Source organism: Acomys russatus, chromosome 6 (assembly GCF_903995435.1).
Source record: "Acomys russatus chromosome 6, mAcoRus1.1, whole genome shotgun sequence".
Lineage (NCBI taxonomy): Eukaryota > Metazoa > Chordata > Mammalia > Rodentia > Muridae > Acomys > Acomys russatus.
Window position 1 is genome coordinate 85,916,532 of NC_067142.1, and position 288,358 is coordinate 86,204,889.

General features: G+C 48.6%; 4 protein-coding genes across 6 annotated transcripts in view; 2 read left to right on the forward strand and 2 right to left on the reverse strand.

Moving 5' to 3' along the window:
* Traf5 (TNF receptor associated factor 5) overlaps nucleotides 1–6,648 on the reverse strand; it is a 52,590-nt gene extending 45,942 nt beyond the window's left edge. Inside the window, 1 exon segment of the mRNA XM_051148153.1 lies at nucleotides 6,597–6,648. The gene's annotated coding sequence lies outside the window, so the exon portion shown is untranslated.
* Nucleotides 6,649–15,844: 9,196 nt separating this feature from the next.
* Nucleotides 15,845–59,444, reverse strand: Rcor3 (REST corepressor 3). Of its 3 annotated transcripts, XM_051148154.1 has the most exons (12): nucleotides 59,127–59,444; nucleotides 58,828–58,884; nucleotides 52,142–52,219; nucleotides 49,850–49,902; nucleotides 43,634–43,795; nucleotides 39,616–39,740; nucleotides 38,922–39,000; nucleotides 35,521–35,739; nucleotides 31,143–31,220; nucleotides 23,623–23,680; nucleotides 16,827–17,068; nucleotides 15,845–16,370 (listed from the first exon to the last, which is right to left on the reverse strand). In XM_051148154.1, exons 1-12 carry the CDS (start codon nucleotides 59,290–59,292, stop codon nucleotides 16,026–16,028), a joined length of 1,662 nt encoding a protein of 553 aa, XP_051004111.1. In that variant the 5' UTR covers nucleotides 59,293–59,444; the 3' UTR covers nucleotides 15,845–16,025. The 3 variants fall into 3 exon arrangements, with proteins under 3 accessions (XP_051004111.1, XP_051004113.1, XP_051004112.1); XM_051148156.1 differs by lacking the exon at nucleotides 16,827–17,068 and having other exon boundaries at nucleotides 59,127–59,441; XM_051148155.1 differs by lacking the exons at nucleotides 16,827–17,068; nucleotides 23,623–23,680 and having other exon boundaries at nucleotides 59,127–59,441.
* A 43,021-nt stretch (nucleotides 59,445–102,465) lies between these two features.
* On the forward strand, nucleotides 102,466–232,170 carry LOC127191175 (potassium voltage-gated channel subfamily H member 1). The gene is made up of 7 exons (XM_051148380.1): nucleotides 102,466–102,631; nucleotides 125,669–125,792; nucleotides 129,230–129,336; nucleotides 139,689–139,817; nucleotides 144,717–144,835; nucleotides 179,341–179,733; nucleotides 231,718–232,170. Exons 1-7 carry the CDS (start codon nucleotides 102,553–102,555, stop codon nucleotides 232,153–232,155), a joined length of 1,389 nt encoding a protein of 462 aa, XP_051004337.1. The 5' UTR covers nucleotides 102,466–102,552; the 3' UTR covers nucleotides 232,156–232,170.
* Nucleotides 232,171–270,640: 38,470 nt separating this feature from the next.
* The window catches only part of LOC127191176 (potassium voltage-gated channel subfamily H member 1-like), a 116,830-nt gene continuing 99,112 nt past the window's right edge, over nucleotides 270,641–288,358 (forward strand). Inside the window, exons 1-2 of the mRNA XM_051148382.1 lie at nucleotides 270,641–270,842; nucleotides 271,280–271,377. Coding sequence (XP_051004339.1) covers nucleotides 270,641–270,842; nucleotides 271,280–271,377 — 300 coding nt within the window. The remainder of the gene's footprint in view (nucleotides 270,843–271,279; nucleotides 271,378–288,358) is intronic.

The window sequence follows — 288,358 nt, forward strand, 5'->3', positions numbered from 1 at the left end:
ACAGACGGGCAACAGTCCAGTCAACCAAAGTCCAGGGGGGCTCTCATCTAGGATCCCACAACCCGAGGTGTTCACTATATGAAGCGCTGGGTCTCAAATCCCATTTGCCAGGCAAGCTCACTGTGGCGACAGTATGAGGCCAACCTTTTGCTTTCACCCCTCCGTGTTTTCAATATCTATTTCAAACTTTTCTCTTATCTACAAGCCTTGACCACTCCCTCCAGCCTCTCCGGGGAAACTTCACTTCCTACAGCACAGAAAAGCACAGAAGTCAACAGAGCAGAACAGCCTCGGCTTCCTGCCACCACACCTGTGTGTCTCCGTGCATCCCCCCCCCCTCCCCCCATCTGCCCCAGCCCTCTCACCCGGGCTGCAGAGGTAACCTCGAATTTCAGCTGGGTACTCCTGGGCACTGCCTGTGGTGGCTTCCCACCCAAGCTCACTTGCCGTCAACCTCTCCACACCAGCCAGCTCCATCCTTCAGCATTCAGTCCCAAGTCTCTCTCACAGGACTGAGGAAAGCCAATGCCTCTGTACTCTCAGCTGTCCCCAGGGTCCATGGGTGGGCTATCCTGCCACTCTCAGCTGTCCCCAGGGTCCATGGGTGGGCTATCCTGCCACTCTCAGCTGTCCCCAGGGTCCATGGGTGGGCTATCCTGCCACTCTCAGCTGTCCCCAGGGTCCATGGGTGGGCTATCCCGCCACTCTCAGCTGTCCCCAGGATCCCTGGGTGGGCTATCCCGCCACTCTCAGCTGTCCCCAGGGTCCACGGGTGGGCTATCCTGCCACTCTCAGCTGTCCCCAGGATCCATGGGTGGGCTATCCTGCCACTCTCAGCTGTCCCCAGGGTCCATGGGTGGGCTATCCCGCCACTCTCAGCTGTCCCCAGGGTCCACGGGTGGGCTATCCCGCCACTCTCAGCTGTCCCCAGGATCCATGGGTGGGCTATCCCGCCACTCTCAGCTGTCCCCAGGGTCCCTGGGTGGGCTATCCCGCCACTCTCAGCTGTCCCCAGGATTCCTGGGTGGGCTATCCCACCACTCTCAGCTGTCCCCAGGGTCCATGGGTGGGCTATCCCGCCACTCTCAGCTGTCCCCAGGATCCATGGGTGGGCTATCCCGCCACTCTCAGCTGTCCCCAGGGTCCATGGGTGGGCTATCCCGCCACTCTCAGCTGTCCCCAGGGTCCATGGGTGGGCTATCCCGCCACTCTCAGCTGTCCCCAGGGTCCATGGGTGGGCTATCCCGCCACTCTCAGCTGTCCCCAGGATTCCTGGGTGGGCTATCCCACCACTCTCAGCTGTCCCCAGGATTCCTGGGTGGGCTATCCCACCACTCTCAGCTGTCCCCAGGATTCCTGGGTGGGCTATCCCACCACTCTCAGCTGTCCCCAGGGTCCATGGGTGGGCTATCCTGCCACTCTCAGCTGTCCCCAGGGTCCCTGCCCACTCCACATCTCCATGTCTCTCCTTTACACACAGCCTCGGCATCCCTAGAAGAAGTTGCGCTCCTGCCACCCCCGGACTTCTCTCCTGAGTGCCACTCGTGACTTCACCAGTACCACTCACTGGTCATTCTGGTCTTCCAGGCAGCATGGGACACAGTGAACCCCTGGACTGGGCAGATTTAACAGCAGCTACGTAAGAACGTTGTATAGCTTCCTTGAAGCCACGCTGAGCGGCGCAGAGGACGGTGCACACTGCTGTGATGAGGCCCACCCTTCCCTTTGAACCCGGACACCCTCCCTAGAGACTGACCTGCACCACTGCAGACCTCAAACAGTCCGAAGTCAGTCACCACGTCCAAAATGGAGCGGAGCGCTCTGCCCTGACGGCTTTCTGCAGAATTACCTGTAGGTGAACGTCCATTCTCTTCCCTAGCTACAAAGTCAGCTGGACACCCGTGTCTGCCCACGTCCCTCAAACCACACCTGATTTCCTAGTCTTGTCATTTTGCTCAGTTTCTTTAAAAAAAAAAAAAACCAACATTTATTTTTATGTGTGTGAGTGTTTTGCCAGCATCGAATTGCGGAGCCCAGAAGAGGACATCGGATCTTTTGAAACATGAGTCCCAGACCATCAAGAGCAGCCTTCCACGTAGGTGCTGGGAACTGAACTCTGATCCTCTACAAGAGTGGCCAGTGCTCTCAACTGCAGAGCCATCTCCCTAGCCCTGCTGGGTTTTTTTGTTTTTTGTTTTTGTCTTTTGTTGTAGCTGATTTGGGAGCTACAACAAGGTTCCCTAGGCCATCCGTCCGTACCGAGGTGTGCTCCCAGCTTTTTTCTCAGAAGGCTCTCTGCCATACCTGTTTAGCTCAATCCCATGCTCCCCTCCCCCTCAGCCCCATGCTCCCCTCCCCCTCCAGCCCCATGCTCCCCTCCCCCTCCTGCCCCATGTTCCCCTCCCCCTCAGCCCCATGCTCTTCTCCTCAGCCCCATGCTCCCCTCCCCCTCAGCCCCATGCTCCCCTCCCCCTCAGCCCCATGCTCCCCTCCCCCTCAGCCCCATGCTCCCCTCCCCCTCCAGCCACACATCTGAACAAGGAAGAATGGAGACACGTCGGCCTGGTCCTGCTGCTGCTGCTGCTGGTGACCTGGAGCCTCTGGTTTGCTTCTCTAATCTACTTTATTTCCCTCTCCTACCAAATGCTATTTGTCCTCGAAGTTGCAGCCTGGTTTGAGTCTAGAATCCCAGGTCCAGGACCTAGAATCCTGGCCCCAGACCCTGAGCCTCGGCCTCTGAACCTGACCTGGACTCAGTCTAGCTAATCCCCGTTGTGCCCCCACCCCGACCCCCCCGAACCCACCTACCCTTGCTCCTGAGGCCTCTGGCCTAGACTGAGAAGTGACCTGGCTACCCTGGCACATGACACACCTGCTAGTCTGTGTTTGCTTTTTATTTAACCCTGAATGACTTTAGGCCAGGCGTCCATTCCCCAACTCTCCAGAGATCTTACAGCTCCGGTGCCATCACACAGTCTCTGAGCTCTGAGGCACTGGGCTGGGTGTGCAGACTGGCTCATCTCACCCGTCCGGCAGCCACAGCTGGGAGATATCACCACCTCTTCGAAGCAGGAACTACAGATGCTCAGGAGCGTTGGGCAACTTGCCTTGGTCACATAGACACACCCAGAAAGTCAAAACTACTTCTGTACTTCTTGACTACTTGCTGGGCCACCAAATACCCACAATTTCAGCGTTTGGGAGGCCGAGGCCAGGAGGAAGGTTGTTGCCAAGTATGGGCCAGGCTGGCCTACATACTGAGTTCAAGGGCAGCCTGAACTATGTAGTGAGATTTTTGTTTCAAAAATAAAAGAAAGCAATCCAGATTTGAACCCACAGCTCCACTCTGATGTAGCAAAGGCCATGTGTGTTAGCCAGGCTGAGTCTTAAGGAGACCCCCTAACCAGGCTGAGTCTTAAGGACATGCCCCTGGAGCAGTGTGGAAAGGAAAAGAGAACAGAGGCACACCTGGAGCCTGAAGGCAATAAATGGGTATTTCAGGCCGTCTAGGAAAGAGGCTCTGAGCCTGGTCAGTGACACTGCAGCAGGCTCTACGACAGTTGGGAGAACTGGAAGGAAGAAGTGGCTGACGTGAGCGTCTAGAGAGCCTCTGAGACACCACGTCAACCAAGGTGGCCGGAACTACAGAAGCCAAGTGTAAGAGTAGGTTTCAAGCCTTAGAGTGGCAAAGAACTCCAGGACAGAAAAATCAGCTTCCTGACACAACCACATTTGGGAATGCCAGCGGGGACAGGGCGGGCTCCAAGGAGACTGGCTGATGGGCAGACTGGAGGACAGCTGCGAGGCGCCTGCTGGCGACAGAGGATTATCAGACCTCAGGAATCCTCCTAAGGCCTCTGAGCAGCGCAGCAGGCGCAGGGAACCCAGTGAGGCAGAAGAGCAGACAGCTCTTTCCAGAGGCTTCTAGTGAACACGGGAGATGAGGAACTTTGGGAAACACAGGGCCTTCCAGGTCAACAGCAGCATACAGAAGGCTGAGGAGCAGGGAGCAGCAGAGGGGAGAAGTCAGACAGGACATTCTTCATGAAGGTGGAGGTTTCTGACTGGGTTGGCCTTGAGGGAAGAAGTTAGGGAAAGTGACTCAACACAAGCTGCTGAAAGGAGAGCTGTCCTCTGGGCTGTCTGATGAGGAAGACCCACCTGTACATCTGAGTGCACCGCCCAGGGCACAGCAGAATGGGGTGCACAGTGCTCTTGCTAGAAATCACAGCCTGCTGCCTACAGATACTAATGTGCAAACTGTGCTGGGGACTAGTTTCTGTCAGAGCCAAGTGACTGTTTTCACTTTTATTTCCAGGTCTGCCATTCTACTTCCTCATTAGACAAGGCTTGCCGGAGGCCGTACAGACGTAGGAATTCCTCAAGTACTTTTCTCTCAGCAAAGCGACACACTAATGCTGGCCCGATCCCTGCAGTGGTGGCGGCGGTGGCAGGCACCCCCGCCCTTGGGGTTTCTTTTTTTGTCCACTAGGATAGATCACCTTTCCGTGTCTCTAAGATGCTGCCAGATATCCCACCTGCCACCCCTCCCCCCTTGACCACAACCCTGTAGAAGAAGCACCAGCTCTCGCTGAGAAGAACCCTGGGAAATCTAGGACCCAGGCAGAGGAAGTGCTTAGAGGCTGTCCCTGTGCCCCCTTCCTCTGTTTTGTTAAGTCTTTAGGGTTGTAGTTCTGGGCCAAGAGCTCACTGGTTCTGCTATCGCTGGCCAAAGAATCTTGGCCTCTAGTCAACATTTACTGGAAAGAACATAGGAGTTGAGTCAGAAGGCTCAGGCTTGGGTCCTGCCCATTCCTCGCTGTGAGACTTTTCCCATCACTTCTGAGTTCTAGCTTGCAGTCAGGTGGAATCTCTCCCCTCTCCCTGGGAGGGAGAAGCTGGTCTGATGTGATTGGCTATTTGTAGCATCTTTACTCTGATTCCTAGGATCGACCCTCACTAACACCCGCCCTCCGTAGCTGGGAGACACACCCCAAATAAGATGAGGGCAGTTCAGCTAGCATCTTTTTAGGCTAACCAATGCCAGATTCCAGGCTACAAACAAAATCGGACTGAGGCCTTGTCCCCAGTCACTTGGCTGGCTGAACGGACAGAGCAGCATTTGTTCCCATAATGGCAGGGGCCATCTCCAGCAGAGCTTCACCCATGTTGCTGGGAATGGATGCTCTGGGCACTTATGGGACACTGGGTCCTTTTGCTGACCCCTCAGACTAGAGGGGAGGTAGGCAGTTGTGGCGCTGAGAAACCAAGATGACAGACCTGAAGCAGAACAACGCTGCCCAGCAGCAGAGCTGGGGGGAGGGTATTGACACTCGGTGCTTCCCCTCAGAGCCTGGGGGATGTGGAAGGTCACCCTGACCCACAGGGATGTCGTGGGGGGACAAAATGAGAACACAGTGACATGAGCGGTGGGCACACTGGTTGAAAGGGACCAGCTTTACACCCAGCAGCTCTTTTCTTCTTCAAGGTCCTCCTCAGTAAAGGGGAGGTTGTGACTAAGTAAGGCTGGCTCCTCCTGCTGGTCTGATAGCACTGGCTGGCTCGGAGGCTTTGCCGCCCCACTTTGTAAGTCACCCCGAGACACCCAGAAACGAAAGCTCCCACTCCCAGTGTCTGGGCTCCTGCGTCATCCACCCACATCCAGCGGGTTCTCCACTGACGTTGCCACTCTTCTCCCAATACCACAGGCCTCGGCCGGGGACCCCGAGAGAGCCACCCTTCTTTGTCACAGCCCATTCTCACAGCTGGCCCAACAAAGAGACCCAGGGAAACTACAGTCCTGAACTCACCACATGAAGAAACCTTTATCTCCCAGACACTGTTGCCCCTTCTGTAATTTCTGGCTTTTTGGGTTTTTTGTTTGTTTGTTTGTTTTGTTTTGTTGCTGTTGTTCAAATCAGTTGTCCAAGGTGGCAGGTTTTTTATCCAAACCCTCAGCTGTGTTAACATATCTGGCTTTGGGCTGTATGAGGCAGATCAGACAGTGGCAACTGGATTGGAAAAGTCCTGTTAATCCAGGCTTTTGCTATCTAAAATTATCTCTCACACACCCAACAAGTTCTACTCTCAGAAATGCTTTAGCCAATTTCTTTCCATTTTAACTCTTCCTGAACACTTTAAAAACGCATATGTTCCTGGAAAAAGGAACTGTCCTCTTTGGCTGTAATCCAGTTTTCACCTATGCTCAAAATCCAGTGCAATAAGCTGGTGGCTGGATGTCTCCTCACAGGCGCAGAGGGTCGGGGAGAAGGGAGCCTCTCCTCATTTCCTGGACCTCAGCCCACAACCAAACTCCGACCAGCCCTGCGCCTGCCACGGGGAGATAACTGAGTTCTCACGAAAGTAAATCTGAAATAACCAAATATGGAAAGTCAGCAGGGCAGAATGTAGAGGCTGAGGAAGAAAGAAGCCAACCAAAGCGGCCCCAGAGGGACCTGCAACAAGAGTCCTCAGAACTGTCAGACCCTGCAGTTGGGTAGCAAGGGCGTCTAGCAGTGGTGTGAGAACTGCCTCCGCCCATCCTGCTCTGGGTGCTCACCTCTAGGCGCCTGGGTCTACTGAAATCTGGAACTCACCTTCTGGAAAATCGGGTGCTGTCTCCAAACGAGTACACGCTATAGCACCGGTGTAGGTTTGAGTCCCTGGCATTAAGCTCAGGTTAAACTGCTCTGCTTGCAAGCGTTGCAAAAGTGCCCCGGGGCCGGGTGCGGGTTTCCCAGGTAGTCTCGGTCGGCCCGCTACGGTAACTCACGCCTCCTGCCGGCCTGAGCCACTTTCGGTTTCAGAGTAGCTGGGACGGTCCGCTCAACCTGCCCTTGTTACCTGCGGGGCTCGTAGGGCTCCACGGGCACCGTAGGGCGGCTGCGGGGACTTAGCTGTTTCCCCTTAGGGGCAGGCGCCGCCAGCCTCAGCGGCGGGCTCTGGGAGGGGCGTGGCCAAGAACGGGGCGCGGCCAGGGCGCCTGAGAGGCGTGGCCGAGAACGGGGCGTGGTCGGGGCGCCCAAGAAGCGGGGCGTGAGGATCCTGAGAGTGGTGGCCCTGAACTTGGCCAAGTATCCCCCTGGAGGCTAGGAGTCATCCGGACCCTAGAAACCTAGCCTTCTCTTTCTAGAGCAATTAGTAGTACCTCATGTGCCTTTGAACTGTATGTATTTCGTTCTTCAATTCCTGCGCCCCCAAACCTTGAGTTTGCCCAAAATCAGGGGTCTGGCTCAAATCACTTCTTTCCGGAGCTTCCCGCAGAGCAGCACAAATCCGCCAGCCCTTGTTCTGCCGTTAGCATTACATTTGCAGTCTTTCAAGACTCAGTTCTTCTGTCGAAAGCTTCGCAGACAGCTCTCCTGGTCTTCAGAGCCACCTGGTGGAGCGTGCCCGAACTACGAGACCTCTCTGAGCTCTAGAGGTGAACTGTGCGGGTCTACCCAAAGCTAGAACTTGAATCGTGGCCTCCCAACTCCTAAACACAGGCTGTTACGCTCCTGAGAACGCTCCATGCGTTCTCAATAATTGCAGCCTGTATGAACGAAGCGGGCTAGCATCCCAGTTCTAGCCTCTTTCAAGTCAGACCACCATGGGAAGTACTTAGCGGTCCAGAGCATCACTAAGAGAAGTTACCACAGTATATTGGAGTGGACACAGGCGTGCATTGGATCTGGGCAGCAGCTGTAGGGAGCAGTTGTGAGGTCTGGTGGATCAGCCAACAGGAGCCCCCAAATCCATACACAAACCTTTGGTTAGTGGGATTAAACATTCCATGGAGAGTGTGGTCCTGTGGGCATGCTTTGGCACTCTGGACCAGCTTACTCTTGTGAGAGCTGAGAGAGGCTGGGCCCAAGTCCTCCCCACTAGCCCTCCACACGGGACATCTATTTGCCCTACTCTCCACTTTCCCCTTACATTACAGCAAGGCGATACAGCCTATGTGTCGTCCAACACCATAGGATAGACAACACAAGCTGGAAAGAGCCATGTCTGGGATGCTCAGTGCTTCTGCATCTCGACACTCAGCTATGACTCTCCCGTCTCTCTTGATCAGCTGAATGAAGCAACCTCCTCCAAAACTGAGACCCAAGGTCTTGATATGATGAAAACCAAGATGGGATAGGATAAATCCTTATCAGGTCCCAAGCGGTGGCCACCAGACTCCACAGACAGAAGCCTAAGTGAGGGCAAATGGGCCTTGTTGTTCAGGAGGTGTGGTGGCACACACTGAAAAAATGTTTTGCCTGTATGTACGTCTGTGCACCAAGTGTGTTCCTGGTGCCTGAGGAGATCAGAAGAGGGAACCGGAGTCACAGACAGTTGTGGACCACCATGTGAATGCTGGGAATTGAACCCGGGTCCTCTGGAAGAACAGCCCTGCTCAGTGCTGACGTGGTAGTGGCCCGAAATAAAGGACATGTTCCCAGCACCTGCTGTTGATCGCAGAATCAGTCTCTTGTAGCCCAGGCTGCTTCACGCTCGCTGTGCAGCTGCCGCTGACTGGAACTCCTGATCTTCTTTCCCTCTGCCTCCTGAGCACTCTGACCACAAGCGGATACCATCACACCCAGCTTTATTTCTTTTTTTATACTATTTGTTTATTTATTTTTTAAAAGATTTATTATTTATTATGTATATAATATTCTGCCCACATGTGTGCCTGCACACCAGAAGAGGGCACCAGCTCTCGTTGTAGATGGCTGTGAGCCACCCTGTGGTTGCTGGGAATTGAACTCAGGACCTTTGGAAGGACAGACAGTGCTCTTAACTTCCGAGCCACCTCTCCAGCCCCGGGTTTGTTTATTTGTAATTTATTCACTTTATATCCCGATTGTAGTCCCCTTCTTCTCCTCTCCCTAGTCCTCAGAAAGGGGGAGCCCTCCTCCCCTACCATCTAACCCCAGCCTCTCAAGTCTCAGCACTGCCTGCATCCTCTTCCTCTGTGGCCTGGCATGGCTGCCCCGCGCGGGGGAAGCGATCAATGAGTGGGTAACAGGGTCCGTGTCAGAGGCAGCCCCTGCTCCCCATATTATGGGGCCCACAAGGAGACTGAGCTGCCTATCGACTCCACCTGGGCAGAGGGTCTAGGTCTTCGCCACGCGTGGTCCTTGGTTGGTGCATCAGTCTCTGCAGCCCCCCCGCCCCCCGGGCCCAGGTTTGTTGTTGCTCTCCTGTGGAGCTCCTGTCCCCTCAGGTCCTTCTATTCCTCAGCTCTCCCCAAGTCACCCTGCGCTCTGTCCTAGAAGTCTAATGCGCTATCCATTGCACCACACAGCTACTTCCAGCTTTATTTATCTGTGTACATTATTTTTTATCCTTCCCATATACCTTTTTTTTTTTTTTTTTTTTTTTGGTTTTGTTTTGTTGTTTTTAATGTTTTGTTTTGCTTTGTTTTGAGACAAGTGAGGATGTCTTTGCAGGTGTCAAGACAGGCAGTGAATGGATCAGCCTTAAGACAGGGCCAAATTTAGTACCTTGAAAATATTCAGTATTAGTTTCCATATAATATTTAACAATAAACTGATTTAGCAGTCGCTAAACTAGATTCATCTACAAAGAGAAGGACTGAACTATGCACAAACCCTGATTCGTCTGGACGCCATGGTCGCCTGCCACCACCAGTGGTTTAATTTACTGAAGTGACTACAGCCTGGGCTGCCAACTTGGGGTCAGTTTGACAAAGAGGGGAGGGTGCACCTGCTGGAGGAATACGCTATTTTCCTCAGTCTACACAGCCAGACTGGTGAGATGTGTTAGTTGAGAACTAAAAGCATACGCTCAGCACAGACGAAGGCTGTCCCCGGCCTGCAGGGGCCACTGCACAGAACGAGTGTGATCTGGGGACGAGGAGAGCAATGTGTGTGCTGTGACTCGGCACTGGAGTCCTGGTGGCAGTGACGATGTGAGAACACACACACACACACACACACACACACACACACACACACACACACACACACTGCCCAGCCACTGGATTGCCCTGGCTCTCTGGGCAATGGCTGAGCCCCCGAGATGGGGAGCCGTTCACTTTCTGGATTGGACCTCCTTGAGGAAACACCATGGTCCATGATGCCGCTGAGGGCCACATCAGGGCCTGTGCTCCTATGCAGCCAGGGTCTGTGTTGATGTCCATGGCCCATGTTAACCACAGAAGGCCATGTGGGTGTCTGTGTTCCATGCAGCAGTCTTGAAGCCATGTTGATGTCTGCGGGCCCTGCTGCCTCCAGGGACCACATTGATGTGAGGGGCCTGCGCTGCCCAGTGAGGCCATAGTGATGTCTGGACCCATGGTCCTGCTGCAGCAGGAAGCCATGTTCATAGTCTGTGCTGTTGCCGGAAACCCTGAGGAAGTCCATGGTCCCAGCTTCAGTTGACTGTACAGAACAGGGAAGCTACTTTGGCAGCGATGCCATTGTCTGCAGATGCACAGATGAAAAGGAGGGACATACAAGGCTTCTGTGACAGTCCCTCCCCTCAGTCCCTCCCTGCAAAAGTAACAGCCAAAACAGGAAGCCATCAAAGAGAACTTTTTTTTTTAAAGAGAACTCTTATAAAGTGTGATAAGGGTGCTAAAGAGTAGCTCCCTACGAGTGATGGCTTCTGGCAGGGGGTGCAGCTGGAGGAGGACTTGTCTTTCTTTGGGGGGCTGGCCACTGGGCGTTTGACCATGCTCCCGTAAGTATATATGGACAACACAAGCTGGACCTTTTCTGCTTGTTTGTTTGTGAGGAGGTCACAAGGGAAGGGGAGGGGGACAGGGGCGGGACTAGGAGAGGGGAGCAGGGGTTGGGGGGGACACAGACATGAGATATGGAAGAATTGGGAAGTGTGACCTGACTGTATGATGTGAAAATCCCAAAGAACCAATAAAATAGTACTTCCTGGGGGGTGGGGGAGGAATACTTTCTATTACCTGGTGATAGATGTGACTAGGCAAGGAAGAAACATCTTTTCCTCTGGCCTGCAGTTGCACATCTAACCTCTGCCATTATGGCCTACAGTGGGAAGTCTGCTCATCACGTGTGCGCACATAGAATACTTGAGTATTACCAAGTGCGTTACACCAACACCTGTGGGGTTCTTTCTGACCAGCAACAGATGAGCCTTTCCATTCCATCAAACACGCCTGCCCTCAGCTTTGCCTGTCCATGGGCTGACTACCACAAAAAGACGGGCAGAGGGAGGGGCAGAGGCCAGATCTCTCCAAACTGATAGAATTTGTTTTTCAGGGTACTCTCCCCGGAGCTGGAGCTGGGACCCAGGGCCACTCCCCCGAGCCCCTGTGGCGGCTTGCAGGGCCCCTGTGGCGGCCTGCAGCGCAGGGGATGCTGAACCTCACACTGTATTCAGTAACACAGACACACACAGGCGCCATGACCACATGCCCCATGCCAATGCACACAGCAGCCGCAGTTCTTATAATCCCGCGGTGGCCAGGTCTCCTCTGTCCTCCGCCTTGCTGCTAGCACTGCGTGGCCGGCACCAAGCGTTAGATAGAAGGCAGGCTGCCTTGTTGTTGCCTGCGCTTGCTCAAGGGTGTCCACACTGAACCTGTTCACACCTCTTGTGTCTGGTGTCTGAATGAGTCAGCACTTTAGTTAGGGGTCTTATTGTTAGTTTAGGCCTGCTGTCATTATATACCTAGTGAAATGTGTATACCCCTGAAGACCTCAGATTGTGGGAAATATAAGCAAATGAACTGTGTTTTCCATCAAAGGGTTAAATAAGACAAAATTCCACTTAAAAGTTGTAAAGAAGCCTCCTGGCAGAAACTCACGTCCCTTCAGGGCCAGCACTCATGGGATCAAGCTGTTCCCTTCTCTTCAACGCTGTCTGTTCTGAGTCAGCCATGTGCTTAAGAGCGCACGGCCAAACTGACAATAGTGTTATATAAATAAAGATGCCACCACGCAACATACATGGTATAAGGGAAGGAAGTTTATTTTGGGGAGAAGGGAAGGTTGGAGGAAGCTGGAGAAGAGGTAGGAGATGATTGGACATGTGGAGAGGCAGACAGGCTGGGACAGAGCCGTGTGTGTGTGTGTGTGTGTGTGTGTGTGTGTGTGTGTGTGTGTGTGAGAGAGAGAGAGAGGGGGGGGGAGGGAGGGAGGGAGACAGGTAAGAGGTGGGAGAGCATAGGAGAAGTAGGAGTAAGAGTGAGGAAAAGGCTGGCAGGTCATTTTTATCAGGCACACACCTGGCACGCCTCTGGCATTGGCAGGTGATGACATCAGCAGTTGCTTGGCAACCTAGAAGCAGGCTTGTGGGACTGCCTAACACATGGAATTAAAGCTTAAGACCCCTGCATGTTGAGCTGGTAATAAGAACCCAACAGGACCCCTACTGGTTGTGCTTACCTGCCCGATTTGACAGAAGTAAATTTTTTTTTTTTTTTACCTTGCTGACTTACTTTGGGTTGTGTGGTTTTTTTCCTGAGATCTCAGACTCATTTCTAACAGCACACCATCGTTGTCCCTAAAACCTTGCTTACCATCAGAGTCCTGCCAGAGTCCTAAGAAGTCACATCAGGAAAACCCACCCCTTGTCAGCAGTCTCTGTTAAAGACAGCTTACAAGTGCCTCAGTAAACACCATCTCCCTTCATTGCTTCCTATTAGGTGTTCAGGGACAAAAAAAGATGCTGAGGAAAGGATGGGGGGAGTGAGACATGTGACATGAGAACAGAAAAGGGGGTGCATCGATCCAAGGAAGGCACTGATGGGGTGACAAAGTTTGCTTGAAAATGCCATGACACTTAAAACACAAACAGAAGACCTCCAGGTGCTATAATGTTCCTTCCTTATGACTAATAAAGGTGAGTTAGGGCGAACCCGTATGTGTGATAGCTCATCTTGGCTGTCAACTTGACCACATCTGGGCACGCTGCCTGTGAGAAATGTTCTTGGCTGGGGAGAGTCACCTCAACCTGGGCCACCCCTTCTGATGGCACCCCACATCAAACAACATGGGAGAAGGTAGCTTTTCTTTCGCTCTTCCCTGCTTGACCTCACTCTCGCTGGCAAATTCAGCCATTCTGTTGCTGCGGCGTCCTGTCAATGGTACTAGAACCTACTTCTTTGGGATTGCAACAGACTGAAGACAGCAGCTCTCTGGACTCCAAGATCAGCACTGTTGAGACATCCAGTCTTGTGCCTGAACAACTACTGGATTCTTGACCTTTCTGTCAGGAGACAGCCATTGTGGGGACTCCTCAGAACACTGCCTGTAATCCACTGTAACAACTCCCCACATAAATGGACAAATGTTATGCGGCCCCATGCTAGTAGCCCTGAAACAGCTGAGGGCTCCCGAGCTTGACTGGAGTTCTCTCTGCATTCAGCTACTACGACCTTACAAATAAGGTGACCTGTAAGTGTTTAACTTAAAAAAAAAAAATCAACACATCTTAGTTTCTTGTTGGCATATTTCCTGCAATGAGAACACGGCTGTGTTATTTTGGAGAACTGCACAGAGAATGGCAGAGCTTGAGCCACCTTCTTCCTTAGGGCCCTGGTGTCACCATTTCAGCCAGGGCTCAGCATTCTTAAGGGACAGGAGAGAACATCACTACAACCTACCCAACTAAAAGCTGAACTTTGTGCTTTTAACCAAATTCTTCCCTCCCTCCCTCCATCTATGACTGACGACACGGAGGTCCACATTAGACAGAACTCTTCGTTATGAAATTGTGAGGTTGCTCTTGATCGTAACTTACCTTTGTTTCCATCCACACCACACTGGAACTGAATTCTTCTTTGTTTACTTTAGCAGGTGTAGCAACAGTGTGATTTACTTTCAGTTATAAGAACAATCTGGTGTAGACCTCTTAAAAAAAGATAACCTTAGAATTAATGAAAACGGTCATTAAGAGATTTCTAGGCTTTGCTTTTTATATATGTATATATAAACCAGTATTTTAATTTCACAGTGAAGAGGTCCTAAATTCTTACACAACATGAGGTTATATAAAGATAGAAGACATGGACACCTTTAAATCTTTAATCCTTTAAGCAGCAAGCATATTACTCTTCCAGGCCAAACACTGCTCAAACAAAAAAAGGAAAATAATGACGTGCAAAATATTTACAAAATACGCAAAGCACACAATAAAGACATCTCACTATATACATGTGCCGTATCACTAATGAAACTACGGTCTCCTACCGTGTGCTCTAGTGTTTGTAAATAAAACCGCAACACGTCCCTCGGCTACAGCACGCCCAGGCCCATGTCTGGGACAGAACAGACTTTAAATGAACCACAAGACACTGAACATCTGGACAGATGCTGGTGCTGCTGACCAACTTGACTGAATCCTCCCACAGACTGTACCAAAGGCCTACTGACAAGACACAAGACAATGAGAGCTGTCAAGGTATAATATGCACGCACACAAGACAAGTGCTTTTAAAAAATGCTCTGGACAGCTTGCGATACATAACCGTCTTCCATGGCTTTTAAAGTAAAAATAAGAATAAATACTTTAATATTATTTTAAATCAGTTACATTTTATGTGGGGCATAAACTATTAAGATGACCCATGAGAAAAAAAGGGCCTCTCCTGCAAGCCACCTTCAGTTAGGAAAGAATGAGGGGTCCCTATGAAGGGAAACCTGACAACTAAAACTGACCAGTGAATTTAAACCTAGGGCTCTTTAAGGCCAGAGAACCCGTAGGGACTGTTTCCCAATACTTAGGAAAGAGATGGCCCTTTGACGTGGGCAGTCCGAGGCCCTGCCATCTGTCCCTCACAACAACGAGCCAGGCTTCCAGTATGAAGTCAGTCTATCAAAACTGTCAGCAACGCTGTTGAAATGCGACCACAGTGAACTATTCTTTGTGGGTGCTAATGATTTGTGTTGGAATAAAAAGGCTTTAAGTCTCTGTTTCTTCATAAAAATGGGTCTCAGTACTTTAGTTAATGGCACAATTATTGCAATAATACAACAGATTCTCAAGTTCATCTAGTCAAGTGACGCCGATGACAGCCCTAATCGAACCACAGGCATGGGCTGGCTGCATGGACCACACAGACTTATCCAGATGTACAACAGAGATTTATCAGGAAAAACCCCCTTCGTGTTAAATGCGGGCCCTGTTAGTGAGTATGAGGGCAGCGCTGAGTTCAGAAGGCAGGCTGAGTAAACGTTTCCACAGCCACCATCTCTACGAAACTGACAAAAGGATGTTCTAAATTCCCAACACAGGCAGAGGCAAGGTAAAAGCAAATAGCATTTACAAACATTTGTTTTCAAAATTAACATTTTTAAAGAACTTAAAAACATTATATCTCGCCAAATGTTCAGTCCTCTTTGTGCATGTTACTGATAGATACAGGGTCAATGACCTTTAAACAAGGACTTTGCACTAGGGCCCCAAACCATGTTAAAGGATTAGAAGGCTCAATACATTCTTTGTGGTTTCATATAATTGCTTTGCAATTGATTTAATTGCTTTCTTTTAAAGGAATATATTAGCGTTCCTTTAGAAAAAAAGCAACGTATTTTGAAAAAAGGGATATGAAGCTATAATTTCTTAAATATGAATATGAACATATCAAAATCTGAAATGCAGGTTATTTATTCTTGCACTCCTAACATAGGAAAGTGTGTGTTTTTTAAAAAATTTAAATTAAAGGGAAAAAAAAAAAAAAAAAAAAAAGAAAAGAAAGAAAGAGCTAAACACCCTTAAGGAACTTAAGGGGTTTTTACAATTCCTAGGTCAGTATTTTTGTACTAATAGGTTTTAGTATGAAGAGGCAGGAAAATAAGAAACCTCAACGAAATAAATACAGTAAAAATAAATGAAACCCCTTGGTATATAGGCTACTTTCCCTCCCGTGAGATCACGCTGGTGAGCCCTGGGAAGGAAGGTTGTGTGACTCCCACTTATGCTAGTCCACTGCCACAGAACTGCTTTGCAGCCTCGGTATCTAGGAAGGACTAGTTTTCCTCTTTTGGATCGGTCAGACGAGCACTGGCATAATGCCGGGTGAGAGATTACTGCCACTTTGTCCGATTTAACTAGTGCAGTGAGGGCTGCGACTCTGTCTGAATCCCAATGAGGGAAGGCGGCTGCTGGCCACCAACCGCGGTCAGCACTGGTCTTGGGTTCAGGCGGGGCGGCATAGAGTTAGCAGGGCGAATGAGAGGTGGTGGAGGCTGATTGGGAGTTGGCCGGGGCTGGATGAACCGAGCCTGCTGCTGGAGTGGAGGAGGCTGTCGGTGAAGAGCGGGGGCGGCAGGCAGTGTTGGACGAAGAAGTGGTGGAGGCTGGTTCAGAGTGGCGATGGGGGCTGGTGGTGTTGGAGTGGATGACGGGGCAGGAGGTGATGGACCCAGAGTCCGAGGAGCCTGTGGGGTCTGTGCCTAGAGGTGAGGAGACAAAAACACGTGTATGAGATTTAAGTCCGAGCAAACCTGCTGTAATACAGTTTGGGCTGTCACAGGAAAAAAACAAAATAAAGAAAAACAAAACAAAACATAACGCCAGTGTTTATTGGAAGCACAAGCTTCTTTTATTTTTAACAAAACAAAAAATAAACAACCCCTCCTCCCACCCAAAAACAAAACCCAACAAGGCTACCAAACAGACATCCTTATTAGTAAACAGCGTAACAGCAGGAATAATACACCTTCCGCCCAGCTAGGACCAGAAGTCAGCGTGTCGTTACGACTTAGCAGCCGCGAGAGAGGTGTCACTGGGGAAGTGTACTGTCAGCCTCATGCTCATTTAGCTAGCCCTCACACATGACCCTTACAGAACGCCACACGGAAGGGTGACTCCTCAGCTCAGATTAGCTCAGATGCCAGACACAAACACACCTCCTCTTCTTCGTCAGTGCTCTTCCCTGACGGCACATTAGAAGCACTGTTTGTCTCCTCCCCTAAAGCGGAAGCATCAGCGTTAGAAGCCTGGGTTCCTTGCTCTGCTTCCCACTCCTGCAACACCTCCTCTAAGTTAAACCGACGCCTGTAGTTTACAAAGAAGTTCTTCACTTGGCCAACAGTCTTGTTGCCAATTACATCTGCAATAGCTTGAAAATCTTTACCATATTTGCGGACACCTGGAAGGCAAAGTAAATAATACACCTGTGAAGGATCAGCAAGGAGAGCTGTGTGCACTTACATCATGCTCACACAAATACCAGCAATGAACAACCTTTCTGATAAACTCTGCTTGTTGCTCAGTTCTGAGACACAGGCTAAGCTACAATCAAGGTCACAGATGAAAACCGTCAATTATGTCATGTCGTCGAGCCAGCCACTTGCCTTCAACTGAACAATCAGAAACTTACCATGGTTTACATACTCAGCCATTTTCTCCAATCCTCTCTTGAACTCTCAAATACAGTCCAGTTATTGTAAAGCATTGAATTCTTTGTTCCATCCTCAATTCCACTTTCATTTATTTCCCTAGAAGCCAGTCACCTAAATTTGAGCAACACCGTTTGTAAACAAGGCTGGTCGGGAAGGGGTCATCCCTTCACCCCGCAATGGGCTCGGTGGGCCGCACGGTTCCCCCACGATGCAAAGCTTAGTAGTAACTTCGCCGTGATTGCTTGCCTACCCCACCAGGGTACCAGCAAATGGAAATCATTAAATTGTGAACTCAGAATTACCACAGTCTGATGGGTTGTGGGAAGGGGAGATGCATCTGGCCCACCTGATGCTCTAAGAGCCTGTCTGAGAACTCCTAACTACACTTTTCTGGGAGAATCAGCTCTGTGCACACACCATGACTAGAACATGTGTCCAGTAAGGAAAGGCAGTAGCTGATTTATGATGCTGAGACCAACAGTTGTGCTTCAGAACTTAAGATGGGTGACAACCTGCTGAGCTGAATTCCAAAAGAAATATAAGGATTCATATTTAGAAACAGGTGTACCTTGTTCAAAATACCCTTAAGAAGCTTTACATTTACACTTTGATAACTGTAATTGTATCAGAAAATAACCATTCATGAAAGAGATGAGAAGGGGCAGGGGGAGAAGGCTTTAAATCAGCACCACTTAATGTAATCAGAGATGCGAGCAGGAGAGGAAAGCTTGCTCAGACTGCAGCCGCTGCTGGGAAGAAACATCTAACACACCACCACATGGGGAAATGACTTGGCTTTTAAGTTCTACTCTTATCATTTTGAGTTGAGAATTTGGGAACAAATATCTCCAAATAAACCTGCCTCGCTGGGCTTGACTGATGGGGAGCTCCCCTGCTTCCTGCCTCGCTGAGCTGATGGGGAGCTCCCTTGCTTTAGAGCTTTTGGGATGAGAAATCTGACACTAACATTTAGCTAGATCTCACTTTAAACAGAAGCTTGGATTTACAAGCTATGTTCACATGTGCTCTGTTCTAAAGGAAAGGCATGCGTGACAACACAGACATCAGTCATAAAGCTTAAATCCAAACTGAATTTCATGGTTCAAGATGAATTCTAATAGTGATCTAGTTACACTGGGGGTTTATATGGCAGCAGAAATCCCAGGATACCCATAATAGTTACGGTCAATACTCAAGTAGTTTCCACGAAGTGTTCTTTAGTTCTTTAGGAAGTAACCCTTTTTAAACGGGTTCTGTGCCAATTCTAAATACAAACAAGAGATAGCTGCATGGAAGAGAAACCGATTAGAAGACAGACAGGGGCTTTCTCGGTGCTAATTCTCACAAGGGCCCCTCAGTTCACATTCTCCCTCGCCCTCTCCTAGAATTTGATTGCTTTGGACTCTGCCTGGCTCTAATCTTCGCTTGTTTAACAAGCCTTATTTTGGCATCAGCACTGTCACACTTGCAGGATTACCGACCCTAAGCTGACTGCTTCCCACGAGAGGACAGTGTTTCTCAACTGTCCGGTGCCAGAGACGTCCCTTATTCACCGGGCGTGTTTCTGATGACCTCAAGAGAGGCTCTCAGCACCATGCAGACCCCTCTGGTTTGGTGGATGATCTCAACTGGCGTCCTGAGAACAAATGTATCTGGAACAGTCTCCTCAGCCTGCAGGCCAGCTGGGCTCTGTGCTAGCTGCAGGTCCTTAGGCCTCTTAGCCTGGGGCAGTCCCACCTGCCTGCTCCCTCGTTCTGACAACTCCAGACCTTCTCTCCACGATGTGGAAAAATCTGGAGAAATGCTAAGCCAGGAAATGGGATTTTTCTGTTTACTTCTCTTGTTCTTCCTCAAACTATGGGGGCCATACAGGGTGTCTTGAAGTGTGTGTGTGTGTGTGTGTGTGTGTGTGTGTGTGTGTGTGTGCGCGCGCGTGCACGTGCATGTATGCACAAGGAAGCCAGAGAACAAGCTTAGATCTTGTTCCTCAAGTACCATGCATCCTGGTTTTTGTTTTGTTTTTTTTGTTAAGGCAGGATCTCTCTGTGTCCTGGAACTCACCAGGCAGGCAAGGCTGGCAGGCCAAAGAGTCCCTGGGATCTGCCAGCCACCATGTCCATGCAAGTGCACACTACGATACCTTAAAACAAAACAAAACCAAAAAACCCTTGGCTCTAGGGATTGAACAAAGGTCCTTGTGTCTTGTACTTTACTGACTGATCCATTGCCCTGGCCAATGGTGCAGTGACTTGTAATCTTTGTGCTTGTAGAAATGCTCTCTTGGCTGGAAGATAGACTCCTTTAAAGATCTTCACAAAGCTGGCTTCAACATACGGCCTGGGAGACGAAACTCTTGAGGTCTCTGCGATGGAGAGCAGCCAGCTGGTGTGCTGGGACCACATCTCCAGAAGAGTCTCATCTGAGGATCCAGAGGACAACCAGTGCAGTGCAGAGATGAGGAACAGTGACATGACGGAATAGCCACCGAGTTCCACTCTGTACTCTGGGGTGACGGTGGGGTGGCCCATGCTCTTTATATGGTCTGTAGCAAACCAGGCAATCTATTGCTTTCTCCACAAGGGAGTCGACCATGGTGGTTAAACCCATCAAACGGCTGATGGCACATCTGAATGGACAGCTGACCTCTAAGGTCAGTGGAATGACCATTGGAGGCCCCTCCAGAACCAAAACTGTGACTCTCTAGAGAGGAAAACATTGCTTTTAGTCAAGTTTCTAAACTCCCCATTTTTTCAAGGAATTACTTTAAATACTTGATAGAATTTTTCAATTTTGTCTGGGAATTAAGAAAAACGGAAGCAGGTGATTGTTACCGTCACATTTTGCGGTGGCTCACATTTTCCTCTCACTGTTCCACATCACCCAACATGTATATACCACTGCACACACAGTTTTAGTCATTCCCTATTTTTGTTAAAGACCAACGTAGGCACTCCTTGAAGAACCCCCAACTCTGAGCTGGAGGACATGTCTACCTAGGAGCACACGGAGAGTGCTGCCCAATTATGGTCACGGTTCAGAAAGCCAGAAAGTTAGCATGAACACTGCTCTCGGTACCTAGACACTCTGAGGATGTGGCCTCTTCTATAGCCAAGACACATTTAAACTCACATCTCTAGGGATGTGCGTTGTCATCGCCTGGCAACTTCCTTATTAGCTCAGCAGCCAGACGGCGAGGACTATGCAGACAGTCACGTCCAAATCATGGTTCCCTTTCCCTGTCTGCCACTTCTTTCTGCGCCCTGCACTCACATCTCCATGTTGTAAGTTCAGTTCCACTCCAAAACCAATGGGGGGTTTGAATGATTAATCACTGAAGTGGTGTACCAGAGGCTGACAGACTCCACGATGTCCACTCTCACAGCCTTTGACAACAGAAAAAACACTTCAAACAAAAAGGGGTGCCTGTAAGACGCAAAGGCGCTGGTTTCCCATTCCCGCTTCCTTTTGGTTACTCCTGCTCTGTATTTACCACCTTTTACACTTCATGCAATGGTCAAGCCAAGTCCTTCTACTTTATGAACCACTCTAGTTTTGGGGCTTTAGCTATGAGATAAATCTTAAAAGGCAATTTCCATATTTGCTACTTTGTTTCCCTTTACAGGATGGGCAGTATGAGGTGCTGAGGAGACAGCATCTGTCAGGGCACAGAGCACCTGCTCCCTGTTCCAGATGCCATGGAGGGAAATGAAAACTGAAATGTAAAGCTGACATCTTGCTAAAATTTTGTTTTTCCTGAAATAGCATAAAGAGTAGAGAGCTGAATCTTTTAAGCACTAGGAAATGCATATTCTTCTGAGGGGGACTAAAATAACATCAGCAAACACTGCACGTCACGTTCCTCCTGCACTCCCAGGTCAACGTAGGGTTTTCTGACAACAGTCAATAATTGTTGCATCCCATGTAAAAGACCATATACATGGACATACAGCAGAAGGGCCATTCTTACTGGCACTAATGACATCCCACTTGGACTCCTAGAGAACACCACTGAGACCACAGCAGAACTAGAATGGACACGGGGCAGCTATGGAAGCATAGACAGATTCCTGCACACCTGACTGACCCTTTCCCTACTTTCCACCAGGGGAGAAAGGAAGGGAAACTCCTAACCTGCCAGCAGCCAGCTGGCAACCACTGGGACGGTGCAAGACACGGTTTAGAATGAGACCGTTCTTGGTATGCTTGTCGGCTTTAAAAGAGTTGCAGAGTGTGTTCAGACAGACTCACTGATCTCAGCAACGCAGCACTCTGTTCTCCAGGTCACTGCGACAGTTGTTAGGAGCAAAGCAAAGCATTTTTCAAAGGGTATCACAGCAGTAGACACGTGTGTGTCATACAAACTGAAACACGTTAATATCAAAACAAAATTGATGACTGCTTTGCAACACAGAGGCAGCTGTTACAGGATTTACCATGTAAGGGTCTCTCAAAAACATGAAGGAAAAGCAGCGCTTGACAAGTAGCGTCTTACGAGGAAACTCCACAGGCTAAGCAGGCTCTACAGCTACGCACGCACCTTGGGCACTGGGCCACTCCAGTACACTGTTTCTAAGACTTCCAGATAATCATGTAAATGTCTGAGCAGACAGGACAAAATGGCGCCTTTTAGTCCTTTCTGAAACAACTACTTTAGACACAAATCGCTACATATTGTTTTACTTTATGTACTAACAATGGAAACCAAAAGGCCTAAGCAGGGCGAGGTAGTGCATGCCTTTAATCCCAGCACTCGGGAGGCAGAGGCAGGCGGGTCTCTGCGAGTTCAAAGCCAGCCTGGTCTACAAAGCGAGTCCAGGATAGCCAAGGCTACACAGAGAGACCCTGTCTCAAAAAACAAACAAACAAACCCCAACTAAACAAGCAAACAAACAAACAAAAAACCAAACCAAAAAAAGAAAAAAGAAAAAAAGAGAAACCAAATGGCCAAATAAAAATTCCAAATACTTTCTAGTCTATAGAACTAAAAGTGAGGTATTAATGTATTATTTTAGAAGGACCTTCAAAACCCCAAGAACAAGCATACTTTCCCTCAAACTGTCGTTAGAGTAATTTATTTAGAGGTGACTTTCTAGATGTGCACAGAGAGCACTGCCCATGCCTCAGCAGGAAGGAAATGTCTGATTTGAAGCATCAGCGCTCTCTTCTATTGCTTCCATATATTTAAGCTGGCTGCACACACACAGCTCAGGCTGTACACAGGGACCTCACTGCCACCCTTTCCTTGAACACAGCTTTGCATGGTCCAAACAAACTGTTCAGTTTGGTGGACTCTGCCCCCAACAGCACAACACTGTCAAACTTCAAGTGCTGTGTGAAGAAAGGTCACATCAAGGTTCCCTTGGAGTCTCATGAGAAAACCCTTCTCTGGGATAATTTATACCATGGGACAGAATTAGCATATTAACAAATCCTGGGAACCCAGGGTCAGCTCTTATCACGCAACGCTGCAGTGGAGAAAACCAGGCTGTGCACGGACAAAAGAAAGGCCCGCTCAAACTCCTGTCAGAGTTCTAAGCCACAGGTCTAATGCACACGATGCAACTTCTAAGCAAAGAGAAGGATGCGTGTTTGGAAATGTTAGGAACTCTGTGCCCATGCCTCACAGCAGTTAACCTTGATAAGAAAGCTCTTCTGCTCAAGACAGTGAGCACTCACCAAACAGTAAGCAGACTACACTCATTTACACAACAAAGTCTGCAGATGGTTCATCTTAAAGAGAAACAAAATCTATCCTAAATAAAAATATACAATTTGCCCTTAAGCAGATCAAACAGAAGAAGACCCAAGTCTACCATGTTCCCCATTTGCCCATGGGTGCATGCCAGTGAGCGCTCACGAGCTGCACCGGCCATGGCCACACACTCTCACGGTGTCTGCGGTCTCTTGAAGGCACTCAGTGATCTATCTCTTTGTAAGGAACGACACACCTAAGGTACATCATTAATATTTGCATGACCTCATGCTTATCAAGGAGAGAAACAAAGAGCAATTGGACAAATAAGAAACTTATGGTTTATGTTCATAACGACTCATTGATGTGACAGGGACACACCGTGAAGCCAAGCCACGGAGCACTGGGTGACCTGCCATGATCCGGATGTGCCTAAGTGTACAGCTTTGGTACGCCACACCCATAGACACAGCACACAGTCCCTAGTCTCCGGGAGGGTGTGGGGAATGCAGCCCTGTCTCGACCCACTTCCACAGGAGGGAGAACTGTGCAGCCACCCTCATGACAGTCACAACGATTAACGACAATAACTGCTTATCTTTAGTATACCTTGCACTGCTAGAAGCTGCTCCTCTGTGGTCCAACGGGCATTAATTTTCTGATTTGACTACAAAATTAAAAAGAAGTTTCCTAATGAGGATATGAAGACAGACATTTTTCCAACTTGCTTTTTAAAAACTTTTCACCAAATCACAGATATGAGACTAATATGCCGACTCATGGAGTTTCATTTCAGAAGGATTAAATACATCTTGAGTTACCTTTTATCCACACAGAAAGATAATGAAAGAAAAATGAACCCATTTGGGAGACTGAACAACATGGATATTTCACTCACTTTTCAATTACAATGTTCCTATTACAAACCACAGAGGCTGGTGTTAGCCCAGTTTTTAACATTTAAGAGATTATGTTCCTTAGAGAGAGTCTCTGACTCTAATATTTTTTCACTTCACACTGAATAATGCTTTCTCCTACAATAGTTGTACAAGTTAGACTAAAATGGAGGATAAGCCTAAGTCCTAAGGCATTTCTTTGCATCTCTGAAGCAGAAAAATGACCCATTGACAGGACTTTGTTTTTTAACCCCACAATTTCCTAATGATTCTTCCCACAGTGACCAACACGAGCCAGACTTCAGTAGTTCAAGCCACTGAATACAGCAGGGGAGAGAGAGAGACTGGTGCCCCAGTTCACAGATGGCCCCAGGGACATCAGCTCTCACTTTTGGGGAACACCAAGGAAAAGAGGTTTATACCTCCTTATAAACAGGTATTCAGAAAGAAGAAGCAACTTCAAAGTCAGAAACGAAACTTTGAAAGGACAAAAGGAAAAAACTTTAAAAGATCTAGAGCAAGGAAGGAAAAACAAAAATCAGAAACAGACATGACTAAATCCCAGGAGATGAGAGGGGACCACGGGCAGCCTGGACAGCGTGCTAGAAGGACACCAAGGGAGGGGGGCAGCGGAGCACAGGCTCTGAGACTCACGGAGGCAGCAGTAAGAGGTCATCAGCGGGGCCTCGGATGGAGGGGTGTAGTTCCAGCTACTTGGGAGGCTGAGGCAGGAGGATGTCAAGTTCCACACTGATGGTCAAGAAGAGCCTCAACAACGTAGCCTATCTCAAAACAAAGTACACAAAGAGGGCATGGGACGGAGAGTGTTTCAGCCCCCGGAACGCTCCCCTCAGTGGAAAAGAAATCAATACAACAAGCCCCGAACTCAGGCAGGGGCACAGAAGAGAGCACATGAAGAAAGGGCAGACACTGGACAGGTGACCAGCGGCACCCCTGCCGGCTCCTGGAGGTCAGCACTGGAACCATTTTAAATGGACCCAAATGCTTCAGAGCAAATGGTGAATAGGTAAAAGCCTATTCTAACTTAATATGACCTGGAATACACAAGGGTTATAAACTGGCCCATTCTTTGTATGAAACAAAGCTTTTGGTTTTTGATCATATGTATGATGCGTGTCTGTGCCATGTACACATGTGGATAAGTGGAGGTCGGAGAACGACTTTGTGGAGTTGACTCTCTCCTTCTAACTTTAGGTGGGGTCCAGGTACCAAACTCAGGTTGCCAGGCCTGTGTAGCAAGCTCCTCCACCAGATGAGGCCTCCTGAGGGCATGGCTCACCCTCTGAGGCTGTTAGTGATTTGGTCACCAGGCTTCCACTGCATCTGGCATTGCTCTTCTGACTAAAGAGTGAAACAGTATCCTTTGGTTTTGAAAACTGTGTGATCATAACATGGGGCTTTGCTCTTTGAAGGCTTCAGTACTTCCCTCAAGCCCTTTAGCTCTTTTTGAAGTACTTGGCTGTCTTTGTTTCCCCAACTTTGCTTCAGCTGTCAACAATGTGTCGATGACAGGAGCTGTTCTCTTGCACAGACATCATCCAGGGTCTCACCTGGGCATCTAGGGTTGCACTTGGTTTGTGCTGTGTTTGCATGTTATTAACTGCAGTGATGGCGCAGTGCTAGCTGGGGCTGCGCAGGCAGCGTCTGAAGCTATGGGGGAGATAGAGCACGCGCTCGCTGGCTCGCTTCTCCTGCAGAGTTTTGATTCTGGGGCTCTCCCAGGCAAACAGCAACACTTACTTCACAAGCTGCTCTGAGGATGAACTAAACCTGGAGATGGTGCCTGAGACAGTGAGAGCTGATGGACTCAGGGAAAAATACCATGAAAAGGCAACAAAGATGACACAAACTGTGTATGCTATAAGCATGCATTTTCATCTAACCCTTACAAGTGTCTGAAAGGCACAGTCCATGTGCAAAGTCCCGAGGTCTGTGTGGGGGGAAGGGCCACGTGCTCCAGCCACTCTGCACGATTCGAATTAAAGCAGAAAAAAGGAAACCAGAGCAAGGCTGGCAAGCCTGCACTAAGCTAACAAGCAATAGCCTCGTCAAGGGGTGAGGAGTCAGCGCATGTGCAGTGCAGCATGACTGTAACCAGAACAAGCCGCTAGCGCCTGCAGAGGCGGCAGAAGATGGGAAGGTAAAGCCAGGATGGGTTACAGTAGAAACCAGGCGCTGGGACATTCAGGCAGAGCTCAGGTCCGTGCGGACAAAAATATAATATTCAAGTACCCACACCATCACTGAAGGGTTGAGAAGCTTTTATGACAATGGAGCCATTCGTACATTACTTAAATGTGAAGTGCTTTTTAAAACTGCTGTGTCCTCACAGAGGTAGCTGTGGACAGACACTTCTCACACCCAGCACCAGCACTGCACTAGGGTGTAGCCGAACCCAAACAGGGCCGTTGAACAGATTTGGACCATGTTGCATGAAAACGTGCTAAACACTAACAATGGCTCCCAAGGGATACGTGGGCAAGCTGTGTGAGAGCCAAAAAGTGGATGAACGAACGGGACTTAGTTTCCAGGCCACGGTGTTCACCCTGGGTGTAGATCCCGGGATGTCCTCAGGAGGAAATGGCAGCACTGCTGTGGGTGCTGCTACCAACCAGGCCTGCTGTCTTTAAAGTATCTGTGATGGAACTTCAACACTGTGGAGGGATGAGATGATGGACATCCAGGAGGAGAAGGGAGCAGGAATTCTGAGTGTAGAACTTAGATCACACCTGGGTGGAAACTGCCACTGCGGGAATGAAGCAGTGACAAGAGAAGGAAGTATCTCAGCAGCTGAGAAGAAGGAAAAGTAGGGCAACCATCTAAAACGGAGCTTAGTGAAAGGGCCGGGACCCCGGAGTTCCCAGCTGTGGGCCCAGCCTTCAGCGCCAAGTTAATAGCCTTTGAACCGTAGCTCTGGTGGGAAATTGCAGGAAGGAGATATGGAAACTGTTTGACAAAATGGAGACAGAAAAGGAGGAAGAGACTGAAGAGAAATAGAACAAGAAATTTTAGATACACAGCAGTCTTTTAAGTTACTGGTTTTAAGTTCTCACAAACACCAGAAAGCTTAATTTAATGAAAGGACAACTAGAATATGACTTGTGACCAAAAACTAAACTCTGCAGTTGCCCCAGCAAACCCTAGTCTGAACACTCCCGTTTTGAAAGTAACTATTCAAACTAAGACAAGAAAAGTAACAGTAGAGGTCTCCGCAGACAGTTTAAATACGGGACACTTGCCCTGCGCCCTCCCTGCTAAATCAGTCTGTCTTCATCTGTTCTCCATTTTGTCAGTGGTAAGTTCATACTATTTCACAAGAGCTGGAAAGGTTACAAAGTTAAGCTTTCTGCTCTGCAGGCCCTGGGAACCCGAGGTCTGCCTTCTCAGCCACTGCAGGGCCTGGGAACCCGAGGTCTGCCTTCTCAGCCTCTGCAGGGCCTGGGAACCCGAGGTCTGCCTTCTCAGCCTCTGCAGGGCCTGGGAACCCGAGGTCTGCCTTCTCAGCCACTGCAGGGCCTGGGAACCCGAGGTCTGCCTTCTCAGCCTCTGCTCTCCTCTCCTCCCGGACCATGGAGCTCACTGCCTCCGCCTATCTGCCACAGCTAACACCAAACGCCTCCTCCACGCACACACACTCTCCATCCTGGATGGACACATGCATTTTAACTCTGCAATGGATTTGCCTCTTGTTCTCAGCCCTGTGGCTAGCCTACCCCACTCATCCCTCACTGTACAACCTACACACGCCCTGCATATTAGCGCAAGGACGTTTGCCTATTCTGATACCGCCAAAGCCATTTTCCTGTGACACCATTCCATCGCCTACTCTCTGTGGTAAAGAGGCTGCTGCAGGGCTTTCCTCCTTGTACCTAATTTAAAGCTTAGTTCTACCTTTCACAAAAACCGTTTACATCCTGGCTCCTGCCTAACGATCCCTATTAACACCCTTGGTTATCTCTCTCACACTGTGTTCACTGCTAGGCGGACAAGACTCTTGAGAAAAGGTGTGTTTCATGTTTCCCCTGAGTCTCAGTGTCAGCTCAGCTCTGGCTGGCTTTACTGCTCTGCACTGGTTTGATCTGAATGTTTGTTTGCTCTTCGTGGTGGTCGCCCTCTTCTCACTGGAACTTAGAATCTGTGCACCACCCCCATTACCGTCCTCATAGAAAAACCCTCTCCTGACCACTCAGCCAGGGCGAGTAACGCCCAGCTGCCTTCTGAGAGCATTTGTTTCTAAGTCTATATTCCATCAGTTTATCATATAACAGACTACAAGTATTTTTTAAGCAGGTGGGGGAAAAAAACCTCACCTTATTGCTCTGTGTTCTCGCTCCCCTAACACTTCCCACAATGCCTGCGTGCTGATTACATGAAACAGTAAGTAGTTGTGGAGATGAATGTGCTTTCTTCTTCAAATGTTACTCTAGATAAAATAAAAACTTAAAACCAAATGAGTGAGCAAAGCCCTTAGCAACGGTGAGCACTGAATTTAGTGACCTGACCCCTTCAAAGGCTACAACATTCTGTATTAGGTGAGGTCTAGCCCACGGGTGAAGGGCCACCCTTCAGTGTCTTTCCCGTGACACGATCAGTGTTCCAGAATAGATCCATTCGAGTTGCCCTGTTCTGACAGCAACAAAAACATGACAACACAAACACACTGTGGAGACCTTCTGGTGCTTGATGTACTTCGAGTCACGTGAGATCATTAAGTCACCCAGTGACACCCAGACCTCAGTGAGCTCATTTTCAAGGCTCAGATTTTGGTGGTTTTATTTTGCTCATTCTTATATCAAAAGATATAATAAATGCTTGACCACTTCTAATCCAGTAGCTGGCCTAAAACGTGAACCTACCAAACAATTTTGCTATTCTGTGACACTTTGAGTGTTTACAGTAGTCTAACGCACACTGACCAATAGCGTCTAAAACCCTGAGCTGCAGGAGATGCTGCTGGTTATTATCTGGTCACCTTGGCAACCTCCCTGAGCCCTGGCCTCCTCCTACAGCAGCTGCCTCAGTTACCTGTCTATAACGATCAGAAGGTGCACAGGGGTCACTGCTCACAGTGCTGTCACATCTATGCCACGGTAGTGAGTGAAACTATCCTGTGGTACTATTAAATGTTTAAGGTTAGAATTAACTCTTTCTTGAAGATTTGGTACTTTTACTGTAAAAGAATTTGGGCTTTTTTTCTTGTGAAAGAAAAATGTTGACTGTAAGTTATTCGGCCTTTCCCCAGTCCTATGGAAATTTCAGCAGGGGAGCTCCTAGAAATTCTTTACTTCATTTAAATTTTCAACCCTTTTTTGTTGTTGTTGTTGTTTTAAAATTTTCTGTGTGTGTGCGTTTTGCCTGCATGTGTGTCTGTGTACTAAGTGCATGCCTGCTGCCTGAGGAGGCCAGAAGGCAGCATCCAGTCCTCCGGAACTGGAGTTACAGATGGGTGGTTAGCACTAGGTGGGTGCTGGGAACTGAATGTAGGTCCTCTGGAAGAGCAGTCAGTGCTCTTAACTGCCAAGCCATTTCTCTAGCCTCTAAAATTTCAAACTTTCAGCATAAAAATTCTTCCTAGTAGTTCCATGGTTTGTTTTTAATAATATTTGTTTATTGCATATGAGTGCTTTATCTGCAGAAGAGGGCATCAGATGACATTATAGATGGCTGTGAGTTACTATGTGGTTGCTGGGAATTGAACTCAGGACCTCAGGAAGAGCAGGTGGTACTCTTAACCACTGAGCCATCTCTCCAGCCCCAATAATATTTATTTATTTAGTGAGGGCATGTGCATGCCATGGTGCATGGATAGAGGTCAAACGACAACTTTAAGGACTCAGTTCTCTCTTTCAACACGTGGATTCTGGGCATCATACTATGGTTTTCAGTGTTGGCAGCACTGCCCTTACTTGCTGACCATCCCATTACAGCACCCCACAACCACACCTTGCCAAGTTCTTTTTGAGACAGGATCTCTCTGTGTAGCCCAGGCTGTCCCTCTGTCCTCTGTACCCCAAGTACTGATATTAAAGGCGTGTGCACCCCCATGCTTTTGTTTGTTTGTTGGTTGGTTGGTTTTTTGAGACAGGGTTTCTCTGTGTAGCCTTGGCTGTCCTGGACTTGCTTTATAGACCAGGCTGACTTTGAACTCACAGTTACCCACCTGCCTCTGCCTCCTGAGTCCTGGGATTAAAGGCATGCACTACCACATCCAGCCCTGCCATGCTTTTAATACCTGCTATACTTGTGTAATTTTTAAATTAGTATTTGAAACTTTTGCTTTATATATATTTAATATATGATTAAATACAAATTAAAATAATCAATTCAAAATTTAAAGTTTCCTTTTGTAATAATATAGGACAATAACATGTTTCATGCTACAGCTCCCTTAATTCAATGTCACAACAGTATATCCGTTTACCTATGGGGCTTGGAATGAGATTTATACCTGATCTACGGATTTCTCATTGCTCCTCACAACCTAAAGCTGATGTGGGGAGCAATGTTCTTGTACCCCTGCTCTACGGCTTCCTCCCTAGCCCCACCTCCTTTTCATCTGTAGCTATGTAGTCAAATGCAGGAGGCACAGATAGGCCCCACAGGAACACACGTAACTATGTGATCACTATATACCCAGAAAGGCCAAACTTTTGTAAGAAGACTTGATTGGATTTTAGGGGCATTTAAGTTCTCCTATGATTACCAGGAACAAAGAAACAAAACACAAATAAGGCTGAAAAATGGGTAATATATATCTTTATATATGAGATTTTGTATTTTCAGGCAGAGTGTAAAATACACACAGGAAAAAAAAATCCCCATTGAAATTTGAGCCAAAACAAGTATCTTAAAATATGATTTTGTGTAAGAAAAACCCTTGTGATTTATCCTTCCAGTGTTGCCAGTTCACACAGGCAGAAAGGGCTCTGAGCAAACCCTGCTTATGCCTCGGTGCACAGCAGCCTTCCCGCGGCCTATACACTAGGCTTGCTCTTAGTGCAGCTTTCCTAAGGACTTGCTGAGGGCGCGGGAAATGAGTTAATTTAAATACAAAAAAGCCGGTCAAGACTCAAAAGACCAACTATGTAAATGAAAAGTTAGGCATGATAAACTGTCCGTTACTGTGAAACCTTCAAAAGGGACCTGAATAAAACCTGAGCACTGGGCAACTCAGAAGAACAGGTGCTTAGTCACAAGTGTTCAGCATCATACCTCAGGAGGTTTGAACTCTTCAATTCCACCTTCCATTTTCTGCTTAAGTGCACTGTTTACTTGCTTAGCATTCTGAACCTTCACAAAAAAACAGAACATGAGTCAGGTCAGGCACTTAGGAAATCCTCATGAGTACTACACACACACAGCACAACCGCCTTACACAGGCGATCAGCACACACAGCACAACCGCCTTACACAGGCGATCAGCACACACACACAGCACAACCGCCTTACACAGGCGATCAGCACAACCGCCTTACACAGGCGATCAGCACAACCGCCTTACACAGGCGATCAGCACACACAGCACAACCGCCTTACACAGGCGATCAGCACACACAGCACAACCGCCTTACACAGGCGATCAGCACACACACACAGCACAACCGCCTTACACAGGCGATCAGCACACACAGCACAACTGCCTTACACAGGCGATCAGCACACACAGCACAACCGCCTTAAACAGGCGATCAGCACACATAGCACAACCGCCTTACACAGGCGATCAGCACAACCGCCTTACACAGGCGATCAGCACACACAGCACAACCGCCTTACACAGGCGATCAGCACACACAGCACAACCGCCTTAAACAGGCGATCAGCACACATAGCACAACCGCCTTACACAGGCGATCAGCACAACCGCCTTACACAGGCGATCAGCACACACAGCACAACTGCCTTACACAGGCGATCAGCACACACAGCACAACCGCCTTAAACAGGCGATCAGCACAACCGCCTTACACAGGCGATCAGCACAACCGCCTTACACAGGCGATCAGCACACACAGCACAACCGCCTTAAACAGGCGATCAGCACACATAGCACAACCGCCTTGGGTGTGAGTTCAGGAGGACAGACCTAAGTGTCACACACAGGCTCTGTAGATGGATCAACCCTAATACCATCATGTTCCGACCAAATGGCAAGTGTTTCTGTAATGATGATGATGATGACAGTCACTAGTATTTGCCAGCTATAAAACATCCTTCTTGATACATCAAAACCACTCAATTCTCACAACCATTCTGTGTGGCAAATACAACTAGCTCTGCATAATACAACATACATATTCTTAGAAGTTACCATATTATATAAAATCCGCAGTTAATGAAAACCTGCACCTTATGGGAAAGGATGCCTATTGGGCAGAATATTCAAAACCTTTTTCAAAAGTGAAAAGACAGGTATCTAATAAAAACGGGAACACAATTTTATATACTCTAAATGGCTAAGAAATGGATAAATGCTACAATAAAGATGGCACCTGACCTTATAATGATAATTCAGGTTTGTGTGAAGACAGATGTCAAACAGGCTGCAGCCTCACAGCCACTGTGCATGGCACAAAGAGGGCTACTTGTAATTCTGCCCAAGTTTTACGTCAGATGTGCGTCATTCCCAACACACAGTGTACTGACACAGCTGCCACACAATGGAGGTGTGTAGATGTGTTCAGTCAAGTAGGTATAGTTTTTCGCTGACAGAAAAATTATATATTGGCCAATACAAAATTCACACTCTGCTCAAAGTGTTTGCCAGCCTATCAGATGCCCCTGGACAAACATGCTTTCAAACAGGAGCTGAGCAGACCTGACTCTGCCTCTGCTGGAAGCATACATAGAAAATAAAATATAAGGTGCCCAGAAGTTAGAAAATCTTTCAAGGTCATACATGTAAGAGGCGCGATCTAGATGTAATCCAAGCCTCAAACCATCACTCTATGAGCAGCGTCACTGTCCATGTAGACTGCCGCTTGCTAGCCCCTCCCTTTTGGCTGTACGCCCCCAGTTTGGACAGACAAATACTTTTAGGCCACTCATCACTTTTTCAGCCAGCTCATCTGGAATAAAGCAAGGATGGCTTCTAGTGAGTTAGCTGGCCCTGTCGGGAAGACCCAGAGAGGAGGAGGAGAGAAGAGCGTCTAAGATTTGATTCCCGGAACCCACACAGCAGCTCCTAACTGTCTGCAGTTCCAGGGAACTGGACAGCATCTTATGATCTCTTTGGGCACCAGCTAAACACGTGATAAATATATACAGACACAGGCAAAGCACTCCTACACAGAAAATAAAATAAAACATTCATTAGTTAAGAGAGACAGAGAGAGAGAGAGAAAAAGCTGGGCAGTGGCAGCACATGCCTTTAATCCCAGCACTGAGGAGGCAGGCTAAGTGGATCCCTGAGTTCAAGGCCAGCCTGGGCTACAGCAAGTTCCAGGACAGCCAGCAAAGAGAAACATTGTCTTCAAAAGAAAACAACAACAACAAAACCACCACGAACACCACCACCACCAACACTACCACCACCAACAAAAAACCCCAAACTAACAAAAAGCAGATGCTGGGGAAGTGTGATCAGCAGCCATTTGCTCAGTGTAAGCTGAGTTACTACTGGTACAAACCTTAACTATGTCATGCATCAAGTGCATAAGCAAGGAAGGAAACCTAAAATGGCCTACAGGGGCTGGCAAAATGGCTCAGCAGCTAAGTGCTTGCCACCAAGGCTGATGACCTTGGTTCGGTGAAGATGTAAGGAGAAAGCTGAGTCCTACAGATTCCCCCCGACCTCCCCAAGGGTGCTGTGGGCATGCAAAAACACAAATAAATAAATGCTAAAATAAATTGTGAGGAAAGAAGAGAAGCAGAGTGGCAGATGCAGATAATGGGCTTCCCCTCCCTCCTACGAGTTCTGAGAAGATCATAGGCAAAGTACTGAACAGCGGTTCTCAGCTGTGGGCACAACCCTTTGCAGGTCAAATGACCTTTCATGGGAACTGCCTAAGACCATTAGAAAACACAGACATTTACAATTTGATTCGTAACAGTAGCAAAAACACAGTTATGAAGTAGCAATGAAAATAACTTTATGGTTGGGGGCCAGCACAACACAGGGGACTGTATTAAAGGGGCACAGCCTTAGGAGGGTTGAGGACTGTTGCTCTAGAAGATTCCCATGGAGAAGTGCTGCAGATTGGAAGATGGAGTCTTTGATAGAAAAAACTAACGAAAAATAGGAAGAGGACTAAGAAAGGTCAGATGCTCAAAAGCCACGTGGACAAGTCACTGTGTGTGGCCACGTGGCCAAGTCACTATGTCAGACACAGCTCTACATTCTCACCATGTGTGGCTGTGTGGCCATGAGGCCAAGTCACTACTTCAGACAAAGCTTTACATTCTCACCATATGTGGCCACGTGACCAAGTCACCATGTGAGACACAGCTCTACGTTCTCACCATGTGTGATCTTGTTTCCAACCCTGAACACTAACTCACTTCTGGATGACACAGAAGCTGAGAGAAGGTAGAAAGTCCCTAAGGGAAGACAAGTCGAAGGCAAAGCCAGAGTGACTAACTGTAACTCGGTGGTTCCTAATTGTAACCACGTCATTGTAACAGCAGCAGGAGAGATCACCAGTATATTTTCACAGGGCATTATGGCATATCATCCAAGTCTCCATACTAGGGTCTTAGCATCAAAAAGCCACGAGGACATTTTAAAATGTCACTACAATGACACACTAAGGGCTCACAAGGTGCCAAACATCCTACGCACATCACTGCACACAGCTTTCAACACCTTGCAGAAAAGGGTGGCTACTGTGCCTTATTTCCCAGGATATCTGAAGCCCAGTGAGCTACAGGATATGCTCAGAGTCAGTGGGAAGGGCACAGCGCTGGATGTGTATCTACAGGCAGTGAGCTACAGGATGAGCTCAGGGTCAGTGGGAAGGGTACAGCGCTGGATGTGCATCTACAGGCAGTGAGCTACAGGATGAGCTCAGGGTCAGTGCGAAGGGCACAGCGCTGGATGTGCATCTACAGGCAGTGAGCTACAGGATGAGCTCAGGGTCAGTGGGAAGGGCACAGCGCTGAATGTATATCTACAGGCAGTGAGCTACAGGATGAGCTCAGGGTCAGTGGGAAGGGTACAGCGCTGGATGTGTATCTACAGGCAGTGAGCTACAGGATGAGCTCAGGGTCAGTGGGAAGGGCACAGCGCTGGATGTGCATCTACAGGCAGTGAGCTACAGGATGAGCTCAGGGTCAGTGGGAAGGGCACAGCGCTGGATGTGTATCTACAGGCAGTGAGCTACAGGATGAGCTCAGGGTCAGTGGGAAGGGCACAGCGCTGGATGTGCATCTACAGGCAGAGGGAATTCCATAAGCTGTGAGAAACTGTAAGGAGTAACACTGGCTAGAGACTTTGCTTAGGAGCAGCGGACCACAGCTGAAGCACCCCAAAACAAACACCACCCCCTGAAGCCCTACAGGTCGCAACTTCTAGAAAAGACCATCTGCGTACTACAGAGCTCAATCTAAACAACAGCAGATGAACAAATGCATCATGGAATTTACGGGATACCTGGCGCTTTAGAGAGATCAGCTCCATGTCCAGTTGCCTCAGGATGGTGTTGGCTGCGTTGGGGCTACAGGAAACAGCCAGCACATCCTCCTGGGTTAAGTACATGCCCTTAGGGGGGCGGCACTTGGAGCGCTGAGAGTGGTGACGGTGCTGCAGGCTCTGGTGCTCTCTCCTCCCCAGGCCGACCCTGCTGGTGGGGACAGCCTGTTCAGCATTTCCCTACAAGAACAGAAGAACACAGCCTTTGTTTTTCACAAATGAACACAGAATGGACAATCTACCACCAACAGAAAAATCTTCTGCACTGAAAAATACTCCCAACCAGTTTTATTACGTACAAGTCTAAGGGAGACATACAAGTTGGGGTGTGACACCACGACAAATTATATTTATGAATAATTCAATAAAATGTTTGTTTTCTAGATCCTGAGGACTATAATACAGAAAAAAAAAAAAATAAGTTTCACTGTAGATTCTTCCCCTTTGCTTATGCCATGAAGTGCAAAGAAACAGCGTGTCCCAAACTACAAACTATCACACAAAGGCCTGCATAAAGAGCAACAAGAAAACCACAACTTAGAAATTACATGTAGCACATTCAGCAGCATGTAAAAAGAGAATTTTTAAAATTTTTTTATTTTGTTTTCAGGGTTTCTCTGTGTAACAGCTCTGGCTGTCCTGGAACTCCCTCTGTAGACCAGGCTGGTTTCAGACTCATAGAGACCCACCTGCCTCTGCCTCTCAAGAGCTGGGATCAAAGGTGTGCACTGCCACCATGCAGAAAGAGCAAGGTTTTATTTCACTTGGAGTTCAGAACACTGTCTGCCTCTAGAGGTTAGACTGGACACCAGGTGACCTTGCCTTCCACGGCATAAATAGTGTCAAATGTGTGTGTGGCTTGTATATGACACAACTCCACATCCAAGTATTGGGTATCAGTTTAGGCCACACAAGAATTTTTAAAAAGTTGTTCTAAAAATGATGGCAATGAACCCAGCGGAAGCTGTTGGGAGGAACACACTCCAATCTCTGAGGTCTCACAGATACACGTGAACTTCTAAAGGACAGTCCTCAGGGAAAAGGGAAGTCTGCACAAAGGAAGGACCCTGTCAAGAAAGACCCAGATAATCAATACATTTACACATAAATTGAAAAAAGAGAACACTGGATTTAAGTTTGAATAAGTTAAAAACAAACAAACAAACAAACAAAAAACAGGATGTGATGAAAACTATGAGTAAAATCACAAGCCTGCAGGGTTTGGAGTCAAAGCAAGTAAAGGTAAAGCCACTAAAGAGTCCAGCACTAGAGTGTGGCCCCAATACAGCAGACAGCCCCTCCTGAGTACACAAGAGCAAAACACAGAAAGGAAAGAATGGAATATTTACTTTCACACTTCAAAAGCCAGGATAGTAGGCAAGGCAAACGGACAGCAAAAGGCAAGTGCGGGGCTGGGGGATGGGCTCAGGCAGGGAAGCGCTCGCTGTGCAGTGTGAGGACCCGGGTGGTGAACCCCTGGTACAGCAAGAAGCACTGTCTATAACTCCAGAGAGACAGGGGTCCTGGCAGCTCATTGGCTGGCCAGACTAGTCAGAGCAGCAAGCTCAGTGAGAGACCCTGCCTCAAAAAATGAAAGAGAGAAAGATGGACACAAACGGAGGAAGATGCCTGACACTGACCTCTGGCCTCTACACTAGAGACATGTATGAGTGCATGAGACAGACAGACAGACAGACATGACTAAGCAATCCGGTTCTAAGAGGGCTATAGTAAGAACAGCAGAAGAGGGAAAAGGGGAATTTAAAGAAGCAGGAAGAAAACAATTCCACCAAACATGAGCCACGGGCAGGAAGAGATTGCTCAGAGCTAACTGCAAGTCCTGCTCTGGCAGAGGCCCTGAGTCCTGTCACCAGCACCGACACTGAGTGGCTCACGGCTGCCTGCAGCTCCAGCTTCAGGAGACCCCGTGCCCTTTCTTGGCCTCTACAGGTCTGCACATATTCACATATACATGTATGTGATTAAATTTTTTTAATAAAAAAAAAAAAATAAGTTGAACCACAATGCTTATGGCTTAAGTGGAAGCAAAAGCAAAGCAGATGAAGAAATTAGGAATCTCAAAGTAGCTGGTACTTGAAAATTATTAAAATCTGAAAATTAGGAAAGTTAGAAAACATCAAGTTGATGTAAGATTTTAAAATGTCATTAGTGGAGAAAGTTCACAGGATGGTAAGGTCTAGAAGGGGCAGAGCTTTCTACTCAGTGGCAGTTGCTGGGGAAAACATGTCACCCACTTGGAAAAACAGTGGTTCAGCAGCCTCTAGTCCAGTGCTATTCCTACTGCAGCCAGCTGCCTCAGCTCACGCCCTCACCTGGCAGGACCCTAACATTTTACAAATACGTAGTTCCTTACCTTATTAGACAGCACGTGTACCAGGTTAGGCTTTTCTTACTGACTGTTGTCCTTCTGGCCAGCGCACTGGGGCAGCTGAGCACTCTGGGGTCTCCCACCTCCCCCTGGGCCACTCAGTGTGCACTGCTCTCCATACACCTGCCACTATCGAATTTGCTATAACATGGGAAAAACAGCTCTGAGGAAAACTGGGTAACAAAAGCAGAAACCCTAAAATTTTACCTAACAGCCGTTAGCATGTGAAGACAAGTTTATTTTAATGTTTTAGGATTAATGTCGTGGCAGAGCTGCCTTACCTGTGACTAGAGGTGACCCCATACCACTATCTGAGGGCTGTAGAGGTTCCGGGCACTACAGTAGTTTCCAACTTCAAGCCCCCATTGAAGTCTACTTCCTAAACCACCATTATACAAAAACTCTTTCTTCTTTTCCCCAAAGATGTATTTTTAAGTGTGTGTGTATGTGTGTGTGTGTACATAGGTTTATTTTTAATTACTTGTGTATGTATGTGCATGCAGGCTTATTTTTAATTGTGTGTGTATGTATGTGTGTACATGTGGGTATGTTTATTTTTAATTACATGTGTGTGTGTGTGTGTGTGTAGACATGTGAGTACAGGTGCCCACTGAGGCCAGACATTTGGACCTCCTAGAGCTGGAGTTACAGGCACTTAGAGACCAGACCTCAGTGTTGGGAACCAAACCCCAGTCCTCTGAAAAAGCAGTGAGTGCTCCTAGCCCCTGAGCCATCACTCCAACCTACTCTGGGACAGGGTCTCTTCGTGTAGTCCTGACTGGCCTGGAACTCTCTAAGTAGACAAGGCTGGCCCCAAACTCACAGCCCTACCTGCCTCTGCAGCTCAAGCACTGGGATTAGGGATGTGCACCGCCACACCTGCCTCTAGGCCTCTTTACCCCCTTAACGTGAAGTGTCAAGTCAGGCATTCAGAGCAGGCTAGCATAACGAGAACGACGGCTTAGATCATCACCTCTTTTTTGGCTTCTTTTTTTGGGTCATAGTCACTGTCATTCCCGTCCATGGCGTGTGTTTCTTCCACGTCATCATCACTGAAAGACATAAGATTAGTGGGCCTTCTAGCAACTACTGCGTATGCCTGGGAGTTCTCACTAGGAAGAGCACTTATAGTCTGGATCCCTACAGTTCTGGGAAACATTCATCCTTTGGGCCTTACAGAATCATTCAGGCAACATTTGCAGCTGAATAAGAGATTCACGGGGGGGAAATTTTGAAGCTCCCTTTGGGGAGAACACACGCACAGTTTGGGGTGAAGCTGGTAACCTCACTTCTGTGCTTGTGTGAAGAGTGACAACACAATTATAGCGATGGGGACTTCCGCTGCCCGGGAACTATACTTCAGCAAATGTCAAGGCCATCTTACACAGAATATGCTCTTTACTATATCTGTGTGTGGAGGGCTGGGATGGAGTGCAGGCCTCACAGGTTCCAGTGCTCTACCACTGAGTTACACGCCTGGATGTCCTTAACCACACCGGACAAGCAACACTGAGGGAAGCCTCGGAGCAGGAAGTTCCCAGGGAAGGCTCTGAGCACTCGGCTCCTCATAGTACACGGCGCGGTAGCAGCTTTTGGTCTTATGAAAAGTACACAATCCAGTGCAAGGTCCCCAACAATGCATCAGAGGGAAGGCACACATTACCCACCTGTCACCCTGACTGTGTCTATTGGCTAGTTTACGAGCCTGGCGATCCATCAAACTTGTTCTTGAGCGAGTTTTTTTCCAAGAATAGTAATACTTTACGAGACTTGCAATTGTCTTATCTGGAAGCTTAAAAAAAAATATCTGTTACTATTGGAAACTTTAATTCATAAACTCTGATTACAAATGGATAACGTTATCCTATTCTTTGATAATCAAGGTGTAAGTGAGAACGAGGTACTGGGTGCCACCGTGAAGGAGGAGAGCTAGAGGCACGATGCTCCAGTGTCACTGACACTGCTGAATCATGTTCCTGCTGGTTCTCGGGAGAGGAAAATGTTACAAACTAACTTAGTGAGACTGCCCCCCAAGGTCACCAGCAAGGCCAAGCTAGCACTCAGCATTTGTGTCCTTAGAATAACGCAATTGTCTTCCTCTAGTTTAGAGCTTTTGGTACATAAAGGAAATCAGCATAAGCTCCATGGACCGTAGAGTGAGGTCTTCTGATCTGTCCTCTCTCAAGTAGCAACTACTCAGGACTTTTGAACGATGAGCTTTTAAAATCACTTTAGTTTTATATTTACATCTTAGTAAATAACACAACAGATCTTAACCACTGAACAGCCTCTGCATATTACAGCGGCTGACCATCACATGTATTGTGTGTCTCACTGCCAACTAAGGATGTGAACTACCTACCAAAATGTCCCTTCAATTAGAGAAGTCACGTGGGTACAGAAACATTGCTTAAAATACACAAAGGTGTGAACTGTACATTGTTTTGGTGCAACACTAGAAATTTAACAACAAGCAATCTAGACAATATGGCAATACAGACAGCGATATAGTGAAACAGACATTTTTCCTTGAAAAAACAAAAGCCAAAAGGCTCCAACAACCCCAGCAGAACCCAGACAACACTGTCTCAACATACAGGACAGGACAACACTGTCACAACACACAGAACAGGACAACACTGTCATGGCACACAGGACACAAACAAAACTGGCACTACACACAGGATAGGACAACACTGTCACGACACACGGGACAGGACAACACTGGCACTAAACACAGGACACTGACAACACTGGCACTACACATAGGACAGGACAATACTGGCACGACACACAGGACACAGACAACACTGGCACTACACACAGGACAGGACAACACTGGCACGACACACAGGACACACACAACACTGGCACGACACACAGGACACACACAACACTGGCACGACACACAGGACAAGACAACACTGGCACGACACACAGGACACAGACAACACTGGCACTACACACAGGACAGGACAACACTGGCACTACACACAGGACAGGAAACACTGGCATGACACACAGGACAGGACAACATTGGCACTACACACAGGACACACACAACACTGGCACTACACACAGGACAGGACAACACTGGCACTACACACAGGACAGGACAACACTGGCACGACACACACAACACTGGCACTACACACAGGACAGGACAACACTGGTACTACACACAGGACACACACAACACTGGCACTACACACAGGACACACACAACACTGGCACGGCACACAGGACAAGACAACACTGGCACTACACACAGGACAAGACAACACTGGCACGACACACAGGACACACACAACACTGGCACTACACACAGGACAGGACAACACTGGCACTACACACAGGACACAGACAACACTGGCACGACACACAGGACACACACAACACTGACACTACACACAGAACAGGACAACACTGGCACGACACACAGGAAAGGACAACACTGGCACTACACACAGGACAGGACAACACTGGCACTACACACAGGACACAGACAACACTGGCACGACACACAGGACACACACAACACTGGCACTACACACAGGACAGGACAACACTGGCACTACACACAGGACACACACAACACTGACACTACACACAGAACAGGACAACACTGGCACTACACACAGGACAGGACAACACTGGCACTACACACAGGACAAAGACAACACTGGCACTACACACAGGACACACACAACACTGGCACTACACACAGAACAGGACAACACTGGCACTACACACAGGACAGGACAACACTGGCACGACACACAGGACACAGACAACACTGGCACTACACACAGGACAAGACAACACTGGCACGACACACAGGACACACACAACACTGGCACTACACACAGGACAGGACAACACTGGCACGGCACACAGGACACATACAACACTGGCACTACACACAGGACAGGACAACACTGGCACTACACACAGGACACAGACAACACTGGCACGACACACAGGACACACACAACACTGGCACTACACACAGGACAGGACAACACTGGCACTACACACAGGACACACACAACACTGACACTACACACAGAACAGGACAACACTGGCACTACACACAGGACAGGACAACACTGGCACTACACACAGGACACAGACAACACTGGCACTACACACAGGACACACACAACACTGGCACTACACACAGAACAGGACAACACTGGCACTACACACAGGACAGGACAACACTGGCACGACACACAGGACACAGACAACACTGGCACTACACACAGGACAAGACAACACTGGCACGACACACAGGACACACACAACACTGGCACTACACACAGGACAGGACAACACTGGCACGGCACACAGGACACATACAACACTGGCACTACACACAGGACAGGACAACACTGGCACTACACACAGGACACAGACAACACTGGCACGACACACAGGACACACACAACACTGGCACTACACACAGGACAGGACAACACTGGCACTACACACAGGACACACACAACACTGACACTACACACAGAACAGGACAACACTGGCACTACACACAGGACAGGACAACACTGGCACTACACACAGGACACAGACAACACTGGCACTACACACAGGACACACACAACACTGGCACTACACACAGAACAGGACAACACTGGCACTACACACAGGACAGGACAACACTGGCACGACACACAGGACACAGACAACACTGGCACTACACACAGGACAAGACAACACTGGCACGACACACAGGACACACACAACACTGGCACTACACACAGGACAGGACAACACTGGCACTACACACAGGACAGGACAACACTGGCACGGCACACAGGACAGGACAACACTGGCACTACACACAGAACAGGACAACACTGACACTACACAAACAACATAGGCACTACACACAGGATATAGACAACACTGGCACGTGACACAGGACACACAACACTGGTATGATACACAGGACACACACAACATTGGCATAATGGAAGTTTAGGACAGACTTTCATGTTGGAATTATGGCAGTCTTTATACCAAAGCCCACCTCTCCCTCTCCGTGTTACTTTAGTATTGTCCAGACTCTGCTTTTTAATTAGTCTGTCCTATTTCATGGGGTCAGCTCAGGACACATGTAGATATGAGCAATACTAAGGGGCCTCAGTAAGTTGTATGTACATGTGTGTGCGTGTATACATACATAAATGTAACAATAATAGTTAAAGTGTTTGTGAATTTGAAAGGGAGGTGAGAAACATGGAAGGAGTTGTGAGGGCTGGCGGGGGGAAGCAGCATCGTGGGTGCGGTGCTCATGTACTCTCTCAAAACTTAAACAAAGAAGGACTTTCATATGCAAGATGAAAGAGAATCCTGAAGTTAAAAATCAAAACATTAAAAATACATTTAAAAAGAAAGTTAAATTATTCCCCCACAAAACCCATCAAATTAATTTAATAACTATTACTCACACGTTTGAGACCAGATAAAAATGATTCATTAATGAAATAGCAGACACCTGTGATGCACGGACACTGCAGAAAACACAGCTGCAAATACACTCATCTCAGAAACTTTTAATGTTAAACCTAAGTGAAAACATTTTATGTGTAGTAAGTAGGTAGTAGTCAGTATCATAAAGCAGTTATTACAATGATAGTTCAGGTAATATCAAAACCATCATACCATTTGCTGAATCCTGTGGAAGCTCTTCCCGTGAAAGCTGAAGGCTTGTTCAAACAGGACTTTGTCCTCCACCGTCCACTCATCTGGGAAGGGCGTGAAGTTCGGGAGGTCCGCGAGGGACTTCTCAATGTTGTGTTTATGCCAAAACAACATGCCCAGCGCCTTTGGAGAGAGACCATTCCCCTGTGAGCGCCTTGGAGAGAGACCACTTCCTTGTGGCTTTAACGGGCTTATTTCCACCACATTTCAGAGTCAAACACAAATCCGATTAAAAAATTTTAGACTATGTCTTCAACTTACCACAAACTCAGTCTGGGGCCTTTAGAAGGGTAACAGGCTACTTATGTATTTTAAATCTGGGTCTCAGAACAAGTACTTGTATATAGCATTTGCTATGGAAGAAGAGGTGAGTTGGAGTGACCGACTCTAAGCAGGGCTGCAGGCTGAGTGACTGACTCTAAGCAGGGCTGCAGGCTGAGTGACTGACTGTAAGCAGGGCTGCAGGCTGAGTGACTGACTGTAAGCAGGGCTGCAGGCTGAGTGACTGACTCTAAGCAGGGCTGCAGGCTGAGTGACTGACTGTAAGCAGGGCTGCAGGCTGAGTGACTGACTGTAAGCAGGGCTGCAGGCTGAGTGACTGACTCTAAGCAGGGCTGCAGGCTGAGTGACTGACTGTAAGCAGGGCTGCAGGCTGAGTGACTGACTGTAAGCAGGGCTGCAGGCTGAGTGACTGACTCTAAGCAGGGCTGCAGGCTGAGTGACTGACTGTAAGCAGGGCTGCAGGCTGAGTGACTGACTGTAAGCAGGGTTGCAGGCTGAGTGACTGACTGTAAGCAGGGCTGCAGGCTGAGTGACTGACTGTAAGCAGGGCTGCAGGCTGAGTGACTGACTCTAAGCAGGGCTGCAGGCTGAGTGACTGACTGTAAGCAGGGCTGCAGGCTGAGTGACTGACTGTAAGCAGGGCTGCAGGCTGAGTGACTGACTCTAAGCAGGGCTGCAGGCTGAGTGACCGACTCTAAGCAGGGCTGCAGGCTGAGTGACCGACTCTAAGCAGGGCTGCAGGCTGAGTGACCGACTCTAAGCAGGGCTGCAGGCTGAGTGACTGACTGTAAGCAGGGCTGCAGGCTGAGTGACTGACTGTAAGCAGGGCTGCAGGCTGAGTGACTGACTGTAAGCAGGGCTGCAGGCTGAGTGACTGACTGTAAGCAGGGCTGCAGGCTGAGTGACTGACTGTAAGCAGGGCTGCAGGCTGAGTGACTGACTGTAAGCAGGGTTGCAGGCTGAGTGACTGACTGTAAGCAGGGCTGCAGGCTGAGTGACTGACTGTAAGCAGGGCTGCAGGCTGAGTGACTGACTGTAAGCAGGGCTGCAGGCTGAGTGACCGACTCTAAGCAGGGCTGCAGGCTGAGTGACCGACTCTAAGCAGGGCTGCAGGCTGAGTGACCGACTCTAAGCAGGGCTGCAGGCTGAGTGACCGACTGTAAGCAGGGCTGCAGGCTGAGTGACTGACTGTAAGCAGGGCTGCAGGCTGAGTGACTGACTCTAAGCAGGGCTGCAGGCTGAGTGACTGACTCTAAGCAGGGCTGCAGGCTGAGTGACTGACTGTAAGCAGGGCTGCAGGCTGAGTGACTGACTGTAAGCAGGGCTGCAGGCTGAGTGACTGACTGTAAGCAGGGCTGCAGGCTGAGTGACCGACTCTAAGCAGGGCTGCAGGCTGAGTGACTGACTGTAAGCAGGGCTGCAGGCTGAGTGACTGACTCTAAGCAGGGCTGCAGGCTGAGTGACTGACTCTAAGCAGGGCTGCAGGCTGAGTGACTGACTCTAAGCAGGGCTGCAGGCTGAGTGACTGACTCTAAGCAGGGCTGCAGGCTGAGTGACTGACTGTAAGCAGGGCTGCAGGCTGAGTGACTGACTGTAAGCAGGGCTGCAGGCTGAGTGACTGACTGTAAGCAGGGCTGCAGGCTGAGTGACCGACTCTAAGCAGGGCTGCAGGCTGAGTGACTGACTGTAAGCAGGGCTGCAGGCTGAGTGACTGACTGTAAGCAGGGCTGCAGGCTGAGTGACTGACTGTAAGCAGGGCTGCAGGCTGAGTGACTGACTGTAAGCAGGGCTGCAGGCTGAGTGACTGACTGTAAGCAGGGCTGCAGGCTGAGTGACTGACTGTAAGCAGGGTTGCAGGCTGAGTGACTGACTGTAAGCAGGGCTGCAGGCTGAGTGACTGACTGTAAGCAGGGCTGCAGGCTGAGTGACTGACTGTAAGCAGGGCTGCAGGCTGAGTGACTGACTGTAAGCAGGGCTGCAGGCTGAGTGACTGACTGTAAGCAGGGCTGCAGGCTGAGTGACCGACTCTAAGCAGGGCTGCAGGCTGAGTGACCGACTCTAAGCAGGGCTGCAGGCTGAGTGACTGACTCTAAGCAGGGCTGCAGGCTGAGTGACTGACTGTAAGCAGGGCTGCAGGCTGAGTGACTGACTCTAAGCAGGGTTGCAGGCTGAGTGACTGACTGTAAGCAGGGCTGCAGGCTGAGTGACTGACTCTAAGCAGGGCTGCAGGCTGAGTGACTGACTCTAAGCAGGGCTGCAGGCTGAGTGACTGACTGTAAGCAGGGCTGCAGGCTGAGTGACTGACTGTAAGCAGGGCTGCAGGCTGAGTGACCGACTGTAAGCAGGGCTGCAGGCTGAGTGACCGACTCTAAGCAGGGCTGCAGGCTGAGTGACCGACTCTAAGCAGGGCTGCAGGCTGAGTGACTGACTCTAAGCAGGGCTGCAGGCTGAGTGACTGACTCTAAGCAGGGTTGCAGGCTGAGTGACTGACTGTAAGCAGGGCTGCAGGCTGAGTGACTGACTGTAAGCAGGGCTGCAGGCTGAGTGACCGACTGTAAGCAGGGCTGCAGGCTGAGTGACCGACTCTAAGCAGGGCTGCAGGCTGAGTGACCGACTCTAAGCAGGGCTGCAGGCTGAGTGACCGACTCTAAGCAGGGTTGCAGGCTGAGTGACTGACTCTAAGCAGGGCTGCAGGCTGAGTGACTGACTGTAAGCAGGGCTGCAGGCTGAGTGACTGACTGTAAGCAGGGCTGCAGGCTGAGTGACTGACTCTAAGCAGGGCTGCAGGCTGAGTGACTGACTGTAAGCAGGGCTGCAGGCTGAGTGACTGACTGTAAGCAGGGCTGCAGGCTGAGTGACTGACTGTAAGCAGGGCTGCAGGCTGAGTGACTGACTCTAAGCAGGGCTGCAGGCTGAGTGACTGACTGTAAGCAGGGCTGCAGGCTGAGTGACTGACTGTAAGCAGGGCTGCAGGCTGAGTGACTGACTCTAAGCAGGGCTGCAGGCTGAGTGACCGACTGTAAGCAGGGCTGCAGGCTGAGTGACTGACTGTAAGCAGGGCTGCAGGCTGAGTGAATGACTGTAAGCAGGGCTGCAGGCTGAGTGACTGACTCTAAGCAGGGCTGCAGGCTGAGTGACTGACTCTAAGCAGGGCTGCAGGCTGAGTGACTGACTGTAAGCAGGGCTGCAGGCTGAGTGACTGACTGTAAGCAGGGCTGCAGGCTGAGTGACTGACTGTAAGCAGGGCTGCAGGCTGAGTGACCGACTCTAAGCAGGGCTGCAGGCTGAGTGACTGACTGTAAGCAGGGCTGCAGGCTGAGTGACCGACTCTAAGCAGGGCTGCAGGCTGAGTGACTGACTGTAAGCAGGGCTGCAGGCTGAGTGACTGACTCTAAGCAGGGCTGCAGGCTGAATGACTGACTGTAAGCAGGGCTGCAGGCTGAGTGACTGACTCTAAGCAGGGCTGCAGGCTGAGTGACTGACTGTAAGCAGGGCTGCAGGCTGAGTGACTGACTGTAAGCAGGGCTGCAGGCTGAGTGACTGACTGTAAGCAGGGCTGCAGGCTGAGTGACTGACTCTAAGCAGGGCTGCAGGCTGAGTGACTGACTCTAAGCAGGGCTGCAGGCTGAGTGACTGACTGTAAGCAGGGCTGCAGGCTGAGTGACTGACTGTAAGCAGGGCTGCAGGCTGAGTGACTGACTGTAAGCAGGGCTGCAGGCTGAGTGACCGACTCTAAGCAGGGCTGCAGGCTGAGTGACTGACTGTAAGCAGGGCTGCAGGCTGAGTGACTGACTCTAAGCAGGGCTGCAGGCTGAGTGACTGACTCTAAGCAGGGCTGCAGGCTGAGTGACTGACTCTAAGCAGGGCTGCAGGCTGAGTGACTGACTCTCAGCAGGGCTGCAGGCTGAGTGACTGACTGTAAGCAGGGCTGCAGGCTGAGTGACTGACTGTAAGCAGGGCTGCAGGCTGAGTGACTGACTGTAAGCAGGGCTGCAGGCTGAGTGACCGACTCTAAGCAGGGCTGCAGGCTGAGTGACTGACTGTAAGCAGGGCTGCAGGCTGAGTGACTGACTCTAAGCAGGGCTGCAGGCTGAGTGACTGACTGTAAGCAGGGCTGCAGGCTGAGTGACTGACTCTAAGCAGGGCTGCAGGCTGAGTGACTGACTGTAAGCAGGGCTGCAGGCTGAGTGACTGACTGTAAGCAGGGCTGCAGGCTGAGTGACTGACTCTAAGCAGGGCTGCAGGCTGAGTGACTGACTGTAAGCAGGGCTGCAGGCTGAGTGACTGACTGTAAGCAGGGCTGCAGCTGAGTGACTGACTCTAAGCAGGGCTGCAGGCTGAGTGACTGACTGTAAGCAGGGCTGCAGGCTGAGTGACTGACTCTAAGCAGGGCTGCAGGCTGAGTGACTGACTGTAAGCAGGGCTGCAGGCTGAGTGACTGACTCTAAGCAGGGCTGCAGGCTCATGGCACGATTCTACTCATCCTACGTCAAGTTGTCATTATGTCAGGGAAATAGTCTAAAAGCAAGCTGCTGAGTGAGTGACTGCGATCCAACCGAGCAGGGAAACATCAAGCGTTAACCTGTTAGGATTATGCTATAGGCTGAGTAATTCTAAGATTTAAGGGTACTTCCATTGCAACTATTCAATTTAATTATGATATCGCATATTTAATAAAGTATTTGCATATTTACTCTGCTGTTACCATAATGCATGCATGCATGTAATTATTGGAAGTCATCTAGGTAACTTCAAGGGCTTGATTGGCAAGTCACTTCTAAAAACTTCATTATCCACCCCCATCTATTGTGAGTAGCAAGGTTTTCTCTTTACTATCAGGCATTAAGCATTACTTAACGAGCAAATGTTTACTCTGGAAACAAAAGGACACAAAATTTTTAGTGGTGAGCCAAAAAATAAATTTCAACCTAAACAAAAAAGTAAGCCAATATATAGCCATATTTTGAAAGATTAACTTTCTCACAGATTAATAAGGAAGGCATGCCAGGTGTTAAGCCAATATATAGTCATATTTTGAAAGATTAACTTTCTCACAGATTAATACGGAAGGCATGCCAGGTGTTAAGCCAATATATAGTCATATTTTGAAAGATTAACTTTCTCAAAGATTAATAAGGAAGGCATGCCAGGTGTGGTGGCGCACGCCTTTAATCACAGCACTGGGGAGACAGAGGCAGGAGGATCTCTCTGAGTTTGAGGCCAGCCTGATCTACAGAGTGAGTCCAGGACAGCCAGAGTTACACAGAGAGACCCTGTCTCAGACAGACAACAAAGAAGGAATACAAACAAAATGAACACGGGCAGGGAGCTAATCCCACCACTGGGGAGACAGAGGCAGGAGGATCACCCCAAATTCCAAGCCAGCAAGACACTGTCTCAAAATCAAATAAGAACTGCTCCCCAAACAACCAAACAAAAACTAAGACCATAAAACAGGTCACCAAAAGCTTAAAAAAAAAAAAACGCCCCAAGTGGTTAATTTATGTTTGGCTCTATAGATAAGCAAATCATTTTCAAAAAGATGACTTCCAGGTTCACACTGTGGGGTGGGTCCCGTGATCCGCGTACACAGACTTGCTCTCTGCTCTCTCCACACCAGCCCACCTGTTCTGCTCATAACTCTGACTCAGGGTGACGTACTCAGCTTTAAAAATCTCTGCTTCACAGCAGGAAGTAGTGCCGCTCGGCTACAGCCCCAGCTACCGGGGCAGCTGAGGCAGGGGGCTGCTGGCTTGGGCAACAGCATGAGATCTGTCTCTTTGTGGGGAAAAAAGGTAGGAGCAATCGAAGGTGCCAGCCTGGCCCCACATGGGTACATGCCCACCACACACATGTAAGCACACACACAGACACGGATGCTCATTTCTCTACTACCTGCTCAACGTTGTAGCCGTGTTTCTCTTTTGCGATGGCGATGTATTCATCCACTGCAAGGAAACAATGGATGGTAATTCATAAACTTCGATTTCTCAGAGATAGTTTTTTTTTTTTTAACATGGTAAAATAATTTACTGCTCTGAGGAAAAAAAAATAGCCAAAGCTGCTATGCATGAAATGCTACCGAAAGAGACGTATAGACAGTGTCAGCGGCTCCCTGCCTGGTTAAAATTTCATTTAACCAGATAGCCCTGTGATCATCTGTGACATAGTTATTACTAAATTAAGGGACATTGCTATAATTATTTTTGCATGCTGAACCTAATTATACTATAAAATATTGAGATAATCCTTGATTTTCAATTATAGCCTTTACCTGAAATGCTTGGCTGTGTAAGACCCTCTCTCAAATTTATAAGCAAGGATGGGGCCTACAATTCTGCAGCTGTACAGAGGAGCGGCCCCCTGCTCAACGCCCTAACACTCTCTTCAGCTCTTCTGCTTGCTTTGTGGTGCTTAGCTTTCTATTTTCACTAATCTTCCACATGCAACTATATGAGCAGAATAATCCAAACGCGCAGCTTTAATGATGATGTGCTGGCTATCCCACGGCCTCGTTACCCCGCACTCCCAACATTCGGGATTCACTCTTATGTAGTGTCGTCCACAGTCACTCCTTTGTCCTTTTAAATTTATTTATTACAACATGTATATGTAATTAGTTCTTTAAACATATTTCCGGGAAGCAGTAATCGTAAGAACTCCACCTGACCCTGGGATGGCTACTGTCTACCTGAACCTGCCTTTCCGGACACGCTCTGCTGCAGCGGTTTCAACTTTTGCACCTTAGGTTCCCGCTCTAAATTTGTGATTAAGACCATACAGCCTCTCAGATTATTATATTTTGTTTAGAATGCAATTAAGTACACTACAGACCTAGAAAGATGCTGACTAAATGTAACAAAAATATAATGCAGTCATATAGATAGCAAATTAAGAAACTCTAGTTAAGCAGAAGCGGCCTCAGTGCTGCCTGGGCGTTAGAGCGTGGCAGGCAGGAGCCGTAAGATGATGCACAGGCGCTGCCTCTAAGATGTGGGCCACATCAGACACCGGTAACTTGGAGACAAAGCTCCCTGAAGGATCTAACACAATGTCGCCTGAGTTGGTCACGGCCTCAGACCTGCTCTGGACAGCCCCACGGACCATCACCACCCCCGACTCAGGCATGCTCTGGACAGCCCCCACGGACCCCTCCATCCCCCGATGTTACCTCTCTGTATTTTGTTTTCGCTTTGATAAAGATGCACTATTGTACAAAACAGCGAGACTCTACGACACTCTGACGCTTGTTTCATGAGTGAAACCTCTGTATGTAACCATAAGCAAACTGGAAGAGGCAAATCTCTCTGAGGCTCTTGTTACATGTTCCTTATGGATGGCCTCCAGCGCGCAGGACCCCAGCTTAGCCGCGGGTGGAGCCTCACCTACCGCGTTACAGCTTTTACGCTATGCAGACTCATGCCCCTTTGCAATTTTTAGCTCCCAATTGCATCGATTAGCATGATTAGATTCTACGCACAGGACAGATAGGACATGGCTATTTTTCTCAAGATTAACTAATCATAACAAGACATAAGTTCGTAAGATGCTAGGAAGAGCTTATTTTATGTCTGCTAGAATGGCTGGCCAGTGTAGCTGCTGTTGTTATTTAATAAACTTGATAGCTGAATGGAGGGATCTTAGTGTTGTTACCTGTGTGTTTCCTATATCTGATGTGCCGCAAAGGATTCGGGTCCGCTACATCACACTGAAGTCTAAAGCCACACCATGATTCAAGAAGTGCATGGTCAGGGATCCAGAAGGTCTCCGTCCAGAGATGGAGAGCACAAGGTGACCTGGTGGCTGCTGAAGAGTCACTCCTCTCACCTTCCCTCTTTAAAATGGGAACGAGAGTGGGTTCCCTGAGGTCTGGAGGCCGAGGAAAAGCCTGTGCAGATGTCTAAATAGTAACTCCCTCGCCTGCTTGAGGATTTAAGCAGCAAAGCCATCAGATCCTAGGTTTTTGCATTCTTCACGGGCCTGACACAAGCTGAAATGATCACATTCACTGTCTTTCAAAAGGAGAAACATTCTAATACAGTGGAGGTTTCCATTAAAAAAGAAAACAAAGGTAACACAGTTTTTAAGAGACTAAAATTCTAAAAGACTAAAAGGCAAATATAAATCACACTTTGAACAGGCTGGTTCCCTGCTAATCTTAACATTCAATCTCAGAAAAAAACTTACATTTGGCATCTGGGATACTGTGATACGGGGACCACACAAGCATCCCTCCATTGTCTTTATCTGTGTACTTGGTAGCACCTGAGGAAAAATTAATTATTTTGAATAGGATAGCTTTTCATTTATATTCCAGGTAAACACAAGCAAATTTTTATTTGTTTTAGTACAATACCTGCAAAGAAGACACAGGAAAACAGAAAGGAAAGATTTACATGAAAGACACTAAATTGCCTACTTAGGGAGACGAAGGACTAAGGGCCGTTGTAAAGCTCCCCGCTACCACTTTAAAGACTTCCTGAAGGGAGCACTCCTGTCACCTGGCAGAGGTGACAGTCTCATCTGACCTCCTGTGACCTCCTGTGTGCTGAAATTATTTTAAACCTAAGTGTTATGATCTAAAAAATTAAAGATGGTGAGCAGGTTATCTAAGTACCAAGAAAATCACAAGCATAAAAATAAAAGCAAAACATTTAGATTGTGTTGCATCTTTTTAAGAAAAAGGTGACAAAAAGAGGAACTTAAAATCTTTACAAAATACCAGAGCCAGAAGTTTTATTAAAATGTACAGTCAACAAACACAAACTTTGAGACAATCTTGTAAAATTGGTGTATAACTGTCACCTCTTTGTTTGGGATTGTTTGGGAGGCAGAGCAGGAGGACTGGAGTGCAAGGTCAGCCTGGGTTACAAAGGAACGCTGTCCTCAAACAGTTTCACTGGAGTGTCAGCAGGGCGTGTGTCCGCGCAGGAGCAGAGGGGGAGGCAGAAAGACGCAGACTTTGAAGCAGGCTTGTGCAGTGAGTGTTTAGTGAAAATCTTTCAACCAAACGAGGAAGCAGACAAAATGCCAAACGGCAAGGTTAAAACAAACAAACCAAAAAACAAAACAGTTTCAATATTAAGACATTTAATTTTTAGTCATGGGCCTGGCAGGTAAAAGAGAACTTACAAATGCCAAAGTCAAGTCATTTAATGGGAATGAAACAAACCTCGCCTTAGCAGGCCATAAGCCTTTACTTAGAAAATCAAATGTTTCTAGTGAGTATCATAACTTCAATTATTTTTACACAATGAATTATCACAATAAGAGCATTAAAATCTTTCTTAATACAACATGACACAGCAGATAAGTGCTTCCACTAAGTCTCCTGGCTTGATTGTATTCCAGGACAAATAAACGCAGTTTTGCACTCTGCTCTTTAAGAACACTACTCCACCGTAGTAGACGTGTGTTGCTGAGTACAGGCCACCGACGATGTGTGCAATCAGAGGACAGCGTTGGTGTGAGGCCCTGGGATAGAACCCACATTTGGTAGGAAGCCCCTCTCTCCACTGAGCCATCCCTCCAGCCCATGAACCTCATTCTTGGGGTAGGGAAAGTCGGTTGTGTCTTATTTAACATCTCCTCTTAAACAGGTATTGTTTTTTTCTTCACTTAAAATACCAGTTATGATTCTCCTCAAGGTTTTCAATATTGTACCTAAGGGTCCAATATGATGGAAACCAGTGTCAAAGTTGAGGCTACTCACTGCTTTTCTACTGTGGTAAAGGTATTTATTTAAGTGGCCTAACAACAGAGCATGCTCAATGGGGCATTTCACAATGTTCTTTCCCTAACAATGGACCCCAACCTTTTCAATCACACATCACCTGTCAACTAGACCCAAGAAATGACAGTGCTCACAGGAGTTATTTTAGTGTACTGGTTACGGGTAGATATTAAAGAGTTCAAACTCCCAGTCACAGCAGCGTGCCACCTTGAAGAAACCTTCTTGTGCCTCAGTTTCCCTCATCTATAACAACTGAGATGATATGAGTTATCTACTTCAGAGCTTTTCAAAAATGAAATTGATGAGTTGATAATGTACAGAGGACAATCAACTGCTAAGACCCAGAGTGTAAGGAGTAAGGTAGGGTTCTACATCAATAGCCAAGTTCAAAGCGCAAAACCAGCCATCGTAACCTTTAAAGACTCCCTCTGAGGCACTAAAAACAGGGGCTTTGGTGAACAAATACACTAAACTGAAAGAATTTAGATCCTGAGACTAACATGCTCTAAACACTTAAAAACTATTTATAAGCTGGGTTCCAGATTGTATTATTGGTATAGCGTCTTCAAAGAGGGGGTAAAGACTTGCATGAGTAAACTGTGTGTGGTATATGCATGTGTGTGTAAATGTGTATGTCTATGTGTGTGTGCTTGGATCATGTGGCGGGCAGAGGTCAACAGAGGGTGTCCTCTTCTACCATGCTCCTGTGTTTTATTTTTTTAAATCAGGGTCTCTCCATGTAGCCGTAGGTGCTCTGGAACTCACTATCACCGTGCAGACCTGGTTGGCCTCAAACTCACAAGAGATTTGCTTGCTTCTGCTGGTATCAAAAGCATACACCACCACACTGACTATTTTTTTTTTTTCTTTTTTCTTTTTTTAAAGACAAGATCTCTCGTTGAACCCAGAATTCACTGTGTCAGGCAGGCTGGCTGGCCAACGGGCCCAGGAACTGTTCTCCCTTCCCACGGTGGTCTACAGCACTGGCTTCTCTATGGGTGCCAAGAATCTGAACTGAGGTGCTCATGCTTTTAAAGCCAGTGAGCACGCTGTCTACTAAGCTACCTTCCCAGCCTCATAAGAGTCAAGGGATTCGATTTTCAGATGTAAGTTTCCTGCTTTCTTTCTCAGTATAATCTGCCTGAAAACTCACCTGAGGCCTAAGATACACTGTGGTCTTTCCTGTATCTGAGGTTTCACCGCCTCTGATCAACTGCAATTAGAAAATACTAAAAGGTCAAAGCCAGAAATGAAGGCTGTGTGGATTTAAGCTGCACACCGGTCTGAACAGCACCATGAACTTTGACACAGCTCCACTCGGTCCTGCCTAGGGAACCCGTGTCCTGCGGAGGGCCCAGCATGGACATTCTAGTTATCACTCCAACAGCAACTGTCTTCTCAGGCTAAACACGCATGCTTAAAACTTCCAGGGTTCAAGCTTCTCACTAAAGCTCTCCTTTACTGAGGGGAGCCACAGCTACTACAGTTTTAATCAGTTATGCACTAACTTAAACCAGGGATTTAACATTCAGAACTTTATTTTCACTATGTGTTAGGAAAAGTCGGACAGGCAGTCAATAACACACTTTATGTGTCTGTGTCAGGGAGCATGCGCCCCTGTGAAGGCCAGAGGAAGACATCAAGGACCTCTGAGTCTCCCTGCCTCATTGCCTTGAGACCATTTCTCACTGAACTGGAAGCTCGCCATTATGGCTAGACTGCCTGGCCAGGGGGCTTCTGGGAACTGCTTGTCTCCGCCTCCCAAGGCTGGGGTTGCAGGCATGTGCAGCAAGGTCTGGCTTTTATGTAGATGCTGGTGACTCAGACCCAAGTCTTCTCGCCAGCAGACCAAGTGTTATTATACACTGAGCTATCTCCCTGGCCCACAACAGAGCACTTTTAAGATATGGGAGATTCTGTGGGGAATATGCACAAAAATGACTTCAACAACAACAAAAATAATATCCATATATTTTATAAAATGGATATTACTACATTAATGTTTATATATAAATGATAAATTTGAAATAAAGAATATAATTTTATTTCAAAGTATTAATATTTAAACAACCAAAGATTACATTATTTATCAATTATTGAACTCAACAACAAATGAGAGATGTCAACTTTAAAATATGTAAGCCTTTGTCTCTTTGAGGTTTTTTTATGGGTCTGTGAATCACTGAGTCGTATATATTCTCACCTAATCTTGGAATGTACTCAACAGTATCTCTTTTCTATGAACAAGAAACAGGGCTGGAGAAATTAGAGTTCATCTCAGGTACTAACTGTGCCAGAGCTGCCTAAGGGCATGAGGTCACAGGCAAAGATGCTCTTCAGGGGCCAGCACAGTCAGGCAGCGACCACAAGGGCTAGGGAGCACAGAAAACCTTCAGAACTAGGGAAAAACTGATTTATAAGTGAAAGGTAACAATCAAATCCAGTTAGTAAGCCATAAAGATGTGAGCATCGCCACTTAAGGTAAACCTCCCTTCCCGAATGGCCAAACTTCAGGAGCTCCACAACACACACCTCCACTCTGTCGGCTCCAGGATAATAGTCATCTGTCCCGTGTTTCTGAACCCTAAGAGTGATTCATTCACTCGTTCATGTGTGTAATTTCTACCATGACCATTATTATCTCTTCTGAAAACTCTCACTCTATGTTCTCATAAGTCTCAGCACCTAAGGATTTTTTCTTCCAAGTGACTTACATCTAAGGCTACAGTGAATAATTTCCCAGCACTCAGGAGGCAGAGGCAGGTGGATCTCTGAGTGAGAGGCCAGCCTGGTCTAGAGAGTGAGTTCTAGGACAGCTACGGTTATGTAGAGACTTTGTCTTGAAAAAACAAAACCAAACAAAAGGTGGAGGGGGGAATTATGAAGGAAAAAAAGGAGTGCTTACAATTTCTCACTTTCTATCCTTAGCTAGAAAATTTCCCTTTTCTTCTATTAACTTTTCAAAGCAATGCTTGAAAGTTCATCTAATTATACTGTTACCATGAAATACAACCTTCGAAAAATAGTACAATACGTAGAACAAAACAGCAAGAGGCACAAGAAGCACAGTGTTTCTTTGAGAAACACCTTAGTGACACACACACACAAATGGGAAGTGCTTCTAACTGTATCCTCGGTTTACACTGTTAAACAAAGTCAATACATTTAAGTAACGTGAGGTTTATCCTTAGCGCGCTAATTTAAAAACAGTAACACTTCAGTGAAGTCTGTCATTTTTCACAAATGTTATATGTACGTGGAACAAGCAAAGCAAAATCCTTTAGGTCAGTTAGTCTGAACAGTGGCAGGCGAGACCACCTAAACAGACCAACTGTCCTTCCTAGTTAGAAATTCGATGCACAAATTCTATCTAAAAACGACAAACGCTTCGGCACTGAAGCATATGAAGCTTACCGACTGCACTTAGCTTGGAGACGACACTGGCTAAGCTGGACCCAGGGGGCAGAAAAAGAGGCACCTTTTTGACATAACTCAGGTGCTGAGTTCCATCTGAAAATGACTTCACCAATATTTTTTAAAGACTGAGTACCAATGAAAGCTCCAAATCGTTCTCCATAATTATGAAATCTAATCTTTACTGAGTAACTGCCATATGCCTAGTCATTTAATCCTGGCAAGAATTCCATGCAATGGCTTTTTACAGCTAGGAAAACTGAAGCCCAGGCAAGGCCAGTGACCTGCTCAGAGCACAAAACAACAGTTGAGAATTAAATCCAGCCTATCCTTAAAGTGAAGATGACTTCTATCCAATGTCAAACTAAGCCCTGCAGCCTAACTGTCGTAATGTGGAAGAACCCACCGACTAGCTAGCTACGCCAACAAGAAAAGTAATTTCCACAAACGTTTAATACTATTGAGGGCCCACCGCGGAGCACACCATAGTCTTCCAACAGGATGGCCAAACAGCTGCGTCACTTGGAAGGGGACCCCAATCAGGTGAGCACGCTGTCCTGATCATGCTTTTAACTGTTATCCTTCTCCCTCTAAAAGGGGGGGGGGGGCGCGACTATCTAGTTGGTAAAGATCCATATATTGTATTATTTTAACAGGGAGAAGGACGGAAGGCCTCTAGAATACCCTAACAACTAAACAGACACTCTGTTTTCCTTGTGAAATTACAAGTAAGCTCTGTGCATAGCTAACTACAACTCAAGCGTCTGACTCCGGCAATGTTGTTAAGAACCCGCTCTGTATAAAAACTGACTGCAGGAAAAGTGGGAGGGTGGTTCAGGCAGGGCAGAGCCCACCCAGTGGCGAGTCTGGCTGGGTGGAAGCAGCCAAGCACTCAAGGCCCAGAGGCTCCAGCAAGGGCGCCTCCATATGCGGAACTCTCGCCCAATCCCCGAGCAGCCTCACATCCCGTGACAGCCGGGGAGCCTGTTTGGAGAAAAGTAGAGAGGGAGCCCGCAAGCTGCGCTGGCGGAGGGCGCTGGAACCTGGCTGTTCCGGAGAAAATGTCTCCTTGGCAGCCACGGCCGCTGTCCTGTGGTCTGGCTCCCCTGGGCCGGGTCGGCGAGTGGGGGGCAGGGGGTTCGGTGTCGAGCACGGGCGTTTCCCCGCCCAGGTCCACACCGCCACGGCGGAATGAAAAACCAGGATCCCGCGTGTGTGCACCGGGGTCGCAGGGCTCGCCCTTTGCCGGGGCGGATGACAGCAACCCGCTGCCGAGCATGGCCCCGCGGAGCGCGGCGGAGCTCCGGGTTCCAAGGGCGGGTCCGTACGGCATCTGACCTGGGGTAGGTTAATGCACACACAGACCATACGCCCTCTCCTGCAGCCCTCGGCTCTGCAGCCCCCGCGCCCCCGGCCTCGGACCCACGACCTCGGTGCGATGCCAGCAGCGTGCAAGTGCCGCGGGAGGAAACCATGTTCACCTTGCCATGCACGCATCTACCCCCACGCCCTGTGTCACTGCCCAGCCGAGCCAGCCAGCCTCCCCACCGCGATGCCCTGCCCTGCCCGGCCCTCTCCTGGTGCTCCCCACACTCGCACCCGTAACTCTTCACACCCGGACGCCGGCCACCCCAGAGGAAGCCCCGGGGAAAAAAAGAGAGAGAGAGAGAGAGAGAGAGAGAGAGAGAGAGAGAGACGGGGTTTTCCTGTGAGCAAATATATCTACCTGGATCGAATTCAGGGATCCGAGCTTGGTATTCAGCTCCGACTCTCATCCCAACATCTGCAAAGCAATGCCAAGAAATATGGTAAAATGATAATAAGTAAGGAGAGGAGCGGGGAAAGGCAAGGCAGAGGCTCTCCAGCCGCGGGAGCGCGGGCGAGGCCGCGGCCGGGTGGGGGCGGGGAGGCGCGGGTCGCGGGCTGCGGCGGCACCGGGAGTTCCGGCGGCCACGGCTCGGCTCCGAGGGGAGGAGGGCGCGGGGAGGGGGCCGGGCGGGCGGGGCGGGGAGCGCGGCGAGGTACCCCCGTGCTCGTCGTCGCTGCTGCAGCCGCTCTCGGGCTCCGAGAAGTGCAGCCCGCCGTTGGCCGAGGAGCCGCCGCCGCCGCCGCCCGCAGGGCTCTTGGCGCCGCCGTTGGCCGATCGGTTCTTCCCCAGTAACTCGGGCCCTTTCTCCATCATGCCGGGCATGGTAGAGGAGGGGGAGAGGTGGCGTCAGGGAAGGGGGAGACGGCTGACGGGCGCGGGCGGGAGCGCGGAGGAGGAGGAGGGGGGGGGGAAGGAGGTGTTAATATGGAGCCGCCATCACCGCCCCGGTCGGCCCGTAGCGCAGTCGCCCCACAACAACCCGCCCCGGCCCCGCCTCTCTCCCCTCCCCCGCCGCCGCCGCCGCCGCCGCCGCCCCGCGCCACCCGGCCGAGCGCCCCTCGCGGCCGCGCTCTCCTCTCTGGGCGGCCGGGATCACCCCGCCCTTCGGGAGGTTCCAGCCGCGGGGCGGAGAGAGGAGGGCCGGGAACCCAGTGCGTCCCGGGCCTACCGACCCGGCGTTCCCGAGCGCGCGGTAGCTCGCGGCCCAGGCGAGGCCGGGGCTCCGGCCTGGCTGCCCGGCGTGCGGCACGGAGGGCAGGGAGCCGGACTCCCTCGGTCCGGTGCGAGCCGAAGGAGCGTGGTGGACAGGAGCCGCTCGTCACCGGATGGCGGCCCCAGACCGGAGCTGCCCCCGTGGCGAGCGGCCGGGTATGGCAGCGCCGGACAGGCGGAGGGCCGGGGGATGGTGGCCTTAGACAGGTGAGGCAGGACGGAGGATGGCGGCCTCAGACCGCCGGGTGCTCCGGTGAACTGGGGTCCGGTGGCGTGGGGTGGGGTCAGGTAGGGTAGAGTAAGGTGGAGGGTGGGGATGGCGGCCCCAGACAGCAGCTTCTCCGGTGAGGTACGTTCTGGGGTGGCCACATCAGGTTGGGTGTGGGACCTGTTCACTCCCTCCCGCCTCGTAGTCGCCTTGCACGGGGTTCCTGGGATCCGAGCCCCACAGTGGTGGAAGGAGACCCAGCCCTAAGGACCTGGCAAGGCGGCTCACCTCTGCACTGGCATCCGAGAGGGACTGATGGTGCAGTCTTTCCACCTGGCCCTTTCTCTTTTGCTGTCTAAGGAGTGAATGCCATAAGTGGGGGAATAAAAGGACAGAACCCTGCCCTCCCCAGCGAGCGCCTTCTGGGTCGTATGTGGCGGAGGTGGTGGCTTGGAGTCCTGCGGAGAGGTGAGGCTGCTGCCTTCCGTTGGGTTCCATCCGTTGGCTGCGTAGTAGTACTCCGCCGAACTCATACCCTCACCAGATTTAAGGATATCTGCTTTATGACATGCTGTGTGGCCTAGCAGTGCTATTTTTTGTTAGCCTTTCTGTCTCAGGAGGAAGAGGGAGGACTTTACATGCAGGTGTGTGTCCTGCAGAATTTGGTACCAACAGTTTAAAAAAGATCTTGACGGTTGAAACGATTGTTGAATTGTGTTACTGAGTTGCAGAGCCGCACCCAGGGAGGTGAGGGTCCTTCTCCACGTGTAACTTAGACCCTGTTGCGGCCCCTCATTCCACTCTTTTCTTTAGGATCCAACCGCTTGACCCAGGGATGGTGGCTTAGGCACCCGTCAGTCCCAGCATTTGGGAGGCCGAGGCAGGCGGACCTCAGAGCTCAAGTCCAACCTGGTCTACAGAGTGAGGGCAAGGACAGCCAAAGCTACACAGAGAAAGCCTGTCTCAAAAAACAAAAACAACCCCCCCCCCAAAAAAAAGGGGGTGGGGAGGGGGAGGGGGAAACGACCGAAAGGGTTGAGTTGTGATTCAAATAATTAAATGGACATGTAAGGCTTTGATGGAGAAAATCAACCGTTCCCGTTACCAGAACCAGAATCTACACCTGGGCAAAATACTTCCGCTTTTAGACAGGAGACCTGCCTAGTGTTTGTTTGTTTTTTTTTGTTTTTTTTTTTTTTTTTTTAAAGATAGGGTTTCTCTGTAGCCCTGGCTATCCTGGGCTCTCTTTGTAGACCAGGCTGGCCTCGAGCTCACAGCGGTCCACCTGCCTCTGCCTCCCATGGGCCAACATGCCCGGCCAATTAGAGACAATGTTTTAATTCTATGATTTCTATTTTCTGCAAGGGGAAGTGTTATGGACAAACGAAGCGAACAGCAATAGCCTTGGGCTGTTACCTTTCCATTGTGAATTGCACATTGATATTTTGTTTTTTTATATTCCAGCTTCTAATGAAGGTGACTCATCTCAGTCCGGTAACTTCAGCTCCTTTGATATGGGAACACAAAAGCTAGACCCTATGTAGAGGAAATCCAAGAAAAAAACAGAAAACCAAAAAGACCCACTGAGGCCTCTTAACAGGCTGGCTTCCCAGCGCCCTAACCCTAAACACTGCCATGTACTTTTCTGTAGACAGGAATCGGAATATAGATTAAAGATCAAAATACTGTGAAGATTCAAGGATCTTCATGACAGTTTCGGTTAGTAAAGCCTTGGGAGTAAAACGGTTCTGCTGGAATGTAGAAAGGGACAGAGCGGAGACAGCCACAGTTGCCCTTGGGCAAGGAACCAGGGGTGAAAGTGTGTAAGTATGTAAGGAACCAGGAGTGAAAGTGTGTAAGTATTTAAGGAATGGGGGTGGGGGGGTGTGAAAGTGTGTAAGTATTTAAGGAACCTGGGGTGATAGTGTGTAAGTATTTAAGAAACCAAGGGTAAAAGTGTGTAAGTATTTAAGGGACCTGGGGTGAAAGTGTGTAAGTATTTAAGAAACCAAGGGTAAAAGTGTGTAAGTATTTAAGGGACCTGGGGTGAAAGTGTGTAAGTATTTAAGGGACCTGGGGTGAAAGTGTGTAAGTATGTAAGGGACCTGGGGTGAAAGTGTGTAAGTATGTAAGGAACCTGGGGTGAAAGTGTGTAAGTATTTAAGGGACCTGGGGTGAAAGTGTGTAAGTATTTAAGGGACCTGGGGTGAAAGTGTGTAAGTATGTAAGGGACCTGGGGTGAAAGTGTGTAAGTATGTAAGGAACCTGGGGTTAAAGTGTGTAAGTATTTAAGGGACCTGGGGTGAAAGTGTGTAAGTATTTAAGGGACCTGGGGTGAAAGTGTGTAAGTATTTAAGGGACCTGGGGTGAAAGTGTGTAAGTATTTAAGGGACCTGGGGTGAAAGTGTATAAGTATTTAAGGGACCTGGGGTGAAAGTGTGTAAGTATTTAAGGAACCTGGGGTGAAAGTGTGTAAGTATGTAAGGAACCTGGAGTGAAAGTGTGTAAGTATTTAAGAAACCTGGGGTGAAAGTGTGTAAGTATGTAAGGGACCTGGGGTGAAAGTGTGTAAGTATGTAAGGAGCCTGGGGTGAAAGTGTGTAAGTATTTAAGGAACCTGGGGTGAAAGTGTGTAAGTATTTAAGGAACCTGGGGTGAAAGTGTGTAAGTATGTAAGGAACCGGGGGTGAAAGTGTGTAAGTATTTAAGGAACCGGGGGTGAAAGTGTGTAAGTATTTAAGGGACCTGGGGTGAAAGTGTGTAAGTATTTAAGGGACCTGGGGTGAAAGTGTGTAAGTATTTAAGGAAAGCAAATTCCTGTTTTGCTTCTCAAGGAAAAGAAAACTTCTTAAGCTGAAAGATGAAAATAATGGACCTTAAAATGGTTTCTTGACAGGTAGTGAGGACGTTAGAGAAGAGAAGCCCTAGGGAGGAAGTCTGGAGAATGCCGGCTTCTCAGTGGTTAGGAGGCGGAACCCTGGGCAGAGAGAGAGAGTTTTAAGGGTTAATAGCCCCCACACCTCCACACCCCCACACCACCTACTCCACACACACACCATGGTCTGATGGCTGTTTTAACATTTTCTCAGAGTTACCAAGACTAGAGATCAGGTAAAGGCTGGGGACTAGCTGAGCTGCAGGAGCTTACCCATGAGTGCCCGCGCTTGTCTTGCTGTGTCAGATCCAGAAACAAGGATTAGGGAGGCCTTTGCTTCAAATAAGACAACATTGAGAAGGCCAAGGGATTAAGAGCCACTATCTTTTGGGATGGCTTGTCATGTAATATCTAGAAACAAGTCTTAACGACAGACAGCCAAGAACCCCGTACTGAAAGTAATGCCGTTGAGAAAGGGGAGACCAACCAAGTTCATATGCAGTGATCAGATTTCCCTCCTGATTGGGATCTGTAGATTTAGTCTAATCTTAGGTTGTGTGTATAAAGTGACAAGCTGATTCTAGGGAAAAATGTAAAGGTTAAGGATGGCCAAGAAAACGTACAGGCTCAGGTACGGTTCTCAGGCTGTGGGTTGTGACCCCTTTGGGTGCTGAACAGCTCTTTCACGGGCATCTCCTAAGACCACCACAAAACACAGATACTTACCTTACAACTCATAACAGCAGCAAAATTTTATGGCTGGGATCACCACAACATAAGGAGCTGTAGTAGATGGTCATAGCCTTTGGAAGGCTGAGGACCACTGAGCTTCCTGAGTCTTAATGAGCATCCTGTAGAACGGACCGTTTCAATTCAGGACATTGAGCCCGCTCTTCAGAAGGAACTGAGAAGATGGCACTCTAAATCTGTACAGTGTTCTGCTCTCCAATAGAAGTATCTTGTGTGATAATACCAAGAAAGACTTTCCCTGGATATCTCATTGGTATGTATTAAGGTTTTGTTTTTAATGAGCTGCTTCCAGCTGTGACATTGGAGCCCATGCAGACACACCACCACCCATGTCCCAACATACAGGACTCTTCAGCTGTGTCTTGACTTTATTCCATTAATTTTGATTATCAGAAAAATGTTATTTTGTTTCAACCCAGGCCAAATTTGTGGCTCTCAGAACTTGGAATGGATGCCCCAGCCTTCTTTCCCCTTCTCTCAGCAGTTCTTTAAAAAAAAAAAAAAAAATGATTATTTGCCTTAAGGGAGTCAAACCCTGGTCTCAGGCCCTTAAAGCTTTGATATTGTCGTCAGAAACTGCTCATAGCAAGGCTGCTCAGCTCTTGCTGGGTGTAGCAGGCCCAAAGACACGGACTGTTCAATGCCTGTTCAGGAACTCTGACTCAGCCTTTACCCCTCCCACTGTCACTTAGCTGTAGGTCACTCAGCCACTGTGACTACCCAGAGGACAGTTCTCCAGAACGAGGTGTTAAAAAGCAAACAAACAAAAATAGCATAGTAGGTATAAGGAGGGTAATATGTGGCATTATTGATACAGTTATTAGAAATGATGGCATCTGAGCCATGAGTTGCATTTTGAAAGTTTATTTATTTATTTATTTATTTACTTACTTACTTATTATGTACAGTGTTCTGCCTGCATGACAGAAGAGGGCATCAGTGAGCCACCATGTGGTTCTGGGAATTGAACTCAGGACCTCTGGCTCTTAACCTCTGAGCCACCTCTCCAGCCCCCAAAATTCAGTTTTTAATTGTAAGATACTGAAAGCCTCTTTGGAGCAACCCACGTTTTATATATCAACAGATACAAATGTATTAGGTTGTGGAATGGAGAGACAGCTCAGCGGTTAAGAGCACTGGACACTCTGCCAGAGGATCCAGGTTCAATTCTGAGCACCTACATGGCAGCTCACAGCCACCTGTAACTCCAGGGCCAGAGGATCTAATGCCCTCTTCTGGCCTCTGAAGGCACTACATGCAGGTGATGCACAGACATACATGCAGGCAAAACACCCCATACACATACTTAAAAAAAAAAAAAAATTAAGGTAAACTAAGTTATAGAGGAGAATTGCTACTTTTGCCCCCAATATTAAATGTTACATACTCTTTGGAATTCCTAAGAGAGATGGAGTATGAATGTCGTTACCAGTGAGGAAAACAGGCCTGAATACTGTTTATAAAGAACTTGACACAAAGTTTCAAGTAAGACATCTTCCTGAAATGGCCTGAAGCGTTCTAAAGCCAGAGTGCATTGCCATCCTCCCTCTCGCCTCCTTTCAGTGTTTTGTGTGGCCGCAGCTACTGGCTGGTTGTGTGTCACCCTGACACAGGCTAGAGTCATCGGAGAGGAGGAGCCTTAGTTGAGGAAATGCCTCCATGTGAGATCCAGCTGTAAGGCATCTTCTCAATTAGTTATTGGTGCGGACGGCCCAGCCTGTTGTGGGTGGTGCCATCCCTGGGCTGCTGGTCCTGGGTTCTCATGGCCGAGCAAGCCATGAGAAGCAAGCAAGTAGGCAGCTATCCTCCATGGCCTCTGCCTCAGCTCCTGCCTCCAGGTCCCTGCTCTTCTTGAGTTCCCGCCCTGACTTCCTTCAGAAATGCTCAGCGATACGGAAGTGTGGGCTGAATTAAACCCTTTCCTCCCAAACTTGCTTTTGGCCGTGGTGTTTTGTTGCTGCATAAACACCCTAGGATCCTGCATTGTCCACCACTGTGAGCAGCCTTCTCGGTAGCTTCATCTTCACAGAACAGGAAGAAATGAGGGAGAACCACAGAGCTTTAACCAACAGCTTTCAAATCGTTTGTAACTCATCACAGTACATGTTGCCAACCCAGGACAAGCATCACCAATGAAGATTCAGAACAGCTCAGGAGAATTGCACAACATGCATTTATTTCCACCAAATTGTTGTGGGTTGGTTGGGGCCAAGTTGACCTGTAGTGGACTCAGTATGTTGGCCTCACAGGGCTGGCTCGTGGCCCTGAGGCCCGGCTGGGTGGTCTAGCATGCGTGCTTGTCCTCATACGTCACTCATGGCACTGATGCCTCTAGGCCAGCCTGCATCTACTTTTTATATTGCCACAGCAGTCTTCTGATCTCCCGCTATAATGGCCCATTAAGCTCTGCTAGAGCTTCTGTGGCCTATAGCTCCAGGATCTTTCATGTTCCTCCCAAAGACACATTCCAAAGGGTCGTGAAGCTCACTGGGTTTCTCATGGGAGTGCAGCCCCATGTCTCAGTGCCATTCTCTGGGTTAGTTACTTTCCCCACTGCTGTGGGAAGAGTGTGTTCCAACTCAGAGCTAGAGGGTACAGCCATGATGGCAGTGTGTTATGTTTCTCTTGCTTTGATAAAACACTGTTGCCAAAGGCAAGTTGAGGAGAGTCTGTGTCGGCTTACAGTTCCACTGGGAATAGAGTCATTCTAGGGCTAGAGGCAGCAAGTGGCAAGCGTGGAGGAAGCTGAGAGGTCACATCATTAACTATGTACAAAGCAGGAAGTGAACTGAAAGTGGGGCAAGGCTTAATGCTCAGAGCCTGCCTCCAGTGACACACTTCCTCATGAAGGCGCCACCTCCCATAACTGCAGCAAGTGGTGCCACCACCACCAACCAGGGACCAAGTGTTCAAATACCAGGAGCCTATGGGACACATTTCTCATCCAAACTGCCATAGTCCGCTCTCAGGCCCCCATAGGCTCATGGCCACATCATAATATGCCTTTCATCCCACTTTAAAAGCTCCCCTAACGGGCAATGAGTGGTGGTGACAGGAGAGTGAGGCAGCTGGTCACGTGAATGACTTTCATTCTGGGATCTCAGCCCACAGGATGACACTACTCCCCACCAACCACTGCAGCAAGAGTCTCTCGTATATGTGGGACAAAAGGGTAGTTCAAAAATGATTATCAGTTCATAAACTTCAGGAGGAAGAAAAGTGTGACAGAGTGAGCAAGATTGAAAAATGAAGGGCGCCAGGTCATGGCCACTGAATTGATGTTGAAAAAACAGGCTATCGGATTCATCCCTAAGACCAGGCAAAGCTGGAGAAATGTCTCCAAGTAAGTTTACAGTCAGGGTCCTCCTGATGACACCCCCCTTGTCAGTGATGAACAACAGAAGGCCATTAACTGAGAGAAGAGGGTGGATCAGGATTAGAGCAGAATTTTGAGAGGAGCATATAGTTACAGGAAGTGCCATGCCTTATGGCGGTGGTTTGAATAAAAATGGCCCCCATAGGCCCATAGGGAGTGACACTATTAGGAGGTGTGTCCTTGTTGGAGGAGGCATGTCACTAGGGGTCGGGCTTTGAAGTCTCAGGTGCTCCAGCTGCCCAGTGTGGCATTCTCTGCCTGCTGATCCAGATGCAGAGCTCAGCTCCTCCTCCCGCACCATGTCTGCCTGCATGCTGCCGTGATAATAGTGGACTAAACCTCTGAACTGTAAGCCAGCCCCAGTTAATGTTTTTCTTTATAATAGTTTCTGTGGTCATACAGTTTCTTCACAGTAATAAAACCCTGACCAAGCAAGACACTCCTTTGTTCCTTAGGAACATCTGAAATAAACTAACCTTATTTTAAAAATTTTAAACTATTTTACTCACCTTTATGTGTATGGGTACACTCGTGTGTGTGTGTGTGTGTGTGTGTGTGTGTGTGTGTGTGTGTGCGTGTGTGCGTGCGCGCGCATGTATGTGTGTGTGTGTGTGTGCCAGTGTCCAAGGAAGCCAGAAGAAGGTGTCAGATTCCTTGGAACTGGAGTTATAGAACATTGTAATTCACCATGTGGGTGCTGGGAATCAAACCTGGGTCCTCTGGAAAAGCAGCCAGTATTCTTAACTGCTGAGCTGTCTCTCCAGCCTTTACCTAAAATTCTCATGTGTTAGGTTTTATTGCTATGACAAAATGTCTGAGCAGATTAAGCTTTAAGGAAGAACGCTTTGTTTTTGTTTATAGTTTCTGAGGTCCCATTTCCTGGGTAGTTGATTTGCTACTTTTGGACCTGTGGCAGGGCAGAACACTACGGTGGGAGTGTGTGACAGAGGAACCTGCTCCCTTTATCATGGTTGTGAGGAAAAGAGAGCAGGAAAGAGCCGGGGATACCAGTATGTCCTTCAGTGTGTGCCTGCTCTGGGGACCCCCCTTCTCCTTTCTAGGCCCCACCTCCTACAGGTTCTATGTCCTCCCCGTCCTGCCACAGTTTGGCAAGCCTTTACACATGGGCCTTTGAGGGACACTCAGATCCAAGCTGTCACATCCAATAAGGTTGTAATACTTTATTCTATTTACTTTAAAATATCTTTCTTAGTGTAAAATTTTTCCTTTATACCCAATGCACTTAAAAATAATTTATTTTTCCAAATATTGGGTCATAAAAATTACCAAACAGAAAAGTGGTGGAAATTACACAGTGAGGATTTATCCATCCATCACTTGGATTCTACAATTTATTTTAAATTTAGGTCAATTTCAATTTGGAGTTCAGTTAGGGAACAGAGTGATTATAATTTTGTTTTCTAAAATCAGCAAATACTTATGAGAACCCTGAGGAAAGGGTTATTTCTAATTGTTTTCATCAAACCGTACTTCCCAAAGCAACATACCAACAATGTGTGTATATGTTAGGAACTGCCTTGAGAGGCTGGAAACTGCCTCTGTCTTCAAGCTTGCTTCTCAGGTAACCTGATGATGTCACGTCCATGGGCTGGGAAGGCCTGAGGACCACCAGAGCTAAATGGTGGTGTTACTCTCTGGCAAACCTGAGGCAGGAAGAGCAGTATCGGGGCTTGAGTGGAGACTCTCACACACGAAACACCCTCTCTTACTGGGTGGAAGGTTGGCTGTTTTGTTCTGTTGAGGCCTTCAAGTCCTGGATGAGCCTGTCTTCTTAACGAAAGCTAATCAGTTCTACTCAGCTTGCTGCCCCAAATGCTAATGTCATTCAGAGCATACACACACTCAGTATGACACATGATCCAGTGTACAGTGAAGGAGACACATAAATTGTACCACAAGCTGGGCAGCGGTGGCACAGGCCTTTAGTCCCAGCAGTTGGGAGGCAGAGTCAGGCAGAGCTCTGAGTTTGAGGCCAGCCTGGTCTACACAGTGAGTTCCAGGACAGCTAAGGCTACACAGAAAAACCCTGTCTCAAAAAAAAAAAAAAAAAAAAAAAAAAAAAAAAAAAAAAAAAAGTATATCTATAGTCTCACAGCCTCTTTTGCGCCATGCCGCAAACATTGCAAATGGCCCTCTCTACTTCTCCTGCCCTTGCTCCAGGAACAGGAAATTGCCTTTACATTTTTAGCTCTATGAACTCCTGGCTCACTACTGAGCACCCTCAGTGGATGGTATTAGATCTAAGTCCATGGGAAGGAGAGCTAGTAGCCTCAAGGGGGAAGTGAGGAGGTGGACAGCCCTTTGGGGGAGCATGTCATTAATGCCACACATGACGCAGGGGGTTCTTATATCTCTATGTCCCTCCCAACCCTTATTCTACCCCAATCCTTTCCATCCCCCCAACACTAGGAGGAAAGAAAGAAGTGTAGAGGGGGAGGGGGCGTAGACCTCCATAGACTACTCCTGATGATGAGGGTTGTCAGGTTCCTAGGGGAAAGTCCAATCTTCTCTGTCAGAATATCCAGCAATCCAGCAATAGCAGACACAGCAGCAGGAGCTGAGAAGGGCAGGGACCAGCTGCAGAGGGGGCAGCAGCAGCCACCACAGACCCTTTGGGCTGCTCCCATTTATACCCTCTCAGGAGTCCCCAGAGTTAAACCATCTGCAGCTGACACAAATCCCACCCCAGCCACACCACGAGGTGTGTTATAGTCAGCTGCTGTGGACAATCTGAAGCAGCCCCATATCCCATACTTTGGATTAAAACAAAAACATATTCACATACCATAACTGGGTTTTAAAAGAAACCAAAACTCTCACTTCATCCGGTGCCAGTGCTCACCTGTCCTTAATCTTTATAGATGACATTCTTACCTCAATCCACCCTTCTCGGCTTCCCTCCCACCAAAAAGGCCACATGCCCAAACCCTCTGCCAGCAGAACTGCTTCTCTTCCCATGCAGACATCATCTGTGAGATGATGTGCAAGGTCTGGTCTTCAGCCTCCACTAGCATGTCTAGTATGGAAACTACATCCACTCTTCCCACCAGGACATACTTTCCCATAGTTCATTTCTGTGACCCTGGCCTCTGTACACTGCTGTGTTGTAGAACACTAAGTAATGAAGCAACTGTTTTCTTTAACCCCACTTGCTTCCAAAACAATAGACACACTGAGACTAGGATTTATTTTCTTTTTAAAGATTTATTTATTTTATGTATGAGTGTTCTATCTGCATGTACACCTGCACACCAGAAGAGGTCATCAGATCCCAGTATAGATGGGAGCCACCATGTGGTTGTCAGGAATTCAACTCAGGACCTTTTGAAGAGCAGACAGTGCTCTTAACCGCTGAGCCATCTTTCCAGTCCCAGGACTAGGATTTATTATTAAGCAATAGGTACTATGCTGGGCAGGTCCTAAACTACTCTACTCTTACAATCCTTAAAACCCCACATAAAAGCCAAATCACTTGCCAATCTGATGACTCTATTAGTCTGTCCTCATCGCATGTGCCCATGGTAACTCCTTTCTCTCTGGGTTCCTCTCCTCCTGCTACCTCTTCTGCTTCTTCTCCCTTGTCCTCAAGCTCTCTTGACCCCCAACCACAGGAACCTAAAAGCCCGCCTACCCCTCTTTTGCCCAGTCATAGGCTTCGGCATCTTCATTAGTCAGTCAGGGATAATTAGGGGAACATTCCTTATGTTGTTGTAACCTGCTTAAACTCTATAGCCCCTCCACTGAGACCTACTTTAGTTCCTAGAATAACTGTGGCTCCTCTGTTAGCACCGGCTCTTAGCATATCAGAAACCATTGTGACTCCAAGTCTCCATTTTGATTATAAGGTAAAATTAAGTTCAAGTTCTCAGGCTCTACATGCCTGAAGCCAGGACGGTTCAATGCTTGCTGCTTAGAATAAAATAGTAGGTGACAAATGCATGTTCTGCTTGAGTTAAAGATAAATGGTGTTCTATTAGAGTTAAGGCCACAACGTCCTGCTGTGTTCCTTTCTCCTAGAGAGCTGGAAAGCCCCCAAGAGCTCTCCTACCCTAAATCCTAGCCAATCAGCTTAAAATACTTTGTCTAGCCACCTGGTCACATTGTGCTCAGAACATCATTGCTTCTTGTGTTTAACTAGTCAAAGTGATGCAATTCCGCCCTCCCCTTTGCTTCTACCTGGTTAGCTGGTTGTACCTGGTTACAAGTTTTTATCTTAAAAGCCTTCCTTGAAAGCAGACTGATGTCACAGTTAGGCTCCCAAGTTCTTTCTGTGTCCCTGACCATGACCAGTGTTGGGGTGTGGCATTCTAATAAGCTATCAGTATCTCACTGAGATTGGTACTCGAGTGGTTTGTGTGGCAACTCTTGTATTATAATAACAACATGTGGGTAGAGGAGGCGGTCATAACAATGCCCATGGCAGGACAGTAACCAGATCTCAGGATGCTGAAATCAACATCTGAAAACACAGTGCACAACACCCTCCTCCAACACTGCTAGTTAATGGGGTACGATGTCCCCCAGGAAGACATGGGGCTGGCTCTCTCCTCAGGACTTATTGTTAGTTTGGAGATGAGTCTCTTCCAACAGGCTGCCCAAGTTTTAAAACTAGAACTGCTATGTGGAATATAAAAGGCTAAAACTCTGCACTGGATGGGCTTTGAGCGCGGTAGCCTTCTTTGCCAGGTCAGCATGGAACCAAAGTGAGTGTGAGCACCCCCTTGAGGACATGGAGGGAGAGAGAGGGAGGGAGGGGGAGGGGAAGAGGGGGCAGAGGGAAGGGGAGAGAGGAGGGAGAGGGAGGGGGAAAGAGGGGGGAGAGGGAGGGGGAGATGGAGGGGGAGAGAGAGAGGGGAGAGGGAGGGGGAGAGAGAGAGGGGAGAGAGAGAGGGAGAGAAGAAGGGGGAGAGAGAGAGAGAGGGAGAGAGAGAGAGAGGGAGGGGGAGAGAGAGGGAGGGAGAGAGAGAGAGAGAAAAGGAGAGAGGGAGAGAGGGAGAGGGAATCAAACTGTTCATTCTCAAAGGTGCCTCGAGCCAGCTTAGGTCCAGCCAGAAAACAAAACAAAACAAACGAACAAAAAGAAACAGCAAAGCCTCACCAATACCTTCTCCTCTAGTTACTTCCCTCACCCAAACTAGAAGTCCAGAGCAGAAACTTACAGCCAAGCTTTCCTGCATCTGCAATGATGTAAAAAACGTAAAGATGAAAACACGCTGGTTTGTTGGGGAGAAAGACAAACATAGGGGATAGAGGGAAAGATAGGACTTGTAAGTAAGATCATCTGCCCTGATTATTAGAAAAGGAGCTGGGTGTGGTGGCACACACCTTTAATCCCAGCACTTGGGATGTAGAGGCAGGTCGATCGTTGTGAGTTCAAGGCCAGCCTGGTCTACAAAGCGAGTCCAGGACAGCCAGGGCTACACAGAGAAACCCTGTCTTGAAAAACCCAAAAACAAAAACAAAAACAAAATAGAAAAGGGAGGAAGGGCCCACATTAGAGTCGTAAACCTCTCTGCAGACAGCATTTCTGCCATCCTAGGCTCTCGGCCAACTTTGCCAAGGCATAAACTGCTCTGGGTCCTCACGGTTTTTATCATGAAGTGAGGGAGGTAGGAGTGGACTTAGTCCCAGCTGTGTTCTGCTTGGGTTCCAAGCACCCCCATTCAGCAGCAATGGCTTCATCACCAAAAGAGGCAGCTCAGCAGGTGGATGCTTGGCTGGGGATGCAGCTCAGCAGGTGGATTGCTTGGCTGGGGATGCAGCTCAGCAGGTGGATGCTTGGCTGGGGATGCAGCTCAGCAGGTGGATTGCTTGGCTGGGGATGCAGCTCAGCAGGTGGATGCTTGGCTGGGGATGCAGCTCAGCAGGTGGATTGCTTGGCTGGGGATGCAGCTCAGCAGGTGGATGCTTGGCTGGGGATGCAGCTCAGCAGGTGGATTGCTTGGCTGGGGATGCAGCTCAGCAGGTGGATGCTTGGCTGGGGATGCAGCTCAGCAGGTGGATGCTTGGCTGGGGATGCAGCTCAGCAGGTGGATGCTTGACTGGGGATGCAGCTCAGCAGGTGGATGCTTGGCTGGGGATGCAGCTCAGCAGGTGGATGCTTGGCTGGGGATGCAGCTCAGCAGGTGGATGCTTGGCTGGGGATGCAGCTCAGCAGGTGGATTGCTTGGCTGGGGATGCAGCTCAGCAGGTGGATGCTTGGCTGGGGATGCAGCTCAGCAGGTGGATGCTTGGCTGGGGATGCAGCTCAGCAGGTGGATTGCTTGGCTGGGGATGCAGCTCAGCAGGTGGATTGCTTGGCTGGGGATGCAGCTCAGCAGGTGGATGCTTGCCTAGAATGATGAAGCCCTGCACATGCTAGCACCACAGAAGCAGGCATGGACGTGTGTGCCTGTAGCTCCAACACTCGGTGACAGAGGCAGGCACAGTTTAAGGTTATCCTCAACTACATAGTGAAGTTGAGGCCAGCCTGATCTAAAAAGACAGAGATCACAATCTGTTTCACAGCTTTGGGCTCCATCTTTCATTCTGTTGACTGCCTTAGTCAGAAGTTCTCTGTGAGTCAGTTCAGTTTCTTCCAGGTGCAACCAATCATTTCTAATTTGGTCCTATGTAGAGGAATGTCTTCAGTGGATGTAACAACTGTCAATAAAGCTCTGTTTAGCCAATCAGCTGGGCAGAAGGACAGGAAGTGGAAGGCAGGACTTCCTGGAGACGGGGCAGAGCCAAGATTGACAGTCGAAGGAGAGAAGGAAGATGGTTGACAGTTGACGAGGAAGGCGGAGAGAAGCTGCCCGAGAATCTGATTGGCAAGTCCTTGGAATATATGTATGTTAGGAGGTTTAGAGTAGTTTGTGTTAGTTTATGAGTAGATTAGAATCAGTTTAGATTCTGCCCGGTGTAGTGCTGGCAGCCTTGAAGTATGTGTCAGACCCTGTGTCAGGTACTGGCCTCCTAGGCCAAACTGATTCAATTTAATGTAACAAATTGGTGCCCAATATATTTAGTGTATCCACACCCTTGAAAAAGGATACTTTGTTATAGTTTGGTGGGAGGGATTGACCACTATCGTTCCCGTCCAACTCACTATGGCAGAATGCTCCTGGATCCTCTTTGGCCTTTTCTTGGCTTTTGTTGTTCAGGGAGAAAGGCAGAAACCTGAGAGATGCCAGGCTAAGTTACCAACAATGAGAAGGGAAGAAGGAACCAAACTCTTTTTCATAGAGTTGATAATGGCTGAAACTCAGAACTTATTAGCTGCAAGGTGTTTGTCAGCTCTCTCTGGAAATGGTTCACCTATGCAAATTAGCAATAACTAAATTCAAAAGGATGGTGGACAGGGCTTCCCTTACTGAAGCCTAAATTGGTGCAACTGACCCAAGACTTAGAATTTTTTTGTTAACTCTTTGAATATTACTTGAGATTTTTGTAGATTTTGGCTGGAATTGACATGAAATATTTGTGCAGGGTGGTGGTGGTGTACACCCTTAATCTTAACAGAATGGAGAAAAAGACAAGTGGATCTCTGCGAGTTCTAGACCAACCTGGTCTCCATAGGGTGTGACCTCCTGCTGTAAGTTACTTGCAAAAACAGCCTAGGATTTAAACTGACATTTTTTTTTTTCCTTAACAGACATGCAAACTGCATGCCTCCCAGGTTGAAAAGCCTTTGTATGCTGAGTTGAAGTGTCACTGCTCTGGCAGCCAGCTTATCCCTCTAAACATGAGCTATTTTCATGGGGGGACAGGTGACAGTCACATCAGATGAAAAAAGACACCAAGACTTACAGGTGACAAAGTACACATCAGCCTAGTTATGTTCCCAAAACTCAAAGGCTAAAATTCATATACTTAAAAGGGCAACCTTAATGCCTTTTCATTTGCTCAGGGCAACCGGCTTGGCTCCAAAATGGGATACATTTCCTCAGGAGACAGGTAGCGGCCTAGCCTATCCATCAGGTGCCATAGAGCCTAGAGAAGGACATTTAGTTTAAAAGGTAGAAGTGTCCACCCCCTATGGAGAGAAGGGGTGAGAGAGAAACACGTGCAACAAATGTAAAAACCCAGGTACAAGATGCCTAGGGTATGCATAAACTCTAAAATGGGAGTTTATATAAGTGTGAAAACCTTGGTATAGACATTGGTTTAGAATGTTATATATTGGTGTAAAATAAGTTTATTTTTAATTCATTGTACTATTCAATTTTATCACAAGAATATACATCCTAGGTTCAATAGATAGATAAGGTAAAAATCTTTAGATAAGGTCTTCAAAAACCTCACAGACCTACAGAATATGGCATTTAAAGAAAATTTTATTGTTTTGAGGATTCTTTGAAAATGAGACAGGTTGACTCCTGGCAACACCCAGCCTGCCTGAAGAAGGCCATGAGCATCGAGGAACCTCCTTATGGAGATGGCTTCAGATGTGGCAAGCCAGCCAATGGGAAAAAAAAAATGTCCTTGTTTTGTGCCACAGACAGAATTCTGCCTGAAATGGGCAAGCGTGGGTGCAGGTGGACTTGACAGCCAAACTCTGCCCAGACAGGGTAGGCAAGTCCCCAATAGTCCCTGCTTCACAAATATGCCTGTCAGATATACTGGACCACAAGGCTGAAGATGATGCTTCAATGTGTTAGAAAGTTTTGGGTGACTGTTCAGGCAGCGGGGTATCTCTGTCTTTTTTTTTTTTTTTTCATTTTGGAAGCTGCTAACCTGCACTTCCTGTTTGCTCAGCTAATTAATTTTATTCCTTCTCAAGTCTCTGATGAGGTTGAAGACAGCAAAACATTATGAGTGTAACATGAACATAACGGTTGTTCTGTGGTTCTTGTCTGTGTATTGTATACTGGTGTAATGATATAAATGTATAGGTAAAAGGTTTTTTATTATTAGATTAAAAAGGAGAATTGTAGAGGAATGTCTTGAGTGGATGTAACAACTGTCAATAAAGCACTATTTAGCCAATCAGCTGTGCAGAAGGACAGGGAGTGGGAGGCGGGACTTCCTGGAGATGGGGCAGAGCCAAGATCGACAGTTGAGAGGGAGAAGGAAGATGGTTGACAGTTGACGAGGAAGGCGGAGAGAAGCTGCCCGAGGATCTGATTGGCAAGTGCTTGGAATATATGCATGTTATGAGGTTTAGAGTAGTTTGTGTTAGTTTACGAGTAGATTAGAATCAGTTTAGATTCTGTCCAGTGTAGTGCTGGCAGCCTTAAAGTATGTGTCAGACTCTGTGTCAGGTACTGGCTTCCTAGGCCGAATTGACACAATTTAACATAACAGTTCTACCTGATTTACTAGTCACCTTCCGCCTCAGCTTGGCCCACTGTGCCTCTCCCACGAGACAGCTGGAAAGACCCTTTTTTGCATCTGGGGAATTGGTAAAAAACACAAAACAAAACAAAAAACCCCTCCGTAATAATAATAATAATAATAATAATAATAATAATGTTGTTGTTGTTGTTGTTGTTGTTGTTGTTGTTGTTGTTATTAGTCGTCGTCATCATCATTGTCATCATTGTCGTCATCACAAGAATGTCCAACTATGCTTTCAAATGCCAATTTCAGAGCCCTGAGACCTGGCTTCTGTGCTGCCATGGGCATTGTTATGAATGTTGAACTATCTCCTGTAACCAGGTGATGATAAGGAACGTTCCCCAATTATCTCTAATTGGCTAAATAAAGATACTGAAGGCTTTGACTGGGTAGAGTTTTAGGTGGCCAGGCTTGAATTTGAGGGAGGAAGAAGCAGAAGAGGAAGAGGAGGAGAGGAGGAAAGAGAGAGGAGTCACCATAAGGCAAGATGGTGCTGAGCCCATGGCTATAGGAACAGACGGATGGAACAGAAGCTGCCCTGAGAGGCATCAGATTGGCAAGTGATTGGTTTTTATGTGGGTTTTTAAAAGATTTATTTATATTATGTATATGAGTGCTCTGTCTTCATATACACCTGCGGCCAGAAGAGGGCATCAGATTCCAGACGGTTGTGAGTCACCATGTGGGTGCTGGGAATTGAAGTCAGGACCTCTGGAAGCGCAGACAGTGCTCTTAACTGCTGAGCCATCTCTCCAGCCCTTTATATGGGTTTAAAGGTACTGGGATTACAGTAGCCCAGCATAGTGCTTACAGCTTAAAAATAAATCATGGTCTCTCTGTGTGTCAGTCATTGGGGAACTAGCTGGTTAAAGAAAACTACTGTCTTAATAATTTGCTATATTGATTAATACAGAAAGAAGAATTCATCTTTCTATAACACATAGTAGCAGTAACAATAGTGGTTTCACTAATGTATAATTGACACAGTTCTAAGAAGATTATGCATTAAATCTCTGATTTTTCATGATTTTCATTTTTAACGTTTTTGCATTTATATATGGTGTGTGTGTGTGTGTGTGTGTGTGTGTGTGTGTGTACAACTGTGGAGGTCAGAGGACAACTTGTAAGAGTCAGTTCTCTCCTTCTACCAGATTGTCAGTCTTCCTGGCAGGCACCTACAGCTGCTGAGCCATCTTGCCTGCCTTACATTGATTTTTTTCTTTTTAAAGATTCTTTTGTTGGTCACTCTTTTGTCTCAGGGACAAACTGCCCAAGGAAGTCATCTTATGCAGACTTTACTAAACCAGTGGGGAGGAAAGGGTTTGTTTCACCTTACATCTACAGTTCCATCACTGAAGGAAGCTAGGGCAGGAGCTCAAAGAGGGAACCTGGAGCCAGGAAACGATGTGCTACCATGGAGGAGCTCTGATTACACGCATGCTCAGTTCACTTTTTTTAAGAAAATATACAAGCAGGACCGCCTGTCCAGCAGTGGCACTGCCCAGCAGGCAGGACTCTGTTACTCCGCAGACTTTCCTATAGGCAATATGATGATGGTGTCAGCTGAGGTCCCTCTTCCCAGATGGCTCCAGTCAAAGGGTGTCGAGTTGACAGAAAACTGAACACACTTCTGCTCATGGTTTTCATTGCTCTGGGCTCTTGCCAATCATGGTGTACATCATGTGACAGCATGTGGCTGAGTGAGCTGTTTAAGTTACGGTGTCACAAAACAGAGAAGGGACAGAGAGAGAGCGAGAGCAAGAGAGAGAGAGAGAGAGAGAGAGAGAGAGAGAGAGAGAGAGAGAGAGAGAGAGAGAGAGAGAGAGAGAAAGAAAAGAAGAAGAAGAAGAAGAAGAAGAGGAGGAGGAGAGGGAAAGAGGGAGGAGACACAGAGATGGAGACTGACAGACACGCACACACACACACACACACACACACGTACACACACACCTTACTGAGTCCATTTGGTTTTGCTCCTCTGTACATGCTTAGGGCTGGACACTTGGGTCTGGACACCCTACCAGGGGACATGTCCCTTAAAGAAACCTCTTCTCCCTCAGCAGCACTAATTGCCTAAAGCTCTTTTCCTAGGCGTGTGCCTTGTGAAATGTCTCCATCGGTCTAGCAGCAGGCATCTTGGTCCTCTGGCTCCTTCAGCTGCTCTGACTGTTCTTCTGCCGTGTTCCCTGGGGCCTTCAGTGCAGGGCTGCAGATGTATCAGTTGGGGCTGGGCACCGAGGAGGGGCAGTTGCTGACACTTGAAGAGGCTGTGCTTTAATTATTGCAGGACTCCCAGATTTGCCTTTTCAGTGTAGGCTGCTATTAAGCTGGTGTTCTTACTGCCTGTAGTCTTTAGGGGCCCCACTCGGTAGGCCTGTGTTGGATCTACCTATTCTCACTGCACTGACAGAAAGGCCACGCATTGGAATAACGACCACTTAAGAGTCACATTTTATAAACCTCAGCAATTGAGCCACGACTCTTGGGCTTATTTATTTATTTCTGTGGTGAGAGGATCAAACCCAGGGCTTGAGAACGCTAGGCAGGGCACTAACACTAAGCTATACCCAGGCCCAAGTAAAGAACATTAAAGGAAAATGCTTATCTTTGCTTTTGCATTAGACTAAATTTTGGAGGTGACTAAGTCCTGCGTTTGCATTTCTCCCACATAAATGAGGATTGAACTAGGCATGGCTCGTCTAATAAGCAATATGCATTGCTTGCTTGCCGTGCACCAGTTACCACAGTTTGTGTCTTAGGAGGAGACAGTAAACCTCATAGCTCTCATCTCTTCAGTGATGTAGGTGAACTTGAGAGTAAAACAAGCCAGACACAGAAAGACAGATGCCATCAACTCTTCAATAACAACAACAACAACAAACAATGAACTTGTGGAAGCGAAGCCTAGGATTGTCGTCTACACATTCTGGTAGTGGTCCAGGTGAGAGGTCGCGGAAGAAACACACTTGCTCTTTGGCTTGCTTGGCCTTCACTCTTGCGGTGTCCAGACTGTTCTCTCCGTCTGGCGAGGGGCCCTAGATGAGTAGGTTACAGAGGGGAGAGTGTGCGCTGATGGGGACAGGATACAGGCACAGATACATTTCTACCCAGGAAGGAGAACGAGGGTGGGGGCGCAGGCCGGCAGCTTTTATAACAGCATGTCCTCAGGCCTTAGGAGTCACACAGGAGCGACCAAGGGTTGCGTGTCAATGCTTCACACCTCTACTGACCCAAAGACCACCCAGGTGCCTCATCCTTTAAAGGTTCCGCTATTCCCTGGTGCCACCACCTGGGAGCCAAGCCTTTGATAGCAACCACACAGCCCTTCCTCCCTCTCTCTCATTCTCTTCCTTTTTTTCCTTCTTCTTTCTTTTATTGTGACTTCCTGGGTTTAACTAGGTTTGCTTCCAAGATCACAAATGGAGAGACATAGTTTACAGAAGCATGGGCACCTTACCTGGGGTTAAACCACAGAAGAAAAGCTCTCTCCCTCTCCTGGCAATCATTAATTGCATTTACGTCCTCAGAGAGGGTGGGGCCTCATCCTCCCCTTGGTCCCTCCATTGTAACAGAGTTAATGGGCCCAACCAAATCATTTGCAGGTCGTGTGCCCATAATCAGAGCTGCTGAGAAGTCAGGAGTATAATGACCCAGCCATGCCTGCAAGACGGCATCCACAGTACTCTACCCAAGATGGCATCCACAGTACTCTACCCAAGATGGCATCCACAGTACTCTACCCAAGACGGCATCCACAGTACTCTATCTCCCCTTTACACTCTTTCTGCCCCTCTTCTGTGATGTACCCTGAGCAGTCTGTGGGAGGAAATAGAGATGTCTCACTAAAGTTTCTGGTTTTCACAGTCACTTATTCTCAGACTCAGTTACCCCTACCCACTGCAAACATAAGCATCCCTGAACAAAGATGACAGTGGTTCTGACCTGTGGCCATAAACATAAATGTTTAGAAGGCAATCTGATAGCTACATCATGTCCAGTTAGTTTAAAAACAAAAAGAAAAAAAAAAAAAAACCACCAATAGCTGGGTGTTGTGGCCCATGCCTTTAATCTTAGGACTTGGGAGGCAAAGTCAAGCAGATCATTGTGAGTTTGAGGCCAGTCTGGTCTACATAATGAGTACTAGGGCAGCCTAAGTTACATAGTAAGACCTTATCTCTAAAGAAAACAAAAAACAAATGAACAACAACAGGCATTTCAGACTTAGCTTTACTATGACATCCCTAGCCATGGGTTTTTGACCAGGTTTACCTCCTCAGATATGAATTGCCTTCTATGGAGCACGGCCTCAGATTTAATAAGAAAGCAATTGGTTACTGTTGTACCAGAGAGCATGTCAGAGTAAATTTTATTCTATCTGGTCCTAGGTTCCACAGCACAGGCCCAAGACAGGGCTCATTGTAACAGTTACTTTTCAAATTGCCATTGACACAGCTCTATACACCCTACTAATATTTATTGTTCATAATTTCAGATCATGATCTGGCATCAACATTCAGATGAGTGATAATGATTAGACGTCTGTTTTATTCTGGGCACTGAGCCTGTGGCGCCAGACACAGATGGATGATGGTTTTAGTCTATGATAGAGATGACTTGCCCTACAGAGAGGAGGTGGGTAGAAAGGAACCCCTGTCTTTCCTGAACACCACCAGGCTGCTGTGGTGCCTCTGAAACCATGGGCCTGCTGGCTGTATGCCTCCCTGTGGCCTGCTGCTACTTGAGTGATGGCATTTCCTCTTTTAGTGGCACAGCCCCTTTTCTTTTTATGATAACATTTTGATACTGCCAGAACGATGAAACTTTTTCTTTCTCTTGCTGTCTGCTCAGCACCTTCTGTCTAGTTGCCAAGGGACACCGGATAAGCCCTAAGTGAAATATTAATGTAATACCCAGGGGCTGATAAAGCACATGATGTTCATGGTATCTCTTTGGCACTAGTGTCAGTTTTGTTCTGCCTTTGGAGCAGGCTTTTTATCAAGCCTATAGATGCTCCAAGGTTGAGGTTCCTGGGCTCTGAGCTTCAGCGCTGAAGGTTTAGTCAAGGTTTCCCAAAAACGGACACAGCAGGGAGGCATATTTAAGATGGTCCCAATTTTGAAAAAGACTTCAACGTGAATACAGCTGAAGCTATTTGCCATCCATCTGGACAACTTCTGGTGTCCATTTCTGGCACTTAAAAAAACCTGGTGAAGTACAGACCGAATGCCAGCCTGCAATTGCATCCTGTCCAGACTTCCTTCCTCTCCAGCGCCTCTTGCTCCTGGGGTTTCGATTTGCCTTTTTACTTTGTGACTGTGATGGGTCAGCCTGACTCCATCTTAAGAATGGAAGCCATTTTGTTATAAGGTCAGGACAAATTCATTTCTGTTTGCTGCAATATTCAAGTTGACCAAATTTTAACTTGTTTCTGGAATTTGACATGCTCCCCACCCTATGGACTTTGATCACATTTTGAATGTACCCGATAGATAAGATGTTCTGCCAAAAAATTTAAAAAATATTTGACTAAGTTCTTTCATAACCAAAATTCCTCTGGAAGTTCCCCAATCCTTGAGAACCCCTTAGTCTTGCACTATTTGTTTGTTTGTTTTTGACTCTATAAATTCTACCCTTTCCTGTGTTCAGTGCTATATTTTTTAAACCCTACTTTAGGGAGATAGCCCATGTCTGACAGAAAGTAAAGCTTGCTTAATTTGACCAGAGAATTTGGATAATGGTCTTTACTCTCCTGGTGGCATTGACAACAGTTACTAACTCCTGTTCCAATCCCATTACTCTGTCCTGTGCTCTGTGTTGCTGGACTCTGAAAACTACCAAGTTATGACAATATGGATGCTAGAGGAGAAACACAGGCTGGAGGAAGCCTTAGCTCTATCTCTTCACTGTGGCATCCCCCACAGTGTCTTCTCCATAGTGATGGTTGGCTACTGTATCACCATTTGATCTGTCTCCATAGTGATGGTTGGCTACTGTAGCACCACTTGATCTGTCTCCATAGTGATGGTTGGCTACTGTAGCACCACTTGATCTGTCTCCATAGTGATGGTTGGCTACTGTAGCACCACTTGATCTGTCTCCATAGTGATGGTTGGCTACTGTAGCACCACTTGATCTGTCTCCATAGTGATGGTTGGCTACTGTAGCACCACTTGATCTGTCTCCATAGTGATGGTTGGCTACTGTAGCACCACTTGATCTGTCTCCATAGTGATGGTTGGCTACTGTAGCACCACTTGATCTGTCTCCATAGTGATGGTTGGCTACTGTAGCACCACTTGATCTGTCTCCATAGTGATGGTTGGCTACTGTAGCACCATTTGATCTGTCTCCATAGTGATGGTTGGCTGCTGTAGCACCATTTGATCTGTTTGTGGGTTTCCCACATTACCTTTCTGTCACTAGCTGACCCCACTTGTATCCCTCCTGGAGACCTGGTACCAACTAGTGCATTTTGTAAACCCAGTATCTCCCTTTTGTTCCTACACCAATAGTAAATTCGCTTCCTGGAGTGAGCGTCTCATGATGCGCCAGCTTCTGTGGTTTTCCATTTTCAGTTCTCAGTCCTTTGTGTTAAACTCTCTCTTTGAAGTAATGACATTTGTAGTTTCTCTTTGGAGCTAGACCCTGGCTGATGCACATGTGCCACTCTGTACAGGAGAGACTATTTATGGTATACTACTGCTACACAGAATGGCCAGCATTTCTATCACTAAACCCCGAGTGCTGTGTTCTGGGGAGGAGAATCTTTGTTGTGTAAGACTCTCCCATTCCAGCAGAGCAGTTAGTGATTAATAACACACATATCCTCCCAGTAAAAAAAGAGTGGTGATAGAATGGCCCAGTCCATAAGCCCCTTACAACCTTTCAGCTTGTTTCATGAAGCCAAGCAAGTGAGCAAAAAAGGTAGGACATATAGTTAACAAGCAAACAGATGGAAGGATAGAGGAAGGGATGGAGGAGAGCGAGAGGGAGCAAACTACCAAAGAGGTCAGAGCCTTGTCCCCGGGTCATGGAAGCAATTCTGTTCACTGGAAACAAGTAATCGGGTGTTCTGGTTTCCATAGAAATGTTCCCCCAGGTTCACACTGAGTGCTTGTTCCTCAACTGGTGGTTCTGCTCTGGGAGACTGCACAAGCTTAAGGAGGGCTGCATCTGGTCAGTAGACCTGTGCCCCACCCCCTCGCTTGCTATCTGTCATGAGTGAAACATCCTTTAACAGATGCTTCTACTTCCACAGTCCTGCCCTCTGAAGCTATGGGACAAAGCCAACCCTTCCCTTACGCTGTTTATGGCAGGCCTTTGCCACAGCGACACAGAGACTAATACAGTAGGTTCAGCCTGAGATCTGGGCGGGGGGGGGGGGGTGGGGTGGGTTGCACAAGGGTGTGGCAGAGCAGGGACCAATAGGAGCCAGGTCCCAGCGTTCACCTATGATGGTCTGGATGTGGCTTTCCTTGTATTTACCCTGATTGGTGTCTGTTGAGTCTGCAATTTGTTTTTCATAAAACTTGGAAAAATTTGTTGCCATCAATTTCTCATGTATTTTTGTACCCCATTTCTCCTCTTGCCTTTGGGGCCTCCAGCTGCCTGTAGGCATGTCCTTCTCATATTATCCCTTAGCGTCTAGGTCATTATTAACTATTAAAACATATTTTTATTTATCATTTGAGCAGTTCATACAGGCATAAAACATATTTTATCATATTTACCCCTTTCCCGAATTCCACTTCCTGGATCTACCTCCCGGATGTCTCTCCCAACTTGACTCCTCATTTTTGTTTTTTTGATTTTGATTTTTTATTTTTGATAACCCACTGAGTCCAATTAGTGCCGTACATATATGCATGAGTGTGGGGCTACCTACTGAAGCAAGGGCAATACACCAGGACCACACCCATAAAGAAAATGAACTCCAGAAGTTATCAACTGTTGTTAGCTCCTCAGCTAGAGGTGGTGGCTCCCATGTCCCTCCTCATCAACGCTGCTGTGGTTACTGGCTTGATCGTGTGCAGGGCCTGTACAGGCAACCACAGCCGCCATGAGTTCATGAGTGCAATGGCCACATCACCTCCCGAAGACACTGTTTTATCCCATTCCTCGCTGCCTTCTGGATTTTAGATTCTTGTAACATTTTTTTCAAACTTAGTCTTAATTTTGTTTTGTTTTATTTTTCAAGACATGGTTTCTCTGTATAGTCTGAGCTGTCCTGGATTCACATTGTAGACCAGGCTGGCCTCAAGCTCACAGAGATCCTGCCTCTGCCTTCCAAGTGCTGGGATTACAGTATGCGCCATTGTGCCTGGCTAACTTAGCCTTAATTTTTAAAGATTTGTTTATATTTTAATTACATGCATGTTTGTGGGTCTGTGCACATGAGTTGCATGTGCCTGAGAAGGGGAAGAAGGTATTGAGTCTGTGGGAGGTGGCGTTAGAGATGAGCTGCTAAGTTGCGTGTTAGGAGCCAAGTTCAGGTCCTGTGCAAGAGCTGACTGAACATGTTCCGAACTGCTGAGCTGCATCTCCAGCTCCCTTTTTACATAGATTGATATACAGATTATTCTAACTTGAAGTCCATTGACTTTTTAAATCTTTGGTCTGCTATAAAATATATCTAGTGAATTGTAAATTTTTAGATATAGTTTTTACAGTAATAACATTTTCATTTAGGATTTTCCTGCATGAAGTTATAACTGATTTCTTCATAGTCTTAGGCGCAGCACCTCAAAGATGGAGGTGGGGCTGGGGAGATGGCTGAGCACCACAGGATGCTGGCGTATTTGTCTATCATCTATTTGGGCTCTTACATCTACCACCCTTCCTCGCCTTTATTCCACACTAACTCCTTCCAACCCCCCAGCACCAGGTAGGAGAGACAGAGGCTCAACCTTCACACCCCTTTGTGTCCATTACAGGTCTCTGCAGCTTGTTTCACTCTGAATCAACAGAGCTTTGTCAGAGCATTCGAAACAAATACTTTTGCATCATTACTCTGGATTTTGCGTTTTCAAATAACTATTTGCAGCCCCCATCTACAGTTGTAGGTCACATTGCACACTGGCCCCAAAGGGCTTATGAGATTTTCTTCTGATCATCTGCAAGATTCTGACTCTTCCTTCTTGCTATCAACCAGGACTTAGACTTTAGCTCTTGATTGTTTGCATCTGTTTTTAAGACTCATTTTGGAAACTCTTCTATGGCCCGAGAGTTATTTATGCATTTTATTGATGTGTCACCGTGAAGAGCAGATGGCAGTAGATTTGACTTGATTTAGGAGCTCAGAATTCTGTTGTTTTTCTAGATTGGCATTTTCAATGCTGCCATGCCTCTTAATGTTGTTTGTGAACCTTTGAAAATATATGATTCAAGTCCGTTTCCTATATCTATCTAATCTAGCACTTATATGCAAATGTAGATGCTAGCAGATAGAGCGCAGGTTCCAAGTTAGTTACATCTGGCTCTTCATGAAGTAGCTAGCTGAAGTTGTTTGGGTACATTTAAAAAAAAGTCTGTGAAATACTGACTGTCCTCACCACAGACCACCAGAAAGCAAAACAGTGTGTGTGTGTGTGTGTGTGTGTGTGTGTGTGAGAGAGAGAGAGAGAGAGAGAGAGAGAGAGAGAGAGACAGAGAGAGAGAGATGTCTCAGTAGGGTGCCATAGGAGGAGGAGGATCACAAGGTGTGGGCAGGGCCTGTGTGATGCTTGGTTTTAACGATCAGCTTGACACGATCTAGAATCACCTGAAAAGAGAGTCTCAGTGAGGAATTGTCTTGACCAGGATGGCCTATGGGAATGTCAGCGGGGGCCTGTCCAGTCCACTGTGGGCAGCACCATCCCCTATGCTGGGCCCTCAACTGTACAAGAGTATAAAAACCTGGCCAAATATGAAGCAAGCAGTTAGCATGGGTGTATTCATTTTTACCTGCTCTTGACTGTGAATATGGTGTGACTAGATGTCTCGAGGGTTTTAAACTTTTTTTTTTTTTTTTAAAGTATTTGATGTGTTGGGTGTTTGCTGGCATGTATGTCCTTGTATCACGTGCATGCAGTGCCCCAGGAGGCCAGAAGAGGGTGTAGGATATGCTGGGACTGGAGTTACAGATGGTTGAAGTAGTTCACAGTTGCTGGGAAGCAAACTCTGGCCCTCGAAGAGCATCCAGTGCCCTCGACTGCTGAGTCTTCTCTCCAACCCACTGTCGCAAACTTTAGCTGCTGTGACTTCCCTGTAATAATGGACTGTAACTGGAATAGTAAATGAAATAAATTCTGTCTTCCCTGAATTGTGTCTTATATGGTGTTATATCATACCAAGACAAATGAATCAAAAACAGCAGGGTAGAGGTAAGGCACAGAGGTGCTTGAGACTGGGTGAGAACTAGGACATAACAGCTTTACATTGAGGCCAGCATGTGATCACATACACTAGTGGCTCATGGACTTTTAGTAGCCGTCTCTGGATTCTTTCATATAGGAATGAGATTTTTTTTTTTTTTTTTTTTTTTTGGTCTTTATTGGTCATATTATTCTGGGATTACTGGAGGTATGAAACACAACAGTGTCCATAAAGACACTGGCAGTGACCCGTGTGGATGTGATGTTAGCATCCTTTCTTGGTTTGTTTTTTTGAGACACAGTTTTACGCTGTAGCCCAGGCTGGCTCAGAACTATGTAGCCCAGGCCAGCCTTGAACTCATAGCAATCCTTCTGTTAGCAGTGAGGGGACAGAGACATGGCTCCATATTCCTATTCTCAGCCAACTATGAAACCTGATTTTCCTAATCTTAATTAATTTATTCTTACTAAATGCAGCTTTCTCATTAGTTATTGCTAGAGGAAGACTTGTACATTCTGGGAATTTAGGGAACTGAAGGAAGTTTAGATCTCAAATATTTACATTTGTTAACTCTTGTGGGATTAACTCTCAAGGCCCTAGACCTTAGCACAACTAACACCATGTTGGAGGCATCGTTCTCACCTTAAAACTGAGCATGGAGGCCCCAACACCTGCTGACATGGGAACGAAGACCTAACCCACCAGACACTTTGTCTACAGTTCTAGGACCCGGGAAAGTCCCTAAATGTGTTAACCTTGTGCTTTGTGTTTTGCTTCTTTCCAACTGTTCTTCCTAACTGAAGTGTGTCAACCAGGACGAGGTTCTGCGTATGAAAGAAAAAGAGTGGTGAGGCTTGGGCTGCAAGGCTTGGGCCAGCTCCCTGGGCAGCCACTGGCGGCAATACAGACTTTCTAGTCAGCTTTAAGAACATCCGTGTGTGTTCTCTGCTGGAACTACCTTCTGACCATGTGGGGAAAGTTAGGCAAATTAAAGGCCATTACTTAAACAAAGGTGCAAAGACAGCGCAGCATCAGAACAAAGTAGGAGGATTTAAGGCCTTTTGAGGGGGCTGAGCTGTTATTTTCTTTGAGATTATCATCCTTGTTTTTTTAAAAAATTATATTTTTATATTTATTCTTGTAGCATTTCACACATGTACACAATGTATGTTGATCGTATCTGTCCCCTACTACTTGCTTCCAACTCCTCCTAGAGCCAAGCTCCTGTCGTCCTCCAACTCACATTAAACATTGGTATTATTCATCACGCCCCAACTCTAGTCAGTGCTGACCGTGAATGCACAGATGTGGGCCCATCCAATGGGGCACATGCTGCTACAAATGGTCACATCATCAGTGGCAATGACTCCATTGCCCATAGCTCCTGAGCTGGGGTGGGGCCTTTACCCATCTAGGCTGGAGTTTTGACCGTCTTGATCTCATGCAGTCAACTAGAGCTGCCGGGAGGTGGCATGTGCACAGAAGCCGGCCTTCCCCAGCTCTCCGTCTCCTCCAGATCTTCCCTTTCCTCTGCCTGCTCTTCCGTGGTGTTCCATGGAGGGAGCTTGACGAGATGACTCAGCCGCAGCTGAACGCTCACAGTTGCTTATTCCCAGCACTTTGGTCAGTTATGAGTCCCTAGCATTTACCATGTCCTGCTGCAGAAAGAAACATCTCTGGCCAAGGTTGAGAGCACTGCAAACCTATGGGTATAGACATAAATATTAAGAAGGTGGTTTGGCAACAGGATCGTTTAATGGGACATCACCAGTATGTTCCCTTTCATTAGGAAAGAATTTCAGAAAATGCTGAATCTGTTTGCTTCTGAAGTTCCAAGTATAATTGGCCAGTTTTTTACATTTATTGATGAATGTTCTTATATCCAACCCCATGCCCGAGAGAGAGGAGAGAGAGAGAGAGAGAGAGAGAGAGAGAGAGAGAGAGAGAGAGAGAGAGAGAGAGAGAGAGAGAGGAGTTTTAAGGACATTTCAACCCAGAATGCCCATGGTTTCAGAACTACCCATGGTCCTCACATCGGGTGTTATTGCTTGGATGAGTTTCTTTCTGAAGAAGCCATCAGAGTTTCTGAAGATGCAAGCAGAACATGTTTGCCTCCAGACATGCTTCATTAATTGCAAGGTTGTTTTCCAGGGATAGCAGAAGTGGTAAGATAAATAGAAAAGGAAAACTGAAGGCAAAAAATTCTATTCACATATTTCAGAAGTAGAACTCCTTAGGCATTTAGCTGCACCAGGTTAGGACTTGCGGGTCGCGGATAGTAAAAACCTCACCAAAGATGTCTGAGTGCCCACAGAGTTTAAAGGCTCAGCCTGTTCTCATGCCTTCCCGTTTTGAGGCAGGAGCTTGAGCTTACAGCGACTACAGCCCTGTCTCCCCCTTGTGTATGGCATTGGTCTGGTAGTAGCTATCTTTTCTCTGCGGGTGCCGAGAACAAACCCAGCATTTTCTCTGCTTTCGCTGATTTAATCCTCACTACAACACCCAGGCCTGTTATCTTTGTATTATCGAGGAGGGATACATAACTGAACAGAGGCTAGACCACCTAGCAAATTGCAGAGGCTGTACTGGCATGTTGCTGACAAATGTCTCCTGAAAGCAACACAGCACGGTGGCAGGAATGCGGACTCTGGGCCTCCTGCCTGGGCTTAGTCTCAGCTGTGTGTATCTTGGGGACATTGTTGCAGCTACTCTGCAGCCCAGCCTCAGCCTTGAGCCACTCAGCCTGGGCCTTGCTGTCCTGCTCCTCCCCTAGGGCTGCTCTCTGCCAATCCAGCTGCTACCCAGTTAAGGGCACGCCTCCTCCAGGGAGCTTCTGGCCAGTCCCCGCAGCAGCTCCTCAGGTGCAGGTCGCAGGCTTCCCGGGCAAAAGATCTGGACCAATGCCACATAAGCCTATACACAGATGCTCAATGTCATTTTGCCTTTGAGAGTTCCAAACCAAGACAACGAGAAGACACTCCCATCTGTTAGAATAGAAAAAATCCAAGGCACTGGTGAGGGCGCAGAGCAATGTAGCTCTTGCTCATTGCTGGTGGGAAGGCAAAGTAGTATAGTCATTTAAAAGAAACAGTCTGATAGCTTCTAGCAGTTGTAGTCTTTAGTCTGTGCTCAAACGAATTGAAAATATCTCTATTAAATAGCTTGTGCACCAATGTTTATAACAGGTTAATTCATAATTACCAAGACTTGGAAGCAGCTGATATGTCCTGCGATAGGTGAATGTGCCAATAAGCTTGGCCACAAAAAGACATAAGGCAATCTTAAGTGCAGATTGCTAAGTGAAAGAAGCCACAGTAAAAGACTGACTATTTTTAAATTTCAACCACATGACATTCTGGAAAAGGCAAACTAGAGAAAGTAGTCATTGGCTGCCAAGGACTTAGAGGAGCAGTCCTCAGCCTTCCTAGTGCTGCGGCGCTTTAATACAGTTCCTCATGCTGTAGTGACTCCAACCATAAAACTATGTCATTGCTACTTTGTAACTGTAATTTTGCCACTGTTATGAGTTGTAATGTAAACATCTGAAATACAGGAGATCTGGTGTGTGATCCTTGTGAAAGGGTCGCTTGACCCCCAAATGGGTTGTAACCCACAGGTCGAGAACCACTGACTTAGAGGTAAGAGGGATGGATGGATAGGGGATTGTGGGAGTTACAGAAGTGGTGAGACTATTCTGTGTGACACTGTGAAGGTAAATGCATGCTGTTGCCGTCCACTTGTTAAAATGTTGAACAATGCATATTGTGGAATTTAGGTAATAGGTTAGGGCTAAAGCTCAGTGGTAAAGCACATACCTAACACACACAAGGTCCTGGCCTCCACCCCCAGCGCTGTAAAGAGAGAATCAGTATTGGGTCATCAGTGATAACAAAAGCACAACACCAATGTAAAATGTTAATAATTGGGGAACTAGTGCATAGTAAGATTGGGGGTAAGAATGTGTGGACCTGTCTGTATCTCGCTGCATAGGTGACAGATGATGATGACCACAACGTAACGATGATGCCTAAGATGATGATGACCACAACGATGACGATGACGATGATGATGACCACAACGATGACGATGATGATGATGATGACCACAACGATGACGATGATGCCTAAGATGATGATGACCACACGATGACGATGATGATAATGATGATGACCACACGATGACGATGATGATGATGATGACCACACGATGACGATGATGATGATGATGACCACAACGATGACGATGACGATGATGATGATGACCACAACGATGACGATGATGCCTAAGATGATGATGACCACAACGATGGTGATGATGATGATGATGACCACACGATGACGATGACGATGATGATAATGATCACAATGACGGTGACGATGATGATGATTTCTAATGCTTAGTTGGAGATGGCCAAGATATTTGCTTTATTGTGTCTGGGTCTCTTGGACTCCTGTTAGGAAAGTAGTGTGACTGACCATGGACAGGTAAATTATACATACCTCTGTTTCCTCTTTCATAAAATGGGGTTAATAATTTGATTGTGGTGCAGATTTAACATATATAGAGGGTCAGATACGTAAATGTATATGAAATATTAGCTAAATGAACAACAACTGTTTCTAGTCTATCTCGTGGCCATGGAACCCTACTCATACACCCCACTTAATTGTTCTTTGCCTTTCCCTGCTTCGCATTACCTTAGAAGGCTTTAAAAAATAAAAAACAAAACTCTGTGTCTCTGACCTACTGTGGCCAGGATCCACAGCACAGGGAGATGCTGAGCAGATGAGCTGGCAGAGCTCCAGAAATAGACCCTGGGCACAGTGCTTCACCTGCAGGCCTGGTTGGTACACCGAGCCTTGAGCTTGGATAGAGGGCTTGGTTACAGCTGTTCCACGTCAGGTCAACAGTGAGCCCTGGGCTTGCTGTCCCCACCTCTCCAACATCTTCTTCCTTTATTTCTGGCTCTCTGCAACTTTACTTCTTTCTTGTTTCTTAGATCATGCTAACACTTTGGTACTTTTTTGGCAGGGTACTTTCATCTCCTCCCAAGGTTCCCTTTCCAGACTCTGCTAAGTATCCGCAGCATGATCAGTGGCCATTCTGTGTCTGTAGCTTTCTAGCCTTATGGTGGAATTTGAATTCAGAAGTATTGTCTTTGTACTTTAACTTTATAATCCTAGATTTCAAATGCCTTTAATAAAAGGGACAGTAGTGTCATGTCTCCTAATCTCTGAGCATGGCTGTCTTTGCACCCCAGCTACCTCTGTGGCTTTCTGTTATTCCCAAGATCAGGTCAGAACCCCTCCTGCCCAGTTTATAGCATCCCTGTGTTGAGCTGTAGATCAGCCACTTATTGAGAGCTAAGTTAGGTCACCCCAGACCTAGGAAGTCTGTTCCCTTCCTCAGGGAGCCTCCCTCACATTAGCACCCCGACTTTGGGTGCTGGTTTTAGTGAGCAGTACCTTCGTAGTAACTGAGATTTGAAGATTTGTACTTTGTTAAACTCCTTTCCCAACAGACAGATGCACAGTCCTAGAGCATTTTTACCATATACTCTTCATCAGTGCTATGGCTTCACGCTGGCGGCAGGCCTTCCTTTTCTGAGCTGCTCTTGGTTCCTCCACCACTGAGGTTTCTTACTGGCTCTTCACCTTACCAATCTCCAACAGCACATTGCACCCCGTTTTCCTCTGCCCTCCATTTTCAGGAGTGGGAGGTTATTTTAGCCTCCTCATAATGTTAACTTAAGACTCTGCAATACCAAGGCCATCAGCAAGCAACTTCTAAGTAGAATAAAAATTTGTAGTAACTTCTCTATAGAAAACTCTGGCACGGCTGCTCAGACAGTGTGGCTTCACTGCCATTATATCATGAGGCTACCTTGACCTAGCTTCTGTCGTTCTAAGCTTAGGCTCCTGTGACCACTTGGCTCTAGAATGTTCTACAGGATCTCTGTGTTGGAGACCTGGTCTTTAGCCAGTGGTGCAATTTGAGGTGCTAGAACCTTTAAGGAGTTCAGTTCAATGGAAGGAAGTTAGGACAGTAGGATCTGGGGAAACAGAAACATCTTCCCTGTCCTGATGAGGTCCCAACAACAACCAAAGCACTAAAGTTTATCCAGGAGAGCCAAGGAGATACTGGGTTTACGCACAGAGCGTGGTTGGGGATTTCTTGGCAGGAGCCTGGTTGATCCCAAAGCAGCCGTACTGGGAAGTCTTCACACAGTGTAAACAATGGCTTTCCTGTAGCCTTCCTTGGAGGCCCTCTTCAGGGAACCTCCCCCAGCGAGTACAGCTGGAATCTCAGGAGAGGGTTTTAGGGTCCTTCCCATTTCCTTCTATGAGGGGATGTCAACAGTTGATAGCTGTGATGGTGTCTTGACAGCAGGCACAGCTGATCTGATCTGCCTAGAGGACAGTGAGTGCACTACAAGACCCCTGAATGCTCTCAGCGGGACCCTGGGAGCCTGGCCTCTTTCTGTCTCTTTTGCCCCTTGGCTGCCCTGAAGTGAGCAGTTGTCTCTACAACATGCTGTCTCTGTGCTGAGCTGTTGCTTTGGCATAAACTCAGAATCAACGGAGCCAGCCAGTCTGTATGGGTTACTTTCCTGTTGATGTGACAAATCACTACGAATAAAAGCGGTTTATGAAAGAGTGTCTTGGCTTGGGTCCATCATGGTGGGCAGGCATGGCAGCAAGTGGCAGGTTTGGCTGGGGATGCAGGAAGCTGAGACCACAAAGGCAAAGCAGAGAGAGTAACCTGGGGGTGGGGTGAGGCTAGACACCCTGAAGGCGCCCCGAGAGATGTAATTCCTTCCGCAGTGCTGTGCTTTCCAATAACCTCTCAAATAGCATCACCAGTGGGGACCAAGTGTCCAGATGAATGAAACTGTGGGAGACAGTTCTCATTCGAACACCCCCCCCAACCACAGCAGAGACCTCCAGGACCATGAGCCCAAACAAACCTGCCTCCTTCACGGTCTGGCTGTTACTTATCACCACAGCTGAAAGCTGCTGCTCCTTTCTCTCCTCTGCTGTCAGCATACTGTGTCCTCATGATTGCATTTTCAAAACACATCAACATTCTATCTTCCAAAGCTTTTCTTGCCTTCCTAACAAGCTGAAGTATATTTTTAAAGTAAAAAAAAAAAAAAAAAAAAAGAAAAGAAAAGAAAAGAAAAAGAGAACAAGCAGCCGGGCACACGCCTTTAATCCCAGCACTCAGGAGGCAGAGGCAGGCGGATCGCTGTGAGTTTGAGGCCAGGCTGGTCTACAAAGTGAGTCCAGGACAGCCAAGGCTACACAGAGAAACCCTGTCTCAAAAAACAAAACAAAAACAAGGTAGAACTCAGTGTTTGCTCACATCTGATCCACAAATTGCAGTTAGAGAGACAGAGACAGACAGACAGACACACACAGAGAGAGAGAGAGAGAGAGACAGAGAGACAGAGAGAGAGAGAGAAAGAGAGAGAGAGAGAGACAGACAGACAGACAGACAGACAGACAAGAGAGGGCCTGTCCAAAAGCCCACCCCCAGTGACACACCTCCTCTGACAAGGCCACACCTACTCCCCAGAGGCTGCACCTCCTAGCCCCTTTCAAGCAGCTCCACTAAATGGGGATAAAGCATCCAAATATATGAGCCTGTGGGGACCATTCTCACCCAAACCAGCACAATATTTAAATACATATGTGTTTCTAAATATAACCTATTTACTTTGTAAAATGCTATCTGTATGTTTGGTTTTAGGGCTGACTGTTTGGCACTGGACAACTGATTGTTGTGTTCTTCCCCGGGGTGGGGGTGGGGGGAGCTGCCTCCCCCCTTTCCTGGCTTTCCTCGGTGGCCCACAGTTCCCAGAGCCCAGTCCTAACGGATATGTCTACAGAACGCCTCCATGCTGAAGGCTCAGGGAACATTGTGGAAGAGGGCGCAGGAAGATGGGAGGAGCTGGAAGATCAGGGAGCTTGCTGTGAGACTGTGCCTCCTACTAACGTCAAAAGCTACACTCATATAGTCCCTCCCACCAGCATGACTGCCCAAATGTGAGCTGAACAAGAGTGCCGCCGCAGATGAACTCGCCAGACCGGATGGATGGAGAAAAGCTCGGAAGCTGATGGGAACCTGGTCAGCCAGCAAAGTTTGTTCCCACTGTGCACAGGAGCAGAGCTTCTGAAGCGACAGTACCCTGATGCTGACAACAGGCCCTCACTGCCACAGCCCTCCATCACATGGGAGGGGCTACAGCAGACTCCAGGTAAAGCCCACCCCTGATACTCAGTGGATTCCAACATTAGCCAACCTGGATGCGTCTCCATGAAAAACAAAACAAAACAAAACAAAACAAAAACCCCTTATTTTTCAGTGTTGTTACTTACTCATGAACTAGTCTGAGACAGGCTTATGATGTATAGCTGCCATGAACTAACTGTGTGGCTCAGGCTGGCCTAGAACTCACAGATTTCTCCTGCCTCCTAAGTGCTAGAATTCTAGATGTACCCCCCACACTTATTAATTTTTTTCCTTAAATTTTTTTTTCATTTTTAAAATAATTTATTCAGATTACAACCTGATTGTTATGCCCTCACTTGCATCTTCCCGTTCTCCCTCCCTCCCTTTTTCACCCTATTCCCCTCTCCTAGGCCTGTGACAGAAGGGGACCTCCTCCCCCACCATATGATCACAGCCTATCAGTCTCATTTTGGTAGCCTGCTTCCCCTTCCTCTGAGTGTCACCAGGCCTCCCCATCAAGGGGAAGTGGTCAAATAGGGGGCACCAGAGGTCACGTCAGAGTCAGTCCTTGCTCTGCACACAACTCTCGAGAATGCACTGTCCATTGGCTAGATCTCAGCAGGGGGTCTAGGTTTACTGCATGCATTGTCCTTGGTTGGTACAGCAGTTTGTGCAGGCCCCTCTGGGTCTAGATCCATCAGCCTTGATTGTCTTCTTGTAGGGTTCTTGGACCTTCTGGGTCCTTCTGTCTCCCTATTCTCCCATACCTCTCTCACTTGGAGTCCCAATAGCAAGTCCCAGCATCTGTCCCAATCCCCCACTGAGTGAAGACTCTCAGAGGACATCCCTGTTGGGCTAGTGTCCACTTATAAGTGAGTACATCTCATGAGTGTCCTTCTGGGTCTGGGTTACGTCACTCAGGATGGTCGTTTCCAGTTCCATCTATTTGCCTGCACAGTTCAGGATTCCCTTGTTTTTAATAGCTGAGTAGTACTTCTAAGTGCTGGAATTCAACATGCCCCCCCTACTTAGGTTAATTTTTGAAAATTACACTTTTATTATTTTTCTTCCTCTTTCTTTTTAATTTTAACCACGTGAGTACCTGGTGCCCATGGAATCTAGAAGAGGGTAGCAGGTCCTCTGGGACTGGAGTTTCAAATGGTTGTGAGCTGCTAATTGGGTGCTGGGAATGAAACCCAGGCCCTAGGCAAGAGAAGCCAGTGCTCTTAACCTCTGAGCCATCTCTCCAGGCCCCATGTTTTATTTAAAAAAAAAATTTTTTTTTACTTTCATTTAATTACATTTATTGATTTTCATTTACTTTGAAATCAGATTTCTAATTTCTTGCTGTTTTCTTTTATTTCTCACATTCTTTCTCCAATTTTTTTCTTTATTATTTCCTGTACTGTTATGGTGTGTATGTGTCTAAATAGCTCCATGCCATGGAACATGTGTGGAGCACCGAGGATAACCCCAGGTTCTTGCCTCTGAGCTTTTTTGAGCTGGGGAATCTCCTGTTATTTATTTATTTAGCCACTGCACACATTGTGACGGCTGGCTGTGCATTTCTGGGGATCCACCTTTGTTCACCTCCCACCTCTCTGTAGGACAGCAGAGGTTGCAGGTGCCTGCCACTGTGTCCTCTGACTTCACATGACAATCTGGACCAGGCTCTCATGTTTGAGGAGCGCTTTAGCCATGGAGCTATTTTCCAAGGTCTATCGGTTCTTTTTGTTTTTTTGTTTTGTTTTGTTTTGTTTTTTCTTTAACCTTGCTTCTTTCTCCCATCTCTCTTTCCATTATTTATTTTAACCTCTACCTGGGCAGGGTTTCTCTGTGGAGCCCTGGCCATTCTGGAGCTCTCTACATAGACTAGGTTATCCTTGAACTCAGAGACTGACCTGCCTCTGCCCCCTGAGTTCTGGGATTAAAGGTGTGTGCCTGGCCTATTTTATTAGTAGTATTTTTATCCTTATTCCCACTTAGGCTCATGGTTTATTCGACATTATCCTAGCCTTTTCCTTTTCTGTGGTTATTGATGATATAGTACTCACTTTAGTTGGCTTTTATCATCTATATCCGGTTTGTTTTAATGTTGTTGTTATAATGAAAGTTTGTTTTCTTTTTTCCAACTGATGCTGGGGATTGAGGCCTCCAGAGAAGGGTTTTCTTTCTTTCTTTCTTTTTTCTTTTTTTTTTTTTATGAGACAGGGTTTCTCTGTGTAGCCTTGGCTGTCCTGGAATTCTCTTTGTAGACCAGGCTGGCTTCGAACTCACAGAGATCCACCTGCCTCTGCCTCCCGAGTGCTAGGACTAAATGCATGCGCCACCACTGCCCGGCCAGAAGGGTTTTCATTAAGAATACCTCCGCATAGACCTGGAAGAGATGTTCATCCCACCAGGTACACAGACTGCAACACAGAAACACAAGAAATGGAGGCAGTGACACACAGCGATACAAACTGCAACACAGAAACACAAGAAAAGGAGGCAGTGACACACAGCGATACAAACTGCAACATAGAAACACAAGAAAGGGAGGCAGTGACTGACACACAGCCACAATACAAAATATAACTGCAGAAGCCCTTTAATAAGCCAAGACAACGAGATGTTGGAAATGCCAGCAACTAATGTTTAAATTTAAAGTCTTGTTTTAAAAAGATGTATAACCAAGCTGAGTGTGGTGGCGCATGCCTGTAATCAACACTCAGGAGGCAGAGGCAGGCAGATCTCTGTGAGTTCAAGGCCAGCCTGGTTGACAAAGCAAGGCTAGGCTACACATAAAAACCCTGTCTTGAAAAACAAACAAACAAACAAACAAACAAACAAACAAACCAAACAATGCATGACCAGAAAGAGGATTCAGACAAACAAATGAAGGAAACTCAAGGTATGGACAAGAAATTTGGCAACTTGGGATAAGAAAGAGATATCTTGAAAATAGAGTGCTCAACAAATAAAATAAACCTAATTGAAACCTCACCAATAGATGGAAGCAGAAGAAAGAACATGGGGGATTGAAATGGGTTATTAGCATCAGATAGTGATAGTTGAAAGGTTACTCATGCAAGGTTAATGCAAGAAGCAGGGACATGAGGAGGTGAAATCTGTGAGTGTATAAAAGGGAGTGAGATACAGGCCCCAGGGGCAGCGAAATCTATTCACTGTAGTCTTAGAACATTCCAAAATCTTGGAAAACATATGGACTTTCAAATAAAGGAGGCACTTAGAATCTCTAATAATAGGAGACCAGAAAAAACAACAAAACAAAACAAAACAACTTCTCTACGTTAGACTTAAGGTGACAAGAATGCAGAACAAAGTCAGAGTATGGAAAGCTTCCAGGCACAGGTGCCGCGGGCAGCAAACTGGAGTAGCAACAGGCCTCCCTTTAAAGGCAGGCAAGCACGGACTGATGTAGTTAAAGTCCTGATGGGAAATTACAGCTAACTAGGATTACTCTCTCTGTCCACTGAAGTTACCTACCCTTCAAAGTCAAAGGGCAGGGCCAGAGGGCCAGCTCAGTGCGCGAGGCACTCGCTGCACAGCCCTGATAGCATATTCAACTCCCTGAGTCCATGAGGATGTGAAGGAGAGAGGGGCCACTCCAGAGCTGTTCTGGGACCTCCACATAGGCTGTGTACGCTCTCTCTCACACACCATACACATGGCAACACAAAATTAAACTAGAAATAAAGAACTTTCAGGTAAGTCTAACCTACAGTGGTTTACGACTTAAAATTTGCTAAGGCAATGCTGACTATGATGACAGTGTCAGAGAAACTCACAGGGGTGTTACACACCGAAGGGGAAAGAAGGTGGACAGAGACAGCTGCTTGGTGAAGGATAAATCTTGTTAGAAGAACTGATGAAAATGAAGACAGCATCAAATATTAACTTTCCAAATCAGCAAATCTCTGAGATGGGTGAGAGAAATCAGCAAATGCCTCACAATAATAACAGTAAACAGCAGTGGCTTGAACTATAAGTCCTAGAACGCTAACCCCGGCTCTACCCAGAAGGTGCTGATGCTCGCTACCTTTCTGTGATGCCTTTCAGACACCACAGCCCCTTCAAACCTGAATGCAGCATCCCGCAAATCATTAAAGATGCAAAAAGGAGTCAAGTAGCATTGCCATGGAGCATGAATGTCACAGCTGGAGAAACTGCACATCAGCAGAGAGTGGAGGCTTGTGTAGCTTCAGCACCAAGTGAGTCTCGCCCTAGCCTCTAGGTCCTGGCTTCTAGGCTCTGGGCAGATGTGGGCTCTCCCAGGGGAGAAGGCAATCTTCTGTGAAGAGAGTACACTGAACTGTAACTTACTTACAAAGGAGAAAGAAAGACAGTCCAGCAAAGGGCGGAACGTAGACGAACACAGAGACGTGGCACAAAGAAGCCGTCATTGAATGTGTGTTGCGCTTCCTGGGAGTGAGTGCCCATCGTCACACTGTTGCTTCCTTAGACCCACTGTGCTTGGTACAAGGCAGACTCTGTGTATACAGCTTGGAAAATAAAAAGTAACCTGTGTAAATAGCTTCAAATTATTTTTCAATGGGCGGGCAGTGTGGTGGTGGTTGGGGGTGGGCGTGGGGTAGAGGTAAAGGACAATTTCAGGTGTCAATCTTCAGGTGCCAACTACCTTTGTTTTCTCTGAATCAGGTTCTCTGATGGGTCTGAAGCTTGCCTGGCAGGTGAGGCTGGCCGCTGGCAAAATCCCAAGGGTCTTCCACTTACTGTCTCTCCAGTGCTGGGAGTGTGTGTGTGTGTGTGTGTGTGTGTGTGTGTGTGTGTGTGTGTGTGTGTGTGTGTGTGTGTGTGTGTGTGTGTGTCTATGTGCACCTGTGTCTGTCTGTGTCTCTGTGTATCTATGTATCAAGATAAAGTTTCTTGTGTCTAGGCTGGCTTCAGATTTGGTGTGTGCCCCTACGAAAGATGGGGTGCTTAGGGAGCAAGAGCAGCCTCCTCCTGAGTAAGTCTCAAGGAAGACACAGAGAAAACCTGGGCGTGCTTTTAAAGACCCAGGGGGCGGTCACAATGTGGCTGAGGACTGCTGATATCTTAGTGTGGTTTTCCTGTCCCATGCACACAGTCTGCACTGAGAACCACAGAAATGGTTTAATATAGGAAGTTTATCCCCAGCTCCTGTTGTTCAATAGGCAGCTTACCAAGGTCTCCCCGCACACAGGTGCCACCTGTTTCTTTTTATCTAAGCCACAACACATGCGGGACATCTTATGGTGTCTTTATGATAGGTACCTCCGCCGCCCCCCCATGGTTTTCTCTTCCGCAGACCGGTGCTCAAAGGTTGACTGAAAGGTCTTCATATTACCGTTTTTCCACCACACACAGCACATGCTCCAGTTCAAATGGAGTGGGTAGTCATGAAGCCAGAATCACGTTCTCTTCGGGTGCTGTGGTGACCTCACTTGTAATAGAACAAACGACCACTAGACGGAGCCAGAGTTTAAGAAATCACAGCTCTAACCTGTGTGTGTGTGTGTGTGTGTGTGTGTGTGTGTGTGTGTGTGTGTGTGTGTTATCCAATGGGAGAAGTCCAGCATTACCTTCAAGTCATAGCTTATGCCTGTCTTGCAGAGCCATCTTCCGCTGGCAGAAACCATTGCTTGGGTAGAAACCACATAAGTAGATGAAATGGCGTTTACAACAGCCCGATTCATCTAGTCACTTTGAAATGACATGTGATTTGACAATTTTTTCAGATTTCTTTTATGAGTGTTTTTTTGCCTGCATGTATGTATGTGTGCCATGTATATGCTTGGTGCCTTAAGAGGTCAGTCGAGGGTATCAGATGGCCTGGAACTGGGGTTTCAGAGGACTTTGAACTGCTGTGAAAAGCCAGTGCTTGTAAGTGCTGAGCCACCACTGCAGGTCCCAGCACAAACTTTTAAAGTCAGAGTTCTATCCTGACTAATCCATAGTGCTCCACAACCCTGGAAGGAATTAGCTCTGCTTCTGCGATTAAAACAATTTGAGGCAGATGTCTTTGCCACCTATTGAGGTGCTGCAGGATGGTGAACCCAGGTGTCGGAGGTTTCATTCTGACACTAACCAGTCAAGTACCTGTAGGCTTTGAGTTTTTCAAACCTACTTCTTTATTTGGGATTATTTAATGCTTATACCTCCCTTCCAACCCACCTACCCTAGATAGAAGAAAAGAGAGGTTAATGGGAACAGGAGAAGTTGACTTTCTTAGGCTCAGTTCCCTTGGAGTGATTCCATTCTTTGTAGTCAGGATTTCAGCAGACCTGTTAACCAGCAAACCTGCAATTCAGCAAAGGTGATTTCAACTGCAGCAGGTGGGACCCAGAACCTCAAAGCGTTCTCAGAGAATGTCTGGAAGAGGAGCAAGGAGCAGCCAAGTAATAGGAAACAGTGCTAAAACCCAAAGCCCCAACCCTGTTTTGGGCACACACCACACACACACACACACACACACACACACACACACACACGTGTGTATATATATACATACATATGTCCCCTTAGAGTCTGTCCTAGGATGTTTATCAGTTGGCAAAGACCAAGCCCCCGCATGAGGCGGTTTTTCTTCTAGTGGATAAACATCACCTGCTCTCTCACAAGTCTGTTTCCCATCTCACACTTGGGATCAAAATAAAAACATGTTTACATCCACTACAAGTACCAATGCTCCCTTCCGTGGGCCCAGCCTCAGCCCCCTGCCACACCCACAGCACAAAGCCAGATAACACATTATGTGCACTCGGGACACCCCCCTCTTCAGTGAACAAAAGGGTCTAAGCAATTTCTACTTGGCGTTAAGCCACACTTGCCTCATCTGTGTCCGGTGGGTGCTCTTCCAAGCCACAGCGATGGCTGTCTGATGTACTTTGGGAAGCTTTCAGAGTCAGCGCTCCTCTTTGATGCTGGACAGTCAGTTTGCTCCCGTTTTTAAATTTCACACACGAATCTTAAAGAGATTGAGCCTTTAGTGGAAACCACAATGTGCCAACTCAGGTTTTGTTGTTTTTCTTTTTGGTAAAATGCTTGCTCTGTAAGATAAAACACCAACCAGGTGGGAACGGCCGTTTAGCAGTTGAGGAGGCTGCTCGCATGTTGATGGTAAACACAAACCAAACCAGCTCCTGGGAGCTAAATCTGTCAGTCACCTTGCAAGTCGGTCCCCCTTACACACTTGGTTGATTCATTCTGGGGAAGCTGGATAGGCAGGCTAACAAGCCCTGCAAAACGCAGGATGGTGTTCGCAGAGGCTGGGGTTCCTGACTCCGGCCCTAAGCGACTCCTTGTGCCTTTACAGGGGCGACTTCACCAAGAAAGCTGCTCACCATGCTCTGTACCCAACCCCGGGTGCACTCTGGACACACTTCCCGCCGCGCCCAGAGGGTGCCGCTCCAGTCCCAGCCTCGCCCCGGAGGCTCCCGGCTGAGGCTGGGTCCCCTTGGGGAGCGCGCCCGGTAGGGGGCGCCCTGGACCGGCTGGCTCCCTCCGCCCACGGGAGGCGGCCGCGGCGCACCGAGCCCGGGGCACTCGAGCGCACAGCCGGGCGGGCCGCAGTGGGGAGGTGCGGAGTGCGGCGAGGGCGGCCGCGGGAGCCAGCCGCCGCCCCTGCGCTCCCGGGCTGCGGGGCGCATGGGGCGCGTGGAGCCGGGAACGCTCGCGGGCTGTGCGCCCGGCCGCCTGCTGCGGTGAGACGCGGCGCCGGACGCCCCCTGAGCGCGGGCAGTAGGGAGGATGACCATGGCTGGCGGCCGGCGGGGACTGGTGGCCCCACAGAACACGTTTCTGGAGAACATCGTGCGGCGGTCCAACGGTAAGCGTTGCCTCTGGATTTCGCTTGCCCAGGAGGGTTTTTGTTTTTTTATTTTTATTTTCCGAGTGCGGTGATTGCAGACGCTTCCCGCTCGGTTGCCAGCAGATGCAGGGGCGTCCCAGAGCTCCGCGCACCGGCTTCTCCCACCTGCGGGCCCCAGAGGTGGGCAGAGCCGGAGGGGTTTTGGTGCACCCCATCTCTGAAGGAGAGACCTCTAGGTGACGCCTTTTGGGGCCTTTTCCCGCTCCCTCCCCCTGTCCTCTCCAGGAAAGCCTGGCAGCTGATGAGGAAAGTCCTGGGAAAAGTGGCTGCAGGCTGGCCACCTTGAAGCACTGCGCTTCTGATGCGCACTGCCTGCCTCCCAGCAGAGGCTCACTGGAGTCCTTAGGTGCCAGGGTGCTCAGAGCCAGCAGCAGAGCCGGGCCACTGAGTCCTGGCCATGTCTGGGCACGGGGAATGTGCCAACTTCACCTTCCACCCCCTAAGCAGGAAAGTCTGACCAGCAGAAATGTTTTGCTCGGGGCTGCTTTATCCACCCTCGCCAACGCCAACCAGCAGGAACAGTTGGCTTGTGAAGATCCCTTGGCTTTCCTGGGCTCAGCCGGGAAGTAGAGGGAACTACGTGGACCCAGTGACAAATCTGACATTTTTTTTTTCTTTTGAACCCTGCCAGTCTTGTCCTCCATCACCAATCGATCCATTACACAAGAAACCTGGGCACAGCACGAGGTTACCCTGTCTTTAAGGATAGCACGAAGCGCTGGGAGGAGAGAGGCGAGAGCAATTTCCAACACCTTTCCCCTTGGGCTTGCAGTTTGCTTGCAACCCGGGAGGGGGAAAGTCCTCTGAGCAGGGATCCAAAAGGAGCAATTCAGAGCTTTCAGAATCACAGCTTGCCACCTGAGCTAAATCACACACAGCGTGGTCCTGTCGTTGCGGAGTTGCTGCATACACACCCGTTCCCTGGCTACCCAAGTCTGAGGTGCCCCTAGCAGGTGGTGTGGGGCAGCTCACCCAGGCTCCCGTGCAGCTAGGTTTTGACAGTGTAAACACGGCGCGTGGAGCTTTGGAACTTGGGTAGAAAATGATGAGTTTCCAGTTGAATTCAGTTAGGGATTCAAAGGAAGGGCAGGAAAAGTGACCTCTGCCACGTCAACCTCCTCTTTAATGAAAAAGCCACTGACGTTTATAAGAAGCCAGTCAGCTACAGCAGCAAATCATACCCACTATTTCAGGGCTTTCTTAGAAGTTACCCACCATTGCTGTATGCCTCTCAGAGATGAGAACTACTGGGTCACCACCTTCCCTTCAAGGCTTACAGGAGTCTCTAGAGCGAGGTCATAGTCAATAGCTGGGGCTGTGTGTGTGTTAATTGCTAAATGGGCAGCCAGGAGGAGCTCTTCTGCCTTAAAATTCTGGACGTGGTCATGGTTGAAGTTAGTGTATTATTATGGCTCTTTAACTGACCTGGTATTTGGGGACCCCACTGTGAGTGACATAGAACTCTTGCAACAAATACCACCAACACTGATGAGAAGTCTATCTGTAAGTTAGAGGGAAACTACACCCTGGGCTGGAGCAGGGAGGGGAGGCTGCAGGCTGCGGCCAGAGCTGCTTGGGCTTATGGGGGAGCTAAAACGCCAAAGCCAGCCTTCTGGTTAGTTGCTCTCAAGCCGTTCCCTGGTGTGAGTATAGGTAGAAGAACATCGATAAAGCACATGGCTTGGACTATTTTTAGCTCTGGCCTTTTTATCTCGGCACCTGTTCCGACAGCCTGATTCCTGTCGACTAAAAAGGAACAATAAGAAAAGCGCAAGGACCCTGGGCGAGCTGGAAGACCTATTACGTGCTGTTTTCAGGGTGAAGAGTGCAGGCGAGAGATGGGGGTTTACAGTTTGCTGTGATCATTTTCGTCACAGTCCCTGGCTGTGAACGGCCAAGCGCTGTGACTGCTGAGAGATATTTCACTATCTGCACACACTGAATTTTACTTCTACAGAAACAACCTGTTTAAAGATATTGTTTCTTGAAGCCTGCCAACCTATTTTTGGTCACCACAGAATTTAAATAGCAGTGCTCCACAATCACCCCAGTAATCCTTTTACCCCAGTGGTCCTGTGTGCTGTTGCTGCTGCTAGTCAGTCCCGCGCTACATGGTCTGCTCACATGGCTGGGCAGAGGTGCCTGCAGCTGGAAGGTGCCAGGGATTTGTTTCAGTGTCAGGGATCAAAGCCAGGGCCTTGCACAAGAGAGGCTAGAACTGCACCGATGAGCTATCCCGATGAACTCTCCTGATGAGCTGTCCCGAGTCCTCTTGCAGCTTCTTGTGTGTGTGTGTGTGTGTGTGTGTGTGTGTGTGTGCGTGTGTGCGCACGCGTGTGTGTGTTTCTCTTCTTGATGAGCTTTGGTGAGGGAGATGATGCTTTTGTCGTCTCTAGAAGGATGGCTGAGAGCATGTGCTGAGGGTTCAGACCGGCCTTGGTGGGATTCATTGAGTACCACTTCTGCCGTGTGGAGTAGCACAGAGCTATAGATGAGACAGAGCTCAGGCACTGTCTGGTCCGGCTGTCTTTCCTCAAAACTGGGTGGAAAAGGACTGTTCTGGCAGCTCTCCTCAATTTGCAGGGGGCAGAACTGAGGAGATCTCAGGCTGTGCTCTCTAAAGTGCACCAGGAAGCAGTGTTGCTGTCACCGTTGCTCTTGCAAGAAGCAGTTTTTCCCAGTGGAGATGAACCCAAATGTTATATCAACAGGAACAACATTCATGTTGGCCAGCAGCCACGCCACCACGTCCACACAGAGCAATAGGACGGAGCAGAGCCCAAGGACATTCAGGGAGTTTGGGGCTTTTCACCTTTGCAGAATGAGGGGCACCCGTGTGTGTCCCTCCTCAGGGAGCCCCCAGCCACTTTCACAAGCCTGTGTACCTCAGGAAGTTAAGGAGCCGATAGCTCTGTGAATAGTTCCCAATAGTAAGAAGCAGACTTCCCAAAATGTGCGGGTAGATTGGGGTCCAGTTAGCAGGTGGTGGAGGCTTGTTTGCTCAGTGAAGATTTACTGGACATAGTTATTAAACACTGGGGACAGAAGGAAACAAGAAACTCTCTCCCTCTTAGTACGTTGCATGACTTTTCCTGGGGACCTTATAAGCTCTGACAACAGATCAAAAATCTGGAGTCGATTCCAGTCCATGAATAAGTACATGGTCCAGGGGCTAATTACAGTCATCCCCACAAGTCATCCCCAAATAGCTGCACCCCAACATGAGTGATCATGTAAAAACTGCTTCCCTAAAGTCCCACCTTAGTCCTCCCATCAAATGCTCCCCGGGCAGCAGGGACAGATGCTCCCCTCGCAGCAGGGGCAGGTGCTTCCTGGGTAGCAGGGACAGGTGCTCCTCTCGCAGCAGGGGCAGGTGCTCCTCGGGCAGCAGGGGCAGGTGCTCCCAGCTCAGCAAGGGAGTGAGTGACTGCGAGTGCAGGTGAGGTTCTGATGTCTTCACACCCTTTCCTATGATGGAATGTTAGTAGACTGCGTCTGGTGAGGGTCACAGCTGCTCTAACTGTGACAGTGATGGCCATGTGATGCCAGAGGACAGAGTTCAGGAAGAACACCAAAGTGAACCTTGATCTCAGTTGTTGCTTCTATTCTGCAGCAGTCGCTGGCCTCAGTGGCGGATAGGCCTCTCAGTGTCTTTAAAAACAAAACAAAACAAAACAACAACAAAAAACTCAAGGTGTTTGCTGAGAACTAGTTTAATTTTCTTGGGTTGATTTTGAGTGGCCTAAGAGGGAAAGGTTTGGTAAGTGCTATGGATTGTTAGCGGGCAGAAGGGATGATTGACGCCCACACTTGATGCGATTTGCTCATGATTGCGTCAACCACCATTTAAGATCCTATTGGTAGGCATGCAAGATAGTTCAGTAGGGAGCTTGTCAGGCAAACATAGTAACCTGAACCGGACCCATGGTAGAGGGAAGGAACCTGGCTCCACATACACTCTGTGGTGTACACACGCACACACAGACATAGAGACAGACACACACACACGCACAAACAGAGCCACAAACACAGACACACACATACGGATACATAGACAGACACACATGGGCACACAGACACACAGAGAGGGTCACACAGAGAGGTATAGACATACAGATACACACAGACACCCTCACAGACATGGATACACAGACACATGCACAGAGACATATACACACTGGCACATACACACACAGAGACACAGACATACACAACAGACACACAGACACATACACATAGATATGCAAACACAGAGACACATACACCCAGACACACATACAGAGACACACACAGAGAAACATACACACGCAGATACACATAGACAAACAGACGCGCACACATGTAGACACACACAGATGCTGACAGACACACGCGCACCCTGTTGGTTTTGTTGCTCTCCCTGGTCATGGCAGGAAACTGCTCTTCCACAGCACGTTTTGACTGCTGCTCAGTCTACAGGCGCCTGTTGTCAGAAACTCGCTGAAGCAAATAGCTCTGTCTCAGGAAGGCTGGCAGACCGAGGTGCCAGGAATCTACAAAATATTTATTTTAGACAGGCTCGTTCTCAGCAGAGCATATGCTTTAATGTCTGGGAACCTATAGCTAACAATTGCAGGTGCCAGTGAGACCGAGCACATCAATGGCACTGGATCATGGCACATTTTGGTACGGATTCCTGTACTTACAGACTGCTAAGTCAGCTGTGTTTTTGTATAGTGTTAAGATGGCTCAGGTTGTTGATATAATTAGCAAACAGGATGGGCACCGTGGGTAATGTTTTCTCCTCATAGATGTGTTGAGCTGTGGCAATATTTGTGAAACAGAAATCAGGGTAAAATACGTGTTTGGGAGTGGAGCTTATCTGGGTTCTGACCTGCGCCTGTTTCTCCTCACAGTCAGTGCTCGGGTAACCATCGGCTGTCTTTCTCTGAAAGCGTTAAAAGCATGACTAGTGACTGTAGGAACTGAGATCCGGATGTGCTGCGATGCGGCCAAGGCAATAGAGCCCCCCGCCCCCCAGTTCCATAGCTTTATCAGGACCCACACATCTGAGTCACCCATTTCAAACCAGCACATGCATTTGGGAAGCCCCACAGGAAACAGAGCCGCTGCCTCCTCCCTTACGGTACCAGGTCTTCAGTCTGGCAGGACCTCACATCTGGATCCCTGAGCTTTGCCTTGACATGTCCCAGTTCTTTCCGTCCCAGTCTTTAGTTACTGGCTTTAAAATAAGCATTTAGAGTGGCTAGGAGGTTTTCATGGGTGGATGTCCCTCATCTGTTTGTGCTGGTGACTGTTTTGTCCCTGTCTCTAAGGGGGACAGGGCCATTAGACTCCTGGAATCTCAATTCTGATGAAATGGTCTGCTGGCTCCTCTTTTCTGTGTTTAATCCTCTCTCCAGAATGTTCCTACCACTGGGTGCCGTCCGTCCAGGGACACTCACCGTTTTTAAGCATCTACCGTTGAGCAGTACTGTTCTCTCTTTCCCACCCTGCTCCATTCCTCTTCTGACGTGTTGTTTAATCTCACATGACGAGGTCTCACCGTGTATCCTAGGCTGGCCTTGAACTCATGTCCTTCTAACCTCAGTGTCCTCTGCTTCCTCCAGTATGGGATCACAGGCATGCACAGGTGCGTCCAGCTTAAATCCCACCCTCAGAGAGTCTCCTCATTCATAGCTTGTCCTATGGAATAAAACAGACCCAGCCCACTGGGGTGTGTGTGTGTGTGTGTGTGTGTGTGTGTGTGTGTGTGTGTGTGTGTGTGTGTGTGTGTGTGTGTGTGTGTGTGTGTGTGTGTGTGTAGAGCTCATACCCATTTCAGTGCAGAATCCTGTGTCTCTATCATCAGCTGTGCTGGGAGATATATCAGCCAGAGGTGGTCCTCAGACCCTGAGAGCCTTCCTGACCCCCAGCTACCCTCCCCCACACAGCGAGCCCCTGAGAACCTTCCTCCCCTCCCTCAGGGAGCCATCTCCTAGTTTTATGGCCACCCTTTCCTGCTGTCCCTTAGGTTTCACCACTCGGCTCTTCTGACTGGGTCTGCTCATGCCCTCTGCATTGGGTGTCCCACACATAGGCCGCAGAACACGTGTTTTGTCAGCTGCTGATCCCTCGGAGGTCGCTTTCCTGTCCGTTCTCCTTGCTTGCTGTCTAATACTTCATAGTTGGCCACATTTAATGTACCTGTTCTGATGCTGAGGGACATGTGAGTTTCCAGTTTGGGGCTGTCATTCTTGTGCCTGCCTTTGGATCACGTGACATGTCTTTCTCTCAGTGGGGGTGGGGTGGGGATACACCCAGGATGTGTACGCTGCACAGCAGCAGATGCCACCAGATAGTTGTGCGAGGACTTTGCATCAGTTCACACACGTTTGCTGCCTGCAGTAGGTGAGGGCGCCACTGCTGTGAGTCCCCACCAGTGCTTGGTATTCTCTCTGGTAATGTCTGGGGTCATCTGGGGCTGCTTTTCTAGTGAGCATGTGAACAAAATGAAATGAAAACAAAACTTGTTCCCATCCTGTGGGAAGCTCGGGCACGGAGTGATGCTTAAACATTCTCACGTGTGAGCATCCTCACGTGGCTGTGAGTGACGTGGAGGCTTCACCCTAAGGGCACGGGCTGTGGTGATTGCTTTGTTTTGTTTTGTTTTGTTTTGTTTTGGTGTGTGTGTGTCTAGGACATTGGTTTTCTTGTCTTGAGAAGCATTAGCCTCAGGGGACAGAGATTACGCAAGAGCTAGAGCTGGAGGTGAAGGACTGGCGAGTTCACCAGTAAGAAGTGACTGAGGAGAGCGCTCAGACTCGAGAAAGGAGTAAAAAACAAGTGGCCAGTGAGGGACATTGCTCAGTAAAGTGATTGTCACACAAACATGAGGACCTGACATCAACCCCAACAACCAGCATAAAAGCCTGGCATGGTGGCCTGTGCTTATAACCAGACTGCTGGGGGTGAACACAGGAAATTTCTGGATCTTGCTGGCCAACTGGTGAGTGTCAGGTTCTTTGACTCTATCTAATTAATAATAAATAAATAAATAATAATAATAATAAGGCTGAGAGTGATTAAAGAAGGCATCTAACATTGACCTCTGGCCTCTACACGTGTGTACATATGCAAGCACACACACATGCACGCACAGATAATCAAAAGATAATCAAAAGAAAAATTAAACATGCAGAAGATAGTTAATATACGAAGGCTAGCTTGTGACTCAGTTTCCTAACTGTGGTGACTCTCTCATGCGCTGGATTCTATGCCTGGGAACTCCAGCATGAGGAGACATTTGCACCTCTGGGTCTCAGGGAAGATGCTGTGATGAAGCCAGGCATGAAGTGCAGGTGTCTCCGGAGGGCTAAGAGATGCTCTACAGAGCCAGCACTTACTACGTAGCTCCTCACCAGCACATGTCTCACCCAGGATTAGTCTCGGCTTTTATAACTGTGTCTTTTTGTGTGTGTGAGGTTGGAAGTGGGATGGCCAGATAGTGTTAAGTCACTGAAAAGAACCAAAAGATGGCAGAACATGGGGAGCTTTGTTTCTGTGGGGCTGAAGCTTCCTTTGGGGTGCTCATAAACAGATGGGATACTTCATTCCACCACATGGAACGTGTTTGGTGTGGTTGTTGTTTGTGCGAGCAGAGAGCTGCCGGCTGCGCTTCAGCGTCTCTCTGGGTTCTCATGGCCGTTGCTGTAACAATCAAATGTGTGTGTTAGTGACAAACCCTTCAAGTCCTTGTGATGGGGTACCAGTGAGTTACACCAGCCATCAGTCGTCTTATGCTAGGGTGATTTCATTATGTAAAACCAAAGGGCAGCTCTTTCTGTTAGCCCCGCGCTGCATAAAACTGCTGTTCTGAAACAAGCTGAATCAATCCCAGCGTCATCAAGGTCATTAGTCAGAAAGAGTGCGGGACACCAACACTTCCCACAGCTCTATATGGCTCTGTGGTGACATCAGGTGCTTTCTTGGTTTACTTTTGGGAGAAGATCTCCCTACATAGGTCACCATGTCACCGGCCATTTGGTACAGATGCTTGTGTAGGAAGAGAAAGGCCTCTGTTTCCTTGAAGCTGGTGTGGAGACTGAGGTTGGCAGAGATGACCTACATCAGTGTGGGTTGGTTCCAGCTGTGGACTCTTAGAAGCTTAGGAAGCGTTCTCCCATCTCGCGTCCTGCATAGTGTGACGGTTAGTTTGAACTGTCGACCTGACACTCGGGGTCGTCTGGGAAGAGGGACTGTCTAGACCAGGCTGGTCTCTGGGGATGTCTGTGGTAGACTGTCTCCGTTGTGGAGGTGAAGCAATTCAGCCTAAAACTGAACAACACTATTCCCTGGGGGCAGGTCCGATGGGTGTGGCAGTCGGAGAGCCCTGATTTAGTGACAACTCCATCCATTTCTTCATGTGTGAGATAAATACTTGGCTCCCAGAGTGGATGGAGGAGTGTGTGTGTGCTGGAGGGAGAGTGGATGCTTTCTCTGTTGACTGTCAGTCATGCTGTAAGTCCCGCCTACATTTTATTCCTGTCTGAGTATTGAGAGTTCCTCCTGGGACCCACCCATCAACCCCAGATGGGCGTCCTCGGCATTTTATACCTGGCTTCCTCTGTCACTCAACACCCGTGTTTCCTTTCACCTTGATGAAACTCCATAGCCTCTGTCCGCAGGTGGCTCCCTTCTCTGTAGTTTCTCTAACTTTTCAGTCATTATGTGAAAATGAAGGGATTGGTATGTCCGTCATTTTGAAATGGCAACATCCTTTTTCTAGAAAGAGGAGGCCCTGGCTTCTAGTCTCCCATCAGGTGGAACTACACATTGTCCTTCCCCAGCCATGGACTCACCCGCGTCCTGCTACTCTGAGTCACTTCTCTTCTTGTCTTTCTACTTAACGTCCCTTCCCACTACCTTCCCATCCCTTCCCTCTCACTTGTCATAGCGATGCCTGCTTTTTTTTTTTTTTTTTTTTTTTTTGGTTTTTCGAGACAGGGTTTCTCTGTGTAGCCTTGGCTGTCCTAGACTAACTTTGTACACCAGGCTGGCCTCGAACTCACAGCAATCGCCTGCCTCTGCCTCCTGAGTGCTGGGATTAAAGGCGTGCACCACCACTGCCTGGCAATACCTGCTCTCTTTGTGCCTCTCTGAAGAGCGGGAAAGAGGACGATCACTTTCTTGTGCATCACAGAGCATATGGCTGACATCCCTGTAACAGAGGAAATAGTTACAAATACCGGGGGCAGTGGCGCACTCCTTTAATCCCAGCACTCGGGAGGCAGAGGCAGGCAGATTGCTGTGAGTTCAAGGCCAGCCTGGTCTACAAAGCGAGTCCAGGACAGCCAAGGCTACACAGAGAAAAAACCCTGTCTCAAAACAAAACAAAACAAAACAGAAAAGAAAAAGTGACCAGAGAAAAGCATGTTAGATAACTAATCTACAGGAGGTGAACATGGGCCACACAGACATGAGACTCAAAGGACTGGATTGTAGGAACTAAGTGTTGTCTTAACAGGGAGGGCAGTGGAGGAGAGGCCTTCTGGCAATTTCAGGGGGGGCATTACATTTTTTACATTCATTTTAACCTGTGTGGGTACATACGCGTGCCACGGCATGTCTGTGAAGGTCAGATAACACCTATGGGGTCTGCTTTTCTTCTACCGTTGGGTTTCTAGGGCTTGAGCTCAGGTTATCCGGTCTGGTGACAAGATACTTCACGCTTATCCTTCTTGCTGGTTCTGTAATAAATGACTTATGGAGGTGGGCGCAGTGGCGCATGCCTGTAATCCCAGCACTTGGGAGGCAGAGGCAGGCAGATTGCTATGAGTTTGAGCCCAGCCTGGTCTACAAAGTGAGTCCACAGAAAAGCCCTGTCTTGAAAGACCAAAAACAAACAAACAAACAAACAAATAAAACTTATGAGGTAATAGATGAATTTCAGAGAAAATGAATATGTCCAGAGATGAAATAGTGGCCAGAGAAGCAGCTCCCCTGGCCTCTAGGTGGAGTTTGGTTTTCAATCTCTTTCTCTGTGACGGTTAATCTTCTTGGTTAATGAAATTCCAGTAAGAAGATTTGAAGGCATTTGCGTTCCTTGTGAGATCCAGTCTCCAGGCAAATAGGGCCTCTTGCTCTGTGATCAGAAAGGATCAATGAGGGTTGACTGGGGTGCTGGGTAGCTGGGGAGGGTCAGAGATGCTTGGCTCTGAGACTTTCTCAGGTCTGCATTCAGAGTCCTCTGCTCTGGGGCGTCACTCTCAGCCTTCCTGTCTGTCCGCAGCCTTCCCAGGCCTCTCTCCAAAGGCATTGGCTAGCTCTCACGCTTGGGAGCCTTCTCTGTAGATCCACCTCATGCCCCTGCATCAGCTGTTGACCTGTTCCCGCACCTCAGCGCGGGTCCCCCATCTCCTCTTCTTCCTCCTCGCCCCTTCTCTCCCCTACCATCTGCCGCCCCGTCTCTGCCTATCACCAGCTGTGTCAACCGCTATCTCCATTTTGTCTGTCCATCTCACCGCCTTCTTGCCACTGTCTGCTAATTTGCCTTCATCACTCTCTGTGTGGTGTTGTCTGTCTGTGCCTGTTCGCTGTCTGCATTGTGGTCCGTGTGTCTGTCTGTGCCTGTTCGCTGTCTGCATTGTGGTCCGTGTGTCTGTCTGTGCCTGTTCGCTGTCTGCATTGTGGTCCGTGTGTCTGTCTGTGCCTGTTCGCTGTCTGCATTGTGGTCCGTGTGTCTGTCTGTGCCTGTTCGCTGTCTGCATTGTGGTCCGTGTGTCTGTCTGTGCCTGTTCGCTGTCTGCATTGTGGTCCGTGTGTCTGTCTGTGCCTGTTCGCTGTCTGCATTGTGGTCCGTGTGTCTGTCTGTGCCTGTTCGCTGTCTGCATTGTGGTCCGTGTGTCTGTCTGTGCCTGTTCGCTGTCTGCATTGTGGTCCGTGTGTCTGTCTGTGCCTGTTCGCTGTCTGCATTGTGGTCCGTGTGTCTGTCTGTTCAGTGCTTCCTCATGTGGCCCCAGTCTCTGTTCCTTTGTACTGTGAGTTTCCCATCACCCTCTGCTCATCAGTGTCTGCTCAGCTCAGAGGCCACTCAGACAAGGACCAGCCCTAGCAGTGGCTTGTTTGGTTAGTCATCCTCTCCTGGTTTAGACTTCGTTAGCTGAGGCCTTCACGGGTGTGTGGTGTGGTTGGGGGTGTGTGGTGTGGTTGGGGGTGTGTGGTGTGGTTGGGGGTGTGTGGTGTGGTTGGGGGGGTGTGGTGTGGTTGGGGAGGTGGGGTGTGGTTGGGGGGTGTGGTGTGGTTGGGAGGTGTGTGGTGTGGTTGGGGGGTGTGGTGTGGTTGGGGGGTGTGGTGTGGTTGGGGAGGTGGGGTGTGGTTGGGGGTGTGTGGTGTGGTTGGGGGTGTGTGGTGTGGTTGGGGGTGTGTGGTGTGGTTGGGGGGGTGGGGTTTGGAGCTGCGCGATGTGCAGAAGTGGGAAGATAGAGCTGGATGGACAAGCTGGATGTAGCTGGCATAGGCACAGTACGTGCCCTGTGCCTCTACCAGGCCTGGGACAAAACACAAACTCAAAACTCGTCTTATTAAATGGAGATGCTCTGAAACCTTCTACCCGCCCTGAGGTGATGCTGTCTCCTCACTAAGAACTTTAAATAACACATACACAGTAGGGAAACAGAAAACAAGCTGTAGGATTTTTTTTCCTTAATACTAATTGACTGTGTGTGTTGTACATGTGTGTATGCATATTTGTATGTATATGGGCATATAGGTGTATGTATGTATGTACATGTAAAGGCTTGAAGTCGGGAATTATCCTTGACTGCTCTTCTGCTTTATTCAGTGAGGCAGACTCTCTCAATCAAACCCAGAGCTCATCAATATGGCTCGTCTCAATAGCCACCTTGTGTTGGGGAACTGGTCACCAGAGTTTCTACTGCTGTGAAAAACACACCAGGAATAAAAGCAACATGAGGAAGAAAGAATTTATTTCATCTTATAGCCTGTAGTCCTGTCACTAGGAAAGTCAAGGCAGGAGCCTGGAGGCAGGAACTGAGGCACACGCCAGAGAGGAATGCTGCTGGCTGGCTTGCTCAGCCTGCTTTCATAACTCCAGACCATCTGTCCCAGGGTATCACCACCCACAGTGGGCTGGGCCCTCATATGTCAATCATTATTCAAGAAAGTGCCTCACAGACTGACCCACACGCCAGGCTGACGGGGACATTTCTCAGGTGAGAGCCCCCCTTCCCAGAAGGCTCTACCTTGGGTCAAGTTGACAAAACACTAGCCCGCACAGCCACAGAGCCGTCTCCCCAACCTCTGTTCATTAATATATACATTTTAAGGTTTATTAAAACATTGACTATGTGTCTTCGCGTGTGTCTGTGTGTGAGTATGTGCACATGTGTGCGGATATTTGTGAAGCCCAGAAGAAGGTGTTGGTTACCCCTGGAGCTTGAATTACAGGTGGCGGTCAGCTTCCTAGTGTGGGTGCTCAGAGTGGAACTTGGATCTTCTGTAAGAGCAGCACTTTTAACTTCTAAGCCACCTTCCCAGCCCCAGTAGTTTTTGTACAGACACACGATAAAGCAATTCTGTAAATATGAGAATAAAGCGTTTGATTCATTAAGCTACTGAGCTGCTTTTCAACATAAACAGATGCTTCTCAGTATTTGGGCTGGGCACTCACCTCTAGCTTATTAAACAACTAGAAATAGCACCATCCTGACACCTTGTCACTCGCCCCACGCTGCTTGCAAGGTGGAGTCATCGGTTTCACCACCTCTTACTTGGTTCTGGATGAGGATGCCTTCGAAGCTGTGGACTTGGGGCAACTACTCAGCAAGATATTTTGCTTTGGAAATTGAAAGCTCTCTCTGCACTGTAATTTACTGACTTAATAAAAAACGTTGTTTCTGTTGAGTATGAAAATCACAGACAAGGCAAATAGCTGTCGAATCTCTTGGGTGTTCAGTTTGTTTTATGCAAAGATTGGGCCCATGATAATTTAGAAGAACCATGTCCATGAGGTTTTATTGCTAGAAAACACAAGAGAGTAGTACGTGGCTTTTTCTAGCACTAAGACTTTAGGTGGACAAGAGGTTAGCGCCTGTTCGCCTATCCCACGTGCTCATTCCCCAAAGGTCACCAAATTTTCACAAAGCCATCCTCCCTCCCTCCCTCCCTCCGTCCCTCCCTCCCTCCCTCCCTCCATCCCTCCGTCCCTCTCTCCCTCCCTCCATCCCTCCCTCCCCCCCTCCCTCTCTCCCTCCCTCCCTCCCTCCCTCCCTCCGTCCCTTTCTTCCTTCCTTCCTGGGACAGAAAGATGGCTCAGTGGTTAGGCGCACTTGCTGCTCTTGCAGAGCACCGGGCTCCATTCTCAGGACTCACAGGATTGCCTCACAACTATTTGTAGCCCCAGTTCCAATGGATCCAATGACTTCTTCAGACCTTTGCGGACACCAGTCACACATGTGCTACATGTAAGAAAAACACTCAGCCAGGCACAGTGGCTCACGCCTTTAATCCCAGCACTCAGGGAAGCAGAGATAAAGAGATCTCTGTGAGTTCGAGGCCAGCCTGGCCTACAGAGTGAAACTAAGGCTATACAGAGAACTCCTGTCTCAACCCCCCCCCAAGTAAACTCAGTTGTGACTTCTTATATCTATAATCCCCAGTTTCTCTCTCTCTCTCTCTCCTCTCCTCTCTCTCTCTCCTCTCCTCTCTCTCCTCTCTCTCTCTCTCTCTCTCTCTCTCTCTCTCTCTCTCTCTCTCTCTCTCTGTGTGTGTGTGTGCGCGCGCTGAGTCAGGAAGATTTCTGTGACTGAACTTCGTAGGGGGCATAGTGAGTCCCAGGCCGGCCTTAACTATAGAGTAGCACAGAGTTTGCGAGCAGCCTGGGCTATAGAATGAAACTGTCTCAAAACTCAAATAAGCCAACAGAGTAAGTCCTGCTCTGGGCTTTGCACAGGTTCAAGACAACGAAACCATTATCTTCGGTCTTTGTGTAGGACTCATTACATCACTCTTGTTCTTGTCATTCATTGCAATTGTTATTTTTCTGCTGTTTCATTCTTCTCAGCACAGCGATGCCCTCTGCAATCTCTAACACTGTGGAGTTTCAGGGAGATGTGTTCCATGTGGAGTTTTGAGTTATTGGACGTGCGTTGTGCAGTAGTTACTGTCCTTTAATAGCCAATGTTGGCAGGGGACAATGAACCTGTGCAAACGACGTGTCGCATGTGGCTTTTATCTGGTAATTGCCCACACCGAGTCACTTCCCTGTGCCATCGCTTAGTGGGCTTCTCCTTTGTTACTTGTGGTAATTATGATGAAAAGCAATTTTCTAATAATTTCTTTTTACAATGTCTCTGTGTTATGCTTTATGGGCAAATGGTAGGTTTGGGAGGGCTGTCACGATTGTTACTGCTGCTGAAAAGCTGGGCTTGGCCCCTTGGCTGAAGAGACTCTTCACGATGGGGCGGGGAGCCTTTCCAATTTTTGGAGACTATTGATTGTCAGTGAACTGGAGAGAAACTGAGCTAATGAAGGTTGAGATCAGGGAACCTCACATTCAGTTGTGAGCTCCTCACTGAGGAGGACGTCATCGGGAGGAAGCCGTACAATCAGGCTAATTTTCACGAAAGCCCTGAAGACCCTGCAGCCCCTCAGACGAGAGCTGTTGAGTGAATCATGCCGAGGGCAGCCAGGTTGAGCCTGGGTGTTTACTGAGCAATGCAGGGCTGCCTCCAGCAGCTCAGAGGCAGATTTGGTCCTCAGTGTGGACAGGTGGCCGACGGGAAGTTCCTTCAGTTTGCATGAGCGCACACACGGAAAATTACGTGTTTACACAGCATGTACATAGTTAAGCGTGGTCTAGAGATGGCTGCAGCATGTGGGAGGACGGAGGGGATGCAGAAGTGACACAGAAGTACTGACTTGCCCATTTTAATACTCCGAGGGAGGAGCCATGCTCCCTTACTACCACAGAGAGACCGATGGATACATCAGTATCAAGGGTACATTTTTTTTGTCTGAGAGAGGGTCTTTTTTTTATGTAGTCCATGTTGGCTTTGAACTAGAAATCCTCCTGCCTCAGCCTCCTTGGATGCCGTAATGACAATGCAAGCTGCCATGCCCAGCAAGGGTGTAGTTCTTGATTGGACTTTGTTGATCCCAAGGACACATTCAGGCATCCTCCGTGTATACACGCTGGCCCCTGGTGTACAACTGTCCTCTACTTTTGAGTTCTTAGACAGTCTTGTAATTTCCACACTGAGGTTGACCCTCACACCCTGGCGCAGTCCAAGCAGTTCCACTGAGCAGAAGCCACACAGAGTCTGGTTCACCTTTGAAAGGTTTCTCTGCCACACTTGAAGTGGCCCAGGGTGGACAGAGACGAGCACAGAGAGGTGACTTCCGGGGTGGTGGCTGGCTGATTGCCTTGTGTGTTTGGGCAGCTCAGAGGGTGCAGAGCCGCCAGCTGGCTTGTTCTGTGTTCTGAGCACAGTGACTCAGAGTTACAGCTTCCAGTTAATTCAGGGTCTCCTCCTCCCAGTCCACAGAGGGGAAGGACCTTCCCACAGGGCTTGTGGGGATGCAACCAAAGTTAGAAGTGTCCTGGGAAGCCCAAGGGAGGAGCAGTGACGATTGACAAGGGGTCTTCTTTTTAAGCTTTTAATTTTAAAATAAGTAGAATTACATTGCCCCTCCCTTTCCTGGACCAGACTTCCTCCAGCTATCCTTCCTTGAGCCCCTCCCATGTCCTCCCTCAAATTCATAGCTCTTTCTTTATTATTGTTACATACAAATTGATGTATGTGTGTATGCATGCATGTATGTGTGTATGCATGCATGTATGTGTGTATGCATGCATGTATGTGTGTATGCATGCATGTATGTGTGTATGCATGCATGTATGTGTGTATGCATGCATGCATGTGTGTATGCATGTATGTGTGTATGCATGCATGTATGTGTGTATGCATGCATGTATTTGCATGTATGTATATGTATGTGTATGTATGTGTGCATGTATGCATGCATCTGCACAAATATATATACATATATATACATATACATATATATATCAGCCTGCTTAGTCCATATTTTTGGTGTGAATATAGTTTCGAGGCTGCCAATAAGGGGGCTCATCCCTGGGAGAGGCTAAACTCTCCTTCATCAGTCATGGGTTGTTCTTTGTCTAGGGTAGGACCCTCGGGATTTCCCCTGTCTGTCCATATTGCTGTTGTTCTGGTCTTGTTTATGCAGCCATTTCTAAGAGAGACTTTCACAGCCGAGTCTCTGATGTCCTGGCTCTTGCAACCTTCCCGTCCCCTCTCCCCTGGTGTTCCCTGAGCCATGGACTCAGGAGATGTGACATAGATGGACCCCCTGGAGCTGGGCTCTCCACAGTCTGTTCCTCTCTGCCTTGTGTCCTGTTGTCATTTTCTGTGGTGGTCTCCATCTGCCTCAGAGGGAAGCATCTTTGATAGGGTGGGGCGGAGGCAGCCACCGTGTCTGTGGGTATAAGGATATGATTTAGAATGTAGTTAGGCATTGTGGCCACCTGGCAAAGGGACTCTTCTAAGACCTGTGACCTTACCAGCCCCAGGTCTCCAGCACCAGGCGTGATTTCCCTCCTGTTGGTGGCCGTAAGCCCCACAAGAGAGCTGTTGGCTGCCACTTCCATGTGACCGCCACTTACTGCACGTTTATGCATATTTTTTTTCTGTTTTTGTTTTTTTCAACACAGGCTTTCTCTGTGTAGCCCTGGCTGGCCTTTGTAGACCAGGCTGGCTTCGAACTGTTAAGTGATCTGCCTTCCTCTGCCTCCCTACTGCTGGGACTCGAGGCATGCACCTGGCAATTTCTGCACTTGCCTTATTTAACTTAACATAATGATCTCCAGTTCCATTCACCTTTCTGCAAATGTCATGGCTTAATTTTTATGTACAGCTGCATAACATTGCATACACATTTTTTAACCCATTCACTGCTGATGGACGTCTAGTTTGGCTCCCCGTCTTGGCTATTGTGAGCATGTGTAGGTCAGAGGACAACTTGCAGGATTGCTTTTCTCCAGGCTTGGAAGCCAGCACCCCTACCCCCTGAGCCACCCTTCCCACCTTCAAAGCCATTTTGATTTACATTTTGGTAGGGTGGCTTTTATTCTTTCATTTTCTGTTGTTGTTGTTTTTTAATCATTGAGTAGATTCACTGGTTCTGTGTATAGCGCCAAGGCCTCTGATGTGCTGACTGGCCTACGTCTTAGAGTCTCCAGTGGTGTGGCTGAACTCACATGACCACTCAGGGCCCCAAGGTTGCAGAAACAGAACTTTCTCAAGACTAGACATTGAGATTGTCTAGACAAATAGAGCTGAGGTTGGCACAGTGGCAGCTTCCCTGAAGAGGAGGCGTGTGACAGACTCAGTGGGATCTAGGGAGAAGAATCCATGACCACAGAACATAAGGATTCAGACACTGTGGAGGACGGCCATTGTCACCTCCGCTGCCGAGAGTGATGGCTTGACTATGTCAGCTACCGAAAATCAGGGCCTTGAGGCATACAATGTGGTGTCCCTGTTTTTAAAGAAGCAAGCAAGACCGAAGGACCCTTCCATTGCTAACAGTGGCCAGAGGGGCTCGCACTGCCTGTTGCTCTGCAGGTATTTGTGGGGAGGCTCTCCTGTGAGATGAGGCCGTGCCAGGAGTCAGGAAGTAAGTGGCGAGAGCCTGGTCCTTGCTAATGTGTTGGAGTCCATTTGCTTTCATGTCAAAGGAGCTGTCAGTCAAAGGAGCTGTCAGTCACTCATGTCAGAGGAGCTGTCAGTCACTCATGTCAGAGGAGCTGTCAGACACTTATGTCAAAGGACTTTCACTCAAAGGAGCTGTCTGCGGCAGCCACAGGAAGATCAGTGCATCACAGTTAGATTGGGTTACAGAGCTTGGTAGCTCCATTTGTCTTCCCCTAGGACCTTGATATTGGCTTCTAGACCATAAGTTTCTGTCCTAGGAACTGGCAGACCAGAGTGGCAGGTCCTATCACAAGTAGGCTGTGAGCACCACAGGTGTCACTTAGCCCAAAGTTCAGTCTTCTTGCCTCATAGATGCAGAGGCAACCGTGGGCCAAGATACATAGCAGAATTCTCACAGAGTGGGGTCTTACATCCATATACCTTCAGACACACACACACACACACACACACACACACACACACACACACACACACACACACACGCACGCATGCACACACACACACACATCCAGCAGAACTGCACTGTAGTGCTGTATTCCAAGCTGTGTCAGGCTGGTTCCTGCAGAATCTATGCAGAGGGACATTACCTTCATGTTTCTGGAATCTTCAGAGTGAGGCTTAATTTTATGAGTCAACTTGACTGGGTCTTGAGTTGCCCAGATATTCGGTGTAAGGGTAATTTTTTGGGTAGCTTTAACAATTCTGTATGACTTTTAAGATTATATCTTTGTGAAAATGTCATTAGAATTTTGGTTGAGATTTCATTGAATCTGCAGGTCACTTTGGGTGATGTGGCCACTGTTGGGGCCAAGTTTATACTTGAATGACTTGTGTTCTCTCCTCTCGCATTAAATAGAACTTGGCCCCCTGCCCCAACTCAGGCACAACTCTCTCATTCTGTCTCTCTGTCCTCTTTGTGTAGTTTGTTATTCTCTCTGTTTCTGTCCTTTCCTCCCCTCTCTCATTCTCCCTGCTCCCCCCAATAGCCTTTCTGCTCACCTACAATATTTACCTGGTCCTTCTGGTCTAGTCAATCCTAGCCTTGGGTTGTCTGACACACATACTTTGGCTATAGGATCTGCTATGATAACCATTCGTTTATACATAGCCATCAGCCATGGGGAAGATGGCAACTTCTGTGTCTCTCCCAACTCCAGGGGAACTGAGGCAGGATGAGGAGTGTGTCTCCCAAGGTAGAATTCTCTCCTACCCCAGATAATTAAATAAGGCAGCAGGCACAGCCCTCCCTTTCTCATCTCTTGTCTCTCGCCCCATCTGTCCCTTCTGTGGTTGTGTGGAGGCAGGAGGAATAGTCTTGAAATAGATCAGTATTCTAAGCTCTAAGAAGAAGTGACACTGAGATTAAAGATCGAGAAGGCAGAGGGAGACGCTAGCCTCTGGAGAAGGAGTGTCTCCCGCCGCGTCCCGAGGGCACCCTTGTGTGTCATCATAGGTGGTGGCAGGAGTGGACTGCTGACTCACCAATGAAAAGTCTCATTATGGTTAGCATGAGCGGCAGATAAATCCCAGAATTGGTTTTATTTTAGCACTTAGTGGAGTAAGGAGACTCTGACGTGATGATGAGATGCAGGGGTCTAGAGGTCATGTGGTCCCGTTATTGGGCATCATGAACCAGGTGATGAAAACTGTGAGGCTTCATTAGTAACACCACTTCATGAAGGTTGTTAAAGGGTTAAAAAAAAACACAAAACACAAATGCCCAGGTCTTATAGTAAAGCACGGCTCAGCAAATATCAGCTGATGGCATCTGTCCTCAGTGACACCAGAACAGATGATATGGACTTCCTTCATTTCTAGTGATGTGTGGCGGATCACGGAGTTGTGTGGGTATGCTAAACATACAAACACACTGTTCTGCACAGTAACTTTCTGGTCATTATTTGCAGTTAGAAAAAAAAGAATATATGTGTTATGAATAGAGAAAGAGGGAGAGGAAATAATGTGATGATTGTTGGGGGCCTGGGCTGGGATGGCAGCTTCCTTCCCTCCTCTCCAAGGCCTCTGGCAGAGAAGATTCCTAGGCCTTCTGCACATGGGGAAAGAGGCCCTACTTCTTGGGAGCTACATCTCTTTTGGGGTGTCTTAGTTACCGTCCTATCCCTGTGATGAAACAACATGAGGAGTCAGCTTATACAAGGAAGCATTTAATGGGGGCCTTGCTTACAGTTTCAGAAGGCGAGTCCATGACCAACATGGCAGGGAGCACGGCAGCAGACAGACAGACATGGATGGTGCTGGGTCAGTGTCTGCGAGCTACATCCAAACAAGCTGGACACAGAGAGGGAGAGGGCGGGAGAGGGGGAGGAGGGGAGAGGGAGAGAGAGTTGGGGGGGTGGAGAGGGGAGAAGCCAACAAGGCCACACCTCCTAATCCTTCCCAAATAGTTTTACCAAACATTGAACTATATGTGCCTGTAGGGGCCATTCTCATTCAGAGCACCACACAGTGTTATCGGGGGGGGGGGGGGGCGGGGGGCGCATTTGGGGCTTTTAGATTCCGTTTGCGTAAGTGTGTGGGTGTTCGTGTATGTCTTGTTGGCCGCTGTGTATGCCAGGCTGTCTGCCCCAGGGCTTCTCCTGCCTCTGCCTACGGCTCACCGTCTGTGTGCTGGGATTCAGACAACACGGCTGCACCCTGCTTTGCGTGGGTTTTAGGGGTCTGAGCTCTGGTCCTTGTGCTTGAACAGTGAGTGGTTACTGCTTCGAGCCTCATCCTCAGGGCCCCCTTTTTATAACTCAGACTGGGTCTTATGTGGCCAAACTGGCCCGATGTGCTGTGTGGCCCGAACGCTGAGGTCCCAGTGTTCCTGTCTTATCTCCCTAAGTGCTGGGCCGCTGGTGCACGCTCTCTCTTCTGGCTTCTTTTGTTTTTGAGACAGGGTCTTGCTATATAGTCCTGGCTGTCCAATCTTCCCGCTTGGCCTCCTCACTGCTAGGATGACAAGCACATGTCACCTTTGCCCTCCTCTTCTTCTGTTTGTGCACATGTCCACTTGTCCTGGCAGTTTCTTGTGTTCAGAGACCACGTCCCAGTGCTTGGTGCTTACAGGGCAGGTAAGAGGCACTTGCACAAACATGGGCAAGATGGAGGGAGGAGCTGGCTGTCAGTTTTCAGTAGAAGCTACTTTGTGAGAGCAGTCGGCCTACGCCTTCACTTCTTGAACGTTGTATTTATGTTCCTGTCAAGTAGATCCAACTAGGCCACCAGTGTGTCGGTGTGGCCCAGTGGGTAAAGGTGCTTGCCCACAAACCTGGCAACCTGAGTTTGACCCCCCCCAGACCCGTGTTAAGGAAGAAGGAGCAAACAGACCCTATAACATTGTCCTCTGACCTCTTGTGGTACTCCATAGCACAAGTGCCCATACACGCATCGAGCACACAACAACAACAACAATAATAATGGGATTAATAGTGATATTAATAATAACACATCAAGCTGTTCTCAGGGAGGATGACCCCTCCCCATGATCTTGACTCAGTGTGGCCTTTGGCTCCTTTCTTCCCTGCCTTTGTGCTAAAGCATCCTCTGTCATTGGTGGGCTTTAAAATTTTTATTTTATTAAATGTAATAATTGCAAGCCTGCCAAATCAAGAAATAAACTCATCTGCGGAAGGCAGAGTAGCCTGTCCATGCAGACAGGAAGAGTGGTGACCTACATTGTGAGTGAATTATAAATGCTGTCCTAGGGGCTGAGGGATGGCTCAGTTGGTAAAGGGCGTTCTGCAAGCATGAGGACCTTCATTTTGATCTATACTACCCATGTGCATGGCTGGGCGCTCCAGTAGTGGGAGAGGCCAAAAGAGGTAGATGCCTGGTACTCAGTGGCCCACACAACAGCCGGTGAGCTCCATGTGCAGTAAGAGACCCCATCTCAGAGATTAGATAGAGAGCTGTCATGGAAGACACCTGCCATCAAGCTCCGGCCTCTACATGCACACGTGTGTGTTCAGCCACGCAAACAGTTTATACACACGGAATGCACTTGATTTGTATTATTGGTGTGCTTCCAGGGGGCGGGAAATTAGGGACTGAGAGTGTGTCATAGAAACTCAGTGATGTGCATATTCTAGCACAAATTAACCTCCCAGTTGGAAAGGCCATTGTTTCATCACACACACACACACACACACACACACACACACACAAACACACACCTCTTTCTCACACTCACACACACACATACACACACACACCTCTTTCTCACACTCACACACATACTCACAACTGATATGTTCGCACTCACTCATACACACACTGTCTCACACACTCATACACACACGAACACACACACACGAACACACACACACACACACACCATACCTCTTCCAATTTACAACAGGAAGAGTATGTATTTATTTCTTTTAGGATGTGAGGTAAGTGGAAATATATACAGAGGCTAAGACTCAGATTTTATCTGTTCAATTTAAATTATTGAGATCACAAGAGGGACACTTGATTTACTGAGCACAAAGGATATTGACAACTCTTGATTTTCAGAATGTTAGAACTGTGAGGACATGACTAAGCCTGCGCGTGTGGAGCTCCTTACATCTGGCTCCTGAGTGAGAGGGAGGGGCTGGCCGCTGACGTGCAGCTCTGTGGCTGCAGGACTAAGTCAGAAGAGGCTGTGTGGTGTGTGGTGTGAGGCTCTGGCTGGTCTCCACAGCAGTCTCGGGGGGGGGGGGCGGGGGAGCTAGCCACTGCCCTCAGGAGGCTTCTCCCCTGTGTGTCCTGTGAGGTGATGCGCTGCCCACTTCCCTTGCTTTCACAGAAAAGCCTTCTTGAATGGCCAGGGCTAGTCAGGGTCAGGAAAGCTGGTTTGTGTCTTTGGGCCAAGAGAACAAGGCTGAGGTGCTGTGTGGAGCCCAGAAGAAGCTGCTCTTGGCTTTTCTCCTGCTTGTATGATGAATATGCTTCCAGAAGGATGAAAAATTAGGCCTTGACTCTGTCTCAGAGGAACTCACTGGTCTCCTGAAGGTTCTTGGGTTGGTGGCTTAATGCATTCCCCCCCCCCCCCGCCCCCTCGCCCCCAGGATACAGTGACCATGGTCGGTGTTTACATTGAGAATTTTCAGTTCCAAAGCTTGGTTCTCCCTGTTCCTCCTGGGGACACGGTTCTGTCTGAGAGGCTGTTCCCATAAGCATTAGGACTGTTGAAATTATTCATGTCGGCTAAAGCCTTGTCTCATGTGCTGGTTCTCTCTCTCTCTCTTTCTTTTTTTTTTTTTTTAAACAGACACTAATTTTGTGTTGGGGAATGCCCAGATAGTGGACTGGCCGATTGTGTATAGCAACGATGGATTCTGCAAGTTGTCTGGCTATCACCGGGCGGAAGTGATGCAAAAAAGCAGCACCTGCAGGTACTGAGTGTGCTCCGCTGGGAGGGCCGAGGGCTGCCTCTGGGCTAAAGGAAGATTGCCTTGACCTGACTCTGTGTCTTGTGCCTTTTTATTGCTGTGACTCCTGTCATGTGTGCATATGCCGAGGAAAGCAGTGGGGATGTACAGCATGGTCCCTACAACGGACAGATCAGCAGTCAGCAAGATGGGGAAGAAAAGCCGAAAAATCTGTATGATGAGGAACCAAAAGGTTAAGACAGAATTTAATGTGAAAGTTAGAAGATTAAACAGAAGCTTAAAGATTAATCAATAAGACCAAAACAGTCATGTAGCGCAGGATGACCCCACACTTCTGAGGCACCTGCCTCAGACTCCCAAGTGCTGGGATCACAGGCGTGTGCCGGCGCACACTGCTCATGCAGGTCTGGGATCTGAACCCGGGCACTCCACCAGCTGAGCTACATCTCCAGCGCAAAGCTGTAAAACATCACGAACATTTTATAGAGGATGATTACACTGTAAGGCCTTGTTCGTAGAGCTTTTCCTTAGCCAGAATTCTCTTGAGGAGAAGCAACACTGCCACTTGTTCTGCCACGCAGCCCAGCTGTGTACATTACCCCCAGAGCCCTTGTTTGGGCCTGGATGCAAGGCAGGTCCTCTGCAGCCACGGCTGGATCTTAGCTCAGCCTGGAGTGTGGAGACACCTCAGCGTGCTGACTTGTGTTCCATGTGTTAAATCAGCCACATAACTGTTGGCAAACAGTGTTAAATGTCCAGACGATATTTGAATGTTGTTAAATTCTAGACCATTGAGCCTGACAAATGGACAGTTTAGGACTTTTCTTGCTTCTTATAGACCTGGCAATTATGTCTCTAGTGCACATGTCTCCTGTGTTCTCTGTGTGCTGTTTTCCACTGAGCACCCATCCCTATCTGTCCGTCTGTCTCCATCTGCAGATTCACAGCTGACATGCCCCATGCATGACCAGAGCAGTGTTTCCCCACAGAGGAGTGGCTGTGTGTACCTCTGGGACCACAGAGACATTCCTTTGATGATTTCGCCAACCTTTCTTTTATACAATTCTAAACAATTTATTCCACGGTAACACATGAGCATCCCACCTGTGCCCCCTGGACCCCTGATTGCTCAGGCCTTTCCCCTTTCTTATTCCATGCACTGCAGACATTTGCATTCTAACGTCCAGGTAAAGGTGATGTTCACCTACTTGTGAGCTACAGCTTGGAGAAGTCTGTGAGCAAATGGGCATAACCCCACACTTCATCTGTGGGGACTCAGATGTGGGGGTTCTGTTTGCCTGTGAAGAAGATGCAGCTGTGGGTACCAGCGCGTCCCTTAAATGAAGGTCACTGGTCTAGAAAAATGACTCAGAGGGAGTGGGAAGGGAGGGAGGAGGGTGGTGGGGGAGGAGTGGAGAGCACAGGAAGAGAAGCCATCTTGTTCCCAGGCTGTGATGACTAAGATCCATTCTTCTTTGTAGAGATATGTCCAACTCCTTTTGTGTTTTCCTGGCATCTTGGTTGTAAGTGCAGCCCCAAAGCCAAGCGCTCCCTGAGCCTCTACAAGGACACCCACACATCAGTCGTCACACCTCTCAGTTGCTAGAAGGAACATAAAGTGACAAAGTGACAGCAGACTCAGAGAGTCAGCACCCAAGACTCTTTCCTTACAGAGTGCTAGGACTGGGAAGTGTGGCGTGAGCCCTCTGCTCTGCTCCAGCTGCCCGTACAGTGCTGGACTCGGTCAGAAATTGTACATGGTAGTACAATTTTTAAGATTTCTCTAAAATCCTATGATTCTATGAGTCAAGTTTTGAAGAAAATTCTAGAACACCTTCAGCACACAGCATTAGATGCTAGGAAATGCATGATTTGAGCCCACACCCCCATTTCTATATAGCCTTAGGCTGTGGGCAGGTCCCTACAGTCTCCCCTTCTTGCCTGAGTGCCTGGGGTTTGTGAGGGATGCTTGTGGGGCCTTGGGTGGTGTTGTCAGAGAGCGTGACTTTCCTGGCTGTCTCCCCTGGTTCATCCTGCCTAGCTGAGGGTTTCTTCTGCCCCTGGAAGGATGAGCTGTGGTGACGAGGCTCGATGCAGAGCTCAGGAAAGTGGGGCGGTCCTGGTGTCTTTCCTGCCTCTGCTGAGCGCCAGGGCTCGTAGGCAGCACCCTGACTCTCCTGAGACTGTCTCTGGTCCTTTGCCTGCTGTGTGTTTACTTCCTTGGGCTGCTTTTCTCCAAAATTGAGCAGCAGGAGGATGTATTATTAAAGGCTTGTAGGATTTTATTCTCTCACTGTTTTAGAGCCAGTGCTGTTGTCTTTTTCAGAGTGAGGAGGCAGGAAAAAGCTGCAGACAGCAGCAGAGTCCTCTGTCCTTCCTTCCTTAGTTAGCTGCATCTTCCTGCTAGCGCATCAAGTTGTACCCCATTTCTTATTCTCCCCTCTACTGCTCCCTCTCCTTCTCCCCGCCTCTCTCTCGTCTCATTAGGAATTAAAAGGAAAAAAAATCTCTGCTTCAGGTTTACCCAGGCATCTTTCCCAGAAGTCTCTGGAGTTGTGTTTGTTTCTAAGATGTACTCTGACTTTATTTCTCCTTTGCTTAAAGCCCTCCTATGCCCTCCAGTTGGTTACAGGCTAAAGTTTATTACCTCCAGGCTGAGAATGCTATAGCCTCTTCTGGCATCTCTGTGTGTCTATTGCAGCATCTTCCTCCCCTGTCTGTAGTCCAGTCATGTGGCTCTGATACACACCCAGGTTCTGGAATGACCTCTGACTTTTTTTAAGAGGCACACACTTACTTGCCTGGCACACTCTCTTCCCTGCGTTTCCCAGCTCATTTTCCAACTCTGAGACCTCACTTGTCCTTACTTCCCAGAAGCCTTCCCCAACCAAGCTGAGTGCCCACCCTGGTGCTCTGTGGGATGCCCTGGTGCTCCGTTGGCCCTCCCTTGTGCTCCGTGGCCCGCCCTGGTGCTCTGTGGCCCTCCCTGGTGCTCCGTGGCCCACCTTGGTGCTCTGTGGCCCTCCTTGGTACAATGTGGCCTGCCTTGGTGCTCTGTGGCCCTCCTTGGTACTCTATGGCCCGCCCTGGTGCTCTTTGGTCCACTCTGGTGCTCTGTGGTCCTCATTCTTGGGCTTCCAGATCTATTGGTTTTTCATGTATGTCTATCATTAGAGGCTTAGTTTTTAGGGGCAGATATGGAAAAATGGAGGCTTTAAAAAAACAGTTAAATCAATGAATCTTAAAGTCAGTTAATGTTTTCACTGTGTGTATGTAGGTTTATATGCACATGTGTGTTCATGGGTGTATATCAATGAATGTGTTTATGTATGTGTGTGTATTCACATGTGTATGTGTGTTCAGTGCTGGATGTGGAACATGTGTTTGCAGATGAATAAATACTTTTGACTTGCTAATGAGATTTTTTTGTTGACTTTCAGTTTTATGTATGGAGAGCTGACAGATAAGGACACGATTGAGAAGGTGCGCCAAACCTTTGAGAACTACGAGATGAACTCCTTTGAAATTCTGATGTACAAGAAGAACAGTGAGTATCAGCTGCCCTGGGCTCCACCCTCTGTGCTTAGGGTGGTGAGGCTGTTGCCACCGCCTCTGGGACTGTGGCTGGCTGTTTTCTTTCCCCTCATCTAGTTACTAGAAGCTATTGTGTGTCACTAACCAAGGAAGACTCCATCTGTTTTTCTGTCTAGAATTAGTGTTTTTCCTATCAGCTCATTTATGCATTGCTTGGGGAAAGGCAGCAGGGAGGAGCCCTGTTCTATCTGTCTTTGCACCCACCTCCCATAGCACCTAGCTAGCGAGAGACTCCCAAAGCTGCCCAGCTACGACCCAAGGAGACAGTATTGACAGCACAGCATTGTGCCTTCGCGTATCTTGGCCGCAGTTACTTTTACCAAGTATATAATGAGTCCATAGCCATGCAGATACAGACCTTGCTTTCTCTTAGGTGGCTTCTTGTTGGACACATGTGAGCTATCCTAGGACATGAGGAAGGTGGAGCCCGTGGCCACAGCAAGGTTCCTCCATTTTGTTTTGGGGGGGGGGATGGTTGTGTTACAGATCAAACCATGTATGCTGGGCAGGTCTTCTGCTGCCTGAGCTGCACCTCAGGCCCCAGGTCTACCTTTTTATATAATTCTGCTCTCTGATTGAGGAAGACACATGATGCCATCTACTGGTCTGTCTCCACACCTGTGTACACATACATGTACCCGCACACAGTCATGCACATAGATGCAAACATGCACACAAACATGCACATCACACACACACACACACACACACACACACACACACACACGTACATGGGTCAGTGAAGAATACTGCTTTTTACAGGATTGATAGGCAGGTTGTTGATTCAGCGAACATTTCTGGAGCACCCCGGTGGGCATGAGGGTATGTGTTACTGAGTGGTGTCCTGGGCTCAGAGACTGTCAGTTTGCTCTGAAAGGCAAAGGCCGTGTGCTGGTTTCATCTGGAAGAAGCTAGACTTTTCCTGTCTGTCTGGAATGCCGAAGGACTGTTTGCTGGGCGGTAATGCAGATGTTGACTGAAGAATGAGCAGCACGGTTCCTGTAGCCTGTCTTCAGGGGCTGTTACATCACGGTAGCTTACCAGTAGTCTCCTTTCTACCCCACTGTCAGCTGTAGGAAGAATGAGGCGATGGAGTGTGAGGGCTCTATGCTGGTCAGCTCTAAGCCACAGCTCTTACCAGGAGCATGCTCACAGCAGCCTTCTCATGGAGAATTCATGGGCTGCACATGTGCTCTGAGCTAATAGAGTGAGGGTGTGGTTTCCCACAGGGAGCCTTTGTGTACTGAACAGTGTGACTTGCCCCGTGGCACAGACCGCTGACTGGTAGGTGTGTCACATAAAGAATGCTTTGCTTTTGTGTTCTGCTTAAGAGTTTTAAAGCCTCATTAGACTATGCGCTCTACTCGCCCAAATTCAACTACACATTTGGAACAAAAGAAAAGAGAAGGAAACATAGCTTAAATTGCTAAGGTGATTTCACTTTTTATTCCTTTTGGTGGGCACAGGCCCCAGAGGGAGGAAAGATGAAAGAGAGGACTCCTTGCTTTCAGAAGCTGAGGCCCTGCACAGTGAGTCCGGCACTGTACTTATATTGGGAATTTTGAGCTTTAGGAAAGTTCAGCCGTGCACAGGGGCCAGCTGAGCCATACGCGGGCTAATCCCACATAAAACACACAAGGCATGAACTGAGGACTCAATAGAAATAATGCTGAATTTCTCGTAGGAGCCTGACTTCCATCTCCCAGCTGCTTCCAAATCTTACTCTCTCCTGAAGTCTTGGAAACTCTGGTTTGTTGAACCTGGGAATCACATAGGTGGGTCTCTTCACCGTGATTGAGGAGGTTGGTGAAGGACCTCTTCCTACAGGCGTGATGGATAGATGAGAGTTAGGCAGAGACCACAGCTGTCACAATGCAGGTGAGAGACACAAAGCAACGCTTCTCTGTTTGACCTGTGCAGGAACTCGCCTGTGAATAGCAAGGTGTACATCTGCGCAGTGAGTCTGGGGAAGGTGTGATGTTTGCGCTCAGCTGTTGGCCACACCAGTGGGCCACACAGCACATTCTCAGTAGCCAAGAAAAGCAGCAGCTCAGGAAGACTGGCTTCTGCACCTGTCATAGCTGTGTTCCTGGCACCTATTGTCGGATCTCACACACACGTGTAGTGCTCCAGCCAAACTCATGGAACAGCTGGGAGTGGTGGCGCATGACTGTAACCCCAGCACCTAGAAGACAGAAACGACAGGACTGCAGCGAGTTCAAGGCCAGCCTGTTCTAACGAGTGACACCTAGCTTGGCCTCGGTCTTATGGGACAGCTGCCTCTCTCCACATTTCTCTTTCTGTTTTGTCTTCTGAGTTCCCATCCGAATGGCCCATTACACTTCACTTACAAAATTCTATGGCTTCCGAGCCTAAAGTTACAAAGTCTTGCATATTCCTTCCTCAGACGAGTTGCCAAGGTCTGCGAACGGCAAGGCCAGGCTCCTCAGTTCTCCAGTTCCCTGTATTAGTAATTTCCTCGTTGCTGTGGTCAAATGTCTGACCAGAAGATACCCATGGGGAAAAGGGCTTATTTTGGTTTACAGTTTGAGAGGACACAGTCTGCTACAGAGAGGATGGCATGGTGGCTCCATGGTGTAACATAGGAACAGGATGCAGCGATCACGGCAGCTGGTCGCACTTCGTCCACTGCCAGGAAGCGGAGTGAAAGGCTTTCATAACATCCTCTGTTGATGGGCACGTGGTTTGAGTGTGAAGTGTCCTCCCCAGGCTCACGGCTTGAACATGTGGTTCCCAGCTGGTGGCGCTGTTTGGGAAGGTTGTGGAAGGTTTGGGAGGTGGAGCCTTTATAGAGGAAGTGCATCTCTCAGGGTGAGGCTTTGTAGCCCTGCCCTACTTCCTGTTTCATTTCCTGCTCACTGACTGCTGGCCCCGTGCTTCTGCCACTGTGTTTTCTCTCCATGGTGGGTTGTATCCTCTCAGAAACCGTGAGACAAAATAAGCCACTTCTCCTTTAAGTTGTTATTGTCCACGCATTTTGTCTCAGCAGCGGGAAGGAAAGTGACACACGGGTGTTTATGAGGCTCCAAGTTTTCCTTCTTGACATTGCACTGAACCAGGTGTGGTGATGGCCTCCTTATCCTCAGCACTCAGGAGGCTGAGGTATGAGGACTGAGTTTGAGGCTAGCCTGAGCTACACATTGAGACAATGTCTCAAAAAAAAAAAAAAAAAAAATCAAGACCAAACCAAACCTAAACCCAGGAAAACAAAACAGGACTAAGTGAGGTAAATGTCCACAGGCAAATGTCCTGTTGGCACTGTTCCCTAGATGGTGACGATGGCTGTGTCAAAGACACACCTCCCTGAGATGTTTGCCAGGTGGCAGTCCACTGTGCAGCCGAGCTGCAGAGTGGCTGACTCACTGCACCTCGTGAGCACTGAATACTTTAATGCCCAAATGATCAAACTGCCCGTAGTAAAAGTTTCCATCTATCCACTGTGTTAGCACCAGTGAAATTGAATTATTTTTCTTCCTACCCATTAAAAAAAAATCACCTTTTTAATATCACATGTTCAGATTCTAGGCCTTTCTATTCTATTTAGCTCTAGTGATTTTCCTACTGGTATTTATGAGCCTCTTTATACTTTTGAACATGTATGTGTGTGTATTCTTGCTTGTGTCATGTGTATAGGTGTAGTGTGCACAAGCATGTGGCAGTCAGAAGTTGATATTTGGTGTCTCCCTTGACCCCACTTTGTTCACTGAGGTAGTCCCTGTGAGGGAGGAGCTCACACATGCTGGTCCGCTTGCTGGGGGGATATGCCATCTCTGTCTCATGAGTGGGTTAAAGTGTTTCATGTGGGTTCGGGGACCCAAATTCTAATTCTCACACTCGCCCGGCAAGCTTGTTACCCGCTGAGCCATCCGTCTCCCTAGCCACACTGACAAGCTCCTCAGTGTTGAGACTTTCTTCTACTTCTCACTCTCGAGCGTTATGCTGGCCTATTAGTTTTCTCATGTTTCAGACAAGAAGATCAAGAAACCTCACCTCCGAGCAAAAGCCATGTGACTCTGGTCAGTGTGGCACCACTACCCCCGCCCCCCCCACAACGCATGTGACTTCATGGTTTGGGGTGGCTTGTGGCTGTATCTCTGGGAGCTTGGAGTATCCCTGCAGTTAGAGATGCCCAGGGAAAGGTGCCCTGCAGCAGTGTGGCTCTGTCAGGGCTTGTAGAAGGAGCTGCTGGCCAAGTAGCTATTGATTCTGCAGGCGGCTCAGTCCTGGCCACAGCTGAGCTGAGACACTCATGTGAAAAATGGCTCCTGCCTTTCAGGAGCAGACCAGGGTGGAGACAAATCTCACTGGTAAAGCATGATATTTTGCCCATTTTTCTATAAAGGAGCTGTTGATGTGTTATGATTATCAATCTTGAATCAAATACACATTGAAAACTATTTTCTTATTAAAATTCTTTTATGTTTGGGGACTTAAAAAAACACACAAACACACCCATAGAATTGAAAAAAAAAAAAAAAGTTTGGAGACAGAGTCTCACTCTGTAACTCCAGAGGGACTGAATCTTACCCCGTAGACGGCTGACCTCGAATTCACCAGAGATCCGCCTACTTCTGACTCGAGAGTGCTGGGTTTAAAGGTGTGTACCACAACATCTGGCAGATGTGAAATTTTTTATGTTAGTGCTTTCCTTCATGTTTCTGAGTTTTATAGGATGATTAGGGGGCTCATTTCCTTACCCAAGAAATAAAAGCACAATTTGGAATATATATATATACATATATACATACACACACATTTGGAATATACACATATATATTTGGTGTACACACACACACACACACACACACACACACACACACACATATATATAATCTGAGCTTACTTTATACATTACTCATTCAGTTGCCATAGTATTGTTTATTAAATTCTTCACTGATTCCTGATTTGAATTTCCTTTTTCTTTTTTTGTTTGTGTGTGTGGACTTGTTTGTGTAAGCTCTTGCACATGTATGAGAATATTCCTGTCTGTGAAGGTGTGTGTGTGTATGTGGGCGTGTGCACCCGCTCACATGTGTGAGTATGAATGCACAGGTGTGTGCATGTGTGAAAGCCAGAGGACAATTTCAGTGTTGCACATAGGAGTCACCTACCTTGTTCTTTGAGACAGGGGGTCTCATTGGCCAAGAGCTTCCTGAGCAGGCTGGCTGGTCAGCGAGCCCTACAAGTCTTCTGGCTTCTGCTTCCCCAGTGCTCCGATGACATGCGTGCCCCACTGTGGTCAACTTCTTTATACGGGTTATAAGGACTGAATTCAGACGCTCTGCTTGTATAGGCTTATCGTCTGAGCGTTCTCTCAGCCCCATGCTTTTCTTTACACATTAGATCCTCACATGTGTGTAGTTGTCTTTGTCTTCTCGGCCTCCTGTAGCACATTTCTGTGTGAGTTGGGTGCAGAACCCAGTGAGTTTGGGCTCCCAAACTCACATCAGAATTAAAGTTCTAGAAGCCGTTTCATCTCATAGCACTGTGAGGTGTTAAGCCGTAGCTCCTCAGAGCCTGGCTCACTACAAGTACTTGGTAAGGGATTATCCTTCCTTCCTTCCTTCTTTTCTTTCTTTCTTTCTTTCTTTCTTTCTTTCTTTCTTTCTTTCTTTCTTTCTTTCTGTTTTTTTGCTTTTGTTTTGTTCTGTTTTGACACAGGGTTTCTCTGTGTAGCCCTGGCTGTCCTGGAACTCACTTTGTAGACCAGGCTGGCCTCGAACTCAGAGCTCCACCTGGCCCTGTCTCCTTGAGGTTACAGGCATTTGCCGCCAGCACCAGGCAAGGATGATTTCGCAAACTGTCCTGCTGGTGCTTAATTGTCGTGGTGGGTGCCCTTGTCATTATCTTCTCTCCCTGAGGCCACGCCTACACCTTTATTTTCTTTATTGGATTCCAATTTATCAAGCTCTCAAGAAAAGCATGAGGCACTCCGACTGAAATTGCCTTTATTTACACGTTAAGCACGAGGGCTGACATCTTCACAGCTGTATTATCTCATCTACGAACAGTGCCACTCTCTGATTGCTTAGGTTTTGCTTTATGGTCTTTAATTATGTGGAGGGCTGAGCGTTGGTTGTTCTAGCTCCTCCTTGCTGTGGTTGAGATAGGCCCTCTCCCCTCAGAGCAGAGTGAGTTTCCTCAGACACCTGGAGATATATTTTCTTTTAAGTCAATCAAAACAGCCTTGGGGATTTCAGTTGTTGGCAGAAGAGGTAGGAAGGAGGGGTCGTTGTTTCTTTTCACTTAATCTTAGGGTTTGCGTGACTTCTTCACAAGTGGGCAGTCGATGTTGGGGGAAGCTAGGTTGGCATGACCAGGGTCGTGAGGATTTAATCCTGGACCCTGGTGGGGGGGGGGCTCCCCACCTCGTGCTCCCTAACAGTCCTGCACTTGTCGTTCATCCAAGTGGAAGTTAACCTCAGGCCAAACGGTCTGTTCCTGGAGCAGGAGGCTCTTTCTAAGTCCAGTTTCTGGACCTATCAGTGTGGCCCAGCGTGATGTGGCTTGGTCTGTTCCGCTGCTACCGAACGTGATCTGATGCACAGAGGCCTGGTTACATACAGCACCTAGGAGGCCCAAGGAAGCCTGCTGGAGGCCCAGACATTTCTCATACATCAAAGCCTGTGTCTTGCCATCTGGCTACCAGAGTTGGGGACTCGCCAAGGCCAGACTAAGAGGTAGGGGGTGTGACTTCCTTACACATGAGGATCAGAGAGAATAGGGGTGTCTGACCTGGAGTTCACCTCCTCTTGACCATCCTTTGCCTGGAATGGACCCCTCTCCACCAACAGCACTGTTGGGTGCTGCCCTCCTGTGCCCGTACATCCATCTTCCTTAGACGTAGGAACCGGGCGTCAAACGCCTGCTTGTCTCTCTGCATGTGCATATCTGGGCTCTGGTATACACTGGCCTGAGTCACGACGGAGTGGTCCTGCTGCACTTCTGGGCGCTGGGGCCTCTGGAGTCCATGTGATCTGCCAGCGGGAAGATCAACCCAAGAGCCGAAGGGTCCCTGACTCCCCTTAGGGCCTCCAGAGACTGCGCAGTAGGACTCAGACCCTAGAAGGCTCATGTTCACCGGAAGCAGCTCTCTCATCGTGTGGGAGCCTGCGTGATGCTAGGTGAAAATGCTTTGCAGTGAGAATAGACGGGGCCTGTGCTGCAGGACTCCTGGGTCTTGAATCTGGAACGTTTCCAGCCGTGAAAGAGTTGATCCGTTTCACTTGCTTTCTCACTGATAGTTTGGGCCGAGTGTCTGGGAAGACACTGCCACAGAACCGATGTCTTTGAAACTCAGTTGTCTCTTTTAGACTATGCAGCTGCCAACTTGCCTCACGGCTCAGGGATGGCTCCCTGGAACAGAGCGTACACTGGGACGGCACGCAGGGTGGTAAGGCCCTGTCCATTATCAGAACCAACTGAGGTGTAGGAATCAGGAGACAGAGATGAAAATGTCACTGCTGTGACTGAGAAAGCTAATCCTGGGGGTGTAGTTTGTATCCGTGGGAAAGGTTTCAGGCCTGCCCGTATAGACTTAGCCACAGGTAGCACCAGAGTATCACAGGCCTCTCTGCCCACCATTTATAAAAGAAATGAGAGGTGTTCTTATCTCCTAAATTACCAATCTATGAGGTAGGCCTTGTCGGGGGTGAGGGAGTGGGAGGGGGTGGAGGGTGTCACACGGAAAAATGTCCCTCCACAGGAAACTGCACACCAGGAAAAGGAGGTTCCTGCCTCCTTAACAGCCCTGGGGACCACCTCCAGATGAACTCTAAAGCAATGTGAACTTTTGATGCCAGCTATCTATTTAGGTAAAAGGGACCAATTAGAAGGAAATGTGTTTAATCAGGGCTATTTATTTCTAGAAACGACAGTGTGCAGAGCTGGGTGGGGAGGGGCACACAGCATACACAGGTGGCTCTGTGGAAATGTGGAGAGTTCATGACGAACCTGAACTACGGGAAAGTGGCAAAGGCTCCCCAACATGGGGCATGTGGTAGCTCTCTGGATCTCAGTGCCATGGGTTCTCACAAGCCTTGGCACTTGGAGTGTAAAGGGCAGGTGGTGCAGCCTTGTCGAGTGTGCCTGAGTCCTGGAGCCCAGCCTTTGGAGCAGTGCAGGGCTGCGCAGACTGAAGCGTGCTAGGAGGATGGAGAGGTGTGGCTCCACATGGGTGTGGCTCCTGGCTCCACGTGGGCGTGGCTCCTCCTCCCATCTGATTTGACCTTAGCTTGATAAAGTAGGAATACTTCCTGAGGTTTCCATTTGAAAAAAGCTGCATGGGGTTTTCTTTGAGCAAAAAGGTGTTTTCCTGGCTGGTTTGCTGTGTGGCCGGCTAGAGTATGGCCAGGTGTGGCTTGGTGAGCATGCCACTGAAGTGGCTTGCTCACTTCAGTGTAGAAGGTTTCAGGTCCCACAGGTTCTGCAGAAGCCTATGAAGGCGTGGTTATAAAAACCCTCTAAAAGACAGAGGATAATTCTAAGGTCACATATATATATATATATTTTTTTGATTTTAAAATGCTATTCTTTTTGTACTATGGATTTCTTTCAAAATGTACTTTTCCTGGGGTGGCATTGTAATCTGTTAGCTTTCTCAGAGCACCTAGAATCTGGCAGTTAAGCTATACACAAGGGAAGAAAATGAACGTTATTCGTGGATGTGTGTTTCGGTAACCAGGATGTAGCGAGGACACACTTCACTTGACCTGTTTCTTGACTGCATTTGCATTTTAGGGTTATTTATACTCACATATGAGGGAATGATCTGTCCAAACCAATAAGCTAGCTATTGTCAAGGTGAGCGACTAACTAATGCCTGTGTGTCCAGAGTCTGATGTGAGTGTGCAGCCCTGGGCCTCTATTTCCACGTCTGAGAATACGATCTCTCTGCGTCTTGTAGACTCTGAGATGCTAAGCACAGTGCTCGGAACACAGGGAGCTGTCAGGTACCCATCCACGAGGTGAAATAGTTACAGGCTCTATTTTGAAAATGCTATTGTTCTAATTTCATTTGTGTGACATAATAACCTGACGAAAGCAACTTAGGGGAAAGAGGGCTTATTTCTGCTTATAACTCCAGGTTACGTCCGTTGTTGTCTGGAAGCCAAGCAGGAACTTCAGACATCTGCTCACGTCACATCCACAGTCAAGAGCAGAGAGGGGTGGACACACGCGTGCATGTTGGCTTACTTGCGTGTATTGAGCTGGAGTCTACTTTGGAACAGCCCGGCGGGACCCATTGCTTAGGTGCCACTCACAGCAGGCTGGGCCGCAGCAGTTAACATAATTAAGACAATCCCCACAGGCGTGCCCACAGGCCAACCCAGAGTAGACACTCCCTCACTGAGACTCTTTTCTCAGGGGATTCTGGGTTGTGTTAAGTCCACAGATGCAACCATCACGGTTGTAAACTATCTCAAATATGAAACATTTGACAGCCGGTTATAAAGTCCTTTCATGCCAGCTGCTGCTTTAGAAAATAGGTCGAGAAGAGCGTACGTGCCGTAGCTTTGCAGCTCATTTGCTTGTGAAGCATACATAGGTTGGAACTTCTCGGTGAGGCGTCCTATGCAAATAGAAAAGCGGTTATTTGCTTTTACTAATTATTACTGTTTTTGGAAGCCAAAGAAAAACCTTACAGATATTTGCAGGGTGGGGGTCCTCTCTAGGAAATCTTCAGCCCAGGACAGACAATCCTCCAAACCCTGATGCGCTTCCTCCGGCTCCAGTGCCACCACTGTCCAGCGTGGAGTAGCAGGAATCACCGTGGCAACCTCTCCTGGCTGTCTTCTGTTTGCCGTTGTGGGGACCTTGTGGGGTTTGGTTTGAGGGAGAGGGACTTAGGAATTCAGATTTTGTCCCGTGCTTGCTCAAGCACGTGCATGAGGCAGAGGGACAGAGTCTGTCGGTGGCTGGCAGCGTCCGCTCGGCCCACGCTTTTCAACTGTTGTCCCAGGTTTGCAGAGGCCTTTGGTTTGATGTATCTAAGTTTCTTTCATGAGTTCTGATGAGATTTTTTCAGGCTGTTTTCTGCTTTACAAGGGTTCAGACTCTGTACATACACGATTATGTGACCATAGGAAGGCACCTGCTATGCAGGCCTTCCATACGTTTTCATCCCAGCAGGAAAGGGTGGCTGGGAGACGCCCCCACCCATGAAGTAAGGAGACCATTTAGCAGTGAATTGATACTTGTTTCTGTTCATTCCCGGGCCCTTGATTCCCCAGCCACTCGGACAAGGGTGCACATAGCTGACCAGCCTTTTGATGTTCCTTTCAGGGACGCCCGTGTGGTTTTTTGTGAAGATCGCTCCGATCCGGAATGAACAGGACAAAGTGGTTCTGTTCCTTTGCACCTTCAGTGACATAACTGCGTTCAAGCAGCCGATCGAGGATGACTCATGCAAAGGTTCGTAATTCTGGTTTGTGCGAACACATTTGCATGGGGTCCCCCCGCCCCCCTGCGCAGCTCCGCTTCGCTTGACTCCTGCTTTCGCTACAGGGAGCTTGAGGTTGCCAAGGCAATCTTTCGAAGTGATCAGGATATAAATCTTAGTTTGCGTTGGGTACTGTGTCATCCTGCAGTGTGCTTGGGGAAGAGAGAGGCAGAAAACACTGGCTGGCAAAGCATTTAGAAATGGACCATTTTGTAGTTACAGTTCGTGGAAGAAAGCAACCGGGCACATCGGACCTCACTGGGACTTTTTGGGTCTCCTTTCCTTTTTTCCTCCATCCTTGCCCTCCCCCCACCCCCAGGCTCAACCTTGTGCATGCTAGGCAGCCACTTCCACCATGCTACATAGCTCTTGCGGGTTTCACAGTCACGCACATGGGGCGGGCATGGCTGCACTTATCTGATTTCCGTGTGCGTGTCTTTGGGTCCGACTTGTAGGCTGTTGCAGCCTCTGCAGATGAAAACTAGAAACGAGGGAAAGAGGAACCTGAAAGGGGCGATGCCAGGAAAACTGAGATGTTGATGACGGGCCGTGTGTCTGCTATGGTCTTGAAACCAAAAGATGGGCTGAATTTATTTATTTGGCTGTCACACAATTAAGGAGAAGTTGGATAGAGTCACACTCCCAGCGCTATGCTCTGAACCCCACCTATGTGTCTGTGACTTATGTGTGCCTGGCTAACTGATTTCAAACATGGCATCACTGAGGCCAGGGGCTAGAGTAACATTTCCGCAGGGGTCGTTTGATCAGCTGAATGGCCTTAGATTTTAGCCAGATCATGGTGTGTGTTGTTCGGATAACACCGGAGGCTTCGGAAAGGAGATGGCAGAACTGCTGGGAGAGTTATGCTCCTGTACTGGCCCAGCTCACTGGGATACAAAGGAGGGCATGCTGCTGCCAGAGGGGGCAGAGTCGCCTTCACGCCTCCCCTGCAGTTTGCACTCAGTCAGCCAAGAGCCCTGCTGCTGTTTCACACTGCTACCTGCCTCTGTGTTTGCTCCAGAGCTCTGAGGCTTCCTAGGATGCAGCCAAGAAACACCAGTGGAGTCCAGGGGAGAGGCAGGTGGGGCCTTGTGACCCTGGGTGTGACAAAGACTGGCATAGAAGGAACATCATAGGGGAGTAAACACCAAATGTGCACTCTTGGTCTGTCTTAGAGCACAGCGCTGTGTGCAGCAGTGAATGTGGCCCCCCAGGGCGTGGCAGCTCGGAGAGTCAGTTCCACACCACCCCCTGGTTCACCGCTCTGCAGCGCCCCTCCTTCCCACAGTCAGCCTCCTTTCAGGAATCTCACTCCCTGATTCCTCACTTCCATCTGAAGATCTCAGAGAAGCAAGTAGAATGCGGGACTCAGCCGGAACTGATGCTTGCTTCTTTTAACCCAACAAACTCTCAAGTATTGTTTTAAGGGCATTTGGATGTTTTGGAAATTATTTTCAAATGTTTACCTAAAACAAAACATTTAAAATATGTGATTTGGCCATGTCAAAATGTTTTCTGCAGAGATGTAGTGGTCTGTAACTATTATTGTTGTGGCAGGAAAGGTACATCCTTCTGAGGGGGCTTCTTATGTGGCTCAAAAGAAGTGATGGATCAGTGACTGTGCGAGACTGGCTCAGGTTTGTTTTCCATGAATCACATGCTCCACTTACTTAGCTTAACCTGCCCCATGGTGCATCTTGTTGCTGATGAGAATATGCACACAGCCATGCATTTGCTGGCCCCTCCCCACTCAACTATTCAATTAGCCAAGGTAACTTTCTGCCATGTTTCTTTTTGTCAGTGAAATAACACAAGTGATATGTGGCCTCATTTGTGGACCATTTAGAAATATACATATTTAATAAACATACTTAACACACATAAACACCTGTACATATGCAGAAACCTACGTGCATACATGCATGCATGTGCATACCGCATACACATATACGCATACACAATGCACACACATATACATACATGTGTGCACACACGTGTGCACACACACACAATGTCTGAACACATGTACATACTCACGCACATTAGCTTTCAATGTGAGAATCCTGGTAGGGAATTCAGCTTAGTGCACCTCGAAGTCCAATGCTTGGATGCTCCTGCTTTATCCCTGGCCCAGGGTGGCACGATGGCCTGCTCAGATTAGCTTCCTTATGATGGAAAAGCCTGGCAACTAGTGACACGTCTGTGCTTGTCTGTCCGTAAGTCAGTTCTGTGTGTTCTGTCAGTTCTGGTGCGAGGGTCCTATCCAGCTGGGAACAGAGCTACAGTGTGGTGGGTTGCCCTGCTCGGCTTTGCTTCTGGATCTGCTCTGGGGTCCTCCCTCTGCTGTGTTGGCCGCTCAGCACCATGGTCAGCGCCAAGTCTACAGAGTCTTGCTTTCCTGGGTTAGATAGTTCGTGTGTGTGTGTGTGTGTGTGTGTGTGTGTGTGTGTGTGTGTGTGTGTGTGTAGAGCCAACAAGAAGATAACAAGCAGAAAACTCCCAAATAGCCTTCAGGGACATTTCTTACTACCTGATTAGCTTTTAGGTCACATGCCTTGGTCACAGGCCACACACTTTGAGTGCCTCAGTGGTGTGGGGGACTCAGGGAGCCTGCTTAGGCCTGACGGTTTGCTCTGAGCAACTAACTTACAGAGGACAAACAACTGGATAATAGAGAGTTGGCCAGGTTAGCACAGACTCCTGGACTCTGCTGATGGGCTCTGGGATGCTCCCTAGTGCCTCTTCACATATGGCTCCGCCGCTCTGCACCCCGACTCCACCGCTCTGCACCCGACTCTACCACTCTGCACCCTTACTCCACCGCTCTGCACTCCGCCTCCGCCTTCACTCTGCTGTGCCCTTGACTAATTTCCCAACTCTGACTAAAGTGCCATGCACGTGTCACTGAGAGGGGGCTGAAAGTCAGGCAGAGTTCTCTGTTTGCTGACAGGAAGGTGGGTGACACTTGGGCTTGGAGGACAGTGCCTCATGCTCTGGCTAGTTCTTTCTTTTTTTATTGAGAGCGGATGGCAGTCTTTTGCTCTCTCCTCTTCTGAGCTCCGGGCTTGAGCAGGTAGGACGTGTGAGGCTTTGACCGTCACCTCTACATTGCTCATAAGGATGAGTCACTCTGTTTTCTTGTAACTTGTGGTAAGGGCGCAGACTCACCCATATGTTGAAATTTACGTTTGGAATTGAGCCTGACCAAGGCTGCTGTGCAGATGTGGGTTCTAGAGGAGATTTTTATAAGGGTCAAGATTACAATCCTGGAGGATGAAGGCTCCCACCTGGGGCTCGTTGTCGAGGCGTTCTTAGATGAGTCAGAGACACAGGGCGGCTTTTCCCCTTCCAGGGCTGATGCGCCATCTCTCTGCTCAAGGGGTGATGGAGAGGTGGTTAGTCAGTGAGGCTACTTAAGCAGCCATTGTAGACTTTTCCTGTTTGCCCATTGACTGGAACAGACTAAAAGGGATGCCTACAGCGCAGACAGTGTTGCACGTTGGTCTCTTGTGTCAATTCACAGTTCGCGGGCACACAGGCAGTGGATCATGGCTGGTTCAGTGTCAGCGTTGCTCTAAGCTGAAGGGCAGCCTATCCCTGAGAGAGACTTTAAAAGGTCCCAGGCCACAGCTCCCTCAGCACTAAACTCATTCAGTAGTGCAGTACAAGGGAAGATGTCAGTGCCCCCTGCAGGCTGTCCCTGCCAGCAGCCCAGCCACTATGCACCAGGCCCGAAAGTGACAGAGCTCTGCGTCTCTCCTCCTGGCACGTCATGGCGGGGATGCAGGTGCCATCGGTATCCACTGGAACCTGGTGCTTTTGGAGTGAAGCTACCAGCTGCTCTTGTTGTGTTGACCAAAGCTTATCAGATGAGACATGTTAGAGTTTATACAAAAGCCAAGCCATTCTCCCCAGACCCACAGCCATCTGGATTCTAGGTCATTCTTGGGAAGGTCTTCCAGGGTAAAGCTTAGAAGATGGAGTTTCTGGGGAAGGCACGGACTATTTGTTTGGGCTTAGGGATGGGGATGACTCACACTGCCACACTCTCATTGTGGCACTCTCAGCATCATAATTTATTTAGCATGCTCCGTTTATTTGCTGTGGACCCCACATACATGTGTTTGGAGATCCTGCTCGTGAGACTTAACAATCTTTCAGAGGTATTCTGAGATAGCTTCCTGGTCAAAATTTTGATTCAGATGTTGCCTGTTGAATGTTGGGATGTTGTATTTGGGGGACTTTAAGGGCAGTGAAGATCATTTAGTCTTCCTAGAGTCTCAGAAACACCTGCCTTCCATGACCTTTCCCTTCTCCACACAGATAAAGCCAGCCAGTGCCTTCCCCCGCATACCCAGCAGTTGACCGTTCATTTCCTGGTCTCAGGGATGGCGATGCAAACCCGAGGCATTGCATCATTTACAAACCCCAGCTTGTAGCTGATTTCTGCAAGATCAGAGGATAAGGGAAGTTGAGGCTAGCCCAAGGCAAGTTACCCAAGGCAGAGAACCATCGCTGTCACCTGGTGTGAGCCAGTGACAGAACTTTGAGCAGAGGAGAAGTCTGGGTTCTGAGCACTTCCTCCTAATCTAGGTGCACTGACTTCCTTTTCCTTTTGTATAAAGCTCCCCAAACCTGCCCTACTGTATCTCACAATGGAGCTCAAAAAGCAGGTTGCTTCCCAAACCTCACCGGTACATTAGGGGGGCATTTTTGAGCGGCCAGTCTTGCTTGCAGGCGTGTGGAATGGACTCATGGGAGCTCTGGGGGGACGCTGGGCACTGTCCTGGGGCGTCACGGGATGACGATGCCTGTGTTCTGTTGGTGTGTGCCTGACCTTGTCTTTGTGTCCTTCTTTCTGTCTGCTTCAGGTTGGGGGAAGTTTGCTCGGCTGACCAGAGCGCTGACGAGCAGCAGGGGCGTCCTGCAGCAGTTGGCCCCCAGCGTGCAGAGGGGCGAAAACGTCCACAAGCACTCGCGCCTAGCAGAGGTAAGGGTGGGCGTGTCCACCAGCCTCACCTCCTGGGGGCCTGTGGGCTGAGAACATGGTATGGCGTGGAGCGGGTATGCCGGCGTGGGAGGGACCCTCGGGGACCTCCAGCCTCCAGGACTAGCATTTGTCTATAAGCCTTGGCATGTAACAATGGGGAAGGATATACCTGCTTTGCACCTTGACGTTCGGTGCTTTGGTGTCTGTGAAGGCAGGCTGGAGACCGCCCGGTAGTCAGGCTTGTGTGCGATCACAGGTGCCAGTCCACTCTTCTTAGGATACAGCAAGGGTCTGAAAGCGTTTCTCATTTGTAAAGGAAGTCTTTAAGAAACTTATAAATCATAGACAGTTTTGTTGTCTCATCAATACATACTAATTCAAAGAAACCATGACTCAGGCACCAAAAAGGAGGAAGATGCAAATCTCCTGGCCACTGGCCAGGTAGCAGAATTGCAGTACTTAGTGTGATTGCCTTTGTACTTGTCCCACTTTCTAAAGAGGAGGAATTCCACATGTGATGTTTATGGTCTTGAGATGTGTCTGTGAATGACTGTGTCTTCTTTTCTTGACTTTATATACTGACGGATCCCTTTGCAGTGAGTAAATGTTCTTAACACTGTTGAGTTACCAACCTCTGAAGTAAAGACGGCTAGAGGTGGTGGCATTCTCCCATCTGCTGGAACGTGAGAAGGGCTGGATGCCACGAGAGGTCTCTGTCAGGCGTAGCGCACCCTCATCGCCATAAGCCCCTTCAGTCAGGCCTGGTCTTCAGTTCTCAGTGAGATGAGGGTGGGGCCTTCCCAGGATACTTCAGGCATCACTTAGCAAACCTCCATCTTGGCCAAACGTGTCAGCGCCAGTTCTCAATTTGCCTTGAGACAGCCAGTCAGCTTTTGAACATTGGTTACAGGTCTGGCCCTTCTGGCCTAACTTGGATGGTGGCAGTGGCTTGTTTTTGGTCATGATGTAGGCTCAGCTCATGACTGAAAGATTACTAAACAAGGCCTTACAAATCACAGATGTCTTTTCTCTGTTTCTTCCTGTGGGTGATGAAGCGACCTTCACTCCTGCTTCCGTCCCCCTTGCTCACTGTCATATGGCTGCCCAGGTTTCTGTGTTCTTCTTTTTATGTATATTATAGGATGTCTCTTCTCATTGAATGCCTACATGTCAACTCCTTCATTGCAAGTCTTTGCTTAAATACCATTTTCCCCATGTGGCAGTTAGGGTTTTACCTGAGAAATAGCCAGGAGATTTATTGAAAGGATCTAGCCTATTTGATTGTGGTGTTTGGCTGTACACAAGGCCCAAGGCTTGTGGCTGGTCAGCAGACTGGACACTCTTGGGAGGAGCTAGGTTCACGGCAAATTCCTCCTTCCCTTTTCTCAACCCTGTGATAAAATATCTGACTAAAGAAACTTGGGAGGGTTTGCTTTGGCCACGGATTGAGGGAATAAAGTCCACTGAGGTGGGGGAAGTCTCTAAACAGGAATGGGAGACTTCCGGTCACTTTGCATCCACACGCAGGAAGCAGTGAGCCAGAAATGTGGGAGCTCAGCTCTCTTTCTCCTTGTTATTCAGTCTGAGACCCCAACCCATTCAGGGTGGGTCTTTCACTTCACTCTCTCTGGAATGCCTTTTACCCACACCCCTCAACCCACACTCCCATACCCCCACACACCCCACAGCCACCTACCCCCACCTCCCCACCCCCACTTCCCATACTCATCCCCACACACCCACACAGAGATGTGTGTCCTGGGCAATTCCAAAGGCTGTCACATTGACAGTCAGGGTGAGCTGTCACACCAAGGAAGCAGACATCTGCTTTTGAGGCCTTGCATCAGATTGGGTGAATCCTGTCTCACTGTAGAGGTTATTTCCTGTCCCCTAAGTTAACTGGCAAGATGTTCCTGAGCTCTGTGACATACACTTAGGCCTGTGTTTGCTTGCTGAGTGCCAAGGCTCAGCTGAGTTGGCAGAGAAGTAACTGTTTCCATTCACTTGTCAGTGGAGTGCTCACACACATTTTCTTAAGCCACACCGATCTCCCAGCACGACAATAGCAAAGTCACACTTGTGCATCTCGTGGTCTTTGTCCCATGTTCAGTGGAAGTCACCACCATTTCCCAGAAGGGGATGCTGCATCTTCAGGGATCGCTCTTGGACCAGTTGCCGACTCCGATCAGCACATGCTACATCACATGATAAGGAGAAAGAACGGACAAAAATAATAGTAAGCAAGGGAAAACAAAGTGTCTTGTCTTCTTCTTAACATGCTTTAGGTATTTTCCCCCAATACATAATATATCTTATAACATACAGTCTACTTAAAAATTTATTTACTCAACTCACTTATATTGAACATGAGAATATGTACATGTGTGTATGCAGACATGTGTGCCTGTGTGTGAGCTCTGATGAGAGAGTTCTGTCACTTTCTACTTTTCCTTTTGAGGCAGGGTGTCTTGTTATCCCGGGGCTTACCTCTTCTTGGGGAAGTTAGAAACCAGCAAGTCTCAGCATCTTTAGTGTCTCCTTGAGTTGGAGCTGCAGGCGTGTGGCTAATGCCTTAGAGTTGGCGCTGCAGGCGTGCGGCTAATGCCTTAGAGTTGGCGCTGCAGGCATGCGGCTAATGCCTTAGAGTTGGTGCTGCAGGCATGCGGCTAATGCCTTAGAGTTGGAGCTGCAGGCATGCGGCTAATGCCTTAGAGTTGGTGCTGCAGGCATGCGGCTAATGCCTTAGAGTTGGAGCTGTAGGCATGCGGCTACTGCCTTAGAGTTGGAGCTGCAGGCATGCGGCTAATGCCTTAGAGTTGGTGCTGCAGGCGTGCGGCTAATGCCTTAGAGTTGGAGCTGCAGGCATGCGGCTACTGCCTTAGAGTTGGAGCTGCAGGCATGCGGCTAATGCCTTAGAGTTGGAGCTGCACGCATGCGGCTACTGCCTTAGAGTTGGAGCTGTAGGCATGCGGCTACTGCCTTAGAGTTGGAGCTGCAGGCATGCGGCTAATGCCTTAGAGTTGGAGCTGCAGGCGTGTGGCTAATGCCTTAGAGTTGGTGCTGCAGGCATGCGGCTAATGCCTTAGAGTTGGAGCTGCAGGCATGCGGCTACTGCCTTAGAGTTGGAGCTGCAGGCATGCGGCTACTGCCTTAGAGTTGGAGCTGCAGGCATGCGGCTACTGCCTTAGAGTGGGTGCTGCAGGCATGCGGCTACTGTCTGGTTGCTGCATAAATGCTGGCATCAAAATTCTCCTCTCTGGTACTCAGCAAGTGTTCTTCCCCACTGAGCTGTCTCTTCAGCCCAAGTCCACCTTGTGTTTGCTGTTTGGGTCCCAAGCAGTTAGAGCCTCATTAGCACTTACAGCTGCTCAGTGCTGTTACTTAATTTGTTGAAATTGATTTAATGAAGGAAAAAAGGAAATGATCTGGTGTTTTGTCTGCCTGACTGGGCCCCTTGATTCCAAAATGAGGCAAGAATCTGGGGCTCATCCCAGGGTAAGCTTCAGCTATTGCTATAGTGATTTTATTGATCTTTTCAATAAAGATCAATTTATTTTCTCTGCTGACTTTCTGTTTTCCATGTTATTGTTTTCGGCCCAGAGTTAGTGATTTATTTTAGTCTTCTTACTTTTGATTTAATTCTTTGTCTAGTTTCTTAAAGCAGATGTTTAGATGTTTAATTTTGATCTTTCCTTTCTAATACACTAACAGTTTGGAAATTTCCCTCTATTGAAACATAAGTTTTGATAAATTGTAGCTTTTATTTAGTTAAAAATACATCTTAATTTGTTTAAATGTGTGTGTCTGGGTGGGTACACATATCCGTGCACATTCAGAGGCCAGATCTGGACATCACATGTCCTGCAATCAGTCTCCACCTTATTCTTTTGAGACAAGGTCTCCCACTGTGCTGTGAGAGCGAGCCCGGTGAGCGAGCCTGGTGAGCTAGCCTTGTGAGCTAGCCCGGTGAGCTGCAGTCCTCCTGCCTCTGCCTCGGGCAGTGCTAGGGCTACAGTGGGTGTGGCCATGCCTGGCTTTGAGCGCAGGTCCCCCAGGTTGCAAAGCAGGTGTTCTTACACACTGAGCCATCTCCCAGCCCTCCTCATGGCTCTCGCCTCATAGACTTAGATGCTGTTGTTAGGCGCCTGTGCAGCGTTGCTATGTGCCTTAGAGAACTGGCCCCGGACTACAGTGCCTCCTTTGTCCTTGATAAGGTTGTTTTCTCTGAGCCTGGGCTGTTGGAAATGATGTAGTTCCCTTGCTTTCATTTGATTAGTGCGGACATGGCGCACCCTTCCCCAGCTCGGCTCCATCTCTTATTTAACATGGTGCTGCTGCAGACAGTATGTGGCTAGACGGCTGGGTTTTAAAGCACCAATCTGACAAGCTAAGCTTAACATGGGTACTGAAGCCAAGGCCGCTGGCTGGAGTGTCTGTGTTTCTCTGTTCACTGTCCTCGGTCTTCGCTCCTATGCTGTTGTCCCTGGTTGTTATGGTTTTAACTGAACATTTTAATGACTCCATTCTTTGATTACATAAAATATGCTGCTTTTGTGTATGAGTGTGGTATATGTATGTGTTCATGTTGGTATGGGTGTGTGTGTGTGTGTCTGTGTGTGTGTGTGTGTGTGTGTGTGTGTAAGTTAGAAGTCAGATCCAGGTGTTGTCCTCAGTCACTCCAGCATCGTTTTGAGACACAGGGTCTCTCCCTGAGTCTGGAGCTCACTGGTTCACGTAGGCTGCCTGTGAGCTTCAGGAACCCACTCTTTCTGCCTCCCCAGCACTGAGATTACAGGCACGGCATTGCTGCACCCAGAGTTTTGTGCAAGGACTGGGGACCCAAACTCAAGTTCCCCTGCATAGCAGACACTTCACTGATTGAGCTATCTCCCTAGCCCTTAAGTATTCTTCTTTTAATTCTTTTTTTTAGTGGTTTTCTTAGAGTTTGTAATATATCCATATATTCTCACATGGGTAGTGTTTTCTGTTTTATGAACCTTTGCTTGCCTTCACGCCATTTGTAAATGTACTTCTGTGCACCTCCATAATCAAACACATTGTTACTATTAATTTGACTACATGTATGCATGCATGTGCATGTGTGTATACACGTGTGTCAGTTAGAGGACAGCTTATGAGAGTCAGTTCTCTCATCCTGCCAGGTGGATCCTAGAGAGCTGACTCAGGCCACCAGGCTTAGTGGCTGGTGCCTTTACCCACGGAACTCAGGCCACCAGGCTTAGTGGCTGATGCCTTACCCACGGAACTCAGGCCACCAGGCTTAGTGGCTGGTGCCTTACCCACGGAACTCAGGCCACCAGGCTTAGTGGCTGGTGCCTTTACCCACGGAACGATCTTGCCTGTCTATGTTGCTATTATTTTGATCAAACTTCCTTGCTAGCTACCTAATAACGACAAAATGGAGTGGATTTGCCTTCGCGGCCTCTCCGGGGGCCTTCTGGTCTGCACGCACATCTGGAGTTGGGCCTGCGCCATTGTCCTCCTCTGGTACATCTTCTGGGACCCATCTTCTTGCAGCACATTTACTTGATCTTTAACTGTCTGAGAGAAATCTGTTCCCCCTTCACTTTGGGGGCTGATTTCATGCGGTCCAGATTGGTGTGCATTTCCTGCTTGCACCCTTTCCTCGTGTTTGAGATGTTGGTGATTTTTATATCTCTGACAGGATCTACACTCCCCTGGGAGGTCTGAGCATGTCTGTGGGGGATTACCGAGGCTGTGATAATTGATGTGGGAAGATCTGCCCACCGTGGGTGGCACCATTCCCTGGCTGCGATGCTGCATGTACGGCTGGAGAAAGGAACTGGGCAGCAGCAAGCGTTCAAGCCCTCTCTGCTTTGTGCCATAGGGGCCATGCGACTTTCTCTCTGCTTTGTGCCACAGGGGCCATGCAGCTTTCCCTCTGCTTTGTGCCACAGGGGCCACGTGACGTTAGGCTCTTGCTGCCTTGACTCCCCTGCCATGGTGTGCACTTGAGCTGTGAGCCAGAATAAGTGTTTCTCCCTAAGTCGCTTTTGTCAGAATATTTTAGCGCAGCAACAGAAAACATATTGAGACAATTGAGGGATTTTTTTTTCTCTTTGTCTATGGCTCTTTTCAGGATTGTGTTGCTTTTGATATTTATGTAGTTTAACGTGGTACTCCTAGGTTTGTTTGTGTGGCCACATCGTGCTCCCAGGACCTGAGCTCTGTGGCTGTTGTGGGATTGCTGAAACCCAGGAGTTTACTGGTGTCTTTCTTCCGTTTACTCTCTTGGTGCCCCTGCTATGTGTTTATACCTTCAGTACTTGCCCTAGATTTCGGATATTCTACTCTGTTTGTTTTTTTCAGTCTTTCTTCCTCCTTTGCTGTCTAATATTTCTAGTGGTACATACTGAAGCTCAGACATGTGGGGCCGCCTTTGCTCAGTCCCGCCCTGTGATGATCTCTCATCAGATTGGCTTTCCTTCTGGTTATTGTGGTTTTTTGATAATCAGTCTTTCTCGGCTGGCCCTCCCTCCATCCACGTTGCCCACGTGCCATTGCATGCTGTCCGTGTTACCCACCAGCCCTTGGTGCTGTCCTCACGGTTGCTCCAAACTCCTAGGCTGATGTCTGGGTCTGTTGAGTGCTCTGCCTCTTCAAAACGGGATTTTCCTAGCTTTTAATTTAATTAAATTTATTTATTTATTTATTTGCCTCTGGCTTTTGGTTGAGAGCGGCTGTGACTGGTTGGAAATAAGAAACTCAAGGAATGCCGGGCGTGGTGGCGCACGCCTTTAATCCCAGCACTCGGGAGGCAGAGGCAGGAGGATCGCTGTGAGTTCGAGGCCAGCCTGGTCTACAAAGTGAGTCCAGGACGGCCAAGGCTACACAGAGAAACCCTGTCTCGAAAAACCAAAAAAAAAAAAAAAAAAAGAAACTCAAGGAAATATAGAGCCTTGGCGAGGTGGGATGCAGCAGGCGTGGGGAAGTGGTTCGCAACCCCAGGCTTCCATCATTTAGAGAGCCAGGGCCACGGACTCTGCCCTTCTCATGCTGTGGTACAGCCTCCATCTTCTCTTAGGGGCATAGAATGAGGAGAGAGTACACATGGGGCTTTTCCTTCCCCGTGACCGGCAAGGCCAAGCCCAGTCAAGTAGTTTCTCCAGAGGCCAGGCCTTGTTAGGAAGGCACTTAGAGCATAGTGGTCCCTGTCTGGCATCCTCCTGCGAGGTAGAGGTTTTTTTCCTCAGATCTTTCTCATGGAGGAAGCGCTATTCACCCGTCAAGGCCCGTGACTGGGTCCTGCTAGATTGTTCCATTCTGAGGGTCCACCTAGGTGACAACAGATTTCTGTGACTCCTGATTCACAGCTCCCATGCCCACCCACGTCTCTTCTCTGATGAGGTAAGAGGAGCCACTGAGTTCACAGACGTGCAGCGTTTGCTGGGCTGTGAGGAGCCAGTGAGGCCTCCACGCTCCTCCCACTCAGGAGGTCAGAGTCTGTGACACTTACCGTGGGAGGACATTGTCATCTTCAGCCTGGTACTGCCTTGGTTTCTTGGTCAAATGTCATGGGTTAAAGCGGAGCGAGGAGCCCTGGGAAACCTGTGCGCCTCACCACTGTCAGTCCTCTGAACACCGTGGGCTGGTTTACGGAGGACTCTTCCTGACTTTTTTGAGGTAGGGGGTAAGGGGTGGACTGTAGTTTAAATATGAGGTTTATCTGAAAAGCCAGGTGTGGTAGTGCGTGCTTGTAGTCCCATGGCGGAGAGCAGAGGCAGGTGGATTCCTGTGGCTTACTGGTGAGCTGGCCAAGCTCATTAAGTGAGGTGCAGGGCAGTGAGAGACTCTGACTTCAAAAGAACAATGGTAGAGTACATCCGCTGCTCTTACAGAGGACCCGAGTTCGGTTCCCAGCACCCACATTAGGAAGCCCACAACAGCTTGTCACTCGGGCTCCAGGGGATCCGACGTACTCTTCTGGCCTCTGTAGGTCCCTACTTGCGTGCACACACTTGCATGTACGCTCGTGCACAAAAACAAACCACTCAAAGGTTATCTGACTCTAAACCCAACTTGTTTCCCATCTGGGGCAATTTCTCTGGGTGTGACTTCTGGCGAGCCCTCTACTACAGCTTGTTCCAGGGTGCGTTGGTGACTTTTTCCATCCTGTGACAAAATGCTTGACAGAAACAGCTGACAGGGTTCAGGGTGCAGAGTCCTCGGCAGGGAAGGAGTGGGGGAAGGGCAGCCTGTGCCTCTGGTAGTGGGAGCTCGGGTCAGCTTCTTCTCATCTCTCAGGCCAGGAGCCAGTCAGAGAGCTTGCAGTAGAACCAGAGTCAGGCTGTATATAACACATAAGGCCTGCCTCTCAGCACCTCACCTTCTTCCAGTTAGGCCTGCCTCCTAAAGAGTTCACACCCTCCCCAAACTGTGCCACCAGCCAGGGAGCAAAGGTTTGAACACAGGAGCCTGTGGGGACATTTTACACTCAAGCTATAACCCAGACCAGGCAAGTACACTGGCTTTAGCCTGGAGGGGACTGTGAGTTCTCTCAACGTGGGGCAGAAAACAGCGTTGGCCTTGTGCTCTTAAAATGATCCTATGCTGTGTTTAAAAAAAAGGTGCTGGGGATCTTTCTCACAAGCTGGCTTACTGGCTGCAGAAACTTAACACTAAGGAGGGAGTGGTAGTGGGCGGGGAAAACTCATCCCAGAGAAGGTCTGAGAAGTGGGAGCAAAGTGCCAACCCAAAGTGTTCCATGGGGGTGGGACGGACAGATACGGGCTCCCTAAGGGACACCTTCCTGTGCTGGTCACCGGAAACTTTGTTTACTTTAAACTAATAGCTGGAGGATGTTTGCTTAGCAGCCTAGGGTGTTAGGCTGACCCTAGCGGCCTTGGTCAGGAGTGTGAGGGGTTCCTGTCTGAGTCCCACACTAGCTTCCTAAGAGGGACATGCGGTGTGTGAAGGAGAGCCCTCGGCCTGTGCAGCTGGCCTCCCTGCGTTGTCTCCTCACACACTACAGCGCCGCGTCTGTTCTGCTGTTTCTCTCTGTGGCTCCTCCACAGTGCAGATGTGGGTGAGATCCCCCCTTTGCTCTCTCTGGCACTTTCCTTCTGCAGACACCAGGTCAGTTACAACCTGAGATAAACACGGGTGGCTGGGAGGGTCTCCTGCATCAGGATTGTGCAGCCCCGCAGAGGCCACCCAGAGGTGCTGCTGGGCTTCCTGTAGGCGGCAGGTCTGTTCTCGAAGCCACAGGGTCACCACCTGTCTGGCAGCTTAGCGTGTGGCTTGCTTCGGGTCATTTCTCTGGAGAGGGTGTTCGTTGCTCCCTCTTCCTTCTCTTTGAGCAGAGTGTGAGTTCAGGAGAGAAAGGCTTTCAGGGGAGCAAAGCGTCCCCAAAGGCAAACACACGTGCAGGCCGAGTAACTGAGTCTTAGGTTCTGACTTTTTGTTTTCTGTACCCCCATTTTGGAACCTTCCTCAGCCTTCAGAAATAAACCAGGTTCTTTGTGAGGTTTTAAAGTAAGACCTAAATGGCTGTAGACAGGGCTGTACCTCATTCTGCCTTCTACACCCCTTCCCAGTCCTCCCCACGATCCTTTTAATTTTTTTTAAAGTTTTTTTTGAGTCAAGATTTCTCTGTGTAGCCTTGGCTGTCCTGGACTCACTTTATAGACCAGGCTGGCCTTGAACTCTCAGTGGTCCGCCTGCCTCTGCCTCCCTGAGTGCTGGGATTACAGGCATGTGCCACCACGCCCAACTTAGTTTAATATTTTTAAAATGAGTTTTATGTTTAAGATCAAGCCATATTTGTCTTTGGCTAACTTCATTTAATTAACACCTGCCAGGCTCAACCATCATGTTAAAAATGACAGAACTCATACATTCCTTTCTCCTTATTATTTTAACATATTTTCGTGTGTGTGTGTGTGTGTGTGTGTGTGTGTGTGTGTGTGTGTGTTGGTATGTGTGCGGTAGTGTGCACATGGAGGTCACAGGACAGCTTGCAGGAATCAGTTCTCTTTTCACCATGAATGTTTCAGGGATTATACTTTTACCCAGTGAGACATCTTACTCTCCCCCCACCCCCTGCTCTGTGTGTGTGTACATGCCTAGCTGGCTGTACATGGCATCTGCTTTGTTCTTTTATCCATTGCTGGGCACTCAGGTTGTTTCTGATCTGGGCTATGGTGACAGTTGCTGCACTGAGCACGGTAGTAACCTCTCACACCTTGATCCATTTCTTCTGACTATATTTTTTGGCTTTTTTGGAGGACCACCACGTTGTTTTTCACAATGAGTGTGTGAATCTACCTCTCACACAATTCAGGGTTCACTTCCCTCTCCATCCTCACCAGCACTTCTTAACTTTCACCTTTTAAAACATAGTTATTCTAACAGGTGTGAAGTGATTTTACTAGTTATGTAGTTTCAAATACTCTTATAATCAGATATTATTATTGTCTTAATTTTAAAAAGTATTTATTTTGTTTATCTTTTAAATCACGTCCATATGTGTGTCTGTGGACACGAGTGCAGGTGCCCACAGAATCCAGAAGAATCCAGAGGAGCTGATTTATCAGTAGTTGTGAGTCGCCTGATGGGCTGGGAACCAAAATTGGATCTTATGCAAGAGCAACAAGTGCTCTTGACTTCCGAGCTGCTGCTCCAGCCCCCTTTGGTTTAAAGTTATTAGTTATTTTGAGTACAGTTCTATATACTTGTGGCATATGTTGACTGTTAGGATGCCTTCTTTTGAGAGATGTCTGGCTCTTTGCTCATTTTCACCTGAGTAGTTTTCTTGCTGTGGGAGGCATCTGTGGCACTATTCTTGGGGCAACATGAACAAATGCCTACTCACTCCAGATAAGGAACCAGCTACAGACCATGGTAATGATATTACCAAAGTCCAAGTTGAGGGTGGAGCCTAGTGAATATGGTCAGTTTCAGGGACTTCCTGAAATGTTTGTTTATATGCTGGGTCTTATTGAGCCTTCCCTGAAGGACCAAATTTGTTTTCTCTGTTTAGGACATGCAGAGTCTCAATGAGCTTCCAGCCAAGATGGGATGTTCTATCTCGGAGGAAATGGCTGCACCACAGTAGTTCTTTATGTACCTGTGGCATTTTGAGCATCAACCCCCTTAACAGATACACAGTTTGCTATACGCCTCCCTACCCCACAGCTTGCTTCTTCACTTTCCTGAGTGCAGATGCTTTCTAGTTTAATGTCAGTGTCTATGTGTGTGTGTGTGTGTGTGTGTGTGTGTGTGTGTGTACGTACATCAAGGTTTTTAAATAAAAACTTGGTCCATTTAAAATGTTTTCCTCTCACTTAACACTTAGCTTGTTTTCCTCAGCATGATTAAGCATCAGTCCTATCTCCTTCTTTCTCTCTAATTGCTGCACTCCACAGCACAGCTGTATTTAGATCCATTTCCCTCTTCTCCACTCACAGACATTTGGGCATTACCACTTTTTTGATGGTCAGAGGTAAAACTTCATTGTGAATATTTTTAAATTTCAATTTAAAACTTTTCAAACTTGAAATGTAGTAGAGAAAAGCTTAACAAATATCAAGTTAGAAATACTATCTAGTAGAGATTGTGAGTGTTGATAGTTTCTCATGTCAGCCAAAGGTCACAAGCTTGAAACTGCTGTCTTCCTCCTGCCGACACCTCTTGTGCTTGTATAAGTCATGTATTTATTAATAAACATTCATAATAGTTGATATGTGATTTGAACATGCTTGAACAAATAACATGTAATATGTTATATAGTAAAATTTACACTTACTGGTTATTGTTTTAAGAACTTAAAAGTAATTAGTAGTTCTGCACATTGGCAGGGCGTTGCAAGAGCCGTGGTTGTCTTGTGCCTGTCCCCTGTCTCACCTCAAAGCCAGGAGCGTCTTATACCCTGGACACCAAGGCCACCGCCTCATGCCGCTGCATTCAACATCCAGTCACGACTAGGAAGTTGACCTGTTGCTAATTACATGGAAAAAAATCATATTCAGGTTTAGTGGTTTGGATGTGTATCCATATTTCTGTATGTGCAGTTCTGTGCCATTTTCTTCCTCCTTTTCTATGCCTTCTCCTCCTCTTCCATCTATCTGTCTGTCTGTCTGTCTTTCTATGTATCTGTTGTTTTTTCAAGATAGAGTTTCTCTGGGTAACAGCTCTGGCTGTCCTGTAACTCACTCTGTAGATCAAGCTGGCCTCATACTCACAAAGGTCCATAGGCTTCCTGAGTGCTGGGATTAAAGGCATGTGCCACTACTGTCCCACCAGCTCTCTTTAAATCTCAGTTTCTCTCTCTCTCTCTCTCTCTCTCTCTCTCTCTCTGCTGTCTCTGTCTCTCTTTCCTCCTTTCTTATTTTTTCTCTTTCAGCATTTCACTTTGGGGCCTGAGCACAGGTCTTGTATGTATTCAACACTCATCCCATCACTATACCATAAACACACACACATACACACATACACACATACACACACACACACACACACATACACACACACATACACACACACACACATACACACACACATACACACACATACACACACATACACACACATACACACACACACACACACACACACACCATTTCCCTAGCTACATGATACTCAAATGTTCAGCTTTATATCTTATATTGATTTGTATGATCTGCCATAATCAAGAGATAATCTGCTCTGTTTCTACCACGGAACAACCTGGTTATAGCTGCAACCCCATTCCCCTCCCTGGAAACATTAATTTATTCCTCACCTCCATGACTCTGCAGTGTGACATAGATGGTGGCACAGTGGCCCTCACTAGCACTCCTTCTGAGTCTGGCCTGCATCAATGGCTTCACTCCTCTTCTGCTCTGTGGCTGTGCCGATTTGTGTAACTGGCCACTCACAAAACTGCAACATGAATCCCCCCCACCCCCACTCCAACACCTCCCTCCCTCCCTCCCTCCGTTCCTCCTTCCCTCCCTCTCTCTCTCTTTTTCTTTCTTTCTGCTATATATGGCCAGGGTTTTGTGTGAATGCTTTCATTTCTCTGGGATAAGCTCCATGAGTGCATGCGCTATTTGTGTGTGTGTGTGTGTGTGTTTGTGCATATGTGTAAAAGTAGATTTTCATATGTAAGGAAGCTGTCAAGCTGCTTTCAGTTGTTATTAGCCATTTCATCTTCTGTCCCACCTGTGACACATGAGGGCTGCTTTCCTCTGCGTCCTTGCCAGCATTTGGTGTTGCCAGTCTTGGGCTGAAGCCACTTTACTAAGCACATAGTGATGCTGCATTGTGGTGTGAAGGTACATTTTACGAGTCGTGAAAACTGTTCGTTACCGTTAAGAAATGATCTTATCCTCCAAATGCGTGTCCTCTGTGTTAAAACGTTGGTTCATTTTTTTTTAAAAACCCATATTGTAATTGGGTTCTGTTTTAATCTGTTTTTTTTTTTTAAATGTCTGTGTGTGCTATGTGTGTCCTCATGTATTTTCATGTATAGGTACCACCATACATGTATGGGACCACTGTGCGTGTGTGGAGGTCACAGAACAACCTTGGAAGTCCTCCCTTCCTGTCTTGTTTACCACAGCATAAGCCAGGGCAGCTGGCCTGAGAGCTTCTGGGGTTTCCCTCACTCAGCCTCTCGTTACACCCACACATGCTGGGATTACAGCTGTATCCCTGCACATCCAGCTTTTAAGTTGGCTCTGAGGACCCACACTCCAGTCCTTAAGCTTTTGTGACGTCTCCCAGGCCCGTTTCTAGCTCTGGGAAAGGAGTGCATTGTTTATTTTCTTACCAGCAATGTGTGAAGGCCATCCGCCTTCCCCGTTGCTATGACCACTTGGCAGCGTAAGAATTCTAAAGTTTTCTCAATCTGGTGAATAGCAGAACTTCATTTGGCCTGACTGAAACCTCAACTTCTTCAGTGTTTATTAGCCTTTGAGATCCTTCATCTGTGTGTTTCTTCCTCGTGTTTTTTGCCCATTTTGCTGCTAGATGATTCATCTTTCCCTGGCATATTGTTTGTATTATCAGTTAGTCTATTTTTTCTAGTATTTCTTTTATCTTTGAAGACTAGTACAATCACACCATTTCCCTTGTTCCTTTCCTCCCTTCAAACCTCCTGTGTACACCACCTAATTCATGGCTTCCTTCTCAGCCAGCCATTGTCACATATGTGTGGGTGTGTATACATATATTCTTTTTTTCATATATTCTTAAATATGTAAATATAACCTGCTAGTTATGTATAATGTTACTGGGATGTCTACATTTTCAGAGATGACGCTTTGGTATTGGACGACCTACCAGGGTGCTCTTCCCTGGGGAGGGCTGTTCACACTGCTCTCACAGTTCTTTAGTTGCCTGCAGTCCTTTGTGCAGGACTGAGGCTAACAGGCCTTCTCCTTTCTGTTGACCATGTCAGTTGGTGTCGTCCTTGCTCAGCTAATGTCCAGCAGCCACGTTGCTTAGATTCTCTGCACGCAGCGTCTGACTTTGCCAGAGACACGACGTCACAGCAGACTCCCTGTTGCTCTGGCTCATGTGGTCTTCCCTCCCGTCTCCAGCAGGATCCCTGAGCCCCAGGAGCCGTGTTGTAGATGTCTCAGTCGCGGCTGGGTTCTACAACTCTGCATTTTGATTGGTTGTCATTTTCTGAAGTGGCCTCCATCTGCTTCAAAGAAAAGTTTCTTTGATAGGGGTGAGGACCACACTTATTTGTGGCTATGAGGACAAATAGTTAGCGTGTAGCTAGAGGTCATCTGGGTTAGTAAGATGGCAGTTGTAGGTTCTCCCCTCAGATTTGTGACTGTACTAGCCAATTGGGTAGTTGGCCAGCTTTCCAGTACCAGGCATAATTTCCCTTTTGTTGATTGGCCTTAGGCATAGTAAGAGAACTGTTGGTTACCACCAAGGTACCTGTGCCGCTACTGCACCTGTAGGGTTTGCATGGCCATTCTTGTTAGTGTTGTGGTACATGGATGTCATAGCTGGGTAGGACTGTCCCTCCTTGGGAAGCACGGAGCCTTCTAGACAGTCATCTTTTATATGTATAAGGTTTCTGCCTAAAATAGTATTGTCCTTAATATTGTGCTTGATTATTTCGAGATATTTTTCCATCTGCTTTGTAAGTCTTCAGTCTCTCAGTTTTAATATTCCTGACTCTTGCTGTCAGCAAAATGTGTCAACCTCAGGACTGTCTAAGGGTCACACACTGCATAGTCCTCTGCAGGCAAGGCATTAGCTGTACACATGGTCCCCTGCAGGCAAGGCAGTAGCTGTACACTGCTGTCGGAAGCAGCTCCCCCAACAGCACAGGGAGTAGCAGTCATCGTTAGACACGATGGAGCATGGCCCAGAGTGGCGAGGTGCCCTGCACTTAGCAAGTGGCAGGATTGACTTTGTGACCCTGACTCCTCTGTGGTAACTTCCCTCTTGTGAGGACTGTCATTGTTTATGTCTCTGTTATTTCAGACACATTCAGACTTCTTTGCAGCATGTGATTCTGTGTCTTCTGTTTACTACTTTCTTTTTCTCCTCCGTCCTCCTTTTCTCCCTCAATTTGGTCAATTCTGTTTCTCTCTGTTGATTTAAAGGCACACTTATTTTTTCTGTCCTTTTGATTGTATCTATTATTTTCATATTTTTATTATGCACATATTTTTTACCATGCATGTGTATCTTGAAGTGAATTATTTTAAGGGTCTGCTGCAGGCTGGCTCAGAGGGTAGAGGTGCTTTCTGCAAAAGCCTAATGGCCTGAGTTCACGGTCTAGGACCCATGTAAAGGTGGACAGAGAATGCAGACAACCATAAGGCTGGCTGACCTCCATGTGTGGTGTGCCACACATCTCTGTGCCCACATAAATATCACCCACACACAGACACACAGACACACAGGCACACACAGTAATAATACATAAATAAATAAAATTTAAAACATTAATCATTTTAACTTCTTCAGAAGAAAACAGAGACCTTAGAATACCTTAGTCCTGAAACCTTCTATTTACAGTTTCCCCTGTTCTTACTGCCTTGCTGGCTGTTTCGTTTTTATTTATAGTCAATGCCTGCCTTGATTTGTTAGCATGTGTCTTACCAGTTCACCTGCTGAGCATATTTCTCTGCAGCCTGCACTTACGAGCTGCCTCCTTCCATGCCAGGGAAGTGTGCTGCGCTGGGGTCTGGGGGTGATCAACTCTACTCCTTGCGTGCTGCTGAAATACGTCGTTACATCCGACCGTGGTGCAGCTGAGCATTGGCTTTTATGCTGACACTTATTTCTCTTGCTTAATCTGTTCATTGAGTTGTTTATGCTTTCTTTTTAAAATATCTATGACTTTTGTTCCTAGAATTCAATTTCTCTTTCAGGTATTCCTGGTTCTTTGGGTTTTGTTTTTGTTTTTGATTTTGTTTTTCTAAACAACATCTTGCTGGTTGTGGTGGCACACAACTTTAATCCCAAGCGCTTGGCTTCAGAGGCAGGTGCATCTCCCTGAGTTCAAGGCTAGTGAGACCGTGTTTCAAAACCAAAACCGTAATAGTGTTTTATCAACACTAACTTCTTGTCCTTGTCACTGCTTTAGAAATACCCGGCTCCTCTCACGTTGTTTTCTTCCCTTCCCTTTGCGCTTGTCCACAATGATGGCTGTTTGGTAGCAGTCCCCAGGTGATGTGGTCCCCAGGTGATGATGTGGTCCCCAGGTGATGATGTGGTCCCCAGGTGATGTGGTCCCCAGGTGATGTGGTCCCCAGGTGATGTGGTCCCCAGGTGATGTGGTCCCCAGGTGATGATGTGGTCCCCAGGTGATGATGTGGTCCCCAGGTGATGTGGTCCCCAGGTGATGTGGTCCCCAGGTGATGTGGTCCCCAGGTGATGATGTGGTCCCCAGGTGATGTGGTCCCCAGGTGATGTGGTCCCCAGGTGATGATGTGGTCCCCAGGTGATGTGGTCCCCAGGTGATGTGGTCCCCAGGTGATGTGGTCCCCAGGTGATGTGGTCCCCAGGTGATGATGTGGTCCCCAGGTGATGTGGTCCCCAGGTGATGTGGTCCCCAGGTGATGTGGTCCCCAGGTGATGTGGTCCCCAGGTGATGTGACAGCAGGGGCTGTGGCTCTGAGCTCGTTGCAGGCGGATGCTTTGTCTGGTTCTGACCGACTCTTCTCCGAAGGCTTTGGCCCAAGAGTCGTGGGATGGCACCTGCATTTGGTACAGGCTGGCACTCCAGCTTCTCATAGCATCTGACTCTGGAGACTCACTCCCTTTCTCCTCTGGGTGGGGGAGTGCTGCACAGCCTCTGTGTGTGTGCATGGGTGGGGGAGTGCTGCACAGCCTGTGTGTGTGCATGGGGGGGGGAGTGCTGCACAGCCTGTGTGTGTGCATGGGTGGGGGAGTGCTGCACAGCCTGTGTGTGTGCATGGGTGAGGGAGTGCTGCACAGCCTGTGTGTGTGCATGGGTGGGGGAGAGCTGCACAGCCTGTGTGTGTGCATGGGTGGGGGAGTGCTGCACAGCCTGTGTGTGTGCATGGGTGGGGGAGTGCTGCACAGCCTGTGTGTGTGCATGGGTGAGGGAGTGCTGCACAGCCTGTGTGTGTGCATGGGTGGGGGAGAGCTGCACAGCCTGTGTGTGTGCATGGGTGGGGGAGTGCTGCACAGCCTCTGTGTGTGCAGCTCCACAAGAGCAGGCGTGCTTTGGCCCGTCATGGACCCCTGTCTGGGGTGAGTAGATGTGGGTTGTGCCTCCCCAGGGAAAGTCTTGCCACACAGCACAGTCCCAGATAGATGCACAGGTGCTCAGAGAACTGGAGTGGATGCAGTTATGTCACTGAGCACGTGTGTCAGGCTTGTCCTTTACTGTCTCTGCTTCTGACGTCCAGGCTGAAGCCAGCCAGGGTCTTCTCTAGTCCCAGCCTGTGTCTCAGTGGAGGCTGCCAGGATTTGTGTGTGTCAAAATGTGGACCCTTTTCTTATAGCAAGTGATCTTGCTTCATGGTTTCCATGGGAACAGACACTCCCTGCTCCATCTGATTTGGGGCATTGACGTCCTTTGACTGCAGAGACCGGATGAGTGCTAGTGTTCTTGACCCATCTGTGCAGGAGGCTTTGGAGAGAGCATCACCATGGCGGATGGAGCTTCAGCTACAAGTGTCTGGGTTTGGAGCTCAGGTGTGTGTGTATCTGTGTGTGTGTGTGTGTGTGTGTGTGTGTGTGTGTGTGTGTGTGTGTGTGTAGAAGAATGCTAATTGCTAATTCAGAACATGGCTGCTCTGGCAAGAGATCACATCCAAAGACCTTCTAGGTCTGTGTGATCCGGCTGGAATACAAACACGTCTTTAATCCAGGAGACAGAGGTATAGAGCAAGTATCAGGTAAAGAAAAGTCTAGATGCAGGCGTGATGGTACATGCCTTTAATCTCAAACAAAGATAAAGTTAGTTTGTAGAAGGAAGCGCCCCATGTTTGAAAGTGATGTCTAATTGAGTGGCAGAAAAATTGACGAATCAGAGAAGACATGACAGAATAGGACATGACCAACTATTGAGAGAAGACAGAGGAAAGAAAAGCTACTTAAGAGACAATGCAGAAAGAGGAGGCAGTTTTACCCGGGCAGTAATAGAGAGATGGGTTGCAGAGAGAGAACTCAGGTGAAGACAGAACGAGCCAGAAAATGAGAAGAAGCCAGAAGATTAGAGCAGATTGCTGAGTTAGTTTGAGACCAAGAAGAGCAATTCTGGGCCGAGAGAAGCCAGATTAAATAAATCAGCCGGGAGAGGAGTTTAAGCCAAAGTAGCTGAGTTGAACTAGCCAACCCAGAGCTCAGAAAGAACAAGTAAGGGTGAGCTCATTAAACAGTAAGTCTCAGAGGCTGAAAACATTCTAGGCCTAGATTAGATTGTATGGAGGCCGGAAGCTTCCAGGTCTAGGCCTAGGACAGCAGAAGGAGGCAATTAGCCTCCCAGACAACAATTGAGCCAGGAGAATAAAAGTTAGTTACTTGTGTGTGTGTGTGTGTGTGTGTGTGTGTGTAGGCCAGAGGTCAATGTCATGCCTTTTTTGATCCCTTACATTGCATCTTTTGAGATAGCATTCCCTGAGGCTGGTGAGGTTGGTTGACCAGTCATCCTGGGTGTCCTCCATGCTCTGCCTCTCCAAGGCTAGGATTGCAAGCTTATGGTCTTATGCTTCTCCGGCGACACTTCACCGACGAGGCTGCCTGGGCTCATTTTGCTTGTTATAACGATGTTTTTGAACAGGGTAAGCATAGATATTAGGGGAAAGTGAGGAAGATTTCCCGAGCATGGGAGGAGCTCCAAGGACCCCTTGCCAGTCTTTGGACCGAGCCCTCATGTCTGCAGGTGGTCAGTGGGTGCTGCATCTGGTACGTGGGTCATTTGCTGTTGGCACTGGAGAACTTAGGAACGGCCACCTCGTGATAGCCGGAGGTGAGCTGGGGAGTGACCCCCCCCCCCCGCGCATGGGCCCACAGGGTCCATCAGACTTGGGGAGGACTCTGCCCTTCTCTGAGTATTGTTTCCTGGCCGTGCTTATTGTATTTTCACTGACTGCTTGCTAGAGTCAAGAAGAGGAGAGTGCAAAGGCCCGGGTTACGAGGCGTCAAACCTGCGCTCGAAATTGGTGAAAAAGCCATAAATACTCAGCTGACAGCAGCCTCGGGATTTCCTGTAGCATTCCCCCTGTTCTTTTTCTGGTGGAGACCGGATGATGTAGTGGGAAAAGAAAGAAATCTGGAGTCAGACTGGCCGGTCCTCCCGCCACCCTCCGACCAGTGGGCTGAAAGGTTGTTTAACTTTGTTAATCCTCTCGCATCCTCGAGCAACCATGACGTCACTGGCCCTAAAAGATGTTTGTGTGGATTTCACATCTGATCTAACTGCGTGCGTGCTGATGCTCTAACGTCTCCTCGTTGGGTCTGATCTAACTGCATGCTTGCTGATGCTCTGACGTCTCCTCGTTGGGTCTGATCTAACTGCGTGCTTGCTGACGCTCTAACGTCTTCTCGTTGGGTCTGATCTAACTGCGTGCGTGCTGATGCTCTAACGTCTTCTCGTTGGGTAATTTACACAGTGACTTCAGCCGGAAGTCACTCTTCCCTCATCTGCCTCCCACCCTCACACTCAGTGTCCACCCACACCTCAGTCTCCCCACACTGCTCCCTGGGGACATGGCCTCCTCAGTTCGACCCGTCTTCCTTCACCTCTCAGTACTGACCTTCTTTGCATCCTTTACCGCTCTGTGCAGAAGCCGCACTCGTCCCACCTCTCCGCAAGAGTTTTGCTGCTCCCCCGAGGCGGGCAGTGAGCTCCCCTCAGACCCTCTCTGAGTGTGAACGACGCCTGGAAAGTGCTCTTTGCAGTCCATCTTCTCCAGTGGATGGAGGGTTCACACAGGCAGGGCCCTGTTCCTCTGCTCGCGTCTTACCAGCGGGTACAGCCCTGGACCAGGGACATGGCTGTGAGGGAAACACGAGGTCGAAGGTCAATCCATGAAACGCATGCACAGGAGCCCGGAGTCCTGCACAGAGGCAGATAGAGAGATCCCTGGGGTTTGCTGGCCGCCCAGGGAGTGTGAATCAGTGAACTCCAGGCCTAAGAAAGGGCCTGCATCAAGCATGCGTGCACGCACACACGCACACAACAATAAAAGCCCCAAACTAGACAATCCTTAAGGAAAGCTATTTCAGGCTGTGCTGTGGCCTCCAAAGGCATGTGCGACATGCATGCATCCACAGGCCCATACACCTGAATACATATACCCACATATGCATGCATGTGCACATGCACACACACACACACACACACACACACACACACACACACACACACACACACACACACACACACACACACACACATAAAGCAAAGCAAATAGACACAAGCCACAGTGCTAAAATATGGTAAGTGCCTGGTAAATGTTTGTTATATAACAAAGGAAGAAAAGAGACTAAGACTGGTCAATGCTGGTTTGCGCTCACACAGATCTCTCTCCCCATGTGACAGCACTGTGTCTCACTGTGGACAGTGGAGAATGGTTTGTGGCAGATGTCACCAAGGTGACATTGTTCTTTGACTAGCATACCTCAGCTCCAAACGATCCTAAAATTTAAAAAATACAGCAGAAGTTTGCAGAACAGTGTTTCGAGAATTGCCCCGGGAGAACTCAAGGAGCCAAGGTTGCTGCCCAGCTGTACTTGAACGCGGGGGGGGGGGGGGGGGGGGGGGGGGGGGGTTAGTTGTAGAGGCATCTTGCGGCCAGCTCAGCTCCACGGTGTCTAAGAGTTAACCCTCTAATTGCTTCCTCTACCTTATTTCTTCCATTAAAGAGTAAGCGCATCATGGAAAACCCTAAGAATAGCACCGGCCCGATTCTGGGGAGGGCATTATAACAGGAATGAAGGTATGTTTTAGGTCTCTCTGTGGCTGAGCTCCGCCCCAGCGTGCTGAAGCTGATGTCCAGCATCCTCTGTTCCTTTGAGCATGAGGATGAGGCCGTTTTCACACTGTAGTCATAAACACCCGGGTCATTTTTAGGCTGAGGAGCTTTTTGAAGCTGCTGTGGGGGAAGTGCAAAGAAGGGAACATGTAGGTCCAGGGTGGGATTGCCTGGAGGAAGGGTGTGAGAGCCAACGCTTTCTTTCCACTCTCTGAGGAGGGCACGTGAGGTGGTGAGGGTGATGGAAGTGGAGATGTTTTACTCTTTATCTGTTTGTGTCCTTAAATGATGCGTGGAGCCGGTTTGTTAGGCAGGGTGGGGAGGACTCTGGGGGCTGCACTCCACCTGACCCAGGTGCCTTCTGCTACTCATGGGATGTGATACCTGGTCCTCCTGAGAGGCCCTTTCAGGTCCATTCAGAGCCCAGGAAGGGTCACGTGTCCTCACCCATGGTTTCTCTTCCTTGGGATCCTGAAGGAATCTCACCTCACTCAGACCAAGTGCTGACCACTGGCTGTGTATGGCTATCGAGGCCCCTCCCAGCCTCCAGATGTGGAGTTTTCAGGCCTTTCGCTACACTACTGCCCCATGAGCCTCACAGATATGTAGTGAACATCCTGTTCTGAACACTGTTACCCATATGCCAGGCCTTCATGAAGCTCCACTCACTTCAGGGTTGCACTCTCTGGTGCCTGCACACAGTAGAAACCCACCCTCATGCTTCCTCTGCACAGTGAGCTCTCGCACTGCCTGCCGCTCATGGGTGGGCATTAACAATCAACTATGAGCGTAACAGCAATGCCCTTGTGAGCGGCTGTTCTGTGGCTCATCTTTCAGGGGAGAGTATGACCGCCTTGCAGCCAAGCCCTTCTCACACTCATCTCTGCCCTTGACGTGAATATTACCTCTCGTTGCGTTGCGTTTTAGTTCTCCTTTTTTATAATCTCCCTGGTGTTCTAAACCATCAGCTCCTGGGGGCAGCTTCTCTTGGCCAACTGCCCACCAGGCATTGAGTCAGCGGCTGTTTTTATTAGGATAGAAGGTCCATAGATGCTGTGGGATTCCTACCCTCCCCCTTAAACAAACTGACTCTATCAGTCCTATTTAATTTCTGCAGTGATGGTTTCCTGATTCTTGAGGGAGCTAAGGGCTTTCTGCATCGCTGCAGTTTTAGCTAGAAGGGTATACTTCTAGAAGATTCCACAGGCCTTGTCTTGCTTGTGGGGACTTCCCTGATTATCACTCAGGATCTCCTGAACAGTATTTTCTTAGTTGCCTGGCACACCAACTTGTGACTGCCTCTTCAGCTCTCACAAGATTGTACGGGGCCAGCCACACCGGCGGCCCTGCTCTGATTAGGTCTGTGTGGCTCTACTCTGATATAGACAGCATTAGTTTTATTGTTCAGATAGGGAGCTGGAGGCCTGGAGATCTGGCCTTGCTGACCGTGATCACAAGCGTTCCTGGCTGGGGCTCAAGGGTGGGCCTGCAGAGGCTGTATCGGACCGACCACCTGTGTTTGCTGCTCCCTTTCAAGTGGTGTCCCGTGCTCCCCCCCCCCCCCCATTTTCCCTCCCCTCTTGACCTTCAACCTCGCTGTCTCTCATACGTGTTCACACGACACTCTTCCTTGCCTGCAGTGCACACTTTAATCCAAATGTGCCTATCTTATCCATTACCAACTTCTGAGCAAAATGCCTGCATTTGCTGAGCCCAGCTTAGGATGGTGCTGTGGTACTCCTTGATCTAGATTGAGATGGCTCAGTGGATAAAGTGCTTGCTGTGCAAGAGTGAGGACCAGAGTTCAGATCCCCTGAATGGATGTAAAAACTGGGCAGGCGTGCTGTTCGCCTACAGCGCCAGCACTCAGGAGGCAGAGACAGAGGGTCCCTGGGGCAAACTCACTGGCTACAACTAGCCAACTGGTGAGCTCTGGGTTAAACTGACAGGTCCTGCCTTGGATGTGGACAGCAATTGAGGGAACACTCGACACCAACTCTGTGACTCATGTGCATGTACATTTGTGTATACCCATCCTGCACATTTGAATGCTCTCCTCTCTCTCTCTCTCTCTCTCTCTCTCTCTCTCTCTCTCTCTCTGAAACAACAAAGAGAAAAAAAAAATCTCTAAAGTGCCTCTGAGATAAGAGAAATAAGATGAGAGAGTCTAATACATTTAGCCACATGGAAATGGAAATTGCAGGTGACCTTGACAGCCTCACTTAGATATGAGGCAGGTACTTGAGGGCAAAAAGCAAAGGCACTGAGTTCTTTAGAAAGTCTGGCTACAAAGGGAAACAGCAAGAAAAGGGCGTTGATTTGTGTCTCAAGATGTGATGCAAAAAACCTGTGTCCATAGAGGGGTTAAGGGGAAGAACTGAGAGGCATCATGGGGCATCATGGGAAGGTGTAAGGGTGAAACACTGGGGCAGGTGGGAGATGAGGCTCAAAACAGGTGGAGGAGTTAGCCTTTGACAGGGGTGGTAGGGTGGGGAGTGCTGGGGCGGGGGCTGGTGGGAGGGTGAGGGGGGGCTAGACTGCAAACCTATGCCTGCTGGAAGATGTGTTGTCTCCTATAGTTCAGCTTTAGCGGAGACCATGAATCAAGAGATGGGGCTAGCTAAGGCTAAAGAGCTCAGAGTAGGAAACCACAGCCTCTCAACCACCTCAGCGAAACCACTCAGCGTGATGTCATCTCCTTGACTCCACTACACGTTGGTTGATGACTCTTAAGGACGACAGACTCAGGCCAACCTGGCTGGTTCGTTTCCACTGATAATTTGCCACAACCTATACTCACTCAGGAAGAACCTCTCCCATGAAGCCTGGTCTAGGTGAGGCTGTGCGCATGTCTGTGGGAGAGCATCTTGGTTGTTAACTGGCGTAGGGAGGCCCATTCCACTGGTTCCTAGGCAGAGGGCCCTGAACTGTGTAGGAGAGGACAAAGCTGGATGAGATAAGCAGGCAGCAGGGATGCGCATGCTTCTTTCTGCTCTTGACAGTCGGTGCATGAGATGTGACCAGATGCTTTGAGCACCTGCCACTTTGACGTCTGTGCTGGGATGGACCGTAACCTGGGACTGGGATTGTCAGCCTCTTGAACCCTTGTACCTTTATGTTGCTTTTGGTCAGGATGTTTCTTTATTACAGCAGCAGAAATGTACCTAAGACAAGGACCTTAGTGAGACATTCTGGGGGAGGCCAACCCTGGGAGAGGGTGCCTTCAGCTGGGAGCCAGCGTTCTTACATGACAGGATGACACATTGTGTATTGCCTGCAGTCAGACCAGTTGGTGTTGGCACACAATTGGAGAAGAATATTGAATCAGGAAACTGGACTTTGGGGTTAATGTCCTTCTTGTAGTGTGCAGTAAGGCTGTGAGTAAGCAAACCATTTCCCAGCCTGGAAGTAAGGGAAATGCCTTCCTGTGTCCTGGGGTTTCAGCAGAGAGGACAATGTGTGTCACTGTGTTGCACAAGGTGCCTGTACACTGGCGCAGTGGTGAAACTTGGCCACACAGCTGGCAGCCCACCTGCCTTCCACTCCCAAATCCCTGCTTACTCAGCCCTGTTGTGACTTAGGGTGAGTCATTTTCCTCTCCATTACTCTGGGCCTCTGCATATCATGCTCAAGGACTTAAAAATGTAGCCGAGGACTTTGGGATACAGAGTGCTTGGCAAATGTGACTGGTGGGCCGCCGTGGCTTTCTGAGCACTATTTCCTTACAGAAGCAGCATTGATGGGGAATACTCCAGCCCCGTTAGTATAGGCCTGTAGAGAGCACCTAGGCCAGAAACCTGCCTTGCTTGGATGTCCTACAGAGAAGACAGGGCGAGCATGAGCCAGTGATCCTACACTAGGAGAAATGCCATCAGCCTGGCTGAGGGATAGAATAGACACAAACCCATCCTTAGGAAGTGGGCTGGCTAGTTTTATGTCAACTTGACACAAGCTAAAGTCATATGAAAGGAAAGAATTTCAATTAAAGAAAATACCCCTGTAAGATTGTGCTGTAGGCAGCCTGTAGGGCATTTTCTTAGTGATGATGAAGGAGGCCCCCCTCCAGCACACCCCTATGCTGGAGGTCTTGGGTTCCATAAGAGAGCAGGCCGAGCAAGCCTTGAGGAACCAGGAAGCAACACCCTCCATGGCCTCTGCATCAACTCCTGCCTCTAGGTTCTGCCCTGACTTCCTTTGATGGTGAAGTGTAAGCAGGAGAAGCCCTTTCCTCCCCAGCTTGCTTTGGTCATGGTGTTTCATCATGGTAAGAGCCACCCTAACCGGGACAGGAAATATGTGTACAAGTGCCGTGAGCTTTCTGCCTCCAAAACTTCACTCGTACAAGACTGACCAAAGGAAGAAGTAGAAACGCCTGCCCATGCTGCTGAGCGCCCAAAGGATGTTGATGAGAGCACTGCGTTATGGTTCCAGGACTTGCAGACTAGCTCGCTACCCATGAGCCTCCTATTTTCCACACTGGGCCAATCTTGTAACGAGCACTGAGCGTGGAGCCAGGATACACACTTAGACCCGAGCAAGGTCTCTATGAGACTTGTTCTGACTCCCAGCCCAGATCTGGCCCTTTGGAGGATGTCAACTCCCTTCCTGCCTCTCTGTGTGTCTGTCTGTGTGTCTCTCTTTCTCTATGTCTATGTGTGTGTCTCTGCTGTGTTTGTGTATCTCTCTCTCTCTCTGTGTGTGTGTGTGTGTGTGTGTGTGTGTGTGTGTGTGTGTCTGTCTGTCTGTCCTTGCCTCCTCAGCTGTCATTCCTAAAGTACTGTCCACTTTTTTTTCCTGATAGGCCGTCTCACTTGCTTGGCTCCGAGTAGAAAGAAGGCTGGCTGGTCTGGTAGCCTAGCAGTCTCCTTGTCCTCTCTTCTCCAGGGTTGGGATGACATGTGTGGGCCACCAGGCTTGAGTTAACTGTGAGGGTTTTGGGCTCTGAAGTTAGAGCCTTATGCTTGTGTGGGCAGGAGGCACATTGTAGACTCACTAATCTCCCCAGCCCCCATAAGCCCTTCTAGATAAGGAGGTCGGGCCTGGAGGAGGCAAGGCCTTTGATGGTGCAAAGCTGTTAGGAGACTTCCTGCCGGGAATCCATTGTCATGTTTGTTTCCTGGGGAGGAAAAGTGGTCAATCTCACAGGACTCTTTCCTGGTCAATATGAAGAATCAGTCATTTGTGTCACTGTTTTTTACTATAAATGCTGATTGTAGCCAGATAGTTACTGGATGCAAAAATGGTCTCTTGGTCAGGAAATTTTCTTAAGAGTATTGATTTTCTGTAAATAAAGTGTTTGCTTTGCAGAACTCCATGTTATTTCTCTTTTTCACGAAGTCATGATGACCCTGAGTTCACAGAAGAGTGACACGTGCAGGAGCCTAAGGCAGACTCCTGGCTCCGGCGTTCTGACGCCGTCTTCTGTTCATTTTGCTCAGCAGTCTACAGGAACCCCTGCACCAGCGGGCCACCCATGTGCAGTCCACAGGAACCCCTGTGCCAGCGGGCCACCCATGTGTGGTCCACAGGAACCCATGTGCCAGCAGGCCACCCATGTGCAGTCCACAGGAACCCCTGTGCCAGCAGGCCACCCATGTTCCAGCCTTGGGAGACAGGGAAGCCCTGGAGCACAGGGACTGCAGAGACCAGCTATAGCTGTGGGCACTGTGGCTGAGAGACCCTGCTTCCATGGCCTCAGCGAATCAGGCGGAAGAGCAAAGCAAGGCTGACTCCTGACATCAGCCTTGGGTTTCTACAAGCACATTCACGCACCTTCACATGTGCATATACACATGCAAGACATGCACACACATGTGCAAATCATACACGCATGAAAAATGGAGAAGAGAAAAAGTTGCATCAAAATCTCCTTTTAGCGTGCTGGTCCCCTATGGCTAAAGTGAGAGAGCCTGACTGACACTCTGGGGTGGGAAGAGGGACCTTCAGTTCTCCAGCAGCGTGTGGCTGCTTGCTGGTGGCTTCTTTAGCTTTCTTGCTCAGTAGTGTATCCTCCAGACTGCGTCTTGAAAAACACAATAAACCTTAGAACCTTGACTTCCTTTCCACCCGCCATGCCCTTAGCTGGAGTCACAGGGCCCTTTCCTCATAGCATTCACCACTCACCTACATTTGCTTGACATTTAAAAACTAAAAATTGAGATAACTAAATATTCACAGACAGTTCTGAATAACTGACCTAGGTGAGCCCGCACACCCACTTCTCCTTTCAGCCCTTTTTCAGCCCCGGGGGCTGTTTATTGTGCTATTTTTATAATTGTGTTATCTCCAGTATGTTACACAAACGGAATCATAAACCTGTGGTAAGGACTGAGTTGATGGTGCAGTCCGTAACGTGCCTGCCTCACACAAGTGAGGACCTGCCCTCAGCCCCTAAAGCGTGTGTGGAGATGCTGGTGTGGCCTTACAGTCCCAGGGTTAGGAGATCCTTGGGCTGGCCACCAGCTTGGTCTAATTGGCTAGCTCAAGGCCAACGAAGAGATCCTATCTCAAAATAAAAACAAAGTACACACACATACACACAAACGCACGCCCACATGCCCACATGCCCACATGTACACACATATGAATGCATTCACATATGCACACTAAAAGGCATGTTATATAAATCATACACCTGAAAGTTTTTACTCTGAGGGTCAGACAGGTAGTTCCTCTATAATGTATGTGTTTGTGCTGCTGATTTGAGTTTCATGGTGCAGATGTGTTATGGTTTGCTTAGCCCTGTGTCCATTGAAAGCTATCTGGGGTACTGTTGTTTTCAAACAAAATTCCAAACATTCGATTTTACCAATAAAGACTCAGGAGCCATATACTGGTATGAAAGCCTGCTAGCTTAGAGGGGCAGAGATAGCACCCAGCTGACCTTCCTCCTCAGCCAATGTCCAGAAGGAAAACAAAAACAGAAACAAAAACAAAAAACCTTCTCCACGCTGTCTTGTTTTTTGTTTTGTTTTGTTTTTTTGTTTCTTTTCTTTCTTTTTCACATTTTTTATTGAGAAATAAAATCACTCATATTACATCTCATTTTCTATCCCATCCCATGCATCCTCCCATTCCTCCCTCCCTCCCGCTTTCACCCCATTCCCCTTCCCTATGACTGTGACTGAGGGGGACCTCCTCCCCGTGAATATGGTGCTAGGGTATCAAGTCTCTTCTTGGCACTCTGCTATCCTTCTTCCGAGTGCCATCGGGCCTCCCCATCAAGGGGACATGGCCAAATATGGGGCACCAGAGTCCGTGTGAAAGTTAGTCCCCAGTCTTCACTTAACTGTGGAGAATGTTCTGTCCCTTGGCTAGATCTGGGTAGGGGTTTGATGATGACTCCACGTATTGTCCTTGGTTGGTGCCATAGACCAAGCAGAACCCCGGGGCCCAGATCCACCCATCATAGTGTTCTTCTTGTAGGTTTCTAGGACCCTCTGGATCCATCTATTTCCCTATCTCCTATATTTTTCTCACCTAGAGTCCCAGTAGGATGACCTCACCTCTGTCCCACTTTCCTGGTAAGTGAAGACACGCTGTCTTAAAAATCCTTCTCAATGTCTTCCCTTCTACTTCCTATGCATCTCTCTGTCCACCCTCCTGACTGCCTCTCACTCTCTGTGTTTTTTTCCTGTATGCACTCCTTGTCAGTGGTTGCTTTCTGTGCCTCTTGACCTATGGTTGATTTATTTAATCCTGTCTTCAGAAAACTCTTGGATTAAAGATATGTGCTAGAGCTGAGCCACATCACAACTGTAGAGAGGATTTTCCAGTATGCAATCTCAGGGTTCACAGTATGATCAAATACCCTGCAGTGGGGTATGGCTGATGCTTCGTCTATAACCCGTGCTTTGGCAGAGGTCTTCAGGCGAGCATGATTTGGACTTCAGGCTCAGGAGTGTGGTCACTCAGCCATAGGACAGTCACTCATTGAGTCCCAGAGGCCGCCACAGTCTTCTGGGATGGCTGTTCCATTTTACCTTCCTGCTGATGGTACATGAAAGGTCTAGTTATTTCCTTCTCATTTTGTACCCAACACTGCCTTTCATCTCAGCTATTTTGATGGAGTAAAGGAATGTCTCCTGTGGTTTCGTGTTTCCCCAATGGCTATATGCTCATTTGCTCTCTGTAAATCCATGCTGGCCATGCCCCCCTCCCCCCGCCATGTGCTTGTTTTTCTCTTGTTGAGCTGGGGATGACGTCCTGTAGATCGTGTGTTCTGCACACCAGGTCTTTCTTGATGCTGCTGTGCAGGTGTCTCCTCCCATGGCAGCTGTCTTTTCATCCTTGTGAAGCCCAATGTGTCTGCAATTCGTTTAACGGGTCGTAGTTTGTCGTTGAGTCCAAGATCCTAAAGCTGTTCTCAGACATTTCTTTCATGCAATGTGGCTTTACATTTACGTCTGCGTCCAGTGAAATCTGAGGTCATTTTTAGGTAAAGTGTGACGTGTGGCCCTTTTGGCCCGTGGGTGTTCACATGCCCCAGTTGCTTGGCAGCTTGTGTGAGCCTTACCCTAGACCCTGTCATGTCCCGCTCCCTGTCTCCAGCCTTCTGCTGGCTGTATAGTCTTAACTACAGCAGCTGCAACCGTCTTGAAACCAGCTCCTCCAGTCCCCCAACTTTCTTCTTTACTGAGGTATAACTGACACTCAAGGAACACTCTTACCCCCCAGGGGAGAAAAACAAAACCAAGAGAACCACATGTGTTTACTGTATATAATTTGGCAACTTTCAACTACTTCATCCTTATGGACAATTGTCTCAGGCATTCTAATTCTTTTGCCCTTCCACATAATTTTAGGATTTTTTTTTTTTTTTTGAGCATATGTATCTATGTCTCTGGCATTTTGATAGAAACCGTGCTAAGCTTAGATGTCCATTTGTGGAGAATGGATAGATTTAGAGTTTTGGGTCTTCCAAGTTCTGGGAGCAGTACCTCCTCATTCTTGGCTCTGTTCCGTCAACATGTTGTTGTTTTCAACATTTGAGTGCGACACGTTTTTCTATATTTACACCTTCGTGTTTCTCAGCAGCTATAAATGGTGGTGTAACATTTTGGTGTTCACGTCTGTGACATAGGAGTGCAACGACCTTGTGTGTTTCTCCTGTCTGTTGAACTTGCTCACACTGCCCTGCTCACCCTGCAGGCTTCTCTGTAGAGTCTCAGAGAAGCTCTGCAGAGGCCACTGTGCCCTTGGCAAATGGGGCTGGTAGTGTGACTTCCTCTCGGGCCTGGATGCCTGGTCTGTCCTGCTTTGCTCTACTGTGAGGGTAAGATGGTGCTGAGTGAGTGCACAAGAGCCGGCATCATCCTTATGGGGAAGCGCTTGGTTTTCATCATAAAGTAGAAGGTTAGCTGTAGGTCACAGGGCCTGGCTCTCCCCACCCTGTCTTCTCTGTCTGTCCCCACTCTGTCTTCTCTGTCTGTCCCCCTCTTCCTCCTTTTCTTCCTTTCCTTTGTAAAATTTTAGAAATTTCCCAATATTCCTATTTCCAAGTTTAAAAAATAAATACCATGAATGGGCGCTTAATTTTATCAATCACTGATTTCTCAAATATATATTTAACTTGCACTTCTGAAATATGCTGCTATAGTAATTCATTTTTGAATGCTGCTGAATGCTGTCTGCTGCCAGTTGTTCAAGACTTTCGTATATATGTTGATGTGGGGTATTTGTAGTTTTCCGTGCTGTCTTTGGTTGGGAATAAAGGTAACACTAGTTTCACAAGATGAATTGAGAAGTGTTCCTTTGGCTTATGTTTTCTGCACACACACACACACAAAAAATTGTGTAAAATGGCTGCAAATTTGTCTTTATATAGGGAAGTCTTACTCATTAAAACCACCTGGGCCTGCAGTCATCAGCTTTGGTAATTTGAACAGTAAGAATGCCACATTGTGTGTCTTTTGGGGACCCATTTGTTGAAGCTTTTAAATTGTCACCGCCGGGTCCTCGTAGTCCTTTGTTTGTCTCCTCTGATGATCTTGACGTGTTCATCGTTGGTCACTTGTTTTTCTTTGTTATTTTATGCTACTTTATTTTGTATTTTGGTGCTGGGGATTGAACCCAGGCCTTGAATGCAGAGCTGTAATTCCACCCCCGCTTCCCTGCCCAGTTCCAGTATCACTTTATTAATCCTTTAGAAACCACTGGCTCTCCTCTTTGCCTTGGCTTTGCCAACACTGCTGTTTACGGTTTCCTTCTGCCTGCTTCGCTCTAGCATCTTCACAGAGAAGGTGAGACTTTGGAGTATGAGCTACAGACGCACGATTTTGTCTCTGCATGCTTACCTTTCAGTTCTGCCTCAGCGGCACCCCACAGGTTCTGCTGCGCGGAGCTTTCACTCCCATTGAAGTCAGTGTTTTGAAACCGTCTCCTGATGCTTCTTCCCTTTTGGGCCCATGGATTATTGAATAATGCACAGTTTAGTTTTCACGTGTTTGGAAATTTTCTTGCCGTCTTCCCAGGATCGATTTGCAGTGTGAGGCTGGGTGGAGGACAGACGCTGTGTGGTTTTTTGTTAAGTGTTTGGGGCTGTCTGCTGGACCAGCACAAGGCTCTTCTGATAATGGTCTGCGCACCTTTGAGGAGACTGCACTCCGCTCCTGTGGGAAGAGCGTTCTCTCAGTGTAAAACCCTACTGCTTCTTGGAATCATCGGATTCAGTGTCCTTGTGACTCATTCAGGCTTTCCCTTCTTTCTCCCTCCCCCTTCTTCATGCTGAGGATGGAACCCGAGGTCTTACGTAAACTGTCTACCACTGAGCTGCATCTTCCACCACTCTTGCTCATTTTCTACCTAATGCGCCATCATGCGTCGAGATGTACCGCGGACGAGTTTCTCTTCATTTTCATAAGTTTTTGCATCTGGCACACTGAAATTCTTTTCAGGGCACTCACAGGAGGGTCCCCTGTCTCCCTGGTGGTCTGGTCTCTTGTAGCACTGTGCCCTCTCTCTGAGGTGCAGTGCTTGTGTCTATCACAGAACGGGAAGACACGCACCGCAACTCCAGTTGTGTTTTATCTGCCTTGCACACACTCCTCCATCCCCCGAGGCCCTGCTGCTGAGGATACCCACTGGGTTGTTTGTGTATCGGTTACTGTGTGGGTGTGTGGGGGGCGGCAGCTGAAGCTTCCGCCAGGCCCTTCTGCTCTTTCTGTGCCAGGATTTTCCACATCTCCATTTGTTTCCAGCTTGTCCAGGAAATATTGCGTTGGATGCTTCTGATGTCTTTGCCATTTCTGGTGCTGGCATCTACTGATAAACTGTTCCTCACCCAGTTTGCTGTCTCTGTGGTTCTTTGTATAATGAATGGCATTTGTGGGCCTGGGCATTTTGAATATTGACATTAGGTCTCTCTTAGAGTTTTGTTTGGTGTTGTTTTCATGTAGCACATAGCAGGGGACAGGGCAGGCATTTCCCAGTTTCTGTCCAATTTAGTCAAAGAACACGTTGTCATTTTTTCTGTACTAACACTGAGGGATGCACTGTGTAGCCAAGTCTAGCCTTGCAGTGATCCTCCTGCCTCAGCCTTCCGGCATCACAACGCTGCTCAATGTGCACGACTGGGGTGTGACTCCTCCCCTTCCGCCCATCCCTCCCCTCCCTTTCTTCTTCTTTTTGGTTTTTCGAGACAGGGTTTCTCAACTGTCCTGGACTCACTTTGTAGACCAGGCTGGCCTCGAACTCACAGAGATCACTTGCCTCTGCCTCCCTGAGTGCTGGGGTTACAGGCGTGTGCCACTGCATCGCAGCTCTCCTCACTCTTCTTAACCTGACATAACTGTGGGGACAAGGGGTGACCTCGTACTGTTGGGGTACGGTGGGATCTCAGGCTCCTTCCTCTGTGTGGCTCACCCCTGCAGGGAGGGAGGGTGGCTGCATCCTTGTGTCTCTGGGAAGGGAGGGCTTTGCTGCTCCCAGTAGGTGGAGGGCACATGGCTCCCGCAGTGTGGTCATTGTCAGGTAAGGGCTTCTGTCGGGGCGGGTTTGTGTGGAGGGGGCATTGTCTGGGCGCTTACTGCTTCGTTCTAAGTCTGGGCACACCTGAGGTACAAGTCAGGCCATCCTGCTGTGTCTCTGTCCCTCCACCATCCTCTCAGCAGCACTTCCTCTTCTGCTCTTTGAGCCCAGGCTCCCCTTCTTGGTGGGAGGGGCACAGGGTCTCATGTGTCTCAGGTTGGTCTCAAACTCACTATGTAGCCAAAATGACCTCAAACTTCTGATTTTTCTGTCTTCCTCTTTCATTCTCCAGTGTTGGGATTACAGGCAGGCACAGCCATACCTGGCTAATGTGGAGCTGGGGTCACACCCAGGGCTTTGAATGTGCTGGGGAGCACTCTGGCTAACATGGAGCTGGGGTCACACCCAGGGCTTTGAACGTGCTCAGGAGCACTCTGGCTTATGTGGTACCAGGGAGCATCCATCCAGCTTAGCTATACACACCCAGCCCCTCTGCTTTCTTAATAGCTCAGGTGAGAAGTCCTTCTCACAGGAGGATGGACTCTTTTACCCTTCCCTGCTTTCTCAGAAGGGAAGATCAAATCAGTCCTCCGCACAGAGTGAGTCTCAATGTGTGCGTGAGACTGAGCACCAGGCTGGTAGTCCCTTTGCCCTCCCCTGCCGGATGCCCAGGACCTACACCACACTGTTCCCGGCACAGAGCAATAAATGTATAAATATTGATCGAATAAACTTGCTTAATTCTCCTGCTGAGCTTCTCACCTGTCACATATAAAACTGGCTTGAGGCAAACAAACAAACAAACAAACAAACAGTTGTGTTCAGAAATGAGCAAAACAATAAACGCATTTGGCATGTTTAGCACGCTGCGCAGCTTACAGTCAGCCAGACAGCAGCCCGCCGTTGCCCCATCCGAGCACTTCTGTTAGCACAGTCACATAACCCCTCCCGTTCTCCTTTAGCACCTGTTACTGTAGCTAACGATCTGTTCAAAGTGTTGCGAGCGTTTGCGATTGGCAGGTCCGGGACCGATGAGATGTTTCCGTTACGTCCTAACTCTGTCTCTCTTGGTGGTGTTTTCCCGGACAGGTCCTGCAGCTGGGCTCAGACATCCTTCCCCAGTACAAGCAAGAGGCGCCAAAGACACCCCCTCACATCATCTTACACTACTGTGTCTTTAAGACCACGTGGGATTGGATCATCCTGATCTTGACCTTCTACACAGCCATCCTGGTCCCTTACAACGTCTCCTTTAAAACCAGGCAGAACAACGTGGCCTGGCTGGTGGTGGACAGCATCGTGGACGTCATCTTTTTGGTGGACATTGTTCTGAATTTTCATACCACCTTTGTCGGGCCAGCGGGGGAAGTGATCTCTGACCCCAAACTTATCCGCATGAACTACCTGAAGACATGGTTTGTGATCGACCTTCTGTCCTGTTTGCCCTATGACGTCATCAACGCTTTTGAGAACGTGGATGAGGTTAGTGCCTTTATGGGTGATCCAGGAAAGATTGGTTTTGCTGATCAGATTCCGCCACCACTGGAGGGGAGAGAGAGTCAGGTACATCCCTCAATATCGGACCTTGTTGTCATGTCTTTAAAGCGGAATGAAACGCGCGGGCGGTCAGCGCAAGAGTCACGGGAGTGGGTGGGAGGCAGCATGAGCGCCGGCCACCGCGGCACAGGGAGCATGCGCCACCGGGGCACAGGGCGCATGCGCCATGGGTATCTTGCCTGCCCTTCCTGAGGCCCAGAGGCCCTGCATGCCAGTGAGCGGGGCGGGTGTGGAAGAAACCAAAGGGTCACTCTCCCTCTCTGTGGAATGCAGCTGCTGGCTCTGGGAGGGGAGGCTGCAGAAACAGCCATGCATGGCCAACTGCACCAGGGAGCCCGCCCTTTGGCACTCAACTGCTGGATGTATACCAGTTGGATGTCCTGGCGACGGGGCCTTTTCTTTATCTGCCCCGACATTGGCTATTAAATGGCGGTTGCTGATGCGGTTTCCTTTCATTCTGTGAATGTTGCAGTGGGTTCTTTCTTTACTAGTGTTGGTTTTCCAGGTAATTGTTTGTTGGGTTACTTGGGCACGCGGGTTGGGGTTGAGTGGAGTCTTAGTCTTGTAAATACTCTGTGCTAGCCCTGTAGGCATTAGGTTGTGCTCAGGCAGACACGGAACAGGTACCTAAGACAGTTGTGGCAGGAGAGGCCTCTGGGCTGGTCAGGAGGGAATGGCGCCTTTGAAAAAGCAAGGATGTCACCTCACTGCCATGAGCAATGTAGATTCCTATCTGGCCGGTTCCCTGCATTCAGGATTAAGATAAGTCAGCTTGCTTGATAAGCTTCTGGCTTGCTCAGCACCAGGAGGGGCCTCATTGTCTCAGATTACAGACAGCCAAGAGGATTAACTGTGGGCATCTAGGCAGCCATATGGGGGGGCTGAGCCTTCCGGTCAGGGCAGCAGTGTGGGAAACCAAGCAGCCATGTTGCGCTCCAGCTCAGGGTAGCTTTCCTATGGAGTGCTGCCAAGATCGGCGTGTGCAGGCAGAGCTTTATGCGCACACACTCTAGACCTAGAACAGCCTGCCCTGTTGGTGTGCTGTGTTTTAAAATACTTTTATTTATTTTTGAGACCAAGCCTTGTGTAGTTTAATCCTCCTGCCTCAGCCTCCTCAGTGCGGGCGTTACAGGTGTGTGTAAGGGACCCATTCTTGATATAATTGAAAGTTTCAAGGTGGCGGGTGATAGAGGAGGATATCAGGTGTCCCTCTCTACAGCTGCGTATGTTCACAAACACATAGATACCATACACACATGCACACACATACATATACACCATACACGTACACACCTATACACCATGCACACATGCACACACATACAGATATATCACACACATGCACACACATACATATACACCATAGGTATACCATACATGCATACGTATATAAACCACACACATACCATACACACATGTACACACATACACACATATACACCATACGTACATATACACACCATATATACATGTACAAATGTATGTATATACACCATACATACACCATATGCACATATATGCACACATACACACACACATATATACACACATAGATGCCAAGCACACACGTACACACGTACACCATATGTATACATGCATGTATACGTATGCACACATATACACACATACACATGCATTTATACACCATACATCCATACACACATGCATACACAATGACATACATATATGCACCATACGCATAGTGCACACACATGGCCACATGTGGCGTTTGGAGTTTGCAGCTGAGTGGGGACAGCTCCTCAGCTTCCATGGGTTCACGTTAGGCTCTGGCAGAGTTACATCATATATGAAAGCGGCTCCACAGCCTGCAGGGTAAAGGACAGAGAGCTTGTCTCCGGCGCTGTGCGCTGGGCTGGAAAGCCTTCGGTTGTGAGCACCACAGTGATGGCCTCTGGTTTCCAGGTGCATGGGATGGCTTGGCATTAGGAGAGGTGTCCCTTACCTGTGGAGGCGTGTTGGTCGCCCCGGGAGGCAGAGGGCTTACCAGTCATGATAAGTAGGAGTTGCTTCACGAAGCCATCCAGGCAGGACAACTTCTTAAAGCTCCGCATGACTGCTGAAGTGTGCCTTTCACACCAACCATAACATGTAGGGAGGCGTGTGAGGAAGCTGGGGGTTGGGTCCCTGGTCCTCCTGGCATCACAGTGGCGCAGCTGCAGCCCTGGTCCACGTCGCTCTATCTGCATTGGCCTCACCTCCAGAAGTTCTTTGTTAAAATGAGAGGAGACTTTAGCAGAGGATGAGTGGAGGTCACTGGGGGTCACGGCTGGATAGGGCCTTCTCAGCTGCTCACTGCTAAGAAAGCAGCTGCAGGGGCCCTGCCTCCCTAGTGGTCTCAAATGATTGGCTCACAGAACCACAGGGGCCCCTGCTGCCGTGCCTCAGTCTTCCCGATGGCAGGCTTGGGAAAACAGGAACACACCACACTGAAGTGAATCGACCTGACTAGACGCTGCTGACGCGTGTGCCTGCCCCTTGGCTTGTGGAGTGCGGAGGGAACTGCTGAGCATCGGGTGTGGCGGTGGGAGGCAGCGGCTGTGGTATTGATCTGATGCCTGGCACGGGGCAGATCCACGGGTGTCCAGGGGTACTTTCTGTGAAAAGCTACCATTAGCTTAATGGGGCTGAGGGGCCAGGTCAGTGGCATGCGGAGGCTGGGAGGCCATGAAGGGCGTCCCACGACTTCTCCTAAGAGTTAGACTTGGGGACAGTGTATCAGAGTCCCTGCAGGTAGTGCTCTGACTAATAGCTTAGTGGCTCATACTCCACGCCTGTTTTTGCCTTATCCTTGGCTGAGGCCATAGCATTGCTGATCTCAGACTGCAGTTTCTTTCTTTTTTTTGTTTGTTTTGTTTTGTTTTTGTTTTTCAAGACAGGGTTTCTCTGTGTAGCCTTGGCTGTCCTGACTCACTTTGTAGACCAGGCTGGCCTCGAACTCACAGTGATCCACCTGTCTCTGCCTCCCGAGTGCTGGGATTAAAGGTGTGTGCCAACATGCCTGGCTGACTGCAGTTTCTTCTGGTATAGATTCTTATTCTGGGAGAGTGTAGGAAGAACGAAGAGACTACGGACTCATTTGTAATAAAAACACACATGCAGCTTAATTAATTATCCCTGGTGTCTTCTCAATTACGACAGTAGGCTGTGTGCCAGTAGAGACCACCAAAGAAAGGGAGACAAGACAGCAGTGTGTGTGTGTGTGTGTGTGTGTGTGTGTGTGTGTGTGTGTGTTGGTGGCGGGGAGTCTTGAAAAGACTTGACCTGGCTCAGGTCAGCTCAAGGAAGAGCTGGGCGGAAGCGCTAATGCCTGCGGTCTTGCATCCAGCTGGTGGATGTTGCCCTCTTGGTGGCTGGAGCCGAAAAATGGCCCTTTTGTTTCCACTCTCTTCGCTTCTGTGGACGGCCTCCATTTGCGTCATTCTCCGTCTGTGTGTAATCATCTGCTCTGGAGGCTGTTTGTGAACACGTCCACACGTTAGTTCAGCGGGCTAGAAGGCAGAAGGCCTGGAACCCCGTGAGCTGAGGCTTGGGGAGGGCACGTTGGAGCCCTTGGCAGATCACTGGCTCCGCATGCTTCCTGGATTAAAATTGGGGCCATAAGGGGCGAAGATTCCCCTCTCCTAAGGGGACCTTGGTGCTTCTTGCTCTTGCAGTGTGGAAATGAAGAGGGGCTCTGTGCACTTCACCCCACTCTGCCATCAGCTGAAAGTACTCTGAAAATAAGGTCCGTAATTAAAAACAAAAGGCCCTGTTGCTGTTATGAGATGCAGGGATGGACTGTGCTGCTGAGACTAAAAAAGAAAAGCCCGGATGTCCTCTTCCTTCCACCTGCTTTCCCTGGAAAGAAAGAGCAGGTGAGAGCTGGGAGCAGCCACGGACGGATGGGGCGGTGCGCACCTGGCCCCTGTATGTTCAGTCTGCGAGGAGGAAGGAGCTGGGCAGAGCTGTGGCTGTGCCCTGAGGAGGTGGGTGGGCCAGATCTTGGGAGTTGCCACCAACCCCTGTGTCACCAGCCAGCCCTGCACAAATGTGCCAGGGCCCTTCATGCAGTCACGGAGGCAACTCACCTGAGCCGTTTGCCTGTCAGCTTCCAGAGACGCCGCCGACTGAGAGTGAGCGCTGGAGACCAGGCCAGAGATCTTTGCAGCACCTGAATTGCTAGAACTTCTGGAAGGAAGGATAATGAAGGGACGGGGCTCACAGAACTCAGGCCACCCGGAGACAGACGTGCTGTGCTGCGGCCTGGTGCCTGTCCTCTCCTCACACCCTCCTTCCCAGGCGCCTTCCTGACCAGCCCACACTCTGCTTCCCTTCCCGTTATCCACCGTGGCCTCCGCCTGCCTCTCCCCATGTCTGTGCCTGTGGTGAATGTACCTTTGTGAAGGACGTCAAGCTGCATTTTCCAGCCCATGTGGATTTGGAGATCTAGCCGACCTCGCCAGTTTCTTTAAAATGACAACCATATTCACTCATCTGCAGTCTGACCTTCTACCTGCCGCATGTCTACACAGGCACCGACCTCTATACAGCACATGTCTACACAGACACCGACCTACATACAGCACATGTCTACACAGGCACCGACCTCCATACAGCACACGTCTACACAGGCACCGACCTCCATACAGCACACGTCTACACAGGCACCGACCTCCATACAGCACGTGTATACACAGGCACCGACCTCCATACAGCACGTGTCTACACAGACACCGACCTCCATACAGCACGTGTCTACACAGGCACCGACCTCCATACAGCACGTGTCTACACAGGCACCGACCTCCATACAGCACGTGTCTACACAGGCACCGACCTCCATACAGCACGTGTCTACACAGGCACCGACCTCCATGCAGCACGTGTCTACACAGGCACCGACATCCATGCAGCACGTGTCTACACAGGCACCGACCTCCATGCAGCACGTGTCTACACAGGCACCGACCTCCATACAGCACGTGTCTACACAGGCACCGACCTCCATACAGCACATGTCTACACAGGCACCGACCTCCATACAGCACGTGTCTACACAGGCACCGACCTCCATACAGCACATGTCTACACAGGCACCGACCTCCATACAGCACGTGTCTACACAGGCACCGACCTCTACACAGGCACCGACCTCCATACAGCACGTGTCTACACAGGCACCGACCTCCATACAGCACGTGTCTACACAGACACCGACCTCCATACAGCACGTGTCTACACAGGCACCGACCTCTACACAGGCACCGACCTCTACACAGGCACCGACCTCCATACAGCACGTGTCTACACAGGCACCGACCTCCATACAGCACGTGTCTACACAGGCACCGACCTCCATACAGCACGTGTCTACACAGGCACCGACCTCCATACAGCACACGTCTACACAGGCACCGACCTCCATACAGCACACGTCTACACAGGCACCGACCTCCATACAGCACGTGTCTACACAGGCACCGACCTCCATACAGCACGTGTCTACACAGACACCGACCTCCATACAGCACGTGTCTACACAGGCACCGACCTCCATACAGCACGTGTCTACACAGGCACCGACCTCCATACAGCACGTGTCTACACAGGCACCGACCTCCATACAGCACGTGTCTACACAGGCACCGACCTCCATGCAGCACGTGTCTACACAGGCACCGACCTCCATGCAGCACGTGTCTACACAGGCACCGACATCCATGCAGCACGTGTCTACACAGGCACCGACCTCCATGCAGCACGTGTCTACACAGGCACCGACCTCCATACAGCACGTGTCTACACAGGCACCGACCTCCATACAGCACATGTCTACACAGGCACCGACCTCCATACAGCACGTGTCTACACAGGCACCGACCTCCATACAGCACATGTCTACACAGGCACCGACCTCCATACAGCACGTGTCTACACAGGCACCGACCTCTACACAGGCACCGACCTCCATACAGCACGTGTCTACACAGGCACCGACCTCCATACAGCACGTGTCTACACAGACACCGACCTCCATACAGCACGTGTCTACACAGGCACCGACCTCCATACAGCACATGTCTACACAGGCACCGACCTCCATACAGCACGTGTCTACACAGGCACCGACCTCTACACAGGCACCGACCTCCATACAGCACGTGTCTACACAGGCACCGACCTCCATACAGCACGTGTCTACACAGACACCGACCTCCATGCAGCACGTGTCTACACAGGCACCGACCTCCATACAGCACGTGTCTACACAGGCACCGACCTCCATACAGCACATGTCTACACAGGCACCGACCTCCATACAGCACGTGTCTACACAGGCACCGACCTCCATACAGCACATGTCTACACAGGCACCGACCTCCATACAGCACGTGTCTACACAGGCACCGACCTCTACACAGGCACCGACCTCCATACAGCACGTGTCTACACAGGCACCGACCTCCATACAGCACGTGTCTACACAGGCACCGACCTCCATACAGCACGTGTCTACACAGGCACCGACCTCCATACAGCACGTGTCTACACAGGCACCGACCTCCATACAGCACATGTCTACACAGGCACCGACCTCCATACAGCACGTGTCTACACAGGCACCGACCTCCATACAGCACATGTCTACACAGGCACCGACCTCCACATAGTACATGTCTACACAGGCACGGATCTCCACCTGTCACATGTCCATACAGGCATAGATTACTACTTACCACACATCTATATAGGTATGTATCTCACCTGTCTCGTGTCTATGCAGGATCAGGCTCTAAAAGCTCTAAAATAAACAGGACTTTATAAAACTGAAAAGCTTCTGTAAGGCAAAGGACACTGTCAAGAGAACAAAATGACAGCCTACAGATTGGAAAAGATCTTTACCAACCCTATATCTGACAAAGGGATAATACCTAAAATATATAAAGAACTCAAGAAATTAAACACCACTAAACCAAATAATCTAATTAAAAAATGGGATACAGAGCTAAATAGAGGAATATTGAATGGCTGAGAAACACTTAAAGAAATGTTCAACATCCCTGTCATCAGGGAAATGCAACTCAAAACGACTCTGAGGTTCCATCTTATACCCATCCCAATGGCCAAGATCAAAAACTCAAGTGACAGCACATGATGGTGAGGATGTGGAGAAAGGGGAACACTCCTTCATTGCTGGTGGGAATGCAAACTTATACAACCACTTTGGAAATCAATCTGGCACTTTCTCAGAAAAATGGGAATAGTGCTACTTCAAGACTCAGCTATACACTCCTGGGCATATGCCCAAAAGATGCTCCACCACACAATAAGGACATATGTTCAGCTATGTTCTTAGCAGCTTTATTCATAATAGCCAGACTCTGGAAACAACCTAGATGTCTCTCAGTTGAAGAATAGATAAAGAAACTGTGGTACATTTACACAATGGAATACTATTCAGTGTTAAAAAACAAGGAAATCTTGACATTTGCAGGCAAATGGATGGAACTAGAAAAGATCATCCTGAGTGAGGTAACCCAGACCCAGAAAAATACGCATGGTATATACTCACTGATAAGTGGATATTAGCCCGACAGAGATGTCCTCAGAGAGACTCCACTCAGTGGGGGTTCAAATGGGACAGATATGGAAGCTGGACTCTGGGAGAATGCTGAGAGTCGTAGGGAAGAGTGGGGGGCTGGAAGGTCCACAGGGAGATCATCAATGCCTGTGGATCGGGGTACAGGGAGGCTGCACAAACTGATACACCAGCCAAGGACCATGCATGCAGAGAACCAAGACCCCTTTTCCAGATGTAGCCAATGAACTGCTGAGTCTCCACCTGGGAGGAAGGGAGGAGCTGCTGCTGAACCTCTGACATGTGCTCAGGTGTCCACTCTCTGGTCATTGCCCCTTGGCAAAATGGCCTAGTGGGCACACAGGGGAAGGGGTGCAGGCTATCCTGATGAGACGTAATAGGCTGCTCCCAGAGGTCTAGGGGAGGGGAATAGGCACAAGAGGGAGGGAGGGTGACAATAACAATCAAGAGGTAATGTGAATAAATTCTAATAAATAAAATATACATTTAAAACGTCCCGGGCGGAGGAGCGGGTTGCTGGGGAGAATGATGCAGCAACTGAGGACCATGCACGGTGAGGACCTCGACACTGTGCTCCCAGTACATTGGGAGCACAGTCTTCTTGTGGGTCCCACAGTGTGGGGAGTAGGGACAGCTTCTGACATGGCCTCTGGTCCCCCAATGTGGATCACTTCCCCCTGGCCAGGCCACAGAGGACGAGGATACAGGTAGGACAGATGAGACTTGATGAGCTGAGATCAGATGTTAGGGGAGGGCCTCCTTTCTGCACTCAGTTTGCTCACTGGCTTCTTCAGTGGGTTTTAACATTGTCTCAATTTCTTAAGTGGGGCAGAATTTTCCAGAAAGGCAGTTAGATCTCTCCCCCCATCTCCCGTCTATCTGCCTTTCTGTCTTCATGTGTCAGTGCCCCTGTCCGTCTGTCTGCTTGTCTGTCTCTGTGTGTGTGTGTGTGTTTGTGTGTGTGTGTGAGAGAGAGAGATTGAGTGCCCACACCACCGTGAGGAATCGGGTCTCTTCCTTCATGTGTGGGTCCCAGGGATTGAGCTCAGGATGTCAGGCTTGGAGACAGCGTTGCCGGCCCTTATTTTGAGAAAACCCTTGGATTATGGATTTAATGCATTTAATAACCAACGACCAATTCAAGTTTCGGTTTTGCTCCTGGTTTCGGCAATGCTCTTCCTGTTGTTGTCTGTCTTTCCTTCCTGCTCTAATTCGTGTGGCCAAGGGCTTCCTTTATTGCTAATGATTTTTGAAGAAATACTTTGTTTTAGATCTTAAATTTTATATCTTCTGGGTCATCTGAACCTTTTAACATTATGAAATATATCTGCTAATTTTTATTTAAATTTGTACTAGCATTTTTTAGTGCTTATGTGTTGTTTCTGTCTGCTAACACAAACCTTTGCTGTGTTCCACTATTTAGAATTCAAACCAGCATGTTTTATTTGATTAATCTGTTACTATTATCTTTTAGTGTGTATGGGTGTTTTGGCTTCGTGTGTATGGGCACCATTTGTGTGCCTGGTGTCTGCAGAGGCCAGAGAGGGCACTGGGACCCTTGGGACTGGAGTTACAGACAGTTGTGACCACCACGTAGGTTCTGGGAATCCAATCTGGGTCCTCTGGAAGAATAGCCAGCACTCTTAACTGCTGAGCCTCTCTTTATCTCCCGGCCACACTGGCTTTTTAAAGAAAACAGTGAGAAACACCTGCCTTTAACCCAGAGGCCTGAGCTGTGCCTTCAGCGGATCCAATATGTTTCTACCTTCCATCTTGCTTTGGCTGTCATTTGCTCTTTGTGTCCTTCTACCATCCAGGCTTTTGTGGAATTATTTTGTCTTTTGTGGAATTACTTTATATTCTCACTAATCTTTTACTTTCCTTTATTCTTTTAGTACCACTCTGAACAATCACTTTTCAGCTTCTACTGTGAATTAGTGCTAAGGCCTCTTCCCAAGTGTTACAAGAATTTTAGAATATTAAGAATATTTACCTCCCTGTGTGTTTGTTTATATGCTGTTGGTGTCAAGCGTGCGTCGGTTGTTTTGTGTAGCAAACACACCATTAGATCTGTTACCTTCTGTCCTGCCCTCATCTCGCGGCTACCTGCCAACCTCCCTTCCTGCTCCGGGAATGCCTGTTAGTACCATAGTATCTGCTGGTGAATTCTCTCGTGTTCTGTTTGCCTGAAGGTATCTTTATTTTATTTCAACTCTGTAAGATGCTTGCACTGTTTCTTGGATTTTAGGCTGCCGGTTGTCTAGAGGCTTCTCTAAGTTTGTGCTTCTGTTATTTCTTCTGAGAATTCAGCCTCACTCCAATTCCTGTTTGTTGTTTTCTTCCTTATCCTTGAGCAGGTTGGGATGACATGCTTAGCATTGGCCACATCTGTCAGGGACCTGGTAGGTAAGAGGTAATGACTGAAGATATGGTTTACAAAGACACCAGGCAAGGACAAAGAGGCATCAAGGGCAGTAGGGATTTTGGCTGGAGACTGGAGTCGGGGGCCGTGCTGTGCATCCTTCACGTGAAGTAGGCTCAGCCTTTCGCTGAGATCCAGACTCGGAGAAAGGCACGAAAAGCCTATGTGAGTGTTCAGCCTTTGCCACGGTCATAGTGGCCTGTGGTGGATACGGATGGCAGATACCCTGCTTCCCCGAATTCTCCCTGATTCTCCCTTTAGCCCTTGTAGTCCCCATTGGTGACTGGGATCAGGCAGAGGGTAGATTAAAAGGCTCACAAGGGTTTGCACCTTCCTGTGGCTCAGGTGTCACCAAGCCTTTGCTGGGAAGAGGTGGATAGTAATTTTAGTATGTGGGTCTGATCCCGTCTCTCCTGCTCATTTATTTATTGTAGTATTTGCTTATTTAAAAAGCGAATACCATTCTCAGCTAATAGGCTATGTGAAAATAGGACCAAATGTGGCTGACCTCTCTTACAGCTCTGGGCACTAGTCAGGCTGTCTCTCCAAAACACTGACTCCTTCCCTTTTCAACCTCTAGGGCAGATTAACCCTTCACTCTCCATCCTCTGTCTCCCTTACACTCTGTCTTTATGTTTGCCTGTGCATTCCTGATCTGGACCCCCCGCCCCCATTTTGACTGTTCTCTCACTCTCCCAGTTCACTCTTTACTCTTGCCCAACTGCTTTTAGAACCTCCTGTACATTCTGGTTTTGGTTGCTGCATGAGTGAGTTTCTGTTTCTGTAACAGACACAGGTGAGTGGGCCGCTAACAGGAGGGTTAAGTTGGCTCACAGTTCTAAAGATGAAGCCTGTGGCCCTATGGGCTTGGGTCTCTGGTAAGGACACTGGTCCAGCAAGAGAGTGTATCTCAGAGAAAGGTAAGAGGAGGGGAAGAGGAAGAGGGACCTCGTGGTCACCTGCAAGATGGCTACATCCCCAGGATGATCTAAAGGCCACCCACTAAGACCCCACCCCCACCCCAGCGCTGGGCTGGTGACCTAAGGCAACAGCTGCTGGGACTTACTTTTTTCAGAGTTAGAATTGCCATTTGGCCTATTTTAGACTTTAAATTTCCTCCTGATATTCTCGATCTTGCCTTTTTATCTTATCAGACACAGCGAGAATGATTATTTTAGTGTCTTCTTTAAATAACCTTGCAATCTAGGGTCCCAGCCTCCTCTATTCCTCCATGTCTTTTGTTGTTCGTACAGATTTTGTCTTATGTGATGTTTAATTTTGATTATGTACTAGATACTCTGTGAAAATTATAGAATTATTTTAGAGCACAGGCATCGTGTTTCTTGAGAGAATATCCGTGTGTGTGTGTGTGTGTGTGTGTGTGTGTGTGTGTGTGTGTGTGTGTGTATAGCTCAGAGCACAGCAACAGCATCGCTTGAACAATGGCTGAAAAGCAAGTGGTTCCCTTTAGTGGAGGTGAAAGCCAATGCAGTCCCAGCAGGGCTACCGGATCCTTCTCTTCCCTCACCTCTAGATGTTTGCCTGCATTCCCTTTAATCCAAGAAGCTGTTGGAAGCGATGCTCAGGTCTTCAGCCCCTCAGCTACCTCCTGGAACTGGCAAATATGCCACGGGAGAGCCCCCTGCCCTCTGAACACACCCTCTGAGTATGGGTTGCCTGGTGCAGTGGCCCCCATAATTCCTTGCTGCACTGCCGCCTACTGATGCATTCAAGCTGCTTTAAAAGCAATGGTCTTCGTTGCTCTTAGTAAAAGAATTCATGTGACTTTGTTAGTCTGCTGTTAGCAGAAAGCTTCAGTAAGTTCTCGGGGAAAAGCTTTGACCTGTGCGTTCCTATCACATTAATCTATGTTCTAAAGGACTTGATGCACACCGTCTGTAGCCCATCAATGAAATTATGAAAGTTTGCAGTGGCTTATGCTAGTTTTCTTACAGTTTGCCATTCACAGTTATTAGTTTGAAAACATTGCCTATTAAATAGGTCAAAACTAGAACCCTGTTGGTTTTCTTTTGGTCTCATTACCAGTGTGCTCCGCTCTGAATCCTCTTCGCTGCTACAGGACCATACACAATGGAATGTAACCCGTTCGGTTGCTCATGTTGGATGCTGGGATGTGGTTATACACGCCGTGTGGGACTAGGGGAGTGGGCTGGGTGAGTGAAAGCAGAGCCGGCATGGCGGCACCCAGCACAGCGGCCTCGTGAGCCACCGCGTCTTTTCTCTTATTGTCATTATTCATATTTATCTGCCCTTGACTAGTGAGCAGTGTTCCTGGAGTTCCTTTTAATTTCACATCTGTTTCTCAAGATCTTCTTAATCTGTTCTTGCTTAGCCCTCGTGATTTCTTGGCTGGTTCCTCTGAGTCAGGCAGCATATATTTTTTCTTCTCGGCCCCTATAGAACATCAGCACATCCTGGGTTACAGCAGTAGTCCACTCACACTACAGACACACAGTCCACTGTTTACAACTCTAGATTCAAACTCTGAGGAAAACGAATTTTAAAAACTCATTTAACGGTAGAGTCTCTACTGACGTGAGTCCTTGGAGAAACTGAGCTAATGCATACATGCTAACTGCATGGCTATTTGGCCTTGTATGTAGAGAATTTGGGTGTGCTTGAGGTGGAGACGCTTGGTCATATGTGCATGAGGCCTCATGGCCATCAAGAGGTATGGACTCCAGCTGAGCTTAAAGAATTTGCGTCAGGCGTTTGGGGTCTGTTTATATAGTTCTGGGTACAGTAAATTGGGGGTATGTATTTTAATCTTTGTTGAACTTGGAAACTGTGCATATCTCTGTGGTGTGTGTGTGTGTGTGTGTGTGTGTGTGTGTGTGTGTGTGCGCGCGCGTGCGCTCATGCCCCCTTGTGTATGCATATGGAGGCCAGAGGAGGACATTAGCTTTCTTCCTGTTTAGATTCCTATCCTGTTCTCCTGAGCCAGGGTGTCACATATTTTCATTTTAATGGAATAAATTTAGCAGAGGAAGAGAAGGAAGAAAGTAGATTTAATCTGATGAACACTACCTCATCTCAAACAGATGAGGGCTGGTGTGTGTGTGTGTGTGTATGTGTGTGTGTGTGTGTGTGTGTGTGTGTGTGTGTGTCTGTCTGTCTGTGTGTTAGTAGCCACCGTCATGGGTTAAGATTTCCGTGGCTTTACTCTTTCTGCATGGGCATAGGATGTAGGTTCCATTTCTAGCCGTTGAACTCAGACTCTGAGTAGAAGAAGAAGAATGCATGAGGCAGTGAGCATGTGCTTCCTATACTTGTTCCTTCTAAGGACTTTGGGGTGTGCATTTCATCTCCCCCTCTTATATGCAAGGAAGGTGAGGACGGCCATTTGCCCAAGGTCTCAGCAATAGCAGTGTTGAGGTGGGACCCGGATGTGGGCTGGTTTGGTCCAGCCACCGTGGCACACATAGCGTGGAATAATAAGAGAGAAACCGGCCTGTAGGTCCTGGCTAACCCCGGCACACTGCTATTTCCTAAATGATTTCAGGTTAGGTATCTCTGCTAACTGTCACTCCGGAGCGTGTGGCTCATCTTCCTCTGTGGAGCCCAATGCCTTTCTCTAGCAAGAAAGTGGCAATGATTCCATTCTTTAAGGGCTTCAGAGAGGCCTGGACTGACGGGGACACTTCCTGTCTGCATGACTTCAGGGTGAAAGGCTTTGTTTTGGCTTCTCGCAGTTCACCCTGGTGGGGAAGGCACAGCAGCGCATTCCTAGGCAGCTGGCACCTGGCATCCATGGTGAGGAAGCAGGGAGAAGACGAGTGCCCGTGTGCAGCCAGCTTTCTCCTGTTTCTATAGCCCAGGAGCCCAGCCTGTAGGATGGTGCCACCCCAGAGTGGGGCGGATCTTCCTGTCTCAGTTAGCCTGCTGGAGGTACTCCTTCCTTGCTGTGTCTTCAGGTGATTCTATATCTCATCAGATTGATAATTGATCACTGAGAGCAACTGTTGCACTCAGTATCTTTAAAACTATTTATTTTATGTGTATGTCTGTGCCTAATTGTATGTATGTGCACCGCATGCATGCAGGATCCCAAGGAGGTCAGAAGAGGGTGTCAGATCCTCTGGAACTATAGTTACAGACAGCTGTGAGCCACCGTATGGGTGTAGGGAATTGAACTCAGGTCCTCTGCAGGGGCAGCGAGCACTCTTAACCACTGGGTCGCCTCTCCAGCCTTCTAGAGTCACTGTCTTTATGTTGTCATCACAGCATCATGTTAGGTGGTTGCGGTGGCCAAGCCCAGCGCAGAAGAGAGGGATTGTAGTTGCTCTGAGACCACAGAGCTTAGTCCTGGCAGATAGCAGGCACCTAAACGCTGACAGGATGCTGGAAACCATGAGCAAGTCAAGACCACACGATAAGAAAGACAAACAAGCCCAGGGAACCCAACTTTCTCTTCTAATCAAAATGTAGACCAGTTGGTGATGTCATCACTTGGGACCCTGTTTCTTTGCTGGGCACAGCGGCCATTCTGTGCTTTGAGTTAATTACTGGTATCCTTTTAATTAGCTTACTTCCTTCTTATTCTCTGCTATGAGGATGCTTACACACCTGCATATTTTCAGGTCTGTTCTACTCCTCATATTTCACAGAGCCCCCCCTAAGTGCAGAGGTCGGTGCATGCTGTCTGACGGTGACTTTAGAAGAGGTTGGGGACCTTGTCAGAGCAAAGCTTGTCTCTGCACTTGAGGGTCTAGACCGACATACGGTTGGATGGAGAGGTGTTTAGCTTTGTGTTCTCCACAGTGTAGGGACCCAACCGGATAGTTCTGGTCTCTTTGGAATTACCCAGCCCTTACTCGCCACTGCATGCCATGGCTATAACAGATGCAGAAGAGGGAGCTCTTAGTGTGGAGGTGCACCAAAGGGATGCTCACGTCCCTGGGGATCCATGTCACATGCGTCCTCCCACACATGAGAGAGTCTATCTGAGACCTGAGTTTACAGACTAGTTACTGTGTGTTCCTGGGCATCGGTTAGGAGAGAAGGGAGCACTGAGCATTGGTGTCAGAGGCCTTGTAGCAACTTAAGCCCAAGCCTTCCTTTAGTAGGCAGTTTCTCCATGTCCTGTAACCTCAGTGGGTCAGGAAGATTTGGTGACAAAGATCTCAGTGTTTGTTCATTGGCTACGTGAGTGTCGTACAAGTACCGAGTGCTGACTGATTGTGCCACTCAAACGTGGAATGACATGCATGGCTGCACACACACACACACAGGTCACAGGTATGCAGGCCTACTACTCACCATGCTGAGAACTGATTCTCTGTCCCTGAAGACTGCTTTAAATGCCATGCTTTGCTCCCTGCCACGCTGTGTTTACACGTCGGTCAGATAAGGGCTGTGAAAGCAGTGTACATACACATCCATAACTGTTGTGCTTGTGAGGGCACACTGGAGGTCATGCAGGTGGCAGGGGTCACGCCCGTGGGATACACTGAGCGAGCTTCATGGAGTGACAAGACTGCTGTCACATGGCTGGCATCCGGGCAAGGAGTACTTCCAATGGTCAGGCTACTGGTGGAGGTGCAGACGGCAGTGTAGAGATGAACAGTCCTCTCCCCATCAGTCCAGAGATGAACCCACGAAAATAGAGCAGATACTGAGCAGAAGTGCTGCATGTTATAGAGGTGGACCTGTTTGTGACAATTTAGAAAAGTCAAGAAGCCTTGTTAATGGTTGGAGGTTGGAGGTTGGGGAGGAAACAGAAGACCAAGGGTGCTATGTGATAAAGGGAAAAGTATGTTGATTTTCACAAGGACAGATTCTTTGAACAGGGTATATTGATGGAGGAGCAATTTGCATACAGAAACCAACAAGCAGCATGGTATCAGATGTTGAAAATGCTTCCTTTTATGCCTCAGTCCAATAAACAGTTCTAAAGAGGAGCTTCTAGAATAGATGAGCTAGTCAATGTGGTTAGTGTCTCCGGGAAAAATGGCACCCCAGCCCCCACCCCTGTGACCCAGGTCTGCTAAGTGGTTATTGATTGGACAGGCGGCTGTGAGTTCAGGGCTTGGGGAGGTCTAGAGGGCATGACTTCTTCTGCTTGATGGGTTGTGAGGCAGGTCTGTGAAAGAGGCCTAGCCAGAGTCCAGTCCAACGCTGGCACTCCCCACTGTGCTACCAACAGGCAAAATGACAGTGGCTATTTGGTTCCTGTGAGTCACGTGAGTCATGTGACCACTGAACCCCTCTGGCTTTCAGGCTGTGTGTGTAAGTGAGTGTGTGCTCATGTGAGTGCGTGCACGTGAGGTCAGAAGACAACCTCAGATGTTCCTCAGGTGCCTTCCACTTTTTGTTTGAGACAGCTTCTGTTATTTGCCTCGTAGGCCAGGCTAGTTAGCCTGAGAGTTTTAGGAGACACCCCGCCCCCCATCTCTGCCTCACATTTCATCGCTGGGCGTACAAAGGGCTATATGCCTGGAGCTTTTGTTGGTAAAACATGCATTCTGGAGGTTGAGATCAGGTACTCACAGTTGTGTGGCAAGCGCTTGATCTGCTGAGCCATTTCCTCAGCCTCAGGTCCTCGCCCTGAGTGTGGGCAGTGTCTCCTCGCAAGGCGTTAGGGGACAAAGCTGGCTAACAAGCTGGCAGGTGCAGTGCCCAGCATGTCACCACTTGCTGTTGTTAGCCCAGGACATGACCAAAGGACAGTTGCTGACCTCCCGGGACATAGGTTCAGGAAGTATTCCTGCTGGGAAGATGCCCTTTTCTGAAGCTCCGGGCATGGCTCATTGACCACTCAAGCTCCATTGCTGTTGGCGCTGCCCAGGTGGGAAGCTCCTCTGTCAGGAGTGATTTCCGTTAGAGCCATCTCCAAAGGCCAGACAAGAGCAGCGGTGGCGTGCGTTCATTCTGCTTTCTGGTTCTTTAAAAATATTTTTTAAATTTCATATTAATTTTGGTTTACAAACTATTGTATACATTAAGGATGTTTTGATATGCGTAGATTGTGCAATGACTACATTAAGTTAGATACCAATCCCGAGTTTTGTATGTGTATGTATGTGTATTTGTGGGTGTGTGGTGCACATGTGTGTGGTGCACATGTGGGTGGGTGTGGTGCACATGTGTGTGGTGCACATGTGGGTATGTGTGGTGCACATGTGGGTGTGGGGAGGTTAGAGCACAGTTTTTACTGTTGGTCTTTAGGGTGCGCATCTATTTGCCTTTGAGGCAGGTTCTCTCATTTCTTGGCATTCACTATGTGATTTTCCGGGGTTGTCTTGTTACCTCCCGACCTGCAGGCCAGGGTTAGGTTCATGCTGCCATGCCTCTTTTTTTTTTTAAACATGGGTTCTGGGCTAAAACATGGGTACAAAGTCAGGTCCTCACACATGTGAGGTGAGTTCTTCTCTGACCAAGCCATCTCCCTTGCCCCTACTTAGAACTTTTTATATTGTGTTCATAAAATGGTTTAGTCATTTTTAGATGTATAGCATGCTGTTATTAGCAGTGTTCACTGTGCAGTCCGACAGGTCTTTAACCCTTAGCATACATACCTAACTGAAGTTTATACCCATCGCCAGCTCCTCCTGGTGCCCCAGTGCCCGGAGCTCTTGCAGTTCCCTCCTCTGTGCTGCTTCTGAGCGTAGACTTTTACACAGCATGCTGACATCTTGCGCTGTGTGTCCTTCTGTGCCCTGCTTATTTCTTCCCCCAGCATTCTTCATGGTTGTTTATTTTGCCATGACGAGGCTCCTTTTTAAAAGATTGTGTGCCTTCTGCGCATTCATCCGCGGGCACCTGAGCTGATTGGTTAAGTGTGCACTGTGAGCATGCAGTGAACATGGGTGTGCGGATGTCTCCTCATCATGGAGGCCTCACTTCCTTCCGAGACAGTGTCCCCGTGGCAGTATGGCGGCTGAGTCCTGGGGCAGTCTTCTGTTTGTTTCTGGAGGACTCTCTCCAGTGGTACCACTGGCTGTGCATCACGGTCACCTGAGTTCTTGCTGAGCATCTGTATCCTCAGCCTCCACTCCATCTGCTGAGACCCAATCAGGCTGACATCGTCCACAGTCTCCTCACGTGTCTCCCCTGTCGTCCTAGCTCCTGACGGTGGACCAGCATCTGGCGTCACCTTAGGTCATTTGGACGTTTTCCCATTTGGACAGATGATAGAATTCCTAATCGTCTACGCTTCATCTTAGAATGCCTTTCAACTGACCTGTTGGCCACACTGGCTCTTCTCTCTCTGATCCATCAGCGACAGCACCCCCTCAGGTTTGAACCAGCTCACGTCTCCTGAGCTCTGGAAGGATAGACAGTGTGTGCTGCTGCCGAACATTCTCAAGCCCTTGCTGTTCCTGTGTCACTCTGCTGCCTCCCTTACGCTGTCAGGAGGGGGACAGTGTCATAATAATCATACAACTTTACACAACCAGCATTTACTAGGCATCTAAATGACGGTGTCAAACATGTTCAGGGCTTAGTGACCTACAATGGAAGAAATCTACCCCTGGTTTGCGGGGGGCGAGGGGGAAGGTCTGCCAGGAAGGAAGCTGCCGTTTTCAGAGTTGGACTAACAGCCCCGGGCTCCACACACTACAGACCCCCTGGTTGAGACGTGTTTCCTCCTCTGTTGCTAGGCAGGGAGAACTTGGATCTTTGGTCCCCCACAGCTTCTTTCGTGCTGTGTTCTCCTTAAAGTTGTTTTTGTGAAGATGTTGATGCAAAAGTTTTTGTGGGGCACCCTGAGAGCAGAGCGCGGAGCTGTCAATCTGAGAGGGAGTTCCATGAGAGAGGTCACGGAGGAGGTGGCAGATGGGCCATGCCATGAGGAGAACACATACTTTGACAGATGATACTATGACTAAACAGATTTTATCCATGGTCTTGGCTGGCATGATTCTGCATTGTAATACAATTCAGTGGGGACTTTAATGTCATAACACTCCTGGGCATCTCGGCAAGAGTCTTAGCCTGACTTTTGACATCTGTTGGACATTTTAGCTTATATAAAAATAGACTTTCTTGAGCCACAGTTTATGCAGTGAATTTTTAAATGTAGAAAATAAGTAAAGAGTCTTAGATTTTGATCTCTATCGAGGAAACAGTGGTAGGAACAGGTGCCGAGAGCCAGCCGAGACTTGCATCTTGGGCTGGCCCCTCTCAGGGAGAAGCGGTTTCAAATATGGAGAAGTGGAGGCAGGAGATACCCAAGAAGGCTGTTCTCATGGCACAAGCATTATGGCCAAGATCTGAGACTTCACGACAGACTGTGCTTGGGAATGTAGGAGCCATGTGGGCAGAAGCCGACCTTGTGAGGGAGGAAGTGGGAGGCCGGGCTTAAAAGCAAGGGTGGCACCATATTGAAGACTGGTCTCAATGAATGCTCTCCTTTGGACAGGAGTGACCTGGCTAGTTTTACTGTTAAACTGACACAACCTAGGGTCACCTGGGATTGCTGATATCGATATTGACGTTTATACTACATTGGCCTGTGGGCCTTCTGTGGGGATTGCTTTGGTTGTTAACTGATGTGGGAGGACACAGCCCACTGTGAGTGGCACCATTCCCTAGGCAGAGGCTCCCAGACAGCAGAAGAGAAGAGCAGGCTAGCCAAGAGCAGCAAACAAGCAAGAGTCCATGCATTTATTCTCTCTGTCTCTTATCTTGACTGTGGATGTCATTAATTTCCTGCCTTGACTTCCATGTAGTAAAGAACTATAGCCTGGAATTATAAGGAAATAAACCCTTTCTCCTCACACAGCAACAGAAATTAAACCAGGGTGAGCAGCACAAACAATATTCATTGTCCTAGACCCAGGCGATAGTGCAGAGTTGATTTTGTACCCAGTAGAGGTCCAAGCCAGGGGCCTTTGCAGAGCAACCTCTCCAGGCCGTCTTCCCAAAGCCTACAGCAAAGCACAGAGTAAACTCCGTTTTGTGGTGCTGTAATGCTTCATGTTTTTTATCCCTTTGAAATTTCATCCTTGTTTCTTATCAGAATGTCGAGGAACCTGCCACCAACAGAGGCTACCTTGCTCAGGGCCCCTGGATGCAGGAACAGTAGCTTTTCTGGGCTAGTGTGAGTCTTTCCTGACCCTACTAGTTTCCCTACAGCTGGCCTAATATGAGTAACTGGAATGTTACAGTATTTTTTCTCTTCTTTTTCATCTTCTCTGCAGATCCATAGTCCTCTCTCTCTTAATGGGTAGGGCGCATAGCCCCTAGTGCTTGGGCTTAGTCACACTTCCTCATGTTTACAATTGAATTCACCTTCCCTGGTATGTAAATCTGTGGAACAGGCTGTTGATAAAAGGGCACCTTGACAAGGCTATAACTCCAGCCTGGTTTGAAATGCTATTGTAATTAGTTATAGGTCCACATTAGCTAAATTGAGTATAATCCATCATGCATACTCGATACAGTAGGGGATAGACACCCTGCCGGATCAGCGGCAGTATGGGTGAGCTGCGCGTTTGCCTGGGCAGCTGTGGATGCAGAGCAGGGCATTGCCCTCTGCAGCAGCTCGAGAGACACTGGGAGCTGGGGGAATCAGAAGAGTGGTGTGACAGCGTGCGTGAGTCTTAAGCAATGTGAAGGAGATACAAGTCTCACATGGGATGTGGAGGGACATCAAGGCTCACCCTTAGCGGATGAGCTCTTAGCAACCGCTGGCCTCTGGGAAGAGAGTGGGCTTTCTTTAAGGGCGTGGCCCCTGCTAGGTTGACTACACTCCAGCAATGGCCCCTTACCCAAGCGTATATGGGCAACACAAATTGGACTTTATATCCTCCCCTCCCCATAAAGTACACAAAGTTTGTGGGTATGGAAGAGAGGATGGGTTGGGAAGGAATGGGGGGGGGGGGAAGGTGTTGAATACATCAGAATGCATTATATAAAATCCCTAAGAATTAATAAAAATACTCAAACTTCATTTTTGAAAAAGCAGTATGAATTGAGAGCAGAGAGGCAGAGGGCACAGCATAGTTTCCTGGTTCTTCCTTCCTGCTGAGCCTCTTGCATTCTGGTCTATCTTGTGTCTCCCCTGGCTATGGGTAAACACTACAGGGCACACTGGCATCTCTAGTCCTCACCCGCCTCAAGCGGGTCAGTGATTATGTCGGTTACTTTGTTGTTGTTGCTGCTGCTGCTGTGACAAAACATGGAGAAAAGCAGCCTAAGGAAGGACGGTTTGCTGTAGTTAGAGGGGGCACAGTCCCTTGTGGCAGAAAGAGCTTGAGGCAGTGGGGCACACTGTCCATGGGGAGTGGCCTCTGCCCACCACAGTTAACTCAGTCAGGGACATGCCCGGGGTCTGGCTTCTAGGCGGCTTCAAGTCTAGCCAGGTTCATAATGAGATTGACAGTCACAAAGTTCAAGGCCAATGCTAAGCCCGGACAGAGATACCCAGTGCCACCATTGAATAGGACAATGTTGTCAATTCTAACCTCATGTAGGCAAGACTGCATAAAATACAGTCACCTAACATTTATTTTCTATTTGTCTCTCTATCTCTGTGTCTCTGTCTCTCTGTCTCTCTCCCTCTCTGCCTCTGTCTCTGTCTCTCTGTCTCTCTCTGTCTCTCTGTCTCTGTCTCTGTCTCTGTCTCTGTCTCTCTCTCTCTCTCTCTCTCTCTCTCTCTCTCTCTGTGTGTGTGTGTGTGTGTGTGTGTGTGTGTGTGTGTGTGTGTGTGTGTGCTGTGTCAATGCAGACACACAGGTGAGGTCAGAGCACAGTGCTCTGGAGCTGCTTCTTTCCTCCCACCTTTCCCTGGGTTCTGGGAACCTGCCTCAGGCTGTCAGGCACATGCGCACTTGCTGAGTCCTCTCCCCATCTGTAGTTGCCAGTGACTACTATTTAGACAGACGTGGCTTGTCTTCTCAGCCCTGGATCCCGGGCACTGCTTTCCCGATGGGCCTTGGAGATTAAGCAGACATGTTTGTGTACAGTGCTTATTAATCTTGATTTTTCAAAGAATCCAGTTCCAACTCTGGTTCTCAGAATTAATCACCTTGATCATTCACTTTGTCTTGAGGTGATGCTTTCTGAAGTGCTGCTTCTAAATATTTGCCCTGACCATAGGAGCTGGGTTTCCTAGGTGATGTCTCCTTGCAATGGACCTGTCTTAGGCCACTGCGAAAGGGTTATTTCAGATTCATCGGAATTCTTCAGCAGTCTTCAGCATGTCTTATAATCACAGAGCATTTGTTGCTTTCTACAGCTTTTCATTAGCTGCCATTTAATTTCATTCCCACTGTCTTTGTGGCTGTTGAAAGTTTTACGAGAAAGGAAGATGGCGTGAGAGTGGCCAGCATGTCTAGCCTTACCACCACCGAACAGGGGTGGACTCCTTGTTCCTAGATGGATTTTCAATTCTTGCTCATTTGATTCCTCTGCCTTTTGTCTGAGAGAAACTTGAATTTTAAACCATACCTGACACTACAACCTCAACAACGGACTTGACACACAAGTGCACACGTGTGCACACAGGTGCTCTGGTGTTACCCACACATGTGTACACACTGGTGCTCTGGTGTTACCACACACATGTGTGCACACAGGTGCTCTGGTGTTACCCACACATGTGTGCACACAGGTGCTCTGGTGTTACCCACACATGTGTGCACACAGGTGCTCTGGTGTTACCCACACACGTGTGCACACAGGTGCTCTAATGTTACCCACACATGTGTGCACACAGGTGCTCTGGTGTTACCACACACTGGTGCTCTGGTGTTACCCACACACGTGTGCACACAGGTGCTCTGGTGTTACCCACACATGTGTACACACTGGTGCTCTGGTGTTACCACACACATGTGTGCACACAGGTGCTCTGGTGTTACCCACACATGTGTGCACACAGGTGCTCTGGTGTTACCCACACATGTGTGCACACAGGTGCTCTGATGTTACCCACACATGTGTGCACACAGGTGCTCTGATGTTACCCACACACGTGTGCACACAGGTGCTCTGGTGTTACCCACACATGTGTGCACACAGGTGCTCTGGTGTTACCCACACACGTGTGCACACAGGTGCTCTAATGTTACCCACACATGTGTGCACACAGGTGCTCTGGTGTTACCCACACATGTGTGCACACAGGTGCTCTGGTGTTACCCACACACGTGTGCACACAGGTGCTCTAATGTTACCCACACATGTGTGCACACAGGTGCTCTGGTGTTACCACACACTGGTGCTCTGGTGTTACCCACACACGTGTGCACACTGGTGCTCTGGTGTTACCCACACACGTGTGCACACTGGTGCTCTGGCGTTACCACACACGTGTGCACACTGGTGCTCTGATGTTACCCACACATGTGTGCACACAGGTGCCCTGGCCATCCCCAACCCTCTCCACAAAACCTTAAAGCTTGGCTCTTGACTTTGTTTCTAAACCGTCTCCTCTTTGAGGACTGCATGGGCAGTGGAGGTGGTTGGAGGAAGAGGAAAAGCACTCTAGGAAGTTTCCCAGCAAGCCCTGCCCGAGGGACTGGGAAACTGGCACCATTTCTGCCTCTCCGCACAAGGCAGATGGACTTTGGGTAACCAGTGCACAGTTCCAGAGCAGAGCCTGGCTCCAGGTGGCATCGGTCCTATGAGAGGTAGCATTTATAGCTAGGTTACTGAGAGACGTCAACATTCAAAGTGTCTCCTGTGTTAGTGGTCTGATCACTGGGGATAGTCACCTCCCCTCCGTCACTGAGAAAGCTGGACTCTAGGTTCACGCCGCTGGTTTTCTTCCTGTGGCCAGTGTGTGTGAGGCACAGATCCTTTCTCTGTCCTGCTGTGAGTCACTCCTGCCCCAAGAAGCCCCTTGGACTAGTTCCCGAAGCAATCATGTTTGACGCTGTGAGTCCTTCCCGACAAGCATGGGTGTGTGGTAAGACACGCTGGACTCCCTGTCCACTCTGCCTGCCCAAATGTGCTGTGACACTGTCTGCACAGACCACAGGGGATCCTAAAAGCTTTGCCTTGTCAACTTGAGTGCGTTGTAGCCGCTCACAGAATGGATTTGTTCCGGAAAGCTGAATGTATGTTGCTTAGAGGGAGGAACATCAGTGTTCCTATTGTAGGTATCCCCAAAGTCTCTTCCCCCTTTCTGTCCTCTTCCTCTCCTTCCTTCCCTCTTCCCCTCTTTCCTTCTTTGTTGTTGTGTTAGCAGGGTCCCTGCTTGTATGCCAGGCTGGCCTAGAACTCATAGCACTCACGCCGCCTCAGCGCCTCCACAGCCCAAGTGTTAGGACGGCAGTGTGACCCACCGTGCCCAGCCTGCCTTAGTGATGCCTCGTGAAGACTTAAGGTTGTCGGCTCTGGAGCTGCAAGCCTGAGATGGCTCTTGTGCCCAAGCTGTGGACATTTTAGTGTGTCTTGTGTATATGTGTGAGGAGGCCAACGCACACTGGCTGATGACTTTGTTGCTTCTCAGTGTGCATCGAGTGCCACCCTGCCTGGAGAGCCTGGGGTTGGAGAAGTGTAGCCCTCCCTCCCAGTTACTGCTCCGGCCTCTCCTCTGATGATCTGGGTACAACACAGCCTGCTCAGCCTTCCACCGGACCACTGAGCCAGCTTTTCATTTTGGGAGATTGCCATTTCAACCTTCATCCTGCAGTTTTGTGGATGGTACAGTCTCTTAGTTTATGAGCCTTCAACCCTAGTAACTTTCTAGGTTGACTGATTCCAGCCTTCAGCTTGTAGAGTGGGGACACGTGTGCTTGCACCAAGCCCCTCAGATCTCTTGCTGCCATTAGTTGGTTCTGGGAAGATTGCTTGAGGTGTGTGGGCTCCTGTGGCTCCTGTGGCAGAAGGCAGTCATCATTGTGACAGCTAGTCAGCTTGGCTGGACCTGAAGCCATCCAGGAGGTGAGCCTCTGAGCAAGGCCGCAGGGGCATCTTCATTTGTTGATGTGGAAAGGCCCATCTTGCTGCAGGTGGGTGTGGCCATGCTGGGTTTGCGGCTGCATTTGTTCACCTTGTCCAGCTTCCGTTACATGCTTTATTATAGGGCAGTTGTTTTGAACAAAATCTGAATTAAAGGAAGCTGTTTCAAGGATAAATGAGATGCAAGAAACTGCAGGCACACAGCACATCTAATCTAGACCCCTGAGATAGTTTAGCCCTTCGTCTTATGTTGGCACAGCGTTCCTCTGTAGCCCTGACCCTCTCACTCTCTCCCTTCCTGCCTCAGCCTCCTCAGTGCTGGGATTACAGACAGGTACCACTACACCTGGCTCAACACCTTTTGATAAGCTAGAAATTATTAAAAACTACACACCTTCATTTGTTAAAAATTCTGTCAGAATCTGTTGATACTATCTTTTATAAAGCTACAAATACCACAATAAATATGGAATTACATTAACATTTTAGATTTTGTTAGTGAATTAAAATTTTAAAAATTCTCTTTTACTTTGAGACCGGGCTTTTCTGTGTAGCCTTGCCTATCCTGGACTCACTTTGTAGACCAGGCTGGCCTCAAACTCACAGAGATCTGCCTGCCTCTGTCTCCTGAGTGCTGGGATTACAGGTGTGAGCCACCATGTCCAGCTTTGTTAATGAATTTAATATTGCTTTCTGTTCACTTCTCATTGAAACTAATTTAATTCACTTAGCATTGCACAAATGTCATTTCTCTATATATGTAGCAGATAGGCTAGAGATAAGAAACTGGGGAATCAAGTTATTTTTAATTGGTTTTAGTGTCAAATAACTGAAAATTTTCTCTGACTTCAGTACTAAAAAATAATCTAATTCTGGAAACCAAAAAAGTTCCTGAGGGAAAGAATTATAAAAAGATAAAAAATAATGGAGTTTAAAATACCAAACGTGTAGATAATAATTTGATATCTAGAATATACTCACAGAGACAAGAGACATACTAAGTTCTATAGGTGAAAAAAATAATAGAAAACTCAGTTGCTATACAGACATATAGCAGGGTGGTGAGCAGGCTTGCTGGTCCCACTGAAGGCTGAGGAGTTCTCTGAAGTGAGGCGGCAGGAAACAGTAGGATGCTAATAGATGTGGCAGACAGAGCTACGAACCTCAAAGGCTGAACTGTTTGCCCGAAAAGCCAATGAGACTCAGAAGCCAAGGACCCTTAGGATAACAGAAAATTGCCAGGCCACTCAACCCCCACAGGAAGAAATGAGTGAGCTAGAGAGATGGCACAGCTGGCAGGAGTGCACTGACCTTCCGGAGGAGTCTAGACTAGAGAGATGGCGCAGCCGGCAGGAGCGTCCTGCCCTTCCAGAGGAGTCTAGACTAGAGAGATGGCACAGCCGGCAGGAGGGTCCTGCCCTTCCAGAGGAGTCTAGACTAGAGAGATGGCACAGCCGGCAGGAGTGTCCTGCCCTTCTAAGAGGAGTCTAGACTAGAGAGATGGCACAGCCGGCAGGAGTGTCCTGCCCTTCCGGAGGAGTCTAGACTAGAGAGATGGTGCAGCCGGCAGGAGTGTCCTGCCCTTCCAGAGGAGTCTAGACTAGAGAGATGGCGCAGCCAGCAGGAGCATCCTGCCCTTCCGGAGGAGTCTAGACTAGAGAGATGGCACAGCCGGCAGGAGTGTCCTACCCTTCCGCAGGAGCCTAGTTCAGTTCCAGTCCTGGTACCATGAGGCTTACAACCACCTGTAACTCTGGCACCTCGAGATCTGACATCCTCTGACCTTTGTGGACACAATACACACTCATGCATGCGCATGTGCGCGCGCGCGCACACACACACACACACACACACACACACACACACACACACACTTTAAATAAAAGAAATGAGGGCCTCAAAATAGTCAATATCTAAGCTAAGGAATAGATTTTTTTTTGTTTGTTTTGTTCTATTTTTTGAGACAGGGTTTCTCCGTGTAGTCTTGGCTGTCCTGGTCTCACTTTGTAGACCAGGCTGGCCTTGAACTCACAGAGATCTGCCTGCCTCTGCCTCCCGAGTGCTGGGATTAACTGCGTGTGCCACCACGCCCGGCCCTCTTTTAACTTCTTTAAAATACATAAAATCATTAGAACTGATTGAAATAATGTACTGTAGATGTATAGGACATGTAGACTTAATACCTATAACAAAAATAGCATAGACTTTTTTGAAATGGAAGAAGGAGGAGCACACCCAGCCAGCGAGCCAGTTTCTGTCAGGTACAAAGGGAGTTCCAGCCCCAACCCCCAAATATTTACACAGAAGCTCAACCTGGACTACTGGAGGATTTTTGGTGGTTAGAGAAAAGTCAGCTCTCCTCAAGAATGGAGTCATTTCCTGTACTTCTGGCTGAAGGGACACATGGATACCTATGGTGCCATCAGCATATCAAAGCACACGCTGGCCTCCAGGCTCCCTCAGTATCACAAGCACCTGCTACACATTTCAAAGTCCATGCCAATAGCCCTTCTCATATCCTTAATACCCTGACACCGTACAGCTCCGAGGCTTCCCTCCCCACAGCCACGCCTTCTCCTTATAACTCTGCTGTTCCCACAGTGTGCTCTCTCGCTCTCTTCTCTGCTTCTCACTGTATTTTAGTCTGTTCTCCAACCCCTGCTATTCTCTCCTCTCTTGCAGATAGCTCTGGTGATGTCCAGTCTGCTGGCCATGTTTAGTCTACTTTCTTTCTTTGGACTCTTCCAAAAATGCCTTAGGCTGTTGTCTCTATCATATCTACAATAAAAACCTTTACCTTTACCATAGTATGGCGTGGCCATGTCATCAGTTTATACAGTGTCCAAACCAAGAAGCTAGTATCTAAACCAGTAAGCAAGTATCCAAATGAATAAACTAGTATCCAGCCAGGAAACTAGCATCCAAACCACGGAGCTAGTACCCCAGCCAGGAAGCTAGTACCCCAGCCAGGAAGCTAGTATCTCAACTAGGAAGTTAGTATCCCAATCAGGGAGCTAGCATCTAAACCAGGGAGCTAGCGTCCAAACCAGGGAGCTAGCGTCCAAACCAGAGAGCTAGCGTCCAAACCAGAGTTAGCGTCCAAACCAGAGAGCTAGTATCCCAACCAGGAAGCTATCATTGCTCTCATATATTTTGTCATGGGAAAATAAAACAAATATCGCTTATGAACGACACAAACCTCCCTAATGACAAAAATATTGGAAATCAAATCTGTAATGTAAAAAGGGTTATTTGCAGTGACCCTAAGGATTTACCCAAGAAATGTGAAGCAGATTTAATATCTTCCAAATTAATTAATGTAATCCACCGTGTTAATAAGGGACAAAGTCCACACAACCGTCTCAGTGGGTGTAGAAAAAGGATTCGCTAAACCTAATACTCAGGATAAACAAAGTTCTCAAGAACACAAGGCAGCTTCTTCATTCTGAGTAAAAGCAGCAGTGAGGAATCTACAGTCAGGGTCAGGTTGTTGAGCAGTGGGGGCGGGGGTGGGGGGGGGGGGAAGGCTGCCTTACTCCTTAGATTGCAGAGGGGGAGGGGGCAGGAGGCCCACAGCACTGCCTTACTCTTCAGATTGCAGGGGGGGAGGGGCTCACACTGCTCCCGTGGGGAACTCCTTTCTGGAGAGGTCACAGTACAACTGGCAAGCTCACAGTTTAAAGATGTTACAAACCTTGGGGAGAATAAATATGCTACCAACCACTATAAGGTAAATATATTCTATAAACCCTTGGGTCTGTTCACGCTTTAAAAACATTTACTTGGAAGTAGTGCAAGTGAAGAGGACACACATGTGCAAGGTCTCTCACACAGCTTTGCACATGTAAACAGTTACCTGATAACTTTATAGTTAATGTGTCATTTGACGAAATGTGATGTTGCTATTTTAAAATACCCTGAGAGGCTCGTGTCCTGGGAAAATTCATGTAGTGTTTTCATATTTTGTAAAAGTTGGCTTTAAAATACTTGCTTTAATTGGAGTCTGTAAAAGTCTGCACGGTGAGCCTGAATTGGAAGGAAAATTACCTGTAAGGTTAATACAATTATGGCTGAATTCTCCACCATTAAAAAAAAAAAATCCCATTATTCTCACCAAGGCCTTGTTGTTGTAAAACAAGCAGAGGCGGAGACGAGGGCGGGCGATGGACTCAAAGCCGCGTAAGGTGGCTCAGGGAGGAAGGAGTGGGGGGTAGACAGGGTACTTTGTGTAAAGACTCAATTTACTGAGGTCCCCTCTGTCCGCTGTGGGACTTTGCTTCTTTTTTGTTGAAAATTTCATTCGTGAAATCTATCCCCAGTTTCCCTTCAGTTCTTCATGTCCCCTCCCATTTTCCCTAACTCTGTATTTGACCCTCCCTCCCTTCCCCCCTCCCTCCCTCCCTCCCCCCCTCCCAGTCCGCGCAGGGCTCACTGTACATGTGTGGGTGTGTGAACGTAGGGCCATCTACTCTGGCCACATTCCTGCAGGAAACATTCTGCTCTTTCCAGCAGCCTGTTGCTCCTCAGTGTGTGTGTGTGTGTGTGTGTGAAGAATTTCACATGTGAATACTGTATTGCCGTCATTTCTCCCACCCCTCTCCTTCCTCCACTCTATCCCCAGACACACAGACACGCATGCTCCTCACACCCATGGCCTTTTATTCTTAATTACAATGGTTACACATATGCACATCAATTCATAAATATAACCCATGGAGATAATTTAGTGCTGATGGCATGTGACCTTGGGATTGACTAACCTACCAGGAGCCTGTCCCCAGCACACACAGATTCTCCTGCTCTCAGCAACAGTGATTGGCTGTAGCTCTGCAGGGGTGAAGCCTTGCGAGACTCCCAGCCACACCAGCATGGATGGCTTGATGTGTGCAAGCCTTACACATCCAGTCACACTTGCTGCGAGTTCCTGTAGGCAGTGGCTCTGTCTAGCCAGAAATTACTGTCTTGCTACAGACACAGATTGCCTCTGGCTCTTACAATTTTCCTGCCCCTATTTTGTGTGATCCCTGGCTCCCTGGGGGTAGGAGGTGGGATGCAGATGTCCCGATTAGCACTGAGCACTCCATGGCCTCTTACACCCTGCAGGTGACCAGCTGTGACTCTGCTATTAGTCATCATCTTCTGCAAAAAGCAGCTTCTCTCATGAGGGATGAGAGACGCTTTAACCTACAGGTATAAAGACAAGAACGCAGGGGCCGGTTTACTACTGGGTTCATCTAGCAGGATAATAAATAGTACTGGGTTTTCCCCGAGGGCCAGAGATGTAGCCAACTTCCGATTTTTGGCCCAGTTAATGGTCCAGGTATAAGTCTGTCTTGTGGAAGGGGTTTTAAATCCAAGCAGAAAGTGGTTGGTTAGTCCCAAAGCATTAATGCTACTATTCAACCAGTGGGCATGGCTTGCCAAGGCAGTCATTTGTATAGCTTGAAGTTCCATCCATTTGGGGTGGGGGAGAGAGAAGAGGGGGGCAGAGAGAGAGGTGTGGGGGAATGAATCTGAGTGTGTATATATGCATGTGTGTATACATACATATATACATCCCACATATGGCATATGGGCCACACACACATATGTATATGTATTTGTGTGTGTCAATGTGTGTGAGGCCCATATGCCATATGTGGAGGTGGTTGTTCTTAACAGACTCTCAAGTGTTCAATTTTACCAATAAAGACTTGGGAGCCAGATGCTGTGGTGAAAGCCTGTTAGCTCAGAGAGGCAGAGAACGCACCCCGCTGACCTTCGTGCTCAGCTTCTCAGAAGGAATGCGTCTTCTCCATGCTGTCTCACAACAACAACAAACAGCAACAACAACAACACAAAGACCCCTCACACTGAGGGTCCCTCCCTTACTCCTGTGCGTTTCTCTGTCCATCCTCCTGACTTCCTCTCGCTCTCTATGATCTTTTCCTGTGGTCACACCCTGCCAACCTGGTTGCCTGCTTTGCCTCTTGACCTCTGGCTGACCTTATTTAAGCAGAAAGCTCTTGGATTAAAGGTGTGTGCTAAGGCTGAGCCACACCACAACTAGAAACAGGTTTTTGCAGTAAACAACATAATCTCAGGGGTCACAGTGTGATCAAATATCCTGCAACAGGAGGTCAGAGAACAACTTAACGGAAGTTGCTTTGCTTTTTCTACTTTTTGTATGGCTTGAACGCAGTTCATTGGGCTCAGCAGCAAGTGGCATTGTCCACCGAGCCATCCGGCTGGCTTCACAGTGAATCACTTCCCGTGTGGCAGTCAGGAGAGTAGGCACTGTAAAGGGTACATAGGAGAACCGCACAGGACTGCTGGAGGATAGAGAACTGGGGGGGGGGGGGGGGGAGCTGGGCTTGAGAACTCTGAACACAGGCAGAGTTCATTCTGGGTCCCTGAGGTCAAAGGGCAGAGGGCTTTGTAGGTGGGAGCAGCAAGGCAGCCATGCTAGACTTTGCCCAGTTTGGTACTGACAGGAAAGAGAGAGAAAGCCAGGCTCATTCCTCACTCAGGGCCACAGGCTGCAGGAAGGACTCGGGGAGGCCTTTTTAAAGATTTCAGGTGGGAATTTTCCTGTTGCTTGGAGAATGCCCCTGACTCACTGACTCACCATTGCTGTGTGCGTGTTTTGGCCCCTCTTGACTTGAACACCCACTTACCCTGCACACACAAACCTTGGCCAGCCAGGCAAGCTGGGTCCCACTGGGTTCTGTAACTGAAATGATTGTCGCCCTAATGATAATCTTCCCCTGCAGTGAGAAATGAATTTTAAAACCAATCTCTCATTTTTCCATTTCTTAAAAGAAATTGTCTTCATCAGAAAGCAAGCTGGCTTGCCAGTTTTGACAGCTTCTTTGTTAAAAGCAAGATTTCATCTTTTCTTTTCTCCCGGTGCATAAATAAGTCATCCAAAGGGTAACTTGAGGGCAGCTGAACTCGTTAGGGGGTACTGAGGCTTCCCCTGAGACCAGACCAACCGACAGAAAGGTGCAAACGTCTCAGCCTGGACCACAGAGGTGGAGCAGGCGAATGGGCTCTCAAGTTGGCAAGAGCTGAGAGTAACTGAGGCACCCTAGACCCCACAGTCTGAGGCCCCTCTGCCACCTAGGGGGTGGGGGTGGGGGTGGGGGAGGGGGTCTTTTTAAGGATTAAGAGCCCTCTTGTGTAGGAAAGTGCTTTGTAATCCAGGAAACACAGCTCTGTGTTATTATTAGAACTTGTGGGCAGTGTTTTGGGAAAAATAAGTAGATAGAAGGGGAAAGCTGCTTTGAAGTTGTGTTAGAAGCATGGCCCGCCAAAGCATCTATATCTGTGTGCCAGCAAGGTCACAGTCCGGCACCCAAGTGACCTTTAAAGGCTGTAGTGTCATTTCAGTACCTTCCCTTGGCCCTCAAAGATCCCTTGTGTGTGTTTGTTGATGGACTGGATGCACGTGAGGTCTGTCGAAAACGTGGAACACTTTAGAAGCTCTTCCAAACCATGAAATAGCCTGTGCTAGAGAAGAAATGGACTCTCCAAGAGAAAAAAAAACCTGTCCTTATTTCCAGAATTTTCTAAACCAAAGCCTAGCATCTTCTCCTGTCCCTGACTCCAGCCTCCCCACAGGGCTTCCCTGAGCACCAGCCTGGGAGCACACAAACATGCTTATGTAAGGGGAGCACCAACCACACATAGCTGGGAACAACCTCGCACGTGGATGGCCTAGACTAGAACACAGTAGAAAGTAATGTCCGTTGTTAACTACTACTTTGGGTTTGGACAAAGCCTGTTTAAGGCTTACATAACGTTATTTTTAATCATGACGTGTAACAATCAGCCCCAAATATCTCTGAAAATTTAACGGCTGCTCTCTAGGGCTGACTCAAGCACGTGATGCTGGAAGTAACACACGGGTGCAGAAGAGTTAATAATGGGAGCCAGAAAAGGCTGCGACATTGGGCGTCATGAAAATGCCTCAGACAAAACCTCATGGAACCAGGCCATTACTTCAGTGGTTGTAAAACCTAAAACGCTTCTATTTAGCAGAGAATAAAGACTTTAAATAATGAAATAAGCCTTCAGCTGTGGAGCAGGGCAATTAAAGCTGCGGAGGGAAGACAGGGAAGATGGATGCGGAAATTACAGAAAGCTAAAACATAGAAAGGCAAGATTAGTGACGTTGACACTTGCTCCCCAGATGGATAAGATCTCGCTGAACTTGTTCCTGGAAAAAAGAGAGGGATAAACACAGCAGGAGGACAAAACTAAGGCAGACACTCAGACCGGAAGAGAGAGAGGGGGGCTGGTGGTGGTGTGGGGAGAAGGAAGGGATTTCTAGGAGGAAACAGACTGGAAAAAAAAGAGAGCGAAAGAAAAAAACCCAAACCCAAAGTGATTCATAAGTCATGTTTAACATGTTTCTAATAAAATATGAGGACTAGGTAATCATATAACATTATATGTATTTGGCTGTAGCCTTGGCTGGCCCGGACTTGCTTTGTAGACCAGGCTGGCCTTGAATTCACAGCAGTCTGCCTGCCTCTGCCTCCCCAAGTGCTGGGATAGCAGGTGTGCGCCACCGCACCTGGCTACAATATATGTAACAGTAGTTTGTGTTAAAAAATCTTATTCATTTATTCTTTGATAATCTCATACGTGTATACAGTGTATCTTGATCCTGTTTACCCCTAGCGCCTCCTAGACTCCTGAACACACCCTTTCTCACATCCGTCCTTCCCCATCTCTTCCCTTTGTGACTGATGAAGTTGAATTAGTATTGTGTGCTGGAGTGTCGTCTGATCTTGCCGACCTGATCTTGTCCATAGCTATAGTGAGCCAGGATTGCCGTGGCCATGTCAGATGCAGAAGGCAGCGTTCCATACGCTCCTCCTCATGCGCGAGCTCTTACAGTCTGTCTGTTCTCACTTCTGCAGTTTCCTGAGCTGCGTGCGTTGAGCGATACAGATGTCCCAGTTTGGGCTGAACACTTAAGAGTGTCGTGACCAGTCATGAGTCTCTGCATTAGCTGCCATGCTTCTCTGGCAGAACTAATCTATGGACATACACAGAAGCGTTTAGAAGGCAGTTTGATGACATATCTATTAGCTGAGCAATCATGAGAGGTCCTTAGCAAGCCCTACAACTTCCTAAGCCTTGGTTTCCAGTGCCAGTCACAAACTCCTCCCTGTGGAGCAAACCCTGGATCTAATCCGTGCATTTGGTTGCCCTTCAACAGTCATGCCACCACTGCACCAGTGCCCTCATCTTTCCCAGGCAGATACTGTAGTGTCCAGGGTTTACTGCTGGATGACACTGTTGATGATGTTGTTTCCCCAGAGGCCTATCTAGCATCTCTGTGGTTTTTTAATGAACTTTTTCAGAGAACGTTTTTTAAAAAGGCACAGTATAAATCCATGCTCTAAGTCCAATTAGCTCAAAAAACAAACAAACAAACAAACAAACAAACAAAAACCCAAAGTACACAGGTTATCTGTAGAAAGACAAGCAGGTGAAATCCATAACCAAACAAGGGGGCCAAGAATGCTGCAACGCAGAGGCCAGGTGGCAGGACTCAAGCTTGTTCCAGTAAGGCGTGAGTGTTTTAATATTGTAAAATGTAGAAATCTAATTTATTAAAGCAAAAATGAAAGTAGACAATCTGCATGCTTATCTCAAAATTCAGAAAAACCTTTTTATTAAAAGTCAATATCCTTCCTTAATTAAAAAAAAAAAAAAAAACCTTAGCAAGTTGGGATAGAAGGGCGCCTTTAGTTTGATAAAGAATAATATGTACTCAAAAGCTCTGAAGACGTTACTTTAATGAGGGATATTTTAGAAAGATTTATAAAATGAAATAGGAAGATGACAGTGAGGCTCACTGTCCCAGCTTAAAGTTAGGATTTTACTAGAAGTCATAACTGATACAGTGCAAGGAAAAGAGCCAGCATGCTGAGTACTGGCTGGGAAGGAGGAGGCAAAAGAAGAAAAATGACACATTAAAGTTTCTTCTAGCACTTATCGGAATTCTCAGGAAAGCTTGGTTTGCAGGTACTAGGCTGTTGATGCAGATAAAGACCTGGATGGACTGATGGGAGACAGACAGACAGACAGGCAGGCAGGCAGGCAGACAGACAGACAGACAGACACACACACACACAGAATGAAGTGGCTGTGTGGGGACAGAGCATTCCTGCCAGGTGTGGTGGTGCACACCTGTACTCCTGGCACCTGGGAGAGGGAGACAGGAGGGTCAGGAGCTCACAGCCACCCTTGGCTATGCAGAGACTTTAAGGCCCGCCTGGACTACCTGAGAGGTTCTGTCTCAAAACATCTGACACACAAAAAAGGAAAGGGTGGCATTGCCGGCTACTGTGAAAAGGAGGGCTCACACAGCAGGCCTTTCTGGCATGTGTATGCTCAGACATTAAAGGATAATTTCTTACCGTACACAAAAATAAAAATGCCAGATAAATTCTTGACAAGCATGAAAGACAAAACTTTAAAGTTTAGAGGATGCTGAACCACATGTGGTTTAGATACACAGCATTCCCTAAGGCAATTCCAAAGGAGAAAATCGCAATGTTTGATTTGATCAAATTAAAATTTAGAATTAAAATGACAATCTCCATTCTGAAGGGACAGCATGAGGAACGTGAGCAGGCAGGTTACCCGGGAAAATATGCTCGCAAATTTGTAAGCACTGAGGACAGGTGCCAAGAGAGCATCCTTAAGAAGTTTCACAAAATAATAGCCAGACAAACTAATTCCATTAATAAGCCATGTACAGGGCCTTGTTCTCTCCACCAGCACGAGTGACCACACAGTGGGCTGCCACCACCCGACAGAACCAGCAGGCTGGTTACCTCAGCAACACAGCTCAGCGAAAACTCATCAAGCCAAGTCTGGAGCTAGGAAACTGTGCAAGCAATGTGTATTAAGGTCTTAGGACTCAAGAGTAAGCAATGGGGGTGGTAGGGTGAGGAGAGAGGGAAGGGGGAGGGAGGAAAGGAGAGAGACAGAGGGAGAGAGAGAGAGACCCTGCCCAAAATGAGTTAACAGGGAGCAGACATCCTGACCTATGAGTGAAGAAAGTGCTGGGCCTCTGTATGTGTGTGTGGCTTGCCACCGGCAGAGCATCTTCCGACTGTGTAAGGCCTTCCAGCGAGTATCAGTGTCCATGTGGGGAGATGGTGCAAGCGTCCAGGAGGCTTAGGGCAGAGCGTCAGAAAGACGAGAGCCACACAGAGGATGTCTGGGTGCCCTGCAGACATGGAGGGCCACGGGGAGAAGAGGCTACCTGGGGCCAGGAAGGAACTGGCAAAAAGGCTGGCAGGAGAGTTGCCTAGAGTTCTCAAAGCCCAGAACAATGCCCCCCAGCTAGTGCAAACAGCTTATAATTTGGGGGAGCACTCAAAGCATTCTGCTTTAGCTGGAAGACCACACAGAGGTAACCCTAACACTTACTGAGGCAGGGACCTTGTGAGTTCCAGTTTAGCCTGAATAGCGAGACCCTGTCTCCAAACCAAGCCAACCTACACATCAGCAGAATGTACTAGGTCTCAGTGCTTCGAGAAAACCTGGGCTACATTAAAACTGCCCTGGTTTCACTTACAAAAGGGTGTCAGACGGTGCATGAAGGAGGAGGACAGTGTGACAGATACACATGAGGAATATCCATCCCCATCAACTAAAACCAAACCCAACACAACACAGCAGCTCCAATAGCAGACAGGGTGGCAGCGGCTGCTCTCCAGCATGTGTGTGCCCCAGAAGCAAGGGAAAGACGGAGCCTGTTAGGTGTGTGCAGTCCCTGTACGAGAGATGCCTGCACTGCGGCTACTACGCAGTGAGATGCATGCTGGGAGACTTGCGGACTTTGCCAGTGAGGAAGCACTGGAATGGGGGAAGCACTTGAGAAGTGGTTCTGTTATGAGGACAGTGACACTGGGAGCATGTCAAGCAAGTCACATGTCTAGTAGGGGATTTTATCCCAAGCCTGGAATCAGCTCTCACAACTCAACAAGGCCTCAGCTGCCCAGCTAACAAGAAGACAAAAACCCTAAGATATTTGGTCAGATACAAGCATGGCAGATGACACACACAAAGGTGTCACAAGCTAACGGCTGTGAAGAAAGAGCTTAGAGCCGGCACATCCACTGAAGACAGCCGCAGCAGACGGGGAAGAGCAGCTACGTGTGGAGACTGACGACCTGTGTGGAGGAAGCTGCTGGGGACGTGGGCTCCTAGCTCACCAGTGGGAAGGCCTGCCACAGCAGCCATTTTGGAAACAGTTTAGAAGTTTCTGAAAAAGTTCAACAGGCCTGCTACCCAGGCACTGGATTTCCTTTGCCGGAGGGAACACTGCAGGTGGTTCAAGGCTGACACAGCCTCACGAGAGCAGCCTTATCAGACCTTATGTAACTGCACAGTCCCAAGCCCTTCTGAGGGTAATGGGGTGGCAAATTATTTGTATAGTAGTTACCTCTCTTCCAGCAACACAGAGGGTGAACCCTGGGAGCCTTTAACAGCATCGCACACTTTAAAATACTTTCCCTGAGTAAAAGCCATATGCAGCACATTTCCATTAATACAGAGTTCTAGAAAAATTTGAACTCCTGTGACCCGCAGTGGCAGAAAGCATTTTGAGGTTTTTCCCAAGAAGGAGATGGTGAGAGTGGGTGATGTGAGGTGGGAGGTTGTGGATGGGCGAAGAGACTTCACAGGCAATGGGGTTTGTGCACACACGTCATCGCTCTGCCTCAGTATGTTCGGCGTCTAAGATTTCTCATTGTAGCTGCCTCTGAGGAGCCTGGGAAAGGACTCACAGGTAGACGAGTCAGGATTGCTGATACCCTGCTCCTTACACTGTGCAGTGTGCTCTCAGTGCCGGCATAGAACATGCGTATTTAAAATAATCTCTCTCAGGTGAACATGAGGTAGTAATGTTTAGCAGAATACACTGTCTGGCAGTAAGGACCGTCACTGGTAGAGATGGCATCCTAGCTTTAAGCTCCCAGGTGAGAGGAAGCATGGCCAGAGAGTCGAGTAGGAGGAGAGAGGGAGGGGAGGCTTTGGAGGCACAGTAAAGGATGCACTGGGGGAGTGCATGCAGGGGGAAGATGGGATTCTGGTCAGATTTTAGAAGGACATGGAATCCTCTGTGAAGATCTGATTAGAAGGAATTATGTCTGAGCTGGGGAGTCCATGTTGTCGCAGTAGTCTATGCCAGAGGAGACGAGAACTGTGGCATTGGGAGAGAGGGAAGGTTCAAGAAATTTCCAGGAAGATAGGAGAAAGCATTTTAAAGAAAACACAGCTATGGGCATAGTATGTCTTACAGAGATAGCAAATTCTCACCCTAGAGGCCCCATCAGGAGATCTGTGGAGTGATGCTAAGAGTAGTGCCAGCTGGGCCGGATCATCTCAGCTGGTGGAGAAGTTTCTGCCAGCTGGTGAGGGTTTCTGTAGTTTGTGCCTGGGCAAGGGGGAGAGGCTCGCTTACACACAGAGGGAGCGGGCGATGGTGCAGGCCCTGGAGAAGATTCCATCTCAGGGCATCCCTTCACCCGCCAGCTCCTGGGTTCCGAGTTTGCCTAACATATGGTTCCTGTTCTTCTCGGCCTCTTTCTGTGTGGGACTGGGGCAGGGTGCCTTGTGAGTCACGGCTTCTTCAAATCTTTGCTTCAGATGTGCACTTTGATATGGGATACACTATGCATACTTTATGTAGACCTGGTATCTGCACTAAGCTTGTCTTTGACTTTGAATAGTATGTTTATACCTGTCGTTTATTTGAAATAAAGGAGAAAACTTCGAGTTATGGGAAAGAAGAAAAAGCGGCCAGTTTTAATGTTCATTGTTTCTAATGCCAGTCAGGACTGGCACACAGTGCAGACTCTGAGCACTTGCCATGTGGGCTGACAGGTGGCTGGGGCTTACGTAGGACGCACGTCATGTCATCTGTGTTAGGGACCATGCAGTGTGCACTCATGCTGTGTGGACTGACAGGTGGGTGGGGCTTATGTAGGACGCATGTCATGTCATCCACGTTAGGGACCATGCAGTGTGCACGCATGCGCTGGCATGAAGCATGAGTGGGTGGAGGTCTGAGAACTCATACAGCCCTGTGAAGGGACAGGTCCTGACACTTCCTGACAGGGCCGTAGTAAAGACAGAAGGAAAGCCAGGTCTTCAGGGCCAGAGTCTCATAGGTATGACTGAAAAAGCATCCCGCAGGAAGACGCTTGGGTGGCCAGTGGGAGAGAGACGACAGAGGGACACTAGAGGAAATGGGGACCGGTGGCTTAAATTCCAAAGATGGAAGAGCTTCTGCAGCAGGAAGGAGAGACCTGTCCTAGACAGGGCTGTTACTGAAGGCGGTGCCGTGAGGGAGCTCAGTCTTAGAGCTCTTCTCTTTTTAGTGAGGGGCTGCTCTTTGCCCTGAGTAACACAGGTTTTTTTTTTTTTTTAAATTCATGCTATATAGTTGGTAGCTACCATAAGATTTGATCTTATAATAAAATGACAGTATTATAGAAAAAGATTAATCTCTTGGATTTTATCCTGTGGCAGATAATGTATTTTCCATTCCCGAAGAAAGCTTATCTTGTTAACCCTCAGAACCATGTCCAGGGAAACTAGAAAGAAATGTTTCTGCAAGGCAGTTTCATAAACACAGTCCCACGGGCCTTGAGTAGATTGATAGCTTCCGTTAGCTTGGCTACAGAGGAGCCCGCCACAACAGCTCTGCGCTGTGGTACCAATTCCTGCAGGTTCGAGTGCCTCTGATGTCCTGAGCATGTTCCTCATGTGCAGGAACCTGTCTCCACCTCACTCTCGCTGCCGGAGCTGGGGCTCGGCAAGCCTGGCCGGCCATGTTTGCTCACATTCTCAGTGTTGTTAGAGGTGCGGGTTCCCCTGCCTCACATTAATTCCCTCTGCACCCCTGTGTTGAGAGGTCTGCCCAGGGAACCTCCTGAGACCTCCCAGAGCAGCGTCCACTGCCCTGATTTTGGAATTCCAGGGCTGTTTCACTCTAGTCTTGCTGCACATGAAGGCTGGAACTTTCTAGAAAACCTCTTTCCTCTTCTTCATTAGGAATGCCTCAGCTTAATTTAATCTGATTATGTTCTGTGGTAGAGCTTTGTACATTCAGTTAGTATCTTTTTAAGATCTTCTCCCCCACCCCCACCCCCGTCTCTCTCTCTGAGTGTGTGTGTGTGTGTGTGTGTGCGTGTGTGTGTGCGTGTGTGTGTGTGTTGTATGGTTTCTTTTGGTTTCTCCCACTAGAGGGTAGGTACTGTGAAAGTGGAGATCCTTTGATTTAGCTTTGAATCCTGGGGCCCAGCATCTGGCATACAGAGTTTCCCATGTGTGTTTTTATGTCTTTATTAAAAGGACAAAGGTTCCTACTTGTGTAGTGACTGTCATGACAAAACTGCGTGCAGATAATGTAACCTGGTGTTTGTCATGCAAATTCTGGGTAGGTGAGGGCCATGGGGGGTGGGGGGGGGATGGAAGGCAACAAGGACACACTTGCTCTTGCGCTATGGCGCAGGCCCTGCCTTCTCCTGAGCAGTAGGTGGCACTCAGAGGGGCTACAAGAGCTCCTTGTAGTGGGGCATCTTTCTGTTCTTGTGGCTCTGTGGCTCTGTGGCTCTGCAGCCCTCTCCTCATTGGCCGCTGGTTTCAGAAGCATGCTGTGTTTTCATTAGAGCAGGTTCCACATGGCTGGGTTGCTGTTTGCCAGTCTTCCTTGTTTAAAATCACACTCATACCCACCCCAATGGTTCACAGCATCTCTGTAGAATGTTATCTCGTAATGTCCGCTAAGGCCTGCCACTGTAGTAAGTGGTTTTGTGAACAGAATAGTAGCAGCTTGGAATGTTCTAGAATAATGACCACCAGTAAACCTTGCCCCTGGCAATGGACCTAGCTGCGGCAGAGCTGCTGAGAGTGCAGACATGTCAGAATTTTAGGAGGTCCTCTTTGCCCTCCCCTGTCTGAATACCCTGCTCTCTGGTTGCTTGGTTAACCTTTTAAGCTGGAGTGCTGCTCTCAGCCTCTAGGAGGCGCTAAACCAGCCCTGATCGTGCTGTCTCTGGGCAGGAAGACGCTGCCCTGGGATCTGTTAGCGAGGAGGCCTGTGTTAAAAGATCACATCCTTACATTTGAATTGCATAACCTACTGGCAACCTACAGGCTGAAGTCAGTGGTGGAAGGCACCATGGAGGAAGGAGGCTCAGGGTTTGGTTGTGAGGAAAAGCAGAAAGGTGTGGGCTGTGAAGAATGAGGCCTCAGAAGAGGATGTAAAGGAGGAAACCATTGTGTGTGTGTGTGTGTGTGTGTGTGTGCATATGTACATACATATGTGTGTGTTGTGTGTGTATGTGTGAGTGTGTGTGTGAGTGTGTGAGAGTGAGCATGTGTGTGTGAGTGTGTGTGCATATGTACATACATGTGTGTGTATGTGCGTGTGTGTGTGTGTCTGTGATGTAGCCCAGCTAACTGCTTGAATCTGAGCATGGTCAGCTGTCAGTGGCTCTAGCAGTCCCAGGAGAACTCATGCTATCTTCTCTCTGTCTAAATACCCAAAGTACACTATAGCGTTAAAGATTGTGCATTGCACGTGTCCCTAGCTGAGGGGTCAGCCAGCTGTGGCCTGTAGACCAGCTGTGGCCTCTAGGGCCTGTAGACCACGGCTGATCTGAGCTTGTTCTTGTGTAGCCCAGGAGCTAAGAATGGAGCTTCACACTTTAAAGAGTTTAATAAACTCAAAAAGAAAAAACACTACTTTGTGATATTAGAAAATTATACAAAATTCAAATTCCAGTGTTTATAGATGAAGCTTATGAGGATGGAGGCACACCCCCTTGTTTCTGTTCCTACTGCAGTTGCTCTGGGGCCCTAAAGGCTGAGTGGGGATGCTGCAAAGTGTGTGCGGTCACGGAGGCTGGAGATTCGGAGCATTTGGCTCTCCACGGATGATGCTTCTGAACCCTGCCCTAACACAACGATTTTTCATTTTTTCCCATTTCATTCCAGTCTTTAGCTAAAATGCACACATAATTTATGTAGCTGTACACACTTTATATACAGAGCATCTCACTGAGCCATAAACTCTTTTCTGTAACAGTCACTGTAATTATAATTTTAATGAGCTTGTATTTGATCGTGCTTTGAAATGTAAAAAAAAAATTCTTTATAACCATAATCTTGGTTTATTATCACAACCACCCACATGAGAGGAGGGAACACTCATTTCATGAACTCACATAGCTAGCGATTAAGCCCTATGCGGGGACCCCACAGAGAGCCTGCACAAAGCCATGGTTTCTGAACCAAGTCCTTCCTCTGTGGTCCTTGTTGATAACTGCGCAGTCTTTCCCCAAGTTAGCACAAGCCTTATTTTAACATTTTCTTATCTTTCTGTGTGTGTGCAGTATGTGTGGGGTATGTATGTATGTATGTATGTTCTTGTTTGTGTGTGTGTATGTGTGTGTGTGTGTGTGTGGCAGCTGAGAGAAGGGAAGCGCAGCCCCTTAGCTATTACAGTTTAGGGAAGGAGGTGGGTATGCCAGTCATAACATGTAACAGGTAGGGACTGGGGGGTGCAGGGAGAACCTGGTGGCCGTGTCTGCTTTGATAAGTAAACAGGTACCTCAGTCATTTGTCTCAGGTTTGAGATCTGATACCCACCTGGATTTTATATGAGTTTTGGGGATCTGACACCCTGTTCTCACCTTTGCTGTAAGCACTTTAACCTCTGAGTCATCATCGCAGGCCAGTGCAAATCTTCAGTAAACAACTTCTCCATGTTGGACAGGAGGCTTCTCTTAGGCTGTCCTTTATGATGAAGAGAACATCATCTGAGGGGCTGCTCATATTTTATTTTATTTTTTGAAGGGATGATGTGGATATGGGCTTTGCTTTTCAGCAGTGACTCATCAGTGTGGATGGGGTGAGCCTGAGCTGTACGTGAAGCTCACTCCAGGACAGGGACTCAGCCTCAGAGGCAGCCTCCACGGACCCAGGCTCACTGTCAGGACAGGGACACAGCCTCAGAGGCGGCCTCCACAGGCCCAGACTCACTGTCAGGACAGGAACTCACCCTCAGAGGCAGCCTCCACAGACCCAGGCTCACTCCAGGACAGGGACTCACCCTCAGAGGCAGCCTCCACAGGCCCAGGTTCACTGTCAGGACAGGGACTCACCCTCAGAGGCAGCCTCCACAGCCCAAGCTCACTCCAGGACAGGGACTCACCCTCAGAGGCAGCCTCCACAGACCCAGGCTCACTGTCAGGACAGGGACTCAGCCCTCAGAGGCAGCCTCCACAGACCCAGGCTCACTCCAGGACAGGGACTCACTCTCAGAGGCAGCCTCCACAGGCCTAGGTTCACTGTCAGGACAGGGACTCACCCTCAGAGGCAGCCTCCACAGCCCAAGCTCACTCCAGGACAGGCACTCACCCTCAGAGGCAGCCTCCACAGACCCAGGCTCACTGTCAGGACAGGGACTCACCCTCAGAGGCAGCCTCCACAGGCCCAGGTTCACTGTCAGGACAGGGACTCACCCTCAGAGGCAGCCTCCACAGGCCCAGGTTCACTGTCAGGACAGGGACTCACCCTCAGAGGCAGCCTCCACAGGCCCAGGCTCACTGTCAGGACAGGAACTCACCCTCAGAGGCAGCCTCCACAGGCCCAGGCTCACTGTCAGGACAGGGGCTCAGCCCTCAGAGGCAGCCTCCACAGGCCCAGGCTCACTCCAGGACAGGGACTCATCCTCAGAGGCAGCCTCCACAGGCCCAGGCTCACTGTCAGGACAGGGACTCAGCCCTCAGAGGCAGCCTCCACAGGCCCAGGCTCACTCCAGGACAGGGACTCATCCTCAGAGGCAGCCTCTACAGGCCCAGGCTCACTGTCAGGACAGGGACTCACCCTCAGAGGCAGCCTCCACAGGCCCAGGCTCACTGTCAGGACAGAGACTCACCCTCAGAGGCAGCCTCCACAGGCCCAGGCTCACTCCAGGACAGGGACTCAGCCCTCAGAGGGCTTTAGCCTATCCCTATGGACTTCTTTTCCTGGGGGCTGCATCAATAGACTGATAGCCAAGGAAGGGACACAGGGTGTTTCTAGAATGTCTTCATTTTAGCCTGACATCTCAGCTGAGCCGTCACAGATACAACCCAGGGGTTCAGGCTGCTGGCTTGCTCTTGGCAGTACCGTACTCCTGCCTTACCTGCCAGCTAACCATTCACTGGTCTTAACCAGCTGCCTGAGTCCTCCTCTTCACTGCCCATCCCCCACTGTGCCACAGGTTCCTGGAACTTGGCAGGAGGCCATCTGTTTTGGGGATCCTGCCTTTCTGCATCTTCATCTTTGGTCAGGATGAGACTGGCTGGAGTGGCTCATGCTCCAACAGGGCATGTGTGAGACCTTTAGATGTAAGGAGGCCATGCAGGGAGTGTCCCATGCCTCTTAGGTGCTTCCTGGAAAGATGCTTTCTGGATGAAGGACTGTTTTGTATAAAGAGCTCTAGCCAGAGGAGTGATAAGGACAAGCATTTGCCTCAGGTCACAGTCCTGTGCTGTTGGCTGTGTCTTCTAGGGAAGTCACCTGGCTTTTCCCCCAGCACCAGACTCTGACCTGTGTTAACCCTGAGATTTTAAATTGCATTAAAATTAAAATCTTAGTTAACACTGCTGTGACATCCAGGCTTCGGGGCACAGTGTGGCCCTGCTGCTTCCTTTGACAAGATGAAGAAAAAACATCCTAGGCTACTTGGGTATGTCTGCCTTCCGTGGAAGAAGAAAGCAGAATTTAGTATTCTGATCAACAGACATGTTACTAGACAAAACCATAGTTTCTGTCTCTTCCGCTTTGGGTGTTTTTGGTCAATGACAAAGTTTATTTCCAGCGTCCCCAAAAGGGAAGCTTGGTAGTATAAATTCCCTAGGGTGCGCGCCATTTGCTTCACGCGTCTAAGTGCACAGAGTCCCCAGTTAAAGCACTGATTTCTCACTTCCCCCAATGGCTGTTTTCTGTAGAGCTGCAGATGTGCTGTTTTGACAGGATTAGTGGATGAAACAAATAGAAGGGTGCAGCCAGCCCCGTTTTTGGGTAAAAAGCTCCCCTTGGGCTCACATCTTTTCCCAAAATATGGCCGACAGACCTGCTAATGGAGCCAGGAGAATCCCTTGTGCAGTCTCCCGCCTCATGTTGACTCAGAGCAGTTATAGTTTGCCCCTATGCAGCTTGCGTTCTGTTTGCCCTGGGCTTGACTGAGTGAGGGCAGAGTGAGGGCAGGGGACTGGTCTGTCCTTGCTTTCTCTGTCACTTCTCAGTCCAGGGTATGTCTTCCTGTCCCAGGTTTCAGGAAATAATGGGTTGAATTAAACATGGCTGAGGATAATGTTGAGATGAGGAAGGGAAGGAAAATTAAATTTCAGCTTCAGAGAGAAACTTCCAATGAAACCTGGTAAAACCAATTTACTCTATGATCAACAGAAATGGCTCTGAGTTCTCAGAGTGTGGTGGTTTCACCGAATATTCTTGAATTCATCTTTTCTTTTTTCTTTTTTTAAAAGACAACACACAAGCAATTTTTGTTAATAAAGTAGTAAAATTTCATATTAGGCAGACATCCCCAGAGGAGAGTCAGTGGGGGCTGGTGTATGCGGCTCATGCTTGCTTAGCATGCGTGAGGTCTTGGGTCCCCTTGCCAGCATTGTATCAATGGGTGTGCTGCAGCATGCCCAGTGTCCAGCACTTGGGAGGTAGAGGCAAGAGATCAGGAGTTCAAGGTCATCCTTGACTGCATATAGAGTTCAAGGCCAGCCTCTGCTCCATGAGACCAGAGGGAGGGTTGAGGAGAGAGTGCCCTCTAGTGAAAAAGTCATGTATGTGTGTAAACATAAATACAGGCGCGCACACACGCACATGTGCAAACTCACACACGCACGTACAAGGATGAGTTGTGTCAGGCTGACTCACATGATCACAGGGACTGAGTGGATGCCTACAAGCTGCAGAACCAGGAAAGCTAGTGTATGGCGTCATCCAAGAGGTCAGAAGTCTTAAGAGAGAGCCAAGGTATAACCCCAGCTCCCTCGGGAAGAAACCAAAGGCCTGCCTGAGACCCAGGGCCCTTTGTGCACATCTGAGTCAAAGGCCTCAAAGTGGCATCAGGCAGCACACCAGCTTGGGAAGGAACGGCTAGAGGAAAGAACATAGCCCTCCTCTGTTCCTGTTTGTTTTTAATCACTCAGTTCTTTAGTCTTTTGGTTGGTGCTGCCCAGAGTCTGAGCAGGTCTTGGTCACTCAGTTCATTGGCTCACCTGCCCATCTTCTCTGAAAACACTTAGACACGCCCAGACAGGAACTTTGAACACCCCTCAATGTAGCAACTCGCCACCCTGCATTAACATCACAGTTAGCAGATCCCTTTGCTCACTCTCATCACGGTGTAGGTTTCCGAACAGTAGACACTACAGAGCCTCTGTGAGGAGCTAGGGCTCTGAAGAGAGGAGACTGAAGACGCAGTCTGTGGTGCTGGTCACTACCTGTGCACTCACGTCTTCATCTGTCAAGGTTGATGAACTCACCTCAGAAGGTCACAGAATCCAGTGAGATGGTACCTCTGATGTCCTCAGGGCCTGGAGGGCTAACAGAGGAAATCACTTGTCTCCGTGGCAGTGTCCTTCCAGACCTCAAGGACATGTCCATCTATGGCAGAGCAATAGCGTGTGACGTGGCTGTCACACCTCAGGGTGCTTTGTTCCTGCCCTTACTTCTGTCTGGATCTTGTTTTTCTTAGACCTTCTCATGGCTCACAGGCTTGTCTCCCCTGCGCCCTTGCCTTGGTGCCACAGACTCTGTGACATTGGCTCGCCCCCTTCTTGGTACTTCCGTGCTTGCATCTTGCCTGATTTATTGTCATACTGTCACATAGCAGCTCTTACTTTAGAGTTTATCCAATTATCTGTCTCTCTTAATTAAAAGTCTAGGAGGACGACTGGATCTAGCTTGTTACTAGTCTGTCACCAGGGAGTGAATTGTGAGTAAGTCTCCATTGGCAGGTGTTGGGCTTAGTGTGGTACAGACCTCTCATCCTGTCTACTTGGAAGACTGAGGCAGAAGGATTCCAAGTTGTAGGCTTCTCTGACCTGCAGAATAAGTTCAAGGCCAGCCTGGACATCTTGTGAGAGAGATTCTGTCTCAAGGGAAAAAAAAAAGTGAAAGGATGGCTGCGGTGTGTGGACTGATGAGTGTTGACCTGCTCTGTCTGAAACTCCTCCCATGCCCTCAGAACTGTTTGAAGAATGAGTGAGATGCCGTTCACGGGGCCGGGAGGAGGGCACCGTAGCCTGGAAGGAGGCAGCAACTGTTGGTTTGAAAGCTAAGTCACTCTTGTTTGGAAAGATGCAAGTGTGGAGCTTCAGAGTGTGTGTGTGAGGGGGAATAACAGGGAGCCTCAGTGCCAATAGAGAGCCAGGCGAGCAAGGTGCCAAATTCTAGACCTTCTCACCACATGAAGGTGGAGAAACACAGGCTAGAGGCGGCCATCGGAGAAGGGGCCTCCTGAGCAGTGAGGGTGGAAGAAGATAACAAAAATATTTTATATTTCTAATTTGCCATACTGCCACTGTGTTCCCGTGCAGAGCTGGGAGTCTGATGGGACTATCCAAAAACACAGCATTTCAGTGATGCACTGTCACCTGCTGTGTCTGTGGCAGAAAAACATTATCAAGCAGAGGCTTGGTGAATGTAGTTGGGTGAGGAGACAGGGGCTGGAGAGATGGCTCAGCGGGTAAGAGGGGCTGTTGCTGCACAAACACAAGGACCTGAGTTCAGATCCCAGCACGCACATTAAGAAGACCAGGTTTGGCTGTGTGCACTTGTAACCCCAGCACAGGAGGATCCCTGGGGCTGCTAGTCTCGCTCCAGCGGCAGTAAGAGATGCAGCCTCAAAGGAATACAGTGGGAAGTGGCCGAGGAGGACACCTTGATCTCCTCTTCTGGTCTCAACATGCGCCCACCACACACACGTGAATACTCCCCCCCCCCCCAATACACACGCAAGGCAAGGTAAAGCAAATCCAAGCGAATGGTTTGCTTGGGCTGTTCATTTAAGTACAACTTGAAAACTTGCACACAGTGAGTCCATCTCAATCCGTATTCATCAGTGACATCACAGAGGCGCCTGGGAGGTCTCCAGAGTCTGCCTCCTGCCCGTCAGGGATGAAGCTCAGTTGCTCCTACTCTTGCTCCTCTGTCCATGTTGGGCCGCCCAGAAACTCCTGGCTTTTCCTAATGTCAAGATTCCCATAAAGCGTCCCGGAAACTACTTGCAGCGTGGGGGTGGTTTTCTGCTGCCAGGGGTCTCTGGGAAAGCCTGCCTCTCCAGCACACGCCCTGCCGTGTGTCAGTGTCCTTAGATAACAAAGCTGTTTGAAGGCCCTGTTTTATTTAGCTCATTACTGAACTTCAGGAAAGTAGGGGTGTGGGGAGAACCAAACCACCAGCTTGAATTGCTTTTGAGCAGCAAGGATTCCAGCTGCTCATATTCACACAATCACTGAGCAATGGCATGTCACGGTGCAGTGCAGAGAGACAGCAGTGAGGTCCAGACCCTCCTCAAAGAGAGGAAGAGAAAGCAAGCATGCTCTAACCTCCAAGACATTAGGAGCCTCTCAGACTCCTTCTGAGCATGCACTGTGCTCCAGACTTGGGGTGGTTTCTTAGATTCCAAAATTGGGTAGGGTGACACCATTCAACCTGCTTCTAACATGCATGACAGGTGACTTCAGTATTTAGGAAGATGCACTTCCTGTTGACGTTTTGGGAAGTGAGAACCTTACCACACAGGAGATCGCTCAAGAGGAAATGGACACAGGGCACTGAGGAGTAGTTGGGGATGGGCTCTGACTTCAGGATCATCACAGAGGCCTTGTGGTGGAGTCAGGGACAAGTCAGAAGGGACTGTGAGACCACCAGATGGCTGCTTATATATATAGGCCAGGCCTTGTGGGCTGAGAGGCACATGTGTGTCTGTTTACCATGTGGATGTGTCAGCTATCGGGAGTGTATGGCTAGAGGACAGCGTGGCCTCTGCGTGGTGAGCGAGTGTATCATGGTGGCCATTGTGAGGGGGAGGCTGAGGGACGAGGAAGGAGGTGCAGCCCACGCACGGTCTCGAGGATGCCTGCGGTGGACCGGTGCATCGGAGGCACACGAATGGCAGAAGGAAAGGCCCAGGAGAGGCAGACCACCTGTGGGTGCTTCTGCATGGCCAAGGGGTGTTCTCAGCTGAATACGAACCAGGAAAACTGAGAAGGTAGTTCCACACTGGAAAGCAAGCTTTTCTTTAAACTGGTTTCAGGGACCCTCAGGAGGAGGTGGCACGTGGGTGGCTCCATACATGGTGTTTGGTTTCTGACTCATTCCAAAGACTCCTTTGCCTCCCAAAATATCTCCTTCAGGGCAGCTGCAGCTGCTGTTCTCTGCAGTGGGGAGGTTGGTTACCCTTGGTTAGGGCACAGAGAGAGATGTCCCCTTACCTTGTCAGCTGGCTGCATCTAAGTATGAGGGCGCAGGTTCTATGACTGTGGAGCCTGTTTATTTGTTCTGTTATTTATTTACTTTCTGGTGCGGGGAATTGAGCGGGGCTCCGCACGAGCTGGCAAGCCCTCTGCCATCGAGCTATATGCTTGGCCTTGCTTTGTTTTTCTGAGAAGGCGATAGATCTCACTTCTCCTGCCCTCACCTTAGCACAGCATCCTTTGTGCTCGGCTTGGACAGGACTCTGGAGTTGGTAGGAACGGTAAACACGCTCCAGTGACTCGTTTTTGGAATCTCTTCATTATCTCTGAGGTAGAACTCAGGTGAACTTGGGTTGAGCATCTGCACAGCACTTCAGGGCCCCAGGCTTGTCTGTCTGTAGGTCTGCCATCCCCAGGGCATAGCGTCACGATCATGCAGGCTTACCTGGAGGACAGGACAGGAAAAAGAGAAAGCACAGCGTCCCTGGAAGAGACAACTGTTTACCTCACACCTGACTGATGGAAACTAGTTCCAGGGACCGTGTAGATGGAAAGAGCCTGAAAAATGCAGGTTAGCGATACACCCATGAAGAGGACCTGAGCCCAGAGTGACTCCTTACACAGGCCTCAGGGAGCTCAAGTGGCCCCTGGGGTGGGGCAGGGTACAGGGTGAGAGTCCTGCAGGCATAGAGACAGCCTAGGCTGAGCGGTTGGAACATGGGGGGCCATGCAACCCCACAGTGAAGGGCAGCTTTTTTCCTTGGGTTCTCACTAGGTGAAGGCTGACATAGCCTTAACAGTGAAGCTTGTCTGTGGTGTTCGCTTTCTAGTTTGTTTTTAGGGGAAGCAAGAAAAGCTAATTCCCACTGCACACATCTTAGAATCATTTCCGATTCGGTGTGGGAGGGGGCTAAGTGCTGTGACATTTATGGTAGGTTTGGAGCCACTGCCGGAGTGATGAGAGCCAGTAGGTTAGGATTTGTGGAGGAGTAGAGGGTGCTCTGCTCCATCCCCTCCTTGTTTACACAAGAGGACAGAGAGGTCACTGAAGGGTCCAAATGCACATGTGTGTGCCTTATATACCACAGGGCTTTTGTTCAGTTTCTTTGCTGCCCGTGTGTTTTTGGGTGTGTATTTGTGTGTTTGTGTCTGTGTGTGTGTATGTGTGTGTGTGTGTACATGTCTGTGCATGAGTGTGTATCTGTGTGTCTATAATTGTGTATATCTGTCTGTGTATCTCTGTGTGTGTGAGTGTGTGTGTGTCTGTGAGTGTGTGTGTATGTATGTGTGTCTCTGTGTGAATGTGTGTGCATGTCTGTGTGTGTCTGTGGTGAGTGTGTATCTGTGTGTCTGATTGTGTATTTATGTCTGTGTGTCTGTGTGTGTGCATGTCTGTGTGTGCGTCTGTGTTATGCCTCTGTGTGTTCAGTGTCCAACAGTATATACCTCCAGCCTCAGAAACAGTGCCCCTCCCAACAGAAACTCATCTCTTTATTCTTCTAGCCCTTTTTGTTTTTCTTTCTCTTTCTTGCTTTTTTTCTTCCTTTCTCTTTTTCTTGTTTATTTGTCTGTTTGAGGTACAGTCTTACTATGTAACCTTGGCTGGTCTGGAACTCACTATGTTGACCAGGCTGGCCTCCAACTCCAGTCTTAGCTGGTGCTGAGATTAAAGGTGTGTACCACCATGCTTGGCCCCTTAGCCATTTCTTAATTAGCTTTAATTTAAAATATGTTTTTTCCTAATTATTAAAGTACTGATAATGACAGATATTAGGTAAATATATACAATTATAACCAAATAGGTAAAAATAGAACAAAAACAGCCTGTGGCTCCCGATTGCTTTTTAATGCACACATATTTATTTGCTTATGTGCAATGCAGTGTGGTTACATAATTCATTGCCACATGAAATAAATATGATACAACTCAAATGTTTCATATTGTGTAATATGAAATATTATACAACCCTTGAAAGTTTAAAAAAATAACTAGTGGTATGGAAAGATGCATATATATTCTCATCTGTAATAACTCTACTTGTTTTGTTTATTTTTTAAATCAAGTAAGAAACACTAAATAGAAATTTCTATTCCATACATGGGATAGAATTCTAATTTTGAAGGACGGAAGAGATGGCTTCACAGTTAAGAGCTCTTATGCTCTTGCAGGGGATACAGGTCTGGTTCCCATCATGCATTGGGCAGTTTGCAATTGCTCCTAACTCCAGTTCCAGGGGACCTGACACTCCCTCTAGCCTCCACAGGCACCGGGCAAGTGCATGGTGCACATACGTAGCTGCAGATAAAACACTCATACACATAAAAATTAAACAGACGTTTTCAAAAAATGATTCCAATTTTGGGTTTTTCAAAGGGTTGTATAATATTGCATGTCGTGGAAACATACACAGCTTAAACTAATGGCAGTGGTGGGGCTGAGGGACTGAGCATTCGATTTGTTCCCTCTCGCTGAATCTTTGTCCATCCCCTTCCAGGGCATCAGCAGCCTGTTCAGTTCTCTGAAGGTTGTGCGGCTGCTCCGTCTTGGGCGAGTGGCCCGCAAGCTGGACCATTACATCGAGTATGGAGCTGCGGTCCTGGTCTTGCTGGTGTGTGTGTTCGGGCTGGCTGCCCACTGGATGGCCTGCATCTGGTACAGCATTGGGGACTATGAGATCTTTGATGAAGACACCAAGACGATCCGCAACAACAGCTGGCTCTACCAGCTGGCGATGGACATCGGCACTCCGTACCAGTTTAATGGGTCCGGCTCGGGGAAGTGGGAAGGCGGGCCGAGCAAGAACTCCGTCTACATCTCCTCGCTGTACTTCACCATGACCAGTCTCACCAGCGTGGGCTTTGGGAACATCGCCCCATCCACAGACATCGAGAAGATCTTCGCGGTGGCCATCATGATGATCGGCTGTGAGTAGGACACGCAGGCTGGGCTGGGAACTTGCCTGAGGGTCAGGCTGGAAATGGGGCCCGGGCTCTTTACTTGCAGGACCAAGGAATGGCTGCTTAAAATGACCAACAAACATGTTTTCCCCTGAAGACTAGCTTTATGGTTTTCCTGGTCTCTAACTCAGCTCATGCTGGTTGAAAAACAAATTTAAGAAGTGTGAGGGAGGAGTGGGGATGTAACTCGATTAGCGAAGTGCTGGCCTAGCATGCAGATATCCCTGAGTTCGGTTCCGAGCCGTGTGTAAACTGGTGTGGTGGAGCATGCAAGCAATCTCAGCCTTCAGGGTGTGGCGACGGGACAATCAGGAGTTCAAGGTCATCTTTAGCTAGATGGAAAGTTCTAGGCCAGCCTGGGTTATGTGAGACCCTGTTAGTAGAAAGAGAGGGAGAGAGGAGGAAAGAAGGGGAGAGAGCCAGAGAGAGAGGATGGGGAGAGAGAGGGACGGAGAGACAACTATTACTTTTGGTGCCTTCACACGTCTGCTTTCTGTGTGTGTCTGGACGACATCTGGATACTGCGTTCCGTAAAGTTTGGAAAGGTGTTTCACACACAATTTGCTAAGAGCACTGAGCTCTTGCAGGTCTTTCAGTGTCGTGAAAGAGCGAGTGTGGCGTTTCGTCCTGCTAGGATTATAGGCCTGAGTCATAATCTTTTCTGACTAAGGTGGATATTTTCCTGTCTGCCTCTTTGTGGAGAAATCGCCATGCTCAATAAACAACAACAACAACAACAACAACAACACACACACACACAGAGAGAGAGAGAGAGAGAGAGAGAGAGAGAGAGAGGAGGGGGGAGAGAGGGAGATATGAGATACTGTTCTTAAACTAAATATCCCATTAGTTCTTGAGGCAAGTGTTTAAGTCTGTATCATTTTGCCACTGACAACTGTGTGGTTGTTGCTGTGGAAGAGTCTAGAAAATGCCTTTGGCTGACGACATTGACCTCCCTTCATCCTGAGAAGCCTTAGTGAGGAGGGTGCTGGCCTGGCAGCCTGAGTGCTCTGTGCTCATGCCGCAAGGTGTCCATGTATGTGTTGGAGTTCATGGACAGGGCGCACTAGGGGAGCGCCTAGCACACAGAGAGCTCAGCCTCCGGAGCCCACAGGCAGGGCTTCCTCCCCAAGGGGAGGCTGGTGAACGAATTGTTGACCATCCTGAGAAACTCAAGCCTTCAGTCGGACACTTTGTCCAGTTGTTGAGAGTCAGCTCTGGGGTAGTCTTCTTCACCCCACGTTGTCCTGCCTCCTGCTTGCTGCCTCCTTCCCATAGCTCCCTTCTCGTGCCTGATGCAGGCAGATTCCTGAGAGTTTTTACAGGGCACCTCTAAAGGGGTAATTGATTCTGGGAACTGGATGCTGGTGGGGCTGTTGCGTTTGCTTCTTATTTTAAAATGGGTTTTAATAGAGATGATTGCCTGGCCATGGGAAGCCAAGAGGAAGATCTGTGGGTGGCTAATGGTTTCAGTTTAATTAGAACTTGGGGTGCTTTCTCATGTCTCAGGCAAGGATTTAAGATCTTTTCTCTTCTGGAAGAGGTTCAGCTTAACTGATCTGGTTTCTAGTCAGGGCTTGCAACTCACAAACAAACAAGACTCCGGTGCCAGGATCGAAGTAGCTAGCACCTTTCACACGCTAAGTGTGCACCCCACCACTGAGCTGCTTCCTGGCTTGCTTCTGGGAATCTGTGTCAGCCCTGAGGTGTAGAACAATTGAAGTGATGCGCTGGGCATAGGGCCAGCCTTTCTTCCTTCAGGGGAGATGACGGCCCCATTATACCCAATTCTGAGAATTTGCTAGGAGTGGCCAGTTAGAAATGGGCCCGGTTCATAGTCTCAGAAATGCTTTCAGGGGCTCTTCTTGCAGTTCTCATGCAGAGGAGAAAGACAGAAGCCCTGAAGGCGTGAAAGAAGACAGGCCCAGCTCTTTCTTTTCCCAAATGGCTCTCCCACAAGAGTATTACTTCCTAGTATCCAGGGGGACCTTGCGCATTTCCACGTTTTTTTATGCTTCCACCGTCTCAAAGGCAAGCAGTGTTTCCATCTCTTTCTGGTAACTGAAGAACATGACTCAGGCCGCCGTTTCCTCTGTGGTGAAATGTGAGGACTGTTGGGCTAAGTGCCCCTGTGGAGCTCCTCACAGAACTCTCGTGAATGCCAGACACTATGCTAAGCACTCCACATGGTCTACAGCTTACGGTGCCTGTTACGTGATAAGAAAAAGAGGGCGTCTCAGGACTGTGGGGCTGCAGAATGTTCAGTGGACCCCTCACCTGTGATGGGATGGAGCCACAGTCTTGGTGCGGGCCACTGCTGTTCCCCGTGCTCACTCACTGACACGTGCAGAATTCTCTCCGAGAACTTGAGCGGGCTGCCGGTGCCTGGTATGGAAACCCTCTGTGTTTCTTTGTTGCTTTAATTTGAGCACACGATTATGCTCCGGACTCATGACTAGCTGTGCAGTAGCGAAGCAGGTACTTTTCAGCGACCTGTCACTCATAGTCACAGTGGCGATACACGTCGACAAATTCTTGCGCTGATGAGAAGGTTTTTGCACCGTGTGTGATGCTGGTAACCAGCCCTGTAAAGCCATCTCTGGAATGGTTTTCCTTCAGGATGACTGCCACTGTTAAGTTTATGGCTTCTCCCTTTGCTGTCTCTGTACATCTATGTGCATATTTTATGCCCCTTCTGAGCCTTCCCTGGGTTCAGGCTTGCAGAGGGATTGAGATGTCCAGCCGTGAGAGCCTGGGCAGATCCCGGGAGCTCTGTGCTGCCTCCCTCCAGACATTCCTTAAAGTGAGGAGTCAGTGTCTTCCCCTTCATGTTGAGTTTCTTGTGCCACGGGGATGGACAGCATTTCTAGGCTCTTCTTTGGCAGTGTGTTAGCCATCCTATTGGTGACACGTGCTTTCGGACGCTTCTTCTGTCTCATCTGAGCATCTCATTACAACTTTATTATCCCTCAGAGGATTCCAGGAAACAGGAAACAAAGCACTTGCAAGCTAGCCCACTTTCCTCTGCTCTAATAGAATTCCCATTAGGAGGACGTGAAAGCCGAGGCTGACTTCAGGGTTGGCTTTAGATTTAAGTTGTAGCCGGCCCTCGCCCTGGCCTGACAAGGGCCTGGAAGTGGAGTCCTCACTGTGGCTGGTCCTCGCTGAGGAAGGGAGATGTGTGTGGAGAGGATGATTTATCTCAGCCTCAGGTGGGGACCTGGCTCTGCCTTCCATGGGTCTCCGGGAGGATTTGACGGTGGTGAAGAGACGGTTGCCATTTCTAAACATGAGCTTGTACTTTTCCTTCTCTCCTCACAAGGTTACCATTGTCACCCTGTAAGTGGCGCTCACCCTCCCTCTCAGGCGGTGGCAGGGGATTTAGGTGGACACTACCCAGCACTTGTGCAGCCTCCTGTCTGTGAGCCACGCCTCTCTTCCCAGTCTGCCTTCAGCTCAGCGCCCTCAAAGCCTGGCTGGGCTCCAGTGCTCAGGGACTCCGTGAACACCCTGAGTCCTGCTCAGCCCTCCTCTCATTCTCCTGCTGGACTTGAACCCATCCTCATCAATGCTTTTGAATGGTCCCCAAGGCTTCTTTATGTCACTTTGTGGTTTCTCTAAAGTGATACAGTCACAACTATCAGTAAGAACCCAGGTGGGAGGGAGAGAAGAAGAGCTCTCAGATGATTTTAATAAACAATAGACTCTCAAAAATAGTGATGTGTTCACTTAGGTAAAGCCTTAGACTTTTGGAAGGAGTCCTCAGGGCTACTGTGGAGGCTTACTAATTATGAGATACGGGTTCTACTGTTGGGTAGAAAACAGAATTACGAGCTACATAATGTTGCTGCTGGGTTCCCAAAACATGTTTCCTAAAAGTTTAGGTTTTGTCTGGCTGCCTCACTAAAGACACCAGAGACCATCTTCTCTACTGTGTTCATGGGTCACTTCTGTGTTGGGCTGTTTATATATATATTTCCCCTAGAAAATAGAAAGAAAGGCCAGCCACACACCTCTCCTTTGAGAACAAGATAAGGAAGTTACCTATATTCATTGTTTCATATCCCATTGGTTGGGATTTGATAACCTAACCGCATGTAGCTGCAAGAGAGTCCGAGAACTGTAATCTTGTCCCAAATCATTGGTTGAGGGAAAAAAACAAAATTTAGAGGTGTCTTACCAGGGAGAAAAGACTGTGACTGAAGTTTGAGATCTGCTCTGTGGTTTGGTTGTGTGGTTTTGGTGAGAGCGAAGAGGCTGGCTGCCCCTGGCTCTGCCTCCACTGATGGATAAGGACAAGCCATGATAAAATGTGACAGCCCTAGGAAGAAAGCAAGAGCTTTGCATGTGGAGGCCAAGACTTTCAGTGGTGTTAACAGTGGCTGCCTCTTGCTCTTCTCAGATAATTTTGTGTTTCCTGTTCTTAGAAAAAAATAAAACAATAATTGCTGCTCTGTCTGAGGAGCACGGGAACGCTATTTAATTTCATTTTTAGTTTATGTTTATTTTGGGAAATGGGGCAGTATTCAGAATTCTCTGGGAGAAACAAGCACTCATTTATCATTTCTTCTTCGATGACTTTTCTAGCCAGGGAATGAGCTGATTTTTCTCTAGAAGTTGATTCGCCCCCACCCATCACCCACAGCTGTGGGCATCTCCACTTGTGGCATAGCCTGGGTACAACCTGCCCCTCTGTGGCATAGCCTGGGTACAACTTGCCCCTCTGTGGCATAGCCTGGGTACAACCTGCTCCTCTGTGGCATAGCCTGGGTACAACCTGCCCCTCTGTGGCATAGCCTGGGTACAACCTGCCCCTCTCGTTCCTTATTCTTCATGTACAGAAAACAAGCATTGCTTTCTCCTGCCCTGTCCCCACCACATTGATGCTGTTCTTTAGGGTCACAGGTCCTTTTGGGGTTATTTTTTTCCTGCACGTTGGGCCTTTCTCTGAATATGTTTCTGGTTACCTTGGCATCTTTCTCACTTTGCTGTGCCTTCTGTTTGGCTCTAGGGAGACTCTTGGCTTCTAGAGGGCAAGACCTGTGGGTCTCTGTGCCTGGACATGTGCTGCAGGAGGGTGAGAAAGAGTGTCAGTTAGAACCAGCCAGGTCTGGCTGCCAGAAGAACGGAATGGCACACAGCACCTGGCACCTGTTCCTTCTAGGGTGCCAGCAGCAGGAGCTCTTCTCTGCTTCCTGTTCCCCATCTTGTAGAACTTTATGGAACTCAACAAATGATGAGGTCCTTTGGGTGTGGTCTTCTGTAAGAGAACTTGAACTTGTCTTGCATGCAGTGTGGAGGCAGTCGGCAGGTCCCTAAATGTATACACTCCTGAATGTGTGTCATCTAGATACAAAACTTCTGCAAGAAACCAATTGGCCAGACCATGGGGCAAGTTCAGGGAAGCCTCCCAGCTTTTACTGCCCAGGCCTGACTGGCAGCATCCTGATTGAGCAAGACACAGGACTCAGAGCAACAGGAGCTTCTGAGAGAAGGGACTAGAACACGGAGCACCCAGGACAATTGTGTGTAAGGCTTTTGTGGACAAACAGCTGTTGAAGCAGGCCACATTCCTCTTGGGCAGACAGGAAGCAGCTCGCCCCAGGGCACCGCCTAGGAGGTGGAGGTGGCTGAGCTGGATCTTGATCCTCGTTTCATCTGACAACAAAGTCTTTCTCTTTGTGTTGTCGCTTCCCTCATTGACTGTTTTGGGGGTACAGCAAGAGAAAACATCCTTTGTGCTGTGTAGGCTGAGGGCATGCAGAATTAAGAGCCCAGGAGCTGGAAGGGGTGCGGGGAGGGGGGGCGCAGTGGAGATGCTTTCTTGCAACATATTTTCCTAGTCCGGGCTTTATAATTCTAATGAAAGTCCTCGAGCTGCAGCTGAGGTGGGAGGACATTGGCCTTGAAGGGGGCTCGACGCCACACCCGGAAGAAGAATTTACAACCAGCACCAGATGTTAGGAAGCTAATGGAGGGGCTCTCTCTGACCTTACTGGCGGGCACGTTATCTGGGAAATGCCCTTATTTACTTATCTGTTTTTAATGCAATTCGTACTGAGACGGAGTGGCAATATTGTCAGAAACACCTTGTTTCTACTGTGCTTCTGTATCTGTCTCCTTTGTAGCTCATGGCCTCTGTGGGGAAGGGAGTGCTGCCTCTTCTTATGGCTAAGGAGACAGTGGTGTTGCAGGTCATGCAGCTAGCAAGAGGGAGCTGAGCTCACCAGTCCCATGCAGTGTTGTTCTCACTGTCTCTGAGTGCCATGGCAACCATTGGTTATGGTAACCACAGACAATGCTGGTGGGTCAGTAGCTGATGTCTTTACAGACTGTGTGGTGCTGGTTCAAGGGTGGTGACAGCTCCCTTTCCACTTGGAGCAGAAGAATCGACAAATGTCATTTCACACCTCCAGCTGCTGTGTGTCAAGTAGTTATCATAGTTTGCAACTGATAGTCTGACACTCACACGTGGCTACAGAGAAATCGTACTGAAGAGAAAAGAAAATTTCCTTTTCTTTAAAACTGGTGAGAGATGAGAGTCCACTAAGGCAAGTTTCTGAGGACACGTGAGTCACCATTTTCCACAAGTCTGTGTAACCTCCCCGGTTCCCAACAAGAACGAGGTGGCTTCAGAGAGCACAGCTACCACACATTTCCTGCTTTCTTCCACATATAAGGAGAAAGTACTTGTGGTCTGAGATGTGTGGCTGCCTCCTGGCCAGTTCCTCAGACTCCATCCTGTGGTAGGCTCACGTTTATGACCCACTCTGAGTCTTCTGTGTGCCAAGAGACGGGAATTGCAACCGTTGCCATGAGACCAGTGTGCTGCGTGTTTTGAGCAGCCAGACTTCTGCCTGTATTCTTCCATTTAGAAAGTGTCTGGGCTACAGGAGAACGTGTCTTCCTGAGCTGCAGAAAAAGGCGTCTCTCTGGGCTGCAGGGGAAGGCATCTCTTTGGGCTGCGGTCCAGGTCTTTGTCCTGGAGGATTCCCATGGCTTATACCATCCAGTCTCTCAGAACAAAGATCCCCCAGCCCATCTGCCCGCCAGCTCATTCACAGACTGCCCACCTTTCTGGGACAGCCCTCTTTAGAGGGAACTAACTGGCTAAGAGAGCCTTATGCGAGCCATTCCCCATGCCCACAGAGCCAGCCAAGCTGCACAGGTAGCTGTTGATAGGTCAGGAACCACTTTCATGTTAAGTCACCGAGCTTAGCAAACCCAAGGCTCGGATCAGACAGGCGTGGAAATGGATCCTGGCTTCACTCTGTTACTCAGGAGGAAACACTGTGTCTGAGTCAGCTTCTTCATCTGCGATGGCTGCCAACAGACTGGTGTGAGGGTCAGGCTAGCCTCTTCTAGAACTGTTGTTTCTGCCTGAGGTCCAGGCGGGAGCCATAGGAGGCCTTATGTCAGCGGAGGCTCTGCTCTTACTGTGTCTTTATTGATCTGAGTCAGTTGGCATTTTTACCAGCGACTCTGGCGGGTGCTGGCTGAGGGTTTAAAGGCTGGGAGGAGGCGTGCTAGAGAGACGGTGACGGGAACAGGGATTGCCCAGCTTTTGTGTGAGAAGAGCTTAACTGAGGTTTGTGCGTGGGACTCAGCAAAGACAGTGCTGTGGTGTGGATGGTGCCAAGTGGGCACCGAGTGGCAGGCTCTGTGGGTCCTCAGCTGACCTGACTCTTTGAGAACACTTTCCTTCCTCACTCTTCTTCGCTGTGGTCCTTCATGCACATGTGGGAGGGGTGCTTTTAGCTGTCATCAGCTGCAGGCCTGGCTCTGAATGGCGGCCATGCAGTTAATAAAACCAACCACGGCCTCAAGAAAACTTGGCAAGGTGCAGTGGCTGGAGAGGAGCCCAAGTGGAAGGCCAACAGGCTTTGGGGGAAGGTACACATGTGGGAGTCACCCTGAGCTCTGCAGAACGTAGGGCTAACCTTGGCCAGGCTGACCCTTGATTTGTGCTCCAGGAAAGTGTGGGGAGAGGAGCTCAGTGGGCTTGAGTGGGGGTGGCACAGCCAGAGCAGGAGAAGGGAACACCCCTCACCCTGCTTAGAACTGGCATCATGGCAGCCCACACGGTTGGCTTACAGAGCCCAGGTTTCCTGTCAGTGAAGTGGAATTACCCACTGGAGAGACTAAAGCATGCTCTAAGGAGTCACACAAACCAGCCCAGATGTGTAAATTAGCCGAGGAGGCAGGGAGAGCGCAGCGGGGAGGCACAGTGATGGGCTGCTGGACAGACTGCCCATCGGGCCAGCTGGGCAAGCCGGACGGCAGAACAGAGGCAGGGACAGGTGGAAGGCACAGGCTCTTCCTGGCTGGCTTCGGAGCCTGTCCTTCCTGGGCCGCTCAGGTGTTTAATTACACTGAGCTGTGATCACACGCAGGCACAGCAGGGCTTGGCTGGAACCCAGCAGCTTAACAAGTGGAAGGGAGGCAGAGTTCTGTGAATGTGGCTCAAAGGGCCATTTCAACCTTTCATCTTGGCTTTCCTTTTCTGCCCTCCCTCCTTCCCACAAATGCAGATCAGAGCCTTTCTGTGTGCCAGGCACTTAGGCATGGTGTGTGGACAGACAGTCGGCCACTCTCTTCTAGTGACAATGACCCCAATCTCCAGTGGCGCTGTGCGTACTCGCTGAGCTTCCGCCTTGTTTTGTTCTGTCAACCATGTTTTTAGGACTCTCTTCTTCTGCAGTTGGCTTTTTGGACCCAAACCCACAATGTGACATTTATCCAAATGTGGCTCTCCCAGCCTTGACCGTATTCATCTGGCAACGCAGACACGAGCAGGGATGGCGTAACCAGCACAAAATTAGTTTTCCTTTTTGTCATGTATATCAAGATTGCTAGAATTCAACTTATTTATGCTTTTAATTGAAACTTTTTCATGTGCATGTGCGTATGCACGTGTGTGGGTGCACATGCGTGTATATAGGTGCACACGCACATGGAGATTCATGGTTGTTGTTGGGAATAATTTCCAACTGTTCTGCCACCATAGTCACCAAGGCAGGGTCTCTCGAGCATACGCAGTGTCCACTGTGGGCATCCTCTGCCTTTGCCTTCCAGCACTGGGATTGCAGGGTGGCCACCGTGCCTGTCCAACATTTCCATGGGTTCTGGGCATGAACCTTGGTCCTCACTTCTGCATAGCAAATACTTTAACCACAGAGCCATCGTCCCAGCTCAGTTTTTAATAATAATAATAATAATAATAATAATAATAATAATAATAATAATAATAATAATAATAATAATAGCAGTTTATAAAAACATAAAGGTTGTATACATGCTCGTGGGTTTCTGTATAATATCCATTACACACACACAGTGTGCTACTTATCTGTCTACCTATTTATGACTTATTTATCTGTTTGCAGCACCAGGCAAGTGTTCTACCCGAGTCATAGCTCCAGCAGTGTGCAATGCTTCAATCAAGCTAAACACACCCTTGTTCCAAACAGTCACCATGTCTCCATGGTGAAAACCTTCCAAACCCTTTCACTCTCTGGTCTGTGTCTGTCGTTGTGTCCGTTGCCATCTGTGCCGTGCTCAGAGCTGTCGGGTTCCAACTGTGAAGTCCCCGGATTCACTGCTCAACCTGTCTACGGTCCCCTTCTGCCTCTCACCCTGGTTTCTAGAGCCACAAGGCTGGTCTTTATTTCTGGAAGAGCAACTCTTTTGGCTTCCAAATATGTGTGAGAACATGCAGTGTTTGTCTTCCAGTGCCTCGCTTATTTCACTCAACACAATGACTTCCAGTTCCATCCATATTATTGCAAGTGACAGGAGGTCGAGGCCTGTTGCCTGAGGCTTGTTAGCGACCTTCTGTTAACCTACTGCCCCTAGACTGCCCACTGTTTCTGTGGGGGAGCTGCCCATAGGTAAGTAGGCATTGGGGGTGGGGTGGGGGTGGGGAGCATGCATGGAGGCCAGAGGTTGACATTAGGTCATCCGTGTTTACTTTGATTGCTTTTCCAGCTTTTTTCCCCCTGGTTGATGGGGCCCCTCACTCAGCTTGGTGCTCACCAATTGGCTAGACTGACTGGCCTGTCTCTGCCTCCCTAGAAGTGGGGTTACAGGTATGCACTGCCATGCCTCTGGCTTGTATGTGAGTACTGAACTCAGTACTCATGAACTCAGGTCCATGTGTCTGTGTGGTCAGCACGTTATCGACTAAGCCATCTCCATTGCTCACGCTGCCTGCTCGCATCTCCTTTCCATCCCTGGCTGTGCAGTTCCTTGGTTGCAACATGATCCTGTCACGGTTGGAGGACCTTTTTGGCCATCGAAGCACTGATGTCCTGTATCACCTGCAGCGAGATACAGGAGCCCGATGCTTTGCTCCAACGTGGGGGAGCATCCTGTGTCGTCTGGGACTGGTACAGTCAGCCTTCCATGTGTTGTCACTGTTCAAGTGTCTCGTGCACCCCCCCCCCCCCCCGCTGCCTCTTTTCCTAGCCGCCGCTTCAGTTGGGGCAGGAAAGCTCTGTGTCACCTCCTCTCACAGAACCCCAGCTAAGGCGGTGTTCCTAGCTGAGGTTTGCTTTTGGCCAGCATCTCCCTGTGGAAGGTTGTGTGTCTGCCTTACCTTGAACTGGCTTTTGGACTCAACTTCATGATCCTAGTAGAATGGGCCGCTCCCTCCCCACTGGTCACAGCTCTTAGCAGTCAAGGAGGGGTGTTACTCACTCGCTCTGTAGAGGTGTGACTGGGAGGTGGCCATTAGTCCCCATGCGCCCTTCCCAGCAGAGGCGGGTGTCTCATTAGATACATTCCAACTGTTTAGCTGCATGGGCTTAGGTGTAGATTTCTGAGTGCTGCTTACCTTCATGAGTCTGGGTTGTCTGTGAGGTGTGTGCAGTACAGACAGGGTTGACTGTGAGGTGAGCGCAGTACAGGCAGGGTTGTCTGTGAGGTGAGCGCGGTACAGGCAGGGCTGTCTGTGAGACATGTGCAGTACAGACAGGGCTGTCTGTGAGGTGAGCGCAGTACAGGCAGGGCTGTCTGTGAGGTGAGCGCAGTACAGGCAGGGCTGTCTGTGAGGTGAGCGCGGTACAGGCATCCCCTTCCCATTCTGGGCGGATTGCTCTTCCCAGGCACCCTGTGATGCATAGAAGTGGATGTGCTCAGGGAGCCCAGGTTAGTCTTTTGCTTGTGCTTCAGGGTCAGAGGGAAGAGGTGCTCCTGAGAGTCAGAGGCAGCCATGCTACGTGACTCCACAGCGCCCTCCCACCCCTTTCCTGGGCACTGTGGTGGCCAGGAGTGGCTCCTGCTCACCCTGCTTTGCAAGGATAGCAGGCCAAGGAGGCCAGGGGGTGGGGGTGGGGTTATGGTCCCTTGGCTCAGAGCCCAGTGCTTACAGCCACCCAGCTACACAGAGCCAGGACTTCCCTCTTTGGGAGTGCAGGCCTGCCACTGTGGCAGCCACTTTCTTGCTTCCTCAACCTGCTGGAACTCCTGAGAGAGTGCGGTGGGCAGCGCATAGGTGCCAGCTGCTGTGAGGGAGCTGCAGGCTTACCTTGGACGAAGTGAGTTTATATTCCTTTTGCTGGCGCACTGCTTGGAAGCAAGTGTCACTCCCACAGGTGAGAGAACCTCAGATCTTTTCCTCCTGTGACAACCTGTGCAGCGCGTGAGAGCTGATGCCCTGGTCTTTGTGGGAGTTTCCTCCCCTTAGAACCCCACAGCTGCCGCTTTGAGAATCCTGCAGAGGACAATATGGCAGACAGTTTCACCTCAGCCTGGCTTCATTGAGATGGGAGGCCTGATGCTCACACAGACCTAGCCTGCTCTAACCAGAGTGAGTGGCCAGTGCTGGCAGTGGCTGGCTCTGCTCCCAGGACTCAGGGTCGCATGCAGCTGGGCATCATCCGCGTTGGCCATTCCAGTCATGCCTAGATAATGTCAAATGCTTAATTGCCAGTGCCTCTGTCTGTGCACAAAGCTCAGTGGTTCTGAGACATATGGCTTTCAGGTTTAGACAGATAGGATAATGGCCGTGTTGATATTAAGAGCTCCTATGTATTGGTAAGTTCGTAGCAGACGCTATTAACTCATACTGGTTCTATTTCACAGCCCTGTGAGGTAGACTGTGTCATTACAGCCGTGTCACAAATAAGAAATCCAAGGTACAGACAGGCAGTGGCCACCTGCCTCAAATCCCCCAGGAGACAGAGGAGCAGGGGTTCAAAGCTCCAGCTGCGTACACTCGCTGCCCGTGTTGGTCCAGAGTCTCCTAGAGCCCTGGTGCCGCTCTTCCTCCTGCTTCTGAAAGGGGTCCACACTGTGGGGAGTCAGGAGAGACCCCGATGAAAATGGGCCATAGAGATGCTTTCCTCTTCTTCCTACCCCCCCCCCCCCCTTGCTATTCCTTCTCTGTGTGGCTTTGGAAGGTTCTCAAGCCAGGAACCACCTCTGATCAACAGCTTCTGCCTCTGGGAACTGCAGGTGATGGTGACCACCTGGAAGGCTGCTCAGGGCCTGGCTAGCAGTGAGCCCTGAGTGACAGACATTGCAGTTGGGGATCACACCGACTCTTTCTCCTCCTCCTCTCTGGTTCTCCGCTCGGAATGGAGATGCGGGTGTTGCCTTATCAGTTTTCTGGCTCCAGCCCCTCTTTCAAAACTAGCACAGGTCCTCATGAGGTTCAGGAAGGTAGCCGGCCTCCATGCATCCGAGGCTACAGAACTTTCTCCCTCTGCCATAAGACACAGGCTATTTGCCTATTCACGCCAGCATCCCTTGAAATAAATGCTGTTGCCTCAGTGAGAATACCAGGCCCCCCTCACCCCCATGTCTTCCTCCAATGCCATCAAATCTCTTCCAACCTCTTATCCACTAAAGATGGAGAAGATGGAGGTCTCGAGGCAGAGGAGATTGGGAGATTATGGGGTTATAAAAAGAGGCCCCTGCTGCCCCCGCCACCCCCCCTGCCCTATCAGGCTTCTTATAAAGCACTTATCTGCTTGCTGAAACACCCCAGGTTAGACGGTCTCACACTCAGGGCTTACAATAAACGCATTAGCGAGAGCACTTGGCTTACTTAGCTTTGCGCTGCCTGGGATATTACGCCGCTCCCTAGGGCCCAGGTCCAGCTTGCAAATGTATTTCCTGAGCACAACTGGACAATCACTGAGGTACACCAGCCCTTCCCAAAGCGCCTCCCTGCTGCCTGCTGCTCTCCAGGTGAGTGTGCAGGGTGGGGCTCAGCTCTGTTCTGAGGGAGGGGACAGAAAGGCCATGTAAAGACGGGGAGTGGGATGCCTCTGTGTCTGCCCTGGAGCAGCCTTGCACAAAGGTCAAAGGTCTGTCACCCTCCTGTGGAGATGGGAGAGGTGTAATGTGCTGAGGAGAAGAGAAGCCCAAAGAGTTACACAAGGAACCGCTGTGGGAGCTTGGCGTACGGAGAGCAAGGCAGAGCGTGAAACAGCACGGTTTGACTTTGTCTTAGTCAACAGTGGTTTAAGTAGAGGCAGTGGCGTCAAGGACAGAGCTGGAGGGATTCCAGAAATACTGAAACATGCTAACAGATAGCTCTTGACAACGTCCCTTCCAAGGGCTGAGGACATTCTGTGCCACGGTGTGAGTGATGGAGGCTTGCTTCTCCATAGGCTCAATTCCCAGCCAGGTATGGAGAGGCAACAATTCCAGGACCATAGCTGTCAGCCCTATGATATGCCTGTGGGCTGCTGGGGGCAGCTACGAAGGTGTCCCCTCCAGTCTCTACGTGAAGCTGCTCCCTTTCACTGCCTTGGTGAGCACAAAGGTGTGGGTCCCTGGGTTCTGGTATTTTTGTCCATATGCCCCTGCCCCAGCACAAAGGTCATGGTCAGCAGCTCTCAAAGGTCAAAGGTCATGGTCAGCAGCTCACAAAGGTCAAAGGTCATGGGCAGCAGCTCACAAAGGTCAAAGGTCATGGGTAGCAGCTCTGCAGTATATTCACTGTTCTCTTACTCCTGCACTACCCTTAGCTTGAAGCTCTCTAGGGCGAGCTGAAGAAATGTTCAGATTTTGTCCTCGCTGCTCCCTCCCTGTGCCTCCCCACACTGCTTCCGTCGCTCATGGTGACAATCTCTTCATATATTTCATTCACCCTGCTCTCCCTTGGGTCCTCCTCTGCTCTGGGCCACCCATGTGTGCATCTTGAGTGGTGCAGTCCCCTGCCTGACCCAGAGGTGGACCAGTCTTTGTTCTGAGGCAAGCCTTTGCTGTGCAGAGTGTAAGGCGTGGTGTGCTGGGAAGGGACTGTGGGAAGGGACTGTCCCCCTCTGTCCTCTGGGTGCTTGACACCCAGAGGTCCAAGTGTGTAACAGGTCTTCTGAGATCGTTGTTGGCTTTTGTCTGGGGTTATGAAAGCTTCGCTGCAGCCTACATCCAACCTCATGTTCTACAGACCTCGCCTTCCCACTCCTGGTCATGGCCACACTAAACCTGCCTAACCTAGTTTAGATCCCTCCACCCGCAACCGCAAAGCCTGTGGTCCTCTGGGCAGGTCACAGAGTCCCCAGGGGTGGGGCCTAGTGCAGGAAGTTAGATCATTGCAGGATATCGGGACTTCCATTCCTTCCTGTCTGCATTTTTTTCAGCCAGTGGCTGCTGGGAGGCGAGACCTCTGCGTTACCTTCCAGCCATGTTGTCGTCACCACAACCATGGACAGAAGCCCCTGGAGCTGTAAACCAAGTGAACCTTTCTTTTAAGTTGATCAGCTCAGACTTTTATTACAGTGTTGGAAAACTGACTGTACTCTTCCTGGTTCCCAAGCACAGTACTTTCTTCCTCTGACCTCTCATTTCCTGTCTGCCTTTCCCCTCAGGAGAGCCTCCCATGATCCTCTTCACTGATAACCCAGAGCTTTGTTTTTAGCTGCAGAATCATTTCTTAGCAGCTTTCCAGGTCTCTAAAAGAGCTATGCTCCCTCATGCTCTCAGGCTTTGGGCCACGTGCTTAGCCTGTGAGGCCTGAAGCCCCTGCCAGGGCTCAGTCTGTCTTCTGTGGCCCCATCGGCCTCGGACAGCTGACTGCACCAGGGCCATAGCCCAGGGCACAGAGAAGCAAATGTATGTGGTGCCCACTCTGCCCAGCTAACCTTCTCTCTATGCATATAGTCCACGGCTGAAACCAGGCACCGGTGACAGCTGGCTGGGTCTTCTACAGCAGTTAAGGGGCAAACCAGACAGCCCCTCCCTGAGACCCCACGTCGGTGACTCTAGGTGGTGTCAGGTGGACAGTCACAGAGGACTGTGTTTATTAAGCACCCAGACTAGAGACACCTTCCTCACATTTCCAGATGACCAGATACTTAGGAGGAAGGCCCTGCCCTCAGCCCCGAGCCTGTGGGTTGTTAAGACTTGTCTGGAAAAACCCAGTCAGGAGACACACCCGGAAGGTACCCAGATGTCCGAGCTACCCCAGCCCCAAACATCCTGCTCTTGCTTCCCCTTTCCTCCAGGCTCAGGTGTGTTTGTCTGAAGCTGGTTTCACCCCAACATATAGGAAGTCAAGTCAGGGTCTCTCCTTTCCGAGGGTAAGGAATAGGGAGAGGACGTGGCCCCTTGAGAAGCTGCCAGCGTCCTTGGTAACAACCTGGACTCTGTGCTGTTGGCTGAGGGATGGCATGGGAAGGTCAGAATGGTTCCCTGTGCTGTGTTCCTCTTGTTTGTCACGGGCACCATTTTGTCTCCCTAAGCACCACTTAGGTTTGGAGTTGACAGAGATCTGCCTGTGGATGGTGGTGTCTTCCGAACTCATTGCTCATGTATGTATGGAGCCCTGAGTTCCTAGAGCTGGGCCCAGCTGCCAACCAGGGACAGAATGTTCCCAGCGCCTGCTTTTTAAGAGATTACAATCTAAAGCCAAGTAGACTGTCCTAGCCGGGGTTACTGCCACTCAGTGAAACACCATGACCAGTACGCTTCCACATGACCACAGTTCATCACTGAAGAGAGTTGGGGCAGGAACCTGGAGGCAGGAGCTGATGCAGAGGCCATGGAGCAGGGCTGCTTACTGGCTCGCTCAGCCTGCTTTCTTACAGCACCCAGGACCACCAGCTCAGGATGGCACTTCCCACTGTGAGCAGGGCCCTCCCACATCAATTAAGAAAATGCCCTATGTCACTACAGCTTGATCTTATGTAGACATTTTCTCAGTTGAGGTTGCCTCCTCTCAAGCTACAAAAAGCTATCTAGCATGTGGATATGACGTGTGTGTGTGTGTGTGTGTGTGTGTGTGTGTGTGTGTGTGTGTGTGTTGGTGGGGCTGGAAATTGAACCCAGGGCTTTGTGACCATGAGGCAAGAGCTCTATGCACTGTTTCTCAGCTCAGGAAGAAATGCTTTCTCTGGCTTTATGAGCAGGTCCCAGTGTGCTAGTGGCAGTGTGCTCTTTAGGGGTTAAGTGCTGTCACTGCTGGTAGGGCAGGGATTAATTTGTGGGCCATGTGTCTGTCATCTGAAGTGCATCCAACAGATGGTTCTGTATGGTTTGGATGTGGGCTATAGACATTTATTTCAGTCAGTCTGGTCATGGAGATGTACCAGAGGAATTAGGGTTCCTCCCTGCTTCAGACTAGTTTATCAGTTAGTAAGCCTAGGACATGGATTTAAACAAAATCTAGACCCCTGTTCAGATATAGCCAATGGACAGCTCATTCTCCACAGTTTTGGGGGACTACCTCTGACATGAACTCTGGTGCCCCTGATTTGATCACTTCCCCTTGGTGGGGAGGCCCAGCAGCACACAGAGGAAGGGGAAACAAGCTATCCAGATGAGACCTGATAGGCTGTGGTCATATGGTGGGGTGGAGGTCCCCTTCTGTCATGGGTCTAAGGGAGGGGAAGAGGGCGGAAGAGGGAGGGAGGGTGGGAAACAATGGGAAGATATAAGCCAGGGGATAACATTCCGGATGTAATCCGAATAAATTATAATAAATAAAAACAAAAACAAAAACTCAAAACAGCTTGCAAACATGGACCGCTCCTAGCCCAGGGATGCCAGAACGTGACACAAGAGAATCTACGAATGATGCAGGGAGTGAAACTGTGTGGAAGAGGAGGAAGGGGCAGTTATGAGCCAGGCAGGGTCTGCAGAGGTCAGGGACCCCAGGCCACACAGCTGAGGCCACAATACTATGGATAGAGATGGGGAGACCCCGGGTGGGTTTAGGAGGAGGTACCCATAGAACCAGGCTGACTGATCAGTTTTGGGAGAGTTGGAGCGGGGAGGGTGGCAGCTGACTAAGTGTAGAAGTGGGTAGGGCTGGCATAAGTTTGAGCTCTCCAAGGTACCTAGGGAGAGAACTGGCTTAACTGGGCTTTGTGGGGGAGTTTGGATCAGAGGTTGAGATATATAGACCAGGGGGTTAACTGAGGGGACACTGGGACATGAGGCATCTCTTTTAGGGATCCCAGAAAGGTGTGTGTGTGTGTGTGTGTGTGTGTGTGTGTGTGTGTGTGCGCGCGCGCACGTGCACACACACCAGTTTGTACATGTGTGCATATTTGTGTGTATGTGTATGTCTGTGTGTACATGTGTGCATATTTGTATGTGTGTTGGTGTGTATGTGTGTACGTGAGTGTGTACATTTGTGTGTGTATGTGCACACACACGCATGTTTTCATGAAGTGGTGTGAGCTGTACAGGGGCCAAGGATTTTGGAGCTGGGACTCTGCAGTCTGGCTCAGCTGAGGAGGAGGAGGAGGAAGATGGGAACAGCGGGGACAGGGAACATATGGATTGAAAACAAACCCTAGTGGATGTGTCAGGAGACTGTTGTTCCTTCACTAATGTCTACAGATACGTCTGTGGCTCTTCTGTTGCTCCATTAGAGAGGTTGTGTGGCCCAGACCCATGCTGTCAGCTCAGGTTTGTGTCTTGGTCACTGACGTGACCAGGTCTGCTGAGCCTTCAGTGGTGTAACACCTGACACCCTGGCTGCTCTTCCTGCTTCAGCTCTGAATCCTGCGCCAGGGACCATCTGCACAGCTGAAACACCCCAAGCACCTCACACCTCCCCCAGCCTCCCCAGCCCACCAGCCTCACGACACGAAGTTGTCCTTGACAGGGAAGCAAGTTGTCTTCTTGCCTGATCTAGATTTGATCTTTCAAAGGTGTCTGGAGCTTAAATTAGACAGGACTTCCAAATGCCCTCCTGCTGGGGGTGATGCCCGGGCAGCTTCAGCTCAGCCTGTGGCGGAGCCACTGTGAGGTGTGAACGAGATGCTCCGTGCCTTGAAGCCTCACTGGAACGTGATGGGACTGACCTGAGCCAGCCTGAGTCCCATCTGGACGATTAGTTACACCACACCAGTATGCTGTTGAACTGCGTTGTGTCTGTGTAGCTGTTTGTCCAGAGCACATCTCTGTCCCTACCCCCTCTCTGTAAGCTCTGTAAGGGGAAGAGAGCCTCTTTCCAAGGTATATTCTAACCATACAGCAAAGGGCCTGGGCAACAGGGGGTTGGGGTGAACAGACCCATGTGCCTCTCCCCTCTTCTTTTACGGTGGGTCTTCCCAATCTTTCTTATCACATGGGTGCTTTTTTGTTTTTGTTTTTAAATCTGACCTTAACATGTATGTAGGCTTTGAACTTTTCCAAACCTACTTTATTTGGGGTCCTTTAATGTTTATATCTCCCTTCCAACCCACCTACCCTAGATAGAAGAGAAAAGAGGTTAATGGGAACAGGGGAAGTAGACCTTTTAAAACTCAGCTCCTTGGAGCGATTCCACTCTTTGTAGTCAGGATTTCAGCAGACCTGTTAAACAGCAAACCCACCATTCAGCAAAGGTGACTGCAACTGCAGCAGCTGGAACCCGAAACCACGAAGTGTTTTTGGGAGCATTTCTCTCACAGGGACATCATGAAGTGGAGCGATGAACTGCCAAATGGTGGGAAGCAATGCCAAAACCAAAAAGCTAAGCCTCTTGTTTTGGGCTCATATATATAGCTCCTCTCAGAGTCTGTACTGTTATCAGTTGGCAAAGACCAAGCCTCCATGGGCATGTTCCTCTTTTGGTGGACAAACATCATGTGTTCTCTCACATGTGTGTTTCCAGGGGACAAACACCGTACATCCTCACACAAGTCTGTTTCACATCCCACACTTGGGATCAAAAGAAAAACATGTTTATGTCCACTACATATGTATTCTGTGGTGTTTGGTTTGTGAGAACAAGGGTGCTTTAAGCAGCACATGAGAGGTGGGCCTGCAATCCACTTTGCCTGGGGGCGACGGCAACTGTGACCCACTCTCTGAGCCTTGTTTTCTTCAACCAAAGAGTGGGAATAAGTTTATCTTCTTTGAAGATGGCACTGACACTTCACTGTATTTCTCTGTGCATACATTTATGGGAGGGGTGCTGCTCCATGGGACAGATATGGAGATCAGAAGACAACATGAAGAAGTCAGTTCTCACCTTGTACCATGTGGATCTCAGGATCTCAGGCCTGTGACAAAAGCCCTTACCCACCCAGACATCTTGCTGGTCTGGGAGTAAGTGTTGTGAAGACGTTCTGGAACCACTAGCTCAGACCATAGTCAGATGCATCCATGGAATGTGTATTTCATTGCGCGTGTGTGTATGTGCATGGATGCACACATGAGAGATCCTTACGTTAAGCTCCAAGCCTGGCATTTCTGGATAGCCTCTGAGCTCAAGATGAGATGAAGGACCGCCTTTTTCAGCTGGGTTCCCTCTCTGCCTGATGTGGGAACACCAGATCCTCTAAGGAGCATCACACAGCCTTCAGGAAAGATTACCAGCCCAACCCTTTCAACCAATGACCTTTCACCATCCCTGGAGTTCTTGCCTGACCCATAGGATAATTAACTGCTCTGTCCCCTTCTTATCATAGGGCTGGGAAATGAGGTATCCCTGTGTCCCCAGCCCCAGCGAATCAAACACATTCACCCTCAAACCCCTCCTACTGCTCAAGGTTTCTAAGTCCCCGTCTCACACAAAATCACCTGTTTCATCAAAGATCGTCTGATACTTGTCACTTATTCTGGGGAATGAAGGGCCGCCCTCCCCAAGAATTCATCGCTGGCTGCTGGGGTGTCAGCATGGGATGGCTGCCACCACCATCTTTTCTATCACTGCTCCGCCCACCACAGTGCCCATATGCAGGAGCAAGCTGCTGACTGTTCTCCAAAGCAGCCATTTTGGCCACCCTGTAAAACTGGGCTCCTGCCTCTGCCTCTCTCCATTTCGGAGTTTGAGCCAGCTGCCTCCATTACTGGCTGCTCATGGCACGTGTGTGTGTGTGTGTGTGTGTGTGTGTGTGTGTGTGTGTGTGTGTGTGTGCGCGCGCGTGCCTGCCTGCCTGCCTGCCTGCCTGTCTGTCTTCCTCCCTAGCTTACATGTTGGGACAGGGTTTTCACCCAGAGTTTACTGAGTTCAAGCTGTATCCAGACCCTGAGGTAATCTCTATCTCCTGCCTTTCAGAATCTGAAACCACCCTCGGCCATCCTGAAGCTGTGGCACTTGGTCTTGATTTTGAATATTTTAAGCCACACTTCATAGCCTGTTTCAGCTACTTGGCTTTGTGATCAGCTCTGTCTGCTCCTGGAAAAAGGTCATTTCTGCCTCTCTTTTCTAGAAGCCGAAGGAAGTAGCTGGCAGACTCTCTCCCTAGCAAAGCAGCCACTCTCTGCATCAGATGGGTCATGCCAACTCCTGGGAGTCCATTAGGATGGGTCTTATTGACTGTTGACATGCTCGTAGGAAGATGGGTGGTGTGGGGAGGGTTACTGCACCCTCACCTGGGCTCTTTCCAGCCATGTGTGTGCAATTCTGTTCTTGCATATGGTCTATAACTCTCCAGAGGAACTAGTGTGTATACGCTGGGGAGGTTATCTGAGAAGGGGTCCTTCTGTGCAGATATGGGGAACCCAGCATCCATGCTTGATGAAGACTTTAAAGTGCAGCTGCTCTGGGGTCCCCCACTTCTGGCAGTAGCCCCACACCCATGCTCTCTATGTGAGCCCAGTGCATTTGTTGGTTCCCGTTGGTACACTTGAGTGGAATCCTGCTTTGCTCCATTGTTGGACCTTAACAGGAGAGGTAGAAGTTTGCCTGTCCCTCAGGGAAGAATTCTTGCAACACACCTGACTTGAAGACTCAAAACCCAGCCTCCTGTCTTGGAGACTCAGGTCTTCATGATAACATCAGCTCAGCTGTAGTGCTGGCATGGGATGGACCCCCTTTCTGATCCACAGTGAAGAAGAACTCCTTGAAGACAGGAGTAAATGACCTCACTCAGAAACACTGCAGGAGCCATGCTGAGGCAGCGTTGACTGTGGTGTCTGCTGTTGCTGGAGTCCTTGGTCTTTAGGAAGCTGTCTTACTGCTCTTGCTCCTGCTCGTCCTCCTCACGTTCTCTCCTCTTCCTTCTTAGCGTCTTTCTTTGTGCACGAGGTTGGAGTGTACTCTCCTACAGAGAGCTGAGCTTTGTCTGGGATGCCCGACACTGTGGTTTGTACGGCCCTGTAGCAGATCACTAGGCGTGAGTTCCATTGACCCTCTTGCAGTAAACTCCATTTAAACCTGGCTCATGTATAAAATAAACTCAACCCTCAAGACTTAGCTGAGGTTCTGGGACTCAGGGGCCTCTCACTCTAAATGGTGTTCTCTCTCTGTCTCTGTCTCCTTCTCTCTCTTCCTCCCTCCCCTCTCGCTCCCTCTATCTCCCTCTCTCTCTTCCTCCCTCCCCTCTCTCTCCCTCCTCTCTTGGCCTCTCTCTTTCCTTACCAGATTCTGTTCCTCAGCCTTTCTATGATAGACAGGAAAGGGCCCCAGCCTGCACTTCCATGTTTCCACAAAGGCTTCCTTGGGTAACAGGTTTAGCTTATACAACTTCACCTACCTGTGAACTGGGGGGGGAGTTGAGATTTAGAGTCAGAATTAAGAACTTGTCATTCAGCACTTTGCTGTCTAGTTACCTGGTATGAAACAGGAACCGAGGCTTCTGTTGCCACCAGGGCTGAGTCACAAATCACAAGCCCCTCCAGTGTAGCTCACACTGGTTTCTTCCCACATACCTTGCTCATGCTCCTGATAAGCAATGTTGGCAACAATCGCTGACATCCTAAATTACCCAGAATCTCTGGTGATCATCTGGAATGTTTCTTGGCTTGCTTGTTTGGTGATCAGTGGTAATCTCAGCTGGGTGGTGTAGGGAGATGTGTGCATTTACCTGGCTCTGTTGGAAAGGTGGAGGCAGAGAGACAAGCCTGTTTACTACAGGTTGTACCTGGGCCCAGAGGAGCCCTGGGGCAGGAGGGGCCCTGGGGCAGGAGGGGCCCTGGGGCAGGAGGAGCCCTGGGGCAGGAGGGGCCCTGGGGCAGGAGGGGCCCTGGGGCAGGAGGGGCCCTGGGGCAGGAGGAGCCCTGGGGCAGGAGGGGCCCTGGGGCAGGAGGGGCCCTGGGGCAGGAGGGGCTCTGGGGCAGGAGGGGCCCTGGGGCAGGAGGGGCCCTGGGGCAGGAGGGGCTCTGGAGTAGGAGGGGCCTTGGGGTAGGAGGGGCCCTGGGGTAAGAGAGGCCTTGTGGCAGGAGGAGCCCTGGGGCAGGAGGGGCCCTGGGGCAGGAGGGGCCCTGGGGCAGGAGGAGCCCTGGGGCAGGAGGAGCCCTGGGGCAGGAGGGGCTCTGGAGTAGGAGGGGCCTTGGGGTAGGAGGGGCCCTGGGGTAAGAGAGGCCTTGTGGCAGGAGGAGCCCTGGGGCAGGAGGGGCCCTGGGGCAGGAGGGGCCCTGGGGCAGGAGGGGCCCTGGGGCAGGAGGGGCCCTGGGGCAGAACCTTACAGTGGCCTTATTGTGACAAACTGCAACATAGACTGAGGTAGTGAATAACCTTTGTCAATTGTCACTGTAATGACACTGAATGTAAAGGGTTCATGAAGAACAAGACCCAGGTCTTATCTTGAAGGAGTTCAGAGTCCAGAGAGTGGATATGTACAGTCTTAAAATGTAGTGTGAATGGGGCTAACAGGGTAGCCAAGATGGCAGAATGCTTACCTGGATTCCTGAAGACAAAATTGGGGCCTTCTCAGGGTCATATAGCAGGAAATGGTGGACTCAGATTTCTAGTGTGTTCTGAAGCTGGAGTTCTGGGTCACCCTAGATTCCTCCACAGCTTCTACCACTGGGCCTTGTCCACGGAGGACAACAGTTCTTACATGTGTGTCCTGTGTTGCGCTAATGCCAGGACTGTGTTCCGAGGCACACTCACCCCCAAACATGCTTTAGTTCTTGCAGTGAGCACAGGCCAGCACGTGCAACCCAGGCAATGTTGGCTTTGCAGTTCGGCCAGAAGGGCCAGGCTCTGGAAGTGAATTCCTCTCAGTGTCTGCCATGTTTGTAGTGGGCATTGGCTGTCCTGAGGCACCGAGTCCACACCTGTGGCTGCACAGCACGGAGAATGTTTTTATAAATGTTCTCCCCTCGTCCTATCTCATGCTTGCTTCCGGTCAATAACTTAGGGATAGAATGGTTTCAACGGGTTTGTGCAGGGACCCGGCCGTGGCTCCTGGAGCCACTCACTCCTCTTTCCTCACCCTGTCGCCGCGAAGCACTGGCACCTGTGGGCCGCACAGGTGTTTTCACAGTTTCTGTGTTTCCCTATATATTAAGGACTCCATTCTGAGGAGTGATAACTTGGTGTTACTTTTTCCTTTCAGGGCTGAAGAGGTTTAGAGCTTTTGCCTGCTGTGGCTTCTAATTAGTGAAGAGTTTAGATGCAAACTTCAGTTTGTTCTTTCCAAACAAAGAGAAACACCTCAGCAGTCCTGAGCAAACACACCCAGTCTGCAAAGAGAAGGCATCCCTCCCACTCTCAGCCTCCTCTGACTGCTCACAAGGGCACGGAATGCTTCTCTCTGACTCATCACGAAGGAGCCAGAAAGCTCTGCCTTCTAATCCTGAAAATGCCACTGTGCTTTGAAGAAAGAGGGGCTGGTGAGTGTGCAGGCTGAGCTGGGCTGAGTGTGTGAGCATCCTGTCTGAGCACAGAAGACAATTGCCTGTGGGCTTCCTGAAATCAGGGAATGAGGTTCACGGTGGCTCGGGGGATGATCCCTCCCAGGCGTGGCTTTCTCTGAGGCCATCCTGTGATTCTGCCTTCCCTCTGGGGGTTTGGACACCCACCCACCCCACCCAGTTCCAAGATGACAATGGCCTTGACCAACCACTACCCACTAAGAATATGATCTCCTCGGCATGTGCACTTACTTATGACTACTACTTCAGATTTAAAAGTGAAACAAAACAAAACAAAACAAAAAACCCCAAAACATTAAATAAACTCTCTGCTTTAGAGTCGATTTTGACTCCTAGCAAAATTGAGTGGAAGGTTCAGAGATTTTCCCATATCCCTCCTACCCCTCTAAGAGGCCTCTGCCTCATTGCCACCTCCCCTGACTTGCTACAACTGCTGAACGGCTGTAGCACACCACTGTCAAGTCGACTCGGGTTCACTTACATGGGTGTTCTGTGGGTTTGTGCATAGATCATAGTTAGAGTTTCCTGTTGCAAGTTTGCACTGCCACAGCCTCTGTCCCATCAGTTTGCCGCTCCACAAGTGGCAACCACTGTCCCTTTGGTCATTTACAGAGTTCTTCCTGAGCCAGCACACAGCTTCAGTCCCAGCATTTGGGAGGCGCATATATATATCCAGGGCTATATAGTAAGACCCTGTCTCAAAACAAAGCACAAACACATACTACTTTTCCAGAAGTCCATGTAGTCAGAATCAGATAGTGAGCAGTCTCTCTGAGGCTGGCTTCTTTTTACACAATAATGGGCATGTGACGTCTTTCATGCCTTCCCATGTTCCTTTTGTTTTGATGCTGTACACTGTCCCACCATGTGGACATACCATCATCTGTCCATTCATTTGGTGAAGGACATTTCAGTTGCTCTTCAGGTCTTAGCAGTCATACGCAAAGCTGCTGTGTCTGTGTGCAAGCCTCTGTGTGCATGGTGAGTCCAGCTTGCTTGGGTGTCTGTGTGCAAGCATCTGTGTGCATGGTGAGTCCAGCTTGCTTGGGTGTCTGTGTGCAAGCCTCTGTGTCCATGGTGAGTCCAGCTTGCTTGGGTGTCTGTGTGCAAGCCTCTGTGTGCATGGTGAGTCCAGCTTGCTTGGGTGTCTGTGTGCAAGCATCTGTGTCCATGGTGAGTCCAGCTTGCTTGGGTGTCTATGTGCAAGCCTCTGTGTCCATGGTGAGTCCAGCTTGCTTGGGTGTCTATGTGCAAGCCTCTGTGTCCATGGTGAGTCCAGCTTGCTTGGGTGTCTGTGTGCAAGCCTCTGTGTCCATGGTGAGTCCAGCTTGCTTGGGATACATGTAAGAACATGGTCTTCCCGCACACTCTGCCATCATGGTTCCCACCACAGTGAGTGAGCACTCCTGTTGCTCTACGTTCTTGTCAGCACTTAGTGACGTCATTCGGTTTTTGACCATTCAAGCACGTGTGTGGCAGCATATCCTTATCCTTCAGTCCACGTTTCCCTCCTGTTCCATGAGGGAGAGCAGCCTCTCAGATCCAGGACCGAGATCAGCTAGATTTGTTGTCTGTGTTTTCCTCTAGCAGCTGTGTAATTTTGATTTGTATTTGTTGTCAGTTCATTTTTTGCAGAGTGTGAGGTTCATGTTTGGACCCATATTTGCATGTGGCTGTCCAGTTGTTTTAGAACTGTTTGTTGTAAGAATGTCTTTCTCCATGCTGTTGTGTGTGCTCTCTTATCAAGGACCAGTGAGCTATGTTTGTGGGCTTTCTAATGTGTTGCAATGAGCTACTGTCCGAGCCTTGCCAGCAGTCTGTCGTCCATCGCTTTAGAGTTGTGTGCCATGTGACCTGTGATTCTGCTGCTTTGATGTCATTGGCATCTGATTTTTAGGGTCAGGGGTTAGAGAGGTGAGATATCTCAGTGGCTAAGAGCACTGGCTGCTCTTCCAGATGGACAAAGTTGCCAGCACTCACACGACCGCTCACAAGGACCGTTACTCCAGTTCCAGGGATCCTGTGTGCTCTTCCAGCATCTGCGAACACCAGATACATGCAGCTGAAACGCCCACACACATATGATAATACCTTTTAAAAAGTGTAGAGTCAGCTTGTTAGTAGCCACACAACAGCAGGAAAAACAACTGCTGGAATTACTGGAATTGAATCTTTTTGGAGAACTAGCTTTTGGCTTTGTTGGATATTTTATCAATTAATTTCATGTATTTCTACCCATTTTTCTATACTGATCATGCATCTATAAACTGTATGTTACTTATGGTGTACAATGTGATTACTTGAAAACTATAAAATACATCAAGGTCAGCTAAGTTCAGCTTAAATCTGCGTTTTCTCTAACAGTTCTCTCTTTCTGGTTAGGAGGTTCTGAATTCCTCTCTCTAGTTCTTTATAGTGCGTATCATAGATTGTTACAAACTATAGTCACCCAGCTGTGCTGTCAAATACACAGAACTTTCTCCTCCTGTTGGACTTCAGCCTTAGACTACATTGTGTGAAGCCTTTCCATCACTTGTCACAGTTTCTTCTCCTGCTGCTGTGACAAAGCACCCTGACATAAGCAGCGTGAGTGAGAATGGGTTGGTTTCGGCTCAAGATTCTAAGGCCCAGTCCATCAAGGTGAGGAAGTCAAGATGGAGGAGCTCAGAGCAGCTGGTTGTGTCCGGTCCACAGGGAGGAAGCAGAGTGCAATGATCTCAGAGACTGGCTCCACCCAGTGTGGGCAGGCCTTCCTACTTCAGTTAACTCAATCAAGATGCCCTACAAACTGGGAAAAGATCTTCACCAACCCTACACCTGACAAAGGTCTAATATCTAAAATATATAAAGAGCTCAAGAAATTAAACTCCACCAAACCAAATAACCCAATTAAAAAATGGAGCACAGAGCCAAACAGAGAATTCTCAACAGAGGAATATTGAATGGCTGAGAAACACTTAAAGAAATGCTCAACATCTTTAGTCATTAGAGAAATGCAAATCAAAACAACTCTGAGATTCCATTTTACACCCATCAGAATGACTAAGATAAAAAATAACACCACATGCTGGCGAGGATGTGGAGAAAAGGGAACACTCCTTCATTGTTGGTGGGAGTGCAAACTTATACAACCACTTTGGAAATCAATCTGGCACCTTCTCAGAAAACTGGGAATAGGGCTTCCTCAAGATCCAGCTATTCCACTCCTTGGAATATACCCAGAAGATACTTCACCACACAACAAGGACATATGCTCAACCATGTTCATAGCAGCCTTATTCATAATAGCCAGAACCTGGAAACAACCTAAATGTCCCTCAGTTGAGGAATGGATAAAGAAACCGTGGTACATTTACACTATGGAATATTACTCAGGTATTAAAAGCAAGGAAATCCTGAAATTTACGGACAAATAGATGGAACTAGAAATGATCATCCTGAGTGAGTTCACCTAGACCCAGAAAGACTCACATGGTATATACTCACTTATAATTGGACACTAGCCCAAAGGGATGTTCCATGAAAGTCTTCATTTACCAGGAGATTAGGATAGATGTGAGGACATCCTACTGGGACTCTAGATGAAGGAAATAAGGGAGAATGGAAAAATAGAATGATCCAGAGGGTCCTAGAAACCCACAGGAAGATCATCATGATGGGTGGATCTGGACCCAGGGGTTCTGCTCAAACTACTGCACCAAGCAAGGAAAATACATGCAGTAAACATTGACCCCATATTCAGATCTAGCCAGTGGTCAGGACATTCTCCACAGTTGAGTGGAGAGTAGGGACTGACTTTGACATGAACTCTGGTGCTCCATATTTGACCATGTCCCCTTGGTGGGGAGCCCTGGTGGCACTCAGAGAAAGGATAAGCAGGCCACCAAGATGAGACTTGATAGGTTGTGACCATATCATGGGGGAGGAGGTCCCCTTCTGTCACAGACATAGGGGAGGGGGATAGGGTGAAAGAGGGAGGGAGGGAGGAATGGGAGGATACAAGTGAGGGGACAATAATTGAGATGTAATCTAAATAAATTAATTAAAAAAAAGATACCCTGCCACATAATGACATGGCCAGGAACTATCTTCTAGTCACATCTGGATTCTGTGTTGGTGGCACTGTCCCTCACGCGCTTCTTTCTAGACCATCTGCACCTCCAGGGATCGCTGTCACACTCCTGTATGACACCAGGGTGTGAGGTGTCTTCCTGTGAGAGGGAGCGTGCAGCCTTGGTCTCTCTGTCCCTCTTGTTCGTGTAACACCCTCAAAGCATGGCTTCTGTGACATCATCTCACTAATTTGGACAGTTTTTTGCTTTCCTTTTCATTTAGTTCAGAACAGCTTGACATTTCCGTGCCGCTTTGTCCCCCGACCCCTGTGCTGTTCAATCCTTTGATTTTCCAGTTGTCTTTCTTTGGTTGATTTCTGTCCTCATCCCCTTGTTGCCCGAGAGCAGACACCATGTGCTTTCTGTTCTTTCGTACTTGCTGTAGTGTCTGTGGTGGTCAGGACTGTGGTGAGGGTTCCATGCAGACCTAGGAGAATATGTGCTCTGCTGTAATTGGATGAAACAGTGTGTCTGTGCCTACAGCCTAGGACTAGTGGTACTGTTGAGTTTGACTGTGTCCTTAATGGTTTTCTGTCTCTTGTATCTGTCTTACTTCAGACGGGAGGGTGTCTGGGTCTCCAGCTGTGTTAGTGTCCACCTGTTTCTCCTTGCAGCTCCGTTATGTTCTGATCCCTCCATTTGGGCGTTCTGCTGGTGGTGCACACACGGTAATGATTATGTGTCTTCTGGAAGAATTGGCCCATTTATAACACGTAGTTTGGCACTTCTTCTTAACATGGTATCTAAAGGACCTCTGAACTATAGACCATATAAAACTCAAAGGTGGTGAAGAGATAGAAATGGCAGAGTAAAATAGTAAATTTATATGCCTGTTTTTTTTATAATTGAAGAAAACAGTGTTAAGTGGGCTCAATTACGAATATACCTAGCTAATTTCTTGCATTTGTGTGTTTTGCTTACTTTGGTATTAGCAGAAGAAAAGAGACTATTCTTTCACTCATTCACTCATTATCACGAGTGTGGCAAGCAAGTCTTTTGCAGGACCTTACTCTCCAAGGCTCCAGCCACTGGCAGGAAGAGCAGAATATCAGATGAGTAATGGTTGCCAGCCTGCGTAGGCGGGCTTTAGGTGATGCCTTTCAGAAGCTCAGAGGAACTGCTGCACTCTCCATAGGGCAGATGGGTGGGATAAATCCTATGGAGCAGTTCTATGATAAAATGGGGGCAGATGGAGGAGCCGGCCTTTGGCATTGCTGCTGCTGGGATGTGGGCTACAGGTGGGAACACCGAGCATCCTCACAGTGGAGGCCGTGCACCCTCAGCCTGCCCTCTGTTGACCCCTGGGGTGTGACTTCATCTGTCTTCCCCACGGGAGGCGGCTCAGGGCTCAAGCAGCTGTGCTTGCTGATGAAGCCGCACCCCTGTCCTCCTTCAGATCCTACTGCTAGATCCTCTGTCCTCCCCACCTCTCTGACTGCCCCCCTTTCCCGTGCTAGTGTCCACATAAACACACATCTAACGAGGCTGTCATAGCTAAATTTTTAGAAAGCAGCTTGTTGATTCCAAACCAGTCAGTGCTTTTTTTTACAAACACATCATTTGTCCCCACTGGCAAACTGTCAAAATCAGGCTTTGCATTTGTATTTTTTTCCCCTTTTAATTTAGGGAAAAGCTACTCCCTAAATTGACTTAGATCTTCCTCAAGAAACAAAATTACCTGTGAACTTACTACATCTAGGCTGAGGAGAGCTAGATCAAATGCTGGCAGCAAAGGTGGAGGCAGGAAGCTCATGCACTCGATCCATTTTGAGCTACTTTCTGCTGAGTGACCCACTGGAGCTAGGAAAGAATATGTATGTCAGGCAGCATTTGCCACCCTTAGAGGGCTCCAGGGCACCGCGCCATGAAAGGGGTGTTGGGAGGTTCCACAGGAGAGCAGCGGTGACCCTGCAGAGCTCCTTGCAAAGTAGGAGCGGTTTGGGAACTGGCTTGGCATTTAGTGTGTCTACATTAGATGCCCTCAAGAGAGGCCCATGGGCCAAAGGTCCCACAGAGATGGGAGCAGCTCAGGGGACTTGAAGGTGTCAGGAGAACACGGCAAGGCTTTGGATTTTCCTGTAGACCCAGTTGCTACCGGCCATCTTGTATAACCAGGCCCTGCTGCGTCATGAGCTGTGTCTGCCCATGTGTGAGCTCATGGGCAGATGGCCTGGTCCAACTGCAGTGGGGCCTCTGGGAGGGCTCTGACCTCACAGATGGAGTATACATTTATAGATCCATCAGTTTGGAGGAAGAAACTTTGCTATAAAAGGGAGCACTCCTGTTCCTCTGTGCTTTTTTTTGCCACCCTGAGGTGAAAATGGTCCTCCATCACTTCTCCCTGAGCTCCCTGTCTTACCATAGACCCAGAGGCAAGGGGCCAAATGGCCTTAGGCTGAAACCATGAGGTAAAATTAACTCTTCCTCCTCCTCATCAGTTGATCTTCGGGTATTTTGTCAGAGCATCAGGTAGCCAATACCATGAGGACCTGACCCGAGGGGATGTAGGTAAAAACATATTTCTCTCTGTTTTAAAAAACTGACACTCCAGAGTGGCTGCCAGCCCTGGTAAGGAGGCAGCATTGGCTGGGATTGGAGTTGTGGGTAGGCAGGCGAGGAGTTCAGTTCTGGCTGTGGTAAATTCAAATTGTCCAGCAGGCCTTTTCCAGGGTGCTTTAATTTGAGCTCCTTATTTCCACCTGTGTCACTGGGTCCCCAGCCCTGTTCTCATGGCTGTACACATTTAATAGACCTTAGCTGCTAAGCCAGCTCTCGTGCAGTTCCTGTGTATATACTACTGGTGCCTATGTATTGAATTTTAAACTTAGTCTAAGCGCCTTAGAGACTCAGGGGAGTTTTCTTGGAATCCATTTAAATACAGTAATTCAGGAAATATTAATGCCTTAATAATGGTGTTGTACTTAATGATTTATTTCTCCACTTATTCTAAAATTTTTAGTTCCTATGGTGAAGGCTTGATAAATTTCTCCATAAATTTCCTGTCCGTATTTTGTCAGGTGAAACATTTTGATTTTAGTTAAAACTTTAATCTTGCAGAATGCATTGATTTTTATCATGTGTGTCTTAAGAAGTTGAGGAACAGTGTACTTTGATTAATTAACAAGTCTGTGGGGATAGGACCCTACTTTCTTTACTATGTTTCTTCTTTAATATATTTTTATTATTTTTTGAGAATTTCATATAATATAGTTTGATCATATTTACCTCTTCTATTCTGTGCCCTTAACTCCTCTTGGTTCCGTGTTGCTTTTTTTTTTTTTTAATAAAAAGAAAATATTTTACATTTGTTTATTTTGTGGGTGAGGAAGACATGCACGTGCCACAGTGTGAAGATCAGAGGACAGTGTGCCCCAGGAGTCAAACTCAGGCTGCCAGGATGACATCAGAACCCTTTTCCCAGAGAGCCTAGCCTGTCCTACTTTTTAAATGTATTTGTTTGTTTTAAAGACATGCTCACATTCCACCTAGGCTGCCCTCAAGGCCCTAACTCTCCTTCCTGTTCCTCCTAAGTAGTACCACACATGACATCACCAGGAGCCAAAGTCACTGTGCTGTACAGAGAACACTGGGATTTATTCCCCTTACCCATCCTCCTCTCTGTCTGTCCTCTCCAGGCTCCAGCCACTGTTCCACCCCCTGGTGGACATTTCTGAGGACTCTATTCTTTCTGTTGTGCCCAGCCCTGCACCTAAGGCAGCACGTGTAAGGCAGCATGTGGGTTTCATTTCTTTTCTATACCTAGTGGTGGCATGGCTGGGTGGTGTGATGGTTTTCTCTCTTTTGAGCAGCTTCGTTGTGTTTTCCGTAACGGCTGCACTAGTTTACACCCCACCAACAGTGTGGAAGGGTCTTCTCCTCATCTTTATTGCTTGGACAAGAGGTTATTTGAGAGTGGGGCTCAGCAGGAGCCTGGGCTAGCTCTGAACTCGTAATCCCCGTGCCTTTGCAACCTGAGAGCGGGAATCCCAGGTGTGTAGCACTGTGCCTGGCATTTGACTTTTTTGATGGTGGCTGTTCTAGCTGCAGAGGGGTGACATCCCGTGGGTTTGACGTCCCCAGTGATAGCTGATGAGGGGTGGGTCCTGGCTCCCGCCTGTGCTCCTGGACGCCTTCTTAAGCTGTTATTAGCTCATCTCCCCTGTTTGTTGCTTCTTTGAATGCTCTTTTCCACTTATTAAATATTGCAATTAATTATTCCACCTCTAAGTATTACTTTTGATACTTAGATACAGATTTTGCATTCTGCAAGCATCCTTGTCAGCCCCACAATTTTCAGTGATCATCTTGTATTTTCTGTATTGGTAAATGTGTAGTCTATGCTTGGGACTTTTAACTTGCATTCCACATTGTTGTTGCTTATTGAAGTTTCAGGACTTTTAATATGATATTCAATAATGGAAGTCATACTAAGTGTTCTCCTGTGTGCACTGTTATGGAAGTCGTCCCACTAAGCACCGGCATGACAAGTTTTCTTGCTGTTGTCTGGCTGCACCCATGACCATCTTCTCCCCGCCCTCCCCCCATCCTCCCAGCCGTTGGTAACTACTCTGTTTCTCTGGATTTAACTCTTAGATTTCTTTTATGAACAGGCCCGAAAGGTGAATTCCTTAGATGCATGAAGCCCAGTGTCACTGTGATCTGTACCAATGAAGGGAGCACATCTGGGTATGAGTGGAGCTGCCCATCTTACATCTCACCCATAAGATGTTCTTTTTAAGATTTATTTATCTTATGAGTATTTTGCCTGAATGCATGTCTGTGCAGTATATGCCTGGTGTCCACAGAGGCCAGAGTTTCCACTGGCACTGGAGTTACAGACATTTGTGAGCTTTCATGCGGCTGCTGGAAACTCAACCCAGACTGCCTGCAAGAACAACCTGTGCCCTTAACTACTGGGCCATCCCTACACCCTATAGAAGCAGAATAGATGCTGTGGCCAGGAGTTAGGGAGGGGAAGATGGGAAGAGACCAGAAAGGAAGTGGGTGTGGCTGCCTGAGGCTGCTAACCGAATAGAGACAGAGAGGGGGAAGAGTCTTCTCAACAGATGATGCTTCTTGGCACACAGATCCCATCCCTCCCTTCACAGAAGCCACCTAAGCAGTGTAGTGTGCCTAAGCACGGACTTAAAGCCTACATATGCCATAGGTGTTAGTTCTGCTAGCCTGCCTCTAGGTTGCTAAGCAACCTCTGATGGCATCACCTGCCACCTCCTCCAGGAGCCTAGGATAGAATAGAAAGGACAAACCTGCCACCCATCTCTCTCTCTCTCTCTCTCTCTCTCTCTCTCTCTCTCTCTCTCTCTCTCTCTCTCTCTGTCCCTGTCTCTCATGGCTCACTCAGACTATGTCCCCCCCCTCCCTTCTCACAATAATGAACTTCCTCATACCACATCTGTTGGACAGCGTGTGCAACAATTGATATTGTTGTCATTTCATAGTGATGACGATAGTAATTCTGAACTTTGTGATTGGCAAAGACTTCTTAGAACATAAAACACTTGGAACATAATAGAAAAATGTGTTTAAATGATAGAGATAATCAAGACAATGTCAGTTCTAGTTATATTTTAGAACAAGGTATTTGAATTTAGAGTACTCTAAAAACGCATACAACCCAACAATGGAAAACTAATTCAGCATTTTAAATAGGAAAGCGATGTGTGAGTAGCCAGCGACACAGAGACAGATGCTCAGCTTAATTAGGCATCAAGGGATTGTGCCTTGAAACAGTGAGGCCCTCACTACACAGCTAAGATCCAACACACAGAAACTTTCCTCCCAGCTGCTGGTGGGGTGAAAGGTTGCACCTGCAAATCAACCTGGCTGTTGGCTGCAAATTCAGGGACCTGTTTATGAGGTGGCCCAGCTCTCTTCTGTTTACTGATACATAGTGACAATATGTGTCACCAACAGAATGCACACCATTGCTCGTTCACAACTGGGAACATGCTAGAAACAGATACATTTGTAGGCAACATAGTGGCGCACACCTTTACTTCCAGCACTCGGGAGGCAGAAGCAGGCGGATCGCTGTGAGTTCGAGGCCAGGCTGGCCTACAAAGTGAGTCCAAGGCAGCTAGGACTACACAGAGAAACCCTGTCTTGAAAAACAAAACAAAACAAAAATACATTTGTGTTCTCCCACAGTGTGGGAGTGTATTGGATAGCTCACGAGCTGTGGTGTTTTCAATGGCGGTTCAGTGCTAGGTGTTCCTGCTTTCCTTGGTAGTCCTGGAAGAAGAGAACACAGGTTCTTTTATTCCAGTCTTATATTAACTCTCTGATCACCCCACCTGTGTGTGTGTGTGTGTGTGTGTGTGTGTGTGTGTGTGTGTGTGTGTGTGCGCGCGCGCGCGCGCATGCATGCGTGTGTGAGTGTGTGAATGTGTGTGTGAGAGTGTGTATAAGTGTATGTATGTGTGAGTGTGTGTGTGGTATGTCACACATATGTCTCTCTCTATGTATATATGTAGGTTACAGAATGGCTATAAAGGCTAAGACACCAAGGTAGACTTTGAGAGCTTTCAGAGGTCAGCTGGTAGAAATATATTGTAAGATAGAGAATTGAGTCCTACTCAGGCTAAAAGCTGGAGGCTGCAGCAGACTGAGTGTCACGGGTTTGAAAACAAAGCTGTAGCATCACATCTGGTAAGAGTGAAAGCATAGGAGTAGGCTGGGGCAAAGGGATGGGTGGGCAGACGTGTGGGGCCCCAGCGGGCAGGCAGTGGCTGGCCAGGCTGTGGTAGCAGCAGGGACTGGGCCCAGATGAAGCCCTGGCACAGCAGGAAGTTCGTTGATACAACATGAGATGTTTGGTGACACGTTGGTGGAGGCCGCTGCCCTCGCCATGTGGTGTGGGTGATGGAGTTATGCTCTCTCCATATTTAGAGTGTCCAGTAAGCTCTATGGCCAGGCCTCCCTGATACGATGTCAGACTACCTGATGAAAGGATTGAGTGGCATCTCATCCACATGCAGGGATCATCAGCCTGTGCTGCTTGGGTGCGATGGGCAAGAGGTGCTGTTCATTCTCATGTGTCCACCCAGGTGCAAAGTGCAGTCAAAAGCCGCTGGTAAATTGGCATGTTGCAGGGCAGGGTACCATTGCTTTGTACGGTATGGAGAGCAGAGGGCACGGTGTAGGCTAATATTAGCAATCACCCAAATCAAAGGGGTGGATCAAATGAACACATTTTAATATTCACACAGTGGAAATTAGCAGCAATAAAATAGCCATGAATTAGACATGTACATAACAAGTTAATTGACCATCCTATTCATTATATACTGATTTTTTTCTAAAGATGTAATCTTTTTATGTGGGTGAGGCTTTTCCTGCATACACAGTTATGCACTACACATGGGCCTGGTGCCCCAGAAGGGCAGAAGAGGGCATCAAACCCCCTGGAACTGCAGTTTCAGATGTTTCTGAGCCACTGTGTTGGTACTGGGGGTTGATCCATGATTCTTTGAAAATGCATTTAACAGAGTCTCCTTCCTCATCTTTCTTGATTAATTTTAATTGAAAGTCTATTTTATTAGATATTAGAATGGCTACTCCAGCTTGCTTCTTGGGTCCAGTTTGTTTGCTTGGAATTTTTTTTTTTCCAGCCCTTTACTCGCAGGTAATGTCTGTCTTTGTTGCTGAGGTGTGTTTCTTGAATGCAGCAGGATGTTGGATCTTGCTTTCTCAGCCATCCTGTTAGTCTGTGTCTTCTTACTGGGGAGTTGAGGCCATTGCTGTTGAGAGATATTAGTGGATCCTTTCACTGTAGAGTTGGCGGTGATCATGTGTGGCTGTGCCTGTTTCAGTTTTGCTGTTGAGAGCTTATCTATCTACTGTGTTTTCTTGGGTGTAGTTGATCTCATTGTGTTGGGCTTTCCTTCTAATATATTCTGTAAAGCTGGGTTGGTGCTTATACTCCTCTATTGCTGGTGGAAGTGCAAATTTGTAAACAACTTTTGAAATCAATCTGGTGCTTTCTCAGAAAATTGGGAATAGTGCTACCTCAAGACCTAGCTATACCACTCCTGGGCATATACCTGAAAGATGCTCCGCCATACAACAAGGACATTTGTTCAACTATGTTCATAGCAGCTTTGTTTGTAATAGTCAGAGTCTGGAAATAATTTAAATGTCCCTCAACCAAGGGACGTATAAAGAAACTGAGGAACAAAAACAAAAGAAAAACAAAAAACAAACAAACAAAAACAACAAAACAAAACAAAAAAAAAAACTGAGGAACATTTATGCAATAGAATACTACTCAAGCTATTAAAAACAAAGGAATCTTGAAATTTGCAGGCAAATGGATGGAACTAGAAATCATCATCCTGAGTGAGGTAACCCAGACCCAGAAAGACACACATGGTGTATACTCACTGATAAGTGGATATTAGCCCAACATAGATGTCCTCTGAGAGACTCTACCCAGTGGGGCATCAGGACAGATGCTGGAAGCTGGACTCTGGGTGGAGCACTGAGAGCTGTAGGGAAGAGTGGGGGATGGAAAGTCCAGGAGTGAGCAGAATTTCCACAGGGAGACCATCAAGGCCTGAGGATCTGGACCCAGGGGGTCTGCACAAACTGATGCACCAGCCAAGGACAACGCATGCAGAGAACCTAGACCCCTGCTCAGATGTAGCCGATGGGCTGTCGATTTTTCCACGTCGGGGGTAGGGGGGTGGACGCCGCTGAACCTGTGCCATGCACTCGGGTACCCATGACTTGGTCACTGAGGATGCAGGCTATCCTGGTGAGACCTAATAGACTGTCCTCAGACAGTTGGGGTAGGAGGGTCCCCCATCAAAGGCCTAGGGGAGGGGAATAGGCAGAGGAGGGAGGGAGGGTAGGAATGGGAAGATAAGAGGGAGGAGGGGATGTAATGTGAGTAAATTATAATAAATAAAAAATATATTTAAAAAAAGAAAAGGAAAGTGCATTTAGCAGCTGAGACATCTCTCCAGCTCCTATACGGTGGTGCTTGTTTGTTTGTTTGGTTTGGTTTTTGTTTGGTTTTAGGCAAACCCAAATATATGTGAGTATGACTTACTTTATAGGACATTTTAGGGACAGCATTGCTAATGCCGCAGCCCAGGCAGGTAAGTGGCCTGGCAGAGCTGGTCAGGGGTCCAGGCAAGGAGGCACACAGGCAGTGAAGATGTGTCAGGTGTGATTGCTCATCTCCTTCCTCCAAGTTCTCAAACTGAAAACCTCAAACGGGAAGTGTTGCCAGGTCAGATCAGCCCCTCAGTGTCGCCCTTCCCCACCCCAAATCAGCCTCCCAGTGCTCCCCTTTCCCCCACCCCCACCACACCCCATGTCCTGGTCCCATCTAGAGGAGTTTCTGAAGTCTTAGCTTCATAGATACATTTATTAGCAAGAGAAAGCAAGGCTCAGAGGCAGCGTAGTGGCATCCTGTGGACATTTGGGCGTCGCCAACCCATGGATTAAGTCACCTTTTAGTTTCCTTGTTCCAGATACCCTAAAACACAAGGTCCTTTACTTTGAAGCAGGGTGCTCTTGGGACTGTGAACTCGGAGTTTGAATGAATTGCTAAGAGATTTGGATTTGACTTCTTTGTTGTTTGTTTTCTTGTTTTTAAATGAATTTATGATTTATTGCCAGTAAATGTCTGATAGATATTTTATATACCTACACACAGAGGTCACTTTGTCCAGTGAAAGGGATTGTGCGTGGAAGATTTACAAGGCCTGTTCTAAGCTAATGATGTCCAGTCTGTGGTGTGCTCTGGAAAGCCGGAGAAGTCTAAATGTTTCTATCCTTTTGTACAGTTTGTACTGGACACACACACACATATATGCGCATGCATGTGCATACACACACACACACACACACACACACACACACACACACACACACACACACCCCTCTTCCTATCTCCATTTATTGAAATTGAGACCTTAAGAGGATGATTGAGGCTGGAGAGAGACAGCAGACACTATAGTTAATTAAAAGACTTCAGAGCCAGGGCATGACGAGCCAGGGCATGGCAGAGGTGAACACAAGATGGTTATGGGTTCAAGTCCAACTCAAGCTACATGAGGCTCTGTCCCCTAAAACTCAAGGCCCAAGAATGTACCCCAGAGGCAGAGTGCTTGGCTAGCATGCCCCAGAGGAGCTGGGTTTGGTCCTCAGGGTGTCAAGTGTGTAAACAGGACATGCAGAAGCTGCCTAGCAGACAGCTGTACATCAAATGGATGCTGTGGGAAGGGCCTTCGAAACCCAGGCCGATTTGTCACACTACTGTGTTCTGAGGCTGACCTCGGCCCAGTCCTCAGCTCCCTGAGCTTGGCTCCAGGTGCAAAACGGGATGACAGTCTCTTGCAGGGCTGCCGTGGGGATAGGGAAGTGGCTGCCCTGTGGGAGGACTCTGCTGATGGAGCAGACCGTGTTTCAGAGATGCTTTGACTTTCTCCCATTCAGCATGCTCTTTGAGCCTTTGACACCATTTCCTGCCCTTGCGTCTGGCGGCCACGTGACCATGATCGAAGTAGTGTTGTATGGTGTGGAAGGTGACGTCAGGAAGGGTCACACAGTTTCTGCCTGGCTCCCTTGGGGGTGTGTGCTCTCAGATCCCCAGTGGCCGTGTGTGGGTGCTGAGCACCCAGATTTGCCTGAGCATATAGCTGAGGTCACAATCGACCACCAGTCACACAAATAAACAAAACAAGCTTATGAGTGACTTGAGTCAAGTCAGTCCATGTTTGAGCGTTTTCGGCTGAAGCCCCAGACACCGAGGCAGGCCATCCATGACCCGAATAAAACACCTTTTGCTTTAAGCAACTTTGGTTGGAGTGACTTCTTCAGCATCAGTAGTGACTAATGCCTTGGCCTCTTTGGAGTGGTGTACAAGCGTTCCACCTGCTCCCAGTACTCACTAAGAGGATCTGGGTACCAAAGCAGCAGCCCAGACCCCTAAAGTTACCCTCTGTCCCATTGGCCACCATAGGTTCTGACAGACAACAGCACAGGACCTGTGCCCGCCTCCTCTTCTCCCTCCCCTATTTCCATGTGTTGGTTCAAGAGGAGGAAGTCGGCCACAGTAGGGTGAGGAGCCCCCTAGTGGGCCTGACTACTGAGTTCTCTACTCCTGAGCTGTGCCTGCTCCCTGTATCCTCCCTGTCCAGCCTGCTACCCCATGCCAAGTGGGCAGAGCTTGGCTCATCGCTGAGGACAGCTGTTCTGTTGTGTAGCCAAGGGGAGCAGGTTCCAGCCAAGCTCCTCTCTGCTGTGGGCATGTGAGAGCAGGGCTCAGTAGGTACCGGAGGGCACACAGGCAGATGTTCTGTGCGGTTCTTGTAAGCCAGCTTTGCTTCCTAACAATGGGCTTCCCAGCGCTCCTCCGGCGCGTACTGTTCCAGTCATGGCCTGCCCTCGGGCCTCTGGCAAGCTGCCTCTCTCATTGCCCCCTCCCAAGGAGGGTGCTATGTATGCAGATCCCAAGCTTCTGTGAATCCTACCATCTGTGGGTTTTTTCCATGTCAGGAGAGAGGCCAGGTCATCTGCAGAGTTCAAGGGCATGCTGCTGGGGCACCTGGTTGTTGAAAACAGAGAGCGAGCACTTTTCAGTGTAGGGGCCTTTGCTTACAGAAGGTGTGCTGCTGAGGCTCCTGCCTAGCTCAGCATTGGAGGGGATATTAAACAGAAAGACCAGAGCAGCCATGAAAGATGCAGGCTGAGGTGTTGACAAGACCTGAGAGTTCCCGGAGGCTGTGCGTCTGTGATCTATGAGCAGGTCCAAGGCAGTCTCAACATGTAGGCTCTTCAAGGCAGGCATTTCTCTAGTCAGTTCTGCCTGGGCTGGTCTCTGTAGAGCACTGTGGACCTCGGAGAATAGAGACAGCTCCCTGGTATGCCTGTAGGACACTCATGGTTGCAGGTTTGAAGTCCGGTGTCTTGGTCACTGGTGGAATACAGCCGATGGTGCCTTGTGGGGTGCTTTGGCTCTCTGAACATCTGTCTCAGTGGCCAATCTGTGAGAACATACTTTCCCAAGTGTGGGCCACCTTCCAAACCTGCCTTTTTGTCTTTATGTGTGTGGGTGTGTGGAGGTGGGGGCATTGTTTTTGCTTTTGTTTGCTTTTTGTCCTTTACTTTGGGCTCCATCTCTTTAAGCCACAAAGGCCCTGAGAGATTGGTGTTATCTCTGTTTGACAGAAAGGGAACTGAGACTCACAGCCAGGAGCAGCAGCACTGGAGTTTAGTATGTCCCTATCTCTCTCCAAATCCCTCCCCTTCCCATGACAGTTCTCAAAGGTGGGAGGATGGACATTTCAGTGGCTTAGTCTGCCATTTCTCATTGTCTTTATCCTAAGTGCTTGGTTCCTGATGCAATTCCCTGTTATAGTTGGATTGTTGAACCGTTGGAATAAAGAAAGACAGGAAGCCAGCCAGGGATGCAGCGGTGGACCAAATTCTTTCCAGCATAAATTGATGGCATACTTGTGCCTGGGACTTCTAAATTGCCCTTGGCTGTGGCTTTCTAATACCTAAGACATGCTGGTCTTTTCTTGATGAGTCAGGCCAGTGTTTGTTGGGATCTCCGCCTGCCACCTGTAGAACACTATGGCCGTCGAGGCCCTCCTTGCTTCTGTAGGCTCAGCGTGGTTTACCGGAGCAGCATCTAAGTGGCACATTCTTACTGTGGGTGGTGACTCTGAGGGTGTCACTTTCTGGAAATGTTCTGTCAATTATGCAGTCCACCAAGGATGAAGATTTCTTAAGCAATTTGTGGGGCAGGAAATAGCTAAGTTCTCAGAGGTCACTTGGATTGTAAACTGTCCTAGTCAGGGTGACTGGTGACTATTGCTGTGATGAAACACCATGACCAAAAGCAAGCTGGGGAGGGAAGAGTCTATTTGGCTTACACTTCCACATACAGTCCATCACTGAAGGAAGTCAGGGCGGGAACCTGGAGGAAGGAGCTGATGCAGAGGCGGTGGAGGGGTGCTACTTACTAGCTCGCTCCCCATGGCTTGCTCAGCCTTGCTCGTCCAGGACTACAGGCCAGGGATGGGACCATCCCAATGGGCTAGGTACCCGCCCCCATGAACCACTAATAAAATGCTCTACAGGCTGTCTACAGCCTGGTCTTATGGAGGCATTTTCTCAATTGAGGTTCTCTCCCCTCTTTGGCTGTGTCAAGTTGACATAAAACTAGCCAGGATCAAACTGAATTTTGTTCTGTTGGGCCAACAACTCCTTAATAGCTAGCCAGCATAAAACCAGAGCGTATGGTAGCTGAGTACAACATAGGGTTCCCCATTCCGCTGATCGCCCCAGCCTTCCCTCCCAGCATCTCTTCTTGTTCCCCGAATCCTCAGCCCCAGATACCTAAACTGCTATCCAGAGTCTGCTACGCTCTTCCTCTCTCTGAGCCTTTGCCAGCATCACCCCTTCAGCTGAGACTTTGCCCCTCCACTGACTCTTTGGCTGTCTTTTCCTCCCCTGTGATATGTATATATATCCCCTAGAGACATGTTCCCGGTTCCTTTCTGAGCTCACTGTTCCTGACCCTTCAAGACTTCTCATTTGTAAGTGCATACTCACATATTTCAGGGTGGACATCTTAAATTGTACAAGGGCAGAGGCTGTGGGTGACTTCAGGACCCTCAGTCTTTAGCATGACTCCTACATAGCAGGAGTCCTTCAATACTACTTCTAGGTTTTTGAGTAGATATTTGCCATCCCTAATTGAGGGAACTGCAGACCAGGGATATAACATAGCCCAACGTTCCCTGTGGTGAGAAGGATGGCTAGGGCTCTAGTCTGCCAGCATTGTGGGTACTCGTGCCTCCAGGGCCTGGATCCCAAGTCTGGTGCTCAAGTGGATCTACAGTGTTTCTGCCTTTGACTTTGAGAATCTGTATTTCTTGGCTTGATAGAAGCAGATCCTTTGGTTATTACTGATATATCTTTGGCTTAAGATTAGAAAGTGTTCAGTAAGGACCTTGGCTACATTAGAGCAAGGAAAACATGAGAGAGAAGAGTGCATCGTCCTCTGTGAGTCAGGGGTCAGGGGTCAGGGGTCATAGCTGCCCGAGGGCTGGCAGTGATCTGAGCAGTAGAAGACTGACACGGCCCACCTTTCCTGCGTCTCAGATCAGAGCATGGTTCTGTTTTCGGGAGACATGTGGCCTGAGACTGATTTGAACAGTACTCTAGGTGAGCAACACTGGCTTGTCAGGTACTAGAAGCAGAGAGCTGTGGACATGCGGCCGGTTCTTAAATGGCACCAGTGAATGGAAGGAGGGATGCTGAACATGGGGCTTGGAGGCCAATGGATTTTTGAAAGAGATGGCAGAGACTTCTGGAATGAATCTCAGATGTGGGCTTTTCATTTCCCAGGATGCTGGCAGACAAGGCCAGTCTAATGAGGGCCTCTCTTGCATCCCTCACTCTTTGCAAATCATGTTATCATGGCGTTTTTCTGCCTCTTGGCTGGCTGCTGCGGCTGCTACTACAGGCCTGAGCTGGATCCCCAGAGCTGCTGAGAAGCCACCGGTCTGCCAAGGCTGAGTGAGAAGAGCTGTGGACAGAGTGATGGTCACCCTGTCTCTGGACCCTTGGGACCCAGAAGTTAGTCTCAGGTTCTATATCCAGTGTGGAGTTGAAGGCTTTATTTTTTGGTGTGTGTGTGTGTGTGTGTGTGTGTGTGTGTGTGTGTGTGTGTGTACACACATGCGTGAGTGCTCAGACACACATGTAGAATCAGAGGAAACTTGGGGAAGTTGGTTGTTCTCTCTCTCTCTCTCTCTCTCTCTCTCTCTCTCTCTCTCTCTCTCTCTCTCTCTCTCTCATTTCATGGTCAGTGTCTCAGTTGGCTTTCCTTCTTTCTCCTGTGACTTGCCTCCTTTCCTGGATGCCTGTCTTCCTGAGACAGAGCCTTACAGCTTTGCTTTCCTCCCGGCAGTCCCTTCTCCAACTCCCTGAAGCTTTTTAAGTCTCGTGCAGCACGCTGCTCCTCCACCTGTCTGTGTTATGGTCAGCCGGGTGCTCCCTGGGGTCATGGCTGTGAGTCGCAGACACAAACAAAGGGGGCTAGGATCTTCCTATTACAGTGTCCACTCTGGCTCCTGGGTGTGCGGCAGCAGTTCAGAGAGCGTGCGCTTCCCTCCCTGTACCCAGCGGGCCTTTGTTTATACACTGAACTTCTGTCAGGAATGCTGCTAGACCAGGAGGCTCATGGTTTGAAGCCATACGTGGACAAATACGCAAATCCTCCTGGAAGTTGTAGTACTACGAATGAGTTCTTAGGGAAATGATGATGATGATGATGATAGTAATAGTAGCAGCAGCAGTATTTGTATTTTCTGGCAGAACATTGCTCTGTAGCCCAGGAGGGCACATGGAACTCACTATGTAGCCTAGACTGGTTTTGAATTCAGAAATTCTCCTGCCTCAGCCTTTCAAGTGCTGGGATAATAGGCATGAGCTCTCATGCTCAACTTCATGACAAATTTTCACCCAAATGGACTGGAACTTTTGCTGGGTTCCTGTGATCTGTCTGTATTGTAGCCACACAGCAACATGTTCATAGGATTCCATACATGTGAACGCACAGTGCATGCACACAAACATATCCAAGGCCAGGTTTTCAATGCCCACATCTTTAAAAAGTTAGTGTCCTTTTATACGAGGGAATCTCCCATTGCCCGTGTCATGTTGCTCACACCTGTCTTCCCACAGTGACTTCACTCTGCCTTACACTATGGCAGCTATGTATCTCCCCAGCTACAGACTGACTCAAAGTTCAAAGTTCAAGACGCTCACCTTTCTGCCTTTGTAACCTTGGTAACACCTGCAAGCATGTCCTATATACGCAATTACAGAATCACTGCTTTATCTGAGAAAATATAAGTAGAAAAAATGGTAAGCTCTCATGTTATCATGGACTTGGGTGTCATGTTTGGACCTCATAAAGCCTAGTTAGCTTTTCACATGGAAAGACCATGCGATACATATCATGAGGGGAGCACAGAACATGGTTCAGATGACTTGCTGAAAACCTCTATCCTTGGAAAAACATCATTAGCGGCAGGGATTATGATGAGGCCATGAAAGCCAGTGCTCTAAGGGACAGTATGTGGACAGGTCACCTGGACTCCTCATTGTACCGGCGACCTTGTGTGGACGCTTACGTGTTCTGTTGTATCTTGACATAGCTGACCTCACACATAATGCGTGTTTATTGATTTGGACGGACTAAGACGTTCAGAGAGATCAGCCAGCCAACTACAGAACTGCGAACGTCAGCGGATGTGTGTGGCTCTCATCCCACATTCTCTAAGTCAAGTCACCTTCTAAGCTGTAAAATGACAGGGGTGGCTTGTCAATAGATATAAGCCAGCAGTTCCCGGGTGCCACTATCTGCAGGGCACCCTGCATAGCTTGGGTTGAAGTTAGGGTTCACGTTCAACCCTACAACCTGCACTGGTTTTGCTGCCTTGCAAATCCTTCAGGACCTATTGACATATTTCTAACATCTCTACTGAGTAATAGCACATATTAACATCTATTTCTCTTGAGGTTCATTAACCAGAAGAGACTCTTGCTCCTCTTTGTTTTTTGTTTTTTTTTTTTTTGTTTGTTTGTTTTTTTAGTTTTAAAGACAAAAATGTAATTTTATTTTTATTTTTTATTTTTTTAAATTTAAAAAATTTTTACTTTTACATGTACATTTATATTATCACACACACACACAAAATAAACTACATATAGCAAGAAGGACCACTAAACAATTAGGAATGGGCAAAATGTCCTCATTTCTGCCACATTCAAAGTTCTGCCTAAAAATGGGCAAGCTTGGATGCAGGCAGAGTCCACGGACAAACGCTGCCAAGACAGGGTAAGCAAGTCCTCAATAGTTCCTGCCTCACCAATATGTCTGCCAGATATATTGGGCCAGAAGGCTGAAGACGATGCTCCAGTGTCATAGAGAGTGTTGGGTGACTGTCTAGGCAAACCGGCTCTGCCGTTTCCTTGTTCCTCTTAAAGACACTTGCCTCCCAGGGTGTAGCTTGTCTTGTTTTCCAGTCTTCTAGGGAGTGGCTGCATTCTGTCTAGTTTTGCTCATGTTAATTTGGACAGGGAATTAGATAAACAACAAGAACCCAGAAAGTAAAACCAAAAACCAAACCAAACCAAACCAACCAAACAAAAACCCACCTAGAAAACTAGAGAAAGCAAGCTCATATGTTGTAAGAATTATGGCAGGGAAATTTTACTTAGTTAGGTCCCTGTGGGAGGGCTGCAAAGTGGAATTTAATCTGGTTATAATTTCTTTTACTTTTCTTTTCTTTGCGGGGGTGGGGGGGTGGCAACTGGGTTTCTCTGTGTAGCCCTGGCTGTCCTGGACTTGCTTAGTAGCCCAGGCTGGCCTCGAACTCACTGAGATCCACTTGCCTGTGCCTCCTGAGTGCTGGGATTAAAGGTGTGCGCCACAACTGCCAGCTATAATTTCTTGTTAGGTAGTAATGCTGGTAGTGCAGCTCTGTCCCTAACTAGTCATGTGACCTGCAGTAGGATTACCTGGTCTTCCATGTTGTCACTACACTGCTCTTCAGCCATGACCTGAGCAGCCTTAGCTTTGAGTTGGATGATCTGATCATATAAATGAGATAGTTTTCTCTTTGCTTTTAAATCTCATTTATTTCATGTAAAGATGAAGGGAGGGATGGGACTCTCTTCCCATGAGTCATAGGAAAGAAATGTTGTAACTTGCTGAGGCCTTTCCCCTTGTGACTTAGCTAGGGTTACTATTGCTGTGAGGAAGCACCACAGCCAAAGCATTGGGGGGTAAAGGGTTTACATCACTCACAGGTCCATGTAAGAGCCCATCATCAAAAGCAGTGAGGGCAGGAGCTCAAACAGGGCAGGAACCTGCAGGCAGGAGCTGAGGCAGAGGCCATAGAACAGTGCTGCTTACTGACTTGCTCTCCATGGCTTGCTCAGCCTGCTTTCTTACAGAACCCAGGTCCACCAGCCCAGGGATGGCCCCACCCACAATGGGCTGGACCCTCCCCCATTGATCACTAATTAAGAAAATGCTTTACAGCCTGATCTTATGGAAGCTTTTTTCTCAATGGAGGCTCCCTCCTCTCTGATGGCTCCAGCTTGTATCAAGTTGACATAAAGCTAGCGAGTACACCTTCAGTAATTAGACAGGCCGTAATCTGAGTTCACAGAGTAATTGGACACCTGTTGGTTAACTGGCAATACTTACACAATCCGATTAGTCTCATTATGATTGTATTCATTAAGCTCTGGTCCTGGGGAGCAGGAGGCTGCTTGCTCTTCTGCCCTGCATCCCTCCAGTGAGCATGTAGGGAGTTTCCTGTGGCATTGTGAGCTCCCGGGGTAGGCTCCAGGCATGCCCACCTCTCTGTGACTGCCCTAACTCTGGAATGCAAGTCTTTCACCAGTGTGGTGGTTGAGTTGAATCAGAGGTAAGGACGCTGGGACCCCATGAATGGTGACCCTGTGACTTCTACTCTTCTCTAAGTTGAACAACACATATGCATTCCAAGGCTTCCCTTCCCTTCCCCTTTTATTGTATTTATAAAGTGAATGAAACAACAATCAGCCTACATCCTTAGAGATGGGAGGGAGGAGGGAGCCACTGTAATGCCAGCTTTATGCCAGGCCAGTGTTAGGAATTTTCACAAAGTCACCTCTTATTAAGAGAGCTGTTTTCTTCCCTACCCTTGCAGTTTTTATAATTATCATCTTATGGTTGGTTTGTTTGTTTGTTGGGGGAGCATGTGCCACAGCAGCACACAGAGACCAGAGGACAACATGCAGGAGTCAGGTCTCTCCTGGCCTTGTGGATCCTGGGGATGGAACTCAAGCTGTCAGGCTTGGCAGCATGTGTACTTACCTGCTGAGCCGTCTCCTGGTCCTAGTGGGTGTTTTGTTTTGTTTTGAATTTAAACAAAAAGCCAGCTGTAGCAGAAGGAAGTAGTAACTGGGCTTGCTGGAGATCCTTGAGGGCAGTAAATGCGTGGAAAGGGATTGATGCATTCTGCGGGGGCCCTTCTTTGCAACGTATTACTAGCTTAACATTTGCTGGAATAAAAAAATAATTCTAGTTGGTAGACTGATGACAAGGCATGTTGGTCCCATAGGCCACTTCTTTCCTGTTAAAGAGCCAGACACTGCTCACTCAGGCCAGGCAGCTGGCTACCCCATAGTAGGGAATTTGTGAGGTAGCGAGGAGAGGCACGTTGCCTCTGGTAGAGTCAGCTTTAAAATACAGTGAACTAAGTCTAGAACAAAATGTGACTCAAATAGCTAATAACCTGATCTCTAGCAGCTAGAGAGAGTGACAGTGCGCTACATGGGTGTGGTCCTGAGACTGATGCCACCATCTGTCTTTTGGTTCTCTCTCGTTTTCTCTTTCTCTGTCCTTTTATCTCTGCCCCCTTCTTCCCTACATCGTGTGTGTGTGTGTGTGTGTCTGTGTGTGTGTGTCTGTGTGTGCGCGCGCACGCGCGCACATGTGTGTGCACACAGGGATGGGAATGTGTGTTTTCTTCTGTGTACAGGCACACATTTGTGCGTATGCATTGGGTTGTGGCGTCAGAGGTCAACCTCAGATGTCAATCTTTGGGAGCCACCCACCTTTTCAAAAAATTAATGTCTGCCTAGATAACTTCATACATGTATGTGATGCATTATGGTCACACTCCCCCAGGCCCCTACAGTCTCATATCTACCTCCCAACCTTACCACCACCTCCTCTACCCCCACACTACTCTTCTGTATTTTTGTTTTCTCATGGTTAACAACCTCATCATCACCGAGTGGTGGTGGTGGTGAGTGGTCCAGCCCTGTGGGGAGTCTGACTTCCTCCACCTTCTCTTCCTCATCCCCACATTAAGTCCTTGTGCCTCTGGCTGACTTATGTGGGGTATTTTTTTTTTAAATCATGTCTGACCGAAGAATGTGAGGGTTCTTTGTCTACAGGTGGAGTGCTGTAGTGTTATCCCTAAGTGTCATTTAGTGTCTTCTGCTGATAGAGTTGCTGAGATCTAGGTGAGCTGTGTGGGGATGGAGGAAGGAGGAAGCAGTGGGCTCCTGTGTCCTGGTGTCATTGTTAGTTAAGCAGCCGGGGAGGAGTGTAGTGCAGACAGGATGATGACCTTTGCTGATGCGTTAGATTCACAGAATGGTGTGATTGGTTCCAGGTCTACAGCCAGAGCTTGCTGAGAGGGCATCATTGGGCTCCAATGCTATTTGTTTGAGGAAAAGTTTGCTTTTGTTTAGAAATGGAGCTCCTGTTATTAAGTCTTATTTCCAACCCTGCTCTCGGAAGTTTGGGGTTCTCTCACCCCCTGTGGTCCAGCATGAGTTTCTTTATTCCTCCCACGGTGTTTGCGGGGTTTGAAGACAGCACCGCACCCCTGACATGCCTCCAGATGCTGACATCCCCCAGGACTGATACCCCACTGGAATTTCTCGAAGTCAGAGTTCACTGGTCTTGGGTGTCCACAGGGAGGCTCCTCAGCGGGCAGCTCTCTTGCCTCAGCATGCCGTGGTGTACAGGCCTGAGGCTCACGCTGTCCACCACAGGGCCCGGATTTGGAACCCTCGTGGCCCTGTTGCCTCTACTCATCTCATCCCAGCTCCTAAAAGCAACAGCCATGAGTGGTTAAGAGAAACATATACGTGTTATGTTGTGTGTTCTTAAGAACCTCTGTGTGTCGTGCAGCCGCGTTCTAGTAAAAGCGATTACCTCATGATAAACGATGGCATTTCCCATCCGGAGTCGTATCCTGACACTCACTCTTCATGGTAACTGGGTAAAGTGGATTCCCAGTCCCTGTTTATTCCTTTACTCCCACGTAATATTCTCAGAGCTTGTGGCTGGAAGGAACCATCTCCGAGCGTATGAGTCACTGGGTCTGCAGGGTCTTTAAGGCTGATCTCCAGTGTGTCAAGATGGACTTGAACCACCATGGTTATTTCTAAAGAGGAAATGTGTAAGTAATAAACCTGGCCTGAGAGAGCTTGGGAGGTCAATGACTCCCAAGTGGGTGACTCTCTGAAGTCCTTCACTGGTGTTTAACAGGAAGCAGCCTCATTTGGTTGGTGCCTGTCACCTGTTGGCCCATCTGTGTGATATGCAGGGACAGACTTGAAGATGAGGATGCCTGCTTCTGCCTGGTGGTCTTTTTTTTTTTCCACCCAAACTCCCAGGACAGCTGGTCTGGTGTTTACGTGTGTGCTTGCACACAGACCAAACCTGTAGCCTGAGAAGTGTGCTCAGCCACGGTGTGAACACTGCAGCATTTGTGCTGGTAGTTCTGGAGAGCTTGCTGTCGTTTTTTGGTGGTTTTTTGTTTTGTTTTGTTTTGTTCTTGTTGTTTGGTTTTGTTTTTTGCTTTTTAAGGGTGGGGAGGCAGCTGTGACTTGAGAGACCTGAGGGCATGTCTGTCCTGGCTTTCTACTGTAAGGAGATAGCATGAGCTGGCTTCTGGCCTTTCTGTAACACCCTGGGCTCAGATCCAGCTTGCCCTACACCATCACGGGAGAAGATTCCGAACTCACCTTTGCAGCCAGCCACCCCTTGTGGAAGAGCACTTGAAGCAAGCTCTCTCCCAGAGGCCCTTCCCGGGCCTGACGTGAGGTCATGTCCACATCCCTTTCCATGGGGCACCGGGCCAGAGCCTCTGCTCTGTGAGAGGCACCACACATGGGAAGTCCCTCCTTGTCCGGCCTGCAGTGAGCAGCAGTGGTCTTGGCTCTGCCTTCAGGTTTTAGAAAAAAGGGGGAAAAAAAAAAAAAAAGATCTCCCTGTGGGATGCACTTTCTTTCTCTGCCCCTCCATTCAACCTCTTCAGAGACAAGAAACAGGAGGCCGGAGGCTAGCAGGCATCTGTCTGGGATTGTGTTTGGTTTTTAGATCTAGGATGACCTTTAGAAAACAACAGAGACCATCAGAAGCATTACCTGAGGGTTTATGTCACCTTGGCTGAAGGGGGACTATCCTCACTCACAGCCGAAGTGTGTGTTTTTTGGACTCGTCTCTAATCCACAGTTTCATAAGAAAATAAACACATGATCAGCTGCTCCTGGAAAGTCAGTCAGCATAAGGACACCCCCTTCTAGTCAGTCAGCGTAAGGACACCCCCTTCTAGTCAGTCAGCATAGGACACCCCCTTCTAGTCAGTCAGCATAGGACACCCCCTTCTAGTCAGTCAGCATAGGACACCCCCTTCTAGTCAGTCAGCGTAAGGACACCCCCTTCTAGTCAGTCAGCATAGGACACCCCCTTCTAGTCAGTCAGCATAGGACACCCCCTTCTAGTCAGTCAGCGTAGGACACCCCCTTCTAGTCAGTCAGTGTAAGGACACCCCCTTCTAGTCAGTCAGTGTAAGGACACCCCCTTCTAGTCAGCGTAGGACACCCCTTTCTAGTCAGTCAGCGTAGGACACCCCCTTCTAGTCACTCAGTGTAAGGATACCCCCTTCTAGTCACTCAGTGTAAGGACACCCCTTTCTGCTCTCAGCGCTTCTTAGTTTCTCAGGGCCATTTCCTTATTCCAGAAAGGACTCCTTAGGCAGGCAGGTGTACAATTCTGTATTTGTGCCAAGGAAGGTAGAACCCAGTGGACAGTGCTGAGGCAAGTCCTTCCACTGTGAAAATACTTTTTCTTTAAAAGTCAGTCTTTCAAGTTAGAAGAAAACCAACAACAATATTTCTAAATGAAATTGAGTGTTAAAACTGTGGTCAAGTTCCATACAGTGCCATTCTCTCCTGTGGCTCTTGGGGGATGCTGCCCACTGTAGCCTTGAAAGGGCTATTTTACTCATAAGAAAATAGACATTTGTTTGGCAGCTTAAAAGCATCTGTGCAAATCTGCATCATCAGCGACAACAACATCGATGCTGTTTACTGGCCGCTGCAGCAGCCGCTCAGGCTTCCCTGGGCCCTCGCTCACTCAGCCTCTCAGTCCCTCGAGGTTCGTGGCAGGGTTTGCTCAGCATGGCTGTGGTCTGCTCCACGGTTCTCAGGACGGTGTCTGCATTCCAGAATCTCACTAGACTCTGTGCCACCCCTGCTGAAGTGCTCTGGCAACTTTGGGGGCCTCAGATAACTTCCTGTCAGGCTTGTTTGCCTTTATTATGCCTCCAACTTTCACACCACAGCTCAAAAAATAAATCAGATGGGCAGGAGTGGCGCTGTCTGTCTGTCTCACTTATGTGTCTGTGTACAAACCTATCCTTTGCTCTGTGAGTGGGACCTGAGCGTCTTGTGAACCCTGCCCACTGCCACGTCAACAAGCCCCACATACAGTCGAGGTGCACTTACCATCTTCCCCGTCCCATCCCCACCTCCAGGGCTCTGAAAAGCACTGATTATAGGATCTCCACTCTTCAGTGTGCGATGCCGTTTCCCTTACTGTTACCACATGTTGCTTTGCACAGAGCCTGTTAGGACATGCAATTTTGCACCGGGTCTGACTGTTATGACAGGTACCATTGCACAGGATGGGGTTGCCCAGGGTCTGACTCTTAGCCCAGATAGATTTGCATAGGGTCTGACCATTAACACAGGTTTTCACAGGATCTCTTAGCCCAGGTAGCTTTGCATGGGGTCTGATTGTTACCCATCAGGTAGGTGTAGGTTTGCACAGACTAGGCTGGGCTGGCCTCAAACTCACAGCAATCCACCTGCCTCTACCTCCCCGAGTGCTGGGATTAAAGGTGTGCGCCACCACGCCCGGCTGGTTTTGTTCTTATGATCTAAATATCTTTATTATTCTTTGGCCCTATGGTCTTCCGAGAACATATCTGGTTCCTTTTCCACTGCTTTCCTCTTCCCAGGGTAGCCGCTACCTTCAGAAGCCCTGTTTGGAACCTGATAGAGCGTTGGCAGCAGAGGCAGCACAGGGCAGAGGCTGCACAGAGCATATGTCAGTTGCAGCAAACCTGGCATGCAAATGAAGGATTAGTTTTATTTTTCCCCACCAGTCACAGCATTGTCCCTTAGGTGCCAGGCACAGCAACCCCTCTACTAGGCCACTGGGGGTAGCTCTCCCCTTTTTTATTAGGGTCTTGTCTACCATTGCCAAGCTGCTTGTGCATCTAGTGACAGTCACCTGTGAAGACCCTAAAGCAAAGGTGCTCATCCTGTAGACACAGATTTCCTGGAAAATGAGGTGGGGAGGGCAGTTCAGCCGTAAAGTGCCTGACACTGCAGCATGAGGACCCGAGCTCACACGTGTGCACATACCCACAGGGACTCACGCTCCGCCCTCCAGATTTCTTTGAAAAGACAAGTGTTCAAAATGAAATGTTTCCCTTGAATTCATGCAGTTCAGGGCTCCAGTTAAATTTTAATTCCACCTCATAGAGTTCAGGTACGCGGACATGTGTTTAACAGTCTTTGTGTTTTCATTGATATGTTAAAATAACATTTAGTCTTAAGAATAAAGGGCTAAACTCTGAGCTCAAAGACTTTTCGAGAGAACTAAGAGGTTTTGAGGCATCAGAGAGACCTCAGCTTGTGTGTGAACAGGGAGCCACTTATTCTTATTAAAGGGTTGTTTACTAGAGGTAACAGAAAGTATTCTGTGTGGACAGTTGGGGGGGCTATGCCAGTGCAGTCCCCCCTTTGTCTTTAGCAAGCTTCACGGTTCCTGCCTAGAAACTTACAATTTTAAGGATCAAAGAGGGGTGTTCTCTGTTGGCCACACAAAGTGGGTTTCTTAGCGAGTATGGGCTGTAATTTTTTAAAGTTCCACAAACTTGTTAACTTTTGAACAACAAAAATGTATTTCTCACAGGTGTGGAGATTGGAAAGTCTAAGGTCAAGGTGTCAACATGTTTATTATCTGGCATAGGCCCATTTCCTGGTTCACAGGCGACAGGGGCGTTGCATTAGTCTTTCCTGTGTCTGTGATGAAACGCCATGGCAACTTAGAGAGGAGTTTATTTGGAGTCTTGATAAGAGCCTATCATGCATGGCAGGAAGGCATGGCCACGAACAGCCAACTGGAGCAGGAAGCTGGGAGGTCACATCGCAGGAGCACACAGGAAGGCATGGCTGCAAACAGCCAACCAGAGCAGGAAGCTGGGAGATCACATCGCAGTAACACACAGGAAGGCATGGCTGCAAACAGCCAACCGGAGCAGGAAGCTGGGAGATCACATTGCAGAAGCACACAGGAAGCAGAGAGAACACTAGAAGTGGGATGAGGCTATAAATGCTCAAAATCCCCAACAAAGCAGTGTACCTCCTCTAACAAGCTCCTAAATGTTCCATAGCCCTCTAAAGAGTGGCACCAGCTGAGGGCCTAGTCTTCAAATATGTGAGTCTATGGGAGAGATTTCTCATTTAAACCAACACAGGCGTTGACCCGCTTCTGGTGGCCTTGTGCCCTTTGCTTAGCCACCTACCAAAGCCTGGGCCCCTATGACATCCTTTGAGGAGTAGTGTTTAATACCACGGAACTTTAGGAGGTGCATGCCTTTAAGCTGCAGCGGGCCTGTGATGCGCTCTTTCTGTGTAAAGTTCAGATTATGCCCTGCTGGGAAAGCCTGATTGTACACATGACATCGGCCTTCTCAGCTCTGTTACTGCTGATTATTCACTTTACAAGTAAGTAGAACAGCCCTGCTGTAGAGCGTCCCAGGGCTTGTTCACAGTTTGTTAGCAATGTGGACGAAGAAGAGAGAGACAAAGCTGAGGCACTCAGGCCCCGGCAGCGGGCTCTCTGACGAGCAGCAATATGATAGCATCCGATGTGATTGAGCCTCACGCATCAGGCTCGGTGAGCACACGCCTGTCCTCTGGGAAGGCAGCAGCCCTGAGTCAGCTGCCTAACAGAGGGCAGCTATTGTGGCCTGCTGGTATTTGGTTTACTGTGTAATCTAGTATTTCACTGCAAAGAGTATCAGAAACCTTCTCTCAAGTGGCTTTTGGGGCTAAATGAAAAAGAAAAAAATTGGTCATGCCCTGTAAAACATAAAGAATTAAATTTTATCTAACTTTGATTAATGTCACCTGTGATTTCTGAAAGACCTTGTTTGCCCAGAAGTTTTATCCTGCAAAGGATATTGACTCTGATTTGGTTATGGTTTGGTATCTGTAGAAGCTTCCACACTGGAGAAATAAGGGTTGTTTCCCGGGAAAAGGAGTTGTAAGAAAGGTCTGCAAACCTCAACCTCCCAAAGCCACAAGCCACACACTGCTGTTTGAAACAATTAAAACGGAATAAAACCTTAAGAGGACGTTCTCAGCTCATCGGAGGCTGCCGAGCTGCATGTAGCTGGCAGCTCTATGTCGGTAGATGGTGTTTCCATCACTGCGGAGTGCTCTGGGGGGCTGCTGTGACTCTCCTGTAAGAGATAGAGTCACCTAGTTGGTACCACAGGAAGGACAGGATGAGACCGTCTCCCAGCAGTTGAGCTGGGAAGGGCAGGGTCCGGAACAGGGAGTCCTGGTGGCCCCTGTGAGAATATTACTTGACTGTGCTACAGTGCAGGACACCTGCTGCATCTGTCGACAGCTTTCCCCTCACAGCTACTGTGGTGTGGCAGCAGGACCCTGCTGGCCTTGCGAGACTCTTTCTCTGTCCATCTTAAATTTGACTTAAACACCCTCTGGGCAGAAGAGCAGTTCATGAACTTATATAAAGCTGGCAGTGAAATCAAGTCTAGACATAATTTTTTCTGCATAGCAGCCTGGTTGCTCTGGGAAGATTTCACGCCTCCTTTTCTAACTCCTGTCTCAGCTTGAGTAAATTCAAACACTTAAACAAACAAGACTCAGAAGTTGGCAACAGTGTTTTCCTTGGATAAACCACAAAACAAGGTATTGACCTGTGCTTTTGTAGGGTGTCTTTAGGGTGTAAAGGAGTGTTTTCTTAAATACTTAGGCTTACAGCGAGTTGACAGGCCATAATTAGCAGGCATTAAAAAGCCCTCCAGCATCTTCTAAGGAGCTCCTGTCTGAGAACTCCAAAGGCAAGGTTAGCTTCAGAGCATACTCCCCAGTCAGAGTTCTGTGTGGCGCCCTGGCCTGAGATCCCAGCTCTGGTCACATGTGGGCAGCTTTACTATTTTATTTCATGTCTTTATATTTTCGAAACAACACCTTCAAACCTCCCGAGGGAGCCGGTGGAAGCAAACAGCATGAATTAAGTATGTTAGGACTGTTTCCCGAAGAGATAAAGAGAGGGTTAGGAGGGTCTCTGCACATGGACTGTGGGCTGCATGCCTCGTTCATGTTGGCCACATGGCTTTCCAGACCATTCCAGGTGTGCCTTTGTATGCATTTTGTTGCTTTTGCTCCTTGACTGCTTTGTCACAGAGGATGACCTTGAACTCCTCATCCTTCTCCCTCCTGCTCTCCAGCGCTAGAACTACAGGCGTTCATGCCTTGTACTGCAGCTGACTTCTTCCTCTCTCTCGGGCTCAGCTGTGAATCGAGTGTGTTTCACCCAGTGAGTAGGTGAACTCTGGTCTCCAGCTGTGTTTGTCATGGGACTGTTGCATCCCAACCAAGGCTTGTTGGTCAGGTGGTGAGCTCTGAGTGTAGGAAGAAACACCCCCTCCAGATGTTTGCCACAGCTGGGTCCCCCCCTCAGGAAAGCGCCTTGCTTTCCTGGCTCCCCTGAGAAAGGAGCTCTTGATGACACCTGCTCATGGCCAGGGAAAGTTTTTATGGGAGGTGGTATTTGAATCAGGTGGAGAATAAGCTGCCTGTGGACGGGGATGTACTCAAAGGTGAGAGCGGCTCATGCCAGCGGGCATACGCCAGGGCCTGGACTGTGTAAGAGAAAGTTCCATGGAAAGAATCTGGGAGGTGATTAATTTCTTTCTTTCTTTCTTTCTTCCTTTTTATTTATTTATTTATTTTGGTTTTTCAAGACAGGGTTTTTCTGTGTAGCCTTCGCTGTCCTAGACTTGCTTTGTAGACCAGGCAGGCCTTGAACTCACAGCAATCCACCTGCCTCTGCCTCCTGAGTGCTGGGATTAAAGGCATGTGCCACCATGCCTGGCTAAAAAAACAAAAACAA

Coding starts and splice junctions, on each gene's coding strand:
- Rcor3 (XM_051148154.1), bottom strand. CDS start 59,292: ATGCCCGGCATGATGGAGAAAGGGCCCGAGTTACTGGGGAAGAACCGA. Junction 58,885..59,126: donor CAGCGACGACGAGCACGGGG/GTACCTCGCCGC, acceptor ATTGCTTTGCAG/ATGTTGGGATGAGAGTCGGA. Junction 23,681..31,142: donor AAGAGTTCAAACCTCCTGAG/GTATGATGCTGA, acceptor TTAATTTTGTAG/TCAAATCAGAAAATTAATGC.
- LOC127191175 (XM_051148380.1), top strand. CDS start 102,553: ATGACCATGGCTGGCGGCCGGCGGGGACTGGTGGCCCCACAGAACACG. Junction 125,793..129,229: donor CAAAAAAGCAGCACCTGCAG/GTACTGAGTGTG, acceptor GTTGACTTTCAG/TTTTATGTATGGAGAGCTGA. Junction 139,818..144,716: donor CGAGGATGACTCATGCAAAG/GTTCGTAATTCT, acceptor TGTCTGCTTCAG/GTTGGGGGAAGTTTGCTCGG.